The sequence below is a fragment of the Dipodomys merriami genome, unplaced genomic scaffold (genome assembly GCF_024711535.1).
Source record: "Dipodomys merriami isolate MVZ:Mamm:240054 unplaced genomic scaffold, mDipMer1.0.p SCAF_634, whole genome shotgun sequence".
Classification (NCBI taxonomy): domain Eukaryota; kingdom Metazoa; phylum Chordata; class Mammalia; order Rodentia; family Heteromyidae; genus Dipodomys; species Dipodomys merriami.
The window spans coordinates 38235-326592 of record NW_027206218.1 but is presented as its reverse complement, the minus strand read 5'-3'; the positions used below and the strand labels follow the sequence as shown (position 1 = coordinate 326592).

At 38.1% G+C, this 288358-nt stretch overlaps 2 pseudogenes; both read right to left on the bottom strand.

The window, feature by feature from the left end:
* Window positions 1–47918: 47918 nt before the first annotated feature.
* Window positions 47919–53660, bottom strand: LOC138815290 (tubulin beta-2 chain-like; annotated as a pseudogene).
* Window positions 53661–82364: 28704 nt separating this feature from the next.
* LOC138815289 (leucine-rich repeat-containing protein 14B-like) lies at window positions 82365–208640 on the bottom strand (annotated as a pseudogene).
* Between the last annotated feature and the right edge of the window lie 79718 nt (window positions 208641–288358).

The following is a 288358-nucleotide window of genomic DNA, read 5'->3' as shown; positions in this document are numbered from 1 at the left end:
GTGTGTGTGTGTGTGTGTGTGTGTGTGTGTGTGTGTGTTGGCCTAAAGAATAACGTATCAACTGTCTCCTGAGAGAATATGGAGAGTACATTCTCATTTCATTAATAAAGTTCACTGATATATTAGGCAGATTGTTTAATTTTCAAATGTATCTGGAAACATTTTCATATGTGTTTACCCTAATAACCACTACCTTGAGTTAAAATATGACAGAATAGCTGTGCATCTGAGGCTTTAGAAAGTGGCCTGCTCTACTGAATAGTATTTCAATGTTGTAAACTCAGAAACAACTAGAGTTCTCTTGTGTTTTTAGAATGTTGGCAATACCATCTCTACTGTCAGGCTGGTACATTAGTTTACATGTGATTAAAGGGTGAAATGACTTCAACCATTTGCACTAGAATTCCTCTGAGAAACATGACCAATAATTGATGTGTGCATGCACATGCATGTGTGTGTGTACACACACAAAATACATATACACAACATATTAAATAGGGTAGGGTTGATGTTAAGGGATTGACACATTATTGTGGAGTTACAGGGGAGGATGACAGGTTGGAGACCCAGGGAAGTGCTGATAGGGAGAAAAAAGGCTGTTTGTGCTCATCTCTATAATCTCAGCATTGGGAGGCAGTGACTGGAGGATTATGGTTAGTAGTCAGCCCAAACAAAATGCACAAAGCCCAAACTCAACATCTGGCAAGGTGGTATATCACTGCTACTCCACCTATGTGGGAAATATAAATAGGAGGGCTAAAGTCTAGACTGGTCTGTGGGAAAAAGCAAAGATGTATTCTTTAAAAATGCTAAAATCTGAGGGCATGTCTCAAGAAAGAGTAGAGTGTCTGCCCAGTCAGTACAAATCCTTAAGTTCAAATGTCATTACTGCTAAAAAAAAAAAAAAAAAGCAATTACAATAAAAATCACAAACGACCACAAAAATCCACCATTAAAATCATCTGCGGGCTTTCTCAGGGATGTCAGAGGTCAGTCTATTCTGTTTGGGCATTCACTCTTAGATGAGCCCTGCCCACGTACAGAAGGTCATCTGCTGTACTCAGAGTCTCTGGATTTAAAGGCTAATGCTTCTCACTAACATCCCTAAGAACGGACTATATATAAAAGTAGCAAGTTAACTAAGAAACTATCAGATAGCCTGGAATTTGAGAACACTCTGTTGTGGGGGTCAGTTTCACAAAATTCAGAGAGAATTTTAGCAGAAAATTTTCAAATTATTTATATGTGAAAAAATCCTTATACATTGTCTTTTCCCATCCTTCCCCAGCACCATGTTCCTTCAAATGACTAAACATTCAAAAACACTGTACCTAATTTCTGTAGTTGCTTTAAAATTTGGAACATTTTTCTCCCTGTCAAGAAAAGGCTGGCTTACCTCTGTGCATGGCTCTGAAGGCCCACCTAGAAGAAGAGAGCTTATTATTTATTCCTGGTTCCTACTGAAGGGTTAAAGTACTTGAGCCAGTGACCATTTGTTGCTTGTTTCAGAGCAGAGCAACACGTGGTGCTAAACCACCTGGTTGTGTGCCTTTATAAGACCTGCCAATCCTTAGCTCCAGGCTCTCCTCCTGGGCTCCGCTGTGTCAGAGTGTAGGACGAGGCCCGAGCTGCAAGCCCATTTAAACAAAACAGCTGTCGAGTCTGAGTCTCGGTGATCTTCTTGGTGGGGGGTCCTGTGACCTTGGCTTAACATATTAGTGGGGGCTTGTCCGGGATCCCCACAAAGACCCCCAAGATGTCAGACTCCAAAGGTAAAACAGTGCTGTCCTTGTTAATTTTTCTTGTCCTGTCATTTGTCTGTTTTACTTTCATTTCCCTTGTGAGGATGGCCGCTCCGATTCGTAAAGGGTTGTCAAAATGGACGTGCTTGCACAACAACCCTGGAGGAACTGGGAGACGTTCCAGATCCTCTTGTGGGGCGAGGGTAAGCCTGCCGTGTGGAGCAGGGGTCCTTGGAACCACGCCGTGTGGGGTGGGGGTCCTTGGAACCCCACTGTGTGAATTGTGGGGCAGGGGTCTGTTCGGTGTTGGGCCAGAACTGACCAAGAGGGCCTCCTAACTGAGGCCCAACTGGCCCACTGTGGGTCTGCTCCTTCTGCTGTGGGGCATGGGTATGGAACCCTGCCATGACAGGAGTCAGCAGACCAATTCCGGGAATCTCCACTTAGTAAGCTTTTTTTTTTTTTTTTGTAACTGTCAGGGCTGCGTGTGTCTTGTTTGTACTGTTTATTGTTTTTGGACTAAATGACTGATGGGAATGGAAACAATGGGCACCACTCCATCTATCCCCCTAGACATACAAAAAGAAACAGAAAGAGGAAAAGAAAAGGTACCCCCTGGTCTTTTCAGGGAAATAACTTGGAAGAAGAAATGTTTCTTCCTCCATATTCCCCTTCCCAGGTTCCTTTTGCAGAATCTGAGAATGGTCAAGAGGAGGAGGGAGCTATAGAACACTTCGCACCTGCCCTAAAAGTTTCTGAGGGGCCAGTCACTCGATGACACCATGGGATCAGCCCCCCTTCTAGTGCAGCTGTTGTTTCCATACTCGCCATAGGACCTGTGGATGTGGATGGTGAACAGAAACTGCAATATTGGCCATTTTCTACCAGTGATCTATACAATTGGTGCACCCAAAATGCCCCCTTTTCTGAGAAACCCCAGGATTTAATTTGTTTGCTTAAAACTATTCTCTTTACTCATCAGCCCACTTGGGATGATTGTAGTCAGCTTTAACAGGTCCTTTTTACCACCAAAGAGAGAGACCGTATCCAAGAGGTGGCCCCACAGGAGCACCCATCACGGATCCTGCCCTGATTGCTGCCCATTTTCCTGAGATCCGACCAACATGGGACTACAATGCGGTTGAAGGTAGGAGTGACTCCTTGTCTATCACCAGGCTCTGTTGACAGGTCTCAAGGCGGTGGCTCGCCGACCAACTAATTTGGCCAAAATTTATGTTAGACAGAGAGGAAGTGAAAGTCCAACAGCATATCTTGAGTGGCTCATGGAAGCTTTTAGTCAATATACTCCATATGATCTTGAGACCCAGAAGTTGGCTCAGATGATTATGTTTGACTATATAAATCAAGCTACACCAGACATAAAGCAAAAGTTGCAGGCTTTAGACAGACTTGGTGACAAGTCTATTAGGGATATAGTAGCCGTGGCAGAAAAGGTTTACAATAAGAGAGAGAAAGAGGAGCAAAGACAGGAAAGGAAGGACAGAGAACGTGTAATTGAGCATGAAAAGAGAGACTGAGCCAAGGAAAAGAGACCAGATTTGTTGGACTTGCCACTATCACATGTTGAACATACCTGGTTCTCATACCTCAACAATTTCATTCGAGATGGAAAAAGGTACTCAGGTTCAGCAGTCACCATGGACACTGAGATAGTGTGGGCAGAAGCACTCCCCCAGGGAACGTCTGCACAAAAACCAAAAGTAGTGGCACTAACAAAATCCCTAAAAATGGGAAAAGGAAAGAGACTAAACATGTACATGGACAGTCAGTATGCTTTTGCCCCCGTCCATGTACATGGAGCCATTTACCAAGAGGGGGGGCTACTGACACCTGAGGGAAAGACTATTAAAAACATACAAGAAATTTTAAGCCTCATCTGGGCCTTAAGGGAACCAGCAAATATTGCCATTATGCACTGCCCTGGCCATCAAAAGGGAACTGATTCTATAACCAAAGGAAATACCTTGGCCAATCAGGCAACTAAGGAGGCGGCCCTCCAGCCAAGAGTGGAAGTACTGACTCTAGTAGATCCAGAGCCATGAGCTTTGCCTCCTGAGCCTCAGTACTCCCAAGAAGACTTGGAGTTGATAAAGAAAATTCCCATGGCCTATAAACCCCCGGACAGAAGGAAACAAAGACTGGTGGAAAACTGGTGAGGGGAAACTTATCTTGCCACAAAGATTGGGCAAGGGGATTCTTAAGAGAATCCATCGGGTCCCTCACAGGGGAACCCGAAGAATGCAGGACTTGCTCCGATACTCAGAAGTAAAAATTAGGCAAGGAAATCAACTCATTGAGGACATGGTTAAAAATTGTAAAGCCTGTCAGCTCACCAATGCCCCCAATCAACCTGTTACAAAACGAGCTCGCCACCGTGGAGATAGTCCAGGTGTGTATTGGGAAGTATACTTCACAGAAATTAAAACTGGAAAATCTGGATATAAATATTTGCTAGTTTTTGTAGACACTTTTTCAGGATGGGTTGAAGCCTACCCAAAAAAGCATGAGACTGCAAAGGTTGTGGCTATGAAGATCCTGGAATATATCCTACCCAGGTATGGCTTCCCATCCACCGTCGGGTCGGACAATGGATGGGCCTTCATCTCAAAAGTAAGTCAGGGAATAGCCGCGGCACTGGGGATGGATTGGAAATTGCACTGTGCTTATAGACCCCAGAGTTCAGGGCAGGTAGAAAGAATAAATCGGACTCTAAAAGAGACCTTAACTAAATTGGTCATGGAGACTGGCGCAGACTGGGTATCGCTCCTTCTTTTCACCCTGTTTGGAGTAAGACATTCACCCTATCAGCTTGGCTTTACTCCTTTGAAATAATGTATGAATACCCTCCACCCATTATCCCTAGCCTTCAGACTGAATTGCTTACTGATTTGGATGATACTGAATTTCTGTGTAAGCTTGAATGTTTACAGCTGGTACATAAGAGTATGTGTCCCCAGCTTAGAGCATTATATGATTCTGCTTCTATTCCTACCCCCCATTTGTTTAAACCAGGGGACTGGGTGTTTGTTCGAAGGCACAACTTGAGATCTCTGGAACCACGGTGGAAGGGACCTTACATGGTGCTACTGGGTACTCCTCCTGCCCTTAAGGTGGATGGCATTGCTGCTTGGATCCACTGCTCCCACGCCAGGCCGGCGGACCCCTTTGCCCTGGACCATGGGGAAACATGGGAAGTCTCCAATCATCCTACCCAACCAATATGCATACGCCTCAAGAAAAGCAAAATGGACTGATTGTTATTGGTATACATGCTCAAGATCAAAAGCTGTTGGAGTTTAGTTTTGGGTCGGAGCCACAAGATTGTGTCTCAGGACCATAAGTCAAGGGGGGGAATGAAAGGTTAAAGTAATTGAGGCAGTGATCATTTGTTGCTTGTTTCAGAGCAGAGCAACAGGTGGTGCTAAACCACCTGGTTGTGTGCCTTTATAAGACCTGCCAATCCTTAGCTCCAGGCTCTCTTCCTGGGCTCTGCTTTGTTGGAGTGTAGGACGAGGCCCAAGTTGCAGCCTGTTTAAATAAAACAGCTGTAGAGTCTGACTCTTGGTGGTCTTCTTGTTGGGGATTCCTGCGACCTTGGCATAACACTATCTAAGCATCATTACCCAGTAAGCTCAGTCTTCATCAAAATATCCATGACTCCAAACTAAGCAAGCATACCTCAGAGAAGGCCCTTTGGATATGGGTAGCTCAGACCATTTGGCAAGTTCTTCTAGCCTTCCCATGACTCTATGTTCCCAGGCAAATTAACTACTTGCTGTCTTGCTTCCTTTCTTCATCTTCTTCCTTCTTCTTTTATTTCTGTGAAACAAACACACTGTACCAATAAGTCAAGGCTGGTGTTTTGTTGAGGAACATAAGAAACTCTACAGAACAAAAATGAGTTCTTATTCTACTGTCTCCACCTACTATTTTTGGTGTCTGAGTTGGTATGTATTTTGAGTGATATAACTTGAGTGCATAGAGTCTCAAAAGTGTATTACCAAATATAGGTCCTAAAACACGGCCACAAGAGAGGGAGATTGCTTATTCATTTGCCAGGAGCTCAGCAGGGAGTGGTTTTAAATCACATCTTTTCTTAGGCTTTGTTGAACAAGGAACTGAGACCTGCAGCCTTGGTTCCCCCAGGAACTTCCGAAAATTGCAGACCCCTGTCCACCGACTACTTGCTGAAGAGTTGGGATCTGAACAAGGTCCCTGTGCTGTGTGTCTCCTGTTGAGCTCTCCTAAGGAGATCTTGAGATACAGACATAGCACCTGGAATTGCTGAAAAAGGAATAAAAGACCCAGGAAGAGAAGAGAATTGAATAAAGGAAGAAAAGATGAACTTTATGGAAGTAGAGCTGTGAGCCAAGTGGTAAGGCACCAACCTTGAATGAAGAACCCAAGTTAGTATGCGAGGCCTTGATTGAAAAGGACACACACACACACACACACACACACACACACACACACACACACACACACACACACACACACACACACACGACATGTCACGACAAACTTCACTGATTTCCAACTTTGACCTATTTGGATTTTGGAGGGTCCAAGAATATAATGAGACTTGGTTCTAAGTGGCCATATTATGCTTTGTTTGTTCACGGTGTTGTTTATAACCTTGAGTTATGTCTCATGATTATTTAATTGGATATTATAGACATTAGCAATTGATAATTCTGTGTAGATGATAATGTTTTATACTAAGAACAACACTCTAGTGCTAAAATGTATAAGCATAAAACAAGTCTGAAAAATGAGGGAAAATAAGGACACAGGTGGACCTGTTGCAACAATGAGTACAAGTTGTCATGTCAAAAACGAACTTTACAACTTGGGGGGGGGATTTGGGGGGGGAGGGAGGATGGGAAGGGATGGGAAGGGTAAACAAAGGAGGAGGCTACAATGCTTGATAAGAAATGTACTCACTAATAGACACATGAAGAAATGTTCAACATCCCTAGCCATAAAATAAATGCAAATCAAAACAACATTGAGATATCACCTCACTCCAGTTAGAACAGCAAAAATCAAGAACTCTAACAACAACAGATGCTGGAGGGGGGGTGGACAGAAAGGAACCTTACTTCATTGTTGGTGGGAATGTAAACTTGTTCAACCACTTTGGAAAGCAGTATGGAGGTTCCTCAAAAGACTTCACATAGATCTCCCCTATGATCCAGCAATCCCACTTTTGGGCATTTACCCAAATGTTTACAAACAAGACCACACTAAAGCTACCAGCACAACTATGTTTATTGCAGCATTATTTACCATAGCTAAGATATGCCACCAACCCAGATGCCCCTCAGTAGATGAATGGATCAAGAAAATGTGGTATATATACACAATGGAATTCTATGCCTCCATCAGAAAGAATGACATTGCCCCATTTGTTAGGAAATGGAAAAACTTGGAAAAAATTATATTAAGTGAAGTAAGCCAGGCCCAAAGAAACATAGGTCCCATGGTTTCCCTTATTTGCAATATCTAGTATAGGTATGAGTCAAGCGGAAAAGGTCAGATAATGTGATGTTAGGAAAATGAACCCTTAAATATGTATTTTAATGTTTTCGTTTCTTTCATGCATGTGTTTCTAATGCATTGATAAGATTATTTCTTTGTTGCTTTGTATGTCCCTCCCCCACAGTGTAACCCCCGCTTTCACTATATTTGATGTCAGTATAACATGTGGAGGAGATGGGGACAAAAAAATTGTTTAAGGATTTAGGTGGACCTGTTGCAACAATGAGAAGTACAAAATGTCATGTCAAAACCAGCTTTACAATGTCGGTGTGGGAGGGGAGGGGGGTATGACTGGGTGGGGGGGAGGGGGGAGGCTGGGAAGGGAGGTGAAGGGTAAACAAAGGAGGAGGCTGAAATGCTTGGTAAGAAATGTATGCATTATCCTGCCCATGTAATTGTAACCCCTCTGTACAGTATGTTCTCAAATAAAATAAAATAAAATAAAATATAAAAAAAAAGAAAAAAGAAATGTACTCACTATCTTGCCCATGTAATTGTAACTCCTCTGTACAGTATTTTCACAATAACAAAAAGAGAAAAAAAATGAGGGATACTCTCAATTCTTGTGTTTGGTTTTACAATGTATAAATGGTGGCATATATAATGTTTTTGTTTGTTTTGTTTTTATGTACCAGTCCTGTGGTCTGAACTCAGGACTTCTTGGGTGCTGTATGTGAGTTCTTTTACTTAAGGCCAGCATTCTACCACATGAGCTACAGCCTCACATCCAGGTTTTTTTTTTTTTTTTGGTGATTAATTGCAGATAAGAGTCTTAGGTTTTCCTGCCCAGGATAGCTTTGAATCAAGATCCTCACATCTCAGCCTCTTCAATAGCTAGGATTTACACATATGAACCACTGGTGCCTGGCTAATGTTTTAACCCACAATGACATTAGTTCTGTGTTATTACTTCTTTCCTTTTTATTTTTAATTTTATTTTATTGTAAAAATGCTGTACAGAGGGGTTACAGTTAGATGAGTAAGGCAATGAGTACATTACTTGTCAATCTTTGTTATCCCTTCCCTTATTGTTGTTGCTCTATCACTACCCTTTCCCTCTTCCACCTCCCACACTCCTCCCTACCCCACCCCACTCCTGGAAGTTGTAAAGATCATTTCCAATATATTGTCCTGTGGATAACATTGTTGAAATGGTCATCCTCTGTCCTTATTTCACGGTTTTGTTATTCCCCTTCTCCTCCTCAGATCAGACAAATGTATATACCAGATGCAGGGTACCAAAATCAAGTACAGTGACAACAGGGGATGTACAGTAGGGGGAAGAATATACGAAGGGAACAAAAAAATCACATAGTACATTTAAAACAACGACAACAAAGAAAGACCTCTTGTGTCCATATCTTGTGGCTCATTTCATTTAACATCATCTTATATGGTCATATGTACACAGCTTTTGATCTTTTCAGCTCATATGATAAGATTATCCTATATGTAAACTAATTATTGCAAATAAGGGAAACCATGAGACCTAAATTTCTTTGGGTCTGGCTTATTTCACTTAATATGACCTTTTTCCCCAAGTCTTTCCATTTCCTAACAAATGGGGTGGTGTCATCCTTTCTGATGGAAGCATAGAATTTATATATATATATATATATATATATATATATATATATATATAAACTCTCTCTCTCTCTCTCTCTCTCTCTCTCTCTCTCTCTCTCTCTCTCTATATATATATATATATATATATATATATATATATATATATATATATATATCCCACGTTTTCTTGATCCATTCATCTACTGAGGTGCATCTGGATTGTTCCAGACTTTGAAATGTTTTTTTTAATTTTTTTTTATGATACTGCTTTTCAGGATTTGGACCATAACTCTTAACAATTGGATTAGCCTCTTCCAAGTCCATCCCACAGTATTTCTGCCTTGCTACTTTATTTTTCTATGGTTCACACTTTAATTCACCATGGTATTTTATTTTATTTTTTTCTAGATTTTTTTTTATTGTGAAAATACTGTACACAGGGGTTACAATTACATGGGCAACATAGTGAGTACATTTCTTATCAAGCATTGTAGTCTCCTCCTTTGTTTCCCTTTCCCATCCCTTCCCATCCTCCCCCTACCCCCCAATCCTCTCCGCTCCCCCCCCTGCACCAAAGTTGTAAAGATCGTTTTCGACATAATGACTTGTACATCTCATTGTTGCAATGGGTCCACCTGTATCCTTACTTAAACGTTTTGTTTTTCCCCTTCCCCTCCACAAATTATACCAACATCAAATACAGTGAAAGCAGGGTTTATAATGTGGGGGAGGGACATACAAAGCAACAAAGAAATAATCTTATAAATGCGTTAAAAACAATTGCATGAAAGAAAAAAATTGTTAATACATATCTTAGGGTTCATTTCCCTAACATCACCTTATCTGCCCTTTTCTGGTTGACTCCAACATATACTAGATATTGCAAATAACTTATTTCAAAGACATTTTTGTCAAATATTTTGACACATTTCTCAGCTTCATATAGATGAGACTTGGTAAACAAAATATGTCTGTGACAATTCTTGGGAAAGTTCCTTACATTTAGATGCTTCAAAATTATAGAACATTTCATTCTATTATAAAATACAGTATTCATTAGCACAAGATAGGGCATCCATCAAGAAAGGCTTGTTAGTTGAGATGTTCCTGGTCACAGCTGGAGTTCCATGGTTAACATTGTGTACTGAGTTCCTATCATTAGTTCTTGCAGTTCCTCTGTGTCTTTCTGTTTCCTAGTGTTGCTTACAATTTTAATCTACTTCAGCTTTAAGAGCTGAAGGTAACATTGATAACTCACTTTGCTGAGTGATATAAGCTTTTCCAAGTGACTCTGAACAAAATTTAACAAAATCTTAAGAGGACTGATTTACAAACAACAAAGACATTTTGGATCTTTTGTTAAATAGTTTTTCAACGATGCAAACCAAAACTTCCAGAATCCCAAAGAAAGAACACGTTTAATGTATATATTGCTCCTGTTTATGGAACAGTATTTAATAGGACAGTTATAGCTTTTAGTCAGTTGGCAAAATATCAAGTGTTTGAATTAAATCATATATATCTTCAATTCCATGTCCCATTGTATGCTTCTATTTGTATTATTTTTTTAACTAGACAAATTTATGGAACATGGAAAGACACTTCAGCATATATACATGGTTGTAATGATCAAGTCAATACAGTTCCTATTTCTATATCATTAATAGTTTTTGGCTACTAATTTGTAATTTGTTGGGTAAAAATAAAATAAAAACCTCAAAAGCAAGACATGGTTATTCCCCTTCAGATGTTATTTCCCTTGAAAAATTATTTAATTATATTGTCAAGGTGATGTCCATAGGAGTTACATTTACATAAGTAAGATAGTGAGTACATTTCTTGTTGAACATTGTTACCCCCTCCCTCCTTTATCTCCCACTTCCCCACCTCTTACCACTCCCCACACCTTGTGATGTTCATTTCCAACATATTGTCTCATGAGTTTCACTGTTGCATTGCTTTGCTGTCTTTTGTGTCACCATTTTATCGTTTCTCTTCCCTATTCAGATAAACGTGTATACAATACACAGTGACCCAAATCAAATAGTGACAACAAGGGATAATCCATAGGGAAAAGATAAAGGAAAAAACCTAGCCCCTTAAAAAACAACACCAACAAAGAAAACCCTCTTGTTTCCACATCTAGGAGTTCATTTCGCTTAGCATCACCTTGTATGCCCCATATGTACATAGCTATTGAGCTGTTGTGATACTCTTCTAGGACTAAACTAGACATACACTAGTTATTACCAATGAGGGAAACCATGGAGTCTGTTTCTTTGGGTCTGGCTTACTTATTTAATATGATTTTTTCCTACTCTTTCATTTCTTTACAAATGGGGAGATGTCATTCTTTCTGATGGGAATATAGAATTCCATTTTGTATATTTCCCATATTGTCTTGATCCATTCATTTACTGAGGGGCATCTCAGATGGTTCCATATGTTAGCTATATATTATTAATTTTTTAAGTTTGATTAGTCCATATGGTACATATTTATGGCATATGGTCTTATATTTCATTGCTTGTGTACAACATGTACTGATTATCTTATTACTTTGTATTAGGAACCTTTAAATTCTTCAAATTCCTCTTCTGGTTATTCATAAATGTTGACCAGCTGGTTGTTATTATTGTTTTTAAACTATATTTTCTTAAAAGAATAGGTTTAGATAAAAGCAAAGTTGGAAAAATAACCCAGAGTTCTTATAGGAACATAGACTTTCCTGCCCAGGCTGGCTTTGAACCACGATCCTCAGATCTCAGCCTCCTGAGTAGCTAGGATTATAGGCGTGAGCCACTGGAGCCTGGCTAACTGTTACTTTTTTTTTGGTAAAAAATGAGTTTTTTTAAATTTTGTTTATGTGTGTGTGTGTGTGTGTGTGTGTGTGTGTGTGTGTGTGTGTATGTGTGTGTGAGAGAGAGAGGGAGGGAGAGAAGAGAGAGAGAGAGAGAGAGAGAGAGAGAGAGAGAGAGAGAGAGAGAGAGAGAGAGAGAGAGAGAATGAAAGAGTATTGCTGCCAAAGAGGATTATTGAAGAATATAAAAACCTTAAAGTCTGATAAGATAGTAATATATTTTAAGCACTTGGAAGTGGTGGTATCACAGTTTCTCTTTTCTGATCACACAGTATCTGTGTCTCCCCAATGTTGTCCTGATCTGGTTTGTTGTGCAGGAGACAGCATAGCTGGCCAATGTTGCAGATGGCAGGCCGCGGCCATTGCCTCCAGTCTTTCTTCACCACTTTCTCAGCCTTGAAGAAATTGTGTATCTCCAGTTTTTCTTGTTTGAGCTTAATTTATTTTATCAGTGTGCATTCTATTTCCTGCTCCTGAAAAGAAGTCTCAGTTACATAGACCCGGGAAAGAGCCAGGAGCAATGGCCTTATCACTGATTGCCTTCCAACATAGCCAACATATTCCTGAGAGATCTTCAACCCACACTGCACATGGAAGTCCTCACACTCATCCTGCCTCATTTGAACGCATCTGTGATAACTTTAAATTCAGTGAGTATGCAGTGTAAAAATTCAATGTAATGCTTTGAGGACAAAATGACCGAGCCACAGGTAATCATTCACATTTTTCACTGTGTTAGCTGTCTCTCTGATGAGAAAATAATCCTGCCACACAGATGCATATCACTTATACAAGATGTTTGCCAACAATTCTTGTTGTTATATTGCATTTCTCTTCCTCCTCGTGTGTCCTCTCCTCCTCCTCCCCGTCTTCTTTCCCTCTTCCTTCCTTCCTCTCCTTTCCTTCCTCTCTTTCTTCCCCTTCTCCTCTTTCGCCTGATCTTCCCTTCCTCCTCTCTTTTCTTTTCCCTCCTCTCATCCTTTCCTCCTCCTTTTCTCTTCCTCTCTTCCTCCTCTTTTTCAATTTCTTCTACTTCTTTATGGTCCTTGGTCTTGGACTCAGGGCCTGTGCTCACTAAGCAGATGTTCTGCTGCTTGCTGCAGGACTCCAGTCTGGACTTCATTTCAATGACACTCTATTTTTGATTTGTTTTTAAGTAGCAAACCGAGCAAAGACTTTTGATTAAGGATTTAATTCATTGTATATATTCTACACCATAAATATGTGATACTTCATACAGTGTGGCTAATAGGTTTTGATTATTCTTTGGGCTTCTGATAAACTCATCAGAAACAATGATCCTGTGTTACTCCCAAATTAATGAACTGGTTACTTTGCATCTTGCTCAAGTACTTCCGTATTGCTCCCAGTTTAATGAACTATCACTTTGTGGTAGCATCACAGTAACACTAATCCGAGGATTGCTGAGGATCGGAAGATTAAGTCCATACAGGAAAATATGAGATGTATATCTTCAATGAACTACTAAAAAGCCAGAAGAAGACCTAAGGCTCTGTGGTGTACTGCCATCCTTGCACAGAATAAGCAGATGACAGGACCCAGGCCTGAGTTGAAGACCTGTGGTTGATGCAAACACACACACACACACACACACACACACACACACACACACACACACACACACACACACACACACACACACACACAGAATTTCCCAGCTAGAGAAAGTGCAGATATGTTTTCCTTATAGCATATCTGTTTCTATCCTATGTGTTTGGATACTTTTGAAAGCTTCATAATCACCTTCCCTAATTTCAATAAATGACTCCCTGTTCACTATTTTAATTCCTGGTTGGAAAATATTTTAAGGCAGTTTTTCATGTAGAATATTGATTTTGCTCCCAACACTGTTACTCTCTTGGATTGTAAGAACATAAATAATTATGCAGTTAATATTAGCTCATAAATTAAATTAAATTAAATGCTTCCATTAAGAGTTAAACTGTTGCTCAGAGGGAAGAGTTTGAAGTCACTTGTCTGAATTTGAAAGGTGGAGTGAGAGTTGCAGAGAAGCCTAAGGTAGTTATGGTAAGAGACAGATGAAAGGAAAAAGAAAATGAACTTTAGACTCCTCTTGAGGCCAGTTATCTTTCACAGGCCTGCACTTGAAATCAGTATGCAAATTCTTGCTCATTATCAAGCACTCTACCCACTGGGCCACATTTCCAAGCCCTGAAATAATTCATTAGTGAGGAGCATTCCTGGAGTTTGAAGCCAGAGCCTGGGCTCTGTCCTTGAGCTTTTTTATCAAGCATTCTAGCACTTAAGCCACAATTCCACTTCTGACTTTTGGTAGTTAATTCAAGCTAAGAGTCTCAGAAACTTTCCTGCCAAGGCTCACTTCAAACTGGGACCCTCAGATCTCATCTCCATAAGTAGGGTTTCAGGTGTGAGCCACACCCACTAAAAGCCAGTTATTTCAATGAGACTCCTATTTCCAATAAAAGTCTCAAACACACACACACACACACACACACACACACACACACACACACACACACACACACACACACACACATGCAAAAACTTGAGCTATTGCTCAAGTGTTATAGTGTTAACCTGAGGCAAAATCACCCTGGGACAATGGCCAGGCCCTAAGTTCAAGTGCTACAAGCAACAGAAAAATAAATAAATTCATTAATTAAAATTTAACAATGTCAAACAAAAAATAAAAGGAAAGTTGGAAGAAAAGAGGGGTGGGGAGGCCTGGCTACGTTACTAGAGCCAATAAGTGAAAGCATCAGGTGGCCTGTGGGAGTCTTGCTCCTGGAGGTAATAATATGGAAAAAAAGAAAAGCGATTAAAGCTTCAAAACTGAGTCAGGAAGTGGTGGCTCAAATATGCAATCCTAGGTACTTAAAATTAGCAAGCTGAGGATCTGGATTCATAGTCTGCCCAGGAAGAAAATCCTCCTGCCTGCCTTCAACCAGCAATGAGGCAGCATCAGCCCTATGCCTGCAGCACAGCTGGACCCTGCCTAGCTGCAGAAAACCTCCCCCAAACAATCTCGACCCCATGACAAAATTCAAGCCTTCCCCAAGTAGATTCAGAGCTCAGAAGCACTTTCTGTGCTCCAGGTACCCCATGGTTTGACTGCTCCATGGCAACATGTGGGGCAGACACTTACATCAAAACTCTACCTTAACTTGCTGGCTCCCTAGGTCTAGGGGCCCAGCCCAGGCTCCCTTCTTGCCCTACAGGGGCAGAGACTAAACCCTATTTTTAGCTCCCACATCACCTGCCTCCCTGGAGCACTAGAAGCCCCTGCAAAAAATCCACTCCTGACTCACTTTCTTAATGAAGTTGGGGGCTGGAGACATCTTGAAAGTTCCCTAAAGCCAGCAGTTTCTTCCTCCTCCCCATCTAGCTTGTCCTGTCTATGCCGTAAGCCAGATGGTGAGGGTGTGGGTGTGGCAGGACCCACATATGCTCGAGTCAGAGCAGGACTCCAGCTTGGTACCTAGTGCTGATGCTCATTGGGTAATGCTCAACAATCTTATCACTCCTCAAAGCCCTCTCATTTTAATTTATTTATTTAATTGGGAAGGGAAGACCCTGAGATAGAACTCATGATCCCTGTGCTTCTTTTGCTCAAGGCTAGCACTCTACCACTTGAGCCACAGCTCCATGTTTGGCTTTTCTACTTATTTCTGATAAGAGTATCACAAACTTTCCTGCCCAGGCTGGCTTCAAACTGTGATCCTCAGAATTTAGCCTCCTGACTACCAAGTTTATAGGTGTGAGACACCTACACTGGAAAGCTTTTATTTATTTGTTTATTTATTTATTTTGGGCTTGGGGCTTGAACTCAGGGCATGGGTGGTGTTTCAGTGCTCTTTTTGCTCATGGCTAACACTCTACAATTTTAATCCACAGCTTCACTTTCAATCTTATGGTGATTAATTGGAGATAAGAGTCAAACAGACATTTCTACCAAGATTGGCTTTGAACTGTGATCCTTAGCTCCTGTTTAAGTAAGATTACAGGCATGATCCACCAGTACCCAGGCAAACCAGATTTTTAAGACACTCTTATTTTCAACAACCCAACAAGGAAAATAAGTTGAGCTGTGGTGCAGTTGCCTTGAACAAAATTGGTCTAGGATGGGCACCAGGGTCTGAGCATCATGGTTCAATGCTAGCCTGGGCAGGAACGTCTGTGAGAGTCAACTACAAAAAAAATCACCAGAAGACTGGAAGTGGCATTGTGGCTCAAGGGGCAGAGTGCTTGCCTTGTGCTGAAGAGCTGAGGGACAGTGCCCAGTCACAGAGTTCAAGTTCCATAGCCAACAAAAAAATGGTCCTGGACATGGGCAGGCCCTGAATTCAAGTCCTACCTAGAACCAAGAACAAAATAAATAAATAAATTCATTAAAAATAAAAGAAGAAACTGTAAAATAAAAAGAAAATATGTGTTGGAAAAAAATAGACATTAAGGGAGTTGGGAGGTGTGATCAAGTTGGCAGAGAGTAAGCCATGAGATCAAGTCTAAGGTAGCAGCAGCACTGGCCTTTCCCACACAATCGTCTCCTTCCTCATTGACTACTTGAGCTGGGAACTGGGGGCATTGGTACAATTCCCCAAACCAGCAGCTCCTCCACCTGCCTGCAGTTCAGGCCAGGCTGCACATCTGCTGAGATAGAGAAGGCTGGAAGAGGGAGGAGTGGAGGCAGGGCCTGCCTCTGCCCTGATACCACCCCTCAGTTAATATTAGTCTATTTCTTTGGTTTTCCTTTCTGTTTATTTCTGGTCTCAAACTAGGATGTGAACTCAGTATTTGCCACTTTTACTCACTGACTAGTGCTCAACCGACTGAGCCATATCTCCAACAATTAGAGATATTTCATTTTTAAAATTAATTGACTTTTAAATTTATTTACATATTGTGGGGCAGGCCTAGAACTTGAACTCTTGGTTGGGTGCTGTCCCTGAGCTTCTTGCATTAAAGGCTAAAACTCTGGCACTTGAACCTCACTCAGCTGCACTTCTATCTCTCTATTGTCATTAATTTGAGATAAGAGTCACAGACTTTCCTGCCCAGGCTGGATTCAGATTGGAGCATTCAGATCTCAGTGTCATCAGTAGCTAGGGGTACAGGTTGAATCACCTGCACCAGCAAACCATGTTTTGTTTGTTTGTTTTCATTTTTTCTTTTTGTTTTTTGTTTTTCCCAGTCCTGGGGCTTGAACTCAGGGTGTGGGATCTGTCTCTGAGCTTCTTTTACCCAAGGCTGGTGCTCTACCACTTGGGTCAAAGTGCCCCTTCTGGCTTTTTCTGTTTATGTGATAAAGAGGAATCGAACCCAGGGCTTCATGCATGGTAAGCAAGCACTCTACAAATAAAACACATTCCCAGGCCCTGAATCCATGGTTTTATTGAAACTCTCAATTTCTAAAAAATCAGCAAGATTAAAAAGGGAAAAAGAAGGTGAAACATGTCTTAAGCTATAGGCTGGTGGTTTGAACCTGAAACCCCTGATTCTGAGGAGGGTGAGAGCTGAAGGATATGGGTTACGAACCACAGAACAGCCTAGTTTTCGAGAACTGATTTGGAAAATCACCAGCACAAATGAAGTAGAAGTCGCATGCTGCTGGCTCATGACTACACAAGTCTGGAGGTTGGGATCTGAGAACCACCATTGGAGGCCACTTCTGGCAGGAAATTGCATGAGGTTTGAAAATCCAATAAAGATACAAAGGCAAAAAGTAGGGATGTGGGCAAAAAGTGATGATGGACAGAGCATTGGTCTGGAATAGATTAAAAACGAAAATGAAAAAAGAAAAAACAGAAGAATGGAGTGGAAGTATGATTGATGAGGTCCTGGGTTACTAAATACAGTAATGTAAAAATGTAGTCCAATCCAAACACAAAAGGAGTAAATTTATTACTCATGGGTATATAGAGATATATTTAATGAGAGTACAGAAGGAATTTCAAATGTAAAAATGCCACAAAGGGATTTTTTTCTCTTTCTTCTTTGGTGGTAGATGGGGACTCAAACTCAGGACCTGACTCTGGTTCATTGGCTATTAGTCTACCAACTGGGCCACACCTCCATCACCACATGCAAATTGTCTCAGCTTCTCATGCTTCTGTTCAGCAGCACATGCATTCTTTTGATTGCCCACTGGGTTTGCACATGACACTCCAAGGACAGCTCCAGCTGCAGCCTCTTGAAGAGGTAGGGGTAATTAGGGTCCCACAGCAAAATCTCTTCTAAACTGAATGGGGTGCCTCTTGCCTATGCTCTTGCTATAAAGGAAGTGAGGTGTGTGGGTGATGGTAGGAAGGCAGCTTAGACAGGGGGCAAAGAAACAAAAATTTTCCCTATCAAATGACCCCAGGGCTTAAGTAAGCACTATGTGGACCTACCTCCAGGCACTCAGCCTCTGGACTGACCATTCTCAGCTATCAATCCTCGGTTTGCACGGCCACAGCTGTCTGGAGGTTGGCTTCAGGATACCCCACTTTCCCCTGCTCTGTGCATTCTAATTGAGCTCCCCATGAGTGCATGAGTTACAAAGGTTGCAGTGTCCATGCTGCAGCCCCTTGGGTTTCAGGCTATGACTGTAGCCCCTGCTTCAGATTCCCCTACATTACTGCTGCCTCTTTTTGGCTTTTGCCCTTTTGCATTTTTGGCTCTTTGCCCTCATCCCTGGCCTGTCAGAGCCAAAAAGGACCTCCAGGAGGACCCCTCCACACATGCATCAAATGTACCCTGGACTCCCAGTGACTCCTGGTGGTCAGTAGGACTTATATGAACACTAGGAGAGCCTGAAGATAAATGTTACATACACATGAAAACTAGTATGATGGCTTGACCTTCAAGGTCTCTAGAAATGGAGGTTTGACCCCCATAAATTTTGCTTCACTATGAATTTTCTATTTTCACACTTAACACCATATACTTTCCTTGTGCTTCCTTTATTGGATTTTGTCTTACTCTTTCCAAAGAATTATTCTAGTGCGGGTTGATACCATGTCTCTGGTGATGACACCAACAGACTCAAGAGGAAAAGGAAGTGGGACATGGAGTACCCATCCTTTCCAAAAGAGTCCACCACAGGCCAGAAGAGCAATTCTTAGGACAGTGGGCACAGTTTCTGCCTCCCTCTCTGAATCATGGCTCAAGTTTGGAAAAGGATTTCAGGACACCTGAAGTATAGAATTATTGAAATACTGAATTATCTCCAAGACCAAAGAAACAACCACATCTTGTACATTGATCTCAAAAATATACCATGGAGTTCCAGTGAAAATGATTACTTAGATGAAGATAAGACACTGTTTAAAATACAGGGAGGGGGGACCAAGATGGCGACGGGGCAGTAGGGGAACGCCACAGCTCTCCCCAACCAAAAAGAGAGTTCGAGTTCCAACGCTAATCTCCCCAAGAGACCAACAACAACAAAAAGATGAACACTCAGAGAAAAACCGGAGGTGGAAAATAACAAAAAAAGAAAGAGAGGAAAAGAAAAATTTCAGAACAGAGAAGAGCGAAGACCCCTCCCCCAACCTTTACTGGCCGCGTGGCAGTGCGCCAAGTCGCCGGCCAGCCGGCCCGGCTGGGGCTGCCGGAGTCCCAGATACACAGGGGGCCACCTGCAGATCACCCGCACAGAAGCCTCCTGAGGTACCGGCTTGCAGAACAACTGATCGCCAGGAACAGAGAAACCTACAAGCCGAGAGTCTCCACAAGGATCCCACCTCCACCCCTCACTCTCCACCCGAGCAAAGAGGCTCCATCCCGCCAAAGCTACCCAGCAACGGCAGCGCGACAAAGGGACCTATGTGCAGATCACCCTCACAGAAGCTGCCTGAGGCACTAGACCCACCTGTTCGCGATCTCAACGACCCGGGCGGCGACCTCCCGGGTCCCAGAGGCACAGGGGGCTGCCTGCAGATCACTCACGCCTGAGGCACCCGACCTGCCTGATAGCGATTGCAATGACCGGGGGGGCCGCCCAGGTCCCAGAGGCACAGGGGGCTGCCTGCAGATCATCCGAGCAGAAGCCGCCTAAGGCATCGGTGTCAGACCCACCAGATCTCTACAACTCGTGAAGAAGCCGCCTGAGCGTGGACTCTGTGGACCTGACAGCTTCGATAGAGGCAGAGACAGAAAAGAATTACACAGAGCCACCACCGCCCAGCCCAGCCCGCAACCACCCAAACTGAACTCGGATTGCAACAACAACTGATAATCTACACCACACAGAAACAACCAGCTCCAGGGTGAGTACGCCAAAGGGGACAGTGTATCCCTCAAGGGAGACCAGAGCTGGAGGGAATCCCCAGGGGACAGTGTATCCCTCAAGGGAGACCAGAGCTGGAGGGAATCCCCAGACCCTGACCTAGACTCCCTACCACAACACCCGGACCACAGAACCCACTAAAACTGGGAACTGTTCCAGAGCTCCACCAGCCCGTGGGGCACACTCCGCTGGACAGGCCAGAGCAAGAGTGCCCCTGGAAGGGAGCTTAAATGCCCAATCCAGGAATAGCGCCCCTGGGTCAAGACTACAAACAGTAGAAGGAATTTGAACTGTATCCTTCAGGCTGCATAACCTAGGTGGTATACACATCAGCACAGGCCTAATGAGCACGCTCCAGGTTGGGGCCAGAACCAGGCCTGGGGATCCGGTGCCTGAACAACACAACCAACTCCTCCCAACTGAAGTAAAAAGCTGAGCATACGCCTCAACAGAGGGGAGAAAATCAGGAAACAGCACTCCCCAGGAAGCACGCCCTTGACAACAAAATACCTGGAGGCCCAGGACAAGAGAAGCCCAAAACCCAACAAAACTCCACCAATATACCCTAGGCTGGAAATTGGGCAACACAGGCTGCCAGCACCTGATAGTAAGCAGGAGCTCAGGCGGATAAAGCGGCTCAGCAGTAGAGTGAGAGTCTTGGATGTATGAGGCCCTGGATCTGATTCCTCAGCACCACAAAAACAAAAAGGGTCAGACGTGGTGCTGTGGCTCAAATGGTAGGGTGCCAGCCTTGAGCTGAAGAGCTGAGGGACAGCACCCAAACCTAGATTTCAAGCCCACAACCAGCCCAAAACAAACAAACAAACAAAAACACATCAGGAGCCCATAGCAGACTCCAGTATTTGGGAGAGTGCATCCAGAGCATCTGATCTTCCCAAGAGCACCCATAGGAGCAAACACAAGCAGTCTAGGCTGCTCAACCCTTCCAAAGGCGGGAATTGCCAGCAATCTACAGCAGAGAGCTGAGAATCCTAAGTAGGTCAGAATAGCAGCTGGAAATAGGCTCCCAACAGAACCCGGATCAGGCACAGACTCTCTCTACCAATACAGAATTAGCAACCAAGCAAAGACAGACACACCAAAACAAAATTGCAGAGCAGTCTCCTGAACCCCCATGCGAAAATCACAGAGAAAAATCACAAGGTTTACCACTACCCAGGACAGCAAGCTCACCTCAAAAGCCAGCAGCCACGCAGGGGAGAGCCCCAGTGGGAGCAAAGCTGGAATGGAAGACAAAAGCTACATCCAAGGGTTGCTGGAGGCAATGACTCAAGAAATAAAGCGAGAAATTGATCAGAAATTGAAAGAGCACAAGGATGAACTACCAAAAGGGATACAGGATATCAAACAAAATTTGGATGCAAAAATAGAAGCTGCACAAACCTCAGTAAGAAGTGAGATAAACGCCAAATTAGAGGTAATACATACTGAGATCAGTACTCTGAGAATCAACATTGAATCCATAAAGGGATCCATTTCCTCCATGCAAACCACAATAGAAGCCATGGTCAACAGAGTGAATGAAATGGAAGGTAGAGTGTCAGATACAGAAGACAGAATACACAAACTGGACCAAAAAGTGACAGATATGGAAAAATCACTCAAATGAAACCAAAGGGAAATTCAAGAGGAAGCAGATAATGCCAAGAAATTTAACCTTCGCATAATCAGAGTGGACAAAGGTGAGGAATTCCAGAGCAAGGGAATGCAAGACCTATTTAACAAGATAATCAGCGAAAATTTTCCCCACCTCAAAAAAGACCATCTTAACTACATTACAAAAGCTTATAGAACACCCAACAAGCAAGATCCCAGGAGAAACACTTCTAGACACATTATAGTAAAAATGATAGATCTGAATAATAAGGAAACAATCCTGCATGCAGCAAAAATGAAGAAGCAGCTATACTACAACGGGAAAAATATTACAATCCCTGCAGATCTCTCCACACAAACAATGAATGCAAAAAAAGCCTAGGAAAGCACCCTACGAGCCCTGAAAACCAATAACTGCCAACCCAGACTGATATATCCGGCAAAGCTAGCATTCACATTCGATGGAGAACTGAAAACTTTTAATAGCAAAGAAAAACTGAATGAATACATAAACATTAAGCCATCATTACAAAGAATTCTAAGAGGGGGGACACAACCTGAAGAAAGCAACCAGGAACTGGGACCTGCCCCAAACAGGCATTACTCAAAGTCTAACTGAGCAAGCACAGGAGGAAAGGAAAGAAGAAAAACTTAGGAAAACGGAATGGCAGGGAAAACAATGCATCTCTCTATACTTTCTCTTAATATAAATGGGCTGAATTCGCCAATTAAAAGAAAACAAACTGAGCACTGGATCAGAAAACAAAACCCATACATCTGTTGCCTTCAGGAGACCCACCTCTCAGCCAAAGATACAAACAAACTCAGAGTGAATGGGTGGAAAAAGATCTACCAATCAGATGCCCCCAGTAAGAAAGCAGGCGTAGCTATCCTGATATCTGACAAAATAAACTTTTCATTAAAATCAATACAGAAAGATAAGGACGGACACTACATTTTAATACAGGGAATAATCCAAGAGGAGGATATAACCATCATCAACTTATATGCTCCAAATATTGGTGCACCCAGATACATTAAACAAATGCTCTCAAACTTACAGAATAAATTAGATCCCAATATGATAATACTAAGAGACTTTAACACACCACTCTCACCAAAGGACAAGTCTACCAACCAGAGGACTGGCAAAGAAGCTACCGAATTAAGTGAGGCCATACTTCAAGAAGAATTAACTGACATCTACCGAGTATTTCACCCTAAAACAACACAGTACACATTCCTCTCAGCAGCTCATGAAGCTTTCTCCAAACTAGACCATATCATAGTTCATGCAAGGAACTTAAGCAAATACAAAGGGATCGACATAATCCCCTATATCCTATCTGACCACAGTAGAATCAAGCTAGCTATCAGTAACAACGCATACCACAGAAATTTCTCTAATAGATGGAAATTGAACAGCACACTCCTTAACAATGCCTGGGTAACGGAAGAGATCAGAGAAGAAATAAAGCATTTCCTACAACTCAATGAAAATGAAAACACCTCACAAAGAAACTTGTGGGACACAGCAAAAGCAGTCCTGAGGGGCAAATTTATTGCCCTCAGTGCCCATATCAAGAGAATGGAGACAGACCAAGTAAATAATCTCATGTTGCAATTTAAACAGCTGGAAAAACAAGAAAAAAAGGGACCTAAATTTACTAGACGAAGCCAGATAACCAAATTAAGAGCAGAGATTAACCAATTAGAAAATCAGAAAACCATAACCAAAATAAACCAAACAAAAAGCTGGTTCTTTGAAAAATAAACAAAATTGATGGCCCGTTGGCTAGATTAATTTAAAAAAGAAGAGTGGAAACCCATATTAATAGGATTAAGGATGCCACGGGAAACATCACAACACATACCCAAGATATCCAAACAATTCTGACAGACTACTTTCAAAAGCTATACTCTCAAAAGGAAGAAAATCGGGCAGAAATGGATGCATTTTTAGAGAAATACAAGTTGCCCAAACTGAGCAAAGAAGAAGTTAACCAATTAAATAAGCCAATATCCTATAACGAGATACAGGAAGCTATCAAAACTCTTCCAACAAAAAAAAGCCCAGGACCAGATGGATTCACAGCAGAATTCTATAAGACCTTTAAACAAGAACTAATACCATACTCCTCAAGCTCTTCAGAGAAACAGAGAAGGAGGGAGCTATCCCAAACTCATTCTACGAAGCCAATATCACACTCATCCCCAAACCAGGCAAAGACCCAAACAAACAGGAGAATTACAGGCCAATTTCCTTGATGAACACAGATGCAAAGATCCTTAACAAGATTCTAGCTAACAGAATCCAGAAACACATTAAAAAAATTATACATTATGACCAGGTAGGCTTCATCCCAGAGACACAGAGATGGTTTAACATACGTAAGCCAATAAAATTAATCAAACATATCAACAGAGCCAAGGTCAAGAAATCATGATTATCGCCACAGATGCAGAAAAGGCCTTTGATAAAATTCAACATTCATTCATGCTAAAAGCTATGGAGAAAATAGGAATAGAAGGAACATTTCTAAAAACAATAAAAGCCATTTATGACAGACCAATAGCCAATATTATACTTAATGGGGAAAAGCTACAACCAATTCTCCTAAAATCAGGAACAAGGCAAGGATGCCCACTGTCTCCACTCCTCTTCAATATAGTCCGGGAACCCTAAGCCAGGGCAATAAGGCATAAAAAGACATTAAAGGGATCCGCATAGGGAAAGAAGAAGTTAAACTATTCCTTTTTGCAGATGACATGATACTATACCTTCACGATCCCAAAAACCCCACCCCAAACTCTTAGAAATCATAAATCACTTCGGCAAAATAGCAGGATACAAAATAAACCCACAAAAATCAGTTGCCTTCCTATACACTGACAATGTACAAGAAGAGAGGGAAATAAAGGGAGCAACCCCATTCACAATAACCTCCCAAAAAATAAAATATTTAGGAATTAACCTAACCAAAGGTGTAAAAGAACTATTTAATGAGAACTATAAAAAGTTAAAGAAAGAAATTGCAGAAAACACTAGGAAATGGAAAGACCTCCCATGCTCCTGGATAGGCCTACTTAATATAGTAAAGATGGTAATACTTCCAAAACTAATATACAAATTCAATGCAATTCCTATTAAAATCCTAATGACGTACATCACTGAAATAAAGAAAACAGTCCAAAAATTCATATGGAACAACAAAAGACCTAGAATAGCCAAAACAATTCTAGGGGATAAAGACAATATGGGAGGGCTATCCATGCCAAACTTCAAACTCTACTACAGAGCTATAATAACAAAGACAGCATGGTACTGGCACAAAAACAGACCCGAAGACCAATGGAACAGAATAGAAGACCCAGAAATAAATCCACAGGCCTACAGCCAGCTGATATTCGACAAAGGAGCCAAAGACATACAATGGAAGAAACACAGACTCTTCAACCACTGGTGCTGGGAAAACTGGGCAACCACATGCAGAAAACTAAAAGTGGACTCCAGCCTATCACCATGCACCAACATCAACTCAAAATGGATTAAAGACCTTAACATTAAACTTGAATCTCTGAAACTACTGCAGGACAGAGTAGGAGAGACTCTTGAACTAATAGGCACAGGAAGGAACTTCCTGAACAAATCCGAGGTTCACAACAAGTTGGAGAAAGACTCGACAAATGGGACTACCTTAAAATAAAAAGCTTCTGCACAGCTAAATCTATCACAACTAAGCTAGAAAGACAACCAACTAATTGGGAAAAAAATATGTACCAGCAATATATCAAGCAAGGGTTTAACATCCTGTATATACAGGGAGCTCAAGAAACTAATCCCTCCCAAACCTAACAAACCAATTACTAAATGGGCAAGGGAACTAAAGAGGGACTTCTCAAATGAAGAAATAAAAACGGCAAAGAAACACATGAGGAAATGTTCATCATCCCTGGTGGTGAAGGAAATGCAAATAAAGACAACCCTGAGATACCACCTTACACCAGTCAGAATGTCCCACATCCACAAATCAGCCAACGACAAATGCTGGAGGGGATGTGGAGAAAGAGGAACCCTATTACACTGCTGGTGGGAATGTACTCTTATACAACCACTTTGGAAAGCAGTCTGGAGGGTCCTTAGAAAGCTAAAGATTGACCTCCCTTACGACCCAGTCATACCACTTCTAGGCTTTTACCCTGAACAACAGGAACCAATATACAAGGACACGTGCACCTCCATGTTTATTGCAGCACTGTTCACAATAGCTAGGATATGGAAACAACCCAGATGCGCCACCACAGATGAATGGATCCAAAATCTGTGGTATCTATACACAATGGAATATTATGCGCCATTAGAAATGACAAAATAATGGCATTTGCAGGGAAATGGATGGAGCTAGAAGGAATCATGTTGAGCGAGGTAAGCCAAGAACGAAGAGACAAACGGTACATGGTCTCCCTGATAAGCGGATGCTAAATCCAAAATGTTAGGTGATACGACAAAACTAACAGGACTTAAGAAACAAAGAACTCCCACTCATCTGGTTGAACCACTACTAAATATCCCCATGCTGCCGATCACATATATGGTATATAACATGTGAACACCGTTATATGGTACAGACTGTGATTGACAATTTGCTCCAGGAAAGTTAGAATGAACTTGTGACTTTAAATGAACATCATTATTCCACAATACTGTGAAATTCTGGAAATTATGTAATCACTTAATCACAATAAAAAAAAAAGAACCTTGGGGAAGGGAGGGAGGGAGGGGATGGTAGGGGGAAAACAATGGAGGGGGTAACAATGTTCAAGAGGAAGTGTACTCATTACCTCACTCATGTAACTGTAACCCTCTGTATAGTATCTTTACAATAGAATATATATATATATATATATATATATATATATATATATATATATATATATATAAATACAGAGAAACAATGGGAATGCCACTAGAATAGGCAGGGATAATTTGTGTGCAGAAGATATGGACAAGGGAGATGAATTGCAGTTGATTAACTGGGAAATGGACAGTGACAGAGAAGAAACTATTAAAGGCAATTAATGTGAAGATGGAAGGAGTGCCATGGAAATCTCAGATGGTGATTCTCGTGCAAGTAGTTATTCTTTGGCAAGTGATGATAGGAATCCTGAGCTTCCTAAGGCAAGACCTGGCTTTATTGCTTAGCTGGACTAAAACTGAAGATTCTCCTCCCTCAAGTTCATGAGTTCTGGGATTACAGTCTTGCACTACCACATTCCTGTTTGAAACATTTAACTCTTATGCTAGATTATTGCTTTTTCACCTTTGAACTTTATAAACCTTACTTCGACATTTCTGGACCTTGCCATGAACATGTGTCTGAATTATGAGGAAAGGATCGTTCCAAAAGCTTCCCATACTGAAACACCTACCTTGGATACCTGTCAACTCACTCTGCTCATCTGGCCTTCGTGGAGATGTCCCTTCTGCTCTGGTCATTAAGAGGTCTGCCAAATTCTCATCTGCTTACCAGAAGAACACAGAGGTGGAGGGCTTAATATGGCAATGAGAAAGAAGAAGTTTACTTCACTGAAACTTCTGTTATTTGCCTTATTTTTGTTTGTCATGTTTACCTTGCTCACAGATTACATTCTTTTTATGGTATGATGGAGTAATACATTTATTTTCCTCAGCATTTAAGTTTAGTTATTTGTTTTCATTGAGACAAACTTCTGAGAAAGAACAACTAGCCTCATGTTCATTTCCACAAATGGATGTTTTGTTTTTCATATTCCCTTGTAAGACAATAATTATTGGTCTGGAAAGTCAGGAAATAGAAATAGATTAAAACTTTTAACAAGACATATTTATTTGTGAAGTTAGTAGGCTTTGGATTTTTAGTCTAAACTGTGTGTGACTAGTATTCAGTCTGGTCCACTCAGATGACAAACTTTTGGAGGTTTTGCTTTATTTTCTTGGCAAACCATTAAACATTTCTTCAGAGAACATAAAAATCAGACTTTCTTCTCTTCATAGCATCCACTATGCTTCAGATAATTCATCTGTAATCCTCAGCCAAAATCCAGTGCATTTGCTTTTGATTTATTGGAGCAGTCTAACTGCCAAAAATAAGGGAAACCATGCAGCCTGTCTTCTCTGAGTCTGGATTACTTCCCACAATATAATGTTTTCCCTGTCTTTCCACATTGTTACAAATGGTATTCAATCATGCTCTCTGATGGATGAGTGGGGTTTGTGTGTGTGTGTGTATACACACACATATACATATGTGTGTGTGTGTGTGTGTGTGTGTGTGTGTAACCTCATACATATATGCCACATTTTATTGATCCATTCATGATTTAAGGTTTTTCTAGTTATTGGAAAGTGAGAGACATGAACCTTATCACCCGGTTTGTGGGCAGAGACATGAGCTCTTGGAGCAACAGTCCTGACCCTTGTTACTCTTTTTTATGGTCTGAAGTGGCAACAGCTGATCAAATATTAATTTGTTCATTTTTGTAAATTCTGGGACCTGAATTCAGTGCCCGTGCACTGTCCCTAAGCTTTTTTGCTTAAGTCTAACACAAAAACACTTGAGCCACAGCAACACTTCTGCTTTTTCTGGATATGTGGTTACTGAGGAATCAAACCAGGGCTTCATGCATGCTAGACAAGCACTGTATCACTGAGCCAGCTTCCCTGTCCAAGATTTTATTTTTTAAAACTAACATGTAATAGAACAAACTACATGAACAACTATATTACAGCAGGCAAACTCCTTGATTAGAACCATGACATCCCTGGCCAGAAACCTGGGACACCAGGTCTTTGCCATATATCTCCTATGCAGTGAGCTTTTATCCACTGATCAACATTTCATTGGCCTGAAAGGAAGCAGAGTGATGTGTTGTGAAACATGATCCAAGGAGACAGAGGGGGCCTCATTCCTCAATGTCAACACTGAGGATGAGTATTCACTAATCCCAGACCCTCGGGGAGGGATTGTGCTAGTGGACACCAAGTATAAATTGTGTGGGGTCATAATCCAATGGGAAGATAAGCTAGGTGATTAAGAGATATAACCTTATTGAGAAACACATGGACTCCAAAACTGTGAACTAAAAAAGATCTCTTTGGTTTGATGTTCTTGTTCTAACTTCCTTTTTCTGTACTCTGGCTTCTAAATTCAGCTCTCATGTGTGAACTCTTCATATGCAATAAAATAAGCCATAAATAAGGCCAAATAATTGGTAATCTTATGGAAGTGAGCCAGGCATAGAATGGCTGTCTGGAGTTTCTTTTCCTATATGAGTTATGAAAATTGACTTATTCCTGAGATACAGAGAACATGATCTATGGCTGAGGGTATTGCTGCTGGATATCACCTTAGAGATCACATTTCAACACGTGTATATAACTATAAGAGAAAAAGTGACCAAGACTTTCATGTTCCCAAAATTATTGCCATAATGAGTGAGTCTGACACATGACATCCCATGACTGTATGGAGCAAGTGAACATTCTTTTGTTTTTAAAACATGTAGTATATACATATATACATGCTTATACACATTACACTGACGTTAACTTTGTCCAAAGTTTTCATTTTGGTTTCAGAGGAAAGTGTTTGGATTTCACCATTCCAGAAACAGTCTCTCTCTGGGTGAGGATGTGAGAATGGGTCGAAATGATGACTTCCTTCTGTGTTTCTCTGGCAGTGCTGAAAACCAGACCAAGAGCTTCTGGTCTTCAGGTAAACAAATTGTTGATAGAGACGCCCTTCTCAAGAGATGCAATCGTCATGAATAGTGCTCACTGTACACTACAGTTTTACTTCCACAAGTGCCCAGAGCACAAGAGCGAATGCTGGAGGGCACAGATGTGGGTGATTCTCCTTTAAGAGGGGCAGAAGGGATGAACACAGTGGCAGGAAACCTGTTCCTCAGCAGAAAGCCTTGCAAAATCTGAACATGACCCTATGTGAGGCTGGCTATTTGAGCACAGTCTTGGACAGGTCATGAGCATCTGAAGAGTGTGGAATGTTCTGCTAAGCCAAAGGTTGACTAGCAGCCTCTCCTTGGGGGAAAAGGATGGTCTAAAAGTAAACACTTATTAGAAATCTCACTAAACCTTGTTTTTTATATTAAGTCAGTTCTTCAAGGCAGAGAAGTGAGAATGGATAAAGGAGAAGGGTCCTAGGACCACTGAATTTTCCCATCTTAGAGCATCATTTTCTTTCTCAACATACAGTAGAGAAACCACAGCTTAATCCCCCAGTCAAGCAGGAACTATATTTTCAACACAGTATATGCCAACATGTTCAGGTTCAGAGAACCCAGTGATAGTGGTTCCATTATATTCTCCACAGTAACTTTTCTCTTTTGTGAGATCGGGTCTAAGTAGGCCTTTGGGCTAAGCTACATGTGTATGCGGATCAGAGGCATATACCAGCATGCCTAGCTTCGTTACTACTTTTTATGTTTTCTGCCTTTTCAAGGTCAGTCAATAGCTCTAACATGGCTCTCTCCCATTTGTCTTCTATTCATGCCCTTACATGGTTCTCTTCGTCTGGTCTAACTGGAGCCATCTGTCTCTAGCCATCATACTGTTATGGTGGCCCATCTTGCTTCTTTCAAGCTAGCTCCATACACATCTGATTGTTACTAGGGAGTCTTTCCTGACTTGTGCTTTTCTCTTTTCAAAATGCCTGATTGTGCAGGACATTGAAAGGAATTCCTGATTTTTCTCAAGAGTGTAAATGACTAATTCAAGGCTGTTAACAGTTTCCCACTTAAACACACAAGTAGTAGGCCAGGATTGGTGGCTCACATCTGTAATCTTCGATACTTAAATCTGGAGGATGGTGGTTCCAAGTCCAACCTAAGCAGAAAAGTCTTGAGATCCCACCTTCAAAATAATCACAAAAGAAGGGCTGTATGTATAGCTTAAAGTGACTCTACAATCTGAGCAATAGCTGTCATAGTATAGGTCACTTTGTGCTTCTTGTACCACAGGGTCTTTAGTCCCAGGTTTGTACTAATAGCAACTCTTTAATTCCAACTTTGCGTATGTGAGTGTATGTGTACAACTTTACACACTCATGCACTTTTTGTGTACATTGAGTATTAATTAAGGTGCAGGTGCTTATGTTGCAGAGACTTCAAACAAATTTGAATCTTTCCAAATACAATGAACCATCAAGAATTCTACCACTGTCATTATTCAGTACAAAGTTTCCATTTCCAAAATGCCATTTCGCTAGATGGTGTTTATCTATCCAAATTTACTTAGTCTTTCCTCTAGTTGACCCTCATCCTTCCATACCATTGTACATCCATACACTCCCCAGATTATTGCTTATAATGATCATACCATGTTCCTGAAATAAGGATTCTTTAGTGAAAGAATTAGCATTTAATTGTTAGCAAGTCACCTTCTTCAGTAATAACTCACAACGAGCTTAAAGTTCTACCCTTAATTTGGTCGGGCTAGGTGGACACAGCATAATAAAATGGACAAAACATCATTTCAATGTCAGGTAGAGCACTATAGGACCTGACCTCATACCAATTTGTGCTAAACATGGCCCTCACAAGTGAGGGCAGAATACCTTTTTGTCCTTGTGGGACTCCTGAATTTCAGGGAAGCAGGACGCTGAGACAGAGCCCAACCCTTACACTTCTCAGATTGCTGGCCAAGTTTCAGAAAAACTCAATAATCTGCTCAAGGAAGGTATGCCAAGGTACAGGTGAAGAAAAGACAGGAGCTAAAAATTTGGCATGGGATTTCTGAGAAGACACCTTTATACTTACTAAGAACTTAGGGCTTTTATAAATGGCTCAGGATTGGTTGTGGTCAGACAGTGTGGGTATGCAAGCCAATGAGGGGACTGGCAATTTCAATACAGTGTCATACAATAGTGACAAAAAGAGAATAACCCCAAATGGGGCTTCACTAATCATCTACCTGATATCAAAGTATTGTGTCTGACCAGTACTGAGTGTGAACCTGGACTGCTGGGCATAGGACATAGGATGTGAATTGAGTTATAAATGGAGGGATGGGTTGATGAAAATAATTGTCAAAAGCAACAGTACACTCACATCTACCGGGGATCAGTCATAAAGGGACAGTGCACTCAACCATATGAACCCATTAGCACTGCTCATTCTTGGTTGCTGGCCAATCACTTCCTGGCTTATCAAACAGCATGCCATGTGGCAATGGTTTGGTGGACACAGAGGGCTAGCATATAAATATCAGTGAATACCTGGCATGGTAGTGGAGAGAACCAAGTCTTGGCCACCCTGCACTGCTCATTCCCAAGGTTCTCAGCCTGTTAGCTCCTTGTGGCAAACTCACTTCTCCGATGGGAACAGGTGCTGCCTGCAGGCCTCCCTGTTTTGCGCTCCAGGTCTCAAAAGTCCCCCAAAGGCTGGTCTAAAAGTGTGGGATCCTAATGCAGGCAAAGCCCAAGTGTTGGAAGTTCCAATTCATAGCAGTGACAGGGTGCTGCAGAGCTCTGTAATGTGTTGTACCTCCAAGGGAAGGAGGCACTGACTGTTGGTACATGAATGCAACAGGGTTTCCTGATCCTCCCTGCCCAACAGCAGCTGTTCTGGCTTGAGCAGTACAAAGGAATGAGGCATGAGACACCTTGGGGACAAGCACCCACCAGTAGAAGGGTGGCTAGGGCAGGTACATCTACAAAGAACAGTGCCAGTACTGGGGGCTGTGCTCTTTTATCAACTTCTCCACATTTCACTTTTCAAAAACATCTTAGACTTTAGAGTAAGTTTCAACCTATGGACAATTTACATTAGTGTTTCTCTGGACTGTCCCAGCTCTCCCTCAATGCACATGTCATAAAACATATGAATCAAAGCCAGAACATTTCCATTGAAGTCAGATTAGTCACTAAACACAAACCCTATGCCAACCTCACCATTGCCTACTTCTGCCCACCCTTCTCTCACTCAGGAGTCTATCTGGCCCTGCAGATTCCTGCTCTCTTTCCCTTTGAGGAACAAAAGTGCCCACCATACCTCCATGGTTAGACATCGTGAAGGGTTCCACTCAGCATTTGCTGTCTTTGTAGGCATAGATTGTCGAATGTCAACAGACTCTTCCTCTTTGCCAGCAGTCCACAGAGCAACATATGCTACAGTCATCTCAGCGAATCTCACTGGGACACGAGTTCACCAAGCTTACACTTGTTCATGGTACTCGTGTTAGAAGTCAGAGTCTTGTACTTAATAGGTAGGTGACCTATACTCCAATTTTGTGCTGGTCATTTTTAAGTTGTGATCTTGCTTCCTATCCAGGTAGATGCAAGGGCCTGGACTCACCTATTTTAAGCTTCCTATTTTAATGAAGTTGATATGCATCCCTAGCTTAAGAGGAGATGTCACCCACTTTTTGGCTTGGGTTGGGCCTGAATAATGATCATCCACATCTCAGCATCCTAAATAGTTAGGATTACACAGGCGACTCCCAGCTCCAATGTGCCTTCCTTCTCAACACTACCCACTCAGCAATGACTGACAGTTTTCTCTCCTGTTACTCTTACCCTCTGGAATTTCAGAGAGGAGACACACATTTTCTTCTTCATTGTACTCTAATTGCTCCCAAGATTGTCTGAAATTGTACTGTCTATCTCCCCTCATTGTAGGCTCCATAAGGAAATGATACCCCCAGATCCTGGATGTTTATGCATGAGGAGGTAGGTCCCAGTGACACAGAGGTAAACTTAGTTATGAACCCCAAAGGGAAGTCCTGCTACTCCAGCTGTGGGCTGTCAGTTCCTTCTGCAACTCCTTCAGCTACTCCCTCAGCTACAGTCATCCTCCATGCACTCACCACACTGATGGGTATGAAGACAGCATCATGCCAATTGGCCAGGTCAAACTCCGGGCACCCAGTGATGGAGCTGGAGGAGTTGCACTTGTCCCCCTATCCAACCTGACATCCAGTCCCTCCCTTCAACAGGGTTCAATCTCTGTGGATGCTCCTCTCTACAAACTCTCTCAGTCTCTCTCTAGAAGTAAGGAACAGGTATATGTAATTGAGAAAAAGCAAACACAATCTCTCATCATGAATGGGCTAATTTAAATAGTGAAAAAACCCACAAATTTATACTGAACCCCTCTCCCCACTTCTTTTATTTATGTAAGTTTGCTCACTAATTGCTTTTGTGTGTCTGTTTTGGGAGGTATATGGGTACAGGTGCGGGTTGGGGTTGTGAATACTAGGACTTGAAGTCAGGTCCTTTGGCTGTTAACTTTTGTTTAAGGCTGGCACTCTTAACCATTCCAGCCACTGGTCCACTTGTGGCTTTTTCCAGGCTAAATGAAATAAGAATATCTTGGGTTTCTCTGCCTACACTGGCTTCAAACTGCAATTCTGGTATCAGCCTCCCAAAAGGCTAGTATTACAGGTGTGTGTGTGAGCAACTGGTGCATCGCCTCCCACTGCCACTTTAAAAGGGCAGCTTTTAGCTTGTGAAGATAAAGAGCAATTCTTGATAGAAAACTGTATCAGTGTGATTTGTACAGATCTCGAGGCTCCTCATGGGAGGAATGGCCTCCTGGGAAGGATCACAGCACTAACTGAACCAAATAGATTTGATGAAATGTCCCCAGAGAACACACTGGATACTCTGAGTAGAACAACACACAAACCACAGATTTTAAAGAAATTGTCTAAAATAATTTTTTAACCAAGGTACTCACAGATGCCCCTCCCATAATCTTGGGAAAGATAACAGTAGAGCAGCCATCTGGATCCTGTCCGAAGTGGTTATAGGGTGTTTGGAACCAAGCGATTTCCTTGGCCCAATCCACATCACAAAGAGGCAATATGGATGCTCCTACTCCAATGGCTGGGCCCTTTACTGCTACAATATTAGGCTTCTTAAACTGAATGAAAGTATTCACTAAATTTCTAAATTAAAAAATATAAATGGGGAACAAGTAATAACATTGCATGTGTGAGCAGATGACAAAAATCTATTCTAGATTGCAAGTTGCCAAACAGAAAACGTGCAAATCATAAAAGCTAAGATTTGTTAAAAAGCCTTCTCCCAGAAAAGGTAGACTGTGGATCTACTGGTTGCATGTTGTAAAAGCTTACCTACAGCCTGGATATCCCGCAAAGGTGGCTGCTGCCACCGGTTGTAGATGACATAGCCAGAAGTGCTTTGGGTATTTACAGTGGCTCTTGGCCACTCTGACCATTATATGTAGCATTTCCAACTTTCTCTTTGAATACCCAAGGATCATACTGACTTTAGGGCGTTCTTATGTTGAAGAAAGAGAAAATTCAGAGTGAACTTGGCACCAAGATTGTCTGGTAGTGACTGAATGGTATTGACTAAGGGTAATAACCTTCCCCTGCTAGGAGACTTTACACATTGAATCTGGAAACAACGGGTATTTTCTAAGGTCTTATAAACTGGACTAAATTAACTTAGGGATATGGAGCTAGGATAATTTAAGACATGAGGTTGGAAAGAAACATCATCAAACATCCCAATGCCTGTATCCCATTATGTGTTGGTGGATGCTACTGGCACAGGAGATTGGAGAGCAAAGCAGGCTTGGGGGAAGGTGGCCTTTGCAGGGGACAAGAAATTGCCACAAAGCACAGCCAATGCTTTGTTGGAGTTTGTTTTTACAAGCTTTGTAGTTCCAGGGAGGTTGATGCTATACTATATAGGGAATCTGCTTCTTCCTCCCCTGCCATACAGCTGATTCTGTTTTCAGAGGTGGTTTCTTGTTCTGATTTCACACAGTAGAGGAAAGCATGAACTTATACCTACATATATACAAAGTGATTCTTTTTATGTAGTTTGAGTCTGACCATTGAAGAACAACTACAAGTTTTCATATACAGAGTTCTAAGTCAGGGCTTTACTGAAAACAGCCATTGAGACACTTCCTACTAATTCCCCATCCTCTGAACACTATCAAGATGGAATATAGTCCTGCATCTCCCCTTGCCCCCATGTACCTCCCCACCACAAGTCCTGAGGGTTGAACTCAAGATCTTCTGTTTAGTTGGCTGGCATTTGACTATTTGAATCACACTTCCAGTCCTATCTTCACTAAGCACTTGGAGGCTCAATTTTTACAGAGTTTTCTTTTTTGGGGGAGAGGGTCTGGTCGTAGGACTTGAACTCTGGGCCTGGGCACTGTCCCTAGCTCTTCAGCGCAAGGCTAGCGTTCTACCACTTAGGCCACAGCGCCATTTCTGGCTTTTTTTCTTTTTGCGTATGTGGTTCTAAGGCATCAAACCAAGGGCCTCAGGCATGCCAGGCAAGCGCTCTACCACGGAGCCACCATCCCAGCCTTTAACAGACTTTTCAAATTGAGCTTGCCAAGATCGTCTGGATGGATTTTAGACATTTGAGTAGCTAGGATTACAGATGTGAACCACCTGTATCCCTCTAGATTATATTGTAAGGAGGGAGGTTGGGAGGTTTATAAAGAACACAGGAGTACAGGGCTTGCAGAAGAAGATTCCAGCAACTGGTGTGAGGTGTAGTCCATTAGGTGAGGCCGACCTCATCTCAACTTTGCCATTTTCCCCCAAGGTTAGTACTGTTTTTACACTGCAAGAATTAATTATTTTAAATTAGCAAGCTACATTAATATCTGAGTATTCTAAATGAGATGGCACAGGCCTTGTTAGAAAGTTCACACTGCGGTTTAATGATAAATCTGTGGTGCATAAACACATAAGAATCAAAAACTGTCCACTATTCCATGCTTTTCCCATGATATATTTGTACATATATAAAAAATTCTGGTCTCAAAGTCTATGATGAAAATCAATACCAGGATTGATACATTGTTTTATAACTGCAATTTCTATTTTTGCCTGGTGTGATAATAATGTCAAATGAAGTTATGTCTCTGTTTTAGAGATCCATGCTAAATTTACCATCAGCCCTCCTCAGAGGAAGAGTGCCATGATGATGTGTGAATTCATTTGTAAATATGAGTTGAACAGAAACTCAATTTGTTAAAACACAGCGACCCATCAAAGCTCTGTAGAAATGACCTGTCAGGAGAGACCTCCCCAGGCCACAAAGCTGTAGTTTCATGAATTACAAAAATCCAGCTGCAGTATATCTAGCGGTAAGAGATCATGATGGACCTAAAGAGGAAAATGTGTACAACTTTGTTAAGTATATATAGGGTTTTGTTTGCTATCCATGGGTCTTGAACATAGGGCCTGGCCACTGTCTCTGAGCTTCTTTTTTATTGTGAAAATACCATACAGAGGGGTTACAATTACATGGGCAAGATAATGAGTACATTTCTTATCAAGCATTGTTGCCTCCTCCTTTGTTTCCCCATACTATCCCTTCCCCTCTCTACCCCCCACACCCTCCTACCACCACCACCCCACCCACCCCAGTCCCTCACCCGACCAAAGTTGTAAAGTTTGTTTTTCAACATAACGTCTTGTACATCTCATTGTTGTAATGAGTCCAACTCTAACCCAATTTAAGCGATTTGTTTTTTTCCCTTTCCCTCCACAAATTATATCAACATCAAATACAGTGAAAGCAGGGCTTATACCATGGTGGAGGTACATACAAAGCAATAAAGAAATCATCTTTTAGGTATGTTGGAAACAATCACAAGAAAGAAAAAAAGACATTTGAATCCTTATCTTGGAGTTCATTTGAACTAACATCAACTTGTCTGACAGTTTCTGTTTGTCTTAGACATATAATAGTTATTGCAAATAAGGGAAACTATGGGACCTATATTTCTTTGGGCTTGCCTTACTTCACTTAATATAATTTTTTTCCAAGTCTTTCCATTTCCTAACACATGGGACAATGTCATTCTTTCTGATGGAGAAATAGAATTCCAAGGCTAGTCTTCTACCGAGTTCCAACAACACTTCCAGTTTTTCTGAGTAGTTTATTGGAGATAAGAGTCTTATAGACTTTTTTTTTCTGGGCTGGCTTCAACCTGCAATCCTCAGATTTCAGCCCCCTGAGTAGCTATGATTACAGGCATGAACTAACAGGCTCCTGGTATATATATATATATATATATATATATATATATATATATATATATATATATATATATATATATATATATATATATATATATATATATCTTTAAAAACTTACAATTAAAACCCACAAAGATTAAAAGGTGCACAATGCAGCATACTCAATTTTTATTTTTTCCCACTGGATCATCGGTGAACTGAGTTAAAGATTTGCCGCAAAATTAGTTTATGAAGACAGAATTCCTTCTGCAAAGACCCTTGACATGGTCAGATAATAAGTCAGACCCTCATAGAAGGGAGTAGGAATTGTCTCGGAAAACCAGGCAACAAGATCTGAATTAGGAAGTAGTGTGCTGCCTTCCTCAGCTTACTCAGCTTTATTATCTGAAGAAGGAAGGATTGAGTGGGAAGAGGTCAAGTTCTAGGGGCAGTTTTGGGGTTTATTTTGCTCTCCAAATCCTCTAGTATCGGACTGCTGAGTAATAGCCTCTTCCTTTGAAAACTCCCCACGTTATCTCACTCTATCATGAGAGGAGATCTCACTTCTGTGGAGAGGAGCTTGCTTTTGCATCCTTCAGACACATAGTCTGCAGACATCAAAAGACCAATGCTACAAATGGAACCCAAGCTACTCAGTTTTATAAATGATGTAAGGGCCATTTTATGACAATGAATCTGCAAACTGACCATCATCAATCCAATAGTTGAAATAGCAGCCCTAGACAGTGGATGATGTAAGATGTTATTTGATCTGCATTCTCACTTCCCTTCCTTTCCATTTTGGATATTTGCCACAATGTGGATCTTAGCATCAAAAAGTTTAAGAAATTGAGACATGACCCCAGAGAAATAAGCAAAAAAAAATATACAGAAAGATTGTTTTGTGTAATGTCCTCTTAGGCAAATAAAGTTTTTTTAAATAAAATGAGTAAGAAAGAAAAAAGTTAAGTGAAATTGCTTTAAATAAGTATTTTTTCTGATTCTCCCATATTCCATTAAGAAAAATTCTCGTGACAAAAATAGATTCACTCAAAGCAGCAATAACGCAGGTTTTGCAGAAGCACAATGTTTCTGTTTCCTATAATATCAGCTGAACCTTCTGTGGGAGCCAGGAGAAGAACATGGCAGTGGGACGCTGGTAGAAAAAGTAGGAGTGAGGATCTGATGAAAACATGCATCGAAACTCACCTAAAAGTGCAGGAGATGCGGTTTCTGCTTAACTATCTGTATCTATCATTTTTCTTTTTCTAATCCCAGTTCTACAAGCCTCAGCCACTGTCAAGATCAGATGTACAAAGTCACCACAGAAGACAATGGTGTGTGTGTGTGTGTGTGTGTGTGTGCGCGTGTGTGTGTGTGTGTGTGTGCGTGTGTGTGTGTAAAAAGTGAGGCTTAAAGTCATGCAACATATCCTAAACTATGGTTTAACAATAAGCAGTGTCCACATATTGATATGAGGTTTTGAAAGTCTAGAGCAGAATTATATCCACTGATTAAGGTTTATAATTTCAAGTCAAGTAATAAGGCAGTGCCTTCTAGTACTACATCACAAAACTCCAACTAAAGACCCCAGAATAATAATGGGATTATAGCATTTCAAACCACAGGCATGTTATTCTGGGGAATAATAGAGATGAGGAAGACTGAGGTCCCAGGCTAGTCTAGGCAAAGTGTTAACAAGAAGACCTTATCTCAAGAAATACTTCTGGCTAGGTGGTTCATGCCTGCAATCCCAGCTCTGAGGGAGGTGTATGGACTCAATGCCCCAAAATTACTTTAAATACTGAAAACAAGAAGGGGGCTGGTGGTTTGGTAGAGTGCATGCCTAGCATGTATAAGGCTTTGAGTCCAATCAAACAACAATACTATAAAAAAAAAAAGCAAACAAATGTAAGATGTGCTCATTAGATGGATTCAAATACCTATGCAAGAAGCCATAAAAGTATGGCTTCTTTCCACTCTATAAGAAATATTTAGAATTTGGTGAAGTTATGAGAAGTGTGCAGCACAAGTACTATGCAGCTGTACATTATCTATACAGAACTCTTAATCACCATGCCTGAGCACTTGCTGGATTTCACTTAGACTTAAAATCAGTTATTGGCCTCTGGTAAGCAGACATTTATGTCAGACCCATAGAAAGAGCAGATAAGTTAATTGAGTCAATTGAGTTAAACGATAGACATCTGGAAACAACCTGCTTAAACTGTATACAAAGGAAAACCACCAACACTAGAACTTAATATTTGGTTATTCCCAGTGCAAATTGAGATGTATGCAGTTGTAGAGCTTTCCTGGCCTTTGCATGCTGGCTTTTCAGATACTAGTCAATGTGCATGCATAGAAAGCTCCATTGCTGTGTGCTCTGCCACAACACTAAGACCATTAGTGTTGTAGGATGATAGGGAAACTCCTCACAGAACACAACATAGCCATTGTTATCTTGCACGAATAAGAAAGCTGTCAAGCTGGGCACCAGTGGCCCATGACTGTGAACCTAGCTACTCAGGAGGCAGAGATCTAAGTATGGCAGTTAAAAACCAGCCTGGACAGGAAAGCCCTTGATATACTTATCTCCAATAAACAACCAGAAAACTAGCAGTGGCACTATGGCTCAAGCGATAGAGAACTAGCCTTGAGCCGAAGAGCTAAGAGACAGTTCCTAGGCCTAGAGTTCAAGACCAATGACCAACAAAACAACAAAAAAAGAAAGAAAGGAACAAAGAATAAAGAAAGAAAGAGAAAGAGAGAGGAAAGAAAGAAAAGAGAGAGATAGAGAGAAAGAAAGAAAGAAAGAAAGAAAGAAAGAAAGAAAGAAAGAAAGAAAGAAAGAAAGAAAGAAAGAAAGAAAGAAAGAAAGAAAGAAAGAAAGAAAGAAAGAAAGAAAGAAAGAAAGAAAGAAAGAAAGACAGAAAGAAAGGAAGGAAGGAAGGAAGGAAGGAAGGAAGGAAGGAAGGAAGGAAGGAAGGAAAGAAGGAAGGAAGGAAGGAAGGAAGGAAGGAAGGAAGGGAAAATTGAAAAACAGAAAGACACCTGTCAAGATGAGAGCTATGGCAAAGCTTCAGCCTCTGCAGATAAAGACATCCTGACCTGGGAGATGGCTCAAGGACAGAGGAATTGCTCTTAGTAAGAGAAAAATTTTCCACTGAGCACATACCACTAGAATGCAGCAGATGCCCAGCACTTGCCTACTGCCCCAAGTCCGTGTGGCCAGAGTCATTAGCAGCCTAGCTGCCAAGTCCCCTCTGCTTCCCACCTCCTGGGAACATTGTGGACCAGCTCAGAAGGAGGTTTCAGAAGAGCATAAAGAGCCATGCAGCAAAGCAGTGGTGCAAAAGCACAAAGCACATGTCTCTCACCTCTGGGTTTACAGTTATTCTCAGATGATTTGTGGATAACAAGACTTGGGGGAAGCTTCCTGAAATTACTCTGTATCCATAGGCACTCTTTGTGTGCCTCACACTGAAAGGCAACAACTTGTCTAAAGGCTGGTCTCCTCTGTCGCCAATAAATTCCTTTTCCCAGTCATCACTCCTGTAACAGACCTATGTATGTTGGCTGATAGCACATCCTTGAATAGAGATGTACCTGCCAAGGTTTTGAAATCACAGTGGTCTGTGAAGTCCTATCACCAGTTGTCTTCCACTATCATCTCAGAATTAGACCCAAAGCGGGTCGCAATTCCAGGACTTATCAACAAAACACTGTCCATATGAGAACCTTGTCAAAGTCTACTTAAAGATACCTTTTAGTTTAATTCTATGTCTGACAGAATAACCACCCCCTACTTTTTTGGTCTAGGATATGTACAGCTCTAAACTGGGAGACTTTTAGAGAATGAGATTAGAGAGAATGGGTCTTCTGGACAGGATCTGCTATAGGTATGACAAGGTGGAAGGAAAAAGGAAACAGCGTAAGGAAATATGATTAACAAGGCCGAAGTGGTCAAAAGAAATCTCTCCAATGCAAGAAGGTCCTTCTGACAAACCTGTTCTTGTTGGGCCATGGCCTGGTATGGTGGTGCCACTTTAGACTCTGGTCCCATTAAAGCAACATACATGTCAGGGCTACTTTCTTCCATGGCCTAGGATGACTACGAGAAGTTCATTCCCTGTTCCTACCTCTGCTTTCTAAAAGGGTACATACATCAAGGGGCTCTCTTCTTTCCCGCTACAACATTCTACCAGTGTTCCCTCATGACACAACTCTTCAGTGCCAATCTGGGTGTTTTTCCATGAGTCCTAAGATTTTGTCTTCTGAGCCTAACATTTGTTTTTTGTTTTTGTTTTTTGTTGATATTTTATTTTTTTACATTTTATTTTTATTTTATGTTTTTTCTTGCTGCAAAAATTAATTTTATTTAATGTGCAAATACTATACAGAGTTGTTACAATTACATAGGCAAGATAGTGAGTACATTTCTTATCAAGCATTGTAGCCTCCTCCTTTGTTTACCCTTCCCATCCCTTCCCATCCTCCCTGCCCCCCACCCAATCCCCCTCCCGCAAGTTGTAAAGTTCGTTTTTGACATGACAAATTGTACTTCTCATTTTTACAATAGGTCAACCTTTATCCTTATTTGAATGACTTCTTTTTCCCCTTCCCCTCCACAAATTATACCGACATCAAATATAGTGAAAGCAGGGGTTATACTGTGGGGGAGGGACATACAAAGCAACAAAGAAATAATCTTATAATTGGGTAAGAAACAAATGCATGAAAGAAAAAAAAACATATAAAATACATATCTTAGGGTTCATTTTCCAAACATCTCCTTATCTGACCTTTTCTGCTTGACGCATATATACACTAGATATTGCAAATAAGGGAAATCATGGGACCTATGTTTCTTTGGGATTGGCTTACTTCACTTAATATAATTTTTTTGAGTCTTTCCATTTCCTAACAGATGAGGCAATGTCATTCTTTCTGATGGAGGCATAGAATTCCATTGTGTATATATACCACATTTTCTTGATCCATTCATCTACTGAGGGGCATCTGGGTTGGTTCTAGATCTTAGCTATGGTAAATAATGCTGAAATAAACATAGTTATGCTGGTAGCTATAGTGTGGTCTTCTTTGTAAACATTTGGGTAAATTCCCAAAAGTGGGATTGCTGGGTCATAGGGGAGTTCTATGTGATGTCTTTTGAGGAACCTCCATACTACTTTCCAAAGTGGTTGAACGACTTTACACTCCCACAAACAATGAAGTAAGGTTCCCTTCTGTCCACATCCCCTCTAGCAACTATTGTTATTAGAGTTCTTGATTTTTGCCATTCTAAATGGTGTGAGTTTGTATCTCAATGTTGTTTTGATTTGCATTTCTTTTTATGGCTAGGGAGGTTTAGCATTTTTTCATGTGTCTATTGGCTATCCTTCTTTCTTCTTCAGAGAAGTTTCTCTTTAAGTCTTTAGTCCATTTATTTATTGGGCAGTTGTTTCATTGAGGATTTGTTGTAAGGGGATTTAATTTTTTGAGTTCGAAGTATATTTTAGATATGAGACCCTTGTCCGTTGTATGACTAGTGAAGATCTTCTCCCAATCCGTGGGCTTTGTATTGATCTTGCTAGCTATGTCCTTTGTCATGCAGAAGCTCTGCAACTTTATGCAATCCCATTTTTCCAACATTTCTTTGATTTGTTGTGTTTCTGGGTCTCTATTAAGAAAATTTCGGGCAGCGCCAAGGAGACCTAGGGTTTCTCCTATTCCATCCTGTAATGTTTTCAGTGTCTGCTTTGACTCCGAGGTCTTTGATCCATTTGGAATTGATTCTGTTACATGGTGATATATAAGTATCTAGCTTTAGTTTTCTACAAGTAGTTAACTAGTTTTGCCAGCACCATTTACTGAAGAGGCTGTCTTTCTTCTATTCTATTTTTTTATCTCCCTTATCGAAGATTAGATGGCTATAGGTCTGTAGGTTCATTTCTGGGATTTCAATTCAATTCCATTGGTCCTGAGGTCTGTTCTTGTGCCAGTAACAAGCTGTTTTGATTACTATGGCTTTATAGTAGAGTTTGAAATTTGGTATTGATATTCCTCCAGCAGTGTTCTTTCCGTTGAGGAGCGTTTTTCCTATTCGGGGTCTTTTATTGTTTCATATGAATTTTTGGATTGCCTCTTCTATTTCCTTGAAGAATGAGGTTGGAATGTTGATAAGTATCACATTGAATTTGTAGATAGCCTTGGGAAGTATTGCCATTTTCACGATGTTAATCTTTCCAATCCAGGAGCATGGGAGTTTTTCCCATTTTCTAAGTACCGTTTTTATTTCATTTTTCGTTTTTGAAGTTTTCATCATAGAGGTCCTTCACTTCTTTGGTTAAGTTAATTCCTAGGTATTTTATTTTTTGGGGGGCTACTACAAATGGAGTTGCTTTCCTAATTTCAGCCCCACTTTTCTAACATTTGTTACCTTTTCCTCCTTTTGGTGCTGGGGACTGAACAGAGAGTCTTGTGCATGCCAGGGATGTACTCTACCATTGAGTTGCATATTCACCCAGAGCTTTGCTTATCATACTAGTCAAGGACTCTATTAAGTATTTGATACAATTACCAAGGTACATGAGAATAAGGGAGATGCTGCACTTAGCATTTGGACAAAATAATCACCCTGTCTATAGGAGTCACCTCAATGTTGGCTTGTGTGGCAATGAGTGCAGACCTCTGGCTAGGAGGAAACAAAAGCCATGCCTGAGAAATATATGGTGATCTACTGATATAATTATCAAGAAGAGTTTTCTGAGGGGTGAGGCAAGAGTTATTAATTGTGAAACAAGAACTACTTCGTCAAGAGTGTAAAGTAATAATCCAAAGCCACCAGAAAAGGCTCATAAATGAGTATTTAAGAGAAAACAAAAAAATATTCTTAGTCATTTGTTGTTGAGGGATTTAATTTTTTGAGTTCCAAGTATATTTTAGATATGAGACCCTTGTCCGTTGTATGGCTAGTAAAGATCTTCTCCCAATCGGTGGGCTTTCTATTGATCTTGCTAGCTATGCCGTTTGCCATGCAGAAGCTCTGCAACTTTATGCAATCCCATTTGTCCAATCTTTCTTTGATTTGTTGTGTTTCCTGGTCTCTATTCAGAAAATTTCGGCCTGAGCCAAGGAGACCTAGGGTTTCTCCTATTCCATCCTGTAATGTTTTCAGTGCCTGCTTTGACTCCGAGGTCTTTGATCCATTTGGAATCGATTCTGGTGCAGGGTGATATATAAGGATCTAGCTTTAGTTTTCTACATGTAGTTAACCAATTTTGCCAGCACCATTTACTGAAGAGGCTGTCTTTCTTCCATTCTATTGTATCAAATCCTCAAAGAAACAACTGCCCAATAAATAAGTGGGCTAAAGACTTAAAGACAAACTTCTCTGAAGTAGAAAGAAGGATGGCCAATAGACACATGAAGAAATGCTCAACATCCCTAGCCATAAAAGAAATGCAAATCAAAGCAACATTGAGATACCACCTCACAACAGTTAGAATGGCAAAAATCAAGAATTCTAACAACAACAGATGCTGGAGGGGATGTGGACAGAAGGGAACCTTACTTTATTGTTGGTGGGAATATAAACTTGTTCAACCACTTTGGAAAGCAGTATGGAGGTTCCTCAAAAGACTTCACATAGACCTCCCCTATGACCCAGCAATCCCACTTTTGGGAATTTACCCAAATATTTACAAACAAGACCACACTAAAGCTTCCAGCACAACTATGTTTATTGCAGCATTATTTACCATAGCTAAGATATGGAACCAACCCAGATGCCCTTTAGTAGATGAATGGATCAAGAAAATGTGGTATATATACACAATGGAATTCTATGCCTCCATCAAAAAGAATGACATTGTCCCCTTTGTTAGGAAATGGAATAACTTGGAAAAAATATATTAAGTGAAGTAAGCCAGGCACAAAGAAACACAGGTCCCATGGTTTCCCTTATTTGCAATATCTAGTATATGTATGAGTCAAGTGGAAAAAGTAAGATAATGTGATGTTAGGAAAATGAATCCTTAGATAAGTATCTTAATGTTTTTTTTCTTTCATGCATGTGTTTCTAATGCATTTATAAGATTATTTCTTTGTTGCTTTGTATGTCCCTCCCCCCACAGTATAACCCCCGCTTTCAATATATTTGATGTCAGTATAACTTGTGGAGATGGGGAAAAACAAGTCGTTTAAGGATTCAGGTGGACCTGTTGCAACAATGAAAAGTACAAATTGTCATGTCAAAAACGAGCTTTACAATGTCGGTGGGGGGGAGATGGGGAAGGATTGGGTGGGCGGGGAGGGGGAGGCTGGGAAGGGAGGTGAAGGGTAAACAAAGGAGGAGGCTGCAATGCTTGGTAAGAAATGTATTCATTACCTTGCCCATGTAATTGTAACCCCTCTGTACAGTATGTTCACAAATAAAATAAAATTTAAAAAATATTCTGGTAGATATGCTAGGTGGGACCTCCATCACAGCTTGGCCTCAATCCTTAACCCACTGAGGAGTGAGAGTGCTTTGGCCAGACCTGCCTTCAGTTCTGACCCAGCAGCCTTATTGGGTTTGGGGATCATCCAACCTGATCAGTTCCAGTACTAGAGACCCAGGAATGTCAATTTGCTGGCCAACACCTACTCCCTAGGACTCCCACATTAGAAGCTAATTGCACTTTGATATGCCTTGGGGCAAGGACAGAAAACATCTTGCTTCTAGTCACAGATCACCCCCTGGGGAAGTTTACTTTCTAATGAGTGAGATCAGCTTGGCTTAAAGATCTATACCCCACTCATCTCCACCCTACTCCAACCTCAGGCCTGGTAGAGGAAAGCTTAGGGAAATTACTATTTCCCAACTTTACTAGCAGCAAGGAACTTGCACCTCCCCCAGTTGTATCTTTTCCTTAGAGCTTTCTAAAAGTTGCTAAGTTCCCATAGGTCCTGTTTCTGAATAAAAAGGGGCTTACAGGTTATTGGTGGCCATGGAGGAATGCCTGGCACAGACAACCTACCTGAAGCCTCACTGCAAGAAGAGTGAAAGATTCTGGCAAAAAGAACCCTTGACTGATGTGGCCTCCTGTGAAAACAGAAGTGTTCGAGCTCTTCCTGGCCATTGTAGGTTCTAAGCAATTGAGATTTCCATCTTAGTCATGTAAAGTAACCATACCCAACAGGCTAGCTCCATGCATCCCTTTTGTCCTTACAACTCCCCCTCGACCTCAGATAGCTTTGAATGCTGGAAAAGTGAGTATGAGAATGGGTCATTGGGCCATGTCTCCCCTTCTCTCCTTCACTTGGAAGGACAGAATCAAGCAGTTCTTGATACACTATGGGGCTGGTCAGCTTTTCACTCCCTCAAAGAGCTAGACACACTTCTGTCCTTAATGTTGCCAGATGCCTTGAGAAACTACCCGGGCAACCAAGATCTTGCACTCATCCTGTGAGTTCTGCTTCACTGTAAACTGAACTGTAAGCACAGGGATCGGGGTTCCTGCTACAGTTTCTGGAGAATGTGACTGCAATCCCTCTGATGGGGCATGAGACAAGAACCTATCATTGTGTGAAGGAGAAGTAGATCTGTAATGACCAGTATTCATAACTGCCTTTTGTGGTTCCATTCCCAAAGAGGAATGTGTAATGGGTGGCAGGTATAGCCAGTCCTGTGTCAGAATAAAGGAGGAAGAGGCCCTGCTACCTCAGTGCCCAGACAAGCCTTGAACGTCAATCCTGTCAGTACTCCAAACATCAAATTGGTACTAGGAAAATTGTAACATCTAGTTTTAGTTTTCTTTCTCTTCAAACTGCTTTTTTGCTACTGGCATGCTATTGAGAGATTGCTAACTTTAAAACTGGGCCAGGGAAAATAAAAAAATATTGGCATTTGTCATACTCCTCTTCAAAATAGCAGGAATACCATGAATTTGAAACTCCTCTTGAGCACCAGTCCTATATTGCTAAGATTAAATCCTGCTGGCCACCTTTATATTTCAAATACATTGAAAGAATAAAAGGGATTCTTAAGAAGAATAAGGACTAAGAGTATAAAATGTATACTTCTTTATTTATATAAATAAGGCTTTCATACAATTATATTTAAAAGAAATCTGTATTTTTACATTCACCACCAGTGAGTTTCTGACAGGAAATGCTGTGCATAATGATACACAGCAAGGATCCCACTCCAGGACAACAGGAGCTCAGGAAAGCACCATTAATTTGAGAAGTAGGCAGGCTCTGACACTCCTGTTGCACTGCTAGCAATGGGAAGTCTTAAACTAGTTCCTCCACCAAGTCTTCTTCAAATTCCCCCTGTTCATCAGCAGTGTCATCTTGGCACTGCTGGTACTCGGACACCAGGTCATTGATATTGTTCTCAGCTTCAGTGAACTCCATCTCATCTATGCCCTCACCTATGTACCAGTGCAAGAATGCATTGCACTGGAACATGGCACTGAACTGCTCTGAGATGCACTTGAAGGGATCCTAGATGGCTATGTTGTTGCCGATGAAGGTGGCCGACATCGTGAGTCTATGTGGGGGTGGGGTGGGGGGGAAAGGAAGGGGGGATGTCACACACAGCCATCTTCACATTGTTGGGGATCCAGTCTCCAACGTAGCTGCTGTTCTTGTTCTGCATGTTGAGCATCTGTTCATCCACCTCTTCATGGACATGCAGCCTCGGAAGATGGCAACCGCTGTCAGGTAGCAGCCATGGCGGAGATCACAGGTGACCATCAAGTTCTTAGGGTCAAATATCTGCTGGGTGAAGCTCGCGCACTGAGAGAGCATGGTACTGCTGGCTGGCAAGGCTGGCCAGGGGCACAAAGCCAGGCATGAAGAAGTGCAGGCGGGAAAGAGCACCATATTCAAGGCCAGCTTGTGCAGGTGTGCATTCAGCTGGCCAGGGAAGCACAGGCAGATGGTAACCCCGCTGTTGGTGCCTGACACCAGGTGGTTCAGGTTGCCATAGTTGGGCGTGGGCAGCTTCAAGTTACAGAAGCAGATGTTGTACAGGGCCTTGTTGTCGATGCAGAAAGTTTTATCTGCATTTTCCACCAGCTGGTGGACAGAGAAGATCGCGTTGTAGGGTTCCAGCACTGTGTTTGACACCTTTGGGGAGGGCATGACACTAAAGGTGTTCATGGTGTGGTTTGGGTACCCCTCTTGAATATTGTTGAGAATCAGGGTGCCCATGCTTGACCCGGTGCCACCTCCCAAAGAGTGGGCCAGCTAGAAACCCTGTAGATAGTCACACCTTTCTGACTTCCGCCTCACCACATCCAGTACCGGCTCCACCAGCTCAGCTTCCTCTGTGTAGTAGCCCTTGGTCCAGTTATTGGTTGCCCCGCTCTGGCCTATCAGACACAAGCCATGATGGGACACACACTCCAAGAGTATTTACTGTGCCATTTGCATTGTGAAGACAACAGGACTCTTCTGAGCCAACCTTTGCTTTTAATTTAGATAACTTTGGTGAAATAAAGGAAATGTTTTCATTGTATCTGGGACCCTACAAATCACCCAGGTTCTAAAGAAATAAAGACAATGTGGAGGAAGATACATTTTAACCCAAATCAACTACTTGTAGAAATGAAGAACAGAGCCTGCCTCAATACTGGAAATGTAATTAGTTTCACAGGAGGGACAGGAGCCCATTGTGATCATAGGAAAGCTAAGCTGCAAGCACTTGTCTGCACCTTGCTCACACATAGCTATGCTTTGATTTCTGGTGTCCTGAAGTAGTTCTCTGTTATTGCCGGGCCTTTGAAATGACCAGCAGTGCTGAATCCTTGTTGGAGGCTTTCCCTGATTGCTGATCTTTCCCTTCAGAGGCTTCTATGTCATGGAGGGCTTGCAGAGTTGCACTGATCTGAGCTGTCTGAGTGGCCAGGGGCATGACTCCAGTGGAATGGAATAGGTGGGTTAGGTGAGGACAATATCTAGGTGTATAAAGGCTCAGCCCAGCACTGGAGTGCCTGGATGTTAGGACCCATAGACCATGATGACATACCAAATATGAAGTTGTCTGGCCTGAAGCTCTGGCCAAATGGTCCTGATCTCACTGAGTCTAAGGTTCCAGGCTCTAGGTCCACCATGATGGCCCGAGGAACATATTTTTTGCCTGTGGAGACAAGAGTTGACTTAGGCCTATAATTGACAAGAAACTTAGGGGCAGAGCTTATGATTCTGAGTGACTCTCAGCATTCATTACAGAAATTACAGCATTTGAGACATGGAAACAGAAAAGATTGGTTCAGCCATTGAGGGATTTTTTGAAGAGGAGATTAGCAGTGGTTCTCTCACTTCAGCCCTCCCTTCTTTTCAGGCCTCCTGGTCACTTCCGCCTTTTGCACACCATCCCATCCCTGCCAATCCTCCAGGGCTAGTCAGTCTTTACTGATGCAGTCAATATAAGCTAGCTTATGTGGATTCAGAACAGGCAGAAGAAAGTAGAAATGCATTTGGAAGGTTGATGGAAAATGCCTCTCAACTGTGACTACCCTTTTTGCCCTTTGGCCAATGAGACAGTCATGAGACAATCAAATTGCTTCAGCTTTCTTGTCATCAAGAGGTGATTCAAACTTATGCATTCTCTTTCTTGACACTGTCTCTCAAATTACAGAGGAACAATATGGTAATCTTGCTTCACAAAAAAAAAATGGAAAAGACAACATTGAAGGAAAAGCTCATTGCTTCATGATGAGTGTTGGGCTGTTAAGAGCCAGTTGTCATTGTTGGAGTTTTTTAAAGTTACTCACCCATAAATCCTTACAGGTGTCTTCCTTGCCAAGGTAATTCAAGTGATTGATTGATATTACCCTTTAAAACTTCCATGGAGATGTTGAATATTTTTGTGATTACCATCTTGTTGTGAGATGAAATCCACTTCTGACTTAGTAAGGAATGGACTTGAGAATTCTGATAATTCTCTTAGAACTTCAATTCTGAAGGAAGCTAAATAAATCTTGATAGGATAAGAACAAATATATGTGAACTAATCTTTCCTCTTCATCCCTTTTCCTTCCCCAGTACTGTTAATTGGGCCACTGGCTCCTCTTCTCCAGTTCCAAATGCCTCAGGCCTTAACCCATTCCTTCTCCACCTCCTCGCATTTTTCTCGTCTCCATTCCTGCCAGTTTTCATCTTCAGGTTCACCTTTAATTCACCTGCTATTGTCTCTGCACATTCCAACACTGTAGATTCCACCAAATGTGGCTTGTCAAGGGAAATAATTATACACTATTTTCTTCTCATATACTTGTAATGTACTCTATAGTAAATCCACTGGCTACATAGCATGTACCTGTTATTAAGTATGATGTCATGTAGAGACACTTGAATGTGTGTGGCAGATTATTTGTAGGTTCTATACAAATACTATTTTATATAAAGAACTTGAGTGTGTGAAGATGTTGTTATTGGTGGGGGTCCTCGAGCCCATTCCATGAGGATACTGAGGGGTGATTGAATTTTAAGTAATGGTGCTGTTTTCATACTTCTTTAAATGAACTTATGAACTTATTAAAAGACTATTTTTTCAGCCCTTTGTTTATGGATCAAATCTATAATCCTAGCTAATCAGGAGGCTGAGATCTGAGGATCATGTTTCAGTGTTGGCTCAGAAGGGAAGGAATGTACTTGGAACTCTTATTTCCAATTAACCACACACACACGCGCGCGCGCACACACACACACACACACACACGCACCACAACACAACACAAAGCTAGAAGAGAAGCTCTATCAATTGAGCCACTAGTAGACTTCCATGTGAACAGTGACCTGATTGAGCCTCACAGGTGTCTGCTGGACCAGACATCCATTAAAAGGGCTAAAGGATGCAGATATCTCATACAAGCTGTGTGACATCTCTGATTGGGTCTGGGATGGATATGGCCACAGAATGTCCTATGACCTTGAGAGTCATATAGCTCTCTCCTACAGACAATTAAACCCTGTACAAAGCATCCCAGTAAGTACCTTCCCTTAGGACCCCTCCTGTCTAGCAAGACATTTGATATTCTCTTCTTCAATAAATCATTGCTGTTTTATTCTTCCCTCTGCATCCATGAACTCATTCTTTGAGATCATAGAGACAAAAGATGTGATTCAGTTATTAGGTTTTCAGTATCAACATGATGGCCTGCTTCAAAACAGAACTTTTTTCTGCTTCCTGGGCACCAAAGCTGGTGGATCCTGAATGCTTTTATCTTGAGCCCTTTTTGTGTTGCCACCAAACCTGTGCTAGAGTATCATCAGTGCCCAAGGGACACACCGGGAATGCGTTTGTTCCAATCACACATGGTATACCTAGGTGTTGAGTCTGCAAACATGATGGGTACTCACAGATGTGTGACTTAGTGATGTCAGCCACTCAGCACAAGGTTTCCCTGGACCAGAGTCTCATCTCCATGCATTGATTGGATGATAGGTGAAACCTTTGTTTCTCATACACAGATTATATCCTGATTGTTCCTAGCAAATGAATTCCATAGACCACAGGGGAAACAAGCTGAATCCTTCTTTTAGTCATTTCTTCCCTAACACTGACACATCTGCTCCTTGAAGACACCATGGCCACATACCTCTCAGTAGAGGCTTTCCAAGACCCTACTCCATCATGTCACCCACCCACTTCAGATCTTTTAGCAGCCACTTTCCTCTAATAAACACTTCCCTCACGTCCAGCCTCCCCTATGAAAGTCTTCACTGTTGGGTTTTTATCCTAATGTAGGGGTCACATGCTTAACTATCAAGGTCATGGTTATTTGATATCTTTGGGTCTACACACAGGACTGCTCAGGGCCATATTGATCCAATGTCTATGGCTCTGTTCACAAGACTGCTCAGTGCCATGGTGATGGGATGTATAGTGTCTGCATATGGGACTGCTCAGGACTATAGTGAATGATGCAGAATATCCATAGAAGGGCACCATTTTCCCATTGAGATTTTCAGCTTTCATTACTTGTGTATAGCTGGTATTCCACACAGCACTCTAAAATCTATGGGAATTTAGGAGAGAGCCTCTTTATCATGAGTTAGCAGAGAATGGAATAAAATAGAATACTCAGCTGTAGTGGTGGTGGCTCTAGCTGGTATTTCTTGATACTCAGCAGACTAAGATCTGAGGATCTAAGTTCAAGGCCAGTCCAGGCAAGAAAATTCAGTGAGATTCTTATCCCTAATTAACCACCAAAAATCCCGAAGTAGAACTATGACTGAAGTGGTAGAGCACTAATCTTCAGCAAAAAAAAATCCAAATCAATGTTTATGCATTAATTTAAGCCTTAGGACCAACACACACACACACACACACACACACAGAGAGAGAGAGAGAGAGAGAGAGAGAGAGAGAGAGAGAGAGAGAGAGAGAGAGAGAGAGAGACAAACATTTGTCCAGCACTGGTGGCTCACACACCTGTAATCCTAGCTATTTAGGACGCTGAGGTCTGAACTTCAGAGTTTCAATCCAGCCTAGGCAGAAAAGTTTGAGACTTATCTCCAATTAACCACCAGAAACCAGAAGTGGTCCTGTGGCTCGAAGTGCAAAAGCACTAGCCTTGAGGGACAGTGTCTAGGTCCTGAGTTCAAGCCTTTCGACTGACAAGAAAAATAAAATGTAACACCTGGATCAGGTCCTTTGTCTCCTTTGTTTGAGGAAAGAGTCTACAGACAAAAAGGAAGAGGTAAGACAGCATAACTTTATTGAAGGAAAAGACCATCAGAACCCTTGCTAGACAGGAGAGGCCCATGGGAGGGAAGGCACTAGTTGGTGTGGGTTATGTAGGTATTAATGAGGTGTCTTTAGGAATGAACTATATGTCTCTCAAGACCATTGGACAGTCTGCAGGTCATATCACTCCCCAGGCCTAGTCAGAAGCTCCACAAAGCCAACCCAAGATCTTTATGCATTCTTTAGTCCTTCTGAGTAAGTTATAATTTTGGTACCTACCTCTGGGGTATAGTCACCTCATCACAGTGTTCATTGTTCCAGGGGCGATGGGCCATGATATGATGTCAAGGAGCCTGCACACAGGACTGCTCAAGGCCAAAGTAAAAGAGAACTTCTATGGGAGAGAGACTTTGCCTCCATTGCACAGACATGCTCTTTTTATGCTCTGATAACTCTGGGCGGTTTTTCCATGTTTTCTCATTTTTTTCTCCAATGCTTTAGATGGAAACCAGGACATCATGCATGTAAGGCACGCACTTTCCCATTGCACTTATATTTCTTTCCTTGGATTTGTTTTTAAATGAGCAGTAGATTTCATCTTTGTGTATAGGAAAATAGTTATCAAATATCTCCATTTTAAAGGTTTCAGCTGATGAAGTAGCACAGTATTTTTTATAATCTAAAATAGAGATATTCTGCCTTGGATATGTCCAGAGGCCTCAAACATAAAAAGGCTTGGGATAACTGCTGTGCAATTGGAAAGGCCAGGTTGAAGCCTTTTCCTTTTGCTCCAGCTTGCTGTTGCACCAGTGCTCCTTTCACCAGAAATGCTCATTTTCTCCATTTCTGCTCTTTGACACTTAGCTAGAGGAGTCAGCTCCAGCCCTCTGAGAACTCTCTATGGGGGTGCGGAGTGGGGATTCCAGTATGGGAGAGGGCTTCTCTTCCCCCTCCATCTTTTGTGCTGGTCTTGGGCTTGATCTCAGGGACTGGCTCAGTCAGTTTTTCTGTTTGTTTATTTTTTCTTGTTTGTTTGATTTTTAGTCAAGAGCAGAACTTAGGCAACAGTTTCACTTCCAGATATTTGGGCTCCTAATTAGTGATGAGTCTCATGAACTTCCCTACAAAGGCTGGCTTTGAACCTCATTCCTCAGATGTTTGCCTCATGAATAACGTGGATTATAAGCATGAGTCACAATCACCTGGCAGAGAGAGGGGTCTTCTTTCAGACATACCGACTACACAGTGACAAAGATCAAGAGGGGTAGCCTCTTTGTTTCAGCTGACCCAATCTTTTTCCATCACATCCAGCGTCAGCCCTGTACCAGCTATGGAGAAGAGCTTGGTGCTTCTTCAGGCCTGATCTGAATTAATTCATTGATCATACTAATAATAAATAAAATATTTCATGAGTATGTTTGTCTTCTCACCAACAGGAACGGATCTAGAAATCAAGAATCATTTATACCTTAGCTTTCCAACTCCAGAATGTAGAAAATTACTCACGTTGCATATGCCTTTCTTTACTAAGTGAATTAGATCAGAGCAGCCTTCACATGTGCTTCTCACCCAGTGGAGATGATAACAAGGTAGCAAGATGTTGGGCAGTCTTGTATAGAAATTGGGCAAGGACCATAAAAACAAACACATTTTGAGTTTGAAAGGCTGGAACAAAATCTACAAAGCAACGGTCCCCATAAACAGGCAGGAGTAGCAATACTAATATCAGATAAAATAGACTTCAAATTAAAATTAGTTAGAAGAGATAAAGAAGGTCGCTACATACTAATGAAGGGATCTCTCCTTCAGGAGGATAGTACAATTGTAAATAGTTATTCGCCAAACAACGGAACACCCAAATTTATGCGAGAAACACTCCTTTCTCTCAAATCTCATATAGATCTAAAAACATTATTGTTGGGGACTTTAACACACCACTATCGCCACTACATAGATCAACTCAGCAAAAACTCAACATAGAAACCGCAGACCTAAACAGCTGCATAGATCAACTAGATTTAACAGACATCTACTGAATATTTCACCTAGCAGCATCAGAATACACGTTTTTCTCAGCAGCACATGGAACATTTTCCAAAATAGACTACATTTTAGGTCACAAAGCAAATTTGTCCAAATTCAGAAACATTGAAGTTATACCTTGCATTCTCTGAGACAACAAGGGAATATAATTAGAACTCAACACCAAAAGCCACCAAAGAAAGTCCTGTAACATATGGAGGCTGAACAACACACTGTTGAACCACCAGGTGGTCATGGAAGAGATTAGAAACAAAATTCAATTGTTCATGATATTCAAAAAAAATGAGCACACAAACTACCAGCTTCTCTGGGACACAGCAAAGACAGTACTCAGAGGCAAGTTTATAGATCTGAGTTCCTACATCAACAAATTGGAGAGAGCTGAAACCAACAATTTAATGAGACAGCTGAGCTTCCTTGAAAAAGAGCAGCAAGATAAACCCAATCCAGTAGATGGAAAGAAATAAAGAAAGTTAAATCAGAAATAAATGAATTAGAATCCAAAAAAATCATAGAAAGAATCAACAAAACAAAGAGTTGGTTCTTCAAAAACATTAACAAAATTGAGAGACCCTTAGCAAATCTTATCAGAAAAAGAAGAGAACACACCTAAATAAATAAACTCAGAGATGAGAATGGTAACATCACCACTGAAACAACCAAGATTCAGAATATTATCAGGGAATATTTCTCAAAACTTTATGCTTATAAGTTTGAGAACTTGCCAAAAATGGACCTTTTCCTAGCAAATATCGACATGCAGAGACTAAACCAAGATGAGTTAAACCATCTTAACAGGCCCATATCAAGAATTGAAGTAGTAATAGCAATCAGAGACCTCCTTTCTGCTGTTTTACAGCGGAATTCTACAAGGCCTTCAAAGCAGAAATCACACGAGTACTCATTAAACACTTCAATGAAATTAAAGAGAAAGTTCACTACAGAATTCATTCTATGAAGCTATAATAACCATCTTCCCAAATCCAGGCAGGGACTCATCAAAGAAAGAACTATAGACCCATATCTTTGATGAACACTGATGCCAAACTTCTCAACAAAATTTTGGCAAATCAGCTTCAACAATTCATCCAAAAACATCATACAGCACAATCAAACAGGATTCATTTCAGGGATGCAGTGCTGGTTCAATATACGCAAATCAATAAACATAATTCATCACATCAACAAGGGTAAGGACAAGAACCACATGATTATCTCAATAGATGCAGAAAAAATATTTGACAAGATCCACCACCCCTTTTGAAGGTTCTGGAAAAATTAGGAATCCATGGAACATTCCTCAATACAATAAAGGCTGTATAAGACAAACCTACAGCCAGTATTATACTCAATTGTGAAAAACTAAAGCCATTTACTCTAAACTCAGGAAAGAAACAAGGATGCTCACTCTCTCCTCTACTCTTCAATCTAGTATTAGAATGCTTAGTTACAGCAATAAGACAAGATGCAAACATAAAGGGAATACAAATAGGGAAAGAAGTAAAACTCTCCCTCTTTGAATATGAGGTGATCTTGTATTTTAAGAATTCCATGGACTCTGCTCCCAAATTACTCATGGTGATTAAAAACTTTGGCAAAGTAGCAAGGTATAAAATTAATCCCCCAATATCAATGGCTTTTCTATATGCCAACAAGGGGAAAAGTGTGGCTAAAATCAGGAAAACAGCTCCATTCAGAATAGCCCTACAAAAAATAAAATAACTAGGAATTAACTTAACCAAACAAGTGAAGGACCTCTATGATGAAAACTTTAAAAACCTGAAAATGGAAATCGAAACAGAACTTAGAAAGTGACAAAAAACTCCCATGCTCCTGGATTGGAAAGATCAACATCGTCAAAATGGCAATACTTCCCAAGGCTATCTACAAATTCAATGCGATATCTATCAACATTCCAACCTCATTCTTCAAGGAAATAGAAGAGGCAATCTAAAAATTCATATGGAACAATAAAAGACCCAGAATAGCAAAAACGATCCTTAACAGAAAGAACACTGCTGGAGGAATATCAATACCAAATTTCAAACTCTACTATAAAGCCATAGTAATCAAAACAGCTTGGTATTGGCACAAGAACAGACCTCAGGACCAATGGAATAGAATTGAAAACACAGAAATGAACCTACAGACCTATAGCCATCTAATCTTTGATAAGGGAGCTAAAAAAAATAGAATAGAAGAAAGACAGCCTCTTCAGTAAATGGTGCTGGCAAAAATGGTTAACTAGTTGTAGAAAATTAAGCTAGATTGTTATCTATCTCCCTGCACCAGAATCAACTCCAAATGGATCAAATATCTCAGAGTCAAAGCAGACACTCTGAAAACTTTACAGGATGGAGTAGGAGAAACCGTAGGTCTCCTTGGCACAGGCCAAAATTTTCTTAATAGATACCCAGAAACACAAGAAATCAAAGAAAAGTTGGACAAATAGGATTGCATGAAAGTGCATAGCTTCTGTATGGCAAAGGACATAGTTCGCAAGATTAATAGAAAGCCCACGGATTGGGAGAAGATCTTCACTATCCTTACAACAGACAAGGGTCTTATATCTGAAATATACCTGGAACTCAATAAATTAAATCCCCCAACAACAAATCTTCAAAGAAACAACTCCCCAATAAATAAGTGGGCTAAAGACGTAAAGGGAAAATTCTCTGAATAGGAAAGAAGAATGGCCAATAGACACATGCTCAACCTCTCTAGCCATAAAAGTAATGCAAATCAAAAAAATATTGATATACCACCTCACACCAGTTAGAATGTCTATAATCAAGAAGTCTAATTACAACAGATGCTGGAGGGGATGTGGACAGAAGGGAACCTTACTGCATTGTTGGTGGGAGTGTAAACTTGTTCAACAACTTTGGAAAGCAGTATGGAGCTTGCTCAAAATACTCCACATAGAGCTGCAATCCCACTTTTGGGCATTTACCCAAACGTTCACAATCAACAACACACTAAAGCTCCCAGCACAACTATGTTTACTGCAGCATTATTTACCATTGCTAAGATATGGAACCAACCCAGATGCCCCTTGGTAGATGAATGGATCAAGAAAATGTGGTATATATACACAATAGAATTCTATGCCTCCATCAGAAAGAATGGAATTGCCCCATTTGTTAGGAATTGGAAAGACTTGGAAAAAAATATATTAAGTGAAGTAAGCCAGGCCCAAAGAATCATAGGTCCCATGGTTTCCCTTATTTGCAATAACTAGTATATGTCTGAGTCAACCAGAAAAGGTCAGATAAGTTGATGTTAGGGGAATGAACCCCAAGGTACGTATTCAGATGTTTTTTGTTTTTTTTTCCTTTCATGCAATTGTTTCTATCATATTTACAAGATTATTTCTATGTTGCTTTGTATGTCCCTCCACCACAGTATAACCCATACTTTCACTGTTTTTGATGTTGGGATAATTTGTGGAGGAGAAGTGAAAAAACAAATCGTTTAACTAGGGATACAGGTGGACCCATTGCACCAATGAGATGTACAAGTTGTTATGTCGAAAAACGAACTTAACAACTTGGGGGAGGATCAGTTGGGGGGAGGAGAGGAGTATGGGAAGGGATGGGAAGGGGAAAGGAGGAGTCAACAATGCATGGTAAGAAATGTACTCGTTATCTTGCCCATGTAATTGTAACTCCTCTGTATGGAATTCTCATAGTAAAAAAAGTAAAAAATAAAATAAAATAAAATAAAAAGATGTTGGAAAGGGTGGCTCGTCTGAAATCTGAGCTACTCAGGAGGACAAGATCTGAGGTTTGAGGTTTGAAGCCAGCCATAGCCAAAAACTGACACTTTTGTCTCCAGTAAACCAACAAAAAACCTCAAGTGTATCTCAAGTGACAGACCCCTAGCCTTGAGCACAAAAGTGAAGAGAGAGTATAAGGCCAAAAATTCAAGCCCTAGGGCCATCACACACATATACACGCACACACACACACTCACACACTCACAGAGTGGGAGAAGCTACGTGGACTAAATGAACAATTGGGACTCTGCCAGTGGTTTTTTGTTTTGTTTGTTTGCTTTTGTTGGTCATGGGGCTTGAAGTCTGATGCTAGGCACTGTCCCTCAGGTCTTCAGCTCAAGGCAAATGCTCTACCACTTGAGCCATAGCGCCACTTCTGGTTTTCTGGTGGTTTATTGGAGATAAGAGTCTCACGGACCGGGCACCAGTGGCTCATGCCTGTAAACCCATGGTTTCCCTTATTTGCAATATCTAGTATATGTATGAGTCAAGCTGAAAAGGTCAAATAATGTGATGTTAGGAAAATGAACCCTTAGATATGTATTTTAATGTTTTTTCTTTCATGCATGTGTTTCTAACGCATTTATAAGATTATTTCTTTGTTGCTTTCTATGTCCCTCCCCCACAATATAACCCCCGCTATCACTATATTTGATGTCAGTATAACTTGTGGAGGAGATGGGGGAAAAAAAGTCGTTTAAGGATTCAGGTGGACCTGTTGCAACAATGAGAAGTGCAAGTTGTCATGTCAAAAACGAGCTTTACAACGTCGTGGGGGGGGGGGAAGGATTGAGTGCGGGAAGAGGGGGGAGGCTGGGAAGGGATGTGAAAGGTAAACAAAGGAGGAGGCTGCAATGCTTGGTAAGAAATGTATGCATTATCCTGCCCATGTAATTGTAACCCCTCTGTACAGTATGTTCACAAATAAAATTAAAAAAAATAAAAAAAGAGTCTCAAGGACCGGGCACCGGTGGCTCATGCTTGTAATCCTAGCTACTCAGGATGCTGAGATCTGTGGAATGCGGTTCAAAGCCAGCCCAGGCAGGAAAGTCCGTGAGACTCTTATCTCCAATAAACCACTAGAAAACCAGAAGTGGTGTTGTGGCTTAAGCGGTAGAGTGCTCACCTTGAGCTGAAGAGCTGAGGGATAGCGCCCAGGCCCAGAGTTCAAGTCCCATGACGGAACAACAACAATAAAAAAGAGTCTCATGGTCTTTTCTGCCTAGGCTGGTTTTGAACCATGATCCTCAGATTCAGCCTCTTGAGTAGTTAAGATTGCAGCCATGAACGACTGGCACCCAGCTATGCCAGTGTTTTTAATGATCTCCTTCCCTCATGAGTTCTGCTTGAGAATGTGGCTTCTGCCTTTGGACAGTGGCCACCGGTAGCGCTAGCTCTGGTCAAATCCAGGAAGGAATTTCTGAAGCTTCTCTGACCCTGTGTACCCAGGCACCCTCACCACCAGCCCTCGCTGCCAACAGGAATGAGTAATGAACAATCACATGACCAGATGAAGTGCAGAAAATTCCATGCTTAGTGATCTTTTACTCTAAATAGCATTTTTAAAAGAAACATTTGGTAACACAATGAAGAGACAAAGGTCAAGGGGGGAACCAATACAACAACAATATAAACAAAACAATATGTTGGAAATGATCTGTACAACTTGGGGCTGGGTGATGGGGGTAGAGAAAGCAGGAGAAAATTGAGGGATGGGGTAACAAGTTTGTCAAGAAATGTATTTATTACCTTATGTAACACTAAACTGTACATCATCTTGACAATAAAAATAAATAAATAAAAATGTATAAATAAAAGGAAAATTTCAGCATAGCAGACTGGGAGTGAAAAGTCATGTTTATGAAAGCAGAGTCAAACAAGAATAGTTTCTTAGGTTAGTGAAGGAAAAGATGATGTCATATTCATTTTTATATTACTCAGCCTCAGAAGACAATGAGCACATACTTAAACATACATTTTATGCAAGGCACTATTGTCTCATGGATACAATTCTAGCTACTCAGGAAGCTGACATCTGAGGACCAACGTTCAAAGTCAGCATAGGCTGACAAGTTTTCAAGACTGTTATCTCCAATTAACTAGCAAAAATAATGATACTAGAGGCATAACTATATGGCATATCACCAGCCACAAGCCAAAACAAAATAAAACAAAGAACCCCAGTAAGAATGAGAGATCCATTTTTCAAGACCTAATAGTGGGACACACACACACACACACACACACACACACACACACACACACACACACACACACACACACACAGAGGTAAGCAGGATGCTATCACTGTATGCCAGAGATTAACTTGTAGGTATGCTAGAAACTACTTCTCAGGAGATCTCTCCCAACCCTGAGCAAAGGACAGGCTCTCTGAGAAGATCCTCTCTTCCCCTGGCAAGTCCCACATAGGCACAGCCCTCTGTCCTCCAATTAAATCACTTTGTTTTGTGTTTGCTCTTATGTGGTCTTGAACTCAGGACCTTTTACTGTGATGTAGCTTATTCACCTTTTCAGTGCTTACTTGGAAATAAGAGTCTCATAAACTTTCTTCCTAAGACTGGCTTTCAATCTCTTATCTTTAGATCTCAGACTTAGTACCTAGGGTTACAGGTGTGAGAAATGAGTGCATGACCTCTAAACTATTTTTAAGCCTTAAATTTCTTTTTTGTGCATTCATGGTCCCCCCTCTTCTTTTCAATGGCAGTCTCTGTGGTTTTCTGACTCATTTCCTTTGGCATTCAGTGATATCAGTAACCAGATCTCTGATGGTGGGACAAATCTCATTGTTTGATAGACATACAAGGAAAAAGTTGGGGCTTGAAATTTTTCCCCAGGTAACAGGAGATTAAAAACTTGGTGAGGATAGGAGTAGAGAGGTGGTCGTTAGGATTCTAAGGTGTATTAGTTAATATTGTTTAAAAAGAAATTAGGATATACTTACATAATTTTTCCAATTTTTAATGCTACTCATTAAAATCATATTCATTATGGTTCGGACCTGGAATGTCTCCAAAAAGGAGTCATCCATTGTAGCGATTAATGTTCAGAGATGCAGCTTCAGTGAAGTAATTGCATTTGAGTGCTCTGTCCTCATCAGTAAGTAAATCCATTGTTAAGTTCCTAATTTGATAGACTTTTGGAAGCGATGGAATCTTTGAAGGTTAAAAGACCTAGTTGAAAGACCTGGGGTTTTAAAAGTGATATCCTTTCCTGGCCTGTTCCTCTCATTTATCCTCGTGCTCTGTTTGATTCCTATTTGGTCCATGAGCTGAGTAGCTTTTTCTTAACACATGCTTCCACCACAATGTGGCAGACTCTCTGGAATCTTCCCAGATTCATCAAAGGACAAAGCTGCCCTTGAGTGTGTTTACCACAATGATAAAAATAGGTAAATCTGTCATTTTTGGAGGTTAATTGCTTTTAATTAGAACAGTGATTCTCAGAGTATGGCTCAAACCTACATCATCAGCACTGAGGAATTGTCAGAACTGTCCGGTTTTTTGTCTTTTAATATTTTTTGGTAGTTCTGAGGTTTGAATGAAGGGTTTTACACATTGTAGGTAGTCACTCTAGCAACTTGAGCCATGCCTTTTAAACTTTAGTTATTTTTCCTATAAGGTTCTATGTTTACAACCCCAAGGCAAGCCTCAAACCATTATCGTATCATCTAGCTTTCTGAGTTGTTGGATTTACAGGTGGGTTTGATCCTGAGATAGGATCTTGATAATATTTTTTCTGAGTTGGCCTTGCTTCCGAAGTAGCTGAGATTATTGGCTAATGCAAACCCAAATTGTTGGCTGTCCTTTTCCTTTGCCCCAGATAAGCTAATTAGAGAAGAAGGGTAAGAGTGAGCCTATCCAAATGATTTTGGGGAAATGTAGATTAAATGTAGATTGGATTTGCAGGAACTGTGTTGAGGACTGCTTTAGTAGAAATTTAAAAAAATATTCTAAGGATGATAAAGGCTGATTTTTGAAGAGATATGAGTGATGGAAAAACATGTTTATCACTCTTTAATTTGTTATCTGTCCCTTCACAAACATGTGACATCCAAAGCTGGCAAAACTATGTCCATATTGTCAAACATAGCTAACATCCTGTCCACACACAGTCAGCAGGCAGCAGATATCCATTATTAAGTTAACATGCATAATTGAATAATAGTAGAATATTAAACTATTATTTCAGTCTTTATTAGAAAGACAGTCAGCAATGTAGGCCCATATAGTTCAAGCATTTGTGTGTCTTAAATCATTTAAATAAGGATACAGTTGGACTCATTGCAACAATGAGATGTACAACTCCTTATGTCGAAAACGAACTTTACAACTGTGATGGGGGAGGAGGATTAGGAGGCGGGGTATGGAGAGGATGGGAAGGAATGGGAAGGGGAAACAAAGGGGGAGACTACAATGCTTGATAAGAACTGTACTCATTATCTTGCCCATCTAATTGTAACCCCTCTGTATAGTATTTTCACAATAAAAAAGTGTACAAAATATCTGGGTTCAAGTTGTAATTAATTAACTTTAATTTTTGTGCCTTTCCTGGGCTTGAATTCAGGGCCTAGACAATGTCCTCATGCATTTTTGCTCAAGATTTGTGCCCTACTGCTTCAGACATGGCTCCACCTCTGGTTTGTTGATGGTTCATTCGAGTTAAGAGTATTACAGACTTTCCTACCCAGACTGGCTATACATATGATTCTCAGATCTTAGTCTCCTGAGTAGCTGGGATTTATGAATATATCATCAGTATCCTGAAAGCTTTTATTATAGAGATCTTAACATGTTCATTTGTATGCAGAATTAGAACAAATCATTATTTTCCTTAAAAGCTTTGATTGCATATTCTAATTATAGCATGTGCATTAATTTTGTTGCTGTCATTAAAAATCCCTACAACTTCGGGGATTTAATTGACTTAAATTTTGTATATCAAAGTGACATATAAGCTTGGTACTGGTGGTTCGCACCTGTAATCTATAGGTCTCTGGGTTCATTTCATTTCTGATTTTTCAATTCTATTCCATTAGTCCTGAGGTCTGTTCTTATGCCAATACCAAGCTGTTTTGATTACTATGGCTTTATAGTAGTTTGAAATTTGGTATTGATATTCCTCCAGCAGTGTTCTTTCCGTTGAGGAGCGTTTTTGCTATTCGGGGTCTTTTATTGTTTCACATGAATTTTTGGATTGCCTCTTCTATTTCCTTGAAGAATGAGTTTGGAATTTTGATAGGTATCGCGTTGAATTTATAGATAGCCTTGGGAAGTATTGCCATTTTCACGATGTTACTCTTCCCAATCCAGGAGCATGGGAGGTTTTGCTATTTTTGAAGTTCTGTTTTGATTTCCTTTTTCAAGATTTTAAAGTTTTCATCATAGAGGTCCTTCACCTCTTTGGTTAAGTTAATTCCTAGGTATTTTATTTTTTGTGGGGCTATTACAAATGGAGTTGCTTTCCTAATTTCAGCCAAAGTTTTCTCATTGTTGGCATACAGAAAAGCCATTGATTTTGGGGGGTTAATTTTATACCCTTCTACCTTCCGAAAGTTTTGAATTAGCTTGAGTAATTTGGGAGTGGAGTCTATGGGATTCTTTAAATACAAGATCATGTCATCTGCAAAGAGGGAGAGTTTTATTTCTTCTTTCACTATTTGGATCCCTTTTATGTTTGCATCTTGTGTCATTGCTGTAGCTAGGCATTCCAATACTAGATCGAAGAGAAGTGGAGAGAGTGGACATCCTTGTCTTGTTCCTGAGTTAAGAGGAAATGGCTTTAGTTTTTCACCATTAAATATAATGCTGGCTGTAAGTTTGTCATATTCACCTTTATTGTATTGAGGAATGTTCCATGGATTCCTAATTTTTCCAGAACGTTCATCATAAAGTGGTGATGGATCTTGTCGAATGCTTTTTCTACATCTATTGAGATAACCATGTGGTTCTTATTCTTGCTCCGGTTGATGTGATGAATAATATTAATTGATTTGCGTATATTGAACCAGCTTCGCATACCTGAAATGAATCCTGTTTGATCGCGCTGTATGATTTTTGGATGAATTGTTGAGGTCGATTGTCCAAAATTTTGTTGAAAAATTTTGCATCAATGTTCATCAAAGTAATGGGTCTATAGTTCTCTTTCTTTGATGAGTCCCTGCCTGGTTTTGGGATGAGGGTTATGATGGCTTCATAGAATGTGTTCGGTAGTGAACTTTCCTATTTCAATTTCATTGAAGATTTGGAAGAGTATTGGTGTGAGGTGTGTTTGAAGGCCTTGTAAAATTCCACTGTAAAAACATCTGGTCCTGGACTTTTCTTAGCAGGAAGTCTCTTATTGCTGTTTCTATTTCCATGCTTGATATGGACCTGTTAAGATGGTTTAACTCATCTTGGTTTAGTTTTGGCATGTCAGTATTTGCTAGGAACAGGTCCATTTCCGTTATTCTCAAACTTATTAGCATAAAGTTTTGAGAAGTAGTCCCTTATAATGTTCTGAATCTTGGTTGTTTCTGTGGTGATGTTTCCATTCTCATCTCTGAGTTTATTTAATTGGGTGTGTTCTCTTCTTTTTCTGATAAGATTTGCTAAGGGTCTGTCAATTTTGCTAATTGTTTTGAAGAACCAACTCTTTGTTTTGTGGATTCTTTCTATACTTTTTGATTCTAATTAATTTAATTCTGATATAATTTTAATTATTTCTTTCCCTCTACTGGATTGGGATTTATCTTGCTGTTCTTTTTCAAGGAGGTTTAGCTGTGTCATTAAATTATTGGTTTCAGATCTCTCAAATTTGTTTATGTAGGAGGTCAGAGCTATACACTTGCCTCTGAGTACTGCCTTTGGTGTATCCCAGAGGAGCTGTTAATTTGTGTGTTCATTTTTGTTGAATAGCATAAACATTTAAATTTTCTTTCTAATGTCTTCCATGTTCCACTCGTGATTCAGCAGTGTGTTGTTCAGCCTCATGTGTTACCAGAATTTCTTTGGTGGCATTTGGTATTGAGTTCTAATTTTATTCCCTTGTGGTCAGAGAAAATTCATGGTATAACTTCAATGTTTCTGAGTTTGCTTTGTGGCCTAAAATTTGGTCTATTTTAGAAAATGTTCCATGGGCTGCTGAGAAAAACGTGTATTCTGATGGTGCTGGGTGAAATGTGCGGTAGATGTCTATTAAATCTAATTGACCTATGCAACTGTTTAGATCTGCGGTTTCTCTGTTGAGTGTTTGCCGAGTTGATCTAACTAGTGGGGAGAGTGATGTGTTGAAATCCCCAACCATTAATGTCTTTGGATCTATGTGGGTTTTGTGGGAGAATAGTGTTTCTTTGATACATTTGGGTGCTCCATTGTTTGGTAAATAGATATTTAGAATTGTAATATCCTCCTGAAAAAGGGATCCCTTAATTAGTATGTAGGGACCTTCTTTATCTTTTCTCATGAATTTTCATTTGAAGTCTATTTTATCTGATATTAGGATTGCAACTCCCACCTATTTATGGGGTCTGTTTTCATGGTAGATTTTGTTCCAGTCTTTAACATTGAAAATGTGTTCGTTTTTACGGGCAAGATGTGACTCCTGAAGGCAGCAGAAAAAGGGATCTTGTTTTTTAATCCAACTAGACAGTCTATGTCGCTTACTTGGAGAGTTAAGTCCGTTAACATTAGTAGATAGAACTGAGGGGTATTTGGTATTTCCTGCCATGTTATCCACCTTCTTGGGGGCTGCAAAAACTAGGTTCTTCCTATGGTTCTTGGATTCTCAGTTTGGGTGCAGTTTCTTGGCCTTTATTGTGGTCTTGTTTGTTTTCTATGTGTAGGAAATCTTTAGGAATCTTTTGTAGGGCTGGTTTGGTGGAGATGTATTGTTTCAATTTTTCTTTGTTATGGAAGGTTTTTATTTGGCCTTCAGTTATGAAGGAGAGTTTAGCTGGGTACAGTATTCTTGGTTGATAGTTGTTTGTTTTTAAGGCATGGCATACATCATTCCAGGCTCTTCTTGCTGTGATTGTCTCTGCTGAGAAATCTGAGGTGATTCTAATTGGTTGCCCTTTATAGATGATTAATCTTTTCTCCTTGACAGCTTTAAGGATCTTTTCCTTGGTCTGAGTTGATCCTGTTTGGATTGTAATGTGATAGTGGGATGTTCTATATTCTTCTTGTCTATTTGGGGTTCTAAAAGTTTCTTGTATCTGAATAGGCCTATCTTTTTGCATGTTTGGGAAGTTCTCTGCTAGCATCCTGTTAAACAAATTTCCTAGACCATTAACTTCTGTTTCTAGGTGCTCCTCTACGCCCATTATCCATAGATTAGGCCTTCTGATGGTGTCTTCCAAGTGTTGGACAGATCTATCATATTTCTTGGACTTGTCTTGGATGGTAGTATGTTCTTTCTCTATAATATCTAGGCTGTCTTCAAACCCTGAGATTCGATCTTCTTCATGGTCTAACCTGCTGTCCAGACTTTCTACTTTGTTTTTTTATCTCTTTTCCTTCTAATTGGTCGCTTTGATGGCTTCATATTCTTTGTTGAAACTTTGTTTTAGATCTTGTATGAACTTCTTTACTTCCTTAATTTGATGTTCAGTGTTTATTCTCAAATCACTTAGTTGATTAGTTATGGTTTCCTTGGACTCCCATTCCTTCTGTTTGGTTCCATTCAGCATTGCCTTTTTGGTCTTCCTGACTTCCTTCAGCTCTTTGTTAATGTATTCCATGAATTCCTTTAGTGATCTTTGTGTATTCTCATCCTGCTCTCTCAATTCCTGTATTACTCTTTGCTAGCTTCCTCCCTTTCGTGGGATTCCTGTAGTTCTCTTTGAGTATTCTCAGCCTGCTCATGCCATTCCTGCCTTTCTCTTTGTGTATTCTCATGCTGCTCACGCAAATCCTGTATCAATTTTTGAGTAGCTTCCTCGCGCTTATGATATTCCTGTATAAACTTTTGGATTGCCTCCTCTCTCTCCCTATCACGCTCATACAGAGACCTTTTTATGTTTTCAATCTTTTCATTTATCATTTTTGCTAGCAGTGTTTGTAGAACTATTTGGGAACTCTCCTCTGGATTATTCATTATCTGTTCCTTCCCCTGGTTATCAAGAGTGGGAATTGAGATACCCGGATTTGCCATTTTTCTTGTGTTTTTCCGTCTTACTCTGCCCGTTTGAGATGAAAAGAGCTCCAGTGTTGTGCTAGTACACTATCTTAAGGCAAGCATCAACCAAAGTCTGAATTTGCACACACAATAGTCTACAGATACAATCTAGTTCAACAGATACATCTATTCCACATCAAACAACTATATGTTAATGGGCTACAAACAGCGAAGAAGAATTTTCACAACCAGAAATTATTAGGGTTAGGGAGAGATGTGGTTAAAAAAAGTAATAGATTGATGTGGGAAGGCACAGGGAGAGTTAACTAAGTCCTAATCTCAAAGCAGGAAATAGGTTGTGTAGGATGAAAGTAGAGAGAGAGATAAAAAAGAAGAAATGGAAAGGGAAAAGAAAGAGAATAGAAAAAATATAAAAGTAAAAATTAATAATATTATGCAGAACAAAAACAATCTATTTAGAGAAGAACGTGAATATATTGAGAGAAGGGGAAGGATATAAAGCAGATGTGAAAAACTTAAAAATAAAAATCCTTAAGGGGCTGGGATGGTGGCTCAGTGGTAGAGTGCTTGCCTTGCATGCATGAGGCTCTGGGTTCGATTCCTCAGCACCACATATACAAAAAAAGCCGGAAATGGTGCTGTGACTCATGTGGTAGAGCACTTGCTTTGAGCTGAAGAGTTAAGGGACAGCGCCCAAGCCCAGAGTTTAGGCCCACAACCGACCAAAAAAATAAAAATAAAAATAAAAATACTTAAAATATTATATAGGTATAAAGAGGTAGTACTGCTATTAAGGAATTTAAGCCTCAGAGGTTTTGAATTGAGTAATAAATTTGTGGATTAAGTGTGTACACAATGGGGGATATTGTCTAATAGTCAACTAAGAGTTTATCTGAGGATGAGCAGGACAACAATTAAGTCACATAAAGAAGAACGAAAGAGAGGAAATGGTGAAAAGGACAAGAAAGGAAGAAAAAAAGATCAGAAGTCCAGTAGAGCTAAACAAAAAACAAAAAGATAATTAAAAAAGAAAAAAAGAGAAAGAAAACAAAAAAAGAAATAAAAACGCACACTCAGGTATCCCTAAAATAAAAATTATAAGAGGAATAAAAAGTTACTGGAAAACAATTTTTTTTAAAAACGCAAAAATTAAAGATTAAAAAAAGTTTTAGAAAAGAAAAAAAAAATTTATATAAGGTACCAAAAAAAGAAGAAGAAGTAGAAGTAGAAGAAGAAGAAGGAGAAGAAGAAGAAGAAGAAGAAGAAGAAGAAGAAGAAGAAGAAGAAGAAGAAGAAGAGGAAGAAGAAGACGAAGACGAAGAAGAAGAAGAAGAGGAAGAAGAAGAAGAAGAAGAAGAAGAAGAAGAAGAAGAAGAAGAAGAAGAAGAAGAAGAAGAAGAAGAAGAAGAAGAAGAAGAAGAAGAGGAAGAAGAAGAAGAAGAAGAAGAAGAAGAAGAAGAAGAAGAAGAAGAGGAAGAAGAAGAAGAAGAAGAAGAAGAAGAAGAAGAAGAAGAAGAAGAAGAAGAAGAAGAAGAAGAAGAGGAAGAGGAAGAAGAGGAAGAGGAAGAAGAGGAAGAGGAAGAAGAGGAAGAGGAAGAAGAGGAAGAGGAAGAAGAGGAAGAAGAGGAAGAGGAAGAAGAGGAAGAGGAAGAAGAAGAAGAGCAAGAAGAGGAAGAAGAAGAAGAAGAAGAAGAGGAAGAAGAAGAAGAAGAAGAAGAAGAAGAAGAAGAAGAAGAAGAAGAAGAAGAGGAAGAAGAGGAAGAAGAGGAAGAAGAGGAAGAGGAAGAAGAGGAAGAAGAGGAAGAAGAAGAAGAAGAAGAAGAAGAAGAAGAAGAAGAAGAAGAAGAAGAAGAAGAAGAAGAAGAAGAAGAAGAAGAAGAAGAAGAAGAAGAAGAAGAAGAAGAAGAAGAGGAGGAGGAGGAGGAAGAAATTTCTTTGATTTTTTTTGGGGAGGGGTGGGAAAAATCCAGTATCTCCCTTGTGTATGTAACCAGCCTCTTGTTGGAGTCTCTGGTCTGCTTGTGGTCCTGTGTCTTGGTTGGTTTCTTAAGTCAGTTTTTTCGAACAGGCAGAAACATGCTCTGCTTTACCCAGGATTTTGCGATCCTCCTCCAAGGCTAGTTCAATGGGAGGCAGATCTACTTTGAGAATCACAAAAGAGGGAGTTGCAGTGATGAAGCTAGGTTCTGGGTAGAGTTGAGGCCTTTCAACAAACAGTAGCTTTTCCCGCTGGCTAGTTTGTGAGAAATTCACAGCACCCACTCTGGAGCCATTCTCAGGGTTTCTGTTTACTGAATTACAATTGATTGTCGAGGCTGCTGAAGGGAGGGGCAGCTTCTGGCTCTGATTACCCAGTGAAGAAAGCCACTGCTAGGGCTGGCTCCTGAGCTGGGTGACTTTTCCCTGGGTGGAGCTGAGTCTGGCAGGTCACGCCGCTGTTAAGTTCTTTTGACCTGCTAAATGACTTGTTTTATTCCAAGGCTTGAGTTGGGGCTAGCAGCTCCAATGAGCTTTGTCAGTATCCAAGATGGAGATCTCCGGTACTGGGGGGGTGGGAGGGGTGGCCTTCCTTCCTCTGCTCCCTGGGAAGGAGTGAGGATGTCAGGCTTCTACTCCCGCCGAGTCTTGGTTCCTGGGTCATCTCTGGTTCTCTGAACTGCAGGATGAAGATGTCCGCTCCTTGTCGGTTCTTGCTGGTGTTGAGTAGAATCCACTTGCCCGCTGCATCTGGCTCCTTCATCCCAGACTCTCTGTGGTTCAGGTATGGCCCCTGCAGTCGCCGCCGCCAGTGCTGCCGCCAGTGCTGCCGCCGCCGCCGCCACCGCAGCTGCTAGCAAGAGCTCAGATCTGTCTCCTAGCCTGGATTTTCTCTCTCTGGCCTGACTCTCTTTTCTGTGATGGCACACTTGGTGTGATTCTCTGGCTTAGGACTGTTCACTGGAACTCTAAAACTGCTTTCTATGCGAGAGCTTGTTTAGACTCCAGCTTCTGCTCCTCCATCTTCCCGGAATTCCATCTCCATGAGACTCTTATCTCCAATAAACCACAAGATAAACCAGAACTGGCACTGTGATTCAAGTACAGTGTTAGCCTTGAGCTGAAGAGCTAACTGACAGCTCCCAGGCCCAGAGTACAAGCCCCATAACCAAAAATGTGTATATTCAAACACACACACACACACACACATACGTAGTGATTGTGTTATTCTTTTACCCATTCATCATTGGTGGACCTACAGCTTTCTTAATGATTGCAATAAATATGGACAAGATCACATAGTAGATCTACTATTGCCAACTTAGATATTTTAAAATGTGCATTTCCATGCAATTTAGTACATTAATGATGTTGTCCAGTGATCTACTTTGAAACTTTTTCCATCTTCTCTAATTGAAACATTGGAGAAATGCACCTTCTACAGATCTGCTTTGCTAATTACATCACCATCAATTATTTAATGCATATGGCATTCCATTAAGGTAACTGTCTTTTGAACTAGTGCAGCTGCAAGCACTTAATCATTCATATGTTTACTCATATTTTTTTTATTTTCAAGATGATGTACAGAGGGGTTACATTTACCTAAGTAAAGTAGAATGTGCATTTCTTCTCAAACATGTTACCACTTCCCTCATTTTTCTCATAATTTCCCTCCCCTCTTACACCTTCCCCCCAAGTTGTACAATCATTTCCGACATATTATTCTGTGTATATTGCTGTTCTGTCATCTTTTCTCACCTTTCTGTTGTTCCCCTTCCTTTTCCTTATTCAGATAAATGTATATAAAATACCAGAGTACCAAAATCAAATACAATGACAACAGGGGATATATCGTAGTGGGAAGAAAATACAAAAAATTTACTTGTTTTTATTTTTTATTTTTGGCAGGGGGCGGGTGGTCATGAGGCCTGAACTCTGGGCTGGGGCCTCTCCCTCAGCTCTTCAGCTCAAGTCTAATATTCTACTACTTGAATCATAGCATCACATCTGGCTTTTTCTGTTTAGATGTTGCTGAAGAATTGAACCCAGGGCCACATGATTGCAATAAATAGAGGCAAGTACTCTACTACTGAGCCACCTTCCCATCCTGTTGTTGCACTTTTAATGTACTATGTGATTTTTTCGTTTTTTTGGTACATTCTCTTTTTTTTAATGAGTTTCAAATAATTGTGGAAAATTCTTTCACAAACAAATAGATCCTGTCCTGTGGAAATTTTAGCTAGAAAAATTTTCTATGTGTTTCATTATTTTTATTTTTGTCGGTCATGGGACAAAAAAAAGAAACTTTGCCACTTTAGCGGGGAGGGGGGGAGGGAGGAGGAAATGGGAAGGTATGGGAAGGGGAAACAAAGGAGGAGCAACAATGCTTGATAAGAAATGTACTCATTTCCTTGCCCATGTAATTGTAATCCCTCTGTGTGGTATTTTCACAATAAAAAACAATAATAAAAAATTGCTATGTGATCTGGTATATAGGTATAATACTGTCTTCTTTGGAGGCCAAAGTAGGAAGATTTCTTGTTCAAGTCCAGCCCTAGTAGATTAGCAAAACTATATAACCCCCAAGTATAAACAAAAGGGGTTGTGGACATAACTCAAATACTATAGCACCTACGTAGCATGCACAGGCTTTGGTTCAATCTTCAGGGGAAACAAAAGTGAAAAGGAAGAGAAAAAATCCTGAATTTTCAAAGTTGATACTGTGCAGATATTTCTAGATAACCATTTAGCCATCAAATCTATACAGGAATTTTTAGAAAGAGATAAGAATTTCAACAAATTGCAATTGCAGCAAACATGGCTTATTTATCTTATTTATATTATGGTGGGAATAATAGGCAATTAGAATGAATATGAGAGCTTCAGAAGAAATTGGCAATTTATCGAGGAAGAATGTCAAGCATTGCTTTGAGACACTAAAAATGGAAGCAGCAGGTCAGATTTCAGACATATTTGCAGCTGAATTGGGATGTAGACCAGCCCTGCCCTTACTACAGTCCCCTGAAACAAATTTTGCCAACCTCTGCTATCCTTCTGGGCTGTAAAGCCATTCTCCTAACCTGCTCAGAGACAGGGGCTTCACCCCAACCAACGTCTTACAAAAAAGTTCACCTTTTGCCAGCCCCAATCAAAAGTCCTGACAAATAAGCAATGGAATTCCCATCTCTCCTTCGTGTTTTTGAGCTAAAATTCTGCAGCCATATTTTAAGAATGTATTTTCAAGATTGTTTGAATTCGTGTTTCCTGGATGGGAAACTGGAATAGCCCCAAATGCATCTATTTTTATTTGTTTCCCACTCTGCTGATGTTGTACTCACTTGACACCATGGAAATCATTGTGGGTAACCCTTGAAGTTGAGCTAATTTTTCAAGGCCCCTGGGCAGTGGGATAGAACACCCTCTCAGATTAGCTATTACAACCAGTGATTAAAGTGTAACCTGGTCTTTCAGAAATAACAGAAATTCTGCCACGTTTTTCAGTTCTGTTAAATGTGGTGGACAGAGCTAACCCTGAATGCTGGCTGCATGTTGGGTTGCCATAGAAGCAAGCGGCATCCTTGGCCACTTGTTCCACAGAGAAGCTCCTCCCTGTGCCAGCTTAATAAAGCAGAAAGTACCTTTCTTTGTTGCTGGCATAGCTATCTCTGCCCTCCCCAAGATAGCTGAACAATAGAAGGGGTATCTCACTAATATGTGGCATGGAAAATACAGGCAACAAAGTGATGGACTTAGCTGTGTCCATCGCTGGCCTTAATGACCCTAGGGGATAGGTGAGATTTTACATTAGACAAGATCATCAGTAATGCCAGTGGGAGATTCTTGTCTAAGCATTGGGAATAGCTCTCAGTGTTTCTTTTGCCTACATTAAAGGCTGCTTAATGCACTAGAGCTTATCTTCGAAAAGACACTGAAAGGAAAAACAGAGGGGATCGAAAGGGCCACAGAGACACAGAGTTGTCCTAGCCCCTTGTTAGGGATCTTAGAAGAGGAGGTGCACACATGTGGAAGCCCTCAATTTAAGCCTCACTTGATTTGTGAAATAAAATCATTCACTGAGTTGATGTGCCTCCTGGATTCTGCCTACCTGCATGATTCCCTTTACAATTCACCCAAATGCCAAGGATGATACAGTACACTGTACTCAACACTCTTTAAATAAACTGAGGCTCAGGGATATGAGCATGAGTTCCTTGGTAAGCAGCAATGCTGGCACTTGGATCTATGACTCCAGCTGTGAACCTACACTTCATTTGTCTTTTCTGACCTTGAAATAAGAAAATTCTCTTTTCCTGCCTGCCAGCTAACTAGCTCCATGCTCAGTGCCCACTTCCCTATACTCCAGTTCTATCTAGAGAATAAAATACTCGAAGTCATCTATCTTCCACACTGATGTGTCTCTGCTTACCAGGAATCAATGCCTGGGGTGCTGGTAGGGCAGCAGAGGACACCCTCCTTCTGCCTTCCTTATTTCACGCAAGTTTCTTTGTATATACTATCTCTCTTGTAACGCAAGGCTCTGGTGGAGCAGTGTTGCTAATGGGGCAAGATAGAAATCCTAGGAGGTGGAGTTCTCTTTTAATTTTAAATTCCTTAATTCTCAGTTGTCTCACTTTCTGAGGTATAACATATAAGCAAGGGGACAAAGAAATATGCTTTTAGCAAATATCAGAAGAGTTCTCTGTGTCTATTAGAATTGTTGTTTTTGTTGATCATAGAGTTTGAACTTAGGGTCCCGGCACTGTCCCTGGGCTTTTTTGCTCAAGACTAGAGCCCTACCACATTGAGCCAAATTTCCACTTCCAGTTTTCTGGTGGTTAATTGGAGATAAGAGTCTCACAGACTTTCCTGCCTGGGCTGGATTTGAACCACAATTCTCAGATTTCAGCCTCCTGAGTAACAAGTATTACAGTCGTGGGCCACCAGCACCTGGCAGAAATTTTTTTCTTTTTTCTTTTTTTAAATACTGTGAGATTTGCAGAGAAAGCAAGAAATTAGAATCTATTGTTGGGAGAACAAATTAATTAAATGTTTTGTGGACAGCTTGACAAAGTACATTAAGTAATGAAATATGCCTCATCTTTGACCCAGCTAAATACATCTGAATATTCCTCAAAATAAGTCACAGAGAGAGGAAGATATTCTGGGCAAGCATGCCTCAGCACCATATGTCCATCCTAGGCAAGGTCTGGAAAAATAACCTAGGTGATAAAATTATTACTGCATGTATTCAACTAACTGGAAAGCAATTCTTAAAATACTACATGCCTATTGAAAGGAAAAGGTATTCTTGACACAGGAAGCAAAACAAAAACAAAGTGTTAAAAATAATAGAGTTATCTTGGGGTTCATTTCGCCTAGCATCATCTTTTCTGACCATCTCTGCTTGTCTCATATGTCTATATAGTTCTAGCTATTCTGGAACCTAAAGCCAGAAGCTCACTTGAACTCTAGTTCAGGGCTCACCTAAGCAACATATTGAGATACTGTCTAAACACAAATAGCTGTCTTCATCCAACCAGACCATGCTCAAGAAATTATGTAGTCCCAAATGTTTGTATAAAGTACACTTAGGAAGAAGAGGTTCAGGTGTACCTTCACATACAAGGGTGACAGATAGGTAATGACAAATATTTAAGGCTTGAAGACAGAATTTTTATTGTGTTCACTATAAATGATGTATTTGAACAGATCAGACAGATAGAATTGTGTCCATTCATTGAGCCTAAATCAGAATAAAACATACTTAATCGAATCCATTACATGTTACCACAAATTATAAGGCAGCTATCCAACCTGGGTCCTTGCATCCAGCATAAGGAGAATTCAGGTAAGAAGAAAACATATGTAAAGATGATCGAAGGGTTTAGTAGAAGAGAAAAATAACAAAGAGCACATATTATAGACACACCACAGAGAAAAGGGCAATTCGGCCCAGGTCAGCCATCTTGGCCATCTTCCTCATTACAGAGATTGGTCTTGGGTTAAATAGGGAGAATTGTAGACCTTGAAGATGGCTTTCCGATTGGTGGCTATCCTTTCTGTTTCTTGTAATGTTATGACTTCAAAGATTTATTGCCCCATCCTTATGTACTCAACATTTTGAGCATACTCTTTATTCTTCTGTAGCCCTCTTCGCCCATATCCATGTCAGCTAGCTTTGGTTTAGCAGCTGATCATGCCATCTGCCTGTTCTATAGACCACATGTTCTGATTGACTACTTTGCACTAACTCACACTAGAATTACTCTGATTTAAAAAATATGCCATGTTATACATGCATCTGAACATGTGGTAGTACATAGTACATTATGTATCAGGTAAAAATAGGGAATAAACATTTTCAGAACAAATACTGTAGTATATTCCCTAAAGTATTAAGTACTACAATTGTTTTATTGAAATGTATAATCATACGTAACTGGTATTTTTGTCAATAAACCTGCTTTTATTTAGGAGGAAGTATGTACAGAAATAGCTCTTAGACAGAATATTAAGTTATCGTAAAAACAACTCCACTTCCATTTCTATTCAAGATGGGTAATTTAGGTATCAATTCCCTCACTTTCTAGAGCAATGAGTTCTCTTCTTCATAGGCAGAACACAGATTCTGATAGCCTTCTTGCTTTAGAGCTGGCCCTGACATCACCCTGACACACTGGCATGGCTTTTTCTTCCCACCAGGTTTCTATCAGATAGGGAAGCTTTATGGTTGCACACTGAAGACTGACCACCCCAATCTCCAGTCCATGTCTCCCAACTTGAGATAGTATATTTCTTACAGTACCTGAAGTCCATTAGTCCATTAGTCCATTATCTATCTATCTATCTATCTATCTATCTATCTATCTATCTATCTATCTATCTATCTATCTATCTATCTATCTATCTATCTATCTATCTATCTATCTATCTATCTATCTATCTATCTATCTATCTATCTATCTATCTATCTATCTATCTATCTATCTATCTATCTATCTATCTATCTACCTATCTATCTACCTATCCATCCATCCATCCATCCATCCATCCATCCATCCATCCATCTATCCATCTATCTATCTATCTATCTATCTATCTATCTATCTATCTATCTATCTATCTATCTATCTATCTATCTATCTATCTATCTATCTATCTATCTATCTACCTATCTATCTACCTATCCATCCATCCATCCATCCATCCATCCATCTATCCATCTATCTATCTATCTATCTATCTATCTATCTATCTATCTATCTATCTATCTATCTATCTATCTATCTATCTATCTATCTATCTATCTATCTATCTATCTATCTATCTGTCTGTCTGTCTGTCTGTCTGTCTGTCTGTCTGTCTGTCTGTCTGTCTATCTATGCTCTATTTTGTGTGCCAGTACTGGAGTTTGAATAGAAAGCCTCATGCTCTTCCTTAGCTGTTTTTGTTCAAGGTTGTCAGCCTCCCATTTTAGCCACACTTCTGCTTCCAATTTTTTGCTGGTTAATTAAATATAAGAGGCTATGGACTTTCCTGCCCAGGGTGGCTTTGAAACACAATCCTCAGATCTCATCCTTCCAAGTAGCTAGGATTACAAATGTGAGCCACCCCTGGGTGACTTCTTATCTTCATACACCTCCTATGGTTTGTGTCATCACCCAAAGGGCTTCTAGCCATAGAAAGCTTACCCATTCTGTCCATGGTTTCAAGATGGAGGCAGCCAAAACTGACAGTCTCAAAGCCTGTGATTTCATCCCACTAGACCCTACCGAAGCCTTCACCACATGAGGCATCTCCCTGCCATGTTCTAGCTCCAATCTTTTTATATCCTTTCTCCCTTTTCTCACCTTCTACCCAGACATGCATAATCTCATCATTAACTTGGAACTAGTCATCTATCCATCTCATTCCTGGCATTTAAAGAACCCCTGGATTCCAATAGCTCAAGCCTGTATTCCTAGCAACTCAGGAGTCTGAGATCTGAGGATTGTGGATCAAAGTCAGCTTAGTAAGAGTGAAGCCCACGAGAACCTTACCTTCACTTAACTACTAGAAGTTGAGCTGTGGTTCAAGTGACAGAACACGCTAGCATTAAGTAATAAAGTTCAGGGACCATGTACAGGTCCAGGTCTGTTGTGCATGTACACAAATACGCATGAAAACACATAATGTAATCTGGTTTTATCATTTGGTGTTTGAATAAGGCTACTTGTTTACAACCTTAGGAAAGAGCACATTTCAGTTGCTTTTTCTACAGTGAACTTGGATGTAAGTCCTGTGTTGTCCTCAAACCCCTGAGTTTCAACAACTGAATATTACAAGTACTGGGATGTTATGCCTGAATGAAATCAACTGATGGTTGAGTCTGCCTTTGCCAGCTGACACTGTCCACAGGGTACTTCTAGTCTTTAGACACTTCCTATGGAAGTGACTGTCCCTTGTAACGTAAAGACTTTTCAGCTGGGAGGGGGGGAGGGTGTTGGGCTGGTAGGGATGGTAAGGGGAAAAAAAGGAGGCAACAATGCTTAATAAGAAATGTACTCATTACCTTGTTCATGTAATTGTAACCCCTCTGTACAATGTTTTCACAATAAAACTTACTAATAATAAAACAAACAAACAAAAAAGACTTTTCTGCCCCCTGGCTCCTGAAACCTCCTCTGAAGTTTTCTTCCTCCTGTTGTCAGGATTCAGCTCATGTGTGCTCCTCTCCAAAAGGCTGAGCAAGCTTTCTTAGAAGATGCATTCTGTCTCCAGGGAGAATGAGACATAATACCTCTTTGGGCAGTAACTCAGGTTTCTGCCCAATCCCATCTGCCAGGATTTTGACTGGGCACTCAGAGCTGCAGCTAATATGGAATGAATGAAAAAGACAACAGTGAAATAGAAGACCTCCCAAAAGAGCTTAGAGAAAGAGTCATAGATTGGAAATTGCTTGGAATATGGTCTTCCCTCCATGAGGCCTCTCCATTTACTAGCTAGCATTCCTGGGCTGGAGTGCCTCTTTGTGGCTCCACCCTTGTTCATGTAGACAATTCCTATATTGCCAATGTAACATCAAAAGCTGATGTTCCCAGGGACATTGGAGGGGACAGTAAGAGGTAGCTACCTATTACTTACACACAAACTACTTAGGCTGTCTAAAGAAATGAAGTCTGGTCATTTGTAGCATTGTGTTGGCAAATTCACCATCTATGGATGGGAGTGCACCTTAATCCTAGTGGAGCTAGAAGAGTCATACAAACGGATTACCCTGAAGCTTTGAGCAGAGCTAGCTGTTGCTGCTGGCTTCTCGACTATTATGTCTTTGAAGTACCAAGAAAATGATGAAAACATCAGCACATCAAAGCAATTCTCAGTGTTCTTTTGTCACAAGAGTTCCAAAATAAGTTTCCAGCAATAGTTTTGCAAAAGCTTTGGCTGCTCTGTCCCCAGGAGAGACGTCACCTGCCCAAAGTGCCTATTGGACCTGGACATCATCTTAGAAACCAGCTCATCTGGGCTTGTTTGAGGGCTCTCGAGGTAGAGGCGGGGGTGGGAAGTTGATATCCCCAGACCTTATGTCTTTTATCGAGGCATTATCTCTTATTATAATGGTCTCTTTTCTTTTCAGTGAATATCAAGTGTTGTCCTGAATACTGGGTACAAAGCTGTGAACAGAATGAGGTACTTTCATCATGGGGCTTATTTATTGCTGCAAAGCCTAATGCATCATAAATAAGTGGAGATTATGCAGAATATTATGAGAAAAAGTCATGGTAAGGAAAGCCAAACTGTATGATTTCACAATTGAGGGTTGTGTAGCTTATACACAAAGCCCAAAAAACAAACAGCTTTAATGTTGTTTCTCTTTTTTTTTTTTTTTGGTGGTAGTAGGGCTTGAACTTTGGGATTGGGCGTTGTCCTTGTGCTCTTCAGCTGAGGTCGAGAACTCTATTTGGTTTTCTGGTGATTATTTGGAGATAAGAATCGCAGGGAGGGCTGGGAAGGTGGCTCAGTGCTAGAGAGCTCTCCTTGCATGCTTGAGGCCCTGGGTTCGATTCTTCAGCACCACATAAGCAGAAAAAAAAGCAAGAAATGGCGCTGTGGCTCAAGTGGTAGAGTGCTAGCCTTGAGCTGAATAGCTGAGGGACAGCACCCAGGCCCAGAGTTCAGGCCCCACCATCCGACCCCCACGCCAAAATAAAAAAGAATTGCAGGGAGTTTCCTGCCCATGTTGGTTTTGAATCGTGATCCTCAGATCAGCCTCCTCAGTAGCTAGGTTTACAGGTGTGAACCACTGGTGCCTGGCTAATGTTGCTTCTTACTTGCTCACCTTTGGTGCCAACGACCTCCATGAGTCAAATCTCGAAGTGTCAAATTGAGAACTATCTTGTACTTTGAGAAGTTATAGGGAAATAAAAAATTCAGAGATATATGCCACAGGTTAGGGAGTCAAAGTTGGATTTGAATGTTTTGTCTCCCTTTGGGTGAATGCTTCCTCTTCAAAGATTTAACACTTTTCTCAAAAACAAAACCAAAAAATATGGGATGGATATACTTAAGCCATATCTTGTCTTGAAAGCCTTCTTGTTTTGAAATTATTTTAAACTCAAAGAAGAGTTGCAAAGAGTAGTGAGAGTTCCCACATACTTCTTCACTGCTTTTTTACTACGAACATACTATTAACATCTTATATAACCACTCTCATTTACTGATTCTAAGACATTCACATTTGCACAATATTTTCAAGCTCCAGATGTTATTTGAATTGTATCATATCCCTCTCTAATGTCTTTGTGTATGTGTTCTTGTATTAAAGTACTGATGGCCACAAAAAGGGGTCAGAAATAATTTTGTCCTTATCTGAAAAGGAAGAGGCATGGGACATAGTGCTAACAGTGTGTAAGTGTGGAGACTGCACATTTTGGAAATGGTTACAAGCCTTATTAAAAGAACTATCTAGCTAATAAAAGTTGTCACCCTGGTCAATTGTCCTGGGCCACTGCCTCAAATGTTGCCTTAAAAACCAGCTGGACACCCGCCTATCAAGCCTATGCCACATATCCTTAACCAGTCTTAGTAGAAATTTGCAGCCCAGAAAAATGTGTGATAACCCTTTTGAGTCGGTGTGGGACCCTGCTGCTGCTTCTACCCACCCTTCTGGATAAAGTTCAAGGACGGCCTTATAGTCATCTGGAAGGAAATCTATGTTGTCATCCTGACCATGTTGACCATAGTGACAGTGGACTGGACTCCTGCCTGACTCCATCACCTCTGACTGCTTCCCAGTGGAAAGCTGCTTTGGATCTGCTGAAACTGAGTCAGTGGTATATTATTTCAGTGATATCCAGTAACTCTCTCTATTCCCACAGTAGATATTGAGGGCAAGGATGATATCACTGGCTTGCCTCAGGCACTTCAAGGATTAGGAAACTAGAAATCCACTCTACAATCAAAGCCTTGCTTGGTTTGGGTGTGGTAAAAGGCCGCTTCCAACAATAGCTATAAAGGAGAGATCTTTATCAATGGAGGTAGTAAGAGGAATGAAACTCACCCCTGCTATTAGAATTAAAAATTTAACAAAATTCTCCACCCAAGGGATGCCTTGAGGCAGTTCTAATAACCTGGTTCCTCAAGCCAAAGAAGCAAAATGGGCCCAAAAGCCACAAAGAAACTCAGGGAAAGAAAGAGTGTAGTAAAGAAAGCCTTAGAAAGTAATTGAAAAAAAAATCTCATCTGGATTTTAAAAAAAAAAGGATATAAAAATAAGGATTGTCTTAAAATGTTTGTCACAGTGAAAAGGGGAAGAAGACAAACCCCAGAAAGTTTAAGTATGTAACAAATGGTAGGAGTATGTCTTAAAAATGAAGCTTATGAGTAAGTTGGTATGAAATTAAACTAGCTTTCATATACATAGAGTCAGGATGGGTGAATTGATGTGGAACTATTCTTTATGTTTATCTGTATGGTAGGGAGGAAGGATATGCCCACTTCAATCTAGATGCTGGTTTAGCTAATTAGAGCAGCCAGGTAGACTCGTTGTGAGAGGGGATTCTCTTAAATTTACCATGACTGAATGACTCCTTCCCTTTGCCCTTTTGCGCTCCCATTGCATTGTCTATTCCAAAGGGTTTATGCCCTGTGAAATGATGTTTGGCAGACCATCCTTCTTGTGTCCTCGCTTAAAAACTGCAATGTTGACATAGATGACTGCTCCAGTCTTTACAGGCACTGCAGACTGTTCAACAGGAACTCCATTCCCAATTTTAGGCACTCCTGCAGGCAGCCCCTGTAGTTGGCCCTAATTACTGATCATGAGACACTGTGTGGGTCATATGACATTAAAAAAAACTAACTATCCTCAGTGGAAAGGACCTTATACTGCTATCCTAACAGCTCCAACCACTGTCAAGGTGAATGGGATCTGGTCCTGGATGCACACTTCACCACTTAAGGTGGCCCTGCTACCAGAAGAGACAAATGGATGGTGTATAAGGACCCTGAAAAGCCTCTCAAGCTAAGACTTATCTCATCATAATTTTTCATTTATGCTTCTGTGCTCTAAATGATGTTAACTACCACTGGCAGTTTAAAATCAAAGAGACAAGGGGACAGTTTTCTTACTTCTGCTATTGTAATGTCCCTGATTGTAGCAATTTAATTTTACCAACCAACTCAACTTGTGGAATATGACAAACTGCTTCAGGTATCTTGATGTCACACCCCTTCTCCTACTATGTTCTGGTGCAATGGAAGCCTATGGTCATACATTAATCCAACCTTGGCCTCTTGGATTTTGATATTAGCAGTTCCCCAATTAAATCTTTATACCAAAAGTGAAAATTTTCAGAGATTGTTATCCCACCTCTTAACCAAGAGGACAGATTTTATTCCTATAATGTTAGGGGTGAGTCTGGTTACCTCTGTTGGAGGAGCAGCTTTTGCTGGAGGTGCTGTAAGACATAGTTTAAAACTTGCTCAAGAATTTGAGGAGAGGGTAGATGAGGATACTCATGCCTCTTCAGTGTCTCTGGCATGCATACAAAGACAACTGAACTCTCTAGCGGGGGTGGCCTTGCAGAATCATAGGGCACTAGACCTTCTCACAGCTTCCAAAGAGGGAACCTATGTTTTTCTAAGGGAAGAGTGCTGATACTGTGTAAATGAATCACGGCTGGAGAAGAAAACATAAAGGTTCTAGGTAAACTGTGTGAAGGACTCCACCAGCAACCATCTGCTAAACTAGATCTAGTATGGGTTCAAAGCCTTTTGGCCTGGTGGCTAGTATCTCTAGCCACCAGCAATTATACTATTTCTTCTACTTGTTATTACTGGTTCCTGTGTGGTTAAGTCTTTGATATCACTTATAGAAAAAATAATTGGGACTGTCAAGCTGATGGCCCTTCAGGCCCAGTACAGCCTCCTGAGTCAGGAAAAAGAGTCAAGAATTTGACTCAGTTACAAAAAGAAAGGGGAATGTAAGGATCTCTTAGGATAAAAGACCCCAAGACCAAGCAAGGACACTGAGTCAGAATATTAACCTCTTATGGGGAACTGAGGAATGCAATAATCTCTTGCTTGAAACTGAGGAATGAAATAACAGGAAATTGCCATTGTAAAAGTCCCTTGTTTGAAAAAAAAAGTTGATGTTATCATATTAATACAACTTTGCAGCTTGTACCTGCTTGTGTTTTTTGCCTTCAATAGCCTAGGCTGTGTTCATGTTTAGGGTCATAGTGTTTGCTCCCAAGTCTACACTGTGTCCCTGGCAGGACAACTTCTGTAACACCTAACAAACTTCTTTAATCTCTAAGCCCACTTTGATGGACTCATTCTCAGACCCTGTAAGAATTGAAATAACAGTGATTAAGTTGTCTTAGACACTAATGAGGGGAATTTGTTTTAAGGATATCTCAGGTAACCTCAAAGTAAGAATAGAGTAGGATCAGACCTAAAATCTAGAAGTAGCCATGAACATCCATTGGCAACCTGGGAATGATTGTCTCCTGAACCCACATACCTGTTTCAGCATTCTCACTGTTAAGAAAATGGAGGAAAACAGAAAAGGAATAGGCCAGACCCAATGATCAACAGGTGGGGACTGTTTATTGCCAGCAATGTGCATAGACCTTTCAGGTTTGGAGGTTGTTTGAGGGACTATATTTTGGATGGACTTATATAGGGCTTGTTTTCACAAAGAAGCAGAAAATAAAAAGTGGCTTATGCTCTCTTAGGCCACAAGGAGACTTCCTTGACCAGGCCCACAAGTTGAATGTTCTACACTGGATGAAGGGCTATTGTCCCCTGGGGACCAAGTGTTATATCCTTGGCCAGGCACCGATTGGAACCTGCCTGCTGACAGGCATGTGGCCACGCTTGTTTTCTTGTACCTGGTGTCTTGCTTGAGCTGGAGGAATTAGGCAGGAATCAATCTTTCACTCACTGTAACAAATTTTTCAAGCCAAATTGCACAGATTCCAGCCTGTTACCTTTCCTGCAGCAGAATGTGGGGACATCAGGTTATACAGTGCTGTGGCGTTTTAGTGAGAGCAATGAAAAGAGTCCCCAGTATGTGACTTCTGTTAGAGTCATAGGAACTCTTGAACAGAAAAGTGTTGGTAGCTAGTTGTGATTCAGCTAGCTGCAGAAGGTCTCTGGCATCTCTAAAGGAGAACTGGGTCTCTCTGTTGACTGCCACTGGCAGGTAAGAATGTTACTGTAACAGAATAGAGTTCTAATGCCTGTTCCCAGAGCTAGGGCTGGCTCTGATTAGTAGAACCAAAGGACGAGGCTTGGGAGTGGTAGAGGCTGGTGGTCAAATGAATCTAGCTGCTCAGCAGAAAATGGAATATGAATTTTACTAAGAAATACTGGAGCATCTCTTAGTCATGAGATACCCTCAAATCAGGCTTTCACTGAGCTGGATGCAGAGCAAAACAAGCACAAAGCCACTGGTAACAACCAAAAACCAGCCCTGCTTCTATTCCCTGCAAACATTCTCCAGGAAATATTGCACACCATGCAGAACAATTCCTACCAGATCTGCTGAGTTTCTGCTAGGCCCAAAAGTCGGGTTCCCTTTCCATTTTACTTTTCATTTTCAGTCTTTTTCTCTTGTTTGTTTTTCTATGAGATCTTCTTTTATTTGTATTTATACACACACACACACACACACACACACACACACACACACACACACACACACACACACACACACACATTTGTGAAAATACCTTACAGAGAAGTTACAATTACATGAGTACATGAGCAAGGTAATGAGTACATTTCTTATTAGGGAGGGTAAGAGGAAACAAAGTGGGAGGCAACAATGCTTGATAAGAAATGTACCCATTACCTTTTATTTGTATTCTGTGACAAGTGATCTGATTTTTCCCTGTTACTGCTTCCAGCACATGCTGCCCTAGGTCCAATTGAAAACTCTACCACAACGCCTGGACCTCTGCTGTAACAGCTTCACCTAGTCCTATAATTGAATCCCAGGAGGCTGGGAATATGGCTCAGTGATAGAATGCTTCCCTAGCATGCATGAATTCATGGGTTCGATTCCTCAGCAACACATAAGCAGAAAACACCAGAAGTGGTGCTGTGGCTCAAGTGGTACAGTGCTAGCCTTGAGTAAAAGAAGTTCAGGGGCAGTGCAAAGGCCCTGAGTTCAAGCCCCAGGACTGGCACAAAAAAGGAAAAAGAATTGAACCCCAGGGCTTCCGATGTCACATTTAGAAGGCATGTTTTCTTCCTACATTGCCTGTCATGTGTATCTACAGCTTTCTCTAACAAAGGTTTTTCATTGAAACTACAGTTGCTTACATCTTAGCCTTAGGATCTGATATAGGGATTGATCTCTGGGAAACAGGGCTGGTTGAAATGCAAGACATTTCCTTAGCACAATTCAAGGGCCTACTCTACTTGTTTTAATGTTCTGGGAAAGTTTTCTTTTTTTTGGGGGGGGGTCCAGTCGTGGGGCCTGAACTCTGGGCCTGGGCACTGTCCCTCAGCTCTTCAGCTCAAGGCTAGCACTCTACCACTTAAGCCACAGCGCCCCTTCCGGGGTTTTCTTTTTGCTTATGTGGTGCTGAAGAATCAAACCCAGGCCCTCGAGCATGCAAGGCAAGCACTCTACCACTGAGCCACCTTCCCAGCCCCTGGGAAAGTTTTCTAAAGCAGTTTTGAAAGTTTGAAGCAAGAAAGCACCAAGCTCATGGCTGGTCTCATTAACTATTGGGTGAAAACTCCAGAAAAGTGGTGGGAGGTGGGGATGTCTTCCTGCTTGGCCCATAGTAGCACGGCATGCAGCTCTTCTGCAATCAAGCATATTTATACTGATCATATGTGGACATGGCCAGCTCATCCTGGTACTCTCCAGGTAGTATTTCTTAGGCACCAGGAACTCCATGTAATGAAGTTCAGGGAGTTTACACAGTGCAGAGAAGAGGCGCTTGAGGGTGCAGGCTGACAGCAGGTTAGCAAGGAACTTGAGCTCCTAGAGATAGAGGCAGGAACACAGGCCCAGGATCATCATGACCACATAGCTATGGGTAATAGCACACTCCACTGGGGTCCACACCCGCACTATCTGGGCAACCTGTTGCCGGAGCTTGAGGAAAGTAGAGGGATATAAATGAAGCAGATTGTGTCTACTGAGGTGCAACACATCCAGCTGGGCAGCATGGATACAGTCTGCCAACAAGTTCATGTCCACATGGTTCAGAGCACAATTGGCCAGGTCCAGCATTCTCAATCATGTCCTGAACGGGCTGTAGAACATGGAATAATCAGCACTAATCAGAGGAGTTCCATGTGAGCAACAATGGATGTGAGCAATCCATCTGCTTGTCTGCCACAGAGAACAAAGACTACACCTTGCAGGGCAAGTCTTGTTCTTACCTGACTGCATGCAGTCTATGAAAATAGTTTGTGACACATGATGCTACATGAAATGCAAATGTCTGTGTCCATAAATATGGTTCACTGGGATGCAGGCTGGCTCCCTTGCTTTCAGACAGTCTACAGCTGCTGGGCTTGCTGTGTGGTTCAGAATTAACCTGAACCAATGAAACCTTTGTCTTCATCTCACCTAAATGGCAGATTTTATCAACAACCATTTTCATATGAAAGGAGTTATGTACATGATCCTGGAGAGAACATCCACTCTGAGAGCTTGCTACAGAGGAAATGAGGCATTAGTAAGAAAAAAGAGCCATTACTCTAACAATAGAAGAATCCATTACTGTAGAGCCAGGAAGGGAAAGCCAGACATCCCCAACTGAGGCACCATATCCACAATCCATTAATTCTGATTTAGATAGTGTTGGCAGCAAGCATCAGCAAAGGGGCAGCTGGGCCCTGTCTCTGACTGAGTCCCTCACTGTCTGTGCATGCCCCTCTTGATATCATCAGGCTTCTGAGTGTTGGGATTGCAAGCCTGGTTTTGATGCCTACCTTACACATTGTCTCTTTCTAACTAGAAGCAGTCCCCTGAGGTCCCTCACTATTCTGGATCACTCCTGGTCCTCCAACTTCTTTATTTCTCTTTTGTGCTCTCTTATGTGCAGCTCCAGAGAGCATTGAGCTTGGGGCTTTGTGAATAAGCTGTTCTTCTACCTATCACTCAGTGCCCCTACAGCCTGTGAAGCCAATGACCAGAGTGCTTGACCCATCCCTCCTCCTTTCAGTCTCTGAGATTCACCCTAGGAGAATCTGGATCTTCCCTGTCAGCATGGAGAGGGCCACACTCAGCTCTATCAGGTAAGTCATGTGACTGAGCTCTCAGGAGATGGAGCCAAGGAGGCAGTCTTCATGCTTAGAAGTTGGGACAGAAGTGAAGGGTGTGTCAAAGGCCTTAATGTGGAGGATGAGTGAAGTCAGACGAGGGAATCCCACCTGGGCTAACAACTGCTGCACATGCCAGCATGTAGCCGCACATTGTGGGCCACTTCCAGCTTGCACAGCTAACCTGTCCTGGCTAGGCCTAACACCTGCAGAAGCTACCCAGGGCTCAAGCTGTCTTCCCTGAATGAGGGGCAGTGCATTTGCAGAGCAGCCATACCTGCTGATTCCAGGGCCTGCACCACTATCTCAAAGTTGCCTTCAATGGGCTGGGAAGGTGGCTCGGTGGTAGAGCACTTGCCTTGCATGCCTGAGGCCCTGAGTTCGATTCCTCAGCACCACATAAGCAAAAGGAAAAAAGCCGAAAGTGGCGCTGTGGCTCAAGTGGTAGAGCGCTAACCTTGAGCTGAAGAGCTGAGGGACAGTGCCCAGGCCCAGAAGGGCCCCACGACCGGACCTCCCCCCCCAAAAAAGTTGCCTTCAATGACAAAGAAATAAATGAGGACTTCAATAGGTCACTTAACTGCACAGGGCTCTGCCTGTAGTTGGCAGCATATTCTAGCCAGGAGCTCAGTGTAGTTCCATATTCCCAGAGCCCTTCCACAAGGGCATTGCTGTACCTGCACATCCCGGATACCCATAAGGTCAGATTTCTGCAGCTGATGAATCCTTTTAGAATTATTTAAGAAAGATTTTTCCTTTGTTTTATTTAGAAAAGAATATTTTAAAGGTTCATTCCCTGGAAAACACTTCTCCAGTTTTAAATGCCAAGACAAATAGTTGGGTTCCACATGAGAGTGCCATTAAGATACTAGAACTCTACGTACTTTTCAGGGATACAATGAATTTTGGGATGACTCAATGTTTTAGGTATCCATGATTCTAACACTAGATACATTTCTACTTTCTCAAAACACTGAGAAGAGATTTTGATTCCAAGAGACTTTGAAAAATAGTATGAAGTCTTTCATAACTCCGCATCAACTCTTCATTTTATGAACTTATTTTCCTAATATAATTTATTAAACTTTATAGTTAATTATTTTCTCCAAAGTCACAAAATCATTTTTTGAAGATTTTCTAATAGGGATAAAGCTTTGAGACTGAAAGGTCAATATAATCCTTTTTGTCTACTATAATCAAGAATCTCTTAAAATTATTGTTGAATGTTAAATTCCTCCAAAGCCTATACTTGAATGGAATCGCTTCTATCTTGAGGGTATGAATTGTGTGTGCTTGGGAAAAGTTCCATTTATCCCATTAATATGTGGAGGATATTTCACAGTAAGGAGATCCAGGTAGTACTTACCCACTTTGGTCTCATCTCTGTACTCTGTGCGTTTGGGCAAACTTCAACTTTGTTCACGACTCATTTAACTTCTGTAGATTCTATGATGAAGATACTCTTTTTTTGTGGGGCGGGGTCTGGTTGTGGGGCCTGAACTCGGCCTGGGCACTGTCCCTCAGCTCTTCAGCTCAAGGCTAGCGTTCTACTACTTGAGCCACAATGCCACTTCTGGCTTTTTTCTTTTTGCTTATGTGATGCTGAGGAATTGAACCTAGGGCCTCAGGCATGCCAGGCAAGCACTCTACCCCTGAGCCAACTTCCCAGCCTGATGAAGATTCTCTTAAATTTAATTTTTTTCTAAAATATATCAGAAACCTGTAAGTATTCCTCAATACATCATGTATTCCCACAACTTATGCAATCCCTTCCTTTGATAAAAAGTCCTTCCTCTAATTAATATTAGCTAACTCCAATAGTATAGTATAAATAATTACTCAGGTTGAGGAGAGAAAGTTGTTCTATAAGTGAAATAAATACTTAGTTTTATCAAATTTTATCATTTTTAACCTCTGAAAAACTCTAGAGGTCCTAACTAAAAGCAGCTTTCATTTACACACACAAGAAAAGAGGTTAATTAATCTATTATACACTAAGAACAATGAACCTCTGACAGAAAAACCCATGGCATTTTTAATTATGGCTGTTATTATTATTTTAAGAACTTTTGTATCCCTTTTTATCCAAAGAAAAAAATTAGATACTATTCTTAAACAGACCAAGTTTCATTACCAAGAAAGGTAAAAGAAAACCTAAATAATGTGAGAAAATAACTATATATTATAGATTTTAACCTCAGAGAATATATGAAGAACTCCTCAATCAAGTAACACAAAAGGAAATTCACTTTAAAATAGTTGTGGAACTTCAACAAACATTTCTTCAAAGCAGAGAGATAAAGCACCACTAAGCAACCCCAAAGTTGCTAGGAAAATGCCATCAAAATCACAGGAAGATACTGCTTCATGCCTTCTACAATGACTGTGACTTAAAAAAAATACAGAAAATGGTCTGGGAATGTGGCTTAGTTGTAGAGTGCTTGCCTAGCATGCATGAAGCCCTGGGTTCAATTCCTCAGTACCACATAAATTGAGAGAGCTGGAACTGATGGTGTTGCTCAAGTGGTAGAGAAAAAGAAGCTCAGGAAGAGTGCCCAGACCCTGAGTTCAAGCCCCAGGACTAGGAAAAAAAGACTTGGCACAGCTAAGGTAATGAGAATGTAGAATGTTACAACCACATAGAAAACAAGTTGGTGAATCTTCAAAGAGTCTAACATAGAATTACAATATGACTTAACAATTCTATTTGTAAAGATACAAACAAACAATGGACAATAGAACTTACATGGATGCCAGTGTTCATTGTAGCCTTATTTATAAATACTGGAGAGAAACCTTCCGAATGTTCATTTATAGATGAATGAATAAACAAAATATGGCATCTCATAGTGTGGAAATTAATGTGCCACAAGAAATAAATTACACTCTGTCCATGCTGTAACATGGATTGCACCAACCTTGAAAAACATTATAAAACTAAGTATTTCAAACCAGACACAAAAGCATAGCTCATGTATGATTGTACTTATAAGAAATATCTAGAATAGACAACAGAAACTGATAGCAGATTAGAGATTGTCCACAGTTAGAGGGAGGAAGAGATGAGTGACAATTTATTGATTAATGATGATACAGTTTCTGTCGGGTCTTTGTCCGTCCCACGAAAGATGGACGGGGTCTGAGGAAAGGTAAGTGCGGCGCTCGCCCGTTCCCCAGCCTCCCTCAGCCCGGGAGACAATCAGACCCAGGAGGGAGCCAAATCCAGCAGGTAGAAAACTCATTTATTAACAGAGAGCAGCCCTTTTTAAAGACAAAAAGGCAAAGGAGGAAGAGGAACCAATCACTGTCAAGGTCATACCCTATCATGCACCTAAGCCTTCACGGACTGGTTAGGAACTGATCAGAAGGTAAATTGGGCTCTGCCCACTCTACTCCCTCCCAGCGCCATCTTTGCTGCCCATGTGCTCTACAGTTTCTGTTTGAAGCAATAAAAAATTTAAATACTGGTGATGGTTGCCCAACACTATGAATATGAGCAATGTAACTTAAACACTTATATATTGGAAATTTGGTTATTTATAATTCACCACAGTTTAAAATGTCAAAACATGAAAATTAGTATTAAAGATGTGTTTCATGGGCTGATAAAAACCAAAATGACAGCTCAACATGAGTGGCTCATGCTTGTAATCCTAGCTACTCAGGAGGCTGTGACCTGAGGATTACAGTTTGCAGCTAATCCAGTCAGGACTTTTATCTCCAATTATATACAAAATAAACTAGAATTGTGGCTGTGACTCACATGGTAGAGAGCCAGCCTTGTGTGAAAAGGGCTAAGGGACTTGAGCTCAAGCCCCAGTACTAGCACAAAAGAACAAAAAAAAAAACCCAAATGATAATGGTTGTTCTCAGCACTCAAGAAACCTACTAATTTTTGTTCTTTCTCAATGTTTCCCTAATGTTAGGATATGAAAACCACATCCAGGAACTTTTAAAAATTCATCTTTCCTCAGCGTTTCCATAAATGCATGGCAAATCCCAGAATTGCTATACTGATTTCTATTACAGGCTTGTGACATCATGATTTCAAAACCACACACAAGGGGCTAGGGATGCAGCTCAGTGGTAGTCTTCTTGCGAAGTGTGCACAAGACCCTGTGCTCCATCCCCACGACTTCTATGAAAAAACTCCAAATCACAACACACATACTCATAAACAAAAGTATTGTTTTAACTGATCATTTCCTATAAGAATGGCTTCTATTATTTCTTTGACTAATGTTTAGCAAATCTGTGGCTCCTAAGAGAGACACAATTTACACTAACAGAGTTAACTGAAGTGATAATTTATGTGGAAGGTAGAAATTTCTCATAAACTCTAACGGAGAGCATTATATTTCAAGTGGTACTAGGGAATTTCTTTTATCTTGCAGAAACCAGTAACATTTAGAGGCACATCAAAGACCTTTTAAAAGAAAATATGGGAAAGAATAACACGACCATTTAGGAATGCCTCAATTTCTTTTTGAGACAACAAAATAATAATAATAATCAGAATGAATATTTTCTGGATTTTGAAGATTCTGCGTATTAGCACAATGAAAATATGAAGTTTTTATAAAATTTAAAACTCTTCATTCTAACAGATCACATACAGTTGGATTTAAAAGTTTCTCTTTCTTATTTGGTAAAAGAAAATGTTACATTTTGTCTGGCTTGCCCCAGAGGATCAAAAAAAAGCAAGAAAATCCAAGTATTCCAGCTGGTTGCTGGTGGCTCATACATGTTATCTTAGCTGAGGATGAGATCTGAGGATTGCAGTTGAAAGGCCAGGAAGAAAACTTCCTGAGAAATTTATTTCCAATTAACCACCAAAGAAAGCCAGAAATAGGGCTGTGGCTTAAGTGGTAATGTACTAGCCTTGAGCAGAAATGTTCAAGTACAGGACCCTAGTCCTGAGTTCATGCCCCAGGATTAGCAAAAACCAAACGAAACCAAACAAAAAATACCACCCAAGAGAAAACCCCCAAATATCCCCTTTATTCCAATCTTGCTTTCTCAGATATTAGTGAGCACATGCCTGATAAATCCTGCCCCATATTGGTGAGCATTGTGCCCCCAGGAAAACTTGATCATTCTCCATCATGTAAACTCTGAAGTGGATGAGAAAGGGAAGTGTTTGAGACTTAAGCACTAATATTTCGTTTAGTATCTTTTTTCCAGTAGCAGGAAAAATTGATGAAAGTCTGTTATTGCAATATCTCAAAGCTGGGATTCAGCCGAGCTGCATTCCTGAGTTCATAGAAGAATTTACGTTAGGAAGTGGCGCTGTAGCTCAAGTGGTAGAGCGCTCGCCTTGAGCTGAAGAGCTAAGGGACAACGCCCAGGCCCAGAGTTCAAGCCCCACGACCGACAAAAAAAAAAAAAAAAAAAAAAAAAAAAGAATTTACGTTATGCTCCTCAGTTCAACAAGAAGAGGTCCATGTTTTTATTTTCCATGCTACTTCAACACTTCAACCCTTGACATTCAGATAGAACACACACACACATATGCCTTCAAGGGCTTCTCTTCCACATTTTGCAAAAGATAACGTTGAGCATGTAGGTTTAGGTATCCATTTCTGTTGTTGCCAGGGGCCAGCCTCGGATCACAATCCTCTACATACTCATCCTTCATAGCTCAAATTATAATGTGTACCATTATCCCTGCTTGTTGGTTGATCTTGAAACTCACATTTTACCCAAGCTGGCTTCAAAATGCAATCTTCAATACTACTTTCCAAGGTGGTTGAGCAAGTTTATACTCCGACCAACAATGCAGTAAGGTTCCCTTCTGTCCACATCCCATTCAGCATCTGTTGTTAATAGAGTTCTTAATTATAGCCAATCTACTGGGGTGAGGTGGAATCTCAATGTTGTTTTGATTTGTATTTCTTTTATGGCTAGGGAGGTTGAGCATTTATTTCTTCATTGGCCATCCTTCTTTCCTCTTCAGAGAAATTTCTCTTTCATTCTTTAGGCCACTTATTTATTGGGCAGTTGTTTCTTTGAGGATTTGTTGTTGGGGGATTTAATTGAGTTCCAGGTATATTGTAGATATGAGACACTTGTCCATTGTATGGCTATTGAAGATCTTCTCCCAATCAGTGGACTTCCTATTGATCTTGCCAGCTATGACCTTTGTCTTGCAGAAATTCTGCAATTTCATGCACTCCCAATTGTCCAACTTTTCCTTGATTTGCTGTGTTTCTGGATCTCTTTTACAAAAATTTCTGCCTGTGCCAAGGAGACCTAGGGTTTCTCCTATTTTATCTTGTAATTTTTTCAGGGTGTCTGCTTTGACACCCAGGTCTTTGATCCATTTGGAGTTGATTCTAGTACAGGGTGATATATAAGGATCTAGCTTTAGTTTTCTACAAGTGATTAACGAATTTTGCCAGCACCATTTACTGAAGAGGCTGTCTTTCTTCCATTCTATTTTTTTTAGCTCCCTTATCGAAGATTAGATGGCTATAGGTCTGTGGGTTCATTTCTGGGTTCTCAATTCTATCCCATTAGTCCTGAAGTCTGTTCTTGTGCCAGTACCAAGCTGGTATCATTACTATGGCTTTGTAGTAAAGTTTGAAATTTGGTATTGATATTCCTCCAGCACTATTTTTTCTGTTAAGGATCGTGTTTGCTATTCGGGGTATTTTATTATTCCATATCAGCTACTTTGAAAAATAGTATGGAGGTTCCTCAGAAGACTCCATATAGAGCTCCCCTATGACCCAGCAATACCACTTTTGGGCGTTTACCCAAATGATCACAAACAAGGCCACACTAAAGCTACCAGCACGACTACGTTTATTGCAGCATTATTTACCATAGATAAGATATGGAACCAACCCAAATGCCCCTTCATAGATGAATGGATCAAGAAAATGTGGTATATATACACAATGAAATTCTCTGCTTCCATCAGAAAGAATGGCATTGCCCCATTTGTTAGGAAATGGAAAGATTGGTACAAATTATATTAAGTGAAGTAAGTCAGGCCCAAAGAAACATAGGTCCCATGGTTTCCCTTATTTGCAATAACTAGTATATGTCTGAGACAAGCAGAAACGGTCAGATAAGTTGATGTTAGGCAAAATGAACCCTAAGATAAGGACTCATGTTTTTTTTTTCTTTCTTGTGATTTTTTCTTTTTTTGAGGGGGGGGGTCCGGTTGTGGGGCCTGAACTCTGGGCCTTGGTACTGTCCCTCAGCTCTTCAGCTCAAGGTTAGCGCTCTATCACTTGAACCACAGCACCATTTCTGGCTTTTTTCTTTTTGTTTATGTGGTGCTGGGGAATTGAACCTAGGGCCTCATGCATGCAAGCAAGTGATGTACCACTGAGCCACTTTCCCTGCCCCTTTCTTGTGATTATTTCTAACATATTTATAAGATGATTTCTTTCTTGCTTTGTATGTCCCTCCCCCACAGTATAACCACTGTTTTCACTGTAGTTGATGTTGGTATAATTTGTGGAGGGGAAGGGAATAAACAAATTGTTTAAATAAGGATACAGGTGGATCCATTTCAACAATGAGATGTACAAGACGTTATGTCAAAAAACGAACTTTACAACTTTGGTGGGGGGGCGCATATGGGGGAAGGGATGGGAACAAAGAAGGAGGCAACAATGCTTGATAAGAAATGTACATTACCTTGCTCATGTAATTGTAACCTCTCTATATGGTACTTTCACAATTAAAAAATGCAATCTTCCCTATCTCCACCTCCAGAATAGCTAGGATTATATATATGCCACCGTGTTCAATGTAAAATTAACTCATTTTTTTGTTTGACTGAGGTTTCAACTCAGGGTGGCATTCTACCACTTTGTCCATACACCAGCTCTTATCAAGTTTTTTATCTTTAGTTTATGGATCACTTAATTCACTCCAAGTATCAATTTCATTTTAATTTTAAGAATTATAGTTTATTTTTGTTTTCCTTAAAATATTTGTGCAAAGGAAGGAATGTTCTGTTTGAAAAATAAAGATAGTTACCCTTTAAAATATTTACTCTGTATTGAAACTCTTAGAAGGCAAGGTATGGCTCAAGTGGCAGAGCACCATTCTTGAGTAAAAACCAAGCAAGCATGTGAACAAGCCCAATTTTACCGCACACACACACACACACACACACACACACACACACACACACACACACACACACACACACACAACAACAACAACAATAACAACAACACTTGGCATGAAATTTTAAGCTTTACAGGTATTAATAATTTTACTTCTCACAAAAATGATTGTGTTAACTAATACCTATAGTTAACACACGAAAAGTCACTAGAATTATATATACTATTTTATTTTCCAGATGAGGAAACTGAGTCATGGGAAAGATCAGAGGATATTTTAGAAGAGGAAGCCAAGAATTCTGTTTTAGAACCTACAGGACTTAACACACCATTGACACTATAATACTGCTTGATTTAGTGTATTAAAAATCCCCTCTGTACATTATTTTTACCACACCTCTGATGGACTTCCTGCTCATTGTGTTGATTAAAATTTGACCACTTTCATTAATTCACTAAACATTTTCCCAGAGCTGCCCAGGCTTCTGAAAACACTAAGCTAAGAGATAATTTTGAGGGTCAAGTAAAAATCTGCAGAGATAGGTTTGTATGAAGCTAATGAAGTTTAAGCTTATCCTCTTGGGAGCCCTTCAAGATCTTGGAAGAGGAACAAGCTGTGGTCACCCAGTCAAAAATTTTGATACATTTTGAGACATATAAATTCAAATGGATAGAAATAGTATATCTTTCTAACCCAATATTCCTGTGTCGTTTGGCATGCTTTCTTCCCTTTTTAATTATTTTTAGATAGTTGTAGGAGTTTCAACTAAATGTGTCCCTTTACATGTACAGTGCATTTTGATCAGTTAATGCTTCCATCATTCTCCCCTCCACATATCCATTTCCTTGCCTATTTTCTAATATGTCTGAGTTCCATTTCCACATGTGCAAATTGAATATTATTACTATATTTGCCCACCATTCATCCCTCTATTTGTCTACTCACTTCTCCTTATTTCCCATCCCTCTCACTCATATTTGAGCTCCTTAGTATTCTTTTTGTTAAACTGTTGTTCAAAGTTGTACTAATTTATATTTCCACCAATTAAGGTTCCTTCTCCCCTCCTACTCCATTCTTGTCAGCATTTGTTGCTGTTTGTATTCTTGATGATGGCCATTATGTCTAGAATGAGATGGAATCTTGATTCTGTTTTGATTTGCATTTCTTTTTTGGCTAGAGGTCTTCTACAGGTTGTATTTTTAGGTTAATAACCATGTCCTTTGCTGTGCAGAAGCTTTTTAGCTTGATACAATCCTGTTTGCCAAGTCTCTTTTCTATTTTCTAAGTTCCTGGAGTTATATTTAGGGAGTTTCTGCCTATGTCAATACATTCTAATGTTTACTCTTTCCTGTAGTAAAGTTTTAAATCTTATATTGAGGTTTTTGATCCACTCTGAATTGATATTAATTTAAGGTGTGAGAGAGGTCATATATATGGACATTTGATTTTCCCAGCACCATTTGTTGAAGAGGCTGTCTTTTTCCACCATACATTTTATCAGATAGCTGTGGGTTCTTGTATTCATTTCTTCGCCTTCTAGTCTGTTCCACTTCAGGTCTGTCATACTTTCTAGAGTGGCTAGGACTATTTTGAGATTAACTAAGGAGAATGTGAGTTGGAATTCATTTAGTTTGATTTTACAGAAGTCTCTGATAATCACATATTGAATAATTTATTTACTGATAGTGATTGTACTGTAGCAATAATTTTTATGGCACATTTTTAATAGAAACATTGAGCAAAGCTGTTTAATTGTTTAATCATTTGTTAATGAAGAGGAATTCATCACATAGATTGAGAGAATATTTTGGTTCTCTTGCTGATTGATATATATACACTTAAAATTGATGAAAGCAACATAATTGTTAGACACACAGGTTAATGAGTGTCTAAGTAAGTTGAAAATGATTTAAGGTTAGTCTCTGGACAGGAAAAAAATAAAAGGATCTGAGAATATAGAACTCACCTAGAAAAAACTTCAGAGAAAGGATTTCACAAACAAGACAATTCAAAACTGAAAATATGGAAGAATGAAAATATAGTCAATTATATTGTATGAAAGTATGAATTATTTTTTATAAAATATATTAATAAACAATTATCATTTTACAAAAGATTTATAGTATAACCTAAAATAGTAAAATACCTTTTCATTTCAAAGAATGAAAAAAAAGATACCAAAGGAATATGGGATAACTGCAAAAGACGTTACATATGGATAATGGGAATATCATAAGGAGTAAAGGAAAAGAAATAGAAAAAGTATTTGAAATAATAATGACAGAACTTTCCCCAAATTAATGTCAGGTATGAGCTACACTTTCAGGAGAAACTCTGGTAACAGCAAGTTACCAGAATGAATTCTGCAAACAACAATAAAGGCCCCTAAAAGAAGAAAAAAATCCTCACACAAACAGGTATATGTGGCATGCTGTAATAGTTCATGGTTATAAATTAAAAATAGCCAAAAGGTCTAAGCATCTTGCAGAACTGTAGTACAGGTGATGACAAGTCCCTGGGACACTTTCCTGATGTCTATGACAATCAGAGGGAAACCTTCCTTGACCCCATGAGAGCAGAACTTTCTAGAGGATTACGAGGTTCCTATGACAATGAGTCTGAAATACCTTATTTTCCTTGTGGACAAAGTCATTACACTACTTATAAGCTATATGAATCTTAAAATGAAGCTTACTCCTGCAAAATCTGCTTAAAGTGCATTTATGAAAGAAAGAACTGATAGCTCAATATAAGAATAAGAAAATGGGAAGCATTCCTAAACTCTGAAAATGGAATTCTCAAAGTTAGTCAGCTGACTACTGACCATATACATGCCCTGGACCTGCTTCTATTTTCTACATTGTAACACTGCTAGTGGTTCATACCTGTAATTATAGCTACTCAAGAGGCTGAGATCCTAGGATGGCAGGTCAAAGAAGTCAGACTGGGCAGAAAAATACCAGAAAATCTTATCTCCAATTAACCAGCAAATAGCCAGAGGTATGACTCAAATGGTAGCATGCTAGCCTCAAATCTCAAATAAATAGAGAGAGAATCCAAGGCCCTGAGTTCAAGTCTCAATTCCGGCACACAGAAAAACAAACTAAAAGAATACTGTTATGGGGGGAGGGGAGCATCAAAAATATAAAAAATAAAAAAGAATACTGCTAAAGGAAAGTTTTTGAGTATTAGAAGGGGCTCAAGATTTATAACTTTATATTATATACGCATATAATACGTACAGCTATAATTTAAAATATATAATCAATTTATACATGTAAGAGAGTCCAATCATGATATAGATTATATAATATGTTTTTCCTTTTTTTACTTTTTTATTGTGAAAATACTGTACAGAGAGATTATAATATATTTTTCTATGGACGAACAAAGACAAGAATTTCATTTTTAGAAGCCAAACAAGTAAGAATATGAAGTGAAATACTTAAACTCTACTAAAAACAAAAATCACTAACCTGGAATTCTGAACCCATGAAATTATCCTTCATCACTCAGATAAATATAATTGACATCTACATTAGAAGGGATTGTATTCAAGTTCACACATGAAAAAAAAAAAAGGTCACACATGAGCTTTCATCGAGACAGAGAAAATTCCAGGTAAGAAGATAAATGAAAACAATAGAAATAATATAATACCTGCTCTTGGACCAAATAGAATTAAACTTGAATTCCATAATATAAATTAATAATAGAAAGATACTTAAAGATTAAACACTGCTAGGTGTCCAGGGTACATATCTGTTGTCTTAGCTATGTGAAAGGCTGAGACTAGGCAGATTGATGTTCCAGGCCAGCCAGGGTGGAAAACAAAAGTCTTCAAAACTTCATTTAATGGAATGAAGATGGTATACACCAGTCATCTCAGCAATGATGAAAATCCATATGGGAAGGAGGTGAGACACATCTCAGAAGTATATAACCAATGCTAAAAAGACTGGAGATATGGATCAGCAGTATGACACCTGATTAGCAAATGTGAGGGCCTGAGTCAAACTCCAGTGTCACCTAAACAAAGAAACGAACAAATATATCTCAAACTGTGAAATGCATCAGAAGCAGTGCTTTGAAAGAAACTTCTAGCACTGAATGCATACAGTAGGAGGTAGACCTCAAGTTATTAAACCAAGTTTCTATTTTAGTTAACTAGAAAAATTCCTGAGTTCAATCTCTAATACCACTACCACCACCCAGAAAAAATAAATGAAACTTGTAGAAAATCCATACATCGAAACCTGCAATGATAAATTCAAAAGTAATTCTTTGAAAAGATCAAGAAAATCAGTAAGATACTACTTAAGATGAGGATAAGATAAATTAACAATATGAGAAATAAAAGAGATATCTGATAATTTCAATGATGTTAAAGTATAATAAAGATAACAAAGGAATATTGTGAACAAACCTATGCCACAAATTTGATAATCTAAATGTAATAGACCAATTTCTTCCAAAATATCTGTCAAAACTTACACAAGAAGAAATCAAGCAGGATAAGTCTGAATCAATTGAAAAAAATTGAATAGCTAGGATTACAGGTGTGAGAACCAGAACCTGTCCATCTTAATGTATTTTTAATGACTTCAAGTCTATCAAGTTATCACAAAGACTGTGAAATCTTATTACTTATTTATCCCTTTTTATACTAGGTGCTATTCTAGGTTTTTTTCCATGTATTATTAACCTGTGTGATAGTTACATTATGCTTTGAGGTTGGTGTAACTACAAATTTTCCAGAAAGAAATTGATGCAAAATAAATTGTTCAATTCTATGAGGCGGTTTAAATGGCACACCGGGGGCTCAAACCAGAATTTGGTGTTTGTGCCTTAGTGCAGTGTACTCCTCTCTGTGCCACTTCTGTGAGATAGGATGCATTTATAATTCCATACCTGGATTTCTATTTCACTTTGAATTCTATAGCATTTGCTATGGGTTCCATAGCTTTGTTTTTATTTCCTCTGTTGTAATTTTAGGTCTTAGAAAGGGCAGTGATTATTTTTTTACTCTGTCCTATTGTTTCAGATTTTAGACTATATATGGACCCAGCATTATAAAGCAATTTTCCACTGGTCTAGATAATTTAGCACACACTGCAAACTCTGAAAGCTTCAATTGGGAGATATGTCCAATTACTTTCCAATCTATTTTTATGTAATAATCAATTTTGAAAGGATAAACCATATTCTGTTTGTAGGATTTGCATTTTGCTTAAAATAAAGTCCAATTTCTGAGATTCTCTAATAAGCATTGTAGATTATCCAAAACCTTAGCAAGTCAAATACTTGTCTCACTTCTTCGTCTACCAAGAAGAAACCTGGAGTTCCCCAATCTTAATATTTTGTGCCATTTTGAGCATAATATTGTAACAGGTCCGAAGGCCCTTTGACTGAGGGGCACTATCATTTGGGCTCAGAGATTAACCAAAAGCAGTATAAAAGCTTGGCATCTCAGCTTCCACTTTATATCCACCTACCAGACCAATGACTTACTGTATCCAGGTTCCAGCTGAGAAATCCTGAGATGATGAACTGCCTGGCTCTCTATGAGTACTGCCTTCCAACTCTCACCACATGAACACGTGTGTGACTGGGACTTTAAAATTATGCATTTGTTATTGGATGCTGGTGTCTCACACCTGTAATCCTAGCTACTCAGCAGGCTGAGATCTGAAGATCCTGATTCAAAGCCAGCCAAGGCAGGAAAGTCAGTGATATGTATCTCCAAATAGGTAGCCCTGAAAAGCCCAAAGTGGAGCTGTGGCACAAGTGGTACAGTGCTAGCTTGACTATAAAAGCTAAAGGAGTGCATCCAGGCCCTGAGTTCAAGACCTAAGAGTAGAACAAAAAACCAAACTACAAAAACAAAAAAATATGCATTTCTCTCCTGCCACTGCCTTTTCCTCCTATATAAAGCTAAAGAAAATGTGTACTCAACTTGGGAGGGGGAAGGAAGTAGCTGGGGAGGTGGGGAGGGAAGGTATGGTAGAGGAAAAACAAAGGAGGAGGAAACAATGTTCGATAGGAAATGTATTCATTACCTTACTCATGTAACTGTCCCTCTGTATTCTATTTTTATAATAAAAAACATAAAAAAGAAGAAAATATATGCTTAGTCTGGACCTATGGAACCAGGAGTATATTCCTGGACCCTGTAACAATGGGTTTCATCTATCAAAGTTAATGGACGTATCTTTGATGCTTATATTCATAAGCCATCTATTTGGCATTTTGAATTTATGACAACATTTTTTGCTAGCTTTCAGACTTGAACTCAGAGCCTTGCACTCTTGCTTGGATTCTTCTCTCAAGTCTGGTGATCTCCCACTTGAACCACAGCTCCACTTCTGACTTCTTGTGGGTTAATTGGAGATAAAAGTCTCTTGGATTTGCCTACCTAGGCTCACTTTGAACTGTGATCCTCAGATCGCAGCTTCCTGAGCAGCTTAGAATACAGGCCTGAGCCGCTGGCACCCTCCTATAACAAATATTTTTAACTTTTCAAAACCTCTGTGATCACCTGCCCTTGGAACAGGTAGCAGTACTCTGTTCTATACCAATTTTCCTCCACAGCACCTAAGCAATCGTCCCAGAGAAATCTTCCCTTACCTCCTACTACCCTGTCCCTAGACACTTCTCTAACCCCAATTTCTGTCTCTCTGCTCACACTGTCTTCATTTTCTCCACACTACTTACTGTCTTCTAAAATAACAAGTTGAACTATAAGAAATTGTGATTCACTTAGGGTAGAAGCTCTTGTTTGGTTTCTATGTTTACTTCCACATGGTCCAACATTAAAACAAGACATTTTATCTGCTTCATCAGTCACCTATCCCTACTTCCCTAAATCCAGTACCTGGCAGATATAATAAGATATAAACCATCTTTTCAATCTCAATCATTTCCTTCAATACTGAGTTAAGATAAAAAAAAATCAGGATGATAATTGACAGCACTTCCACAGAGAAGGCCTTTGGGTGTGATTTCTCTACATGTCTAATGATACACCTTTCAATACACACACACATCAACCCTGATTCAAGCACACGTTGTGAGCATGCCACAGCCATTGCTCTGTCATGGGATTGTAATATAAATTCCATTTAATAGTGTCATTACATAATGGAGTTTTTTGTGTTTCCCTGTGAGCATGGTACTTGTTAACTTTGTAGCAAATTTAACAAGCATCTCAGTGACAACCAAACCTCTACATCTTTTTCCTGTGAAAGGTGCAATGGGGAATGATACCAGGCAGGCCTGTATCCTTATATTGATCCAGTTAATCAATTTTATGATGGAATCATTATTTTGAACTTATTCTGCTAAACTGTAGTTAGTTTGCCAGATATGCATTTTTTGAAAATGGAAGAGCTTTGTGGTGCTAGGTCCTCTCCAGGAGCAAACCCACACAAAGGGATAGATTTTTCTATATCTCTTGCTCAACAATCTATTTTGTAAATATTTCTAATTGTGGATTGTTTTTTGGAACTCCTAACTCTTGAACTCAAGTCCTGTGCAATGTCCCTGAGCTTCTATTACTCAAGGATAATACTCTACCACTTGAGCCACAGCAACACTTCTGGCCTTCAATGAGGAATTGAACCCAGAACTTCATGCAAGCACTCTACCACTAAGCCACATTCCCAGACTATGGGTTTTGTGTGTGTGTGTGTGTGTGTGTGTGTGTGTGTGTGTGTGTGTGTGTGTGTGTGTGTTTGTGTGTGTGTGTATTGGTTCTGGGCTTGAACTCAGGGCCTGAACACTATCCCTGAACTTTTGTACTCAAGGCTACTGCTCTATCACTTGATAGCTCCACTCCAGGGTTTTGGTGACTAATTGGAAATAACAATCACACCAACTTTCTTGTTCAGGCTGGCTTCAAACCATGATCCTCAGATCTCATCCTCCTGAGTAGCTAGAATTACAGGCGTTGGAAATCTAATTCTGTTTGTTTTATTTTTGCTTGCAAATAAACCTATGCACATTGAATTTCAAACTTTACACTGGAATATTGTTTATATGTTTGATGAATAGTGATATTTCTATTGCAATGTTCATCAGAAAAGTATGAATAATTTCTGAAATTGGGTCATTATTTCTGTAGTCAATAACATTGTGATAACAAGTCCAGTCTCTGGCAAATGATTTAAAAATTTATTCTCTGAGATCAATTCATCTTTTTAAATTTGTACCTATCTTCAGTGATCTTAAGGATCACTTAAGGAATAATAATAGGAAGTACTAGTTTGGGGACTATAATAACTGCTCTTGCATTTTACATTAATGAAATGTATGTGAGAAAAATTAAGTTTTTAATTACCTTTTCTCTGAAATTTCCAAACTACCAACAGATTATTTGATAACCTGAAGTTAGTGGTGACTCTGGGGAGGAAGGACCTTGATTTGCAGCATTTGCCAAATTTTGTGCTGTAAGTAGTCCCATAATGGGCTATTTTAAGCTAATCAAAAGTTAAGCCCTTTTATATTTCTAAGTACTTTGTCACGGATTTTTGTAAAGTCAAAGATGCATTCGCCTTCCAGCTGACTATTATACTATGAAACTCCTCTTCAAAAACATTGGCCAAGATAGAAAAATAACAGTTACTCTGTCATTTCAGAACTAAAATATGTGGCTTAGATGGTAAGACTTCCTTCAGTGCAGTTTACTCTATGGTTAACAGGTGGCTTATTGGCTTCAACTGTTGATAATCCAGCACTGATCCTAGATTCAGAATCAAAGTAAAACTTCACAGTTACAGACAGAGTTTATTCAGTACTTGCTTTTAAATTAGAAAATAAGCTTAAATAGTTAAAACACAAATAGGGCACAGATTTACTTTAATCTGTCAAAAAGATAAATAAATATTTAATGGTTTAAATTGTGACCTTCAAAAATAGGTACAAAGTCTGACCCTTCTATTACCTTTGCGTACCTGGGAGTATGATCTCATTTAAACATAGGCTCTTTGCAAATGTAGTCAATAAAGGATCTTAGTGAGACAACATGTGAATTTAGAGTAGACCCTAAACCCAATGATAAGGTAATTTCAGGGATTGGATTTGTTTGGGTTGTTGTGCAGTACGGCACAGATCATAATTTACCCGAAAGACTCAGCTACTCAATCCCAAGCTGCTTGTTGCCCATGGAAATATGACCTGCCAGATCTTCTGGGTGTTGTTCTTTTGTTTCGTTTGGTTTTGTTTTCCTGAGAAGAAGCCAGAAGCAAGATTTTCATTTGATAGCACTGTAGTTTTAAATGTCTCAAGCAAGGGAAAAGGAAGAAAATAGAAAAAAAATGATTGGTTCTTTTCAGGTTTTGAACAAATGTATGACCTTTGCTTTATAAAGTAACGTCTAGATCTAAAAGAGTTATGCTAATTTGTTGTTTGGTAATTGTCATTGTTTCTCAGTGCTTTCAATTAACAATGCTTCCAAATCAAATAAAATAGGCTTAAAATTTGTCATCCTTTATCATCCTAGTTAGAGTGGCCGATGTGTATACAGGAATATCTTAAATTTACAGGCAACTGGTTTTCTAGAACCATTTTGAAGTAAAGAATTTCAAATGATGAAAGTGTGGTATTACAAAACAATAATTTATTTTGAAGGTTCAGCTTTTTCATATACTGCAAGGTAAGCTATTGGGCTGTTGGGTGCTCATAATAAAATGATTGTATAAAGAATTTTAATCTCCGATTTTAGGTTTTAAGCCTACAACTTTTAGAACTAGTTATGTCTTTAAAAAGTCAACTATCCAAGTGAAAAAGGAAATCCATTTTCTCAATTTTCAATCTAATTTGAAGAACATATTTTTAGCTATGGGAACAATAGTTAGCTCTGCCTGATGACATGTTGTCTTTAAATTTTATGAAAAGAAAGAATTAGAAACAATTTCGAGGCTATATATTGCAGAACATAGAGGAGGAGGTTATATTGTAATTTGATTCTTTATTATTATATGCTGTGAGGTTACAAAAGATGGTGACAATTTACATTATTCAGAGGTACAGCTCATGAAGCACTGCCATGGTAGCTGGAAGTCTGACTACAGAATTGGTCCAGACAAGACCCGCCTGCCAAGAAAGCAAACTAAAATGACGTGATATGATAAAAACAAATGAGTGAAAAAGTGGCTACAGCCATTTCCTATCAAATAAAATGATGAAAGAAAGACAGATGGGCCTCGTGGAGCAAGATGGTCGGGTTAACAGTGAGGATAAAATATTTAACTAAAGGCAGCCACTATTGTTGCATATATATTTAATAAGTTGAAATAAACAAGTGTATATAGCCATAAAGAAGAACTGTAGTTCATTGTAGTTCTCTGAAGAGGAATATGGGATATATGGAAAACAAATTATCATAGGAATAGGAATGGGCAACAAAGATTTGCATAAATGAAATAGAAATAAAAGCTGTTTTCTGGAAAACTAATTGTTTTTTATAGGTGGATGATTCATAGATGATCTCTGTGTGTGTGTGTGTGTGTGTGTGTGTGTGTGTGTGTGTGTGTGTGTGTACGTGCGTGCGCGCTGTTGTCACTGGGCACTGGGACTTGAACTCAAGGCCAGGGTATTACCCCATAGGCTTATTGCTCAAGGCTGGTGCTCTAGAAGTTCCAAATATAACTTCTCCTAATTAGCTGGAGATAAAGTCTTCTCTGTCCTGGCTGTCTTCAAATTGTGATCCTCAGATCTCAGCCTCTTGAATAATTACAATTACAAGCATGAGACATGAGTCAGTGGCTACCTGATAAGTCTATGCATGTTTTTGTGTTTTGTATGTTTTTAAATATTCTCTTTTAAGAAAAACCATGAAACATATGAAAATAAAACTTAGTTGAATTAAAAATTTAGCCAGACTTTGTGAAATATTAAATGCCATAAGATGTGTATTGCCTGGGATTTCACTTCTAAAATAAATAATTTAAGCCTTTTTATTTGAGAGATGAGAAATAATTTTCTTCTCAAATGCACATTTGCAAAAGATTTTGGAATGTTGTCTCTAGTGATTTTGACTTTTTTAGGAGATGAATAATGATGAAATTATATTTTATTCAGGGTTCAGAAATCTATCAAACATTTTTGGTTTGCATAAATAAACAAATGGTTAACATTCTATTTTAAAATAAAACAAAATATTCTCTTTTGGTAAAGTTTCCCATAGAAACCTAAGAAAAATAAAATAAATAAATGAGAACATCACTGAGGCTTTGCTCCGAATGATTTACAGTATCCAAAAGTTTTCACTTGCTTTGTGCTAATATTGTCCATGACCATTACATGGGTTTTCAGGAAAAGCTATTATCCATTATGTATACCATTCATAATTGACTCATAGCTCTTACCAGCATGCTGTTGAAATTCTTTTCACTTACTATTTTGGGAACAAAGAAAAACTCAAGGGATTTTTATGCAAAATTTGTAGTATTTCCCCCATTTCAGAGTCCAGGAAGGCAATGTAAACTTTTATGACTCTCCTGAGTCTCAAATTATTCTGCTTTAAATATTCCCTGTATGAGAAATAAAAAGAAGCAATCTATATGTGTGAACTATTTTTAATGTCAGTTTAAACAGATGTTTATCCAAACAAGTCATACAAATCATCATCATTAGTCTTTGAGAGTATGTTCGCCATCATTATCAGGGAAGGCAAGTAAAATTATCTTAAGATATTATTGCTGTTAAGATGGCTATTATAAAAAAAAGATAAGAAAACAGATGAGAGGAGTAAAAACAACTATTTTCAATCAGATAGAGAATTCAGAACCTAGATCTCAGAACCTTTGTGCTCTCTTGAGGGTAATTCAAAATAGTGCAATAACTATGGAAACCAGTATGAAGATGCCTCATAAAACTAAAAATAAAACTTCTATATGATTAGTAATTCTACATTTGGATATATATCTAATAGATTAAAATCAGGATCCCATCAAAGACCTTGGAGTCAAAGCAGACACTCTGAAAACATTACAGGATGGAGTAGAAATAAACCCTAGGTCTCCGTTGCACAGGCCGAAATTTTTTTAATAGAGATCCAGAAACACAACAAATCAAAGAAAGGTTGGACAAATGGGATTGCATGAAATTGAAGAGCTTCTCCATGGCAAAGGACATAGCTAGCAAGATCAATAGAATACCGACGTATTGGGAGAAATCTTCACTAGCCATACATCGGTCAAGGGTCTCATATCTAAAACATACCTTGAACTCAAAAAAATTAAATCCCCCAACAACAAATCTTCAAAGAAACAAGTGGGCTAAAGACTTAAAGAGAAACTTCTCTGAAGAGGAAAGAAGGATGGCCAATAGACACATGAAGAAATGCTTAACCTCCCTAGCCATAAAGAAATGCAGGAGCTGGGAAGGTTGCTCAGTGGTAGAGCGCTTGCCTTGCATGTATGAGGCCCGGAGTTCGATTCCTCGGCACCACATAAGCAAAAAGAAAAAAAAGCCGGAGGTGGTGCTGTGGTTCAAGTGGTAGAACGCAAGCCTTGAGCTGAAGAGCTGAGGGACAGCGCCCAGGCTCAGAGTTCAGGCCCCACGACCAGACCCCCCCAAAAAGAAATGCAAATCAAAACAACATTGAGATACCACCACACTACAGTTAGAATGGCTAAAATCAAGAAGTCTAATAATAACAGATGCTGGAGGGGATGTAGACAGAAGGGAACCTTAAGTCATTGTTGGTGGGAGTGTAAACTTGTTCAACCACTTTGGAAAGCAGTATGGAGATTCCTCAAAAGACTCCACAGAGAACTCCCCTATGACCCAGCAATCCCACTTTTGGGCATTTACCCAAATGTTTATGAACAACACCACACTAAAGCTACCAGCACGACTATGTTTATTGCAGCATTATTTACTATAGCTAAGATATGGAACCAACCCAGATGCCCCTCAGTAGATGAATGGTTCAAGAAAATGTGGTATATATACACAATGGAATTCTCTGCCTCCATCAGAAAGAATGGCATTGCCCCATTTGTTAGGAAATGGAAATATTGGAACAAATTATATTAAGAGAAGTAATGCCGGCCCAAAGAAACATAGGTCCCATGGATTCCCTTATTTGCAATATCTAGTATATGTCTGAGTCAAGCAGAAAAGGTCAGATAAGGTGATGTTAGGGAAATGAACACTAAGATATGTATTCAAATGTTTTTTTTCTTTCATGCGATTTTTTCTAACACATTTATAAGATTATTTCTTTGTTGCTATGTATGTCCCTCCACTACAGTATAACCCTGCTTTCACTGTACTTGATGTCGGTATAATTTGTGTAGGGGAAGGGGAAAACAAATTGTTTAAATAGGGATACAGGTGGACCCATTGCAACAATGAGATGTACAAATCGTTATGTCTAAAACGAACTTTACAAACTTGGTGCGGGGGAGTGGGAGGAGGATTGGGTGCGAGGGAAGGGGTAGGATGTGAAGGGATGGGAAGGGGAAACAAAGGAGGAGGCTACAAGAGGCTACAATGCTTGATAAAAAATGTACTCATGGGCTGGGAAGGTGGCTCAGTGGTAGAGCGCTTACCTTCCAAGCATGAGGCCCTGGGTTCGATTCCTCAGCACCACATAAGCAAAAAGAAAAAAAAATGGAAGTGGTGCTCTGGTTCAAGTGGTAGAGTTCTAGCCTTGAGCTTGACTGGACACCCCCCCAAAAGAAAAGAAAAGAAAAGAAATGTACTCATTATCTTTCCCATGTAATTCTAACCCTCTGTACAGTATTTTCACAATAAAAATATATAAATAAATAAATACATAAATAAATAAAATAAAATCAGGATCCCAAATAGACATCAATATTTCATATTTTTTGCAAAATTATTCACAATAGCCAATATAATGAACCAAACCAAGCATTCCCCAATAGATGAATGCAGAAAGTACAGTATGTACATACAAAGGGATATAAATGAGCCCTAAAAAATTCTGCTACAGAAAAGGTCAAAAGCTATGCACATGTGGCCATAGAAGATGACCCTAAGTGAAATTAACCCCAAGATGGGGACAAAAGTGGTTTTTTCTTTCTCACTGTTGTTTTTAATTTACTAGGTGATTTTTTTGTATGTTCTTCCCATCATGGTATAACCCCTGTTGAAACTCTATTTGATTTCAGTGCTCTGCATCTTCTAATGTGGGGAGTGGAAGGGAAATAACAAAGTGCTGAAACAAGGATACAGTTTGACCCATTGTAACAATGAGATGTACAAGACACTTTGTTGAAAATGAACTTTACAACTCTGTACAACTTCGGTGTCGGGGAGAGGGAGGAGTTCGGGAGATGGGGAAGGAAGGAATAGTAGGGGAAAAACAAAGAATAAGTAACAATGCTCCATAGGAAATGTATTCATTACCTTATTCATGTAACCATAGCCCCTCTGTAGAGTATCTTTACAATAAAAAAATAAGTTCTGCTACTTTCCCCAAAAGGTGTGAACTGGAGGACTTTATGTTAAGTGAAATAAGCCAGTCACAGAAGAATGCCTACGAGATTTGGCTTCTTTGAGGTATCTATAATGATCAAACCTACAGAGACAGGGAACATAGTGGTGGTTTCCAACAACTGAGGGGAAGGGGAAAGTGGAAAGTTGCTTGATGAGAATAATGATTGGGATTTTTTTTCTTGTGACTATCCTGGGACTTTAACTCAAGGCCTGGATGCTATTTTGCTCAAGTTTAATGCTCTACCATTTGAGCCACATCTCCAATTCCAAATTTCTTAGTACTTAATTAGAGATGAGTTCTATGGGCTTTCTTGCCAGGGCTCACTTCGTACGAAGATCTTTAGATCTCAGCCTCCTGAGTAGCAAATATTACAGGCATGAGCCACTGGTGCCCAGTAACAAAAAAACTTTATGTTGGATAAGTATGTTCTGGAGATTGGTTTACAATATGGTGCTTGTAGTTAACAATTAAATATTGCATATGCCAAAATTTAAGATGTTTAGATTTCATAGCAAGAGTTTTTGCTACAAAAGAAATTTTGGGTTGGATATGTCTATTACCAGGAGGGAAAAAGGAGCAAATTATTCTTTAATCTGTTTATATTATCTCCAAAGGATCATGACCTAAAAGCCCAAAAGCTTTGTCTGCATTTAGCAGGTGACAGTGGTAATCATTTCTACTAGACATTGAATCAGTAATGTTGAGTAGAAATCTAGAGTGGGAAAGTTAATGTTTATGGCTTTTGAAGTTCTCAGTTCCTGGAAATTTCCATACTGATTACAAACAAGTGAGGAGAAATAGGTGAAATTAATCCACACAAATATACTCTAAAACATATAGTGGTCCTGCAAATTACACACTCTCAAACATATTTCTCATCAATTTCTGAAAACCACTCACAAAATTCTCAAGTAGAGAGAAAACTTTTGAAAGAATTTTATATTTAAAATGCTAATTGGAGTCATATACTGCTTTTTTGATTGGGAATTTAGTTTGTCAGGTGGCATTATATTTCTTCTAGAGTTAATGAGGTTTATAAAAAGATGAGGCAAAGTAAGAATGTTCCTAAACATTGCAAAGATACATTCATTTCCCTGTCCTGAATAAGAATCAATTTTCAATACCCAAGATACCTTCTTTTATGACCTTTATAGAATTATAAATATCAGAACATGCCCTTTTTAATTGTCCAAATTTCTGACAGGAAAATATCTAAATTATTTACCGTCAGCTTTCTTAATTTTGTACTCTTATCTCTAAGCCCAGTGCTTGACATGTAAGTGTCTAATAATTGTTAGATGAGAGGGAAGGTATTCTTAGAAAAATTCAGTCCTTTTGATCAAAGATATAGCCTCTGTCAGTATTGTTACCTTGTCACCATAAGGTATTCATTAACAACTTTTGTCAATGTAGGAGAAAATCTTGTCAAAGTAACGATGTTTTATAACAAAGGCAAGGCTTGCCATGAAAAATTTTAACTTGGGAAATGAAATCAGTATTAATCAGTGAAAAACATTATATTTTCATCTCTGTCACTATAGTAGCAACTGGATTTCTGCTTGTTTTGATCTCTATCCTTTATCTTCTATCTTTTATCTTCGATCCTTTATCTCTGCTCTTTCAAAACTAGGATTGAGAAGGAGTTCATGTCTAAGGAGGGGGATAGAAGAGTAAGATAGAGTAGAAAGGAGGAAAAAATTACTGTAGAATATTAATTGATTTCAGTATAATGCTGCCCATTTAGGAAGTATATATGGTTACTTATTTTTATCCGAACATATGAAAATACTAAGATGGTCTCAGTAAAAATAGCACTTAAACCAAAATTACACCAAAGCCTAGTGTTTACACCAGGTGGTCACAACAGTTCAGGAGAATTGAGCATCAGCAATTGCACATCATAACGAAGGATGACAGGTTGTGTTCAAGATGAAAAAGGACTCAAATGACCCAAGAAAGTATTAATGATGATAACTCAGTTTTTCTCTACCACCTTGGAGACAACTCTAGAAGATCTTAATAATATTAAAAAATAATAATAAACATATAGAAGTATAACAATATTAACAATACAGATCGATATCTTAAGATGCACAATGGATTATGGTTAACCTTGTCATCATTTAAAAGTACAACTTACAACATAACTATGCAGATAAAATGATTAGTGTAACTGACTGTGGAATGCATCATTTTAGTTGTAGACCCTGAACCACAAAGATATTTTGAATTGTGGTCACTTTTGTAGTCATGTTTGTAATATTTGTGATGTTATTCTGGATACATAAAAGGCAAATAAATGTTTTAATACTATTAGTAAGAAATATTTTCAGAGACAGAGATGAAAGAAGAGGAGAAAGCTGAGGAGAGAAATTCAAAGATGTTGAAGTAAAAACCTTGTGTATTTAAACTTAAGTTAGAAATATTAGGCAGAATTCATGATTGCTATTTTCCCCTCTAAGGAAAAATGCAGCTGTTTTTAAGGCTTGGGAGTATGACAAATCAGATGCAATGAACATGGAGAATTCCAAATTGTCATATAAAAATGTGCTCCTAAATGGAACCAGAGCTCCTTGGGAAAATGGTTGGTTCTTTGTGTAGGACAGGAAGTATTCTTTCAGTATGAACATCTGATGTATTTTTGTATCAGAAAGCAAGAAACAAAAACTAATGAGGTTATGTCAAAAATAGGATGCAAAAATCTAGGTGCCAGTGGCTCATGCCTATAATCCTAGCTATTCAGGAGGTTGAGATCTCAGGTTTGAAGTCAGCCAGGGTAGGACTCTGATCTCTGGCCAACCACCAGAAAACCAGAAGGTAATGATATTGTTCAAAACATGTTTAGCTGACTTAACTGTAACATCTCCATACATCACTTTATAATAATAATAAAAGTGCACAAAAGGAAAATAAAGTAAAACTAAAAAGAATAAAATTGCAATGTAATATAAGTTGCTTCTGTTGGTACTTAAAAGGAGGCAGAGGAACAAAAATGAAAATCACATACCAAACTCATTGAAATATGTATGTCATTGTTAAAACATCAACTCATTATTTTAACTATTAGTAACTTTAAAAAAAGTTAAGCAATTATCCTATATTTACTTACAAATGTTATTTCAGATAACTATAAAGAAATAAATTATAAAGGAATACAGAAAGATTCCAGTTAGTTAATTGTGAAGGATAAAAAAAAGTCATATTTAAACACTAAGTAATGATGATCAATATATGCCAGAACTTTTAGCTAAAATCTTGATGTAGAGCTTTACAATGAAAGGAATCAAGTTGGCAAATCCTTGAATTCACTGATGGTCTCAGCACCAGTAACTTCTGGCATAATATATTACTAAAGCAATAGCACCTCCTATTATTTATCCTTAAGAGCACTTTCTCCTTCAAATAATGAATCTGATTCACTTCAGTATTTAGTGCTCATTTCCAATCAATGGGAAATACTTTAGTACAAGTCAATTGCCATAGGAGGAAATAACCACGTGCATTTGCAGATATTCAAGAAAATAATTGACTAATTTCTATAATAAGCTAAAAACATAAAGGAAGAGAGTGAAAGAAAGAGCATGAGATTTTAAGACAACTTAAAAGACCAACAAATAGGAGCAATACAAGATAAACTCAGATATACAAGAAGCATAGATACAAAAATGATGGTCCAAGGCAGGCCCCGAGAGAAAATGGAAACGGGTGACTCTCTCCAAAAAATAACGAAGGCAAAAGAAGGGCTTGGGACATGTCTCAAGTAGGAGATCACCTGCCGAGCAGCTATAAAACCCTGGATTCAAATTCCAGTATAAGCAAACAAACAAAAAAGAAAGACCAATAAATATCAGCAGATTGATTTTTATGCTTATTTCCCAAAACAAAATGAAATAAAACAATGGTAATGATAATTTGGAAATGGGCTCCTAATTGAAATATAACAAAGACTCACTAATTTGGGTAGCTGTGATAATACTCCTTTGTCAGAGACATCTTGAAATGTTAAAACATGGAATAACATGATTTTGCTATTGCTTTAAAATATTCAAGGAGAAAGAGAGTAGGAAGAAATAAAATAATTTTGGAAACATGTTGATGGGGGTTTCAGGTAGTGAATGGGTGTTAGAAATGTTATACTTCGCTATACTTTTGTCTGGAAAATGTTACAATAATTCTTAAAAGTTTCACTTTTTGGTAAGTTGTGCCATCAAGTTACATAGAAGAGAAACATATTTAAAAATATGGATTGCTAAAGTTTATAGTTGAATCCAAGTTTAAAGAAGAAATTAAGTCATTTGGTTTAAACAATAAACAATCTGCCACAAACTGGTATCCTTTACTGATGTGGTGAGACTATCACAAACCTTGGAAGATGTCAAAATAAGTCCAAACATGATGAAGAGAGTAAGTCTTATAGTGTAGCTCTGGTCTTAGTCTGGTGTAAAATCATAAAATGTTAACACATGGTGCTGATATGTTTTAATAAATTTAATTGTATACTTCGTAACACATTTTGTAAGTCATTGAATTTGTGGGACCTTTGCTGTGCAAAGATTTGATGTATTAAAAGAATCAGTTATGTTAAATTATAATTGCAATGTTGTATAGAAATACTCAAATCTGCTGGGCGCCAGTGGCTCACGCCTGTAATCCTAGCAAATGAGCTGGCTGCGATCTGAGGATCACAGTTCAAAGCCAGCCCGGGCAGGAAAGTCTATGAGACTCATCTCCAATTAACCACTAGAAAACTGGAAGTCGCGTTGTGGCTCATGTGGTAGAGCACTCTCCTTGAGCTGAAGAGCTGAGGGACAGCATCCCAAGCCCAGAATTCAAGCCCCATGACTGACAAAAATAAAAATTAAAAAATAAACTAAATAAATAACGATATACTCACATCTGTAATCAATGGTTAGATGCTCAGAAAAATATTTGTTTCTAAACTTTCAAAAGATTCATAAGATTTTCATTAGATGAACAAAAGGACCTTAGTGAATTTTTGAATTATTTAGCACTTACTTGGCATTTAAAAATCCTGTCAAAATTAGTATTCAGAAATTTAAAGCTTTATGTTATATTTTTTATTAAAGAAGAAAAAAATCCATCCTATGAAAATTGAAACACACTATGTTTATTTTAAGATGCTTTCTTTGTTCAGGATTTTATGAACTTTTTAGAATTCTAGGATCTTTCATTTGCATATTGAAAAGGAATCATGACACTTCACATTTGTCATGACTGATATAAGTTGATTTGATTATTTGCTGTTTAAAATAGAGGAGGTTGTGTGTTTGTGTAATGTACATTCACATAATCATTTTCGTAATGAAACAATTGTATTTGCAATACATACCTCTTGGTGAATAAATCTGATCAGGACACTACTTAAGACAGACGTCATTGAGATATGCCCTAGAGCAATGTATCTCCTGAGACAATAAAGATAATGATTACAGGACTAAATGTTCATATTTTAATTAATTAATTTTAATTTAAAAATTATTTTTACATAGCTAGTCACATCTTTTTTTTTTTTGAAAGAATTCTGTTATATAACTGCAGTCTGAAGTTCTGTGCATTTGACATTTCAGGTATTCTACAAATTGAATATGAAGATTTCATTTATTTTTCCCAATAATATATCAACCAGGAGATGTCTGTTCAGAAAGAGATCATTGTCTTCAGTGGTTCTGGGTAGATGGCAGAGGAGAAGCTGGAGGCTAAACAAGCTCTCGCATGTAAAGCAGGTTTAGTGTTCCAGTGAACAGTCTTAAGCCAAGGAATCACACCAAGTGTGCCACTACAGTACAGAGACTTTGGCCAGAGAGGGAAAATCCAAGGAAGGAAACAGACCTGAGCAAATGCCAGAAGCCGCAGCTGCAGTGACGGCAGAGGTGGCAGCGTCCGTAGCCACCATACTTGCAACACAGCGAGTATGGGACCTAGGTGCCAGACGCAGTGGGCATGCAGATTCTACTCAACACCAGCAAGAACTGACAAGGAGAAGACATCTTCATCCTGCAGATCTCAGAAGAGAGACAACCCAGGAACCAAGACTCTGGCGTGAGTAGAAGCATGACATCCTCACTCCTTCTCAGGGAGCAGAGGAGGGAAGGCCACCCCTCCCCATCCCCACTACCAGAGATCTCCATCTTTGATACTGACAAAAGGCTGGCTGGGCAGCTAGCTCCAACTCAGGACTTGGAAGAAAACAAAAGATTGATTTAGCAGGTCACAGGAACCTAACCTGACTTGGCAGGCTCAGCAACACCCAGGGAAAATTCACCCAGCCCAGGCAGAAAAAGCTCCACCCATACAGGAGTGGTTTTGTTCACTGGGTAAATAGAGCCAGAGACAGCCCCTTCCTACAGCAGCCTTGACAATCAATGGAAATTCAGTAAACATAAAGCATGAGAATGGCTCCAGGATGGGCTCTGTGAGTGTCTCAGAAGCTAGCCCCTCAGGGAAAAGCTACAGTTTGCTGAAAGGCCTCAACTCTACCCAGAACCTAGCCTCATCAAAGCATCTCCAAAATAGAGGAAACAGCCATCTCCCTCTTTTGTGATACTCAAAGCAGATCTCCTCCCAGAGAACTACCCTAGGAGGAGGATCACAAAATCTTGGATAAAGCAGAGCAATTTTCTGCTTACCCAAACAAACTGACTTAAGAAACCAATCAATCCACAGGAAAATCAAACACCATAATCAGATCAGAGACTCCAACAAGAGACTGGTTATGGACACAAGGGACATACAGGATCTTCCCATGCCCCTCAAAAATATCAAAGAACTCTTTTATTGTACCTGTTTTTAAAAAAAACTTTTTTAACTTTTCTTAATTTTTAATTTTTAACTTAAAAATTGTTTTCTATTAAACTTTTTTTTCTTCCTCATAATTTTTATTTTAGGGGAATATGTGTGTGGGTGTTTTTGTTCATATAGGTTTACTAATGTTTTGATCCTTTATTTTCTTTCTTTCTCATTCTTTTCACATTCTCTTCTCTTTTGTTCATTTTTGCGTGATTTAATTGCTGTTCTGCTCACCCTCAAATATACCCGTGGTTGATTAGACTTAAATTCCTTAATAGCAGTACTACCTCTTTATACCTATATACTATTTTAAGCATTTTTATTTTTTAGGTTTTCAGGTCTTCTTCCTATCCCTCCACCTTTCTCATCCTATCCCCGTTCTTCTCGGTATATTACATTTCTAATTTTGCAGAATTTTAAAGTGTTTCACTTTTTAATTATAATTCTTGTTTTTCTTCTCTCTTTTTTCTTTTTCTTCTTTTTTTCTCTTTCTCTACTATCATTCTATCCAATCTATTTCCCTCTTTGAGAGTAGGACTTAGTTAATTCAACACTCCCTTTATCTTTCCACAGCCCTCTATTCCTATTTTTACCCACATCTTACCCTAAACCTAATAATTTCTGGTTTGCCAAATTCTTCTTTGCTGTTCGTAGTCCATTAATACACAGTTGTTTAATGTTGAATAAATATATCTGTTGAACTAGATTGTATCTGCAGACTTTTGACTGTTCAACTACACACTTTGGTTGATGCTTGCATTAAGATGGTATTCTAGCACAAAACTGGTGTTACTTTCATCCCAAATGGGCAGAAGAAGACGGAAAAACAAAAGAAAAATGGCAAGTCCTGGTATCTCAAGTCCCACTCATGAAAATCAGGGGACAGAACAGACAATGAATTATCCAGAGGAGAGCTCCCATAAAGCTCTACATACACTACTGGTAAACATGGTAAATGAAAAGATTAAAACCTGCAAAAGACACAGTGTGAGCGTGATAAGGAGAGAGGAGGCAAACCAAAGATAAATACTGGAATATCATGAGCTTGAGGAAGCTACTCAAAGATTGATACAGGAATTGCATGAGCAGCTTGAGAACACTCAAAGAGAAATAAAGGAATGGCGTGAACAGGCTGAGATCAGTCAAAGAGACAGGAATTGCATCAGCTGGCTGAGGACAGACAAAGAGAAAGTCAGGAATGCTGTGAGAATACTCAGAACACTGAAAGAGAACTACAGGAATTGCATGAACTGAGGAAGCTAATCAAAGAGTAATAAAGGAATAGAGAGAGCAGGATGAGAATACACAAAGATCACTAAAGACATTCATGGAATCCATGAATAGAGAGCTGAAAGAAGTCAGGGAGTCCACAAAGGGAATGCTGAATGGAAAACAACAGAAGGAATGGGAGTCAAGGAAACCATAACCAATCAACTAAGTGATTTGAGAATAAACACTGAACACCAAATTAAGGAAGTAAAGTTCATACAAGATGTAAAACAAAGCCCCAACAAAGAATTTGAAGCCATCAAAGCCGACCAAATAGAAGGAAAAGAAATATAAAAACAAAGTTGAAAGTCTTGATAGTAGGCTAGACCATGCAGAAGATCGAATATCAGGGATTGAAGACAGCCTAGATATTATAGAGAAAGAACATACAACCGTACAAGACAAATCCATGAAATATGATAGATCTATCCAAAACTTGGCAGACACCATCAGAAGGCCTAATCTGAGAATAATGGGTGTAGAGGAGCACTTAGAGACAGAAGTTAATGGTCTAGGAAATTTTTTAACAAAATCTTAGCAGAGAACTTCCCAAACATGCAAAAAAATAGGCCTATTCAGATACAATTAGCTTTTAGAACTCCAAATAGACAAGACCAGAATAGGACATCCCACCATCACAGTATAATCCACACAGGATCAATTCAGACCAAGGAAAAGATCCTTAAAGCTGTCAAGGAGAAAATATTAATCATATATAAAGGGAAATCAGTCAGAATCACCTGAGATTTCTCAGCAGACACAATTAAAGCAAGAAGAGCCTGGAATGATGTATGCCATGGCCTAAAGACAAACAATTATCAACCAAGAATACTGTATCCAGCTAAACTTTCCTTCATAACCAAAGGTCAAACAAAAACCTTCCATAGCAAAGAAAAATTGAAACAATATATATCCAACAAACCAGTCCTACAAAAATTCTTAAAGATGTCCTACACATAGAAAACCAGCAACTCCGCAATAAAGGCCAAGAAATCGCCCCTAAACTGAGAATCCAAGAATCATAGGAAGAACCCAGTTGCTGCAGCACACAAGAAGGTGGATAACATGGCACAAACTCCCAAATACCTCTCATTCCTATCTCTCAACGTTGAAGGACTTAACTCTCCAATTAAGCGACCTAGACTGTCTAGTTGGATTAAAAATCAAGATCCTTCTATCAGCTGCCTTCAGGAGTCACACCTTGCCCATAAAAACAAACACATTTTCAAGAAGAAAGGCTGGAACAAATTCTACCAAGCAAACGGCCCCCATAAACAGGCGGGAGTTGCAATCCTAATATCAGATAAAATAGACTTCAAATTAAAATTATTGAGAAGGGATAAAATATGTCACTACATACAAATTAATGGATCTCTCTTTCAGGAGGATATTACAATTCTAAATCTCTATTCACCGAACAACGGAGCACCAATAGTTAGCCACTACTTTCCCTCAAATCCCACATAGATCCAAAGATATTAATTGGGGATTTTAACACACCACGCTCCCCACTAGATAGATTAACTCGGCAAAAACTCAACAGAGAAACCACAAATCTAAATAACTGCATATGTCAACTAGATTTAACAGACATCTACCTTATATTTCATTCAGGCAGCATCCAAATACACATTTGTCTCAGCAACATATGGAATATTTTCTAAAATAGACCACTTTTTGGGTCAGAAAGAAAACTTGTCCAAATTCAGAAACCTTGAAATTATACCTTGGATTCTCTCAGACCACAAGGGTATAAAATTAGAACTCAACACCAAAAACCACCAAAGTCCTGTAACACATGGAGGCAGAACAACACACTGCTGAATCATGAGTGGGTCATGGAAGAGATTAGAAACGAAATTCAAAGGTTCAAGATATTGAACAAAAATGAACACAAAAATTAACAGCACCTATGGGACACAGCAAAGGCAGTACTCAGAGGCAAGTTTATAGCTCTTCGTTCCTACATCAACAAATTGGAGAGATCTGAAACTAATAGTTTAATGACACATCTGAACCTCCTTGAAAAAGAGCAGCAAGATAAACCCCAATCCAGTAGATGGAAAGAAATAATTAAAATTAAATCAGAATAAAATAAATTAGGATTAGAAAAAAAAACATATATAGGATCAACATAACAAAGAGGTGGTTCTTCGAAAAAATTAACAAAATTTACAGATCCTTATCAAATCTTATCAGAAAAAGAAGAGAACCCACCCAGAAACATCACCACAGAAACAACCAAGATTCAGAATATTATAAGGGAATACTTCTCAAAACTTTATGCTAATAAGTGCGACAACTTGTCAGAAATGGACCTTTTTCTAGCGAATATTGACATGCCAAAAGAAAGCCAAGAAGATTTAAACCATCTTAACAGGCCCATATCAAGCATTGAAATAGAAACAACAATAAGAAACTTCCCAGCTAAGAAAAACCCATAACCAGATGGTTTTCAGCAGAATTCACACCAAGCAGAGCTCACACCAATACTGCCCCAACACTTCAATGAAATTGAAAAAGAAAGCTCACTACCAAACTCATTCTATGATGCCATCATACCCTCATCCCCATACCAGGCAGGGACTCATCAAAAAAAGAGAACTATAGGCAGTTTTCTTTGATGAACATTGATGCAAAACTTCTCAACAATATTTTGGCCAATCGACATCAACAATTCATCCAAAAAATCATACTATGAAACAGGATTCATTTCAGGGATGCAAAGCTGGTTCAATATAGGCACATCAATTAATATAATTCATCACATAAACAAAAGAAAGCATAACAACCACAACGTTACCTCAATAGATGCAGAAAAACCATTTGACAAGAGCCAACACCCCTTTATGATGAAGGTTCTGGAAAAATTAGGAATCCATGGAACATTCCTCAATACAGTAAAGGCTGTATATGACAAACCTACAGCCAGCATTATACTTAATGGTGAAAAACTAAAGCAATTTCGTCTTAACTCTGGAACAAAACAAGGAATTCCACTCGCTCCACGTCTCTTCAAACTACTATTAGAATGCCTAGATACAGCAATAAGACAAGAGCAAATATAAATGGGATCTAAATAGAGAAAGAATAAGTTAAACTCTCCCTTTTTGCAGGTGACATGATCTTGTATTTAAAGAATCACACAGATTCCACTACCAAATTACTCAAACTTATTCAAAAGTTTGGCAAAATAGCAGGGTATAAAACTAACCCTCAAAAATCAATGGCTTTTCTGTATGCCAAAAATGAGAAAAGTGTGGCTGAAATTAGGAATGCAACTCCATTAGTAAAAGCCCCACAAAAAATAAATTACCTAGGAATTAACTTAACCAAAGAAATTAAGGACCTCTATGATGAGAACTTTAAAAACCTGAAAAAGGAAATCAAAACAGAACCTAGAAAGTGCTAAAAAAACTCCCATGCCCCTGGATTGGAAAGATCAACATCATGAAAATGGCAATACTTCCCAAGGCTATCTACAAATTCAATGCAATACCTATCAAAATTCCAACCTCACTCTTCAAGGAAATAGAAGAGGCAATCCAAAAATTCATATGGAACAATAAAAGACCCCGAATAGCAAAAACGCTCCTCAACGGAAAGAACACTGCTGGAGGAATATCAATACCAAATTTCAAACTCTACTACAAAGCCATAGTAGTACAAACAGCTTGGTATTGGCACAAGAACAGACCTCAGGATCAATGGAATAGAATTGAAAACCCAGAAATGAACCTACAGACCTATAGCCATCTAATCTTCGATAAGGGAGCTAAAAAAAATAGAATGGAAGAAAGACAGCCACTTCAGTAAATGGTGCTGGAAAAAAAATGGTTAACTACTTGTAGAAAACTAAAGCTAGATACTTATATATCACCCGGCCCGAGAATCAATTCCAAATGGATCAAAGACCTCAGAGTTAAAGCAGACACTCTGAAAACATTTCTGGATGGAATAGAGGACAAACCCTAGGTCTCCTTGGCACAGGCAGAAATTTTCTTAATAGAGACCCAGAAACTCAACAAATAAAAGAAAGATTGGACAAATGGGGTTGTATGAAATTGCAGAGCTTCTGTATGGCAAAGGACATAGCTAGCAAGATCAATAGAAACCCCCGGTTTGGGAGAAGACCTTCACTAGCCACACAACAGACAAGGGTCTCATATCTAAAATATAGCTTGAAATCAAAAAATTAAATCCCCCAACAACAAATCTTCAAAGAAACAACTGCCTAATAAATAAGTGGGCTGAAGACTTAAAGAGAAACTGCTCTGAAGAGGAAAGAGGATTTCCAATAGACACAGGAAGAAAAGTTCAACCTCTCTAGCCATAAAAGAAATGCAAATCAAAACAACATTGAGATATCACCGCACCCCAGTTAGAATGGCTATAACCAAGAACTCTAATAACAACAGATGCTGGAGGGGATGTGGACAGATGGGAACCTTACTGCATTGTTGATTGGAGTGTAAACTTGTTCAACCACTTTGGAAAGCAGTATGGATATTCCTGAAAAGACTCCACATAGAGCTCCCCTATGACCCAGCAGTCCCACTTTTGGGCATTTACCCAAATGATCACCAACAAGACCACACTAAAGCTATCAGCACGACTATGTTTATTTCAGCATTATTTACCATTGCTAAGATATGGAACCAACCCAGATGCCCCTCAGTAGCTGAATGGATCAAGAAAATGCCATATATATACACAATTGAATTCTCTGCCTCCATCAGAAAGAATGACATTGCCTCATTTGTTAGGAAATGGAAAGACTTGGAAAAAATTACATTAAGTGAAGTAATCTAGGCACAAAGAAACAAAGGTCCCATAGTTTCCCTTATTTGCAATAACTAGTATATGTCTGAGTGAAGCAGAAAAGGTCAGTTATGTTGATGTTAGGGCAATGAAACCTAAGATATATATTCAATTTTTTTCTTTCATGTGATTGTTTCTAACATATTTGTAAGATGATTTCTTTGTTGCTTTGTATGTCACTCCCCCATACTATAACCCCTGCTTTCACTGTATTTGATGTTGGTATAATTTGTGGAAGGGAAGGGAACAAACAAATCGTTTAAATAGAGATACAGTTTGACCCATTGCAACAATGAAATGTACAAATCATTATATCGAAAAATTAACTTTACAATTTTGGTGATGGGGGTATAGGGAGCGGTGAATTCGGTGGAGGTGGCGGGGTGGTGGGGAGAGGATGTGAAGGGATAGGAAAGGGAAACAAAGGAGGAAGCTACAATGCTTAGTAAGAAATGTACTCATTATCTTGCCCATGTAATTGTAACCCCTCTGTACAGTATTTTCACAATAAGAAAACGAGATCATTGTCTTCTTAATCCTTAACATCTATAACATCTGTTAACATTCTTAATAGTCTATAACATCTGTTTATTCTTCTGAAAGAATGTCACTTTCAACAAAAAATGTCATCCTCAGATTGCCGGGACAGAATTCTTGCAAATGCAACCAGCAATTGATGTTTATGGCTTCCAAAATTAAGTTTGAGCCTGTTGCATTTTAGACAGTCCATGAACGAAACGTATTCAGGTTCCTGCTTTTTTTGGCATTTTCTTTTGGCATTCTCTTCCATTACCTGCCTGTAATGCTCACAGTCACAGTGCTCTTCCTCCTTTGGCTTTGAACCCACTTTCTATAGAACATGGCTGTCATTTGGACTGCATTTTAAATAGGCTTCAGATTCTTGGAACTTCTGTTTGTCCTAGATGTCTAGCCTTAGAATAACAAGACCATGTCTATTAGATTTTTTATGGTAGTATATTACATTATGGTCTCTAATAAGAGTAGTAAACTGGGTCTGCAAGTACTTCATGTATTTCTAGATAAATTACTTCATTCTCTGCTGTTTCAAGGTAAACAAGATTCGTCATATTATTTAGCTCTTGTCTGCCAATTTTTTTTTCTTGTCTCAAGGATCAGATGCCTTCTATGATTCAGAGTCTTCCTCTGCTGCTATTAGAATATTTCAACCATTTGGGGGGAAGGCTTTTTGTAAATTTTCACTTGCAAGGTTTTCTTCCATGTAAGTGTTAATTGAAAAATACAAGGCAGTGTTGTCAGCTTTAACAAACTCAATATAAAAAAAAGAAAAAAAGCAGACAATGTTATTTCTCAAGACTTTATGACTGTTTGTGGACTTGTTCTGAATCATTTTTATGTGACTCCTACCTCAAAAATGCAACAAAACTAGTTCCACCATCTATCCCATAATGTTCCAGAGTTTTCCTGTTGTTACCATTGATAAATGCAATGAAGGGAACAAGTGACTCATTGAAAATAAACGTAGTGCTAGGTTTCCAGACTTGGAACTATAGTCTAGGAGTTTAGATATGACACCACAGCAGGAACTTGTTCTTAGAAATAAAATACAATCCCTACTGATAAAAATATCCTATCATTTATGAACTTTGAATGCCTTTTTTGTTGCTTTTTATGAAATAATAGCATTTTTTCTGAAGGCTAGGAAATCCAAGCTCAAGGTCTCTTTTGGTTAGGACCCGGGCTCTCTGTTTCCAAGATGATATCTTGTCACTGCACTCTTCTAAGAGGGGTGCTCTATCTTCACTATAGGAGATCTAAGGGCAAGGAGGGGAGAATTCTCTTCATCAAACACATACAAGGACTTGTAATCTACTTACCTGTCAAGTACCTCCTAAAGGTAATGCCTCTTTCTAATAGGCCTTTGATGATGAAGTTTCAGTGCTAGTTCTGAGAAGACAATAATATTCTAAACATAGCAAAGCTAGGTGCCAGTGGCTCAAACCTGTAATCCTAGCTGCTCAGGAGGATTATATCTGAGGATCACAGTTCAAAGCCAGTCCGGGCAGGAAAGTCCGGGAGACTCTTATCGCCAATAAACCACTAGAAAACCGGAAGTGGAGTTGTGGCTCAAGCGGTAGAGTACTTGCCTTGAGCTGAAGAGCTGAGGGACAGCGCCCAAGCCCAGAGTTCTAGCCCCACGACCAACCAAAAACAACTGTCCTACACATAGCACAGATATTTATTGAAAATGAAGTAGTAGTTTTTTTTAATACTATCCTATACAAAGAAGAGTAGAAAATATTAGGAGTGATGTTTAGAGTTGAAGGTAACTGTCATACAGGAAGTGGACATGGTGGGAGAGGTAGAGTGGAGGAATGCTTTCTTGTTATGATTTGAAGTACCAATGAGAGTTTAACCATGTCACATGAAATATTTTATTGAGAATAAAAATATTTGAAGAAAATTTTGAGTGACAGCCAGACATTGACATTGCAGAAGAACTAAGTCTGATGTTAAAAATCAACCCATTATAAAATGGAATCTGACAGAGTAGAAATCCTAGAACCCGAGATGAATGCTAAATACTTAAAAGGACTAGATTTTAACAAGAGTATCTGCCTCTTAGTTTTCTATTGGGCCCTTCAAATTATGTAGCCAGAGTGACCAATAATAATTACTTGGATTCTAACAATTCTGATTAATTTTGACTGTTTTTGAGATATATGTAAATAGATTTATGTACTATGTGTTTTTCTTTTGTTTGGTTTCTTTCATTCAACACTGTATTTGTGAGATCCTTCCATATTCATGTATTTATTGGTAGATTATTTATACTCACACTGCATAGCACTGTTTTCAAGACTTTGTATGTTTAGAAAAAATCTGGAGTGTTTATTAAAGCAGATCTCTAGATCCACTTTCAGAACTTCTGTTTTAGCTACTCTAGGGTAAGTTTTAAGGACTGGTTTTACTAACAATGCCCATATGTGATGCTGGAATGGGGATCGTATCTTGAGAAACATTTCTATAGAGGATGCCATATAGGAATTGACTACCATGCTTTCAATAGGCATTTGGTTTGTGATTACTGTTTTCTTTCTTGAGATAAGGTCTCCCTGTTGCTTAGGTTGGCCTGGAACTCTTTATCAGAATTCCCACTTCTGCCTCTCAAGTGCTGAACTTACAGATATATACCACAATGCCCACCTTTTTCTGATCACTTTAAAAAATATTATTCATGTATTTACTTTTGGCTATACTAGTTTATTCTGATAATCTTCATTAATTCCTTTATTAAAAATAAATAGCTCATGTAGTGAGACTATGTATTATCTTATTTTAAAAAATACATTGTACAGACAAAGGATAATAATGACATCATATAGTTTTCTGAGTGCCAAGCAATAAACTCATTTTATTACCATCTCCAGTTTGCTTATGAGAAAGTAAAAAGTATAGGATGCTGAGGTTGGCAAAGTTCAAGGACATGTCCTTAAGTACCACATCTCTTCCCCTAGACATGCCATTTTATGTATGACAAGCCAGAAGTGTAATCTATATAGATATAGATCAGAAGATACAGGAGAAATCACTCTCACTGCAGAAATCTCTGCCTTGCATTCATAGAGCCAATACTCCAGCTGATGGGACAGATACAAAGTCTATACAATAAAGGATAACAGCAGGTAGGTGGGTACAAGTCAGTGAGCTCAATTTCATTTGATAAAATATACAGAAATAATTCAAAAAGAAAAGAATTGAGTCCTACAATCCACGGAGAAATTTAGTAAACAATGTGAAAGGGCCTTCAAGGCAAGGAGGATATTCTGAGTAAAATATCATATGTTCTGACAACTGAAAATAGTTCTATCTGGTTGAGACATGGGGTGAATACGGATGAATGAGTTAATGAGGTTTATAAAAAGATGAGGCAAAGTAAGAATGTTCCTAAACATTGCAAAGATACATTCATTTCCCTGTCCTGAATAAGAATCAATTTTCAATACCCAAGATACCTTCTTTTATGACCTTTATAGAATTATAAATATCAGAACATGCCCTTTTTAATTGTCCAAATTTCTGACAGGAAAATATCTAAATTATTTACCGTCAGCTTTCTTAATTTTGTACTCTTATCTCTAAGCCCAGTGCTTGACATGTAAGTGTCTAATAATTGTTAGATGAGAGGGAAGGTATTCTTAGAAAAATTCAGTCCTTTTGATCAAAGATATAGCCTCTGTCAGTATTGTTACCTTGTCACCATAAGGTATTCATTAACAACTTTTGTCAATGTAGGAGAAAATCTTGTCAAAGTAACGATGTTTTATAACAAAGGCAAGGCTTGCCATGAAAAATTTTAACTTGGGAAATGAAATCAGTATTAATCAGTGAAAAACATTATATTTTCATCTCTGTCACTATAGTAGCAACTGGATTTCTGCTTGTTTTGATCTCTATCCTTTATCTTCTATCTTTTATCTTCGATCCTTTATCTCTGCTCTTTCAAAACTAGGATTGAGAAGGAGTTCATGTCTAAGGAGGGGGATAGAAGAGTAAGATAGAGTAGAAAGGAGGAAAAAATTACTGTAGAATATTAATTGATTTCAGTATAATGCTGCCCATTTAGGAAGTATATATGGTTACTTATTTTTATCCGAACATATGAAAATACTAAGATGGTCTCAGTAAAAATAGCACTTAAACCAAAATTACACCAAAGCCTAGTGTTTACACCAGGTGGTCACAACAGTTCAGGAGAATTGAGCATCAGCAATTGCACATCATAACGAAGGATGACAGGTTGTGTTCAAGATGAAAAAGGACTCAAATGACCCAAGAAAGTATTAATGATGATAACTCAGTTTTTCTCTACCACCTTGGAGACAACTCTAGAAGATCTTAATAATATTAAAAAATAATAATAAACATATAGAAGTATAACAATATTAACAATACAGATCGATATCTTAAGATGCACAATGGATTATGGTTAACCTTGTCATCATTTAAAAGTACAACTTACAACATAACTATGCAGATAAAATGATTAGTGTAACTGACTGTGGAATGCATCATTTTAGTTGTAGACCCTGAACCACAAAGATATTTTGAATTGTGGTCACTTTTGTAGTCATGTTTGTAATATTTGTGATGTTATTCTGGATACATAAAAGGCAAATAAATGTTTTAATACTATTAGTAAGAAATATTTTCAGAGACAGAGATGAAAGAAGAGGAGAAAGCTGAGGAGAGAAATTCAAAGATGTTGAAGTAAAAACCTTGTGTATTTAAACTTAAGTTAGAAATATTAGGCAGAATTCATGATTGCTATTTTCCCCTCTAAGGAAAAATGCAGCTGTTTTTAAGGCTTGGGAGTATGACAAATCAGATGCAATGAACATGGAGAATTCCAAATTGTCATATAAAAATGTGCTCCTAAATGGAACCAGAGCTCCTTGGGAAAATGGTTGGTTCTTTGTGTAGGACAGGAAGTATTCTTTCAGTATGAACATCTGATGTATTTTTGTATCAGAAAGCAAGAAACAAAAACTAATGAGGTTATGTCAAAAATAGGATGCAAAAATCTAGGTGCCAGTGGCTCATGCCTATAATCCTAGCTATTCAGGAGGTTGAGATCTCAGGTTTGAAGTCAGCCAGGGTAGGACTCTGATCTCTGGCCAACCACCAGAAAACCAGAAGGTAATGATATTGTTCAAAACATGTTTAGCTGACTTAACTGTAACATCTCCATACATCACTTTATAATAATAATAAAAGTGCACAAAAGGAAAATAAAGTAAAACTAAAAAGAATAAAATTGCAATGTAATATAAGTTGCTTCTGTTGGTACTTAAAAGGAGGCAGAGGAACAAAAATGAAAATCACATACCAAACTCATTGAAATATGTATGTCATTGTTAAAACATCAACTCATTATTTTAACTATTAGTAACTTTAAAAAAAGTTAAGCAATTATCCTATATTTACTTACAAATGTTATTTCAGATAACTATAAAGAAATAAATTATAAAGGAATACAGAAAGATTCCAGTTAGTTAATTGTGAAGGATAAAAAAAAGTCATATTTAAACACTAAGTAATGATGATCAATATATGCCAGAACTTTTAGCTAAAATCTTGATGTAGAGCTTTACAATGAAAGGAATCAAGTTGGCAAATCCTTGAATTCACTGATGGTCTCAGCACCAGTAACTTCTGGCATAATATATTACTAAAGCAATAGCACCTCCTATTATTTATCCTTAAGAGCACTTTCTCCTTCAAATAATGAATCTGATTCACTTCAGTATTTAGTGCTCATTTCCAATCAATGGGAAATACTTTAGTACAAGTCAATTGCCATAGGAGGAAATAACCACGTGCATTTGCAGATATTCAAGAAAATAATTGACTAATTTCTATAATAAGCTAAAAACATAAAGGAAGAGAGTGAAAGAAAGAGCATGAGATTTTAAGACAACTTAAAAGACCAACAAATAGGAGCAATACAAGATAAACTCAGATATACAAGAAGCATAGATACAAAAATGATGGTCCAAGGCAGGCCCCGAGAGAAAATGGAAACGGGTGACTCTCTCCAAAAAATAACGAAGGCAAAAGAAGGGCTTGGGACATGTCTCAAGTAGGAGATCACCTGCCGAGCAGCTATAAAACCCTGGATTCAAATTCCAGTATAAGCAAACAAACAAAAAAGAAAGACCAATAAATATCAGCAGATTGATTTTTATGCTTATTTCCCAAAACAAAATGAAATAAAACAATGGTAATGATAATTTGGAAATGGGCTCCTAATTGAAATATAACAAAGACTCACTAATTTGGGTAGCTGTGATAATACTCCTTTGTCAGAGACATCTTGAAATGTTAAAACATGGAATAACATGATTTTGCTATTGCTTTAAAATATTCAAGGAGAAAGAGAGTAGGAAGAAATAAAATAATTTTGGAAACATGTTGATGGGGGTTTCAGGTAGTGAATGGGTGTTAGAAATGTTATACTTCGCTATACTTTTGTCTGGAAAATGTTACAATAATTCTTAAAAGTTTCACTTTTTGGTAAGTTGTGCCATCAAGTTACATAGAAGAGAAACATATTTAAAAATATGGATTGCTAAAGTTTATAGTTGAATCCAAGTTTAAAGAAGAAATTAAGTCATTTGGTTTAAACAATAAACAATCTGCCACAAACTGGTATCCTTTACTGATGTGGTGAGACTATCACAAACCTTGGAAGATGTCAAAATAAGTCCAAACATGATGAAGAGAGTAAGTCTTATAGTGTAGCTCTGGTCTTAGTCTGGTGTAAAATCATAAAATGTTAACACATGGTGCTGATATGTTTTAATAAATTTAATTGTATACTTCGTAACACATTTTGTAAGTCATTGAATTTGTGGGACCTTTGCTGTGCAAAGATTTGATGTATTAAAAGAATCAGTTATGTTAAATTATAATTGCAATGTTGTATAGAAATACTCAAATCTGCTGGGCGCCAGTGGCTCACGCCTGTAATCCTAGCAAATGAGCTGGCTGCGATCTGAGGATCACAGTTCAAAGCCAGCCCGGGCAGGAAAGTCTATGAGACTCATCTCCAATTAACCACTAGAAAACTGGAAGTGGCGTTGTGGCTCATGTGGTAGAGCACTCTCCTTGAGCTGAAGAGCTGAGGGACAGCATCCCAAGCCCAGAATTCAAGCCCCATGACTGACAAAAATAAAAATTAAAAAATAAACTAAATAAATAACGATATACTCACATCTGTAATCAATGGTTAGATGCTCAGAAAAATATTTGTTTCTAAACTTTCAAAAGATTCATAAGATTTTCATTAGATGAACAAAAGGACCTTAGTGAATTTTTGAATTATTTAGCACTTACTTGGCATTTAAAAATCCTGTCAAAATTAGTATTCAGAAATTTAAAGCTTTATGTTATATTTTTTATTAAAGAAGAAAAAAATCCATCCTATGAAAATTGAAACACACTATGTTTATTTTAAGATGCTTTCTTTGTTCAGGATTTTATGAACTTTTTAGAATTCTAGGATCTTTCATTTGCATATTGAAAAGGAATCATGACACTTCACATTTGTCATGACTGATATAAGTTGATTTGATTATTTGCTGTTTAAAATAGAGGAGGTTGTGTGTTTGTGTAATGTACATTCACATAATCATTTTCGTAATGAAACAATTGTATTTGCAATACATACCTCTTGGTGAATAAATCTGATCAGGACACTACTTAAGACAGACGTCATTGAGATATGCCCTAGAGCAATGTATCTCCTGAGACAATAAAGATAATGATTACAGGACTAAATGTTCATATTTTAATTAATTAATTTTAATTTAAAAATTATTTTTACATAGCTAGTCACATCTTTTTTTTTTTTGAAAGAATTCTGTTATATAACTGCAGTCTGAAGTTCTGTGCATTTGACATTTCAGGTATTCTACAAATTGAATATGAAGATTTCATTTATTTTTCCCAATAATATATCAACCAGGAGATGTCTGTTCAGAAAGAGATCATTGTCTTCAGTGGTTCTGGGTAGATGGCAGAGGAGAAGCTGGAGGCTAAACAAGCTCTCGCATGTAAAGCAGGTTTAGTGTTCCAGTGAACAGTCTTAAGCCAAGGAATCACACCAAGTGTGCCACTACAGTACAGAGACTTTGGCCAGAGAGGGAAAATCCAAGGAAGGAAACAGACCTGAGCAAATGCCAGAAGCCGCAGCTGCAGTGACGGCAGAGGTGGCAGCGTCCGTAGCCACCATACTTGCAACACAGCGAGTATGGGACCTAGGTGCCAGACGCAGTGGGCATGCAGATTCTACTCAACACCAGCAAGAACTGACAAGGAGAAGACATCTTCATCCTGCAGATCTCAGAAGAGAGACAACCCAGGAACCAAGACTCTGGCGTGAGTAGAAGCATGACATCCTCACTCCTTCTCAGGGAGCAGAGGAGGGAAGGCCACCCCTCCCCATCCCCACTACCAGAGATCTCCATCTTTGATACTGACAAAAGGCTGGCTGGGCAGCTAGCTCCAACTCAGGACTTGGAAGAAAACAAAAGATTGATTTAGCAGGTCACAGGAACCTAACCTGACTTGGCAGGCTCAGCAACACCCAGGGAAAATTCACCCAGCCCAGGCAGAAAAAGCTCCACCCATACAGGAGTGGTTTTGTTCACTGGGTAAATAGAGCCAGAGACAGCCCCTTCCTACAGCAGCCTTGACAATCAATGGAAATTCAGTAAACATAAAGCATGAGAATGGCTCCAGGATGGGCTCTGTGAGTGTCTTAGAAGCTAGCCCCTCAGGGAAAAGCTACAGTTTGCTGAAAGGCCTCAACTCTACCCAGAACCTAGCCTCATCAAAGCATCTCCAAAATAGAGGAAACAGCCATCTCCCTCTTTTGTGATACTCAAAGCAGATCTCCTCCCAGAGAACTACCCTAGGAGGAGGATCACAAAATCTTGGATAAAGCAGAGCAATTTTCTGCTTACCCAAACAAACTGACTTAAGAAACCAATCAATCCACAGGAAAATCAAACACCATAATCAGATCAGAGACTCCAACAAGAGACTGGTTATGGACACAAGGGACATACAGGATCTTCCCATGCCCCTCAAAAATATCAAAGAACTCTTTTATTGTACCTGTTTTAAAAAAAAACTTTTTTAACTTTTCTTAATTTTTAATTTTTAACTTAAAAATTGTTTTCTATTAAACTTTTTTTTCTTCCTCATAATTTTTATTTTAGGGGAATATGTGTGTGGGTGTTTTTGTTCATATAGGTTTACTAATGTTTTGATCCTTTATTTTCTTTCTTTCTCATTCTTTTCACATTCTCTTCTCTTTTGTTCATTTTTGCGTGATTTAATTGCTGTTCTGCTCACCCTCAAATATACCCGTGGTTGATTAGACTTAAATTCCTTAATAGCAGTACTACCTCTTTATACCTATATACTATTTTAAGCATTTTTATTTTTTAGGTTTTCAGGTCTTCTTCCTATCCCTCCACCTTTCTCATCCTATCCCCGTTCTTCTCGGTATATTACATTTCTAATTTTGCAGAATTTTAAAGTGTTTCACTTTTTAATTATAATTCTTGTTTTTCTTCTCTCTTTTTTCTTTTTCTTCTTTTTTTCTCTTTCTCTACTATCATTCTATCCAATCTATTTCCCTCTTTGAGAGTAGGACTTAGTTAATTCAACACTCCCTTTATCTTTCCACAGCCCTCTATTCCTATTTTTACCCACATCTTACCCTAAACCTAATAATTTCTGGTTTGCCAAATTCTTCTTTGCTGTTCGTAGTCCATTAATACACAGTTGTTTAATGTTGAATAAATATATCTGTTGAACTAGATTGTATCTGCAGACTTTTGACTGTTCAACTACACACTTTGGTTGATGCTTGCATTAAGATGGTATTCTAGCACAAAACTGGTGTTACTTTCATCCCAAATGGGCAGAAGAAGACGGAAAAACAAAAGAAAAATGGCAAGTCCTGGTATCTCAAGTCCCACTCATGAAAATCAGGGGACAGAACAGACAATGAATTATCCAGAGGAGAGCTCCCATAAAGCTCTACATACACTACTGGTAAACATGGTAAATGAAAAGATTAAAACCTGCAAAAGACACAGTGTGAGCGTGATAAGGAGAGAGGAGGCAAACCAAAGATAAATACTGGAATATCATGAGCTTGAGGAAGCTACTCAAAGATTGATACAGGAATTGCATGAGCAGCTTGAGAACACTCAAAGAGAAATAAAGGAATGGCGTGAACAGGCTGAGATCAGTCAAAGAGACAGGAATTGCATCAGCTGGCTGAGGACAGACAAAGAGAAAGTCAGGAATGCTGTGAGAATACTCAGAACACTGAAAGAGAACTACAGGAATTGCATGAACTGAGGAAGCTAATCAAAGAGTAATAAAGGAATAGAGAGAGCAGGATGAGAATACACAAAGATCACTAAAGACATTCATGGAATCCATGAATAGAGAGCTGAAAGAAGTCAGGGAGTCCACAAAGGGAATGCTGAATGGAAAACAACAGAAGGAATGGGAGTCAAGGAAACCATAACCAATCAACTAAGTGATTTGAGAATAAACACTGAACACCAAATTAAGGAAGTAAAGTTCATACAAGATGTAAAACAAAGCCCCAACAAAGAATTTGAAGCCATCAAAGCCGACCAAATAGAAGGAAAAGAAATATAAAAACAAAGTTGAAAGTCTTGATAGTAGGCTAGACCATGCAGAAGATCGAATATCAGGGATTGAAGACAGCCTAGATATTATAGAGAAAGAACATACAACCGTACAAGACAAATCCATGAAATATGATAGATCTATCCAAAACTTGGCAGACACCATCAGAAGGCCTAATCTGAGAATAATGGGTGTAGAGGAGCACTTAGAGACAGAAGTTAATGGTCTAGGAAATTTTTTAACAAAATCTTAGCAGAGAACTTCCCAAACATGCAAAAAAATAGGCCTATTCAGATACAATTAGCTTTTAGAACTCCAAATAGACAAGACCAGAATAGGACATCCCACCATCACAGTATAATCCACACAGGATCAATTCAGACCAAGGAAAAGATCCTTAAAGCTGTCAAGGAGAAAATATTAATCATATATAAAGGGAAATCAGTCAGAATCACCTGAGATTTCTCAGCAGACACAATTAAAGCAAGAAGAGCCTGGAATGATGTATGCCATGGCCTAAAGACAAACAATTATCAACCAAGAATACTGTATCCAGCTAAACTTTCCTTCATAACCAAAGGTCAAACAAAAACCTTCCATAGCAAAGAAAAATTGAAACAATATATATCCAACAAACCAGTCCTACAAAAATTCTTAAAGATGTCCTACACATAGAAAACCAGCAACTCCGCAATAAAGGCCAAGAAATCGCCCCTAAACTGAGAATCCAAGAATCATAGGAAGAACCCAGTTGCTGCAGCACACAAGAAGGTGGATAACATGGCACAAACTCCCAAATACCTCTCATTCCTATCTCTCAACGTTGAAGGACTTAACTCTCCAATTAAGCGACCTAGACTGTCTAGTTGGATTAAAAATCAAGATCCTTCTATCAGCTGCCTTCAGGAGTCACACCTTGCCCATAAAAACAAACACATTTTCAAGAAGAAAGGCTGGAACAAATTCTACCAAGCAAACGGCCCCCATAAACAGGCGGGAGTTGCAATCCTAATATCAGATAAAATAGACTTCAAATTAAAATTATTGAGAAGGGATAAAATATGTCACTACATACAAATTAATGGATCTCTCTTTCAGGAGGATATTACAATTCTAAATCTCTATTCACCGAACAACGGAGCACCAATAGTTAGCCACTACTTTCCCTCAAATCCCACATAGATCCAAAGATATTAATTGGGGATTTTAACACACCACGCTCCCCACTAGATAGATTAACTCGGCAAAAACTCAACAGAGAAACCACAAATCTAAATAACTGCATATGTCAACTAGATTTAACAGACATCTACCTTATATTTCATTCAGGCAGCATCCAAATACACATTTGTCTCAGCAACATATGGAATATTTTCTAAAATAGACCACTTTTTGGGTCAGAAAGAAAACTTGTCCAAATTCAGAAACCTTGAAATTATACCTTGGATTCTCTCAGACCACAAGGGTATAAAATTAGAACTCAACACCAAAAACCACCAAAGTCCTGTAACACATGGAGGCAGAACAACACACTGCTGAATCATGAGTGGGTCATGGAAGAGATTAGAAACGAAATTCAAAGGTTCAAGATATTGAACAAAAATGAACACAAAAATTAACAGCACCTATGGGACACAGCAAAGGCAGTACTCAGAGGCAAGTTTATAGCTCTTCGTTCCTACATCAACAAATTGGAGAGATCTGAAACTAACAGTTTAATGACACATCTGAACCTCCTTGAAAAAGAGCAGCAAGATAAACCCCAATCCAGTAGATGGAAAGAAATAATTAAAATTAAATCAGAATAAAATAAATTAGGATTAGAAAAAAAAACATATATAGGATCAACATAACAAAGAGGTGGTTCTTCGAAAAAATTAACAAAATTTACAGATCCTTATCAAATCTTATCAGAAAAAGAAGAGAACCCACCCAGAAACATCACCACAGAAACAACCAAGATTCAGAATATTATAAGGGAATACTTCTCAAAACTTTATGCTAATAAGTGCGACAACTTGTCAGAAATGGACCTTTTTCTAGCGAATATTGACATGCCAAAAGAAAGCCAAGAAGATTTAAACCATCTTAACAGGCCCATATCAAGCATTGAAATAGAAACAACAATAAGAAACTTCCCAGCTAAGAAAAACCCATAACCAGATGGTTTTCAGCAGAATTCACACCAAGCAGAGCTCACACCAATACTGCCCCAACACTTCAATGAAATTGAAAAAGAAAGCTCACTACCAAACTCATTCTATGATGCCATCATACCCTCATCCCCATACCAGGCAGGGACTCATCAAAAAAAGAGAACTATAGGCAGTTTTCTTTGATGAACATTGATGCAAAACTTCTCAACAATATTTTGGCCAATCGACATCAACAATTCATCCAAAAAATCATACTATGAAACAGGATTCATTTCAGGGATGCAAAGCTGGTTCAATATAGGCACATCAATTAATATAATTCATCACATAAACAAAAGAAAGCATAACAACCACAACGTTACCTCAATAGATGCAGAAAAACCATTTGACAAGAGCCAACACCCCTTTATGATGAAGGTTCTGGAAAAATTAGGAATCCATGGAACATTCCTCAATACAGTAAAGGCTGTATATGACAAACCTACAGCCAGCATTATACTTAATGGTGAAAAACTAAAGCAATTTCGTCTTAACTCTGGAACAAAACAAGGAATTCCACTCGCTCCACGTCTCTTCAAACTACTATTAGAATGCCTAGATACAGCAATAAGACAAGAGCAAATATAAATGGGATCTAAATAGAGAAAGAATAAGTTAAACTCTCCCTTTTTGCAGGTGACATGATCTTGTATTTAAAGAATCACACAGATTCCACTACCAAATTACTCAAAAGTTTGGCAAAATAGCAGGGTATAAAACTAACCCTCAAAAATCAATGGCTTTTCTGTATGCCAAAAATGAGAAAAGTGTGGCTGAAATTAGGAATGCAACTCCATTAGTAAAAGCCCCACAAAAAATAAATTACCTAGGAATTAACTTAACCAAAGAAATTAAGGACCTCTATGATGAGAACTTTAAAAACCTGAAAAAGGAAATCAAAACAGAACCTAGAAAGTGCTAAAAAAACTCCCATGCCCCTGGATTGGAAAGATCAACATCATGAAAATGGCAATACTTCCCAAGGCTATCTACAAATTCAATGCAATACCTATCAAAATTCCAACCTCACTCTTCAAGGAAATAGAAGAGGCAATCCAAAAATTCATATGGAACAATAAAAGACCCCGAATAGCAAAAACGCTCCTCAACGGAAAGAACACTGCTGGAGGAATATCAATACCAAATTTCAAACTCTACTACAAAGCCATAGTAGTACAAACAGCTTGGTATTGGCACAAGAACAGACCTCAGGATCAATGGAATAGAATTGAAAACCCAGAAATGAACCTACAGACCTATAGCCATCTAATCTTCGATAAGGGAGCTAAAAAAAATAGAATGGAAGAAAGACAGCCACTTCAGTAAATGGTGCTGGAAAAAAAATGGTTAACTACTTGTAGAAAACTAAAGCTAGATACTTATATATCACCCGGCCCGAGAATCAATTCCAAATGGATCAAAGACCTCAGAGTTAAAGCAGACACTCTGAAAACATTTCTGGATGGAATAGAGGACAAACCCTAGGTCTCCTTGGCACAGGCAGAAATTTTCTTAATAGAGACCCAGAAACTCAACAAATAAAAGAAAGATTGGACAAATGGGGTTGTATGAAATTGCAGAGCTTCTGTATGGCAAAGGACATAGCTAGCAAGATCAATAGAAACCCCCGGTTTGGGAGAAGACCTTCACTAGCCACACAACAGACAAGGGTCTCATATCTAAAATATAGCTTGAAATCAAAAAATTAAATCCCCCAACAACAAATCTTCAAAGAAACAACTGCCTAATAAATAAGTGGGCTGAAGACTTAAAGAGAAACTGCTCTGAAGAGGAAAGAGGATTTCCAATAGACACAGGAAGAAAAGTTCAACCTCTCTAGCCATAAAAGAAATGCAAATCAAAACAACATTGAGATATCACCGCACCCCAGTTAGAATGGCTATAACCAAGAACTCTAATAACAACAGATGCTGGAGGGGATGTGGACAGATGGGAACCTTACTGCATTGTTGATTGGAGTGTAAACTTGTTCAACCACTTTGGAAAGCAGTATGGATATTCCTGAAAAGACTCCACATAGAGCTCCCCTATGACCCAGCAGTCCCACTTTTGGGCATTTACCCAAATGATCACCAATAAGACCACACTAAAGCTATCAGCACGACTATGTTTATTTCAGCATTATTTACCATTGCTAAGATATGGAACCAACCCAGATGCCCCTCAGTAGCTGAATGGATCAAGAAAATGCCATATATATACACAATTGAATTCTCTGCCTCCATCAGAAAGAATGACATTGCCTCATTTGTTAGGAAATGGAAAGACTTGGAAAAAATTACATTAAGTGAAGTAATCTAGGCACAAAGAAACAAAGGTCCCATAGTTTCCCTTATTTGCAATAACTAGTATATGTCTGAGTGAAGCAGAAAAGGTCAGTTATGTTGATGTTAGGGCAATGAAACCTAAGATATATATTCAATTTTTTTCTTTCATGTGATTGTTTCTAACATATTTGTAAGATGATTTCTTTGTTGCTTTGTATGTCACTCCCCCATACTATAACCCCTGCTTTCACTGTATTTGATGTTGGTATAATTTGTGGAAGGGAAGGGAACAAACAAATCGTTTAAATAGAGATACAGTTTGACCCATTGCAACAATGAAATGTACAAATCATTATATCGAAAAATTAACTTTACAATTTTGGTGATGGGGGTATAGGGAGCGGTGAATTCGGTGGAGGTGGCGGGGTGGTGGGGAGAGGATGTGAAGGGATAGGAAAGGGAAACAAAGGAGGAAGCTACAATGCTTAGTAAGAAATGTACTCATTATCTTGCCCATGTAATTGTAACCCCTCTGTACAGTATTTTCACAATAAGAAAACGAGATCATTGTCTTCTTAATCCTTAACATCTATAACATCTGTTAACATTCTTAATAGTCTATAACATCTGTTTATTCTTCTGAAAGAATGTCACTTTCAACAAAAAATGTCATCCTCAGATTGCCGGGACAGAATTCTTGCAAATGCAACCAGCAATTGATGTTTATGGCTTCCAAAATTAAGTTTGAGCCTGTTGCATTTTAGACAGTCCATGAACGAAACGTATTCAGGTTCCTGCTTTTTTTGGCATTTTCTTTTGGCATTCTCTTCCATTACCTGCCTGTAATGCTCACAGTCACAGTGCTCTTCCTCCTTTGGCTTTGAACCCACTTTCTATAGAACATGGCTGTCATTTGGACTGCATTTTAAATAGGCTTCAGATTCTTGGAACTTCTGTTTGTCCTAGATGTCTAGCCTTAGAATAACAAGACCATGTCTATTAGATTTTTTATGGTAGTATATTACATTATGGTCTCTAATAAGAGTAGTAAACTGGGTCTGCAAGTACTTCATGTATTTCTAGATAAATTACTTCATTCTCTGCTGTTTCAAGGTAAACAAGATTCGTCATATTATTTAGCTCTTGTCTGCCAATTTTTTTTTCTTGTCTCAAGGATCAGATGCCTTCTATGATTCAGAGTCTTCCTCTGCTGCTATTAGAATATTTCAACCATTTGGGGGGAAGGCTTTTTGTAAATTTTCACTTGCAAGGTTTTCTTCCATGTAAGTGTTAATTGAAAAATACAAGGCAGTGTTGTCAGCTTTAACAAACTCAATATAAAAAAAAGAAAAAAAGCAGACAATGTTATTTCTCAAGACTTTATGACTGTTTGTGGACTTGTTCTGAATCATTTTTATGTGACTCCTACCTCAAAAATGCAACAAAACTAGTTCCACCATCTATCCCATAATGTTCCAGAGTTTTCCTGTTGTTACCATTGATAAATGCAATGAAGGGAACAAGTGACTCATTGAAAATAAACGTAGTGCTAGGTTTCCAGACTTGGAACTATAGTCTAGGAGTTTAGATATGACACCACAGCAGGAACTTGTTCTTAGAAATAAAATACAATCCCTACTGATAAAAATATCCTATCATTTATGAACTTTGAATGCCTTTTTTGTTGCTTTTTATGAAATAATAGCATTTTTTCTGAAGGCTAGGAAATCCAAGCTCAAGGTCTCTTTTGGTTAGGACCCGGGCTCTCTGTTTCCAAGATGATATCTTGTCACTGCACTCTTCTAAGAGGGGTGCTCTATCTTCACTATAGGAGATCTAAGGGCAAGGAGGGGAGAATTCTCTTCATCAAACACATACAAGGACTTGTAATCTACTTACCTGTCAAGTACCTCCTAAAGGTAATGCCTCTTTCTAATAGGCCTTTGATGATGAAGTTTCAGTGCTAGTTCTGAGAAGACAATAATATTCTAAACATAGCAAAGCTAGGTGCCAGTGGCTCAAACCTGTAATCCTAGCTGCTCAGGAGGATTATATCTGAGGATCACAGTTCAAAGCCAGTCCGGGCAGGAAAGTCCGGGAGACTCTTATCGCCAATAAACCACTAGAAAACCGGAAGTGGAGTTGTGGCTCAAGCGGTAGAGTACTTGCCTTGAGCTGAAGAGCTGAGGGACAGCGCCCAAGCCCAGAGTTCTAGCCCCACGACCAACCAAAAACAACTGTCCTACACATAGCACAGATATTTATTGAAAATGAAGTAGTAGTTTTTTTTAATACTATCCTATACAAAGAAGAGTAGAAAATATTAGGAGTGATGTTTAGAGTTGAAGGTAACTGTCATACAGGAAGTGGACATGGTGGGAGAGGTAGAGTGGAGGAATGCTTTCTTGTTATGATTTGAAGTACCAATGAGAGTTTAACCATGTCACATGAAATATTTTATTGAGAATAAAAATATTTGAAGAAAATTTTGAGTGACAGCCAGACATTGACATTGCAGAAGAACTAAGTCTGATGTTAAAAATCAACCCATTATAAAATGGAATCTGACAGAGTAGAAATCCTAGAACCCGAGATGAATGCTAAATACTTAAAAGGACTAGATTTTAACAAGAGTATCTGCCTCTTAGTTTTCTATTGGGCCCTTCAAATTATGTAGCCAGAGTGACCAATAATAATTACTTGGATTCTAACAATTCTGATTAATTTTGACTGTTTTTGAGATATATGTAAATAGATTTATGTACTATGTGTTTTTCTTTTGTTTGGTTTCTTTCATTCAACACTGTATTTGTGAGATCCTTCCATATTCATGTATTTATTGGTAGATTATTTATACTCACACTGCATAGCACTGTTTTCAAGACTTTGTATGTTTAGAAAAAATCTGGAGTGTTTATTAAAGCAGATCTCTAGATCCACTTTCAGAACTTCTGTTTTAGCTACTCTAGGGTAAGTTTTAAGGACTGGTTTTACTAACAATGCCCATATGTGATGCTGGAATGGGGATCGTATCTTGAGAAACATTTCTATAGAGGATGCCATATAGGAATTGACTACCATGCTTTCAATAGGCATTTGGTTTGTGATTACTGTTTTCTTTCTTGAGATAAGGTCTCCCTGTTGCTTAGGTTGGCCTGGAACTCTTTATCAGAATTCCCACTTCTGCCTCTCAAGTGCTGAACTTACAGATATATACCACAATGCCCACCTTTTTCTGATCACTTTAAAAAATATTATTCATGTATTTACTTTTGGCTATACTAGTTTATTCTGATAATCTTCATTAATTCCTTTATTAAAAATAAATAGCTCATGTAGTGAGACTATGTATTATCTTATTTTAAAAAATACATTGTACAGACAAAGGATAATAATGACATCATATAGTTTTCTGAGTGCCAAGCAATAAACTCATTTTATTACCATCTCCAGTTTGCTTATGAGAAAGTAAAAAGTATAGGATGCTGAGGTTGGCAAAGTTCAAGGACATGTCCTTAAGTACCACATCTCTTCCCCTAGACATGCCATTTTATGTATGACAAGCCAGAAGTGTAATCTATATAGATATAGATCAGAAGATACAGGAGAAATCACTCTCACTGCAGAAATCTCTGCCTTGCATTCATAGAGCCAATACTCCAGCTGATGGGACAGATACAAAGTCTATACAATAAAGGATAACAGCAGGTAGGTGGGTACAAGTCAGTGAGCTCAATTTCATTTGATAAAATATACAGAAATAATTCAAAAAGAAAAGAATTGAGTCCTACAATCCACGGAGAAATTTAGTAAACAATGTGAAAGGGCCTTCAAGGCAAGGAGGATATTCTGAGTAAAATATCATATGTTCTGACAACTGAAAATAGTTCTATCTGGTTGAGACATGGGGTGAATACGGATGAATGAGTTAATGAGGTTTATAAAAAGATGAGGCAAAGTAAGAATGTTCCTAAACATTGCAAAGATACATTCATTTCCCTGTCCTGAATAAGAATCAATTTTCAATACCCAAGATACCTTCTTTTATGACCTTTATAGAATTATAAATATCAGAACATGCCCTTTTTAATTGTCCAAATTTCTGACAGGAAAATATCTAAATTATTTACCGTCAGCTTTCTTAATTTTGTACTCTTATCTCTAAGCCCAGTGCTTGACATGTAAGTGTCTAATAATTGTTAGATGAGAGGGAAGGTATTCTTAGAAAAATTCAGTCCTTTTGATCAAAGATATAGCCTCTGTCAGTATTGTTACCTTGTCACCATAAGGTATTCATTAACAACTTTTGTCAATGTAGGAGAAAATCTTGTCAAAGTAACGATGTTTTATAACAAAGGCAAGGCTTGCCATGAAAAATTTTAACTTGGGAAATGAAATCAGTATTAATCAGTGAAAAACATTATATTTTCATCTCTGTCACTATAGTAGCAACTGGATTTCTGCTTGTTTTGATCTCTATCCTTTATCTTCTATCTTTTATCTTCGATCCTTTATCTCTGCTCTTTCAAAACTAGGATTGAGAAGGAGTTCATGTCTAAGGAGGGGGATAGAAGAGTAAGATAGAGTAGAAAGGAGGAAAAAATTACTGTAGAATATTAATTGATTTCAGTATAATGCTGCCCATTTAGGAAGTATATATGGTTACTTATTTTTATCCGAACATATGAAAATACTAAGATGGTCTCAGTAAAAATAGCACTTAAACCAAAATTACACCAAAGCCTAGTGTTTACACCAGGTGGTCACAACAGTTCAGGAGAATTGAGCATCAGCAATTGCACATCATAACGAAGGATGACAGGTTGTGTTCAAGATGAAAAAGGACTCAAATGACCCAAGAAAGTATTAATGATGATAACTCAGTTTTTCTCTACCACCTTGGAGACAACTCTAGAAGATCTTAATAATATTAAAAAATAATAATAAACATATAGAAGTATAACAATATTAACAATACAGATCGATATCTTAAGATGCACAATGGATTATGGTTAACCTTGTCATCATTTAAAAGTACAACTTACAACATAACTATGCAGATAAAATGATTAGTGTAACTGACTGTGGAATGCATCATTTTAGTTGTAGACCCTGAACCACAAAGATATTTTGAATTGTGGTCACTTTTGTAGTCATGTTTGTAATATTTGTGATGTTATTCTGGATACATAAAAGGCAAATAAATGTTTTAATACTATTAGTAAGAAATATTTTCAGAGACAGAGATGAAAGAAGAGGAGAAAGCTGAGGAGAGAAATTCAAAGATGTTGAAGTAAAAACCTTGTGTATTTAAACTTAAGTTAGAAATATTAGGCAGAATTCATGATTGCTATTTTCCCCTCTAAGGAAAAATGCAGCTGTTTTTAAGGCTTGGGAGTATGACAAATCAGATGCAATGAACATGGAGAATTCCAAATTGTCATATAAAAATGTGCTCCTAAATGGAACCAGAGCTCCTTGGGAAAATGGTTGGTTCTTTGTGTAGGACAGGAAGTATTCTTTCAGTATGAACATCTGATGTATTTTTGTATCAGAAAGCAAGAAACAAAAACTAATGAGGTTATGTCAAAAATAGGATGCAAAAATCTAGGTGCCAGTGGCTCATGCCTATAATCCTAGCTATTCAGGAGGTTGAGATCTCAGGTTTGAAGTCAGCCAGGGTAGGACTCTGATCTCTGGCCAACCACCAGAAAACCAGAAGGTAATGATATTGTTCAAAACATGTTTAGCTGACTTAACTGTAACATCTCCATACATCACTTTATAATAATAATAAAAGTGCACAAAAGGAAAATAAAGTAAAACTAAAAAGAATAAAATTGCAATGTAATATAAGTTGCTTCTGTTGGTACTTAAAAGGAGGCAGAGGAACAAAAATGAAAATCACATACCAAACTCATTGAAATATGTATGTCATTGTTAAAACATCAACTCATTATTTTAACTATTAGTAACTTTAAAAAAAGTTAAGCAATTATCCTATATTTACTTACAAATGTTATTTCAGATAACTATAAAGAAATAAATTATAAAGGAATACAGAAAGATTCCAGTTAGTTAATTGTGAAGGATAAAAAAAAGTCATATTTAAACACTAAGTAATGATGATCAATATATGCCAGAACTTTTAGCTAAAATCTTGATGTAGAGCTTTACAATGAAAGGAATCAAGTTGGCAAATCCTTGAATTCACTGATGGTCTCAGCACCAGTAACTTCTGGCATAATATATTACTAAAGCAATAGCACCTCCTATTATTTATCCTTAAGAGCACTTTCTCCTTCAAATAATGAATCTGATTCACTTCAGTATTTAGTGCTCATTTCCAATCAATGGGAAATACTTTAGTACAAGTCAATTGCCATAGGAGGAAATAACCACGTGCATTTGCAGATATTCAAGAAAATAATTGACTAATTTCTATAATAAGCTAAAAACATAAAGGAAGAGAGTGAAAGAAAGAGCATGAGATTTTAAGACAACTTAAAAGACCAACAAATAGGAGCAATACAAGATAAACTCAGATATACAAGAAGCATAGATACAAAAATGATGGTCCAAGGCAGGCCCCGAGAGAAAATGGAAACGGGTGACTCTCTCCAAAAAATAACGAAGGCAAAAGAAGGGCTTGGGACATGTCTCAAGTAGGAGATCACCTGCCGAGCAGCTATAAAACCCTGGATTCAAATTCCAGTATAAGCAAACAAACAAAAAAGAAAGACCAATAAATATCAGCAGATTGATTTTTATGCTTATTTCCCAAAACAAAATGAAATAAAACAATGGTAATGATAATTTGGAAATGGGCTCCTAATTGAAATATAACAAAGACTCACTAATTTGGGTAGCTGTGATAATACTCCTTTGTCAGAGACATCTTGAAATGTTAAAACATGGAATAACATGATTTTGCTATTGCTTTAAAATATTCAAGGAGAAAGAGAGTAGGAAGAAATAAAATAATTTTGGAAACATGTTGATGGGGGTTTCAGGTAGTGAATGGGTGTTAGAAATGTTATACTTCGCTATACTTTTGTCTGGAAAATGTTACAATAATTCTTAAAAGTTTCACTTTTTGGTAAGTTGTGCCATCAAGTTACATAGAAGAGAAACATATTTAAAAATATGGATTGCTAAAGTTTATAGTTGAATCCAAGTTTAAAGAAGAAATTAAGTCATTTGGTTTAAACAATAAACAATCTGCCACAAACTGGTATCCTTTACTGATGTGGTGAGACTATCACAAACCTTGGAAGATGTCAAAATAAGTCCAAACATGATGAAGAGAGTAAGTCTTATAGTGTAGCTCTGGTCTTAGTCTGGTGTAAAATCATAAAATGTTAACACATGGTGCTGATATGTTTTAATAAATTTAATTGTATACTTCGTAACACATTTTGTAAGTCATTGAATTTGTGGGACCTTTGCTGTGCAAAGATTTGATGTATTAAAAGAATCAGTTATGTTAAATTATAATTGCAATGTTGTATAGAAATACTCAAATCTGCTGGGCGCCAGTGGCTCACGCCTGTAATCCTAGCAAATGAGCTGGCTGCGATCTGAGGATCACAGTTCAAAGCCAGCCCGGGCAGGAAAGTCTATGAGACTCATCTCCAATTAACCACTAGAAAACTGGAAGTCGCGTTGTGGCTCATGTGGTAGAGCACTCTCCTTGAGCTGAAGAGCTGAGGGACAGCATCCCAAGCCCAGAATTCAAGCCCCATGACTGACAAAAATAAAAATTAAAAAATAAACTAAATAAATAACGATATACTCACATCTGTAATCAATGGTTAGATGCTCAGAAAAATATTTGTTTCTAAACTTTCAAAAGATTCATAAGATTTTCATTAGATGAACAAAAGGACCTTAGTGAATTTTTGAATTATTTAGCACTTACTTGGCATTTAAAAATCCTGTCAAAATTAGTATTCAGAAATTTAAAGCTTTATGTTATATTTTTTATTAAAGAAGAAAAAAATCCATCCTATGAAAATTGAAACACACTATGTTTATTTTAAGATGCTTTCTTTGTTCAGGATTTTATGAACTTTTTAGAATTCTAGGATCTTTCATTTGCATATTGAAAAGGAATCATGACACTTCACATTTGTCATGACTGATATAAGTTGATTTGATTATTTGCTGTTTAAAATAGAGGAGGTTGTGTGTTTGTGTAATGTACATTCACATAATCATTTTCGTAATGAAACAATTGTATTTGCAATACATACCTCTTGGTGAATAAATCTGATCAGGACACTACTTAAGACAGACGTCATTGAGATATGCCCTAGAGCAATGTATCTCCTGAGACAATAAAGATAATGATTACAGGACTAAATGTTCATATTTTAATTAATTAATTTTAATTTAAAAATTATTTTTACATAGCTAGTCACATCTTTTTTTTTTTTGAAAGAATTCTGTTATATAACTGCAGTCTGAAGTTCTGTGCATTTGACATTTCAGGTATTCTACAAATTGAATATGAAGATTTCATTTATTTTTCCCAATAATATATCAACCAGGAGATGTCTGTTCAGAAAGAGATCATTGTCTTCAGTGGTTCTGGGTAGATGGCAGAGGAGAAGCTGGAGGCTAAACAAGCTCTCGCATGTAAAGCAGGTTTAGTGTTCCAGTGAACAGTCTTAAGCCAAGGAATCACACCAAGTGTGCCACTACAGTACAGAGACTTTGGCCAGAGAGGGAAAATCCAAGGAAGGAAACAGACCTGAGCAAATGCCAGAAGCCGCAGCTGCAGTGACGGCAGAGGTGGCAGCGTCCGTAGCCACCATACTTGCAACACAGCGAGTATGGGACCTAGGTGCCAGACGCAGTGGGCATGCAGATTCTACTCAACACCAGCAAGAACTGACAAGGAGAAGACATCTTCATCCTGCAGATCTCAGAAGAGAGACAACCCAGGAACCAAGACTCTGGCGTGAGTAGAAGCATGACATCCTCACTCCTTCTCAGGGAGCAGAGGAGGGAAGGCCACCCCTCCCCATCCCCACTACCAGAGATCTCCATCTTTGATACTGACAAAAGGCTGGCTGGGCAGCTAGCTCCAACTCAGGACTTGGAAGAAAACAAAAGATTGATTTAGCAGGTCACAGGAACCTAACCTGACTTGGCAGGCTCAGCAACACCCAGGGAAAATTCACCCAGCCCAGGCAGAAAAAGCTCCACCCATACAGGAGTGGTTTTGTTCACTGGGTAAATAGAGCCAGAGACAGCCCCTTCCTACAGCAGCCTTGACAATCAATGGAAATTCAGTAAACATAAAGCATGAGAATGGCTCCAGGATGGGCTCTGTGAGTGTCTTAGAAGCTAGCCCCTCAGGGAAAAGCTACAGTTTGCTGAAAGGCCTCAACTCTACCCAGAACCTAGCCTCATCAAAGCATCTCCAAAATAGAGGAAACAGCCATCTCCCTCTTTTGTGATACTCAAAGCAGATCTCCTCCCAGAGAACTACCCTAGGAGGAGGATCACAAAATCTTGGATAAAGCAGAGCAATTTTCTGCTTACCCAAACAAACTGACTTAAGAAACCAATCAATCCACAGGAAAATCAAACACCATAATCAGATCAGAGACTCCAACAAGAGACTGGTTATGGACACAAGGGACATACAGGATCTTCCCATGCCCCTCAAAAATATCAAAGAACTCTTTTATTGTACCTGTTTTAAAAAAAAACTTTTTTAACTTTTCTTAATTTTTAATTTTTAACTTAAAAATTGTTTTCTATTAAACTTTTTTTTCTTCCTCATAATTTTTATTTTAGGGGAATATGTGTGTGGGTGTTTTTGTTCATATAGGTTTACTAATGTTTTGATCCTTTATTTTCTTTCTTTCTCATTCTTTTCACATTCTCTTCTCTTTTGTTCATTTTTGCGTGATTTAATTGCTGTTCTGCTCACCCTCAAATATACCCGTGGTTGATTAGACTTAAATTCCTTAATAGCAGTACTACCTCTTTATACCTATATACTATTTTAAGCATTTTTATTTTTTAGGTTTTCAGGTCTTCTTCCTATCCCTCCACCTTTCTCATCCTATCCCCGTTCTTCTCGGTATATTACATTTCTAATTTTGCAGAATTTTAAAGTGTTTCACTTTTTAATTATAATTCTTGTTTTTCTTCTCTCTTTTTTCTTTTTCTTCTTTTTTTCTCTTTCTCTACTATCATTCTATCCAATCTATTTCCCTCTTTGAGAGTAGGACTTAGTTAATTCAACACTCCCTTTATCTTTCCACAGCCCTCTATTCCTATTTTTACCCACATCTTACCCTAAACCTAATAATTTCTGGTTTGCCAAATTCTTCTTTGCTGTTCGTAGTCCATTAATACACAGTTGTTTAATGTTGAATAAATATATCTGTTGAACTAGATTGTATCTGCAGACTTTTGACTGTTCAACTACACACTTTGGTTGATGCTTGCATTAAGATGGTATTCTAGCACAAAACTGGTGTTACTTTCATCCCAAATGGGCAGAAGAAGACGGAAAAACAAAAGAAAAATGGCAAGTCCTGGTATCTCAAGTCCCACTCATGAAAATCAGGGGACAGAACAGACAATGAATTATCCAGAGGAGAGCTCCCATAAAGCTCTACATACACTACTGGTAAACATGGTAAATGAAAAGATTAAAACCTGCAAAAGACACAGTGTGAGCGTGATAAGGAGAGAGGAGGCAAACCAAAGATAAATACTGGAATATCATGAGCTTGAGGAAGCTACTCAAAGATTGATACAGGAATTGCATGAGCAGCTTGAGAACACTCAAAGAGAAATAAAGGAATGGCGTGAACAGGCTGAGATCAGTCAAAGAGACAGGAATTGCATCAGCTGGCTGAGGACAGACAAAGAGAAAGTCAGGAATGCTGTGAGAATACTCAGAACACTGAAAGAGAACTACAGGAATTGCATGAACTGAGGAAGCTAATCAAAGAGTAATAAAGGAATAGAGAGAGCAGGATGAGAATACACAAAGATCACTAAAGACATTCATGGAATCCATGAATAGAGAGCTGAAAGAAGTCAGGGAGTCCACAAAGGGAATGCTGAATGGAAAACAACAGAAGGAATGGGAGTCAAGGAAACCATAACCAATCAACTAAGTGATTTGAGAATAAACACTGAACACCAAATTAAGGAAGTAAAGTTCATACAAGATGTAAAACAAAGCCCCAACAAAGAATTTGAAGCCATCAAAGCCGACCAAATAGAAGGAAAAGAAATATAAAAACAAAGTTGAAAGTCTTGATAGTAGGCTAGACCATGCAGAAGATCGAATATCAGGGATTGAAGACAGCCTAGATATTATAGAGAAAGAACATACAACCGTACAAGACAAATCCATGAAATATGATAGATCTATCCAAAACTTGGCAGACACCATCAGAAGGCCTAATCTGAGAATAATGGGTGTAGAGGAGCACTTAGAGACAGAAGTTAATGGTCTAGGAAATTTTTTAACAAAATCTTAGCAGAGAACTTCCCAAACATGCAAAAAAATAGGCCTATTCAGATACAATTAGCTTTTAGAACTCCAAATAGACAAGACCAGAATAGGACATCCCACCATCACAGTATAATCCACACAGGATCAATTCAGACCAAGGAAAAGATCCTTAAAGCTGTCAAGGAGAAAATATTAATCATATATAAAGGGAAATCAGTCAGAATCACCTGAGATTTCTCAGCAGACACAATTAAAGCAAGAAGAGCCTGGAATGATGTATGCCATGGCCTAAAGACAAACAATTATCAACCAAGAATACTGTATCCAGCTAAACTTTCCTTCATAACCAAAGGTCAAACAAAAACCTTCCATAGCAAAGAAAAATTGAAACAATATATATCCAACAAACCAGTCCTACAAAAATTCTTAAAGATGTCCTACACATAGAAAACCAGCAACTCCGCAATAAAGGCCAAGAAATCGCCCCTAAACTGAGAATCCAAGAATCATAGGAAGAACCCAGTTGCTGCAGCACACAAGAAGGTGGATAACATGGCACAAACTCCCAAATACCTCTCATTCCTATCTCTCAACGTTGAAGGACTTAACTCTCCAATTAAGCGACCTAGACTGTCTAGTTGGATTAAAAATCAAGATCCTTCTATCAGCTGCCTTCAGGAGTCACACCTTGCCCATAAAAACAAACACATTTTCAAGAAGAAAGGCTGGAACAAATTCTACCAAGCAAACGGCCCCCATAAACAGGCGGGAGTTGCAATCCTAATATCAGATAAAATAGACTTCAAATTAAAATTATTGAGAAGGGATAAAATATGTCACTACATACAAATTAATGGATCTCTCTTTCAGGAGGATATTACAATTCTAAATCTCTATTCACCGAACAACGGAGCACCAATAGTTAGCCACTACTTTCCCTCAAATCCCACATAGATCCAAAGATATTAATTGGGGATTTTAACACACCACGCTCCCCACTAGATAGATTAACTCGGCAAAAACTCAACAGAGAAACCACAAATCTAAATAACTGCATATGTCAACTAGATTTAACAGACATCTACCTTATATTTCATTCAGGCAGCATCCAAATACACATTTGTCTCAGCAACATATGGAATATTTTCTAAAATAGACCACTTTTTGGGTCAGAAAGAAAACTTGTCCAAATTCAGAAACCTTGAAATTATACCTTGGATTCTCTCAGACCACAAGGGTATAAAATTAGAACTCAACACCAAAAACCACCAAAGTCCTGTAACACATGGAGGCAGAACAACACACTGCTGAATCATGAGTGGGTCATGGAAGAGATTAGAAACGAAATTCAAAGGTTCAAGATATTGAACAAAAATGAACACAAAAATTAACAGCACCTATGGGACACAGCAAAGGCAGTACTCAGAGGCAAGTTTATAGCTCTTCGTTCCTACATCAACAAATTGGAGAGATCTGAAACTAACAGTTTAATGACACATCTGAACCTCCTTGAAAAAGAGCAGCAAGATAAACCCCAATCCAGTAGATGGAAAGAAATAATTAAAATTAAATCAGAATAAAATAAATTAGGATTAGAAAAAAAAACATATATAGGATCAACATAACAAAGAGGTGGTTCTTCGAAAAAATTAACAAAATTTACAGATCCTTATCAAATCTTATCAGAAAAAGAAGAGAACCCACCCAGAAACATCACCACAGAAACAACCAAGATTCAGAATATTATAAGGGAATACTTCTCAAAACTTTATGCTAATAAGTGCGACAACTTGTCAGAAATGGACCTTTTTCTAGCGAATATTGACATGCCAAAAGAAAGCCAAGAAGATTTAAACCATCTTAACAGGCCCATATCAAGCATTGAAATAGAAACAACAATAAGAAACTTCCCAGCTAAGAAAAACCCATAACCAGATGGTTTTCAGCAGAATTCACACCAAGCAGAGCTCACACCAATACTGCCCCAACACTTCAATGAAATTGAAAAAGAAAGCTCACTACCAAACTCATTCTATGATGCCATCATACCCTCATCCCCATACCAGGCAGGGACTCATCAAAAAAAGAGAACTATAGGCAGTTTTCTTTGATGAACATTGATGCAAAACTTCTCAACAATATTTTGGCCAATCGACATCAACAATTCATCCAAAAAATCATACTATGAAACAGGATTCATTTCAGGGATGCAAAGCTGGTTCAATATAGGCACATCAATTAATATAATTCATCACATAAACAAAAGAAAGCATAACAACCACAACGTTACCTCAATAGATGCAGAAAAACCATTTGACAAGAGCCAACACCCCTTTATGATGAAGGTTCTGGAAAAATTAGGAATCCATGGAACATTCCTCAATACAGTAAAGGCTGTATATGACAAACCTACAGCCAGCATTATACTTAATGGTGAAAAACTAAAGCAATTTCGTCTTAACTCTGGAACAAAACAAGGAATTCCACTCGCTCCACGTCTCTTCAAACTACTATTAGAATGCCTAGATACAGCAATAAGACAAGAGCAAATATAAATGGGATCTAAATAGAGAAAGAATAAGTTAAACTCTCCCTTTTTGCAGGTGACATGATCTTGTATTTAAAGAATCACACAGATTCCACTACCAAATTACTCAAAAGTTTGGCAAAATAGCAGGGTATAAAACTAACCCTCAAAAATCAATGGCTTTTCTGTATGCCAAAAATGAGAAAAGTGTGGCTGAAATTAGGAATGCAACTCCATTAGTAAAAGCCCCACAAAAAATAAATTACCTAGGAATTAACTTAACCAAAGAAATTAAGGACCTCTATGATGAGAACTTTAAAAACCTGAAAAAGGAAATCAAAACAGAACCTAGAAAGTGCTAAAAAAACTCCCATGCCCCTGGATTGGAAAGATCAACATCATGAAAATGGCAATACTTCCCAAGGCTATCTACAAATTCAATGCAATACCTATCAAAATTCCAACCTCACTCTTCAAGGAAATAGAAGAGGCAATCCAAAAATTCATATGGAACAATAAAAGACCCCGAATAGCAAAAACGCTCCTCAACGGAAAGAACACTGCTGGAGGAATATCAATACCAAATTTCAAACTCTACTACAAAGCCATAGTAGTACAAACAGCTTGGTATTGGCACAAGAACAGACCTCAGGATCAATGGAATAGAATTGAAAACCCAGAAATGAACCTACAGACCTATAGCCATCTAATCTTCGATAAGGGAGCTAAAAAAAATAGAATGGAAGAAAGACAGCCACTTCAGTAAATGGTGCTGGAAAAAAAATGGTTAACTACTTGTAGAAAACTAAAGCTAGATACTTATATATCACCCGGCCCGAGAATCAATTCCAAATGGATCAAAGACCTCAGAGTTAAAGCAGACACTCTGAAAACATTTCTGGATGGAATAGAGGACAAACCCTAGGTCTCCTTGGCACAGGCAGAAATTTTCTTAATAGAGACCCAGAAACTCAACAAATAAAAGAAAGATTGGACAAATGGGGTTGTATGAAATTGCAGAGCTTCTGTATGGCAAAGGACATAGCTAGCAAGATCAATAGAAACCCCCGGTTTGGGAGAAGACCTTCACTAGCCACACAACAGACAAGGGTCTCATATCTAAAATATAGCTTGAAATCAAAAAATTAAATCCCCCAACAACAAATCTTCAAAGAAACAACTGCCTAATAAATAAGTGGGCTGAAGACTTAAAGAGAAACTGCTCTGAAGAGGAAAGAGGATTTCCAATAGACACAGGAAGAAAAGTTCAACCTCTCTAGCCATAAAAGAAATGCAAATCAAAACAACATTGAGATATCACCGCACCCCAGTTAGAATGGCTATAACCAAGAACTCTAATAACAACAGATGCTGGAGGGGATGTGGACAGATGGGAACCTTACTGCATTGTTGATTGGAGTGTAAACTTGTTCAACCACTTTGGAAAGCAGTATGGATATTCCTGAAAAGACTCCACATAGAGCTCCCCTATGACCCAGCAGTCCCACTTTTGGGCATTTACCCAAATGATCACCAATAAGACCACACTAAAGCTATCAGCACGACTATGTTTATTTCAGCATTATTTACCATTGCTAAGATATGGAACCAACCCAGATGCCCCTCAGTAGCTGAATGGATCAAGAAAATGCCATATATATACACAATTGAATTCTCTGCCTCCATCAGAAAGAATGACATTGCCTCATTTGTTAGGAAATGGAAAGACTTGGAAAAAATTACATTAAGTGAAGTAATCTAGGCACAAAGAAACAAAGGTCCCATAGTTTCCCTTATTTGCAATAACTAGTATATGTCTGAGTGAAGCAGAAAAGGTCAGTTATGTTGATGTTAGGGCAATGAAACCTAAGATATATATTCAATTTTTTTCTTTCATGTGATTGTTTCTAACATATTTGTAAGATGATTTCTTTGTTGCTTTGTATGTCACTCCCCCATACTATAACCCCTGCTTTCACTGTATTTGATGTTGGTATAATTTGTGGAAGGGAAGGGAACAAACAAATCGTTTAAATAGAGATACAGTTTGACCCATTGCAACAATGAAATGTACAAATCATTATATCGAAAAATTAACTTTACAATTTTGGTGATGGGGGTATAGGGAGCGGTGAATTCGGTGGAGGTGGCGGGGTGGTGGGGAGAGGATGTGAAGGGATAGGAAAGGGAAACAAAGGAGGAAGCTACAATGCTTAGTAAGAAATGTACTCATTATCTTGCCCATGTAATTGTAACCCCTCTGTACAGTATTTTCACAATAAGAAAACGAGATCATTGTCTTCTTAATCCTTAACATCTATAACATCTGTTAACATTCTTAATAGTCTATAACATCTGTTTATTCTTCTGAAAGAATGTCACTTTCAACAAAAAATGTCATCCTCAGATTGCCGGGACAGAATTCTTGCAAATGCAACCAGCAATTGATGTTTATGGCTTCCAAAATTAAGTTTGAGCCTGTTGCATTTTAGACAGTCCATGAACGAAACGTATTCAGGTTCCTGCTTTTTTTGGCATTTTCTTTTGGCATTCTCTTCCATTACCTGCCTGTAATGCTCACAGTCACAGTGCTCTTCCTCCTTTGGCTTTGAACCCACTTTCTATAGAACATGGCTGTCATTTGGACTGCATTTTAAATAGGCTTCAGATTCTTGGAACTTCTGTTTGTCCTAGATGTCTAGCCTTAGAATAACAAGACCATGTCTATTAGATTTTTTATGGTAGTATATTACATTATGGTCTCTAATAAGAGTAGTAAACTGGGTCTGCAAGTACTTCATGTATTTCTAGATAAATTACTTCATTCTCTGCTGTTTCAAGGTAAACAAGATTCGTCATATTATTTAGCTCTTGTCTGCCAATTTTTTTTTCTTGTCTCAAGGATCAGATGCCTTCTATGATTCAGAGTCTTCCTCTGCTGCTATTAGAATATTTCAACCATTTGGGGGGAAGGCTTTTTGTAAATTTTCACTTGCAAGGTTTTCTTCCATGTAAGTGTTAATTGAAAAATACAAGGCAGTGTTGTCAGCTTTAACAAACTCAATATAAAAAAAAGAAAAAAAGCAGACAATGTTATTTCTCAAGACTTTATGACTGTTTGTGGACTTGTTCTGAATCATTTTTATGTGACTCCTACCTCAAAAATGCAACAAAACTAGTTCCACCATCTATCCCATAATGTTCCAGAGTTTTCCTGTTGTTACCATTGATAAATGCAATGAAGGGAACAAGTGACTCATTGAAAATAAACGTAGTGCTAGGTTTCCAGACTTGGAACTATAGTCTAGGAGTTTAGATATGACACCACAGCAGGAACTTGTTCTTAGAAATAAAATACAATCCCTACTGATAAAAATATCCTATCATTTATGAACTTTGAATGCCTTTTTTGTTGCTTTTTATGAAATAATAGCATTTTTTCTGAAGGCTAGGAAATCCAAGCTCAAGGTCTCTTTTGGTTAGGACCCGGGCTCTCTGTTTCCAAGATGATATCTTGTCACTGCACTCTTCTAAGAGGGGTGCTCTATCTTCACTATAGGAGATCTAAGGGCAAGGAGGGGAGAATTCTCTTCATCAAACACATACAAGGACTTGTAATCTACTTACCTGTCAAGTACCTCCTAAAGGTAATGCCTCTTTCTAATAGGCCTTTGATGATGAAGTTTCAGTGCTAGTTCTGAGAAGACAATAATATTCTAAACATAGCAAAGCTAGGTGCCAGTGGCTCAAACCTGTAATCCTAGCTGCTCAGGAGGATTATATCTGAGGATCACAGTTCAAAGCCAGTCCGGGCAGGAAAGTCCGGGAGACTCTTATCGCCAATAAACCACTAGAAAACCGGAAGTGGAGTTGTGGCTCAAGCGGTAGAGTACTTGCCTTGAGCTGAAGAGCTGAGGGACAGCGCCCAAGCCCAGAGTTCTAGCCCCACGACCAACCAAAAACAACTGTCCTACACATAGCACAGATATTTATTGAAAATGAAGTAGTAGTTTTTTTTAATACTATCCTATACAAAGAAGAGTAGAAAATATTAGGAGTGATGTTTAGAGTTGAAGGTAACTGTCATACAGGAAGTGGACATGGTGGGAGAGGTAGAGTGGAGGAATGCTTTCTTGTTATGATTTGAAGTACCAATGAGAGTTTAACCATGTCACATGAAATATTTTATTGAGAATAAAAATATTTGAAGAAAATTTTGAGTGACAGCCAGACATTGACATTGCAGAAGAACTAAGTCTGATGTTAAAAATCAACCCATTATAAAATGGAATCTGACAGAGTAGAAATCCTAGAACCCGAGATGAATGCTAAATACTTAAAAGGACTAGATTTTAACAAGAGTATCTGCCTCTTAGTTTTCTATTGGGCCCTTCAAATTATGTAGCCAGAGTGACCAATAATAATTACTTGGATTCTAACAATTCTGATTAATTTTGACTGTTTTTGAGATATATGTAAATAGATTTATGTACTATGTGTTTTTCTTTTGTTTGGTTTCTTTCATTCAACACTGTATTTGTGAGATCCTTCCATATTCATGTATTTATTGGTAGATTATTTATACTCACACTGCATAGCACTGTTTTCAAGACTTTGTATGTTTAGAAAAAATCTGGAGTGTTTATTAAAGCAGATCTCTAGATCCACTTTCAGAACTTCTGTTTTAGCTACTCTAGGGTAAGTTTTAAGGACTGGTTTTACTAACAATGCCCATATGTGATGCTGGAATGGGGATCGTATCTTGAGAAACATTTCTATAGAGGATGCCATATAGGAATTGACTACCATGCTTTCAATAGGCATTTGGTTTGTGATTACTGTTTTCTTTCTTGAGATAAGGTCTCCCTGTTGCTTAGGTTGGCCTGGAACTCTTTATCAGAATTCCCACTTCTGCCTCTCAAGTGCTGAACTTACAGATATATACCACAATGCCCACCTTTTTCTGATCACTTTAAAAAATATTATTCATGTATTTACTTTTGGCTATACTAGTTTATTCTGATAATCTTCATTAATTCCTTTATTAAAAATAAATAGCTCATGTAGTGAGACTATGTATTATCTTATTTTAAAAAATACATTGTACAGACAAAGGATAATAATGACATCATATAGTTTTCTGAGTGCCAAGCAATAAACTCATTTTATTACCATCTCCAGTTTGCTTATGAGAAAGTAAAAAGTATAGGATGCTGAGGTTGGCAAAGTTCAAGGACATGTCCTTAAGTACCACATCTCTTCCCCTAGACATGCCATTTTATGTATGACAAGCCAGAAGTGTAATCTATATAGATATAGATCAGAAGATACAGGAGAAATCACTCTCACTGCAGAAATCTCTGCCTTGCATTCATAGAGCCAATACTCCAGCTGATGGGACAGATACAAAGTCTATACAATAAAGGATAACAGCAGGTAGGTGGGTACAAGTCAGTGAGCTCAATTTCATTTGATAAAATATACAGAAATAATTCAAAAAGAAAAGAATTGAGTCCTACAATCCACGGAGAAATTTAGTAAACAATGTGAAAGGGCCTTCAAGGCAAGGAGGATATTCTGAGTAAAATATCATATGTTCTGACAACTGAAAATAGTTCTATCTGGTTGAGACATGGGGTGAATACGGATGAATGAGTTAATGAGGTTTATAAAAAGATGAGGCAAAGTAAGAATGTTCCTAAACATTGCAAAGATACATTCATTTCCCTGTCCTGAATAAGAATCAATTTTCAATACCCAAGATACCTTCTTTTATGACCTTTATAGAATTATAAATATCAGAACATGCCCTTTTTAATTGTCCAAATTTCTGACAGGAAAATATCTAAATTATTTACCGTCAGCTTTCTTAATTTTGTACTCTTATCTCTAAGCCCAGTGCTTGACATGTAAGTGTCTAATAATTGTTAGATGAGAGGGAAGGTATTCTTAGAAAAATTCAGTCCTTTTGATCAAAGATATAGCCTCTGTCAGTATTGTTACCTTGTCACCATAAGGTATTCATTAACAACTTTTGTCAATGTAGGAGAAAATCTTGTCAAAGTAACGATGTTTTATAACAAAGGCAAGGCTTGCCATGAAAAATTTTAACTTGGGAAATGAAATCAGTATTAATCAGTGAAAAACATTATATTTTCATCTCTGTCACTATAGTAGCAACTGGATTTCTGCTTGTTTTGATCTCTATCCTTTATCTTCTATCTTTTATCTTCGATCCTTTATCTCTGCTCTTTCAAAACTAGGATTGAGAAGGAGTTCATGTCTAAGGAGGGGGATAGAAGAGTAAGATAGAGTAGAAAGGAGGAAAAAATTACTGTAGAATATTAATTGATTTCAGTATAATGCTGCCCATTTAGGAAGTATATATGGTTACTTATTTTTATCCGAACATATGAAAATACTAAGATGGTCTCAGTAAAAATAGCACTTAAACCAAAATTACACCAAAGCCTAGTGTTTACACCAGGTGGTCACAACAGTTCAGGAGAATTGAGCATCAGCAATTGCACATCATAACGAAGGATGACAGGTTGTGTTCAAGATGAAAAAGGACTCAAATGACCCAAGAAAGTATTAATGATGATAACTCAGTTTTTCTCTACCACCTTGGAGACAACTCTAGAAGATCTTAATAATATTAAAAAATAATAATAAACATATAGAAGTATAACAATATTAACAATACAGATCGATATCTTAAGATGCACAATGGATTATGGTTAACCTTGTCATCATTTAAAAGTACAACTTACAACATAACTATGCAGATAAAATGATTAGTGTAACTGACTGTGGAATGCATCATTTTAGTTGTAGACCCTGAACCACAAAGATATTTTGAATTGTGGTCACTTTTGTAGTCATGTTTGTAATATTTGTGATGTTATTCTGGATACATAAAAGGCAAATAAATGTTTTAATACTATTAGTAAGAAATATTTTCAGAGACAGAGATGAAAGAAGAGGAGAAAGCTGAGGAGAGAAATTCAAAGATGTTGAAGTAAAAACCTTGTGTATTTAAACTTAAGTTAGAAATATTAGGCAGAATTCATGATTGCTATTTTCCCCTCTAAGGAAAAATGCAGCTGTTTTTAAGGCTTGGGAGTATGACAAATCAGATGCAATGAACATGGAGAATTCCAAATTGTCATATAAAAATGTGCTCCTAAATGGAACCAGAGCTCCTTGGGAAAATGGTTGGTTCTTTGTGTAGGACAGGAAGTATTCTTTCAGTATGAACATCTGATGTATTTTTGTATCAGAAAGCAAGAAACAAAAACTAATGAGGTTATGTCAAAAATAGGATGCAAAAATCTAGGTGCCAGTGGCTCATGCCTATAATCCTAGCTATTCAGGAGGTTGAGATCTCAGGTTTGAAGTCAGCCAGGGTAGGACTCTGATCTCTGGCCAACCACCAGAAAACCAGAAGGTAATGATATTGTTCAAAACATGTTTAGCTGACTTAACTGTAACATCTCCATACATCACTTTATAATAATAATAAAAGTGCACAAAAGGAAAATAAAGTAAAACTAAAAAGAATAAAATTGCAATGTAATATAAGTTGCTTCTGTTGGTACTTAAAAGGAGGCAGAGGAACAAAAATGAAAATCACATACCAAACTCATTGAAATATGTATGTCATTGTTAAAACATCAACTCATTATTTTAACTATTAGTAACTTTAAAAAAAGTTAAGCAATTATCCTATATTTACTTACAAATGTTATTTCAGATAACTATAAAGAAATAAATTATAAAGGAATACAGAAAGATTCCAGTTAGTTAATTGTGAAGGATAAAAAAAAGTCATATTTAAACACTAAGTAATGATGATCAATATATGCCAGAACTTTTAGCTAAAATCTTGATGTAGAGCTTTACAATGAAAGGAATCAAGTTGGCAAATCCTTGAATTCACTGATGGTCTCAGCACCAGTAACTTCTGGCATAATATATTACTAAAGCAATAGCACCTCCTATTATTTATCCTTAAGAGCACTTTCTCCTTCAAATAATGAATCTGATTCACTTCAGTATTTAGTGCTCATTTCCAATCAATGGGAAATACTTTAGTACAAGTCAATTGCCATAGGAGGAAATAACCACGTGCATTTGCAGATATTCAAGAAAATAATTGACTAATTTCTATAATAAGCTAAAAACATAAAGGAAGAGAGTGAAAGAAAGAGCATGAGATTTTAAGACAACTTAAAAGACCAACAAATAGGAGCAATACAAGATAAACTCAGATATACAAGAAGCATAGATACAAAAATGATGGTCCAAGGCAGGCCCCGAGAGAAAATGGAAACGGGTGACTCTCTCCAAAAAATAACGAAGGCAAAAGAAGGGCTTGGGACATGTCTCAAGTAGGAGATCACCTGCCGAGCAGCTATAAAACCCTGGATTCAAATTCCAGTATAAGCAAACAAACAAAAAAGAAAGACCAATAAATATCAGCAGATTGATTTTTATGCTTATTTCCCAAAACAAAATGAAATAAAACAATGGTAATGATAATTTGGAAATGGGCTCCTAATTGAAATATAACAAAGACTCACTAATTTGGGTAGCTGTGATAATACTCCTTTGTCAGAGACATCTTGAAATGTTAAAACATGGAATAACATGATTTTGCTATTGCTTTAAAATATTCAAGGAGAAAGAGAGTAGGAAGAAATAAAATAATTTTGGAAACATGTTGATGGGGGTTTCAGGTAGTGAATGGGTGTTAGAAATGTTATACTTCGCTATACTTTTGTCTGGAAAATGTTACAATAATTCTTAAAAGTTTCACTTTTTGGTAAGTTGTGCCATCAAGTTACATAGAAGAGAAACATATTTAAAAATATGGATTGCTAAAGTTTATAGTTGAATCCAAGTTTAAAGAAGAAATTAAGTCATTTGGTTTAAACAATAAACAATCTGCCACAAACTGGTATCCTTTACTGATGTGGTGAGACTATCACAAACCTTGGAAGATGTCAAAATAAGTCCAAACATGATGAAGAGAGTAAGTCTTATAGTGTAGCTCTGGTCTTAGTCTGGTGTAAAATCATAAAATGTTAACACATGGTGCTGATATGTTTTAATAAATTTAATTGTATACTTCGTAACACATTTTGTAAGTCATTGAATTTGTGGGACCTTTGCTGTGCAAAGATTTGATGTATTAAAAGAATCAGTTATGTTAAATTATAATTGCAATGTTGTATAGAAATACTCAAATCTGCTGGGCGCCAGTGGCTCACGCCTGTAATCCTAGCAAATGAGCTGGCTGCGATCTGAGGATCACAGTTCAAAGCCAGCCCGGGCAGGAAAGTCTATGAGACTCATCTCCAATTAACCACTAGAAAACTGGAAGTGGCGTTGTGGCTCATGTGGTAGAGCACTCTCCTTGAGCTGAAGAGCTGAGGGACAGCATCCCAAGCCCAGAATTCAAGCCCCATGACTGACAAAAATAAAAATTAAAAAATAAACTAAATAAATAACGATATACTCACATCTGTAATCAATGGTTAGATGCTCAGAAAAATATTTGTTTCTAAACTTTCAAAAGATTCATAAGATTTTCATTAGATGAACAAAAGGACCTTAGTGAATTTTTGAATTATTTAGCACTTACTTGGCATTTAAAAATCCTGTCAAAATTAGTATTCAGAAATTTAAAGCTTTATGTTATATTTTTTATTAAAGAAGAAAAAAATCCATCCTATGAAAATTGAAACACACTATGTTTATTTTAAGATGCTTTCTTTGTTCAGGATTTTATGAACTTTTTAGAATTCTAGGATCTTTCATTTGCATATTGAAAAGGAATCATGACACTTCACATTTGTCATGACTGATATAAGTTGATTTGATTATTTGCTGTTTAAAATAGAGGAGGTTGTGTGTTTGTGTAATGTACATTCACATAATCATTTTCGTAATGAAACAATTGTATTTGCAATACATACCTCTTGGTGAATAAATCTGATCAGGACACTACTTAAGACAGACGTCATTGAGATATGCCCTAGAGCAATGTATCTCCTGAGACAATAAAGATAATGATTACAGGACTAAATGTTCATATTTTAATTAATTAATTTTAATTTAAAAATTATTTTTACATAGCTAGTCACATCTTTTTTTTTTTTTGAAAGAATTCTGTTATATAACTGCAGTCTGAAGTTCTGTGCATTTGACATTTCAGGTATTCTACAAATTGAATATGAAGATTTCATTTATTTTTCCCAATAATATATCAACCAGGAGATGTCTGTTCAGAAAGAGATCATTGTCTTCAGTGGTTCTGGGTAGATGGCAGAGGAGAAGCTGGAGGCTAAACAAGCTCTCGCATGTAAAGCAGGTTTAGTGTTCCAGTGAACAGTCTTAAGCCAAGGAATCACACCAAGTGTGCCACTACAGTACAGAGACTTTGGCCAGAGAGGGAAAATCCAAGGAAGGAAACAGACCTGAGCAAATGCCAGAAGCCGCAGCTGCAGTGACGGCAGAGGTGGCAGCGTCCGTAGCCACCATACTTGCAACACAGCGAGTATGGGACCTAGGTGCCAGACGCAGTGGGCATGCAGATTCTACTCAACACCAGCAAGAACTGACAAGGAGAAGACATCTTCATCCTGCAGATCTCAGAAGAGAGACAACCCAGGAACCAAGACTCTGGCGTGAGTAGAAGCATGACATCCTCACTCCTTCTCAGGGAGCAGGGGAGGAAAGGCCACCCCTCCCCATCCCCACTACCAGAGATCTCCATCTTTGATACTGACAAAAGGCTGGCTGGGCAGCTAGCTCCAACTCAGGACTTGGAAGAAAACAAAAGATTGATTTAGCAGGTCACAGGAACCTAACCTGACTTGGCAGGCTCAGCAACACCCAGGGAAAATTCACCCAGCCCAGGCAGAAAAAGCTCCACCCATACAGGAGTGGTTTTGTTCACTGGGTAAATAGAGCCAGAGACAGCCCCTTCCTACAGCAGCCTTGACAATCAATGGAAATTCAGTAAACATAAAGCATGAGAATGGCTCCAGGATGGGCTCTGTGAGTGTCTTAGAAGCTAGCCCCTCAGGGAAAAGCTACAGTTTGCTGAAAGGCCTCAACTCTACCCAGAACCTAGCCTCATCAAAGCATCTCCAAAATAGAGGAAACAGCCATCTCCCTCTTTTGTGATACTCAAAGCAGATCTCCTCCCAGAGAACTACCCTAGGAGGAGGATCACAAAATCTTGGATAAAGCAGAGCAATTTTCTGCTTACCCAAACAAACTGACTTAAGAAACCAATCAATCCACAGGAAAATCAAACACCATAATCAGATCAGAGACTCCAACAAGAGACTGGTTATGGACACAAGGGACATACAGGATCTTCCCATGCCCCTCAAAAATATCAAAGAACTCTTTTATTGTACCTGTTTTAAAAAAAAACTTTTTTAACTTTTCTTAATTTTTAATTTTTAACTTAAAAATTGTTTTCTATTAAACTTTTTTTTCTTCCTCATAATTTTTATTTTAGGGGAATATGTGTGTGGGTGTTTTTGTTCATATAGGTTTACTAATGTTTTGATCCTTTATTTTCTTTCTTTCTCATTCTTTTCACATTCTCTTCTCTTTTGTTCATTTTTGCGTGATTTAATTGCTGTTCTGCTCACCCTCAAATATACCCGTGGTTGATTAGACTTAAATTCCTTAATAGCAGTACTACCTCTTTATACCTATATACTATTTTAAGCATTTTTATTTTTTAGGTTTTCAGGTCTTCTTCCTATCCCTCCACCTTTCTCATCCTATCCCCGTTCTTCTCGGTATATTACATTTCTAATTTTGCAGAATTTTAAAGTGTTTCACTTTTTAATTATAATTCTTGTTTTTCTTCTCTCTTTTTTCTTTTTCTTCTTTTTTTCTCTTTCTCTACTATCATTCTATCCAATCTATTTCCCTCTTTGAGAGTAGGACTTAGTTAATTCAACACTCCCTTTATCTTTCCACAGCCCTCTATTCCTATTTTTACCCACATCTTACCCTAAACCTAATAATTTCTGGTTTGCCAAATTCTTCTTTGCTGTTCGTAGTCCATTAATACACAGTTGTTTAATGTTGAATAAATATATCTGTTGAACTAGATTGTATCTGCAGACTTTTGACTGTTCAACTACACACTTTGGTTGATGCTTGCATTAAGATGGTATTCTAGCACAAAACTGGTGTTACTTTCATCCCAAATGGGCAGAAGAAGACGGAAAAACAAAAGAAAAATGGCAAGTCCTGGTATCTCAAGTCCCACTCATGAAAATCAGGGGACAGAACAGACAATGAATTATCCAGAGGAGAGCTCCCATAAAGCTCTACATACACTACTGGTAAGCATGGTAAATGAAAAGATTAAAACCTGCAAAAGACACAGTGTGAGCGTGATAAGGAGAGAGGAGGCAAACCAAAGATAAATACTGGAATATCATGAGCTTGAGGAAGCTACTCAAAGATTGATACAGGAATTGCATGAGCAGCTTGAGAACACTCAAAGAGAAATAAAGGAATGGCGTGAACAGGCTGAGATCAGTCAAAGAGACAGGAATTGCATCAGCTGGCTGAGGACAGACAAAGAGAAAGTCAGGAATGCTGTGAGAATACTCAGAACACTGAAAGAGAACTACAGGAATTGCATGAACTGAGGAAGCTAATCAAAGAGTAATAAAGGAATAGAGAGAGCAGGATGAGAATACACAAAGATCACTAAAGACATTCATGGAATCCATGAATAGAGAGCTGAAAGAAGTCAGGGAGTCCACAAAGGGAATGCTGAATGGAAAACAACAGAAGGAATGGGAGTCAAGGAAACCATAACCAATCAACTAAGTGATTTGAGAATAAACACTGAACACCAAATTAAGGAAGTAAAGTTCATACAAGATGTAAAACAAAGCCCCAACAAAGAATTTGAAGCCATCAAAGCCGACCAAATAGAAGGAAAAGAAATATAAAAACAAAGTTGAAAGTCTTGATAGTAGGCTAGACCATGCAGAAGATCGAATATCAGGGATTGAAGACAGCCTAGATATTATAGAGAAAGAACATACAACCGTACAAGACAAATCCATGAAATATGATAGATCTATCCAAAACTTGGCAGACACCATCAGAAGGCCTAATCTGAGAATAATGGGTGTAGAGGAGCACTTAGAGACAGAAGTTAATGGTCTAGGAAATTTTTTAACAAAATCTTAGCAGAGAACTTCCCAAACATGCAAAAAAATAGGCCTATTCAGATACAATTAGCTTTTAGAACTCCAAATAGACAAGACCAGAATAGGACATCCCACCATCACAGTATAATCCACACAGGATCAATTCAGACCAAGGAAAAGATCCTTAAAGCTGTCAAGGAGAAAATATTAATCATATATAAAGGGAAATCAGTCAGAATCACCTGAGATTTCTCAGCAGACACAATTAAAGCAAGAAGAGCCTGGAATGATGTATGCCATGGCCTAAAGACAAACAATTATCAACCAAGAATACTGTATCCAGCTAAACTTTCCTTCATAACCAAAGGTCAAACAAAAACCTTCCATAGCAAAGAAAAATTGAAACAATATATATCCAACAAACCAGTCCTACAAAAATTCTTAAAGATGTCCTACACATAGAAAACCAGCAACTCCGCAATAAAGGCCAAGAAATCGCCCCTAAACTGAGAATCCAAGAATCATAGGAAGAACCCAGTTGCTGCAGCACACAAGAAGGTGGATAACATGGCACAAACTCCCAAATACCTCTCATTCCTATCTCTCAACGTTGAAGGACTTAACTCTCCAATTAAGCGACCTAGACTGTCTAGTTGGATTAAAAATCAAGATCCTTCTATCAGCTGCCTTCAGGAGTCACACCTTGCCCATAAAAACAAACACATTTTCAAGAAGAAAGGCTGGAACAAATTCTACCAAGCAAACGGCCCCCATAAACAGGCGGGAGTTGCAATCCTAATATCAGATAAAATAGACTTCAAATTAAAATTATTGAGAAGGGATAAAATATGTCACTACATACAAATTAATGGATCTCTCTTTCAGGAGGATATTACAATTCTAAATCTCTATTCACCGAACAACGGAGCACCAATAGTTAGCCACTACTTTCCCTCAAATCCCACATAGATCCAAAGATATTAATTGGGGATTTTAACACACCACGCTCCCCACTAGATAGATTAACTCGGCAAAAACTCAACAGAGAAACCACAAATCTAAATAACTGCATATGTCAACTAGATTTAACAGACATCTACCTTATATTTCATTCAGGCAGCATCCAAATACACATTTGTCTCAGCAACATATGGAATATTTTCTAAAATAGACCACTTTTTGGGTCAGAAAGAAAACTTGTCCAAATTCAGAAACCTTGAAATTATACCTTGGATTCTCTCAGACCACAAGGGTATAAAATTAGAACTCAACACCAAAAACCACCAAAGTCCTGTAACACATGGAGGCAGAACAACACACTGCTGAATCATGAGTGGGTCATGGAAGAGATTAGAAACGAAATTCAAAGGTTCAAGATATTGAACAAAAATGAACACAAAAATTAACAGCACCTATGGGACACAGCAAAGGCAGTACTCAGAGGCAAGTTTATAGCTCTTCGTTCCTACATCAACAAATTGGAGAGATCTGAAACTAACAGTTTAATGACACATCTGAACCTCCTTGAAAAAGAGCAGCAAGATAAACCCCAATCCAGTAGATGGAAAGAAATAATTAAAATTAAATCAGAATAAAATAAATTAGGATTAGAAAAAAAAACATATATAGGATCAACATAACAAAGAGGTGGTTCTTCGAAAAAATTAACAAAATTTACAGATCCTTATCAAATCTTATCAGAAAAAGAAGAGAACCCACCCAGAAACATCACCACAGAAACAACCAAGATTCAGAATATTATAAGGGAATACTTCTCAAAACTTTATGCTAATAAGTGCGACAACTTGTCAGAAATGGACCTTTTTCTAGCGAATATTGACATGCCAAAAGAAAGCCAAGAAGATTTAAACCATCTTAACAGGCCCATATCAAGCATTGAAATAGAAACAACAATAAGAAACTTCCCAGCTAAGAAAAACCCATAACCAGATGGTTTTCAGCAGAATTCACACCAAGCAGAGCTCACACCAATACTGCCCCAACACTTCAATGAAATTGAAAAAGAAAGCTCACTACCAAACTCATTCTATGATGCCATCATACCCTCATCCCCATACCAGGCAGGGACTCATCAAAAAAAGAGAACTATAGGCAGTTTTCTTTGATGAACATTGATGCAAAACTTCTCAACAATATTTTGGCCAATCGACATCAACAATTCATCCAAAAAATCATACTATGAAACAGGATTCATTTCAGGGATGCAAAGCTGGTTCAATATAGGCACATCAATTAATATAATTCATCACATAAACAAAAGAAAGCATAACAACCACAACGTTACCTCAATAGATGCAGAAAAACCATTTGACAAGAGCCAACACCCCTTTATGATGAAGGTTCTGGAAAAATTAGGAATCCATGGAACATTCCTCAATACAGTAAAGGCTGTATATGACAAACCTACAGCCAGCATTATACTTAATGGTGAAAAACTAAAGCAATTTCGTCTTAACTCTGGAACAAAACAAGGAATTCCACTCGCTCCACGTCTCTTCAAACTACTATTAGAATGCCTAGATACAGCAATAAGACAAGAGCAAATATAAATGGGATCTAAATAGAGAAAGAATAAGTTAAACTCTCCCTTTTTGCAGGTGACATGATCTTGTATTTAAAGAATCACACAGATTCCACTACCAAATTACTCAAAAGTTTGGCAAAATAGCAGGGTATAAAACTAACCCTCAAAAATCAATGGCTTTTCTGTATGCCAAAAATGAGAAAAGTGTGGCTGAAATTAGGAATGCAACTCCATTAGTAAAAGCCCCACAAAAAATAAATTACCTAGGAATTAACTTAACCAAAGAAATTAAGGACCTCTATGATGAGAACTTTAAAAACCTGAAAAAGGAAATCAAAACAGAACCTAGAAAGTGCTAAAAAAACTCCCATGCCCCTGGATTGGAAAGATCAACATCATGAAAATGGCAATACTTCCCAAGGCTATCTACAAATTCAATGCAATACCTATCAAAATTCCAACCTCACTCTTCAAGGAAATAGAAGAGGCAATCCAAAAATTCATATGGAACAATAAAAGACCCCGAATAGCAAAAACGCTCCTCAACGGAAAGAACACTGCTGGAGGAATATCAATACCAAATTTCAAACTCTACTACAAAGCCATAGTAGTACAAACAGCTTGGTATTGGCACAAGAACAGACCTCAGGATCAATGGAATAGAATTGAAAACCCAGAAATGAACCTACAGACCTATAGCCATCTAATCTTCGATAAGGGAGCTAAAAAAAATAGAATGGAAGAAAGACAGCCACTTCAGTAAATGGTGCTGGAAAAAAAATGGTTAACTACTTGTAGAAAACTAAAGCTAGATACTTATATATCACCCGGCCCGAGAATCAATTCCAAATGGATCAAAGACCTCAGAGTTAAAGCAGACACTCTGAAAACATTTCTGGATGGAATAGAGGACAAACCCTAGGTCTCCTTGGCACAGGCAGAAATTTTCTTAATAGAGACCCAGAAACTCAACAAATAAAAGAAAGATTGGACAAATGGGGTTGTATGAAATTGCAGAGCTTCTGTATGGCAAAGGACATAGCTAGCAAGATCAATAGAAACCCCCGGTTTGGGAGAAGACCTTCACTAGCCACACAACAGACAAGGGTCTCATATCTAAAATATAGCTTGAAATCAAAAAATTAAATCCCCCAACAACAAATCTTCAAAGAAACAACTGCCTAATAAATAAGTGGGCTGAAGACTTAAAGAGAAACTGCTCTGAAGAGGAAAGAGGATTTCCAATAGACACAGGAAGAAAAGTTCAACCTCTCTAGCCATAAAAGAAATGCAAATCAAAACAACATTGAGATATCACCGCACCCCAGTTAGAATGGCTATAACCAAGAACTCTAATAACAACAGATGCTGGAGGGGATGTGGACAGATGGGAACCTTACTGCATTGTTGATTGGAGTGTAAACTTGTTCAACCACTTTGGAAAGCAGTATGGATATTCCTGAAAAGACTCCACATAGAGCTCCCCTATGACCCAGCAGTCCCACTTTTGGGCATTTACCCAAATGATCACCAATAAGACCACACTAAAGCTATCAGCACGACTATGTTTATTTCAGCATTATTTACCATTGCTAAGATATGGAACCAACCCAGATGCCCCTCAGTAGCTGAATGGATCAAGAAAATGCCATATATATACACAATTGAATTCTCTGCCTCCATCAGAAAGAATGACATTGCCTCATTTGTTAGGAAATGGAAAGACTTGGAAAAAATTACATTAAGTGAAGTAATCTAGGCACAAAGAAACAAAGGTCCCATAGTTTCCCTTATTTGCAATAACTAGTATATGTCTGAGTGAAGCAGAAAAGGTCAGTTATGTTGATGTTAGGGCAATGAAACCTAAGATATATATTCAATTTTTTTCTTTCATGTGATTGTTTCTAACATATTTGTAAGATGATTTCTTTGTTGCTTTGTATGTCACTCCCCCATACTATAACCCCTGCTTTCACTGTATTTGATGTTGGTATAATTTGTGGAAGGGAAGGGAACAAACAAATCGTTTAAATAGAGATACAGTTTGACCCATTGCAACAATGAAATGTACAAATCATTATATCGAAAAATTAACTTTACAATTTTGGTGATGGGGGTATAGGGAGCGGTGAATTCGGTGGAGGTGGCGGGGTGGTGGGGAGAGGATGTGAAGGGATAGGAAAGGGAAACAAAGGAGGAAGCTACAATGCTTAGTAAGAAATGTACTCATTATCTTGCCCATGTAATTGTAACCCCTCTGTACAGTATTTTCACAATAAGAAAACGAGATCATTGTCTTCTTAATCCTTAACATCTATAACATCTGTTAACATTCTTAATAGTCTATAACATCTGTTTATTCTTCTGAAAGAATGTCACTTTCAACAAAAAATGTCATCCTCAGATTGCCGGGACAGAATTCTTGCAAATGCAACCAGCAATTGATGTTTATGGCTTCCAAAATTAAGTTTGAGCCTGTTGCATTTTAGACAGTCCATGAACGAAACGTATTCAGGTTCCTGCTTTTTTTGGCATTTTCTTTTGGCATTCTCTTCCATTACCTGCCTGTAATGCTCACAGTCACAGTGCTCTTCCTCCTTTGGCTTTGAACCCACTTTCTATAGAACATGGCTGTCATTTGGACTGCATTTTAAATAGGCTTCAGATTCTTGGAACTTCTGTTTGTCCTAGATGTCTAGCCTTAGAATAACAAGACCATGTCTATTAGATTTTTTATGGTAGTATATTACATTATGGTCTCTAATAAGAGTAGTAAACTGGGTCTGCAAGTACTTCATGTATTTCTAGATAAATTACTTCATTCTCTGCTGTTTCAAGGTAAACAAGATTCGTCATATTATTTAGCTCTTGTCTGCCAATTTTTTTTTCTTGTCTCAAGGATCAGATGCCTTCTATGATTCAGAGTCTTCCTCTGCTGCTATTAGAATATTTCAACCATTTGGGGGGAAGGCTTTTTGTAAATTTTCACTTGCAAGGTTTTCTTCCATGTAAGTGTTAATTGAAAAATACAAGGCAGTGTTGTCAGCTTTAACAAACTCAATATAAAAAAAAGAAAAAAAGCAGACAATGTTATTTCTCAAGACTTTATGACTGTTTGTGGACTTGTTCTGAATCATTTTTATGTGACTCCTACCTCAAAAATGCAACAAAACTAGTTCCACCATCTATCCCATAATGTTCCAGAGTTTTCCTGTTGTTACCATTGATAAATGCAATGAAGGGAACAAGTGACTCATTGAAAATAAACGTAGTGCTAGGTTTCCAGACTTGGAACTATAGTCTAGGAGTTTAGATATGACACCACAGCAGGAACTTGTTCTTAGAAATAAAATACAATCCCTACTGATAAAAATATCCTATCATTTATGAACTTTGAATGCCTTTTTTGTTGCTTTTTATGAAATAATAGCATTTTTTCTGAAGGCTAGGAAATCCAAGCTCAAGGTCTCTTTTGGTTAGGACCCGGGCTCTCTGTTTCCAAGATGATATCTTGTCACTGCACTCTTCTAAGAGGGGTGCTCTATCTTCACTATAGGAGATCTAAGGGCAAGGAGGGGAGAATTCTCTTCATCAAACACATACAAGGACTTGTAATCTACTTACCTGTCAAGTACCTCCTAAAGGTAATGCCTCTTTCTAATAGGCCTTTGATGATGAAGTTTCAGTGCTAGTTCTGAGAAGACAATAATATTCTAAACATAGCAAAGCTAGGTGCCAGTGGCTCAAACCTGTAATCCTAGCTGCTCAGGAGGATTATATCTGAGGATCACAGTTCAAAGCCAGTCCGGGCAGGAAAGTCCGGGAGACTCTTATCGCCAATAAACCACTAGAAAACCGGAAGTGGAGTTGTGGCTCAAGCGGTAGAGTACTTGCCTTGAGCTGAAGAGCTGAGGGACAGCGCCCAAGCCCAGAGTTCTAGCCCCACGACCAACCAAAAACAACTGTCCTACACATAGCACAGATATTTATTGAAAATGAAGTAGTAGTTTTTTTTAATACTATCCTATACAAAGAAGAGTAGAAAATATTAGGAGTGATGTTTAGAGTTGAAGGTAACTGTCATACAGGAAGTGGACATGGTGGGAGAGGTAGAGTGGAGGAATGCTTTCTTGTTATGATTTGAAGTACCAATGAGAGTTTAACCATGTCACATGAAATATTTTATTGAGAATAAAAATATTTGAAGAAAATTTTGAGTGACAGCCAGACATTGACATTGCAGAAGAACTAAGTCTGATGTTAAAAATCAACCCATTATAAAATGGAATCTGACAGAGTAGAAATCCTAGAACCCGAGATGAATGCTAAATACTTAAAAGGACTAGATTTTAACAAGAGTATCTGCCTCTTAGTTTTCTATTGGGCCCTTCAAATTATGTAGCCAGAGTGACCAATAATAATTACTTGGATTCTAACAATTCTGATTAATTTTGACTGTTTTTGAGATATATGTAAATAGATTTATGTACTATGTGTTTTTCTTTTGTTTGGTTTCTTTCATTCAACACTGTATTTGTGAGATCCTTCCATATTCATGTATTTATTGGTAGATTATTTATACTCACACTGCATAGCACTGTTTTCAAGACTTTGTATGTTTAGAAAAAATCTGGAGTGTTTATTAAAGCAGATCTCTAGATCCACTTTCAGAACTTCTGTTTTAGCTACTCTAGGGTAAGTTTTAAGGACTGGTTTTACTAACAATGCCCATATGTGATGCTGGAATGGGGATCGTATCTTGAGAAACATTTCTATAGAGGATGCCATATAGGAATTGACTACCATGCTTTCAATAGGCATTTGGTTTGTGATTACTGTTTTCTTTCTTGAGATAAGGTCTCCCTGTTGCTTAGGTTGGCCTGGAACTCTTTATCAGAATTCCCACTTCTGCCTCTCAAGTGCTGAACTTACAGATATATACCACAATGCCCACCTTTTTCTGATCACTTTAAAAAATATTATTCATGTATTTACTTTTGGCTATACTAGTTTATTCTGATAATCTTCATTAATTCCTTTATTAAAAATAAATAGCTCATGTAGTGAGACTATGTATTATCTTATTTTAAAAAATACATTGTACAGACAAAGGATAATAATGACATCATATAGTTTTCTGAGTGCCAAGCAATAAACTCATTTTATTACCATCTCCAGTTTGCTTATGAGAAAGTAAAAAGTATAGGATGCTGAGGTTGGCAAAGTTCAAGGACATGTCCTTAAGTACCACATCTCTTCCCCTAGACATGCCATTTTATGTATGACAAGCCAGAAGTGTAATCTATATAGATATAGATCAGAAGATACAGGAGAAATCACTCTCACTGCAGAAATCTCTGCCTTGCATTCATAGAGCCAATACTCCAGCTGATGGGACAGATACAAAGTCTATACAATAAAGGATAACAGCAGGTAGGTGGGTACAAGTCAGTGAGCTCAATTTCATTTGATAAAATATACAGAAATAATTCAAAAAGAAAAGAATTGAGTCCTACAATCCACGGAGAAATTTAGTAAACAATGTGAAAGGGCCTTCAAGGCAAGGAGGATATTCTGAGTAAAATATCATATGTTCTGACAACTGAAAATAGTTCTATCTGGTTGAGACATGGGGTGAATACGGATGAATTGCATCGTAGAAAACACCTCATGGGGGCTTTGTTATATGAGAGTTTAGAAAAAGGTAAACAACGGAAATGAGATCAGATTTGCACTGTGTGTGCATGTGTGTGTATGCATATGTACGCATATGTGCAGAGCATGTGTGCACTGGGCCTGGAGCTTGAATTCAGAGGCTAGGTATTATCCTCAAGGCATTCTGCTGGTTAATTGAAGATGAGACTTTGGACTTTTTTTCCCTCTAGCTGGCTTCTAACCTCAGTCCTCAAATCTCAGCCTTCTGAGCATCTGTGATTATAGATACGAGCCTCTGGTACCTGGTTCAGAAGTAGAAACGGTCAGATAAGTTGATGTTAGGTGAAATGAACCCCAAGATAGGGACTCAAATGTTTTTTGTTTTCTTACTTGCTATTGTTTCTAATATATTTATGAGATGATTTCTTTGTTGCTTTGGATGTCCCTCCCCCACGGTATAACCCCTGTCACTGTATTTGATGTTGGTATCATTTGGGGAAGGGAAGGGAAAAAGCAAAGTGTTTAAATAGGGATACAGTTTGACCCATTGCAACAATGAGAAGTACAAGACGTTATGTCGAAAAACGAACTTTATAACTTTGGTGCGGGGGAGGGGGGAGGAAGACGGGGAGGTGCGGGGAAGAAGGGGAGATGGGAAGGGATTGGAAGGGTAAACAAAGGAGGAGGCAACAATGCTTGATAAGAAATGTACTCATTACCTTGCTTATGTAATTGTAACTCCTCTGTACGGTATTTTCACAATAAAAATAAAATAAAATAGGTTTAAAAATTTGCCTTTTAAAAGATCACTAAGATGTCAGATAAAGGATAGACTATAAAAAAGGAAGAAAACAATACATTGTCATAACTGAAACTTTTAAGGAGTATTCAGTCAATAGTACATTTTCCTAAAAATTTCTAGCCATAATAGAGCAAGTGATTGATATAATTTTTGTTAGGCACTTTAAGTAATTTCTAATATTAATCTATCATTGCCTACTATATTTATTATCTACTAAAACAAAGATAATGATAAAAATGTCATTCCATTGTAATACTTCACTTGAAATCACTCTGTCTCCAAAGATAACACAATAGATAAGTTACAAAAGTATTCTGGAAAATTACAGACTTGAAAGAAATTGAACTGATTGTAAAAACAAATTATTTCAACTTGATTGATTGGTTCTAAGAATACAGAGTACTTGTAAAGGGTTGGGTATAACAATAGTCATGAAATTAAAAGAAGTGATATTCCTCTGGTATGTGAGAACTCTCTGTTATAGAGCTACAGAACTAGGTATATACATACTCTATTCCTCTTGAGCAGTACTTTCAAAAATTTTAGATACACTGAAAATGTTAATTATGACGATGGCATTAATGATATGGGTAACTACTGTTCATTAAGTGCTTATTGTGAATTGAATGTTTCATTTTTAAATTAATTTTATTTCTAATTAACATTTTTTTATTATTGTATAAGTGGTTTCAACTCAATGGTCAAGTGTTTCATTTCTATTATTTCAATTATATAGATTAACTATCCTTTCTTTGAAATGTTAGGCATCAGAAGTGTTTTAGATTTCAGATTTGTGATTGGATTTTGGAATATTTGTACATGTGTGTGTGTTTGCATGTATCTTTTAGGACAAGATTGAAATAAAAATATGAAATTTACTGTTTCATATACAATGTACATATTCTGAGGTGATTATATATATATATATATATATATATATATATATATACAGTGTGTGTGTGTGTGTGTGTGCGTGTGTGTGTGTGTGTGTGTGTGTGTGTACCTTCATTTTCACTGAATTACATCAGAGGCAATTGGGAATTTTCCTCTTGTGAGGTCGTGTCAATACTCTGAAAGCTCTGGATTCAAGTATTTTGGACTTTAAATGTTCAGGTTAGGAATGTTCAGCCGTTTCCAATTCTATGAAGCTGGTATCATTATTCCCATTTAGCGCTAACAAAACTAAGGCTTAAATAATTCATCCAAAACACTCACATTGAATGTGTTAATTACTTACAATGTGAGGATTTTAAGCCTCACATTTATGAGGGTTTTAAGACTCACATGAATGTTACCTAGAAACTCATGTCTTCAATTACGACATAAATCTCTTTGTTCTCTAGATCTGCATGTGATACTCAATTTTCAATAAATAACTGGCTCCAAAATACATGAAATATGTCAAACAATGCATTGAACAAAGCTTTTTAGGACCTAAATAACTTTCTTTAAATCTTCATAAAAGATAAGAATGATACACAATTAACAGAATTATATCCCATAATTATAGCCATAAGGAATAGGACTATAATTATAACCATAAGGAATAGAAAAAATGTGTAAAATTTAGAACTGATTTCAAAACATTTTCTCAATTAATTCTAAAAAAAAGAAAGATAAGCAAAATGAAAGTAGAGATCTCTATACAATGGACAAGAGAAGGGGTATAAGAGGAAGATTTATATGCAATGGGAACTAGAACAATAGATAAAATATATGTAAGCGCTCGTGCCTGCTATCACAGCTACTAAGGAGACTAAATCTGAGGATCCTGATTTGGAGCTTAGCCAGACAGGAACACACACACACACACACACACACACACACACACACACACACTGCACATAGATATGGAAACTGAGAGTGTGATAGGGCTTAAGGGTTTGGTGGAAAGTATCCCTTCTGATTGCTTTGGTAATTAAACTTTATATCATAACATTATAGAGAGGAATGACCCCCATGAAAATATCAAGTAAATATACAGACATAAAACTATGAGTATTTCAACCCCCAACTCTAAAGCAGAGGGAAGACATTGGGATTTTATAGAGGGATTAGGCAGCCAAGAGTTGGAGTGTTAAGTTCTGGTTAGCTTGAAACTTGTGTGTCTCAAAGTTTTTGACTATTAAAGGTGTATGTTCTGTTGGGCACTAGTGGCTCACCCCTGTAAATCTTAGCTTAAAAATTGCTTTTTACATATAAAATTAATGATTATAAATACTAAGAATGAAGTTGACATAACTAATTTAAATATTTCATTAGTTATTTCTGGACTTTGACTTTAGTCAGTTTCATATTTCAAAACTAATTTCAAAGTATTTTTATGCTTCCAGCACTTATGTAAGTCCTTGAAAAGCTAGCAAGTGCAAGGCTTAGGTCCTATATTGTATAACAGAACCAATGGTCATGCACCACATGTTACATTGAGTATGCACTGGTGTGGCATGAAGACAGGCACACTTTCTCCTGCATCAACCTATGAGGGAAAACTCCAGTCATTCTCATAGAGGGTTTTGAAACAGAAGTTCAAATTCTACAAATACAAACACACACACACACACACACACACACACACACACACACACACACACACACACACACACACACACACACACACACACACACATAGGCATTTTACCAGGGGCAAGATCACAGAAGATCCATCCTCTTTCCAGTAGTCCCTTTCCTCCAAAGGCTTTTCACTTAGCAACCAGTAATTTTGTCTGACTTATCTCTTAGCATTTATTATAAATATAAAATGGTAAATTTCTAACTACATTGTTCTCTCTGATGTGTCACACTTCTACTGTAAAAAGAAGCCTTTTCTTCACATCTATTTACTATCTAATTTATATAATTATCCATACATCTACCCACATAGCCATCTATCTATCTATCTATCTATTTATCTATCTATCTGTCTGTCTGTCTGTCTATCATCACTGGTGTTTTGCACTTTTGGAAGAACCAATGTGTAGCCTTGGATTCTTATTCTATCCAATGGATTTTTGTCTACTTACATTTTCATAGATATGGCCAAATGGGACTTTTTTAGAATTGATCAATTGCCATATTCTTTTGTGGTGTCCCCAGATATTTATAAGAACTCTAGATCTTATTAGTGTGGAAAGGTACTAAGTAAAAAAGATTTGAGTGCTTGATAATGTGTTTAATTAATTTTCTTTAGTAAAGAAAGCTAGAAAACACAAAATATGTCCATGCATTCAAACTTCTACTAAGCTTTACATTCTAATCCAGACTTCATAGAATTTTTCCTTTACTATCAATATTCCATTTGTAATGCCCATCTATAATGAGAAATTTTGTTCCCACTATAAATACATTTCCTTACTTGTTCAATTTATGTAGTTCTACAATATGCACAAAGTTTCAGAATAACTAAATTCTTACACTCCTAAAAAGGACAGCAGAAAAGAGTTTATAATTTTTCCACGTTTTTATTTAGTAAGAGCTTGCTGAATAACCTAGGGTAGCCTCAAAAGCATGATCCTTCTGCCTCAATCTCCCAAGTAATAAGTATACAAGTCTGTTTGACCACCACCTCTAACATTGCCTTTGCTAGGCAAGCTTTTTGCCACTAGCTATATGTTAACTCTTTATCTTCTTTAGATTAAAGATATAACGTAAAGCTATTATATGCCAAAATAACTGGGATAAGTTGGATTTATTTAATACTATTTCTGGTTCATTATCAAATGTGAGGTATGGATAATTTCTACTCCACTTATTAGCTTAAATAAAACTTTCTAATGCTCTGAATTAAGTTCTGTTAGGTGATTTCAGTATCTTTGTTTTTCTGTGAAGAAATTTCCCTTTGAATCGTGTTTCAAAATAGCAGTGATCTGGTCTCTCATTTCAGCTCTGTTAACCTCTGAACAAGTGGTGAGTTTCAACACACTTTTACTGAAAAAATTGAATTTTGTGTAATAATTGCTAGACGATTTTTTTTAAAGTAGGAATTGGAAGAGGTAAGTTGTTACCTATCTTTCTGCTCTATTCCACCTCTTTTCTTTCTGATTTCACAGGCAGAAGAGATACTATTTGAAGTTTGTTGAAAAACATTTCTTAAGATGTTGGGTATATTCTAGGCACTGAAACAACTAGATCTATCTGAGGATTAGCATCTAGTGTCAAAATGAAATTGTACTGTGACATGAGGCATCCACTGAGAACATTATAAGCTTTTTCTACATGATATATCAAAAAAGTACATGTTTTTATTTGACTAATAATAAGCACATTTCTGTTTATTTTAAAGTATATTTTTGCCTGGTTTGCTTTCCCTCTAGTGATTAAATGGCAAAACTAAATTTCTCACTTGGAGTCCTATGTATCAAGTATGTGTAAGAGTGTGAAGATCCATTACTGACATCACTATACTATAAATCATTGTAAATAATTTTTAAGATGGGTCAAATCTATGTAACCTAATTTGGACCCTCCAAATGAAAATTATGTGTTCAAAATTAATTTTTTCATATGTATTTACAAATGATAAAAAGAAGACACAAGACAATGTATCTTCAACAATAGGGGAAAACCTCTTCACACAAAATTTAAATTAAGTAGAAAAAATATTAACATGAAGTGTTTTTTGTCTCATTTTCTCCCTAGATTCTATGAGGTGTGCACCATCTTTCTCTATAGTCTAAACAGATTATTGCTTATTTCTGTTAAATTCCTATGATGCAGTTGATAAGATTTCCTTCTTCTGCCTTAATTGCTGGAGAAAAGAGTATAGTAATGAACTAGAGAATGCACAAGGAACTCCCATGGACTTATGAGCAAGTTTATGCTAGAATCCAGAAAATCCTTTCCCTGTATCTCTCCTCTTCTGAAAGGAAAGCCTTGGATAAAGCCAGTGTTTATTACTAAATAATGGTCCATTTTGAGGATATATTTTTTGAAGATTTAAAATTATATGATGTTCCTCATACTTTGACTGATGGTTAGTGATCATAAGCAATTTGTAGGCCTTATGTGGGTTCTCTTTCTTTCTCTGTGCACAGGTCTGTTCTGTGGACAAATATAAATTAATGCTCAGATACAATTTCTGTTATGTATGATTGGGTGGAAAGGGGAACAGTAAGAGGGATAAACCTGATATTATTCTTAATAGTGAAGCGAGAATAAAGCCAGTCACTGCAGACACAGCACTTATACACTCAGCAGCATGCACTGGAGGATTTTTTAAATTTTAATTTTATTATAAAGGTGTTATACAGAGGAGTTGCAGTTATATAAGTAGTGCAATGAGTACATTTCTTGTTGAACAGTGTTACCCCCTCTACTGTTTTTTTTTTCTTTTAGAGGATTTTTCTGACACGAGACAACAAAAACAGTGCCCACAAATTCCAGGAGTTGGTTCTAAGAGTTATCAATCATAGTTTTTAATGCACACGAAGTCAAAAGTGACCATGCCTGGCCTTGTAGCAAGATTCAAAATGTTGGCCAAATATTGTCATAAAACATTCAGGTGTTAGCTGGCTGGTGGCTCATGCCTGAAACCTCGCTACTCAGGAGGCTTAGATCTGAGGATTGAGGTTCAAAGCCAGACTGGGCAGGCAATTCCGTAGACTCATCTCAAATTAAGCACCAAAGACCTGGAAAAGGAGGTGTGACTCAAGTGGTAGAACATTAACCTTGAGCAAAAACCTCAGGAACAGCAAGCTGGCTCAGAGTTCAAGCTGTAACATACCAAAAAAAAAAATCAATCAAACAAACAAAAACAACTGATATACTCAACAATCTTGTTAAGGGAGGTTTTCAGATAACAGAAGGCAGACAAGAGCTAGGTAACAGAATTGCTAATACAGAGTAAGGGCCAATTCCTAAGAATTAAATCTCAATGTATCCTGGGTTTAGGTTAACATACAAGGTCTCTAATGATTAGATGTTAATTAGGTTACTTACAGAGGCTTTAATACTTTGGCCATAAAATATATCCATTTCAAACAAGTGTTACTTCATACAAATAACACCTTATATGAAGCATGTCTATGTGGGAATATATACGATTGGATTCCTGTTATGTTTACAATAAACAATCTTATGCCAGGTATACCCCGCTGTGAATGACAACTTTCTTGTTAGCAATACCCTGGGTTTTTGGTTAAAGGATATTATCCTTAGAATATTTGTTTATAAGGATATTTAACTAGTCATCTTTTCTCTTCCATAGAAGTATCCTCTTACAATGGAAACGAATGAATTGGAAACCTTTTGTTTATTTCCCAGATGGCAAAATCCAGTGGGTTGAAATCCAGCCAAGTTCTTCCTTTCTGAAATCTGAATTCATTTTGTAATTACTTAAGAACAGAATCAGATAAACTTTAAGGAATTTTGTTTGTCTCATATTCATTTACCTAGTAAATGTATCTCACATCAAATTTTAATAGGTAAAACAGTTCAAGCATTTGTGGCTCATGCCTGTAATCCTAGCTATTTAAGAAGCTGAGGTCTGAGGATCATGGTTTGAAGCCAGCCAGGACACAAAAGTCCATGAGACTCTTACCTCTAATCAAACTCTAGAAAATCACAAGTGGCTCCATGGCCCAAAGTGGTAGAGCACTAGCCTTGAGCAAAAGAGCTCAGGGACAGTGCTCAGACCCTGAGTTCGAGCACCACGACTCACACAAAAAAAGGAAAGGAAAGAAAAGAGGAACAAAAGAGGGAACGAAAGTGGGAAGGAAAAAGGGAAGGGAAGGGAAGGGAAGGGAAGGGAAGGGAAGGAAAGGAAAGGAAAGGAAAGGAAAGGAAAGGAAAGGAAAGGAAAGCACTGGCCTTGAGCAAAAGAGTTCAGGGACAGTACTCAGATCCTGAGTTCAATCACCATGAGTCACACATACATAAAGAAGAAGAAGGAAAGGAAAGGAAGGAAGGAAGGAAGGAAGGAAAAAGTAAGGAAAGAAAAAACTTACACATGATACTTAAAAACGTGCTCTTTACTATCTGGCATAAGAGAGATGGGACAAATTGATATAATCTGGGCAGTTTTTGTGACCTTTCCTCTTTGAATTTAACTTATTCTCTCAGTGTGATATAATAAGGATGCATTATGCTAGGGGATGATATCCTGTCTTATAAAATCAAAGCATACTCACCCAAAATGCAAAATAGGAGTAAACGTAATAGAGTAAGTCACATTTACTAATGTTAGTAAATAGAATAAATAGAGTAAGCGTAAGTAAAAGTAGTAGAGTAAGTAATATTTACTAATGTTAGTAAATATCCTTTAATGATATATATTCTCTCTTGAATGGGATCAACTTAATTTATCATTAATAAATTCATGACCCATTATCAAATTCAGAAATCTCTCTTAGCAACATCTCATACCACCTGGAAATATTTTGTAAAGAAATTGTTATATCTCAACCATAGCTTCTCATGAACAGTTTCATATCAAACTAAATGTCAGTAGATTTAATTCCAGTTTAGTTTTTGCTCATAGTTAATGAATAAACAAGAATTAGATATCTTGCATATAAATAATACAAAAGAAAAGAAAACTAAGCAATATTAGGACTATGAGTCTGTTGGCTTTGTGTCTTCCACTTGATGGGCTTTGATACACTGTAACTACTATGAAAATTTACTTTTTAAAAAAGAATCCATGGGCATTTAGAGCTATAACATCAGTGCAGAGAAATTACACATGGTAGGAGCATACAGCTTCTCTGAGACTTTTGACAAAATATGTGAGCAATGGTACATACCATATAAATCTATTTTTATTTCATATTTATTTATATTTATAGTGTATTTATTATATCATAATATTTATATATTTATTGCTGATACCATGGTTTAAACTCAAGGTCTTGTGCTTGCTTAGCTTGTTTTCTTTGCTGGCATTTTACTACTTGAACATGTCTCCAGTCCTGTTTTTTGCTGTCTATTTCGGAGATAGATTCCCAAGTACTTTTCTGCCTGGGCTGGCTTTGAACAGTGTTCCTCTGAATCTGAGCCTCCTGAGTAGCTAAGCTTATAGGCATAAGCCAACTCTATTAAGCCACCTCTGTTTTGGAGATTTCATGACAGTTCAAATGTAACTATAGGCTTAAAGAGAAAGATATACAGGATAGACTATTATATGTTTTTGAAAAGCAATTAAATTATAATCAAATCCACGTCCTTGAATATAGATGATATAGATTTTAAGAAAAAAGTTTGAAACTACTAATTTGCCAATCTTAATGAGCTTTTATTTATTTATTATTGTCTAATCTATTATTGAAAATAGCTCTAAGAAAATCTTATGTTCTACCCGTATTAGTAACATCTCAATGTGGAAACAGCTTTTGCTTGAAGTACAATTGAATCTCAATGTGGATGGTACTCAGGAGTTTGTAGAGGAGCCTCTGCTGGCCTCCTAAAGATGTGCCTACTGCCATCAGAGTACTGGCTGCCAACCTTCTGCCTTTCAAGTCCAGCAGATGAGGGATTCTAAGAAACATCACTTCTTGCCTGTGAAACACACTGGGCATAGAAAGAGGGTTACCACAGGCCAAGGATGGATACCATAGCTTACTATCTCACTATCTGGTACATTGAAATTTTATTTAAAGCATCTGTACGCAATCTTTGTATGTTAACATTCATGTATTTACCTCAAAGATATGAATTATATCTTCTTTATATAAAAATTAGCCACTTTAAAGTATAGACTGAAGGAAATTCAAAATGGATTTGTCTCATAGTTGAAAGTAATCATGTCGAGAAGACATAATCTTTTGATACTTATATTTATCATTTTAGTCACAAATGTTGCAGAATACTCTGAATTTTGCTTTGTGCTTTGATAAGCAAGAACTGTGGTTTATCATTCTTCAGTGTCACAAGCATGACTAGAAGACAATAATGGTTGGGATAAATTTGTGATCTTTTCTTCATTAGAAAAAAGGTTTTAAGAATCAACATATAAGTATGTATTTACTTCAGTTAACAATACTATTTTTAAATGTTTAATATTTATTTGAAATCATTCCAGGGAACCATATGGAAGGGGCTAATAATATTCCTCTTCCTCCTCCTCGTCGTCCTCCTCCTCCTCTTCCTCGTCTTCCTCCTCCTCCTTGTCCTCCTCTTCATCCTCCTCCTTCTCCTCCTTCACGAGTCCTGGGCTTGAACTCTGTATGGGCACTGTCCCTGAGCTGCTTTTGCTCAAGGCTAGCAGTATACCACCTGAGGCACAGCACTACTTCTGGCTTTTTCTGTTTATGTGCTACTGAGGAATCAAACCCAGCGCTTCATACATGCTAGATAAACACTCTACCACTAGGCCACATTTCCAGCCCAACAATACTATTTTTAAATTAAGGATCTGTAGGAAACAAATTGGTAGTTTGCCAATTTGTTTTTCACATGAATGGTTTATACTGGATATATTTATGAGTTATTGAATTATCAAGTCCTTTTATGTGTAAAATTGTTTGAAATGATGCTATATATCAGACATTCATATCTAAATTTTATGAGGAAGAAATATGGAGGCTAACATCACAGATAGTCAGTGATATTATCTAGGAATTGGATCTAGGTGGCTCCTGTTAACCAATTGCAATTGAAGGTAATATTATAGAACTAGTGGGAACTATATGTTTTTTTATTTCAGTATACTAAAAGCCAAAGAGCTGAAGTATCTTGCCTTTGACTATATTGTGAACTACAGAGCTGGAATTATAAGGTACAATAGCAAGGCTACGTTAAGCAAGGTTGTAGCAAACTTGAATCTCAGTGGATTTAATATAGAAAACTGTGATTTATTCTTTCATAATGGCTACTAGGTATTCAGAACACCCTGAGAAATGTATTCTACTTCCCTTACTGTCTTAGACTGGAAGTGACACATTAAATTCCTTTACAAAGAATGAAAACAAATGATCTCAACCTCACTTTCAGAATGTGTGCAGGAATGTAGTCTTCTTACAGATGTCCCTGTCAGAATGAGTCCTTATACTCAGCCACTTACTCTTATCGTGACACTTACCTGTGTCTCAACTTAGATACTGTGAACTTTGAATCTGGTCTGATGTTATTCAAAGAAAATTTGTATCCCTAAGAACTGTTTATTCTTAGCTTTCCTTGCTTTAAAAATATTAACTTAAATATTAAAAAATATTAATATTCTTATAATGGATGGGATTTGGGATATTTTCTTTATCATACTCAATATTAGACAACAATAAACCCTTATTCAAAATTGATGGAGAAACTCATTAGGCTTCAAGAAAGAATTTAGGTTTCAGATTTATTTCTTCAGGTTTTATAGTGAAAATGGGCACTCTGAACATTTCATATCCCTACTTTCTCTTGAAAAATGTCATTCTATAGCTCCAACTACATTTTCTTAGGTGAAATAGCTACAAAAAATATCATTGTAAAACAGAGGAAAATTAAGCCAAGAAATGATGTTTTTATAGTACTCTGAACAAAAGCCATGGTATATAAATGAGAGACACACACTTCATATTTATCATATTCATATAATATATAATGATGCAAAAATTCTAAAATTAAGTAATATTTTAATAAAATATGTAAACCTCACTCTACACTGACACCAAAGGACAATAAAATATGGTAGAACAATTTAATATCACCAAACAAGTTGTGCCATGAAGATTTTACTCTGCAGCCATGTGCCCATATCAAAGGCCTGGCTCATAGCCTCTGGGAGCTTTGGAAAGCTCTATCTTTGTACAGAGAATTTGGGACAAACCAGAGGCTTTATACTAAGGATGACACGTGTGAATGTATTTGTTATCCTAGGATGCTGACCATAGTATGTAAGTTTACTTCAATGAAGACAGGAGGTTATAGGGACTGAGTCTCATAGCTGATTCATGCCTCCATGAGCAGCCCCCAGTAAAAACCCTGATGTTAACACTCTTGTGAGTTTCTCTGGTTGGTACCAAACCTTGTCTCATACTGTTGCTGGGGGAATTAACTTCTGTCTGCTTCTATTATGTTAGTCGAGAATAACTCAAAGTTTGCTCATGGACTTTGCTGTCGGGTTTGTTTTTAATGCCTTTGCTTCAGTTTTCACTGCAATAAATGGCACTGCTTTACCCAGGTCTTCAAGTCTTTCCACTGAATTACTAAAAAGGAGGGAGTTCTTAAGTCCTTTAAAGCTCAAAGTGACTAAAAGTTCATAAATTAACTATTTTCTAAACAAATTATGAGACCAAGTATCATAATAATATTTCAAGTATTTGTTAGGCAATTTTGAATGAATATCCTTTCCTCTGTTTTCTCTAAAGACAAAGAATCCAGCATCGTTTTAATCTGTAGAAGTCTTAAAAGCTTTGTGCATAAGGGTATGAGTTTTAACCTAATCTTACAGAGCTCAGGAGAGAATAGAGCAATGCTTGAAAGCTGCAATCCAGACAACAGTGTAATGAGAAGAAATGAGTTGAAATGTGACTATGAGGTAAGTAAAAAGTTAGTCCTAACAATGTAGATTGGGGCCAAGTTGAAGAGGTTTTTGATTTTTCTGTTGTTTTCCATGAGACCAACAGATACACTTTCAGTAAATTTCAGTTAATCAGATTTCTGAAAGTTTCTGTATGAAGACAATTCCCTATAGGGATCTCTGTATGCTGCTAAATTCTAATCAAAACCTTACTGTTAGAAAAAGCACCTGTAATAAGGATATTGCAGCATTCCACACATATTCTCTCATTGTGACGTCCTTATCAAATTAACACAATACAGAACTGCAAAACTGATTTGTCTCCAGCCAGAAGTTGTTTTCTCCACCTACCATCTAAGAATCCAGCTATGTTCTCTTGGATTATTGTAAATCACAATAGTAAAGGTTTCACAATCACAATCATAATTTGAGTAATGAAATATGATGCAAATCCACTTCTGTCCCAGTTTCCCTGTGTTTTCCATGGCAATTAAAGCTTCCAGAATGACTGTTGTCAGAAAGATGCACTGGCATTTATGTTATTGATCACAGAGAACCTGAGTGCATACTGGTTTCTTTGGAAGTTATTTTTGAGGTATGAGGGTTAGAATGGGTGGAATTCATAAGTGTCAGGTTGAGGTAAATATTTGGATTACACAAGAACATGAGGACCTCATGTAGGGTTTCAAAGGTTATAGCTTCATGATGACCACCTCACATTTTCACTTGCACCAGCTTGGCCACTGCCTTTTCCCCACTGCTATATAAAGATAATATATGAAAGATATGCACTGATTTTAGTTTGTATTGTTTGTTTGTGTTTCTTCTGTCAAATGTAGAAAATAAAGGCAATCTATACTTGATGCTCCTTAATTTGATTCACTTCAAAATTCAGGTGTTTTGGCCATATTGTAGTACTAATTTTCTCACAACTATAGGCTATCTTTCACATTTATGAACGTATCATCTGTATTTATATTATGTGAACATTTATTCCATTTGCTTCTTACTATTTAGTAGACATGAGCTTGCAATACACTAAAATTAGACCTCTTATTTATTTCCTTTTCCTTAAAATTATATTCTTTCATATATTTCCTATCTCAATGTCATCAGTGTCCACGGTGATTTTTAAGTCAGAATCTGCAATCATTATGATTTTTCCCACTTCTTCATAAGTCCATTTAGCCACCATGTTCCAGATAATTTACTGCCAGAAACTTCATTATCCTATGCTCATTTTTTCCTGTTCTCCTATATATAAACAGCAGCATTAGTTTAGGCAACTATTCTTGTCTGATTCCTGTTTCTTATTTTGTATTTTTCATTTTGAAAATATATCATGAAATGTTGTAACAGATGCTTAGAGTATAGAGCAAGAGACATAAAAAGGTCAAGGTAAATCTTGTTTCCCTATGCTGCTAATCCTAGAGGAGTCTTCTATTGAGGAAAACTAACTGGAGCTATAGAACTGGAGTTCTATTGATATGTTAGGCTGAGCACCTGGGTGGAGATGTTGAATTGATGACTGACCCATAAATTGGATTTAAGGATACAGATTTTGGAAGTCACCTGGTTAGTAGTGGTATCAAAAAGCCAAAAGGTTGGATAAGGTCAAAAGTAACTGAGTCTAAGTAGAAAAGGTAGCTGTCTGTAGACTAATAAGTAGAAATTTCCAATTATTTAGGGGATGAGATAAAGGGGACAAGGGAAGTATAATGTAGGTGAAGGTCAGCTACAGGGAAGTGTAGTTGTAGATGTGGGAGGGAAGGGATGGTAGGGGAAAAACAAAGGAGGAGGCAACAATGCTTGATAAGAAATGTACTCATTACCTGGCTCATGTCACTGTAACCCCTCTGTACAATATTTTCACAATAAAAAATTATGAAAAAAAGAATAATTGAGGTGATTAAGCAGGAGCTTCCAGAGATGTGTGGTGTTGGAAACCAAGTGATAGGCTCTGTGAACTGATGGTGAAGGGGAAATAGATGAGAACTATTAGCAACTTGAAGCTTATTGGTGACTTTCCAATTCTACTAAAACATTGGGGCAAAAATCAATTATGAACAGTGTCTAAAAAGAATTAGATAATACATTGAGAAGGAAGAGTATAAGTGAGGTGTATAAGGAAGAGTATATAAGTGAGCAGAGAATTGGGATGGTTTTCTAAAAAGAGAAGTACACTCTAAAAGGGTTTTTGAGATGAGAGGTGTTTCATGCTACTGAGCAAGAGAAAATTGATGGCACAGGAAAGGAAGAAGAGAGGGAGCAGAGTAATGTTCTTGAATAAGCAAGAGGGGATTGGATCTGATACATGAGTGGAAGGACTGGATATATCTAAGATCATGGAGATTTCCTGAATGCACAGAAGAGGAGGCCGAGTGCATAGCTCAGAGGTGGACAGATGAGATGTGATGAGAGCTTGTGAAGTTTTCTTCCTGTTGATGCATTTCTCACTGAGAAATGAAGGTGGCTCAGTGGTATAGCACTTGCTTTGCATGCATAAGGCCCTGGGTTCGATTCCTCAGCACCACATAAGCCAAAAGAAAAAAGCCTGAAGTGGTGCTGTGGCTCAAGTGGTAGAGTGCTAGCCTTGAGCTGAAGAACTGAGGGACAGCGCCCAGGCCCAGAGTTAAAGGCCCAAGACCAGACCCAAAAAAGTAAAAGAAATGCAAACCAAGGTCATGATCTGGAAGTGAGGAACTGAAAACTTTGGGAGGTAATTTTCTTTTTCTCATGTCTTAAAGAAATTTATATAAGCCTATGAACTGGGTACCTGTAGCTCACATCTGTAATCTTAGCTACTCAGGAGGCTGAGATCTGAGAATCATGGTTCAAAGCCACCCTAGGCAGGAAAATCTGTGAGATTTTTATATCCAGTTAACCACCAAAAGCCAGAATTGAAGCTGTGGATCAAGTGGTAGAACACAAGCCTTGAATGAAAAAGGTAAAGGACAACACCCAGGTCCTGAGTTCAACCTTTGGGACTAGTACATGTGCACACATGTACGATTGTGTGCACACATGCCACCACACCCACACATGGCTACTTGAATAAAAATAGAACAATTTATATAAGAAGTTGGAGATTTAAAAGATAAAAAACGATACATAAACCTTCAGCTAAGCTAACTAAAGGAAGGCGGGAACAGGCTCAAATGAATAAAATTGTTGGTGGGAGTGTAAACTTGTTCAACCATTTTGGAAAGTAATATGCACGTTCCTCAAAAAACTCCACATAGAGCTCCCCTATGACCCAGCAATCCTACTTTTGGGCATTTACCCAAATGCTCACAAACCAGACCACACTAAATCTACCAGCACGACTATGTTTATTGCAGCCTTATTTACCATAGCTAAGATATGGAACCAACCCTATGCCCCTCAGTAGATGAATGGATCCAGAAAATGTGGTATGTATACACAATGGAATACTATGCCTCCATAAGAAAGAATGACATTGTCTCATTTGTTAGGAAATAGAAAGACTTGGAAAAAATTATATTAAGTGAAGTAAGCCAGACCCAAAGAAACATAGGTCCCATGGTTTTCTCTATTTTCAATTCCTAGTGTATGTCTGAGTCAAACAGAAAAGATCAGATAGGTTGCTGTTAGGGAAATGAACTCTAAGATAGGTATTCAAATGTATTTTTTTCTTTCATGCAATTGTTTCTAACACATTTATAAGATGATTTCTTTGTTGTTTTGTATGTCCCTTCCCCACGGTATAACATCTGCTTTCACTGTATTTGATATTGTTATAATTTGTGGAGGGGAAGGGAAAAAACAAATCATTTAAATAGGGATACAGGTGGACCCATTGCAACAATGAGACATACAAGTTGTTTTGTCGAAAATGAACTTTACAACTTTGGTGGGTGGGAGCGGGGAGAGTGGGGAGGATTGGGTGAGGGGGGTGAGGGGAGTATGGGAAAGGATGGGAAGGGGAAACAAAGGAGAAGGCTATGATGCTTGATAAGAAATGTACTCATTGGGGCTGCGAAGGTGGCTCAGTGGTAGAGCACTTGCCTTGCATGCCTGAGGCCCTGGATTTGATTCCTCAGCACCACATAAACAAAAAGAAAAAATCCGGAAGTGGCGCTGTGGCTCAAGTGGTAGAGCGTTAGCCTTGAGCTGAAGAGCTGACGGACAGCGCCCAGGCCCAGAGTTCAGGCCCCATGACCGGACCCCCCCCCCAAAAAAAAAAAGAAAGGAAAAGGAAATGTTCTCATTATCTTGCCCATGTAATTGTAACCCCTCTCAACAGTATTTTCACAATAAAAAAGAACAAAAAACCAAAAAGGGATAACACACACATCAATGAAATAATGGGCAAAATGGGCTGGGAAGGTGGCTCAGTGGTAGAGCGTCTTGCCTTGCATACCTGAGACCCTGGGTTCGATTCCTTAGCACCACATAAGCAAAAGGAAAAAAGCCGGAAGTGGCACTGTGGCTCAAGTGGTAGGGCGCTAGCCTTGAGCTGAAGGGCTGAGGGACAGTGCCCAGGCCTAGAGTTCAGGCCTCCTACCTGGACCCAAAAAAACCCAAAAATAATAAAGAAAAGAAATAATGAGGATAGTGAGGGAATATTTGAAAGCTTATATTCAAGTAAACTGGACAATCCCAAAGGAAGACACACATTTCTAGAGGTACTTGAACTACCAAAATTCAAACAAGAAAATATAAATCACTTAAATAGATCTATAAGGAATGAGAATGAAGCAGTAATAAAATTCTCCTGACCACAAAACTTCTAGGATCATATAATTCAGTGCTGAATTTGACCAGACCTTTAAAGAAAAACAAGCATAAATACTCAAAATTTTCCATGAGTAGAGGGGAAAAAATACTTTCAAACTTGCCACGCCTACTCCGGTGGAGTCTGCTTAGCATGGAACACCTGCTTTCAGACCTGAGAATGGGGCTTCACAGAAGCCTACCTCTGAGAATGGGACTTCACCAAAGTCTACCTCAGAGAATGGGGCTTCAAAGAGGCCTACCTCTGAGAATGGGACTTCACCGAAGTCTACCTCAAAGAATGGGGCTTCAAAGAGGCCTACCTCCTGGAAAGGCTGGCAAGCCCCTGGGAAAGATGTCTTTCTGTTTCTGTTTTTCTTTTCTTCGCTGTATAGGAGTGCCTATTAATCTTTTACTGTTCTTGCTGCTTGTTCTACTTACTCATGCTCAACGTTCCCTTATTCAAGTCTCTTTCTTGGAAGTGTTGATGATTCCAACATCTGATGAGTGTCCTGAGATTATGACTAACTCACCAGACTTAAGTGCTACCCTAAAAACCCCTCTTATGGAGGGTATTAGACAAGTCATAAGTAAATATAAAAGTATTGGTGGTTTCATGACGTCACTTCAGCAGAAGGAATTGTTTGTAAGAAATTTACAAGAAGCTGTAGGCACGGCTAGAGCAAAAAGAATGTATGGCTATTGGAGACTTCCTTTTAATCCTAAAGCATATACAATAGACTCATATAGATACCCTGTAGATAAAAAAGATGCAGAGGGATATTTGGACCAAAAGATAAAAAAGATCCCTAAAAGGTTGATAGATGAAAGGTGACAATGGCTTATCAGAGGAAAATGGTGGGATCCTCCATTATCTAGAGGACCCCAAAGACTTCCCCCAGATCCATAGCCTTTTACAGGTGTGTATGATAAGGATGGCAACCGTTGGGAAAACTACTTAGGAGAAAGAAATTCCTATTACTCTCTTTCATTTACTGAGAGACTTGCTAGATCTAGGCCTCCTTGGTGCTTACTATCAAAGAAGGAATAAGAAAGATCTTATGAGACAGTTAAGGCCACTATGGAAAAGAGTAAATGATTATGTGAAAGGGTTACAGAAAAGACACTATAAACTTAAATTTGATATATGGCCAGATTTAACTAAGTATACTGAATATCATGATTTTGGCCACAAATTGGGGACCCTCTAAAGAATGACAAAGGATCACAATTGCTTAGAAAATATTTGAAACGCATAAAGTACAAAACTAAACAAAAGTAACAATAAAGTACTAGAGTTCATGCCTTTCTGTCCAGCACCTTGCCCATATGCTCTGGTTAATGGTTAATAGATGATAAACATCGAAACCAATTGTATTTCTTAAAAGTAGAGCTAAAGCCTATCGTCATAGCTCCTCATCCAAAAAGATCAGGTGACCAGCTGGTGACCACCCAAGAATGAAGCCTTGCAGCAAGATTGTGTAACCTTTTGCCCTTTCTCATGGAGACTTTTGCTATAAAAGCTTGTTATCCTCTGCAATAAATCGCACTCAGCATTCACTCCTCTTGTGTGTGAGTTGTGTTTGTCATCTCCCCACCTGTTCCAGTTACCTCCACTAGGTATCCTCTGTCGTCCCGACAGAGCCAGTCCGCGGCACAAACTCATCATATGAAGCCAGTATTCCACTTATTCTAAAACTAGACAGGATACAACAAAAAGAGATTTATAGACCAATCTCTATGATGAACATAGATGTAGAAATTCCCAAAAAAATTGTTGCATGCCAAATGCAATACATCAAAAAGTTTATATCCTATGACCAAATTGCTATATTCTAGGTACTCAAGGTTAGTGAATCAACATACTTACATCAATAAATGCAATATCACATATGAACAGACTCAAGGAATCCTATAATCATCTTAATTCAGGCAGAAATATACTTTGACAAAAATTCAACATCTTTTCATGACAAAAGCTCTGGAGAAACTATGAGTTTAGGCAATGTTCCTCAATATAATAAATGCTATATTTGACAAGCCTATATTGTCAACGTCATAGTAAATGAAGGCAGAACTGAAATAATTTTTTCTAAAGTCAAGAACAATACAAGACATTCAGTCTATTCCCTTTATTTCTATTCACGATAGCACTGGAATCCTAGCCAGAGCAACAATGCACAAGAAGAAACAAAAGGGATTCAAATAGGGAAGGAAGAAATAAAGTATTGTTATTTTCAGATGATACGATTCTATACTTAAAGCACCTTAAAGTTCCACCTCTTTTGTAATATAGCAGAATATAAAGTCAGCATTAAAAAACCAATAACTATTCTGTACATCAACAGAAAAATAGGAGAATAATTCCATTTCCCAATAGTTTCAATTTTTTCTATGAATAAATTTAACAAAGGTGAAAGATTTCTATACTTAAAAGCATGAAACATTGAAGAAGAAATTTTAAAAAGACACTAGAAGATAGAAAGACATCCCTTGTTGCTGAATATACAGAATTAATATAAAGAAAATGGCTATATTAAGGAAAGCAATGTTTGCAGATAATGAAATTCCTACCAAAATCTCAATATCATTACTCACAGAAACAGAAAAAAAATCAATACTACAAATATAGCAAATATCCAATGCAATCCTGAACAAAACTAAAACAAAGTTGAAGGTATCATGATACCTCACTTCAAATTATATTACAAAGCCATAGGAACAAAAATAGCAAGCAACTGGCCCCAAAATAGACATGAAGATTACTGAATAGAATGCCCAGAAATGCTGCTACCACAATCTGATTTCTGACAAAGGATCTCAAAGCATGTATCAGAGAAAAGACAGACTTTTCAAGAAATGGTGCTGGAAAAACTTGCTTTCTTCATGCAGCAGACTGAAAACAGATCTCTTTCCCTCTCTCTCTCCCCTCCTCTCTCTCTTTCTCTCTCTCTCCTATCGTCAATTAAAAGTGAATCAAGAATTTTAATGTAAGACCTGAAACTTTGAAACTACTAGTCGTAGTCAAAATACTGGAATGCATTGGCATAGGTAGTGATTTCCTGATTAGAAATTCAATAGCTCAACAAATAAGGGCAAGTATTGACAAATAAAATTGTATTAAACTAAAAAGCTTTTACACAACAATGTCTCTAGAGGCTAAAGGGACCACCTACTGTATGGGAGAAAATCTAAAGCAATTATTCATCTGACGAAGAATATACATTATACAGAATATACAGTATATACATAAAACTCAAAACACTGAACTCTTCAATTACAAAAATGGGCAAAAGTGCTGAACAGATCATTCTTGGGGTAAGAAGAACAAACGGCCAATAAATACATAAAGAAATGCATAACGTCCCTGGCCATAAAGAAATGCAAATCAAAATGACAGAGATTTCATCCCACTCCAGCCAATATGGCTAGAGCAGAAACAACATCACATAGCATATGAGGATGCCAAGAGAAAAGAGTCCTGTTTGTAGGAATGCAAATTAGTGCAACTACTATGTAAATAAGCCTAAATTGATTTCCTCAAAAAAAAATAGTACTGTATGCTGCAACCATGTCATGATTGGGTATTTTATTTATTGAATATTGTTAGTGGGAGTAGGTATTGAATTTAGAGCCTTGAACTTGCTAGGCTGGTGCTCTCCCACTGGAGCCACACATCCAGCTCTGCTTTATGCTGGGCCACACCTCCAGCTCTGCTTTATGCTGGTCATTTTCAAGATGGAGTCTAGCAAACTTTCTTAGGCAGGTTGTCTTTGAACTGTGATCCTCCATATCTTAGCCTCCTGAGTAAGATTACATGTATAAGTTATCATCATTTGGCTCACACTTAGGCATCTATCTGAAGGAATGAAAGTCATAAAACAATGAATGTACTTATATATCCATGTTCATTACAATACTTTTCTTAATAGCCAAACCTGAGAAAAACCCAGATGCCCTATAACTGATGAGTGACTCCAAATATGTGCTCTATATATACAATAGGCAAGGAAAAGAACCACATGGTCATCACAATATATGGGGGAAAACATTTGACAAGATCCAACACCGCTTTATGATGAAAGTTCTGGAGAGTCCAGGAATATATGGGACATTCGTCAATATAATATAGGCATATATAATATAGACAGACCTACAGCCAGCATGTATTTAATGGTGAAAAGTTAAAACCATTCCCTCTAAAATCAAGAATGAGAGAAGGATGTTCACTCTCTCCACTCCTCTGCAATATAGTACTGGAATTTCTAGTTAGAGCAATAAGGCAGGAGACAAACATAAAGGGGATCCATATAGGGAAAGAAGAAATAAAACTCTCCCATTTTGCAGATAACATGATCCTGTATTTAAAGAGTCCCATGGATTCCTTTCCTAAGTTACTTTGGCTGAGTTAGCAGGGTATAAAATTAACCCCAAGCTGGGCACTGGTGGCTTATGCCTGGCATCCTAACCACTCAGAAGGCTGAGATCTGAGGATCGTGGTTCAAAGCCAGCATAGGCAGGAAAGTCCATGAGGCTCTTATCTACAGTTAAGCACCAGAAAACCCAAAGTGTCATTGTTGCTCAAAAGTTAGAGCACTTACCTTGAGCTGAAGAGCTCAAGGCCAGAGTTCAAGCCACATCGCCAACAAAGGAAGAAAGGAAGAAAGAAAGGAAGAAAGAAAGAAAGAAAGAAAGAAAGAAAGAAAGAAAGAAAGAAAGAAAGAAAGAAAGAAAGAAAGAAAGACAGAAAGAAAGACAGAAAGAAAGACAGAAAGAAAGACAGAAAGAAAGAAAGAAAGAAAGAAAGAAAGAAAGAAAGAAAGAAAGAAAGAAAGAAAGAAAGAAAGAAAGAAAGAAAGAAAGAGAGAAAGAGAGAAAGAGAGAAAGGAAGGAAGAGAGAAAGGAAGGAAGAGAGAAAGGAAGGAAGAGAGAAAGGAAGGAAGAAAAAGAGAAAGGAAGGAAGGAAGAAAGAAACCCCCAAAAATCAGTAGCTTTTCTGTATGCCAATAAGGAGAAGAGTGAATCTGAAATCAGGAAAGAAAGTCCTTTGTAATAGCCTCAAAAAACACTTTGGAATTACCAAAGAGATGAAGGACCTCTGTGATTAAAACGTTAGAAACAGGTTTAAGGAAGTAGAAAAACCTCCCATGCTCCTGGATTGGAAGGTTTAACCATGAAAATAGCAATATTGCCCAAAGCTATCTACAAATTCAATTCAATACCCATCAATATCCAACAAAATTCTTCAGTGATATAGAACAAACAATCCACAAACTAATCTGGAATATTGGAAGACCCTGAATAGCACAACCAATCCTTAGTAGGAAGATCAGTGCTGGAGGAATATCAGTACCAGGAGGAATATCAGTACCAAGCTTTAATCTCAATTAAAAAGCTATAGAAATTAAAACAAACCAAAGCAACTTGGTACAGGCACAAAATAGGACAGAGGACCAATGGACTAAAATAGAAGAACCAGAAATGAATTTACAGACCCATAGCCACCTTATATTTGATAAGGGAGCCAAAGGATGGCAAAAAGGACAGCCTCTTCAAAATTGATGCTGGCAGAATTGGCTACCCAGTACTTGTGCAGAAAACTGAATTTAGATCCTTATATATCAACCTGCACCAGAATCAACTCCAAATGGATGAAAGACTTTAATGTAAGATCAGACACCCTGATAATATTACAGGAAGATATAGGGGACACGTTAGGGGGTAGTACAGTTCAAAACTTACTAAGTAATGATCCAGAATCAGAACAAATCAAAGACTAGGTAAATGGAATTGCATACAACTGAAGAGTTTCTGCCTGGCAAAAGACATGCTTTAACAATTGCTGGTGGGGATGTGGCCAAAAGGGAACATTACTACACTGTGGTTAGGAATGCAAACTGGTTTAACTACTCTGGAAAGCAATATGGAGGTTCTTTAATAGACTAAACATATAACTTCCCTATGACCCAGCAATTTCACTCCTGGGTATGTATCTAATTGTCTAAAATCAGGCTATACAAAATGCCACCAGCATGACCATGTTCAATGCATCATTGATTACCATACACAAGACATGGAATCAGTTCAGATGTCCCTCAATGAATGAATGGATCAAGAAAATGTGGCCAGGCCCTGGTGGCTCATGCCTGTAATCCTAGCTACTCAGGAGGCTGAGATCTGAGGATCGTGGTTCAAAGCCAGCCTGGGCAGGCAAGTCCAATAAACAACTAGGAAAAAATGGAAGTGGTGTTGTGGCTCAAGCCGTAGTGCATTCGCCTTGAGCTGAAGAGCACCAGGACAGGGCCCAAGCCCAGAGTTCAAGCCCCACGATGAGAAAAGAAAAAGAAAATATTGTATGTAACAATGCTCAACAAGAAATATACTCATTGCCTTACTCATGTAACTGTAACCACTCTGTATAGCATGTTTAGAATAGAACAAAACTGTTTTTCCAAAAGAAAGAAAATGTGATATGTATACACAGTGTAATTCTATGCTTCCATTGGAGAGCATGACATTCCCTCGTTCATAAGGAAATGAAAAACTTGGAAAAAAAATTATAGTAAATGAAGTAAGACAGACCCAAAGAAAAACAAGCTGCATAATTTCCCTCATTTGTAATAATTAAAATGTGCCTATAAATCTACAAAAAATTCCAATGGATAGTAAAAGACAAATAACTACACTTGGACATAATGAATTAAACAGAAGTCTAAACATTCATACAGTGAGACCAAAGGAGGATATCCTTAATAGAGGGCTCAATAGGTATGTACATATGAGCATATAAAATGATATTTATAGAAATGAACTCCAAAAAATGGAAGTAAAAAGTTTTTTATTGTACTGTTTCAGTTTTTTAAAATCTTTCTTCTCTTCTCTTCTTTCTTTTTCTTTTATTTTTTTTAATTTTTATTTATTTTTTACTGTGAATATACTGTACAGAGGGGTTACAATTACATGGACAAGAAAATGAGTACATTTATTATCAAGCATTGTAGCCTCCTCCTTTGTTTCTCCTTCCCGTCCCTTCCCAACCTCCTCTCCCCCCACCCCAGCCTTCAAGCCCCCCCCACCAAAGCTGTAAAGTTCGTTTTCGACATAACGACTTGTACACCTCATTGTTGCAATGGGTCCACCTGTATCTTTATTTAAACGACTTGTTTTTCCCATTACTCTCCACAAATTAAACCGACATCAAATACAGTGAAAGCAGGGGTTATACTGTGGGGGAGGGACATACAAAGCAACAAAGAAATTATCTTATAAATGTGTTGGAAACAATCGCATGAAAGAAAAAAAACTGAATACATATCTTAGGGTTCATTTCCCTAACATTACCTTATCTGAACTTTTTTGCTTGGCTCAGACATATACTAGATATTGCAAATCAGGGAAACCTTGGGATCTATGTTTCTTTGGGCTTGGCTTACTTCACTTAATATAATTTTTTTCCGAGTCTTTCCATTTCCTAACAAATGGGGCAATGTCATTCTTTCTGATGGAGGCATAGAATTCCATTGTGTATACGTACCACATTTTCTCGATCCATTCATCAACTGAGGGTCATTGGGTTGGTTCCAGATCTTACTATGGTAAGTAATGCTGCAATAAACATAGTTGTGCTGGTAGCTTTAGTGTGGTCTTGATTGTAAACATTTGGATAAATGCCCAAAGTGGGATTGCTGGGTCATAGGGGAGCTCTATGTGGATACATTTAAGTAACCTCCAGACTACTTCCCAAAGTGGTTAAACAAGTTTACACTCCCACCAAAAATGCAGTAAGATTCCCTTCTGTCCAAATTCCCTCCAGCATCTGTTGTTATTAGAGTGCTTGGTTATAGACATTCTAAGTGGGGTGAGGTGGTATCTCAATGTTGTTTTGATTTGCATTTCTTTTATGGGTAGAGAGTTTGAGCATTTCTTCCTGTGTCTATTGGAAATCCTTCTTTGTTCTTCAGAGGAGTGTCTCTTTAAGTCTTTAGCCCCCTTATTTATTGGGCAGTTTTTTTCTTTGAGGATTTGTTGTAGGGGGATTTAATTTTTTGAGTTCCAGGTATATTTTAGATATGAGACCATTGTCCGTTGTATGGCTAGTGAAGATCTTGTCCCAATCTGAGGGCTTTCTATTGATCTTGCTTGGTATATCTTTTGCCATGCAGAAGCTCTGCAACTTCATACAATCCCATTTGTCCAACCTTTCTTTGATTTGTTGTGTTTCTGGGTCTCTATTAAGAAAATTTCGGCCTGCACCAAGGAGAACTAGGATTTCTTCTATTCAATCCTGTAATGTTTTCAGAGTGTCTGCTTTGAATCCGAGGTCTTTGATCCATTTGGAGTTGATTCTGGTGCAGGGTGATATATAAGGATCAAGCGTTATTTTTCTAAGAGTAGTTAACCAGTTTTGCCAGCACCATTTACTGAAGAGGCTGTCTTTCTTCCATTCTATTTTTTTTAGCTCCCTTATGGAACATTAGATGGCTATATGTCTGTAGGTTCATTTCTGGGTTTTCAATTCTATTCCATTGGTCCTGAGGTCTGTTCTTGTGTCAGTACCAAGCTGTTTTGTTTACTATGGCTTTATAGTAGAGTTTGAAATTTGGTATTGATATTTCTCCAGCATTGTTCTTTCTGTTGAGGAGCCTTTTAGCTATTCGGGATATTTCATTATTCCACATGAATATTTGGATTGCCTCTTCTATTTCCTTGAAGAATGAGGTTGGAATTTTGCTAGGTATCACATTGAATTTATAGATAGCCTTGGGAATTATTGCCATTTTGACGATGTTGATCTTTTCAATCCAGGAGCATGGGAGGTTTTGCCATTTTCTAAGTTCTGCTTTGATATCCTTTCTTCAGGTTTTTAAAATTTTCATCATAGAGCCCTTCACTTCTTTCGTTAAGCTTATTTCTAGGTATTTTATTTTTTGTGGGGTTATTACAAATGGAGTTGCTTTCCTAATTACAGACACACTTTTCTCTTTGTTGGCATACAGAAAAGTCATTGATTTGGCGGGTTTAATTTTATACCCTGCTACTTTGCCAGAGTTTTGAATCAGCTTGAGTGATTTGGGAGTGGAGTCTATGGGTTTCTTTAAATACAAGTTCCTGTCATCTGCAAATAGAGAGAGTTTTACTTCTTTTCTTATTTGGATCCTCTTTATGTTTGCATCTTGTCTTATTGCTGTAGCTAGGCACTGTAATAATAGATTGAAGAGAAGTGGAAAGAGTGGACATCCTTGTCCTTTTCCTGAGTTAAGACGAAATGGCTTTAGTTTTCACCATTAATATAATGCTGGCTGTAGGTTTGTCATATACAGCTTTTATTGTATTGACGAATGTTGCATGGATTCCTAATTTTTTAAAAACCTTCATCATAAAGGGGCGCTTGATCTTGTCAAATGCTTTTTCTACATCTATTGAGATAACCAGGTGGTTCTTATCCTTGCTCCTGTTGATGTGATTAATTATATTAATTGATTTGCGTATATTGAACAAGTTTTGCATCCCTGAAATGAATCCTGTTTTATAAGAGTGTATGATTTTTTTATGAATTGTTGATGTATCTGTTGAACAAGATTGTATCTGCAGACTATGGACTGGGCAAATACAGACTTTGGTTGATGGTTGCCTTAAGATCGTGTTCTAGCACAAAACTGGTGTTATTTTCATCCCAAATGGGCAGAATAAGCCGGAAAAATAAACACAAAAAAATAGCAAGTCCGGGTATCTCACTCCCACTCATGATAATCAGGGACAAAATAGATAATGAATAATCCAGAGTAGTGTTCCCAAATAGCTCTATAAACACTGCTGGCCAACATGATAAATGAAAAGATTGAAAACCTACAAAGGACTCTGTATGAGCGTGATAGTGAGAGAGAGGAGGCAAACCAAGATTTATACACGAATAGCATGAGTGTGAGGAAAATACTCAAAAACTAATACACGACTTGCATGAGCAGCTTGAGAATTCTCAAAGAGAAAGGTAGGAATGGCATAGGAAGTCTAAGAACACTCAAAGAGAACTACAGGAATGGTGTGAACGTGAGGAAGCTAAACAAAGTGTAATACAGGAATTTAGAGAGCAGGATGAGAATAAACAAAGATCACTAAAGGCATTCATGGAATCCATTAACAAAGAGGTGAAGGAAGTCGGGAGACCACAAACGGAATGCTGAAGGGAAACCAACAGAAGGAATGGAAGTCCAAGGAAACCATAACCAATCAACTAAGTGATTTGAGAATAAACACTGAGCACCAAATTAAGGAAGTAAAGAAGTTCATGCAAGATCTAAAACAAAGCTTCAACAAAGAATTTGAAGCCATCAAAGCTGACCAATTAGAAGGAAAAGAAATAAAAAAACAAAGTAGAAAGTCTTGACAGCAGGTTAGACCATGCAGAAGATCGAATCTCGGGGATTGAAGACAGCCCAGATATTATAGAGAAAGAACATACAACCATCCAAGACAAGTCCAAGAAATATGATAGATCTATCCAACACTTGGAAAACACAAGCAAAAGGAATAATCTGAGGATAATGTGTGTAGAGGAGCACCTAGAAATAGAAATTAATGGTCTAGGAAATTTGTTTAACAGGATCCTAGCAAAGAACTTCCCAAACATGCAAAAAGATAGGCCTATTCAGATACAAGAAACTTTTAAAACCCCAAATAGACAAGACAAGAATAGGACACCCCACTGCAACATTATAATCCACACAGGATCAACTCAGACCAAGGAAAAGATCCTTAAAGCTGTCAAGGAGAAAAGATTAATCACCTATAAAGGGCAACCAATTAAAATCACCTCAGATTTCTCAGCAGAGAGAATGAGAGCAAGAAGAGCCTGAAAAGATGGATGCCATGCCCTAAAAACAAACAACTATCAACCAAGAATACTGTACCCAGCTAAACTCTCCTTCATAACTGAAGGCCAAATAAAAACCTTCCATAGCAAAGAAAAAAAAAGAAACAATATATCTCCACCAAACCAGTCCTACAAAAGATTCTTAAAACCAGGGAGACCACAATAAAGGCCAAGAAACTGCACACAAACTGAAAATCCAAGAACCATAGGAAGAACCCAGTTTTTGCAGCCCCCAAGAAGGTGGATAACATGGCAGGAACTCCCAAATACCTCTCAGTCCTTTCTATCAACATTAACGGACTTAACTTTCCAATTAAGCGACATAGACTGTCTAGTTGGATTAAAAAACAAGATCCTTGTATATGCTGCCTTCAGGAGTCACATCTTGCCCGTAAAAACAAACACATTTTCACTGTGAAAGGCTGGAACAAAATCTACCAACCAAACGGCCTCCATAATCAGGCGGGAATTGCAATCCTAATACCAGATAAAATAGACTTCAACTTAAAATTTGTGAGAAGAGATAAAGAAGGTCTCTACAGATTAATTAATGGATCTCTCCTTCAGGAGGATATTACAATTCTAAGTATCTTTCGCCAAACAAAGGAGCACACAAATTTATCCAAGAAACACTACTGTCCCTCAAATCCCACATAGATCCAAAGACATTAATTGTTGGGGATTTTAACACACCACTCTCCCCACTACATAGATCAACTCGGCAAAATCTCAAAAGAGAACCCGCAGGTCTAAACAACTGCATAGATCAACTAGTTTTAACAGACATCTACCGAATATTTCACCCAGCAGCATCAGAATACACGTTTTTCTCAGCAGCACATGGAACATTTTCTAAAATAGACCACATTTTAGGCCACAAAGGAAGTTATACTTTGCATTCTCTCAGACCACAAGGGAATAAAGTTAGAACTCAACACCAAAAGCCACCAAATAAAGTCCGGTAACACATGGAGGCTGAACAACACACTGCTGAATCACGAGTGATTCATGGAAGAGATTAGAAAGGAAATTCAAATGTTCATGTTATTTAACAAAAATGAGCACACAAATTACCAGCTCCTCTGTGACACAGTAAAGGCAGTACTCAGAGACAAGTTTATAGCTCTGAGTTCCTACATCAACAAATTGGAGAGATCTGAAACCAACAATTTAATGAGACATCTGAACCTCCTTGAAAAAGAGCAGGAATATAAACCCCAATCGAGTAAATGGAAAGAAATAATTAAAATTAAATTAGAATTAAATGAATTAGAATCCAAAAAAACTATAGAAAGAATCAACAAAACAAAGAGTTGGTTCTTTGAAAAAATTAACAAAATTGACACACCCTTAGCAAACTTATCAGAAAAAGAAGAGAACACACCTAAATAAATAAACTCAGAGATGAGAATGGAAACATCACCACAGAAACAACCAAGATTCAGAACATTTTAAGGGAATATTTTTCAAAACTTTATGCTAATAAGTTTCAGAATTTGGCAAAAATGGACCTTTTCCTAGCAAATATTGACATGCCAAAACTAAACCAAGATGAGTTAAACCATCTCAACAGGCCCATATTAAGCATTGGAATAGAAACAGCAATAAGAGCCCTCCCATCTAAGAAAAGTCCACGACCAGATGGTTTTACAGCAGAATTCTACAAGTCCTTCATTGCAGAGCCCACACCAATACTCCTCCAACTCTTCAATGAAATTGAAAGAGAAAGTTCACTACCGAACACATTCTGTCAAGCCATCATAACCTTCACCTTCATCCCAAAACCAGTTGGGGACTCATCAAAGAAAGAGAACTATAGACACATTTCTTTGATGAATATTGATGCCAATCTTCTTTCTTTCATTCCCTTCCGTTGTTGTATAAGATTTCTGCAACCTTCATCTTGTATATAAGCTCATCTGATTTGGGAAGGGGGAACACAGAAATAGTGGGACAATAGGAAAACCAATCTGCAGTTGGATATGAACTATACAACTTTTGGGGGGAGAGAAGTCAGAAGGTGGAAAATTGGGAGAGAATGACGGATGGGGTGACCCCGTTCGAAAGAAAATGTACCCATTACCTGAATCATACTACCCCTGTGGACATCACCTTTATAATAGAGTTTTTAAGAAAGAAAATGTATTTTATTTCTAAATAGAAGAAAGAAGAAATGGTTGGAACTGGGAACACATTAATTGAAGTAAGCCATGTTCAGAAGGACAAAGGTCAAATGTTTTCTCTCATATGTTCATGCTAGACCTAAAAAGTTAACATATACATAAACACATAAAGAATGTTTGTAATTTAGGGGATTGTTGAGGAATGATATAGAGGAAAGGAAAAACAAATGTTAGCTGATGAACAATATAGAAATACAGTGCACCTGTGAAGAGAGCAGAATGAAATTCAGTGAAAGCATTTGAGTAATAGATAGTACTGGAGATAGGAGAAAATTAGAACAAAAGAGGATAGCAATAGAGTAAATTACACACATGTAAAAGGGCATGGTGAAACCCGTTTGAATAATAACCATACACTGAAACAAGCGAATGACAATCAGGAAAAACAGGTCTTATCCAGGGTATAGGTACTAGTGGCAAGGGGAAGGGAGAAGGAAAAGGAGAGTAAATAAGATCAAACTACTCTATGCTCACGTGTGTATAATGGATAATGAAGCTTGTTGTGATTGGTTTGGGAAAGGTGGAAGGGAAAAGAGGGAGAGAGGAGGGATTGAGTCTAATGAAAGTGCATGGTATAAGTATGGACATGTCAAATTGTTCCTCTGCAACTAATTGATGCTAATAAAAATATACAAAAGGAATTGTTATGCACTAAAATGTGATTATTAATTTAAGTTAAAAAAAAACGATTATATTTGTTGGAAGTGTGCTATTCCAGGTAAATAAAGAGATGGCATTAAGACTACTTTCAGCGATCATTTTTATAGTTTGTTACTAGAGAAACTCTGCTGATTGTGTAGAGTGCCACTATACTATAATGGGAAAAAAATCAGAATCACTACAGATCTCTCTACACTGAATGCAACAAAGGCCTGGGAAAGTATGATCCGAGCCTTGAGAATCAATAACTGCCAGCGCAGACTGATTTAACCAGGAAAGCTAGCAATCACATCCAATGGAGAAACTAAAATTTCTAAAAATAAAGAAAAAATAAATGGATTCATAAACAATAAGCTATCATTACAAAGAATATTAATATGGGGAACACAACCTGAAGAAAGCAATCATGAACAGAAATTTACATCAGCAGATATCACTAGAAGTCTGACTTAATAAGCTCAGGAAGAAAGGAAAGAAGAAAAACTTAGGAAAGCAGGAAATTGACAGGAAACACAATGCATCTCTCTATAATAATCATAAATATTAATGTGCTCAATTCATCAATAAAAAGAAAAAGAACTGCAGATTGGATCAGAAAACAAGACCTATCCACCTGTTGACTTCAGGAGACCCACCTCACAGCCAAACATAAAAACAAACTCCAAGTGAAGGGTTGGAGTAAGATCTACCATGCAAATATTCCCAGCACGAAAGCAGGAGTAGCTATCATGATATCTGGCAAAATAAATTTTTCATTAAAATCAATACAAATAGAAAAAGAAGGATACTACATACTTATACAGGGAACAATCCAAGAAGAATATATAACCATTATTAGCTTATATTACCCAAATACTGGTGCACACAAATATGTTAAGCAAATACTCTCAAACTTAAAGAATAAAATAGATCCAAATACTATAATACTGTTGTGCCCAGATCGCAGGACCCCCACCAAAAAGAACACAAGGGTCAGACTTTACAACTGTTTTAAGTTTTTATTTAGATGGGCTGCAGCTCAGGCCTCTCCCTACACTCCGACACAGCGGAGACTAGGAGGAGAGCCCTGAGATAAGGACTTGCAGGGCTTATAAAGGCTCACAACCCTATGTACCACCATGTGTTGCTCTGCTAGCTGAAACAAGCAACAAATGGTCGCTGCCTCATAACCATTCATTCCCCGCCCCGCCCCACCCCGCTTGACTTATGGTCCTGAGACACAATCTTGTGGCTCCTGCCCAAAATTAACTCCAACAGCACTCGATCTTGAATGAGTTCTTATATTTCTAGTCCCTCTCTGACAGTAGCCATAAACAACAATAACAATAACAATCAGTCCATTTTTCTTTTCTTGAGGCATATGCAAAATGGTTGGTTAGGATGCTTGGAGACTTCCCATGTTTCCCCTGGTCGTCCAGGGCAAAGGGGTCAGCTGGTCTGGAATGGGAGCAGTGGACCCAAGCAGCAATGCCATCTACCTTAAGGGCAGGAAGAGTAGCCAGTAGCACCATGTAAGGTCCCTTCCACCGTGGTTCCAGAGATCTCAGGTTGTGTCTTTGAACAAGCACCCAGTCCCCTGGTATAAACGAATGGGGGGGGGGGGTAAGAATAGAGGCAGAATCATATAATGCTCTAAACTGGGGCCACACATTTTTGTGGACAAGCTGTAGATAGTCAAGTTTACATTGAAATTCAGTATCACTCAAATCAGCAAGCAATTCAGTCTGAAGGCTAGGGATAATGGGTGGAGGGTGTCCATACATTATTTCAAAAGGAGTAAAGCCAAGCTGATAGGGTGAATTTGTTACTCTAAACAGAGCAAAAGGAAGGAGCGATACCCAGTCTGCGCCAGTCTCCAAAGCCAATTTAGTTAAGGTCTCTTTTAGAGTCTGATTCATTCTTTCTACCTGCCCTGAACTCTGGGGTCTATAAGCACAGTGCGATTTCCAATCCATCTCCAGTGCTGCGGCTATTCCCTGACTTACTTTTGAGATGAAGGCCAGTCCATTATCCTACCCGTTGGTGGATGGAAAGCCATACCTGGGTAGGATTTCTTCCAGGATCTTCTTAGCCATGACGTTCACGGTCTCATGCTTTGTTGGGTAAGCTTCAACCCAACAAAAACTAGCAAATATTTATATCCAAATTTTCCAGTTTTATTTTCTGTGAAGTCTACTTTCCAATACACACCTGGCCTATCTCCATGGAGGCAAGCTTCTTTTGTAACCGGTTGAGTGGGGGCATTGGTGAGCTGACAGGCTTTACAATTTTTAACAATGTCCTCAATGAGTTGATTTCCTTGCCTAATTTTTACTTCTGAGTCGGAGCAAGTCCTGCATTCTTCGGGTTCCCATGTGAGAGGTCCAATGGATTTTCTTAAGTATCCCCTTTCCTAACCTTTGTGGCAAGATAAGTTTCCCCTCCCCAGTTTTTCACCAGCCCGGGTTTTATAGACCATGGGAATTTTCTTTATCCACTCCAATCTTCTTGGGAGTACTGAGGCTCATGAGGCAAAGCTCATGGCCCTGGATCTACTAGAGTCAGTACTTCTGCTCTGGGCTGGAGGGCCGCCTCCTTAGCTGCCTGATCGGCCAAGTTATGTCCTTTGGTTATAGAATCAGTTCCCTTTTGCCGGGCGCTAGTGGCTCACGCCTGTAATCCTAGCTACTCAGGAGGCTGAGATCTGAGGATCACGGTTCAAAGCCAGCCCGGGCAGGAGAGACCGTGAGATTCCTATCTCCAATAAACCACCAGAAAACCGGAAGTGGTGCTGAAGCTCAAGTGGTAGAGCATTGAGGTGAAGAGCTGAAGGATAGTGCCCAGGCCCAGAGTTCAAGCCGACCAAAAAAAAAAAAAAAAAAAAGAATCAGTTCCCTTTTGATGTCTCGGCAGTGCATAATGGCAATATTTGCTGGTTCCCATAAGGCAGGGATGAGGCTTAAAATTTCTTGTTTGTTTTTAATAGCTTTTCCCTCAGCTGGCAGCAGCCCCCTCTCTTGGTAAATGGCTCCATGCACATGCATGGTGGCAAAAACATACTGACTGTCTGTGTAAATGTTTAGTCTCTGCTCTTTTCCCATCTCTAGGGATTTTGTTAGCACCACTAGTTCTGCTCTTTGTGCAGACATTCCCTTAGGGAGTGCTTCTGCCCACACTATCTCAGTGTCTATGGTGACTGCTGCACCCGCGTACCTTTTTCCATCTTGAATGAAACTGCTGCCGTCTGTGAACCAGGTATGTTCGGTATGCCATAGTGGCAAGTCCAACAAGTCTGGCCTCTTTTCTTTGGCCAAGTCTCTCTTTTCACGCTCAATTTCATGTTCTCTATCCTTCCTTTCCTGTCTTTGCTCCTCTGTCTCTCTCTTATTGTAAACCTTTTCCGCCATGGCTACTAGATCCCTAATAAACTTTTCACCAAGTCTGTGTAGAGCCAGCAACTTTGGCTTTATGTCTGGTGCAGCTTGATTTATATAGGCAAACATAATCATCTGAGTAGACTCCTGGGTCTCAAGGTTTTGACTAAAAACTTCCATGAGCCTCTCAAGATATGCTGCCAGACGTTCACTTCCTCCCTGTCTAACATCATAAACTTTGGCCATGTTAATAGGTCAGTGAGCTGCCAACTTGAGACCTGCCAACAGAGCCTGGCGATAGAGGAGGAGTCACTTCCTAACTTCAACAGTATTGTAGTACCATGTTGGTCAGATCTCAGGAAAATAGGCAGCGATCAAGGCAGGATCTGTGATGGGCACTCCTGTGGGCCCAGGGATATGTTTCCAGGATGCCTCTCAGATATGGTCTCTCTCTTCAGTGGTAAAAAGTACCTGCAAAAGCTGACTACAATCATCCCAAGTGGGCTGATGAGTAAAGAGAAAAGTTTCAAATAAACTAATTAAATTCTGGGGTTTCTCAGAAAAGGGGGCATTTTGGGCAAACCAATTGTATATATCACTGGTAGAAAATGGCCATTTTTGGGATTTCTGTCTACCATCCACATCCACAGGATCTACAGTGCATAAGAGAAAAACAGCTGCATTAGATGCCATCGTCGAGTGACTGGCCCCTCAGAAACTTTAAGGGCAGGTGCCGAGTGTTTGGCTGCTGGTTCTATAGCTGCCTTCTTCTCTTGAATATTCTCAGGCTCCACAGAAGGAACCTGGGAAGGGGAGTATGGGGGAGGAATATTTCTTCTTCCAAATCATCTCCCTGAAAAAGCGGGGGGTACAATTTCTTTTCCTCTTTCTTAGTTTCTTTTTGTAAGTCTAGGGGGCTAGATGGAGGGTTGCCCATGGTTTCCAGTCCCGTCAGTCTTACAGTCCAAAAAAACAATAAATAATACAAACAAAACACATGCAGGTCTGACAGTTACAAAGTGGAGATCTCCCAAATTGGTCCCCTGACTCCTGTCACGGCAGGGTTCCACAACACCCCACGCCCCACAGCAGCAGTAGCAGATCCAGAGTGTGTGAGTTGGGCCTTGGTTAGGAGGCCCTCTTGATCAGTTCCGGCCCAACACCAAACAAACCCATACCCCACAATTCTCACGGCGGGGTTCCAAGAACCCCCCCCCACAAGAGGATCTGGGACTTCTCCCAGTTCCTCCAGGTTTGTCGTACCAGCGTGTCTATTTCAACAACCCTTTACACAATATGAATTGGAGCGTTTGTCCTCACAAAGGAAAATGAAAGTGCAAACAGACAACAACAGGACAAGACAAATTAACAAAGACAGCTCTGTTTTACCTTTGGAGTCTGAGGTCTCAGGGGTCTTTGGGGGGATCTTGAATGAGTCCCCACTAATATGTTGTGTCCAGGTCGCAGGACCCCCACCAAGAAGACCACTGAGAGTCAGACATTACAGCTGTTTTAAGGTTTTATTTAGGTGGACTGTAGCTCAGGCCTCTTCCTACATTCTGACACAGCAGAGCCTTGGAGGAGAGCCCCGAGCTAAGGATTTGCAGGGCGTATAAAGTCTCACAACCAGGTGTACTACCATGTGTTGCTCCGCTAGGTGAAACAAGAAACAATTGGTCACTGCCTCATAACCTTTCAATACTAGGAGAGTTTAGTTCCCCAATCTCACCAAAAGACAGGTCTACCAACCAGAGGATTGGCAGAGAAGCCACAGAGTTAAGTGAGGCCATATTTCAAGTGGAATTAATTGACATTTACTGAGTTTGCAACCCTAAAATGACACAGTGCCTATTCTTCTAAGCATCTCATGGAACTTTCTCGAAAATAGATCATATCATAGTTCATACAAGGAATTTAAACAAATACAAGGAGACTGACATAATCCTTTGAATCCTGTCTGACCACAATGGAACCAAGCTAGTTCTCAATAACAAAAGACACTGTAGAAATTGCTCAAATACATGGAAATTGAACAGCACACTTTTGAGCAATATCTGGGTAACAAGAAATTAAAGAAGAAATTTAAAAGTTCCTACAATCTAATGACAAGGAGTACACATCACAAAGAAACCTGTGGGACAGGACAAAAGCAATCCTGAGGGGTAAATTTATAGCTTTCAGTGCACACATGAAGAAAATAGACACAGACCAAGAAAATAATTTCATGTTGTGGCTGAAACTGCTGGAAAATCATGGCAAAATAAATGAACCTAAGGTTACTAGATGGAGCAAGATAATCAAAATAAGAGCTGAGATCAATGAGAGAGAAACTAAGAAAACCATAAATAAAATTAATAAAACAAAAGGCTGTTTTAAAAAAATAATAAAATTGATAGAACTTTAGCAAGATAAACAAAAAAAAAGAGAAGAAACCCAAATCAATAAGATCAGGGATGCCACGGGAAAAGTTACAACAAATACCAAAGACACCCAAAAAATTATAAAGAAGTATTTCCAGAAACTATACTAAGGAAAGAAAACCTAGCAGAAATCGATGAAGTTTTAGAGAAGTACAAATTGCCCAAACCGAACAATTAAATAAGCCAAGATCTTACAATGAGAAATAGGAATCAATCAGAAGTCTCCTAAGAAGGAAAACCCCAGGACCAGATGGATTCACTACAGAACTCTATAAGACCTTTAAAGATGAACTAATACTCATACTCCTCATATGCTTCCGAGAAAGAGAAACAGAGGGAGATATCCCAAACTCATTCTATGATTCCAATATCATACTCATCCCCAAACCAGGCAAAGACCCAACAAAAAAAGAGAACTACAGACCAATCTCCTTGATAAACACAGATCTTAACCGAATTCTAGCCAACAGAATCCAGAAACACATTTTAAAAAATTGTACATTACGACCAAGTAGGCTTCATTCCAGAGATGCAGAGATGGTTTAGCATGCATAAATCAATAAATGCAATCCATCGCATCAACAAATCCAAGGTCAAGAACTACATGATTATCTCCATTGATGCAGAAAAGGCCTTGGATAACATTCAACATTCATTCATGCTAACAGCTATGGAGAAAATAGGAATAGAAGGAACATTCCTTAAAACAATGAAAGCCATATACAACAGAACAATAGCCAATATTATACTCAATGGGGAAAACCTACAACCGATTCTCCAAAAATCAGGAACAAGGCAAGGATGCCCACTTTCACCACTCCTCCTCAATATAGTTCTGGAATCCTTATCCAGAGCAATAAGGCAGGAAAAGGCATTAAAGGGATCTCCATCGGGAAGGAAGTAGTTAAATTACCTCTTTCTGTAAATGACATGGTACTATACCTACATGATCCAAAAAAATCCAACCCCAAACTCCTAGAACTTATAAGTCACTTCTACAAAGTAGCAGGATACAAAATTAACTCACAAAAATCAGTTGCCTCTCTGTACACCAACAATATACAAGCATAAAGGGAAATCAGGGAAACAACCCCATTCACAATAACCTCAAAAAAATTTAGAAATTAACTTAACCAAAGATGTAAAAGAACTATTTAATGAAACCTATAAAAACTTAAAGAGATTATAGAGGATACTAAGAAATCGAAAGACTTTCCATGTTCTTGGATAGGTAGACTTAATATAGTGAGAATGACCATACTGCCAAAATTGATATACAAATTTAGTGCAGTTCCCATTTAAATCCCAATGACCGTTCATTACTGAAATATAGAAAACAAATACAAAAATTCATCTGGAACAAAAAAGGAACTAGAATACCCAAAATAATTCTAGGCAAAACAGACAACACTGGAGGGATCTTGATGCCAGACTTCAAACTCTACTATAGAGCCATAATAACAAAGACAGCTTGGTATTGGCACAAAAACAGACCCAAAGACCAATGGAATAGAATAGAAGATACAGAAATAAAACCACACACACACATCAGCTGATATTTGACAAAGCGGCCAAAGTCACACAGTGGAAGAAGCACAGACTCTTCAACTACTGGTGCTGGGAAAACTGGGTGGCCACCTGAAGAAAACTAAAAGTGGACCACAGCCTGTCTCCACGCAGTAACGTAAACTCAAAATGGATTGAAGACCATAACCTCAAACCTGAAACTGAAACTATTGCAGAACAGAGTAGGAGAGACACTTGAACTTATAATAGGCAAAGGCAAGAACTTCCTGAGCAGAGGTCCAACAAATTGGAGAGAGACTCGACAAATGGGACTACCTTAAAATAACAAGCTTCTACACAGCTAAAGGCATAGCAATCACCCTAGAAAGACAGCCAACAACTGGGAAAAAATACTTTCCAGCAATATATCAGACAAGGAACTAATATCCAGTATATGCAGGGAACTAAAGAAAATAATCCCTCCCAAACCCAACAAACCAATTAGAAATGGGCAAGGGAACTAAAGAGAGACTTCTCAGAAGAAGAGATAAAAATGGCAAAAAAAAAACCCATGAGGAAATGTTCACCTTTTCTGGTTGTAAAGGAAATGCAAATAAAGACAACCCAGAGACACCACCTTATCCCAGTCAGAATGGCCCACAATCTAAATTCAGCCAGTGACAAATGCTGGTGTGGATGCAGAGAAAGAGGAGCCCTATTACACTGCTGGTGGGAATGTACACTTATACAACCACTCTGGAAAGCATCTGGAGGCATCTCAGAAAGCTAAATATAAACCTCCCCTATGACCTAGCCATACCATTCCTAGGCATGTATCCTGAGCAAGAGGAACCAGGATTCAAGGACACATGCATCTCCATGTTTATTGCAACACTGTTTACAATAGCCAGAAAATGCAAACAACCCAGATGCTCCACTACAGATGAATGGATCCAGAAATTCTGGTACCAATATACAATGGAATATTATGCAGCCATTAGAAAGGACAAAATAATGGCATTCACAGGGAAATGGATGGAACTAGAAGAAACCATGTTGAGTTAGGTAAACCAAGAGCAAAGGGACAAATGGCACATGGTATCCCTGATAGGTGGATGTTAAATACAAAATGTAAAGAGAAAAGACAAAGTAAATAAGACTTGAGAAACAAAGGACCTCCACTCATCTGGTCAAATCATTACTAAATGACCCCATGCTTCTTACCAAATATATGGCATATATGTGCACATTGGAGGAGGACACAGAAATAGAGGGAAAGAGGGGAAAACATATAACAATGGGACCCATCAGCTGCACTGGATATTAATCAAAACGAAATAAGCAACTCAATGACAGTGATGGGTGGGAAGGAATGAGTGGGAAAGAGGGAACAGCTGACACTAAGCAAAAGGAAAGAAATATACAGATCACCTGATATGAAAGAAGTAACTGTGTTGTCAAACCTCATAGAACTCATAAACTTTATAGACCATGATAAAGACAATTGCCCCCATGAACCTTAGAATGTGTTTGTGACTTAACTATCCCACAATACAGTGAAATTTGTGAAATTTATGCAATCACTTAATCACAATTTAAAAATTGCAAAAAAGAGATGTATCAAAGAGAGACACACACATACACATATTTGTGTGTGTTTATATGTCTGTTTATGTATGTTTTTATATATACACATATATTAATATATATATTTCTATATCTATAGATATAGAAACTTATATCTATAGATATAGAGCTACAGGTATAGATATATTACTCCAGTTCTATGGTTGAACTCAGGGCCTGGGCGCTGTGCTTGAGCTTCTTTGGCTCAAGGCTAGCACTCTAACACTTGAGCCACAGTGCCACTTCTGGCCTTTTCTGAACAGTGTACTATAGATAAGAGTCTCCCGGATTTTCCTCCCCAGGCTGGCTTCAAACCACAATCCTCAGATCTCAGCCTCCTGAATAGTGAGGATTACAGTTGAGAGCTATCAGGGCCTGGCTCAGACTTATATTTGACCTTTTATTAGTCAAGAGCAGTCAGCAGCAGAGAAATATTATTTATTCATTTCTCTATTTGTCTATTTATGTATTTGCAGTTCTATGGAGCAGGGAATTGCTTACATAGTTGACAGGAAAAGGTAGGGTGGGCAATTCAAAGATTAGTGTGCACAGCAGCAATGACAACTACTAGGCTACAACTCAGGCTGGCAGTTGAGATACCAGAGCTTCAAAGAGGAGGCCATGTACTGAAGTTAAAACTTTAGTTAGATTCCCCCAGTGGAACTAAGGTTCCATCGGAATTCATACCTTACTTTCAGGTCCAGTGGGTCTAGTTACAGTTTTTGAGCTGGAGCTGCTTCTAGAAAGGTTATTTCAAGCAAAGCAAAACAGGGGAGGTATTCAATCTTGAGTCCTCTTGTCTCCCAGTATCTACTGGTCCTAACCATCCCACTCCATGGAAGCCATTCAAAAGTAGCTGGGTGCAAGAGCTCCTGCCAAAGTGTGCAGGACAAGGGGTGGGCAAGAAGAGGGCAGAGGATACATCTGAGAGCAAAGACACACTCAAGACATCGTATTCAAATTCTTATCAACAATACTTGAAATACTGCACTGACAGAGTCTGCTTTTTCATCTATAATGCAAAAACGGGACATTTACTCCATAGGGTTTTAATAATTCTAAATGCAATAATATATAGGCATAGTGACTGGACATAGATCTATTCCTTTATAAGCATTGGTTTTCCTAGAGAGGTGAAGCGGCTAATCATTCTAAAGTGAACTTCTCCACAAAATCTTTTTTGGCAATGCTTTCATTTTGGTTATTTGATCAAAAACATCAGCAGAACCTAAAACTTCCTCAAAGAAGCAACTACTTAAAGCTCACATTTGTGCTAGAGGTCCCTGATAAGGTACTGCTTATAAGAATGCTCACAAAGATCAATGAAAAAGTGTTATGAAAGACAAGTCAGTAGCAGCTAATCCTTGCTGGTAAGATAGAAACATAAGTTTTCATAAATCTACAAATAGAGAGCCTTTAGTGGCTGCACCAAAGTTTTCGGAGAGGCATGTTTCTTAACAGTAAAATCTGCTTTCAAGGTTAAAAGAGTTCTCAGAATAAATATATCTGAGAAAAGGTAATATAACTTTAGTTAGTTACTTAGTTAGTTTGACCTAATTTGAATTTAGGAGGAAAACTTGGTCTGGGAAAGATTTAGGTTCCTGCAAGAGGATCTAATTAATTAAACTCACCCAGTTCGTGCCCACCACCTACAGCTGCACATGACCTAGAGCTGAGCCCAGGGTGAAAATTCATCATATCTGTCATACTGTCTCTACTTTCAAGGACTTTGTTTCTTGTTCTTTGTGCAAATTGTGATTGAGGGAGCAAATAAAACAAATCTATTTGATAATAAATAAATAAATAAATAATAGGCAAATTTTATGGATCACTGTAATTCTTTTCTGTGTGTGGTGGTCCTGGGGCTTGAACTCAGAACCTTGATCACTGTCCCTGAGCTATTATGCTCAAGTCTAGTGCTCTACCACTTGAGCCAGAGCTCTATTAACAGTTTTCTTGGTGTTTAACTGGAGATAAGAATCTCATGATCTTTCCTGCCTAGGCTGACTTTGAATAATGATCCTTAAATCTTAATTCCTGGCCAAGATGAGCCACTGGCAACTGACTTCAATCTATATCTATATATGTAACAATATATATATATGTATATATATATACATATATATATATATATATCACTTGATTAAAGCTAGCTGCATAAAACTCTTACTTTGTTTAAAGAGACATTTAATTTTAATGGAAATAATGAGGATTTTCAATAGCTTGTTCTGGAACAATATAGGACTTAGTCATTTACTAGCGTAATGGTTTGGGGAAAATCACCAGCTTGTGGACAATAATATTGACTCTTGTATTTCCATAGTGAGTACCTAAGGATCACCTAAGAGGGTTTGGTCTGCTGCCTGGTTCTACATTCACAAGTAACATGAGACTAATTCATGTGGACATACTCCATCTCGGAGCATCAAATTATTGTTACAATTATTGGAGAGTAATAAATGTTACTCTAAGTTTTCTGCACTTCAAAATTATTTGACGAACGTTTGGGTAAATGCCCAAAAGTGGGATTGCTGGATCATAGGGGAGCTCTATGTGGAGTCTTTTGAGGAAAGTCCGTACTGCTTTCCAAAGTGGTTGAACAAGTTTACACTCCAACCAACAATGCAATAAGGTTCCCTTCTGTCCACATCCTCTCCAGCAGCTGTTGTTATTAGAGTTCTAGATTATAGCTATTCTAACTGGGGTGACGTGGTATCTCAATGTTGTTTTGATTTGCATTTCTTTTATGGCTAGAGAGGTTGAACATTTCTTCATGTATGTATTGGCCATCCTTCTTTCCTCTTCAGAGAAGGTTCTCATTAAGTCTTTAGCCCACTTGTTTATTGGGCAGTTGTTTCTTTGAGGATTTGTTTTAGGGGGATTTAATTTTTTGAGTTCCAAGTATATTTTAGATATGAGACCCTTGTCTGTTGTGTGGCTAGTGAAGATCTTATCCCAATCCGTAGGCTTTCTATTGATCTAATTAGCTGTCCTTTGCCATGCAAAAGCTCTGCAACTTCATGCAATCCCATTTGTCCAACTTTTCTTTGATTTGTTGTGTTTCCGGGTCTCTATTAAGAAAATTTCGGCCTGCACCAAGGAGGCCTAGGGTTTCTTCTATTCCATCCTGTAATGTTTTCAGAGTGTCTGATTTGACTCCGAGGTCTTTTTTCCACTTGGAATTGATTCTGGCATAGGGTGATATATAAAGAACTAGGTTCGTTATCTATAAGTAGTTAACCAATTTTGCCAGCACCATTTACTGAAGAGGCTTTCTTCCATTCTATTTTTTAGCTCCCTTATCAAATATTAGATGGTTATAGGTCTGTGGGTTCATTTCTGGATTTTCAATTCTATTCCATTTGTCCTGAGGTCGGTTCTTGTGCCAGTACCAAGCTCTTTTGATTACTATGGCTTTATAATAGAGTTTGAAAATTGGTATTGTTCTTTCTGTTGAGGATCGTTTTTGTTATTCGGGGTCTTTTATTGTTCCATATGAATTTTTGGCACACTAAAGCTACCAGCACAACTATGTTTATTGCAGCATTATTTACCAAAGCTAACATATGGAACCAACCCAGATGCCCCTCAGTAGATAAATGGATCAAGAAAATGTGGTATATACACACAATCAAATTCTATGCCTCCATCAGAAAGAATGACATTGCTCCATTTGTTAGGAAATGGAAAGACTTGGAAAAAATTATAATCAGTGAAGTAAGCCAGGCCCAAAGAAACTTACGTACCATGGTTTCCTTTATTTGCAATAACTAATATATGTCTGAGTCAAGCAGAAAAGGACAGATAAGTTGATGTTAGGGAAATGAACCCTAAGACATGTATTCAAATGTTTTTTTTTTCTTTCATGCGATTGTTTCTAACACATTTATAAGATTATTTCTTTGTTGTTTTGTATGTCCCTCCTCCACGGTATAACCCCTGCTTCCACTCTATTTGTTGTTGTTATAATTTGTGGAGGGGAAGGGAAAAGAACAAATCGTTTAAATAGGAATACAGGTGGATCCATTCCAACAATGAGACGTACAAATCGTTATGTCGAAAACGAACTTTACAACTTTGGTGAGGGGGGTGGGGAGGAGGGTTGGCTGAGGGAGTGGGGAGCAGAGTGGATGGGAAGGGGAAACAAAAGAGGAGGCTACAATGCTTGAAAAGAAATGTACTCATTATTTTGCCCAGGTAATTGTAACCCCTCTGTACAATATTTTCACAATAAAAAAATTATTTGATGACAGTACTTTTTTTCAATATTGGGGTTTGAACTCAGGACCTTTGCTTACTAGACAAGTAGACTGCTACTTGATCTATGCCCTCAGCCCTACAAAATTATGTTTAACAAACTATGCTCTGTTACCTGTTGTGAGTTTACTTGAATTAGAAAGGAATTTTTCTTGTGTTTCTTATATTTATCTCCAAAATCACAATGAGGTATGGGGCGGTGGATGGAATGAGATTGTTTTCTCCTGATGACCAGATTATTATGAGAATATTGTAAGGAAGCAGAAATTATTTTTCTTAGCTTCATTCCTGAATAGTACCACTGCAACATTATTGGCATATTTTTTCTGTGCTTATTTTTTTCCCTTTCGGGAAATAAAGGTTGTGCTGGTGGCTGAGTAGACCCTCTTTAACTGTGGAGCTGTGCATTGAGTCTTTATGTTTGATCATTACTTTTGAGTTAGGCTCTCACTTTCTGCCTGTGTTCATCCCTGGGCATGACCCACTTACATGAGGCTTGCTGGTAGTGAGTGTAGCATATCTATGTCACGACATCCAGGGCTCCATTAAAAAGAGGTTTCATTCATTTCTTTCTATCCGGGCTGGCCTTGAGCCACGATCCCAAAAATCTCAGCCTCCCAAGTTGTGAGGATTAAAAGCATGGACCACCAATATCTGGCTTCCTTTAGACAGTTAATGGGCTATTTATAAAGATTAAATTTGTACTATGTTTACTGTGCATATTACTATCATGCCTTTTGGTTAATTTTGTATTTTAAGGATTTTCTTATGTCAGTAAACATGCAGAGGTGCAATGCTCATAATGTTATAATATTTCTTAATTATAGAAATATTGCTTCACTGTTGGGCCCTCTGATAACAATAGCATTCGTTTTACAATAAATAACAATATAGCTATCTTGGTGTATTCATATTTGCTTATACTGTTTGGTTGTTTCCTTATACACTAATCATCAAAATTAAATGCATAAAATATAAGCCTTTAAAAATATTTATCTCTAATCAATAAAATAATGTGTATTATATCAGCTTTTATTTATTTTTACCAGTGTTGAAGGTTTTTTGGTTGTGTTTTGTTTTGTTTTTGCTGGAATTGGAATTTGAACTCAAGGCAGTTGACCGTACTCAGCTTTTTTGGCTGGTGTTCTACCACTTGGGTCATGCCACCAACACATAATTTGCTAGTTATATTAATGGATTCATATTGATTTTTCTACCTGACTGGTTTAAAGCTGCAATCCTGCTGGTCTCAGCCTCCTGAATAGTCAATATCATAGTGTTGTGAGATTAAGGAGTTTTAAAAATAGGCTTGGTAGCCATTTGAATATGAGTTTCTTCTTTGACAAACTATTTGTGAAGGAGAAAAGAATCTTTCTTTTATTTTCTGGGATTGAACCTAGAGTTGCTATACTAGCCCAGCATATTTTACTACTGGAGTCTACATATGCCTTTAGTCCTGTTTTTTTTTCTTTTTCTTTCCTCAAGTTCTGTTGTTTTTGAAACAGGGTCCCACTTCCATCTTTGTCCAAGCTGGCTTTCAACTCATGATCCTCCTGCCTCCTGAGTACCTGAAAATATTTATTGAACATAATTTATGATGTATTCATTGGAAAAGAAGTTTGATATGTAGAGATGCATAAAATATGAATTCTGTATTCAAGTAGCTCTAAATATAAAGAGAAGAGTACAGTGTCACAGGATCAGCAATGGGAATCTGGAATGGCTTCTAGGTAGGCTGAAGAAAAGTTATTCATCTTTGAGAGTGACAATCTTTTGAAGAATGAGTAGGAATTTTCCAGGGAGATAATCAACAGAAGTTTTTCAGAGCAGAAAGTGAATACTATATATGAGCAAAGACTGGAAGCCTGGAAGAACAAATATACAGAAATTTACAAAAGTTAGCAACTGCTGAACTATAAAATAGGTTAAGAGGAGATGGAATTAGAAGACATGTCATCTGCAAAGAGGGAGAGTTTTATTTCTTATTTCCCTATTTGGATCCCCTTTATGTCTGCATCTTGTCTTATTGCTGTAGCTAGGCATTCTAATACTAGATTGAAGAGAAGTGGAGAGAGTGGGCATCCTTGTCTTGTTCCTGAGTTAAGAGGAAATGACTTTAGTTTTTCACCATTGAGTATAATGCTGGCTGTAGGTTTCTCATATACAGCCTTTATTGTATTGAGGAATGTTCCATGGATTCCTAATTTTTCCAGAACCTTCATCATAAAGGGGTGTTGGATCTTGTCAAATGCTTTTTATGCATCTATTGAGATAACCATGTGGTTCTTATTCTTGCTCCTGTTGATGTGATGAATAATGTTAATTGATTTGCTTATATTGAACCAGCTTTGCATCCCTGAAATGAATCCCGTTTGATCATGGTGTATGATATTTTGGATGAATTGTTGAAGTCGATTGGCCAAAATTTTGTTGAGAAGTTTTGCATCAATGTTCATCAAAGAAATGGGTCTATAGTTCTCTTTCTTTGATGAGTCCCTGCCTGGTTTTGGGATGAGGGTTATGATGGCTTCATAGAATGTGTTCGGTAGTGAGCTTTATCTTTCAATTTCATTGAAGAGTTGGAGGAGTATTGGTGTGAGCTCTGCTTTGAAGGCCTTGTAAAATTCCGCTGTAAAACCATCTGGTCCTGGACTTTTCTTAGCTGGCAGGTCTCTTATTGCTGTTTCTATTTCAATGCTTGATATGGGCCTGTTAAGCTGGTTTAACTCATCTTGGTTTAGTTTTGGCATGTCAATATTTGCTAGGAAAAGGTCCATTTCTGTCAAGTTCTCAAACTTATTAGCATAAAGTTTTGAGAAGTATTCCCTTATAATGTTCTGAATCTTGGTTGTTTCCGTGGTGATGTTTCCATTCTCATCTCTGAGTTTATTAATTTGGGTGTGTTCTCTCCTTTTTCTGATAAGGTTTGCTAAGGGTCTGACAGTAATTGTTGGGGATTTTAACACACCACTCTCCCCACTAGACAGATCAACTCGGCAAAAACTCAACAGAGAAACCGCAGATTTAAACAGCTGCACAGATCAGCTAGACTTAACAGACATTTACCGAACATTTCACCCAGCAGCATCAGAGTACACGTTCTTCTCAGCAGCACATGGAACGTTTTCTAAAATAGACCACATTCTAGGCCACAAAGCAAACTTGTCTAAATTCAGAAACATTGAAGTTATACCCTGCATTCTCTCTGACCACAAGGAAATAAAATTAGAACTCAACACCAAAAGACACCAAAGAAAGTCCGGTATCACATGGAGGCTAAACAACTCACTGCTGAATCAAGAGTGGGTCATGGAAGAGATTAGAAAGGAAATTCAAATGTTCATGCTATTCAACAAAAATGAACACACAAATTACCAGCTCCTCTGGGACACAGCAAAGGCAGTACTCAGAGGCAAGTTTATAGCTCTGAGCTCCTACATCAACAAATTGGAGAGATCTGAAACTAGCAATTTAATGACACATCTAAACCTCCTTGAAAAAGAGCAGCAAGATAAACCCCAATCCAGTAGACGGAAAGAAATAATCAAAATTTAATCAGAATTAAATGAACTAGAATCCAAAAAAACTATAGAAAGAATCAACAAAACAAAGAGTTGGTTCTTTGAAAAACTTAAAAAAATTAACAGACCCTTAGCAAATCTTATCAGAAAAAGAAGAGAACACACCCAAATTAATAAACTCAGAGATGAGAATGGAAACATCACCACGGAAACAACCAAGATTCAGAACATTATAAGGGAAAACTTCTCAAAACTTTATGCTAACAAGTTCGACAACTTGACAGAAATGGACCTCTTCCTAGTAAATATTGACATGCCAAAACTAAACCAAGATGAGTTAAACTATCTTGCCAGTCCCATATCAAGCATTGAAATAGAAACAGCAATAAGAGACCTCCCAGCTAAGAAAAGTCCAGGACCAGATGGTTTTACAGCGGAATTTTACAAGGCCTTCAAAACAGAGCTCACACCAATTTTCCTCGAACTCTTCAATGAAATTGAAAGATAAAGCTCACTACCGAACATATTCTATGAAGCCATCATAACCCTCATCCCAAAACCAGGCAGGGACTCATCAAAGAAAGAGAACTATAGACCCATTTCTTTGATGAACATTGATGCAAAATTTCTCAACAAAATTTTGGCCAATCGACTTCAACAATTCATCCAAAAAATCATAAACTACGATCAAACAGGATTCATTTCAGGGATGCAAAGCTGGTTCAATATACGCAAATCAATTAATATTATTCATCACATCAACAGGAGCAGAAAAAGCATTCGACAAGATCCAACACCCCTTTATGATGAAGGTTTTGGAAAAATTAGGAATCAATGGAACATTCCTCAATACAATAAAGGCTGTATATGAGAAACCTACAGCCAGCATTATACTCAATGGTGAAAAACTAAAGCCATTTCCTCTTAACTCAGGAACAAGACAAGGATGCCCACTCTCTCCACATCTTTTCAATCTAGTATTAGAATGCCTAGCTACAGCAATAAGACAAGATGCAGACATAAAGGGGATCCAAATAGGGAAATAAGAAATAAAACTCTCCCTCTTTGCAGATGACATGATCTTGTATTTAAAGAATCCCATAGACTCCACTCCCAAATTACTCAAGCTGATTCAAAACTTTGGCAAAGTAGCAGGTTATAAAATTAACCCCCAAAAATCAATGGCTTTTCTATATGCCAACAATGAGAAAAGTGTGGCTGAAATTAGGAAAGCAACTCCATTTGTAATAGCCCCACAAAAAATAAAATACCTAGGAATTAACTTAACCAAAGAAGTGAAGGACCTCTATGATGAAAACTTTAAAATCTTGAAAAAGGAAATCAACACAGAACTTAAAAAATGGCAAAACCTCCCATGCTCCTGGATTGGCAAGATCAACATCGTGAAAATGGCAATACTTCGCAAGGCTATCTACAAATTCAACGCGATACCTATCAAAATTCCACCCTCATTCTTCAAGGAAATAGAGGAGGCAATGCAAAAATTCATATGGAACAATAAAAGACCCCGAATAGCAAAAACGCTCCTCAACGGAAAGAACACTGCTGGAGGAATATCAATACCAAATTTCAAACTCTACTATAAAGCCATAGTAATCAAAACAGCTTGGTATTGGCATAAGAACAGACCTCAGGACCAATGGAATAGAATTGAAAACCCAGAAATGAACCTACAGACCTATAGCCATCTAATCTTCGATAAGGAAGCTAAAACAATAGAATGGAAGAAAGACAGCCTCTTCAGTAAATGGTGCTGGCAAAATTGGTTAACTACATGTAGAAAACTAAAGCTAGATCCTTATATATCACCCTGCACCAGAATCAACTGCAAATGGATCAAAGACCTTGGAGTCAAAGCAGACACTCTGAAAACATTACAGGATGGAATAGGAGAAACCCTAGGTCTCCTTGGCTCAAGCCAAAATTTTCTGAATAGAGACCCGGAAGCACAACAAATCAAAGAAAGGTTGGACAAATGGGATTGCATAAGATTGCAGAGCTTCTGCAGGGCTAATGACATAGCTGGCAAGATCAATAGAAAGCCCACCGATTGGGAGAAGATCTTTACTAGCCATACAACGGACAAGGGTCTCATATCTAAAATATACTTGGAACTCAAAAAATTAAACGCCCCAACAACAAATCCTCAAAGAAACAACTGCCCAATAAATAAGTGGGCGAAAGACTTAAAGAGAAGCTTCTCTGAAGAAGAAAGAAGGATGGCCAATAGACACATGAAGAAATGTTCAACATCCCTAGCCATAAAAGAAATGCAAATCAAAACAACATTGAGATATCACCTCAATCCAGTTAGAACAGCAAAAATCAAGAACTCTAACAACAACAGATGTTGGAGGGGATGTGGATAGAAAGGAACCTTACTTCATTGTTGGTGGGAATGTAAACTTGTTCAACCACTTTGGAAAGCAGTATGGAGGTTCCTCAAAAGACTTCACATAGATCTCCCCTATGATCCAGCAATCCCACTTTTGGGCATTTACCCAAATGTTTACAAACAAGACCACACTAAAGCTACCAGCACAACTATGTTTATTGCAGCATTATTTACCATAGCTAATATATGGAACCAACCCAGATGCCCCTCAGTAGATGAATGGATCAAGAAAATGTGGTATATATACACAATGGAATTCTATGCCTCCATCAGAAAGAATGACATTTCCCCATTTGTTAGGAAATGGAAAGGTTTGGAAAAAATTATATTAAGTGAAGTAAGCCAGGCCCAAAGAAGCATAGGTCCCATGGTTTCCCTTATTTGCAATGTCTAGTATAGGTATGAGTCAAGCGGAAAAGGTCTGATAATGTGATGTTAGGAAAATGAACCCTTAAATATGTATTTTAATGTTTTCGTTTCTTTCATGCATGTGTTTCTAACGCATTTATAAGATTATTTCTTTGTTGCTTTGTATGTCCCTCCCCCACAGTGTAACCCCCGCTTTCACTATATTTGATGTCAGTATAACATGTGAAGGAGATGGGGACAAACAAGTCGTTTAAGGATTCAGGTGGACCTGTTGCAACAATGAGAAGTACAAAATGTCATGTCAAAACCAGCTTTACAATGTCAGTGTGGGGGGGGAGGGGGGTATAATTGGGTGGGGGGTGGGTGGTAAAATTGGGTGGGGGGAGGGGGGAGGCGGGGAAGAGAAGTGAAGTGTAAACAAAGGAGGAGGCTGCAATGCTTGGTAAGAAATGTATGCATTATCCTGCCCATATAATTGTAGCCCCCCTGTACAGTATGTTCTCAAATAAAATAAAATACAATTAAAAAAAATAAAAAAATAAAGTTTACACCTGAGTACCACTAAAAAAAAAAAAAGAAGACATGAAGGTGGAAAAATGGAACTTAAAAGGACTGAATGGTGATGGATGTAGTACACTTCACTGACTTGATCCTGAAGGAGATACGTAGCCCCTGAAGTCTAATTTATGACCACATAGCTAAATAAGTAGATGGCAATTTGAGTTTTTTGAATGTCTCATCTGTAGACCAGAATCCTCTGTTTAATAATTGGCATTTAATAATTTGGCAATCTCAAAGAAACTCAATACTGATTATGTGCTATTTATCTTGGAGACACGGGCATTATTTTAGGAAGAAGAATAATTGCCTTATCCATATCTTAATCCCAGTAGGACCCAATTTTATTTCCCCAGCATCACACACATCATTTATCTACTTAGTTCTGGAACACAGTGATATTGTTTTATGTCCCAGTCAAATCAGTGAAGCAGTTTTCATCCTACATAGATACAACATCCATGTCTTTATCCAGCCATTGCATATCATTAGATTTGGGATGGAATTAAACCATATTTCCATTATAGATACTCATTTCATCACCTTGTCCCTTGGAGGTCAAGGAGTCCCAAAGAGCCTCAGGCTAAACTATATAAATATACCTCTCTTGTATTGGTTCTGTCCCAGTAAAAACTGGAGCTATATTTGGTATAGGAGATTTGGATGGCATAGACTAATTTAAATAACAACTGATATCTAGTTATTTCTATGATTTTTTTTTAAAAAATAAACCTTTATATGATACATAGCATATAAATAACTAAATAGCTAGAAGAATTATCACAAATGAAGCTTCCCTTATACCCAACTTTCAGGTCACAAAATTAAATTGGATATAAAAGTTACCCGCTTATATCTGCCCCTTCACCCCAATTTCTATCCTAACTTTTTTTTGGAGGGTGTCCGGTCATGGGGCCTGAACTCTGGGACTGGGCACTGTCCCTCAGCTCTTCAGCTCAAGGCTAGTGCTCTACTATTTGAGCCACAGCACAACTTCCAGCTTTTTTCTTTTTTTGCTTATGTGGTGCTGAGGAATCGAACCCAGGGCCTCATGCATGCAAGGCAAGCGCTCTACCACTGAGCCATCTTCCCAGCCCTATCCTAACTTTTATCACCATAGATTACCTTCTTTGTATCCATTCTGGATAATTATAATATTGTTTGATGTTTGGTGCTTCTCAACCGATTTGTCTATTTTTCCCCCCACCGACCATTAGGTACCTTCCAGTAGTAACATACTATTTCCACTGTAAGTTCACTGGCCTGAACTACTTAATAGTTTTTGGGTCATAAGAAGCCCACTTACTCCATGTATCCAGAGTGAGGGAAAATTGAAAATGCTTGTAAACACTACTGATGACAAGCCCCACCCCCCACCATTAACTTGCACTCTGTGGAAATCTTCGGTCTTTACTTACAACTTGAAGGTCAAAGAAAAAACCCTATCAATATATTGAATGACAACAACGAATATTCCTTCTTCAACACCTCATATGTTCTTGGAATTGTCATCCAAACAATTTAGCCTTCAAGTCCAAAGAGGCAGGTTTGTCTGAGAATAAGACATATATTTTCTTTTGTCCCCCAAAATCTCAAGCTAAGCACCCCTCTGGTGTATATGTTGTCTGGGAAAGGGAGTCTGGATGTTTCTTTGGTGTCTCTTAGTAATAATCATTGATTGTTTAAAAATATTCTCTACATTCTAAAATATCATATGGAATGCCAATCTTCAAAAATACCAGACAACACAAGTTTAATTTATTTCTTTTGTAATGCAAATACATCACAATGTAGATGTTTTGTAAATGTACCACAATGTAGAATTAGTCCAACGTACTAACCCAACATACCACAGTGTTTTCAGATTTAGTCTATTATATAATAATGATGCTACTTATTTTCTTCATGGTTTCTTTTTATGTATACATATGTATTTCAGTTGGACACATACACATACATGCACACACACACAAGCATTTCTACGAGTGAGATACCAGACCCTATAATGAATTAATAGTTACCCTTAAGCATCAATGTTACAAGGTAGTGTTCCACAATTGGATTTAACCTTCAGTGTCTGCAGCTGCAGTGCATTCTGCTCACATTCACATTTCTTTCCATTCTTGGCCTTCTTCAAAGTACACTGGTACAGCACTTGGTTGTTTTTTTTTAAAATTTAATTTAATTGTAAGAGTGATGTACAGAGGGGTTACAATTACACAAGTAAGGCTATGAGAACATTGCTTGTTGAACATTGTTACCTCCTCTCTCACATTCCCTCCCCGACCAAGTTGTAAAGTTCATTTCCACCATTGTGTCTTGTGACTATTGCTGTTGCATTGGTCCTTTGTCCTTTGTCTCACCATTTTGTTAGCCCCTTTCCATTCCCCAAATCACATAAATACATACACAAGACATGAAGTACCAAAATGAAGAACAGTGACAATAGGGGATAAACTACAAGAGGGAAAATGAAAGAAAAAAGAATTTCACACAGAACATAAAAATTAAAAACAAACAAAACCCCTCATTTCCATGGAGTTCATTTCAATTAGCATCATCTTATATGGTCATATGTATGTTTGGTCATATGTACATTGAGCTACTGCGATCCTCTGCTAGGACTATCATAGACACATGCTAATTATTACAAATAAGGGAAACCATGGAGCCTATATTTCTTTAATCCTGGCTTACTTCATATGATATGATTTTTCCCAATCTTTCTATTTCCTTATGAATGAGGTGATGGCATTCTTCCTGATGGAAGCATAGAATTCTATTGTGTATATATGCCACATTTTCTTCATCCATTCATCTACTGAAGGGCATCTGGTTTGGTTGCTACAAAGAACATAGTTGTGCTGGTAGCTTTAATGTGGCTTTGTTTGCAATTGTTTGGGTAAATGCCCTGGATCCTTAGGGGATCTATGTGGTTTCTTTTGAGGAACCTCCATAATGCTTTCCAAAGTGGTTGAACAAGTTTACATTTCCACCAACAGTGCAGTAGGGTTCCCTTTGGCCACATCCACTCCAGCATCTGTTGTTATTAGACTACTTGATTATAGCCATTCTCACTGGGTGAGGTGTAATCTCAATGTTGTTTTGATTTGCATTTCTTTTATGGCCAGAGATGTTGAACATTTCTTCATGTGTCTATTGGCCATTCTTATTTCCTCGCCAGAGAAATCTTTTTATTCCTTAGCCCATTTTTAATGGGGTGGTTGTTTCTTTTTTAAAAAATAATTTTTATTGAAGTTGTGATTACAAAAATTTCACAGTATTGTGGAATTGTGATACATAGTTATAATCACAAACACATTTTAACCTTCACAAGGCAACTTGCCTTTATCATGGTCTATAAAGTTTGTGAATTTTATAAGCTTTGGCAATACAACTATGTCTTCCAAATCGGGTGATATGTACATTTCTTTACTTTTTCTTAGTGTCAGTTGTTCCCTCTTTCCCTCTCATTCCCTCCCTCCCATCACTGCCCTTGAGTTGCTTAGCTCATTTTCATCAATGTCCAGTGCAGCTGATGGGCCCCTCTGTTGTATATTTTCCACTAATTCTCTGTCCTCCTCCTAGCTTCCCTCAGATGTGCACATGTATATACCATATATGAGGTCAAGAACATGAAGTCATTTAGAAATGATATGACAAATGCAGTAGTGGTCCTTTGATTCTTGTGTCGTGTTTACATTGTCATATCTCCTTTCATTTTGGATTAACATACACATATCAGGGAGATCATGTGTCATTTGTCTCTCTGATCTTGGTTTACCTCGTTTAACATGATTTGTTCTAGTTCCATCCATTTCCCTGTGAATGTCATTATTTTGTCCTTTCTAATGGCTGCATAATATTCCATTGTATACAGATACCACAATTTCTGGATCCATTCATTTGTAGTGGAGCATCTTGGTTGTTTTCATATCTTGGCTATTGTGAATAGCGCAGCAATGAACATGGAGGTGCATGTGTCCTTGTATCCTAGTTCCTGTTGCTCAGGGTAGATGCGTTGGGAGTGGTATGGCTGGGTCATAGGGGAGATGTATATTTAGCTTTCTGAGGTGCCTCCAGACTGCTTTGCAGAATGGTTGTATTAGTATACATTCCCATCAGCAATGAAGTAGGGTTTCTCTTCCTCTGCATCCCCACCAGCATTTGTGGTTGGCTGAATTTAGGATATAGGCCATTCTGACAGAGGTAAGGTGGTATCTCATGATTGTTTCTATTTACATCTCCTTTATGAACAGGGATGGTGAACATTTCCTCATGTGTTTCTTTGCCACTTTTTTCTTATTTGTCAGTTGTGGGGCCTGAACTCTAGGCCTGGGCACTGTCCCTCAGCTCTGCAGCTCAAGTCTAGCACTCTACCACTTTAGCCACAACTCCACTTCCAGGTTTTTCTGCTTATGTGGTTCTGAGGAATCAAATCCAGGAGCTCATGCATCCAAGGCAAGCACTCTACCAAAGAGCTACTTCCCAGCCCTTCTTTGACATTTTTATCTCTCCTGAGAAGTGTCTCTTTAGTTCTCTTGCCCATTTAATGATTGGTTTGTTGGATTTGAGATGGATTTGTTTATTGAATTACTTTTTTTTATTTTGGATATTAAGTCTTTGTCTGATATAGTGCTAATAAATATCTTTTCCCAATTGGTTGGCTGTCTTTCTAGTTTGGTAGCTATGTCTTTAGCTGTGCAGAAACTTTTTATTTTAAGGGATTCCAATTTGTTGAGTCTTTCTCCATTTTATTGTGCCACTGGGACTTTGTTCAGGAAGTTCCTGCCTGTGCCTATAAGTTCATGCGTCTCTCTTCTCAGATTTGATGTTTAGGTCTTTAATCCATTTTGAGTTGGTGTTAGTGCACAGTGACAGGCAGAGATCCATTTTCAGTTTTCTGCATGTGATCACCCAGTTTTCCCAGCACCAATAGTTGAAGAGGCTATGTTCCTATCACTGTGTGTCTTTGGGTCCTTTTTCAATTATCAGCTGACTATAGGTATGTGATTTTATTTCGGGATCTTCTAATCTATTTCATTGGTCTTCAGGTCCGTTTTGTGTCAAGAGCAAGCTACTTTTGTTATTACGGCTTTATAGTACAGTTTGAAGTCTGGCATCGAGGTCCCTCCCGTGTTGTCTCTTTTGCCTAGAATTGTTTTGGTTATTCTAGGTTGTTTGTTGTTTCATATGAAGTTTTGGATTTTTTTCTATTTTCAGTAAAGAACATCATTGGGATTTTGATGGTAACTGCATTGAATTTGTATATCAACTTTGCCAGTATGGTCATTTTCACAATATTGATTCTGCCTATCCAAGAACACGGAAGGTTTTTCCATTTCTTGGTGCTCTCTTTGATTTCTTTCTTTAGGCTTTTATACTTTTCACTAAATAGGTACTTTACATCTTTGGTTAGATTAATTCCTAAATATTTTATTTTATGTGATTATTGTGAATGGAGTTGTTTCCCTGATTTCCCTTTCGGCTAGTACATTGTTGGTGTACAGAAAGGTAACTGATTTTTTGGGTTAATTTTGTATCTTGCTACTTTGCTGAAATGATTCATAAGTTCTAGGAGTTTGGGAGTGGAATTTTTGGTGTTGCTATGGTATAATATCATATCATCTGCAGAAAGGGATAATTTAACTTTTTCCATCCCTATGGAGAACCCTTTAATGTTCTTTTCTTGCCTTATTGCTCTGGCTAAGGATTTCAGAACTATATTGAAGAGGAGTGGTGAGAGTGGGCATCCTTGCCTTGTTCCTGATTTTTGGAGAATTGGTTGTAGGTTTTCTCCATTGAGTATAATATTGGCCATTGTTCTGTTGTATATGGCTTTTATTGTTTTAAGGAATGTTCCTTCTGTTCCTATTTTCTCCATAGCTTTTAGCATGAATGAATGTTGTATCTTATCCAAGGCCTTTTCTGCATCAATGGAGATAATCATGTAGTTCTTACTTTGTATCTGTTGATGTAATGGATTGTATTTATTGATTTATATATGTTAATCTATCCCTGCATCTCTAGGATGAAGCCTACTTGATCATAGTGTTTCATTTTTTGATATGTTGATGGATTCTGTTTGCTAATATTTTATTGAGGACCTATGCATCTGTGTTCAACAAACAAATTGGTCTGTAGTTCTATTTTTTGCTGTATCTTTGCCTGGTTTGGGGTTAATTGTGATATTGGCTTCCTAGAATGAGTTTTGGTTCTCTCCCTCTGCTTCTATTTCATGGAAGAGCTTGAGGAGTATGCGTATTAGTTCCTTTCTGAAGGTGTTATATAATTCCATAGTGAATCAAACTATACCTGGGCTTTTCCTTATTTGAAGACTTCGGATTGCTTCCTCTTTCTCATTGTAAGATCTTGGCTTATTTGATTGATTTCTTCTTGGTTCAGTTTGGGCAACTTGTATTACTCTAAAACTTCATCCATTTCTGCTAGGTTTCCCTACCTTAGAGAGTATAGATTCTGGAAATAGTTCTTTCTGAGTGTTTGGATGTCTTGGATGTTTGTTGTAATTTTTCCTGTGACATCCCTGATCTTATTGATTTGGGTCTCCTCTCTTTTTCCTTAAGCTGGACAGAGGTCCAGCAATTTTATTAATGTATTTAAAAAAAGTTTCTTGTTAATTTTATTTATAGTTTTCTTAATCTCTACCTCATTGGTATCAGCTCTTATTTTGGTTAACTTGCTCCATGTATTATTTTTAGGTTGAATTTTTTCTTGCTTTTCTAGCAGTTTTACTTGCATCATGAGATTATTTACTTGGTCTTTCTCTATTGTCTTTCTTTCTTTTTTTTGGGGGGGTGGGGGGGTCCGATCGTGGTGCTTGAACTCTGGGCTTGGGCGCTGTCCCTCAGCCCTTCAGATCAAGGCTAGCACTCTATCACTTGAGCCACAGCGCCATTTCTGGCTTTTTCCCTTTTGCTTATGTGGTGCTGAGGAATCAAACCCAGGGCCTCATGCAAGGCAAGAGCTTTACCACTGAGCCACCTTCCCAACCCCTGTCTCTATTTTCTTGATGTGTGCACTGACAGTGATAAAATTGCCCCTAAGGACTGCTTTTGTAGTGACCCATATATTTCTTTAAATTCATTAAATTGTAGGAACTTTAAAATTTCTTATTTAATTTCTTCTGTGACCCAGGTGTTTCTCAGAAGTGTGTTGTCCAATTTCCATGTATTTAGTAATTTCTATGGTATGCCTTGTTACTGAGAACTAGCTTGATTTCACTGTGGTCAAATGGAATACAAGGAATTAGTCGATCTTCTTGTATTTGCTTAAATTCTTTGTACAAACTATGATGCTACTTTGGAGAAAGTTCCATGGGCTACTGAAAAGAATGTGTACTGGGTTGTTGTTGGGTTGAAAACTGAGATATTGTATCATTGAATTCAGAGGCTTCTTTACTAATCCTCTGGTTGGTAGACCTGTCCTTTGGTAAGAGTGGAGTGTTAGTATCTATTTTGAGAATATTTACTTAACATATGGATGCATCAATGTTTGGAGAGTTTAAACTGATAATGGTGATATCCTCTTCTTGGATTGTTCTCTGTATTAATATAAAGTGTACTTCTTTGTCTTTTTGTGTTGATTTTAATGAAAAGTTTATTTTGTCAGATATCAGGATGGCAACTCCTACCTTCTTGCAGGGAGCATTTGCATGGTGGATCTTCCTCTATCCCTTCACTTGGAGTTTGTTTTCATCTTTCGCTGTGAGATGGAGTTTTTTTGAGGATTTGTTTGGGGGAGGGCTAAATTTTTATTTTGAAGTATTTTTTGCCAACCCTATGGCTCGAACTTTAGGCCTTGACACTGTCCCTGAGATTCATTTGCTCAAGGCTAGAACTCTACTACTTGAGCCACATCACTGCTTCAGGCTTTTTCTGTGTATGTGGTACTGAGGAATTGAAGTCAAGGCTTCACACATGCTAGGCAAGCACTCTACCACTAGGCCAAAATTCCCAGCCCCTGAGCTTTAGGTATATTTTTGATACGAGGCCCTTGTCTGTTGTATAGCTAGTGAAGATCTCCCAATCTATGGGCTTTTTATGTATCTTCCTAGATATGTCCTTTGCCATGCAGAAGCTTTACAGTTAAATGTATTCCCATCAATCCAGTCTTTTTCTGATTTGTTGTGTTTCTGGATCTTTATGAAGTTTCTACCTGTGCCAATGATGCCTGGAATATCCCCTATCCCATCCTGCAATATTTTCAGGGTATTTGGTCTTTCATTGAGGTCTTTGATCTATTTGGAGTTGATTCTGGTACAGAGTGATACATAAGGATCTAACTTCAGTTTTCTGCACATGTAGCGAATTCTGCCAGCACCATTTGTTAAAGAGGCTGTCTTTCTTCCATCTTAGAATTTTGACTCCCTTATCAAGGAGAGATCTGTGGGATCATTTCTGGGTTTGAATTCTATTCCATTATTCCTCAGGTCAGCACTTGGTTTTAACTTACAGTTTTCTGATCCTAATTAAGTGAAGAATCATTTCATACTTTATTGACTCTATGCACATTTTTAGTAAAGTGTCTATTCTGATAGACACTAGTCTCTAACCGAGGTTGTTTTTGTTTTTGTTGTTGTAGGTCATGGGCCTTGATCTCTGGGCCTGGGTGCTGGCTCTCAACTATTCAGCTCAAGGCAAGCACTCTACCAATTGAGCCACAGTGCCACTTCCAGTTTTCTGGTGGTTTATTGCAGATAAGAGTCTCATAGACTTTCCTTCCTGGGCTGGCTTTGAACTGCAACCCCCAGATCTCAGCCTCCTGAGTAGTTAGGATTACCGGTGTGAACCATGGGCACCCAGCTAAGCCAAGTTTTTATTTATTCATTTTTTACTTATTTAATTTTTGAAAGTATTTCCTATATTTTGGGTACTATTACATTCCTAATAAAATGTTTATAAGTATTTTTTCAACATGATTTTGTCTCTTCAAAGTATCATGTATGTGAGAAAAGTGTTCTGCCATTAAACTATATCCCTAGCTGTGTTTGTCTTTTTTACTTACTTCGTTTGATTAACAGCCACTTAATATTAATGTCACCTGCTTAATCTCTATTTGTGTTAATCCTCCCCTTTATTGTCCTTGGCTAGACCTATTTTCTCCTTGTAGCCATGGAAAGGCAATGCTGAACAAAATTGCTTTTATTCAGAAAGTTTACTTAATTTCTTTGCATCCAATAGGAAAATTAACATGGAGAAAGCACTTTGAGGGTACTGAGACACTCGGGACTGCACATGCTCAGATGGATTAAGGTATAACTTTTCTGAGTTGGATCTTTTTCAGAGCTAGGGATTCTATGCTGTCATTTGCCTGATGAGGCTTATTCTCAATCTGTATTATGGGAAAGTCAGGACTTTTGGTCCATATAGATTGTATAATCTTTCTCTTGAGGAAGAACGGTACAGAAAAGGAGGGTGGCTTATTAAGAAAGTATCATTCACCAGGCCCTTGTGGCTTATACCTGTAATTCTAGCTCTCATGAGGCACAGATCTGAGGATTGAGGTTTGAAGCCAGCCTAGGATAGAAAAATTGGAGAGATTCTTATCTCCAGTTAACTAATAAAAAGCAAGAAATAGAGGTGTGGCTCAAATGGTAGATCATCAGTTTGAGTGAAAACACTAAGCAAGAGTAAAAGCACCAATTCCAGCATGCAGCTTTGAGTGAAAACACTAAGCAAGAGTTCAAGCTCCAGTTGCAGCCCATGTGTGTGCATGCGCATATACACATGCACACACACAGTAGAAGAAGAAGAAGAAGAAGAAGAAGAAGAAGAAGAAGAAGAAGAAGAAGAAGAAGAAGAAGAAGAAGAAGAAGAAGAAGAAGAAGAAGAAGAAGAAGAAGAAGAAGAAGAAGAAGAAGAAGAAGAAGAAGAAGAAGAAGAAGAAGAAGAAGAAGAAGAAGAAGAAGAAGAAGAAGAAGAAGAAGAAGAAGGAGAAGGAGGAGGAGGAGGAGGAGGAGGAGGAGGAGGAGGAGGAGGAGGAGGAGAATGGGCTGGAGGAGGAGGGGCTGGAGGAGACGGAGGAGAAAAAGAAGAACAACAACAACAATAAGGAAAGGAGAAGGCAAGAAGGAGGAGAAGAAAGAAGAAGAAGGTGGAGGAGGGAGAAGGGGAGGAGGGAGAGGTGGATGGGGAGGAAAAGGAGGAAGAGGAGGAGGAGGAGGGATGATAAATAATTCATTTATCTTTTACCCTTTTGCCAGCATTGGTAAAGGTCAGATATTTGCCAAAATCTCACCCCCAAAAGACAAGTACTTCCAGGGAGGAGTGCACATCTACTTGTGTCACAGAGAAAGACAGCTTTGAGTTGAAAAATTAGGAAATTTGGTGAAGAACTACAAGATAATCTTGGCCAATCCCAGAAACAGGTGGTATTGATGACCCATGGTTGGGCTTCAATGTTTCAGAGAAAGTCACCTGAATAGAATTGAAACATATGTAGAAATGCTTGCATTTCAGACCCTTTCCATGTATTTTCTTCCTTTTTTTAATGTTAGACACTCCTATATCAATCTAATTCTCATAAGATCAAATCTGCTCATTATGAAGTATGACCATAATTTTAAAGAATTACAGCTCTCTGAAAAATCTCCCATAAGCAATAAAGATTATTTTTGAAAGTTGTATTTATATTAAGAGAGCATTCCCGCTGTGTTCCCCTAAATATAGTGAAGAAACATAAAATTCTTCCTTTCTTCTCTGGAGATTGTTATTAATGGCCTTTTAAGGGTATTGGAACAATAGGCCAGAGTTTAACATAATTCTGCATTTCTACAGAATTCCTCTGATGGAAATGTGATGCTATAAGCTAATCTGATTGTCTTTGGGAGTCATTCTTCATATTGGTGATCAAGTATGTACATCCTGCATGCCTTTTACCAATTAAAAGAGGCTATATGAGCCTGATATATTTTTTTTTTTACCAAAGAAGAATTCGTCAAAGAACTATTTAGAATTATTGGCCAGAATACTTAACTATTACATTAATATAGCATTCTTCAGTTACTTTTCAGTCATTTCCTGTCTTCAAGTACAACCTTTTGCCACCTTCTCACATAACTAGTCTCCCTCTTTCTATGGACTTTAATTGTTCTTGGAATTCTGACTCTTGATCCAAGTGTCATGCTGTTAACTACATTTTTGGACAACAAAATCTTCTATTGGCAAGTGGCAAAATAGAACACAAATGCTTCTCTTTCATAAATACCATGTATCTCTCCAATACATTCCATCCTTAATTATACCGAACTCTTTCTAAACATCTAGTAACTCTTGTCCCTCCACTCCTCCTTGATGTGCTTTTCCAGTCTCAATGTGTTGACTGAAGTTGCTGCTTCCACTTGTGCTTAGAAACATTATAACTCCATTCCATCTATTGACAGGAGTTAGTAGAAAACTGGTCAGGAAATTGAAGCTGATACAACTTGCAGATGACAGAATAAGCTGATAAACCAAAACTTGCCTAATGATAACTTGCCTGAGGACAAGGGTTACAGAAGAATAAGGAAGGAAGACGTTTGTTAAGTAAGGAAAAAAAAGAATGAAAAACTAAAGCTAGGATATTAAATCATTGGTGCCATAACTTTACAGAGAAAAGAAGGAACCTCACTAATATTGAGGTCTGTAGTTCTCCCTATTCTCCCTGATGCTAATATCTCTATCCCTGAAGATGGGTGAAGATGAGCTGAAGTACTGTCTTCTCCTAGCATAGCTATTGTATATGTTCTCAATTTTGCTTAAGTTCAACTTTTGCCTGACCTCTTTTCTTGCCAGATACAAAGACCCAAGGTCAATTTAGCTACCCTAAATTTCTGATAACATGATCAACTTCTGATTATATTTATCCTTCCTGGATTCATTCATCAAAACTTACCTGGTCATTCCTTTATTTTTAAGTAGTTGTACAAAGGGATTTCAGTACAAAAGTCAGACTATGAGTACGATGAATCATGATCAATGTCATCTCTTCACACTAGAGATTATTTAGAAAATGAAGTATATAACTTGCAAGTGGGGACAGGAGGGAAAAACTGGAAGAGAGGGAGAGAAGGGGTAATATTGTTGAAAAGGAAATGTACTTGTTACTTGACATGTGTGGAGAACTACAGGGGCCACGACCAAAGATGTCACTGGCCTCCGCCTTCCACCTTGCCGATGGTGAGTGCTCTCTGTGAAAAACAACTCCTTATATGGCTATGGCTTGGCTACTGGCTTGCTTCCGTGTTTGCGACCCTATTAGTATATGCTGCGTGGCATCTCGGGATTGGCCATCCAGGAGGCTTATACCCGGAGCGCGGGTGCCGGGGGAGGGAGAAGCTTGCAGATGAGGTTCCTGGATAAACTGCTTTGAGAAGAATCCCGGGTCCTGTCTTCCTTGCTGGTCGAGGCGGTCGCGACAAATGGTGGCCCGTACAGGGATCTAACTCCACAAGGGATTCAGAACTCCTGGCAGTCAGGGTGGTGCACCAGTAAGTTCCCAGGTAAGTGGGAATCCGAGATTAAAGCGGGCATAATACTGGGCTCTTCTCTGTAGATAAAGAGAGAGCGGGAACCCGGGAAGAAATAAAATACAGGCCTAAAGTGAAAGTAAAAGAAAATAAAATTTTTAATAACTGAGATGGGTGCCGCGACGTCACATCCAATTTTTCTGGCCCTGGAAGAGCTACTACGCTCAAAAGGACTAAAGTTAAAGAAGGGTACCTTACAGAGGTTCCTTGATGAATGCAACATTGTGGCTCCTTGGTTTATGGTGTCCGGGAGCCTTACAGTAACCTCATGGGACAAATTAGGGAAGGATTTGGACTTTGCCTATGAACAGGGCACATTAAAGGCAGGAGTCCGCCCCATTTGGAAATTGATTAGGGGCTGCCTGGAGGACCAGCTCTGCTGTGAGGTTATAGAAAATGGACAGTCAGCACTGGAACAATTACAGGAGGAGAGGTCAGAGAAGGCGATCAGTGAAAAGAGAGACAATGAACAGGGCAAAAGGGGGCGACTTTACCCAGATCTGTCTGAGCTAAAATCGGAAAGAGGAAGTTTCAGCGAGTTAGAGGAGGAAGAAGTGAGAGCACTTATTCAACAGATGAAAAGGAGCCGTATAAAAAAGGGGGTCACTTTTTTATAGCAAACATGACTTGCAATTTGACTAGTACTGCCCATACTGTGGGTGCCAATTGTCATTTTAGTAAGAATTATACGGTATTTAGTTATCAGCCTACCCCCGTGTGTGTGGTTTCCCCTTTTGTGTTTTTGGTAATTAACAACACATCTGTATGCTCAGATGATGTGTGTGCTTGTACTAATGAAACCTGCTATTTTGCTACCTGCTGGAGTTCTCAGTATCCGTTAGCTATAGTTGAACGCATTCTGCATTGGGTGCCTTTGCCAGTAGATGCTTCTCAAGCTGTAACCTTGTTTAGGCATAAGAGAGATTTTGGCATCACTGCGGCCATTGTAACTGCTATATCTGTGGCTGCTGCGAGTGCGATGGCTGCCGCCGTCTCCATGTCACATACTGTGCAGACGGCTCAGACTTTAAATAACTTGTCGGCTACTACAGCCAGAGCTCTGGATTTACAACAAGTGGCCAATGCACAATTAAAAGGAGGACTGATGCTGTTAAATCAAAGGGTTGACCTTGTGCAGGAGCAGGTTGATATCCTGTGGCAGTTGGCTCAGCTGGGATGTGTTCAAAAATATGAAGGGCTTTGTATTACCACTGTTCAGTATTATAACTATACCCAGGCAGCAAATTTGTCTAAACAACTGTCAAGTTATCTTTTAGGCAACTGGACAGGGGAATTCGACCAATTGATGTTACAGCTACGATCGGCCATTGTCGCGGTAAACTCCAGCCGGATGGATGATGCCCTGTTACAAGATGTTTCCTCCTGGATTTTGACAGCTGTGGATCATTTGAAGGAGGGGGCGGGAATGGGCTCCCTTATCGGTATCCTGGCATTGGTGATCTTGCTGTGCCTGTGGTACATATGCGATTAGGAGCTCGCAGCGCAGGAGTATGGCTATGGTGGTCCAGGCCTTCACTGCCATTGAGGCTGGACAGTCCCCCTACACGTGGCTTGCCATGTTAAAGGAATAGCACAGGGTGTAAGGCAAATGCACTGCACTTGGGAATCACTTCCCAGCGTGAGCCCAAGAAGAACATGTTGGGTTGCAAGTGGGTTGATGCCCAAGATCCCACCTCTGCAAAAAAAGCATCAGACGGGCCTGATCGTCACTGGGGAAAGCGCCCCTCAGGTGAAGACCAGTGCAGGGTCCTCTCATTAATGTTTTAGACAGAGGCCCAACCTCTACTCTTACCTGTTGCTTAATAAAACAAAAAGGGGGAGCTATGGAGAGCTGCAGTGGCCGCGACCAAAGATGGCGCTGGCTTCCGCCTTCCGCCTTCCCGATGGCGAGTGCTCTCTGTGAAAAACGACTCCTTATATGGCTACGGCTTGGCTACTGGCTTGCTTCCGTGTTTGCGACCCTATTAGTATATGCCACATGGCACTTCGGGATTGGCCATCCAGGAGGCTTATAACCGGAGCACAGGTGTGGGGGGAGGGAGAAGCTTGCAGATGAGGTTCCTGAATAAACTGCTTTGAGAAGAATCCCGGGTCCTGTCTTCATTGCTGGTCGAGGTGGTTGAGACAGACATGTAACTGTAAACCCTCTATACATCATTTTACAGTAAAAATTTTAAAAATATTACCCACATAAATGGAAACAGGGTTTATCTCTATGCATCTGTCTCTTATCTCTGTCTTATATGTGTTTTGACTTCATTTTATCCTTCTCAGATAAATCTTTCCATCCATTAACAGCTCTAATTCATGGTATCCTCATACATCTGGACCCAAGAAGAAAAGACTTCTATTCTTAATATCCCTGTAGCACATAAAAGGAAAGAATCTGATTGGATCTGTCTGGATTAGCTCAGAATCAATCACCAAACCAATAAATATGGAAATATTTTATTCTTCTTGAGTGAATTTGGATCTTGACATGATGCCAATGAATAAAAATAAAGTTGAGCCCACCTAAACCAATGAATAAAAATATAGTTGAGCCCACATAAACCAAAGGAAAGGGAGAAATTTCCCAAAGGAAAGGGCACTTACCTATTGATAAAAACATAGTAGTACACAAACAGAAATCTGTTCAAAAGGCAAGTTTGTACTTAATAGAATCCAACACTTAAAAATAGAAAACTATATTTGTATTTCTTTACCTTAAAAAGAATATAATTTTAATCATATCAGGAACTACTAGGGATACTTACAAGATATAAAAGGCCCTCATGATTCTAGATCAGATTATAATAATAATAGTAATATCTAGTCAACACTGAATGATTGGCCAGGAATAACATTAATTGCATTCTTAAAATAAGTCTTCAGGTCAATTACATTTTCAAATGAATATATTGAGACTTAGAGGGTAAGTTTTTTTTAAGTCATTTAGCAAAGTAGTAGCAGAACTTTCTTTGTGTTATATTCATTGCCATGTTATGTGATCTTGTCTGAGATGTTATAAAACATTCTGAAATAGCCCTATTATTTTCAAAGATACCACTTAAGAACTGAAAAAAGTATTAACAGAAGGCTTTATTCTATCTATTTATGTTTATAAATTAATGTATATATTAAGTTGAATGATAATTACTATATAATTTTACTGAGATTATTAGTCCCTGAAAATTTAAACATATTCATCTAAAAGTTAAATTGTAAGAATTTTGAAGACATATTTGCCAAACAAGTTCAGACCTTGTCTAAATTTTCACAAAATTAGAAATTAGTGGAAAAGAATTTAATGTGCTTTCATCTACTAAAAATGGTAAAATAAAACTCAGTCACTTTTCTATTAGGGTGTTTTCAGAGAAGTTTGGGTAGAATGTTAAGGAGGATATTTTAAATCATTAAAATTAAAATTATCCTTTATAAAGAATTTAAAATTTACCAGGTGTTAGTGGATTATACCTGTAATCCAAGCAACTCAGGAGTCTTAGATCTGAGGATCACAATTTGAAGCCAGCCTAGACAGGAAAGCCTATGAGACATTTTTTGTAGATTATAAGTCTGGAATTCAGGACCTGGGGGCTGTCCCTGAGCTTTCTTGCACAAGGCTAGTGCTCTACCACTTTGAGACATAGTTCCATTTGTCATTTTCAGGTAGTTAAATGGAGATACAAGTCTAATTGCCTTTCCTCACCTCGCTGGCTTTGAATCACAATTCTCAGATCTCAGCCTCTTGAATAGCTAGGATAACAGGTTTAAGCCATCAGAGCCCAGACCTACGAAACTTACGTATCTACAATTCACTACCAAAAATGTCAGAACTGGGGCTGTGGCAAAAATGGTAGAAAACTATTCCCGAGCAAAAATGCTCATGGACAGTGCCCAGTCCCTGAGTTCAAACCCTAAGTCCACACACACACACATACACACACACACACACACACACACACACACACACACACACACACACACACACACACACACACACATTTACCTAGGAATGGTCCATGGCTCACACTTATAATCCTAGCTTCTCAGGAAGCTGACATCTGAGGATTGTGGTTCAAAGCCAGCCCTGGTAGGAAAGTCCCAGTGAATCTCTTATCTCTAAGTAACCACTTAACAACACAGAAATGGAGCTGTGGCTCAAAGCACTCAAAGCACTAGCCTTGAGCAAAAATGCTCAGGGACAGCACCCAGGCCCTGTGTTCAAGCCCCACAACTTCAGGGAGAAAAAAATACCTGTAAAATGTTTTTCCAGAATTCCTTTCATGTTATCATTTGTCAATCAATAAATACATTTTGAGTATTGTATATTTAAAATATGGCTTAGAGTACGCATTTGATATTTCTGTAGAAGGGGATCCCTTAATAATTAATAATCTCAATAAATAATAATATGGGATCCCTTACCTCACAGACCAAAGAGTGTATGAGAAACAGAAGAAAAGACAATTGCTGAGGAGTGCCACCAGTTATGGAAATGTATAAAAACACCCCAACACAGCTACTGTGCCTTTGAATTTCTGTCTTTGATGTCTGTGTGAATGCCTACAGTCCTGTATAATTTATCATGTCTCTGTGTATCTGTGCATCTGTCACATGGATGTGATTGGGTCTTTGAAGAAGCACCATGGAAGATTTTTGTAATACATCATAGCTTCACAATAGAGTCCTGAAGTTTTCCTAGCAAGAAAATAATATAAAAATGAATTACTCTTGATGGGAAAATAAATAATTAAAACTATTTCAACACCATAATAGTGTATGTTAATTAGCATGTATCAAAATAATAAATAATCTGCACTTGATACTTGAGATCAGACTAAAATACAAGCCTTTTAAAAGTTAAAATTAGAATCTATGTCCCTAAAGATGTACAGCAAATACTTTTTGACAAAAACTACTGGTGGACCCATTGAAACAATGAGATATACAAGTCGTTATGTCAAAAAATGAACTTTACAACTTTGGTGGAGGGGAGGATCGGGTGGGGGGAGGGAGGAGTATGGGAAGCGGAAGGGATGGGAAGGGGAAACAGAGAAGACAAAAATGCTTGATAAGAAATGTACTCGTTATCTTGCCCATGAAATTGTAGCTCCTCTGTACGGTATTCTCACAATAAAAAAATAAATAACATATTCATGCCCTGTCTACCATTATCTTTCACAAACAGTACAGATCTGTGCAGAGGTAACATTCTTACTGATCAATATACACATAACTTTGAGAACTGAAGGTGCTGCTCAAGTGGTAGAGTGCTAGTCTTAGCAAACTTAAGAACTTGAGATCAAACCAAAAAGGCACTAAGTTTTGAATCAATTATTTTTCTTATGTACTTTCACAGATTTAAGAAATTCATTGGGTGTTGTTTGCATGGTTATTTTTCCTAATTTTTCTTTCCAAATGAATACCTAGTTAGGTAACTCTAGCACTTTAACAAATAAATTCCAAAATTTGAAAGCTTAGTAGTTTATGAAATATTATATACTCATCCATTGTATGTGTTCCTGGCTGGAGTGCAGCCTTCTACAAAAATAATTCAAGTACTCAAGCTGTTTTATCAGGTCGGTCACCTGTCTTCTCTGGTAAAGAAGAAACATTTTCTTCACAGGTTTCCGTAAAAGTGAATCACAACACCACCTTTTCCCTTTCCATTGTCTTTGACTTTGTTTGGCCTGACCTAAGGCACTTACCATCTTACCAGGTTTTGTGTTCAGACTCAGGGCTTGAACTCAGGGCTTAGAAGTTGTCTCTGAGCTGTTTTGCTCAAGGATAGTGCTCTATCACTTGAGCCAAAGCTCCACTTCTGCTTTTTGGTGATTAATTAGAGATAAGTGTCTCAAGGACGTTCCTGCGTGGGTTGACCTTGAACCAGATCCCAGCCTCCTAAGTAGCTAGGTGTGAGCTACCTGCACCCAGCTCATATTCTACGTTTTTTGGGTGAAGAAATGTATAAAAAATTCCTTTAATGAACAAATTTTTCTTACTTTAGCAAGTCAATAAATTTGGAAAATAAAAATGCCTATAGTGAGAAAAAATTATATAACTTGCATAAAATATACATTGCAACCCTATTATATGTTAAGAATTAAATAAATTGGCTGGAGATTATAATAAATATAAAATTGAAATCATACTTTTTGTTTGTTCATAGGAAAGTGAGCAATGTTTGGGGTTGTAGAGGAGGAGGGTATATATATTTTCCACGGTTTGTCCTTACAAACTTCTGAAAGGCAAATGTTTGCCTCTTGTTGGCTTCTGATTCTAAACTTCACAAATTTTACATAAACTTCAGCTCTTAAACATAGACAATAGTTTGAAATTAAATTTTATAAATTTTGGAAGTGAAGTTTGTATTTTTGGCTAGGTTATCTTTGAATGGCTAGGTCCTTATTTGTATTCCTATTGACTGGCTGGCTCTTTCTTGCACCATGGTTCAAATTTTGGACATGGGGAACAGCTTGAGAGGGGGATTCTTATATCTGCATTTTATCTGTCCTATTTCATGCACTTGATCATCATGCATTTCATCTGGGCTTCAGTATTTCTCTGTGTGCACATTTCCTCTGATGAGACATTTAGGGCTCTGCTTGTTTTCAGGACACTTTCTACAAAACAGCTTTCCTGTCAGACAGAATGGCATCCATTATCAAATGGATAGGTTAGGCTAATTTGATTGGGCACTTTATTCGTCTCACATTTTTTCTTTGCTTCAATTCCTTGTTTCAGCTGGACCATTACAATAGCCACTGAACAGGTCCCTATCTCCTTGTTATCATCTATCCTTAGCTTAAAGTCTTATTTTTTTGCCTGAAGATTGAAATCTTAATCTTAACCACTTACCTACATTTCCTGGATCTTCATAGTAAGATACCTTAAAATCTTTTCAGATATATGCTTTTCTTGATTCTAACATCAGTCATCTAGCTGACTTAATACAAATATAAATTCAATTAAATTTGTTAGGTATATGAATTGAAAGCATCTTGTGTAGTTTCTGAAAGATTCATTAATGCACTCTACCTTCTACTAGATGTATGTGTGCCTCTGTGTGTGTGTGTGTGTGTGTGTGTGTGTGTGTGTGTGTGTGTGTTCTGGGCTTTGAATTCAGTGCCACAGAAATGTCCCATTGCTTTTTGCTTAAGGCTGTGCTTTACCACTTATGCCAGAGCTCCACTTCAGCTTTTTGTTGGTTAATTGGAGATAAGCATCTCATAGACTTGTCTGCCTGGACTGGCTTCAAACTGTGAGTATTAGATCTCAACCTCCTGAGTAGCTAGAATTACAGGTTTAAGCCACCAGCAACATCTGGCTTCTAATTTTATTGTCACAGTTATTATTTTCTCTTACTAATTATAATGCTTACTCAAATCTTAGCCTTCATTAAAACTTCCCAGATTATCTCTCTTCCTCATGTACTATAGCACAGTATTGAAATTTCTCTTATAAGTGATATTTCCATGTGCCATATATTTATTCTTTTCACTGTTTATTTTCATTCTGACAAAATTGAAATGAGATTTTGTTTACTTTAACAGACCTTATAGTTTCTACAATATTTTTTTATAGGTAGGAAGATCTCCATACATTGCAAATATACTTTACGAAGTATAACCACACAATTTTGTTGTTTCAAAGAGAAACACTGTGAAGGTGAGAGAGGATTTTCCTGATAATTGTAAGGGAAAACAATGAAGTATATGGCTGAGAGGAAGCAAACTCCACAAAAATAGAGCTCAGTATTGCAAAGATTACCCTAATTGAATTAGCTGATTTGGTTTTGCTATAACAGAAGCAGCTCTTTTAGTGAAAAGGTTAAGTTAGAGAATTTTTTTAGTATATAGAGAGAGTAGAGATCTACAGGGTAGGTGGCACAGTTTGAGATAATTAGAATTAGCCTTAGTTGACCAGAGCATCAAAGATTTGAAGTAAGTTCCCTTCTACTGAGTGCTTGGGATGGAGAATCCGAGCAGATGTTGAAGACGTTGCCTGCTGTGATATACAGGAGTGTGATAGGAAATGTCCCAAGCCACAGGCCTGTGCCACTTCTAGAGTGTAAACCCTTGCTTTGCTTCACTCCTTCCTTAGTCAAGAAATTCTCAAGTTGTGGCTTTCATGGTCTGCACATCTTTGTGGTTCCTTTCCCTCTCTCATCTTTTAATGTTAGGTAGCTATTTTCAGAATGGTTTATTCCTCCTTCCACACCTCTAAAGCACCCATGTTCTTAACTATGAAAATTTTATCCAGTATGTGAAGGAAGGACACTTTTAAAGATGATGTCGTATTGTCTACTGGATGTGGTCCTGTGGCAGGCAGGCCAGGAGGTTGAGTAAGCCAGAATCTTCACAGGGTACATGCACACTGCAGAGGATCCATGAGAAGAAGACAATGCATCCTGACCCAGTCCTAGTTTAGGCTCTCCTCTACTCTCACCACTTGAGCAGCCATTCATTTAAAAACTTAATACTAGCACAGAATGACCATATCACACATGCTCCATAACAAACATGTCATGTGGAAGAAATCCAGAATTTACAGCCAAGAGATGGAGAGGTGAGGAATGATTCCTGCTTAACACTAGTACTATAACTCTCATATCAACCCTCTATCTAAAGTAATCAAAGACAGTAACAGAGCTTGGGTTGTAGTTTAGTGGCCGAGCACTGACCTATCTTGTCTGAGACCCCGAACTTGATTTCAGTACTGAATAACAGAATCCAGACAGTGACAATCACTAAATAAGGATGATATGAAGACAAATGTGAAATCGCATGGGAAACTTTAATCACTTGTAATGTCTTGCCTTTTATTATGAAGACAGACTCTTTATTTCCTATATGTTATCCTCTAACATCATGGAGATTTGACTGTTTCATTAAACATCATTCTACATGTAATTAATTGTTTTTTTAATCATGATTCCAGTTTTTGGTGGCCATATCACCTCATGAAAAGTATTATTACTTTAAGAAAAACAAATAAAAGGATTTTGCTTTTTAAATTAAGAAAATTATCTAGACATGACATAACTTTTGACAGCAGGAACACTTGTAAGGCAATCTGTATAATTTGGAGTGCAGGAACATTCAACTATGTATGATTTAATTGATTATGGAAGAACTTCATTTTGGAATGCTATGTTACCTTAATGTATTTAATTTCATAAAGAAGATGAGGGGAAAATACCAGACTTTTGATCCAGCTCAACAACTTCTGATATTTATGACTGCTGGAAAGTCACATAATGTCTTTGGGTTTAATTTTATTTGTGAATCACTCAGAATAAATATTATTTAAACATTTAAGTTTCATTATAGTTTTAAAATCTAGACTATTTTAAATTATTATAATTGTTCTGTATGCTGATTCTAGGTCTTTAACTCAAGGCCTAGGCACTGGCCTCTACAACTTGAGCCTTAGCTCCACTTCTTGCTTTTTAGTGGTTAACTGCAGATCAGAGTCTCACAGACTTTTCTGTCTGGGATTGCTTTGTAATGTAATCAGCCTCTTGAGTAGTTAGGATTACAGGTGGGAGCGATTAATACCCAGCAATTATTTTAAAAGTGTGTTTTCTAGGGTTTTTTTCTTTTATTAAGTTAATACATACTTGGCTGTGATTAACTTCCCCAGCACCATGAAAATAACACCCCAAATAATGATATTCATAAAATAAAGTTGTCAAGATGAAAAGAGCAACTTTTCAAACAAAGTATTAAAATGTAATTGACTTTGGAATAACCTGCCTAAGCATGGCTCTCAAATTCTACTAAAAGCAACATTCTTGAGACTGCTTGCTTAGTGTGCAAATTATCATCATCATTAAAAGATCAGTGACCATGTGGAGCCTCCATGATTAATGAATTTTATGGCCAAAGGGAGAGATCATAGTTAATTGGCCTGGCGGACCTCTTTATTTCTGCCTCTTTTGGGGAAGAGCTGGATGCAGAGGTGCTTCCTTGAGGGGCAGGCAGGGGTCCTCCTGTTGTGGAGGTCACACTCTTCATCTGACCCCATGATCTCATCCACCTCCTCTCTTCTTGTTGAAACTGAGGGAAGGACATTCTTTGAAAGACAAGGAGAAGCCGGGCGCTGGTGGCTCATGCCTGTAATCCTAACTACTCAGGAGGCTGAGATCTGAGGATCGCGGTTCAAACCCAGCCCGGGCAGGAAAGACCGTGAGACGCCTATCTCCAATAAAACCACCAGAAAACCGGAAGTGGCGCTGTGGCTCAAGTGGTAGAGTGCTCGACTTGAGCTGAAGAGCTGAGGGACAGCGCCTAGGCCCAGAGTTCAAGCCCCACGATTGACAAAAAAAAAAAAAAAAAAAAGAAAGACAAAGAGATTATGGTCCCAAGAGAAGGTTAGATAATTATACTTGGTTGCTGATGGAAAGCAAAATAGGAAAATATGAAAATAAAATACTTTGCAAAAAGGAAGACAAAAGTAATAAGGGAGAGCTAATTGCCCTGGCTAGGTAGTTAGGGACATAAAAAGGCAGCTGGAATGAATGACAACACGACAAGAACTATGATACTGTGCAGAATGTCCCTCTTGTTCCATCAGTAACTGGTCTCAGATGTCTTAGCGCACTCCCCTGACATGTGCTGGAGTGAAGCACCTGTCTCCCCATCCATGGTAATGGAAGGACCCATTCCCAGTCATGATCCCAGTGGAGGGCCCAATAAAAGAAAATCCCAGCTCACAGGAGTCTCTTCTCGGTTTTTCTTATGTTTTCTCTGCTTCAAGCACTTTTCTGCCCTTTAATCTTTATTTTTTGTACCAGTACTGGGGTTTGAACTTAGTTCCTGAACACTGTACCTTAGTGTTTTTGTTCAAGAATAATGCTTTGCCATGCAATTCACAGCTCCATTTGTGGCTCTTTGGTGGTTAACTGTAGATACCAATCTCATGGACTTTCCTACCTATGCTGGCTTTGAGTCATGATCCGCAGATCTCAGCCTCCTGAATAGCTAGGTTACAAGGATGTAATCAGCAGAGAAGAATTCAGACCTACATGATATTAGAAATGCAAATTGCTTACTGGAAAACACCACACACTTTCTTTTTACACATAACTTCTTTGCTTTTTCTTGTTCCTAATGTAGTAGAAAAGATCGTCTCTTGGTTTCCTACCACTTGATTTCACAAACATGAAAAGTGAGATCTTATCAGGGACTCATTTTCTTTGTATAAAAAAGATTTCTACTTGTAAAGATTCTTCAAGTGAGGAACTCCACAATTTCCTTAATTTTAATGAAAAGGAATACAAAAAGGTTATTGGTGAAGTCTCAAGATTAAAGCAGTGGTGGATTAAATTAAGTGTAGAGAATTTGAAAAGGTAAAGCAGAGATAGTTAGGAAGTCTAATCTTATTCAAGTGATCTTTGATCAAGTCAGCAAAACCTTAGAGGAATTAAGACTGTCTGACCTGTTCATGCCTTTCTGGTCACTATTTTCCTTTCCTGGACTCTTAGATTTTCCTCCTCTATGTTAGTGCTATTTTTTTTTCTGGTGCTGCTTTTGGTTTGTTTAACTATTGAGAAAATTCTTTTCCAGGACCTCTTCAGTGTTTTCCTTTCTGTTAATTCTTTCCCTTCTTAAAAAGTTGTCCTGAATTCTCTTGGGATATTATTTTCCTGTTTATTTCCCTACTTTCTTAACTAAGTCCCTAAGAAAACATTTCGTGTCCTATGTTCTTTGTTCTCTATTAATTCTTCATCAGTCTCTATCTGTGGTCTGGCTCCTCAGAAGCAGACTCTGGGACATGGATTCAAATGCAAATAGCTTACATGGAAAATGATCCTGGGTCATACAACAGGAGAGGCACAACAGTGAGATAGGAAGAAGGCAGCCATTGAGGGTATGCGGTTAAACCTGATGCTGATGATTTTCAACTATTTGTCTCCAGCTTGTATCTCAGCTTCAGAGTCCAAATTCACAAAACTTCTGAAACCCAACTGCTACAAACATTGGCATAAGGAAAACATCCAAGTCCTAGCACTCCTAATCCCTGAATATGTTGACATTGAATAAATTACTTCTCCAAGTTCCAGGCAATGCTCATGCAAGAACAGGGACAATAACAATGACATCAATATAAATGTTTTAATTATGAAATGAGGTTGTTTATGTTAAGCAGTAAGAGGCGTGCCTGTTACACTGGAAGCAGTAAATACTCACTCAGGATCTGTCAATGCTGATGACACAAACCAATTTCTTTTCTTACTTTTTAAAAATTAGAAACTCACTATTTATTAATCCCAAATGAAATAATGTCTCTGGTCACCGTCTTTGAGATTTGCATATGCCATTAAGAGAGAGGTTTATGAGGAAACTTTAAAGTTGGTAAAATGATGGCACTGACATCACCCAAATCTACAGGTCTATACTAACATCTCCCCACAAACTAATTTCCTCTTACACATTCCATGTCTTTGTTAATAGCAATTCCATCTATCACTTGCATCAGAAATTTTAAAATGCTACCGGAATCGTTCTCACTTTCAACATGAGGCACCACATCCTACCAACTCCGACTCTCACATACTTCTTAAAATTGTCATATCCTCTACATCCTTCTTTTTCTGCCTAATGCCAGCCCTCAGAATGCCTTGCTTATATTAGAATGCTTTGAAGGGTTATAGTATCTGATACAAAATAATAACTTAATAAATGTTTGAATGAATAAATATCATCAAATCATTTCTAATACAGCAAATGATACCATACTACTCTGGCTGCTTTGGAGTTGCCCTAGATTTCACATTTTAACCTCTACCCTTTAACTTCTACCTTCAAATATACCTTATTCCAAGTGGCTTTTAACACCACCCCTCATCTGTCCACCTAGACTTTGTTCCTCTTGACTTTTAAGGTGCCAAAGCATTTATTAGTCTCACTATTGAAAGGCCACCAATGAAAGATCTTCATATCTGCTGCAGGGGACCACGTGGAGGCAAGCAGGCACAGCAGACACGTTATTACAAAGTTTATTAGATGAGCCATATTTCCCCCAAGAGGGAGCACATGGCACCTGTCCAAATGCAGGTAGCAGGAGGTTCTGGGGCAGGAAGTGAGGTAGGTGGGAGATCACGTGGGACCTGGAAGAGAGAGAAAGGGAGGGGCCAGCTGTATGGCGGGAACTCCGGGGCTGAGAGGAGCTCAGGTCTGGGTGGAGCTGAGGACGAAAGGTGAGCAATATGCTTATAACTAGGACTTTTTATGTTATCTTTCTGTGTTCTCTATTGACTTGTCTAACATTATTTTTCACCTGTCCATTCCCTCACCTTGTTTTGGTCATATTCACCTCTGTGACATACTACCAACAAACAAAACCCTCAGTCTTTGCAATTGTAGTTTTCCTGCTTGGACCACTCTTTCTCTGGGTCTTCACCAAGCTGTGAATTTACAGTAGTTTATCTTATTTTTTATGGGTCTTTGGGTTAGAACTCATGGCCTGGGAGCATTTGTACTCCAAACTACATTGCTACCACTTGAGCTACAGTGCCACTTCCAGTTTTTTGGTGTTCAATTGGAGATAGGCGTTCCATGGACTTTCTTGCCTAGGTTGGCTTCAAACCATGATCCTCTGATCTCAGCCTTTTGAATAGCTAGGATTACAGGCATTAACCACAAGTGCCCAGCCATAGTTCAAAGTTTTAATTTCCCACAATTATCTCCTTCTCTGTATTTTTACATCTTACTGCCTTTCTCCATCTTAGAATGTAAGCTTCTTAACATAGAATTTATGGCTTCTTTTGATTGTCATCTAGATCTTAAGACCAAAGTTAGCATATAGCAGCACCTCAATAAATATTTGTTAATAAATATTTATTGATTACGGTTTAAAATGAGCACTCAATGAGATGTACGAGATGTTATATCAAAAACGTACTTTACAATTTTTGGAGGGATAGGATGACAGGAATTTTAAGGGGAAACAAAGGAGGAGGCAACAATGCTTGACAAGAAATATACTCTCATTACCTTGCTCATGTAATATCAATATCAATAGGAAAACATCAATTATCTTTTATAGGTAAGAATAGGAAATTAACCTGGAGAATTAGAAAACTGATTAAAATGATAGTTCCACCTTGCTCCTTTTTTGAAAATTCCTTTATTGGGTTTGAGGTCAAGATGGCGGAGGAGAAGCTGGAGGCTAAACAAGCTCTCACATAGAAAGCAGTTTTAGAGTTCCAGTGAACAGTCCTAAGCCAGACAATCACACCAAATGTGCCATCACAGGACAGTGATTTAGGCCACAGAGGGAAAATCTAGGCAAGGAGTCAGATCTGAGCTCTTGCCAGAAGCCGCTGCCACCCGGCGGCAGCAGTGGCAGTGGTGGCTTAACCCGCCATACCTGAATCACACAGAGTCCCGGACCAAGGAGCCAGACACAGAGGGTGAGCAGATTCTACTCAACACCAGCAACAACCGACAAGGAGCAGACATCTTCATCCTGCAATTCACAGACCAGAGATGACCCAGGAACCAAGACTCGGCAAGAGTAGAAGCCTGACGTCCTTACTCTTTCTCAGGGAGCAAAGGAGAGAAGGCCACCACTCCCCCCCCCCCAGTACTAGAGATCTCCATCTTGGATACCGACAAAGCTCAGCGTAGTTGCTAGCTCCAACTCAGGCCTTGGAAGAAAAGTAGAGTCATTTAGCAGGTCACAAGAACCTAAACTGACCTGCCAGACTCAGCTCCACCCAGGAAAAACTCACCCAGCTCGAGTGCCAGCCCTAGGACTGGCTTTCTTCACTGGGTAATCAGAGCCAGAGGCTGCCCCTCCCTTTAGCAGCCTTGACAATCAATTGAAATTCAGTAAACAGAAACCCTGGGAATGGCTCCAGGCTGGGCTCTGTGAGTTTCTCACAAACCAACCCCCGGGAAAAGCTACTGTTTGCTGAAAGGCCTCAACTTTACCCAGAACCTAACTTCATCACAGCATCTCCAAACTTGAGGAAAAAGCCATCTTCCTCTTTTATGATACTCAAAGCATATCTCCCTCACATTGAACTAACCTGGGAGGAGGATCGCAAAATCCTGGGTAAAGCAGAGCATGTTTCCGCCTATTCCAACAAACTGACTTAAGAAACCAACCAAGCCACAGGACCATAAGCAGACCAGAGACTCCAACAAGAGGGTGCTTACAGCCACAAGGAAGATACAGGACTTTTCCCAATCTTCCCAAAAAAATCAAAGAACTTTTTTTTTCTTCTTTTTTTTTGTACCTTTTATAAAAAAAAACTTTTTTCCTTTCTAAAACTTTTTTTAATTTTAAATTTTTACCATTTTTGAAAAAAAATTCTAGCAACCTTTTTTCTTCTTATAATTGTTATTTTAGGAGTACATATGTGTGAGCGTTTTTCTTTCATTTTTTTTCTTTCTTTTTTTTAAAAAAAATTCTTTTTGTTTTTTGTTCAGCTCTACTTAACTTCTGATCTTTTTTTCTTTCTTTCTTACCCTTTTCACCTTTTCTTCTCTTTCATTCTTCTTTATGTGACTTAATTGTTGTTCCGCACATCCTCAGATAAACCCATAGTTGACTATGAGACCCTATCCACCATGGTGTACACACTTAATCCATAAATTTACTACTCAATTCAAAACCTCTGAGACTCAAATTCCTTAATAGCAGTACTACCTCTTTATACCGATATAATATATTAAGGATTTTTATTTTTAAATTTTTCACATCTCCTTTATATCCCCCTCCCTTCTCTCATTATATTCACATTCTTCTCTGAATAGTTTGCATTCGTTCTGCATAATATTTTTAATTTTTACTTTTCTATTTTTTCTGGTCTCTTTTTTTTTCCTTTCTCTTTCTTCTTCTTTTCTCTCTGTCTGCTTTCATCCTATCCAACCTATTTCCTGCTTTGAGATTAGGACTTAGTTAACTCTCCCTGTGCCTTCCCACATCATTCTCTTCCTATTTTTTACCCACATCTCTCCCTAACCCTAATAATTTATGGTTTTCCAAATTCTGTACGGTTCGGAGCCAATTAATTAATATATAGTTGTTTAATGTTGAATAGATGTATCTGTTGAACTAGACTGTATCTGCAGACTATTGAGTGTGCAAATTCAGACTTTGGTTGATGATTGCCTTAAGTTAATGGTCCAGCAAAAAACTGGTGTTATTTTCATCCCAAATGGGCAGGGTAAGCCGGAAAGCCACAAGAAAAATGGCAACTGCAGGTGTCACAATTCCCACTCATGATTATCAGGGGACAGAACACATAATGAATAATCCAGAGGAGAGTTTCCAAATAGCTCTACAAACACTGTTGGAAAACATGATAAATAAAAAGATTGAAAACATAAAAAGGACTCTGTATGAGCGTGATAGGGAGAGAGAGGAGGCAAACAAAAGGTCAATGCAGGAAAAGATTGAAAACCTAAATAGGACTCTGTATGATAGGGAGAGAGAAGAGGCAATCCACAGGAATATACAGGAATATCATGAGTGAGAGGAAGCTACTCAAAAACTGATACAGGATTTGCATGAGCAGCTTGAGAATACTCAAAGAGAAAGGCAAGAATGGCATGAACAGGCTGAGAACACTCAAAGAGAACTACAGGAATGGCGTGAATGGGAGGAAGCTAAGCAAAGAGTAATACAGAAATTGAGAGAGCAGGATGAGAATGCACAAATATCACTAAAGGCATTCATGGGATCCATTTACAAAGAGCTGAAGGAAGTCAGGGATACCACAAAGGGAATGCTGAATGGAACCCAAGAGAAGGAATGGGAGTCCAAGGAAAACGTAAACAATCAACTAAGTGATTTGAGAATAAACACTGAGCACCAAATTAAGGAAGTAAAGAAGTTCATACAAGATCTAAAACAAAGCTTCAACAAAGAATTTGAAGCCATCAAAGCTGACCAATTAGAAGGAAAAGAACAAAAAACAAAGTAGAGAGTCTTGACAGGAGGTTAATCCATGCAGAAGATAGAATCTCAGGGATTGAAGACACTTTAGATATTATAGAGAAAGAACATACAACCTTCCAAGACTAGTTCAATTAATATGATAGATCTATCCAAAACTTGGAAGACTCAGAAGGCCTAATCTAAGGATAATCGTGTAGAGGAACACCTAGAAACAGAAGTTAATGGTCTAGAAAATTTGTGTAACAGCATCCTATCAGAGAATGTCCCAAATATGCAAAAAGATAGGCCTGTTCAGATACAAGAAGGTTTTAGAACTCCAGATAGACCAGACCAGAACAGGACATCTCACCATCACATTATAATCCACACAGGAACAACTGAGACCAAGGAAAAGATCCTTAAAGCTGTCAAGGAGAAAAGATTAATCACCTATAAAGGGAAACCAATTAGAATCACCTCAGATTTCTCAGCAGAGACAATCAAAGCAAGAAAAGTCTGGAATGATATATGCCATGCCTTAAAAACAAAGAACTCTGAACCAAGAATACTGTACCAAGCTAAACTCTCCTTCATAACTGGAGGCCAAATAAAATCTTCCATAGCAAAGAAAAATTGAAACAATACATCTCCACCAAACCAGCCCTACAAAAGATTCTTAAAGATGTCCTACACATAGAAAACCAACAAGACCACAATGTAGGCCAAGAAATTGAACTCGAACTGTGAATCCAAGAACCATAGGAAGAACCCAGTTATCACAGCCCCTAAGAAGGTATAACATGGCAGAAACTCCCAAATACCTCTTAGTCCCATCTCTTAACATTAACGGACTTAAGTATCCAATTAAGCGACATAGACTGTCTAGTTGGATTAAAAAACAAGATCCTTCTATCTGCTGCCTTCAGGAGTCACATCTTGCCCGTAAAAACAAACACATTTTCAAGGTGAATGTCTGGAACAAAATCTACCAATCAAAGGGCCCCCATAAACAGGCAGGAGTTGCAATCCTTATAAAATATAAAATAGACTTCAATTTAAAATTTGTGAGAAGAGATAAAGAAGGTCTTTACATACTAATGAAGGGATCTCTCCTTCAGGAGGATATTACAATTCTAAATATTTTTCGCCAAACAATGGAGCACAAAAATTTATCCAAGAAACATTACTTTCCTTCAAATCCCTCACAGATCCAAAGACATTAATTGTTGGGGATTTTAACACACCACTCTCCCCACTAGATAGATCAACTCGGCAAAAATTCAACAGAGAAACCGCAGATCTAAACAGCTGCATAGATCAACTAGATTTAACAGACATCTACCAAATATTTGACCCAATAGCATCAGAATACACGTTCTTCTCAGCAGCACATGGAACATTTTCTAAAATAGACCACATTTCAGGCCACAAAGAAGGTTGTCCAAATACAGAAATGTTGAAGTTATACCTTGCATTCTCTCTTACCACAAGGGAATAAAATTAGAACTCAACACCAAAAGACACCAAAGAAAGTCCGGTAACACATGCAGGCTGAACAACACACTGCTGAATCACAAGTGAGTCATGGAAGAGATTAGAAAGGAAATTCAAATGTTCATGCTATTCAACAAAAATGAATACACAAATTACCAGCTCCTCTGGGACACAGCAAAGGCAGTACTCAGAGGCAAGTTTACAGCTCTGAGCTCCTACATCAACAAATTGGAGAGATTTGAAACCAACAATTTAATGACACATCAAAACCTCCTTGAAAAAGAGCAGCAAGATAAACCCAAATCCAGTAGAGGGAAAGAAATAATTAAAATTAAATCAGAATTAAATGAATTAGATTCCAAAACAACTATAGAATGAACTAACTAAACAAAGAGTTGGTTGTTCGAAAAAATTAACAAAATTGACAGACCCTTAGCAAATCTTATCAGAAAAAGAAGAGAACACACCCAAATTAATAAACTCAGAGATGAGAATGGAAACATCACCACGGAAACAACCAAGATTCAGAACATTATAAGGGAATACTTCTCACAACTTTATGCTAATAAGTTTGAGAACTTGGCAGAATTGGCCCTTTTTCTAGGAAATATTGACATGCCAAAACCAAAATAGGATGAGTTAAACCATCTTAATAGGCCCATATCAAGCATTGAAATAGAAAGAGCAATAAGAGCCCTTCCATCTAAGAAATGTCCAGAACCAGATGGTTTTACAGCGCAATTCTACAAGGCCTTCAAAGCAGAGCTCACGCCAATATCCCTCCAACTCTTCAATGAAATCACAAAAGAAAGATCACTACCGAACACATTCTATGAAGCCATCATAACCCTCATCCCAAAACCAGGTAGGGACTCATCAAAGACAGAGCACTATATACCTATTTCTTTGATGAACATTGATGTAAAACTTCTCAACGAAATTTGGCCAATCGACTTCAACAATTCATCCAAAATATCATACACCATGATCAAACAGGGATGATAATCAGGGATGCAAAGCTGGTTCAATATACGCAAATCAATGTGTATTATTCATCACATCAAGAGGAGCAAGGATAAGAACCACATGGTTATCTCAATAGTTGCACAAAAAGCATTCAACAAGATCCAACACCCCTTTATGATGAAGGTTTTGGAAAAATTAGAAATCCATAGAACATTCCTCAATACAATAAAGTCTGTATATGAAAAAAGTACAGCCGGCATTATAGTTAATGGTGAAAAACTAAAGTCATTTCCTCTTAACTCAGGAAAAAGGCAAGGATGTCCACTCTCTCCACTTCTCTTCAATATAGTATTAGAATGCCTAGCTACAGCAATAAGACAAGATGCAAACAGAAAGGAGATCCAAATAGGGAAAGAAGAAGTAAAACTCTCCCTCTTTGCAGATGGCATGATCTTGTATTTAAAGGATCCCATAGACTTTACTCCCAAATTTCTCAAGCTGATTCAAAACTTTGGCAATTTAGCAGGGTATAAAATTAAACCCCAAAATCAATGGCTTTTCTGTATGCCCACAATGAGAAAAGTGTGGCTAAAATTAGGAATGCAACTCCATTAGTAATAGCCCCGCAAAAAATAAAATACCTACGAATTAGCTTAACGAAAGAAATGAAGGACTTCTAAGATGAAAACTATTAAAATTTGAAAAAGGAAATCAAACAGAACTTAGAAAAAGACAAAATCTCCCATGCTCCTGAATTGGAAAGATTAACATCGTGAAAATGGCAATACTTCCCAAGGCTATCTACAAATTAATGTGATACCTATCAAAATTCCAACCTCATTCTTCAAGGAAATAGAAGAGGCAATCCAAAAAATCATAAGGAACAATAAAAGTCCCCGAATAGCAAAAACACTCTTCAATGGAAAGAACTCTGCTGGAGGAATATCAATACCAAACTTCAAACTCTACTATAAAGCCATAGTAATCAATACAGCTTGGTATTGGCATAAGAACAGACCTCAGGACCAATGGAATAGAATTGAAAACCCAGAAGTGAACCTACAGACCTATAGCCATCTGATCTTTGAAAAGGGAGCTAAAAATATAGAATGGAAGAAAGACAGCCTCTTCAGTAAATGATGCTGGCAAAATTAGTTAACTACTTGTAGAAAACTAAAGCTAGAACCTTATATATCACCCTGCACCACAATCAACTCCAAATGGATCAAAGACCTCGGAGTCAAAGCAGACACAATGAAACCATTACAGGATGGAATAGGAGAAACCATAGGTCTCCTTGGGGTAGGCCAAAATTTTCTTAATAGAGACCCGGAAACACAACAAATCAAAGAAAGGTTGGACAAGTGGGATTGCATGAAGTTGCAGCGCTTCTGCATGGCAAAGGACAGCTAGCAAGATCAATAGAAAGCCCATGGATTGGCAGAAGATATTCACTAGCCATACAAGGGACAAGGGTCTCATATCTAAAATATACTTGGAACTCAATAAATTAAATCTCCCAACAACAAATCCTCAAAGAAACAACTGCCCAATAAATAAGTGGGCTAATGACTTGAAGAGAAACTTCTCTGAAGAAGAAAGAAGGATGGCCAATAGACACATGAAGAAATGCTCAACCTCCTTAGCCATAAAAGAAATGCAAATCAAAACAACATTGAGATACCACCTCACCCCAGTTAGAATGGCAAAAATCAAGAACTATAATAACAACAGATGCTGGATGCTGGAGGGGATGTTGACAGATGGGAACCTTACTTCATTGTTTGTGGGAGTGTCAACTTTTTCAACCACATTGGAAAGCAGTAAGGAGGTTCCTGAAAAGACTTCATATAGACCTCCCCTATGATCCAGCAATCCCACTTTTGGGCCTTTGCCCAAATGTTTACAAACAAGACCACACTAAAGCTACCAGCACAACTATGTTTATTTCAGCATTATTTACCATAGCTAAGATATGGAACCAACCCAGATGTCCCTCAGTAGATGAATGAATCAAAAAAATGTGGTATATATACACAATGGAATTCTATGCCTCCATCAAAAAGAATGACATTGCCTCATTTGTTAGGAAATGGAAAGGCTTGGAAAACATTATACTTAGTAAAGTAAGCCAAGCCCAAAGAAACATAAGTCCCATGGTTTCCCTAATTTGAAATATCTAGTATATGTATGAGTCAAGCAAAAAAGGTCAGGTAATGTGATGTTAGGAAAACGAACCATTAGATATGTATTTCAATTTTGTTTTTATTTCATGGGTTTGTTTCTCACGCATTTAAAAGATTATCTCTTTGTTGCTTTGTATGTCCCTCCCCCACAGTATCACCCTTGCTTTCACTATATTTGATGTCGGTATAATTTGTGGAGGAGAAGGGAAAAAACAAGTTGTTTAAGGATACAGATGGACCCGTTGCAACAATGAGAAGTACAAGTTGTCATGTATAAAACGAACTTAACAACTTTGTTGGTGGTGGGGAGAATTGGGTGGAGGGGCGGGGTGAGGCTGGAAAGGGATGTGAAGGGTAAACAAAGAAGGAGGCTGCAATGCTTGATAAGAAATGTACTCATTATCTTCCCCTTGTATTTGTAACCCCTCTGTACAGTATGTTCACAATTTAAAAAAAAAATTGTTTGCAAAGCTATAAAAGATAAATCCTTACCTAATTTGACTAAAAGGAAAGATAAATCCAAATAAATAAAAGTAGTGATAAAAACATATGCAGCACAAAAATACCAATGAAATTAATATAATCATGAAGAAATTCTTTGAAAAATCGATATTCAAGCAAATTGGAAAACCTAAAATATGGGTGCATTTCTAGATACATTGACCTACCAAAATTGAGCCAATAGGAAGAAACCACTTAAATAGACTTAAAACAAATGATTAGATTAAAGCCTTAATAAGTAGTCTAACAAAGAAAAGCCCAAGAACTGATGGATTTACTGCCAAAATCTACCAGACTTCTAAAGAAGAATTACCATTAGTACTCCTGTACCTATTGGTGAAATAGATGAAAAAAGAAAAACTACCAAACTCATTCTATGGAACCCATATTATACTAATTCCAAAGCCAGATAGGGTGACTAGAAGAAATGAACTTATAGACCACTTTCTGTACTGGAGATAGGTCTAAATATTCTAAACAAATACTTACAAACAGAACTCATCAACATATTAATAGATCAGTTGAGTATCAGTGGCTCACACCTATAACCCTGCCACTCAGGAAGCTGAGATCTAAGGATCATAGTTTAAAGCTAGGCAGAAGAGTAAGATTTTACCTCCAATTAACCAGCAACCAAGCTGAACTAGCAGTGTGATTCCAGTGGTGGAAGGTCATCCATGAACGAAAAAGCTGAGTGAGAGCAAAAGGCGAGTTCAAGTTCTAGTGCTGGAAAAATAAAAAACAAAAACAAAACGCAAACAAAAAATATACAAAAAAAAACAAACAAAAATTCTCTCACTTTTGGATCAAGTTGGCTTCATTCCAGGAGTGCAAGCGTGGTTTCAATTGTAATTTATCATCTGTAATTTTAATTTTAATTTACCATCTAAACAGAATCAAAGCTCAAATCCCATGATCATTTCAGTTGTTACAGAAAAAAAAGCCTTTGACAAAATTTAGTGTACTCTTATGATTAAAAAACGCTCTGAAGAAAGTAGGAATACAATCTCTAGGATATCTATGACTTCATACATTGATCCTATTTTTGGTGGTGAGAACATTCTTTCTTGTGGAGGTTGCTAAATATTCAATAAAGTGTTTCCTCTGATTTCAGTTAAAAAAATTCCTTTATTGCCAATAAAATGCAGGATAGTTAAAGAAATACGAAAATTTCCTAAGGTAAAGCAAATTGCTATATGTTTGCTGGGATAAAATGCCCAGCAGCAAACTTAAGGGAAAAAAATCAAATAACCATGGTGAATTCAAAGACCACCTTCTGTTATTCAAATCACTTAGTAGACAAAGAACCATTTAACATAATATATATTGAATATTCTTTCATCTCTCAATAAATTACCACAATACTGACACCTTCATGAAATAGAGCATTCCCAGTTTAACTACTTTGATGACTGAGTTGAAATTAGATGAAAGGGGTGGGGGTGTAATTGACAGATGTTTCTGGTTTAGGGGCCGAAAGTTGCTCTGGAAATTGCAGTTGTCATATCCATGTCATACCTGCACCTTGCACTTGTCCTGGAAATTCTCAGCAAGTTCTCTTGATTTCCCTTGAGAATCCCTGTACTAAAAACAGCTCTTATGGTAAACTTGAGCTGAGAAACAAATTGTCTCAAGAACACTCCCATGATTTCCATTACCAGAGTATACTGCTCCTTTTAATTATAGCACAGAGATTTATTTTGAGATATATAAGGGGAAGAGAAGCTACAAGAATATTTTTAAGGACAGGGACAAGAGAATGATCCTGTCAAGTTTGGCACTGTCATGATTGAGGGGAGAGCTTTAGGCCACATGGTGTGATAATTTGGCAACATAAACCTCTTTTTTATTTCTACTTAGGTCAATAATGACAAAATAGAATATGTGAACTTTTTAAAGGTAAAGATTTCAGGTTCATATGTCAATGCCAAACTTAAACAAAAATTACACATATATTTTGAATTGCTTATATAGCAAAAAGCCTAGCAACATTGTTATGTTTGTTTCCCTGAAGTGTAAAAGGACAAATTTGACATCTTTGAAAAATTAATGATGGAGGAGAAGCCTGGTGTCTCATGCCTGTAATCCAATCTACTGAGGAGGTAAATATTGGGAGGGCTGTGGTTCAAGGTCAGCCTGAGTAAAAAGTTGGAGACACTCCATCTCAATCAATTAAAAACTGGGTGTAATGACTCATTCCAAGTTTAAGTGGGAAAGATAAACAAGAGGGCTGTGGTCTAGAATAGTCCAGGCATAGACCAGAGGACCTCTTTAGAAAAATAACTGAAACAAAAACAACTTGGGGAATGGCTCAAATGGTACAACACTTGCAGGGAAAAACCATGAGCTCAAATTGCAGTACTGAAAAAAAAGAAATGAAAAATTATATTTTTTGTTTATTCTTACAAAATATTGAAAATTGACGTTTTCTTTTTGATATCAGATTGACATAAAAACATACAAAATATTTGGCTATGATGGTCGAAAATTCTAGCTGTTGACATCAAATTTTTCTGTTCTTTCTAGGCATCCAGCTAGACCTTATTTATTGCTGACAGTATCTTAAAGTTACTGCAAAGTGACTCCAGTCAATAGAATGAGAGCAAAGAAAATGCATAGTCCTTTAGGGCCAGTCCATAACAGGTACCTTGTGTAGTTGTCTCTGTCCCTTTCCCTTCAGGTTTGACAAAAATGAAAACAATGTTTTTTTTTTAATTTAATTTAATTTTATTTGTGAACATACTGTACAAAGGAGTTACAATTACATGGGCAGGATAATGCATACATTTCTTACCAAGCATTGCAGCCTTAAACAACAATAGTTACCTTATTCCTTCTCATACTTTCTGTGGATCAAGTAGTCCAAAGGGCTAGGTTGGTCTGTCCTTGCTCAGTCTCTCATGCAGTGCAGTCTGAAGTCAACCTGGACTAGTCATCTGAAGGAAGGACAATCTGGCTTTGATTGTCTACTTGAAGCCTCTCTTTCTCTCTATAATGACTTTTGCATGGAGCTGTTTGGGTGTACACACGGTTGAGTGATTTAGGAAATCAAGATGAAAGCTATTCACAGACTACTTTATCCATTGGTATTTTTTTTAGTCCGATATCTACAGTACTGATTTGATGTGGGAGGCGGGTTGGCTACCTAAGATTATGAGTTCAAGGAGATGTAGATCATCAGATTGCACCTTGGAGACTGGCTGTCATAGCACTGATTCCCTCAGCGGAAATAATGTGACTTGACTAGTATTCCTGGAATGCTTTCAAAGTTTTTGGTGATAATGTATTCCTTTTTATGATAATTCAGCCCAATTATTTCCTGTTTTGGTTTCTTCCTTCTGTTCCCGCTTTCTTTCTTTTTTATTATGAAAATACTGTACAGAGGGGTTACAATTACTTGGCCAAGATGAGTACATTTCTTATCAAGCATTTTACCCTCCTCCTTTGTTTCCTCTTCCCATCCCTTCTCGTCCTCCCCCACTCCCCCACTCAATATGCCACCCACCAAAGTTGTAAAGTTCGTTTTTCCACATAACAACTTGTACATCTCATTGTTCCAATGGATCCACCTGTATCCTTATTTAAACGATTTGTTCTTTTCCCTTCCCCTCCACAAATTATACCAACCTCAAATAAAGTGAAAGCAGGGGTTATACCATGGGGGAGGGACATACAAAGCAACAGAGAAATAATCTTATAAATGTGTTAGAAACAATCACCTGAAAGAAAAAAAAAACATTTGAATACATATCTTAGGGTTCACTTCCCTAACATCAACTTATCTGTCCTTTTCTGCTTGACTCAGACATATACTAGTTATTGCAAATAAAGGAAACCATGGGACGTAAGTTTCTTTGGGCCTGGCTTACTTCACTGATTATAATTTTTTCCAAGTCTTTCTTTCTTTCCTTCTTTCTTCCTCTCTTTTTCCAGTTTCCTTCCTTCCTTCCTTCCTTCCTTCCTTCCTGCCTCCCTCCCATTCTCTCTCCCTTTCTCCCTCCTTCCCTCCCTCTCACGTTCTCTTTCTTTCTTTCTTTCTTTCTTTCTTTCTTTCTTTCTTTCTTTCTTTCTTTCTTTCTTTCTTTCTTTCTTTCTTTCTTTCTTTCTTTCTTTCTTTCTATCTCCCTCCTTCATTCCCTTTTCTCTCTCTTTCTGCCTTTCTTCCTCTTTACCTCCCCCTCTCTCTCACATTTAATAATTTTGTGGATAATTGCAAGTGTTAGAATACAATAAGTATGGGTAAAATTCTACATCAGAACCCAAAGGCTTCCTGAAAATTCTGCAGGCCTCTTAGTGATTCTAGTTTGCCATCTTATGTCAACCCCATTCTACTTAATCCAAAAATGCATGCCTAACATGCCTTCATTCTTGCTTAAAATCCTTGATGGTTTGTTTCTGCAGAACATAGTCAACCACTTGAAACAGACATACATGTCTAAATACTGGTTTCTAAGTTTCTATTGCAACCTCATTTTCCATCATTTAAAATTATACTCCAGAACTAAACTATCCCATCAGGGGCTGAGAAGACGTTTTTAGATGTAACCCATGAGGTTTTCACATGCCCCCAATGATCATTGTTATTGTCACAAAAGAGTTGCTCATTTTTAATGCATACTTAATGACAAGCATTGAACAAAATATATTACAGGTTACATTTCAATAAAACCTTATACCAAGACCTTCAGAATAATGCTTTCAATTTCAGTTGAGATAATAGACTTAGATTTTAATTTCTGTTCAGCTAATTCATGAGAAAATTCAAGCTTACCTCTCTCTGCCTTAAAAGGCTATTTTCTTTTAATGCCATAAAGAACTTTGATTGTCAGGAGGTATTTACTGGGGTTAAATCTTAAACCTTCCATTTGGAGGCAGAACAACTTCATACAGATTGAATTATTTCTCCAAATGCCCATTTTTTCATTTATAAAAATTAGAATATAAGAAAGCACCGTATAAAATTTTTCAAAGTACTTATAAAACTTTCATGAGAATCAAATTCAGAAATAGTTGAGCTGCTACTACTATTTTATCTAATCAGGAATATTCTCCACTTACTTCAAATGACACATTGTAATTTGACACCATGTCTAATTTGAGCAGATGGAATTGTTTTCCCTCAAGTTCCTCTGTGACTTTACTCTTGTAACTATTTTCATATCTGTTTTCTATTAGAAGAGACATTCTGAAAGTCTTAAGTTATTCTATCTTAGTCGAAGTACCCTTCAAATCAAACTCTGAGCCAAAGACCTCTGAGTCAAATAGACTTCTGACAGATGCAAAGAACATGGGTAGGTAAGGAAGAAAGCACTCAGAAGAGGGAGGACCACTGACAAGTGATTTGTTATCAAGTCAACTATTGTCGTAGATAATTGATCACTGCTATGATACAGCCAAACTCTGGAAAACTATGTGGAAACTTACTTGTCAGGATTACCCAGGCCAATGAAATCACACTTTTATATCCCTCTACTGATTAGCTATTGGTTATGGGTTATTTCTGCACTAGTCATTAGCTATGGTATATTCCTGTACTTGTACCTGTACTCTTTAACAAACCATATAATTTTGCTTGTAGTGCTCATAGACAAAGTGAGTTTTCAAGGCTGAAGGCAACCCAACAAAGATTCCAGTGCTTCCTTTGACAATCAGCCTGCTATAGAGAATAGAGATGGAACAATGGCAGTGAATTCTGTGTGTGTGGCTCACTGTAAGTGTCCTCATTGATGTGCTTATTCATCTGCCTTTGAACTTTTGCAATCTCTGTTCACTTGGAATTTTCTTCTGTAATGATAGTAAGGAGTGTGCAACCAATAAATGTTTAAAGATACAGAGAAAAGGGATTTTTAGTATGACAATAAACTATAGAATCAGTTTTAGCTTTTTATTTTCCCCTAGATGATTAAAAACTAAAAGAAAAGTTATTACAACTCTAGGAAGAAGGCCTGACGCTCAGCATATGTGGTTTGAGCAAGATTCTAAGAAATACTAATGAAGATTTGGGGCTTGCTGCAATAGACAATGAGTTTTATAGTAGGGACACAACTGCAAGTTAGGTAATCAAGTAGGTTAGAGTTGTTGATTGGCCCAATGACAAGAATTCCTGAGCAAACTGCATTGTACTAAAAGGGAGGTGCTAAAAGGTAATAATAGTAAAGTGTTACCTGAATTTTATGTCTCTAATAGTATTCAGGTTATTGCTTCTGCATATTACAAATGATTAGATTCAAGTAGTTTTTGGAAATAATGTGTGATGTAGACAGAGCTCTAGAAATGAAAATATGTCATGCCTATCTACATGAATTTGGAGTATCAATTTCAACACTTGTGAGGTTAGGAGATCACAATTTTAATAAAAAAAAGTAAATGAGAAATTGTAAGTTTAGATATCAGTATCTATTGAATACCTCCATTTAGGTGTTGGTATATCACAGCTGTATTCCTAGCTACTCAAAATGCGAGCCAATGCAACAGTGATACTCACACTTTCTAAGTGCAATCCAAGTAACAATCTGGAAAGTTAACTATGATTAACAAAATATCAAGAAGTACTAAATTCCCACAGCAGATAAGGCATCAAGTTAAAAATATGAAACTATTTCTTTCTGTATTATACCATTGCTTATTCCTACTTTTATTATCCAAGACAAGAAAACTTTTCAAGTTTATGTTTTCTTTTTCTCTGAAAAGTTCTGATTTTGAAATCAAAGACAAAGCAATTATGCTCAGGAATCAGATGAACAAGGCAGGATATCTGTAAAAAGGAAAACAACATTTAAGAGGATAGAGAGTTATCTGGGTGCTATTGATGGATAGCAATCAATCATCAAAGGCAGCAACATGTTGAACTTGTGACTAAATAACTAATTTTGGTGTGAATATTTTAAGTGTAATTTTTCCTACATTGCATGTTTTTTCTTCTTGAATGCTTTCTCTAGACTTTACCAACTTGGAAACTATCCAGTACACAAACCACAAAATTTCAACTGCTGAAACCATCACATATCACAAAGCACATGCAGTTAGGTGCCTCTCCACACTTCACTTCTCCCCTTACCCTGCAAAAGAAAAAAGTGATGAAATAAGAATATTAAAAGTAGTGTGAGGGAGTTCCGGGAAGATGGCAGAGGAGAAGCTGTAATCTGAACAAGCTCTCGCATAGAAAGCAGTTTTAGAGTTCCAGTGAACAGTCCTAAGCCAGAGAACCACACCAAGTGTGCCATCACAGGACAGAGAGTTAGACAAGAGAGGGAAGCCAAGACAAAAGGAAACACCTGAGTGCTCGCCAGCAGCCGCCACGGCGGCAGCGGCAGGGTCGCAAGCGGAGGAGACCGCAGCCGGGGGCCATACCTGAGCGCTCACACAGACAGTCCAGGATGAAGGAGCCAGACGCAGCGGGCGAGCGGATTCTACTCAACACCAGCAAGAACCAACAAAGAGCGGACATCTTCATCCTGCAGCTTGCAGACCAGAGACGACCCAGGATCTAAGACTCGGCGTGAGTAGAAGCCCGACGTCCTCACTCCTTCTCAGGGAGCAGAGGAGGGAAGGCCACCCCTCCCCCCACAGCACCAGTGATCTCCATCTTGGATACCAACAAAGCTCGGAGGAGCTGCCAGCTCCAACCCAGGCCTTGGAATAAAACGAGTCATTTAGCAGGTCACAAGAACTTAACGGCAAAGTGACCTGCCAGACTTGGCTCCATCCAGGGAAAAGTCACCCAGCTCAGGCACCAGCCATTGGAGTGGCTTCCCTCACTGGGTAACCAGAGCCAGAGGCTGCCCCTCCCTCTAGCAGCCTCCACAATCAATTGAAAAACAGAATCCCTGAGAATGGCTCCAGGCTGGGCTCTGGGAGATTTTTTTTGCACAAAACAGCCCCAGGAAAAAGCTACCGATTGTTGAAAGGCCTCAACTCTACCCAGAACCTACCCTCACCACTGCATCCCCCTCTTTTGTGATTCTCAAAGCAGATCACCCTCCTAGAAAACTACCTGGGAGGGGGATCTCAAAATCTTGGGTAAAGCAGAACATTTTTCTGCCTCTTCCAACAAACCGACTTAAGAAAACAATCAAGCCACAGGAACTCAAGCTGACCAGAGACTCCAACAAAAGGCTGGTTACAGACAAAAGGGAGATACAGATACAGGATTCTTCCCACCCCTCCCCCCCAAAAAAAATCAAAGGACTTTTTTTTTCTTTTTCTTTTCTTTTTTTTGTTTGTTTTTTGTTTTTTGTTACCTTATATATATATGATTTTTTTCTCTTTTAAAACTTTTATTAATCTTTAATTTTTGCCTCTTCTGAAAAAATAATTGATTTCCAGTAACTTTTTTTTTCTCCTCTTAAAATTTTTATTTTAGGAATATGTAAATGAGCGTTTTCCTTTCTTTTCTTATCTTCTTTCTCTTTTTCTTTCTTTCTTAATTATCTTTTTGTTTTTTGTCTAGCTCTACTGAACTTCTGATCTTTTCTTCTCCCTTTCCCATCCTTAAAGTTTTTCACATCTCCTCTATGTCCCTCCCTTTCTCACAACATATTCACATTCCTCTCTAAATAGATGGTCTTTTAATCTCTACAATAACATTAATTTTTACGTTTCTTTTTTTTTCTGGTCTCTTTTCATTTCCCTATCCCTCTCTTCTTTTTCTCTTTCTCTCTACTTGCATCCTACCCAGCCCATTTCCTGCATTGTGATTAGGACATAGTTAACTCTCCCTGTGCCTCCCCACACCAATCTATTCCTATTTTTTACCCACATCTCTCCCTAATCCTAATAATTTCTGGTTTTCCAAATTCTTTCCTGCGGTTCGAAGTCCTTTAAAATATAGTTGTTGATGTTGAATAGATGTATCTGTTGAACTAGATTGTATCTGTAGACTATTGACTGTACAAATGCAAACTTTGGTTGATGGTTGCCTTAAGATAGTGTTCTAGCACAAAACTGGTGCTATCTTCATCTCAAATGGGCAGAGTAAGCCGGAAAAACACAAGAAAAATGGCAAATTCGGGTATCTCAATTCCCAATCTTGATAATCAGGGGTCAGATCAGATAATGAACAATCCAGAGGAGAGTTCCCAAATAGCTCTACAAACACTGGTGGCAAACATGATAAATGATAAATTTGACAACTTACAAAGTACTCTCTATGAGAGTGATAGGGAGAGAGAGGAGGCATCCAAGAAGTTTATACAGGAATATCATAAGCGTGAGGAAGCTACTCAAAAACTTATACAGGATTTGCGTGAACAACTTGAGAATACTCAAAGAGAAAGGGAGGAATGGCGTGAGCAGGCAGAGAACACTCAAAGAGAACTGCAGGAATCCCACAGAAGGGAGGAAACTAATCAAAGAGTAATACAGGAATTGAGAGACCAGGTAGAGAACACACAAAGATCACTAAAGGCATCCATAAAATCCATTAACAAAGAGCTGAAGGAAGTCAGGGAGACCACAAAGGGAATGCTGAATGGAACCCAACAGAAGGAATGGGAGTCCAAAGAAACCATATCCAATCAACTAAGTGATTTGAAGACAAACACTGAATACCAAATTATGGAAGTAAAGAGATTCATACAAGACCTAAAACAGAGCTTCAACAAAGAACTTGAAGCCATCAAAGCTGACCAATTAGAAGGAAAAGAGATTAAAAACAAAGTAGAGAGTCTTGACAGCAGGTTAGACCATGCAGAAGATCGAATCTCAGGGATTGAAAACAGCCTAGATATTATAGAGAAAGAACATACAACCATCCAAGACAAGTCCAAGAAATATGATAGATCTATCCAACACCTGGAGGACACCATCAGAAGGCCTAACTTAAGGATAATGTGTGTAGAGGAGCACCTAGAAACAGAAGTTAATGGTCTAGGAAATTTGTTTAACAGGATCGTAGCAGAGAACTTCCCAAATATGCAAAAAGATAGGCCTATTCAGATACAAGAAGCCTTTAGAACCCAAATAGACCAGACCAGAATAGGACATCCCACTGTCACATTATAATCCACACAAGATCAACTCAGAACAAGGAAAAGATCCTTAAAGCTGTCAGGGAGAAAAAGATTAATCACCTATAAAGGGAAAACAATTAGAATTACCTCACATTTCTCAGCAGAGACAATCAAAGCTAGAAGAGCCTGGAATGATGTATGCCAGGCCCTAAAAACAAAGAACTATCAACCAAGAATACTGTACCCAGCTAAACTCTCCTTCATAACTGAAGGCCAAATAAAAACCTTCCAAAGCAAAGAAAAATTGAAACAATACATCTCCACCAAACCAGCCCTACAAAAGATTCTTAAAGATGTCCTACACATAGAAAACCTACAAGACCACAATAAATGCCAACAAACTGCACCCAAACTGAGAATCCAAGAATCATAGGAAGAACCCAGTTTTCACAGCCCCCAAGAAGGTAGATAACATGGCAGGAACTCCCAAATACCTCTCAGTCCTATCTCTTAATGTTAACGGACTGAAATCTCCAATTAAGCGACATAGACTGTCTAGTTGGATTAAAAACAAGACCCTTCTATCTGCTGCCTGCAGGAGTCACATCTTGCCCGTAAAAACAAACACATTTTCAATGTTAAAGGCTGGAACAAAATCTACCAAGCAAACGGCCCTCATAAACAGGCGGGAGTTGCAATCCTAATATCAGATAAAATAGACTTCAAATTAAAAATCGTGAGAAGAGATAAAGAAGGTTGCTACATACTAATTAAAGGATCTCTCGTTCAGGAGGATATTGCAATTCTAAATATCTATTCGCCAAACAATGGAGCACCCATATTTATCAAAGAAACACTACTTTCCCTCAAATGCCATATAGATCCAAAGACAGTAATTGTTGGGGATTTTAACACACCACTCTCCCCACTAGACAGATCAACTCGGCAAAAACTCAACAGAGAAACCGCAGATTTAAACAGCTGCACAGATCAACTAGACTTAACAGACATTTACCGAACATTTCACCCAGCAGCATCAGAGTACACGTTCTTCTCAGAAGCACATGGAACGTTTTCTAAAATAGACCACATTCTAGGCCACAAAGCAAACTTGTCTAAATTCAGAAACATTGAAGTTATACCCTGCATTCTCTCTGACCACAAGGAAATAAAATTAGAACTCAACACCAAAAGACACCAAAGAAAGTCCGGTATCACATGGAGGCTAAACAACTCACTGCTGAATCAAGAGTGGGTCATGGAAGAGATTAGAAAGGAAATTCAAATGTGCATGCTATTCAACAAAAATGAACACACAAATTACCAGCTCCTCTGGGACACAGCAAAGGCAGTACTCAGAGGCAAGTTTATAGCTCTGAGCTCCTACATCAACAAATGGAGAGATCTGAAACTAGCAATTTAATGACACATCTAAACCTCCTTGAAAAAGAGCAGCAAGATAAACCCCAATCCAGTAGACGAAAAGAAATAATCAAAATTTAATCAGAATTAAATGAACTAGAATCCAAAAAAACTATAGAAAGAATCAACAAAACAAAGAGTTGGTTCTTTGAAAAACTTAAAAAAATTAACAGACCCTTAGCAAATCTTATCAGAAAAAGAAGAGAACACACCCAAATTAATAAACTCAGAGATGAGAATGGAAACATCACCACGGAAACAACCAAGATTCAGAACATTATAAGGGAAAACTTCTCAAAACTTTATGCTAACAAGTTCGACAACTTGACAGAAATGGACCTCTTCCTAGTAAATATTGACATGCCAAAACTAAACCAAGATGAGTTAAACTATCTTGCCAGTCCCATGTCAAGCATTGAAATAGAAACAGCAATAAGAGACCTCCCAGCTAAGAAAAGTCCAGGACCAGATGGTTTTACAGCGGAATTTTACAAGGCCTTCAAAACAGAGCTCACACCAATTTTCCTCGAACTCTTCAATGAAATTGAAAGATAAAGCTCACTACCGAACACATTCTATGAAGCCATCATAACCCTCATCCCAAAACCAGGCAGGGACTCATCAAAGAAAGAGAACTATAGACCCATTTCTTTGATGAACATTGATGCAAAATTTCTCAACAAAATTTTGGCCAATCGACTTCAACAATTCATCCAAAAAATCATAAACTACGATCAAACAGGATTCATTTCAGGGATGCAAAGCTGGTTCAATATACGCAAATCAATTAATATTATTCATCACATCAACAGGAGCAGAAAAAGCATTCGACAAGATCCAACACCCCTTTATGATGAAGGTTTTGGAAAAATTAGGAATCCATGGAACATTCCTCAATACAATAAAGGCTGTATATGAGAAACCTACAGCCAGCATTATACTCAATGGTGAAAAACTAAAGCCATTTCCTCTTAACTCAGGAACAAGACAAGGATGCCCACTCTCTCCACATCTTTTCAATCTAGTATTAGAATGCCTAGCTACAGCAATAAGACAAGATGCAGACATAAAGGGGATCCAAATAGGGAAATAAGAAATAAAACTCTCCCTCTTTGCAGATGACATGATCTTGTATTTAAAGAATCCCATAGACTCCACTCCCAAATTACTCAAGCTGATTCAAAACTTTGGCAAAGTAGCAGGTTATAAAATTAACCCCCAAAAATCAATGGCTTTTCTATATGCCAACAATGAGAAAAGTGTGGCTGAAATTAGGAAAGCAACTCCATTTGTAATAGCCCCACAAAAAATAAAATACCTAGGAATTAACTTAACCAAAGAAGTGAAGGACCTCTATGATGAAAACTTTAAAATCTTGAAAAAGGAAATCAACACAGAACTTAAAAAATGGCAAAACCTCCCATGCTCCTGGATTGGCAAGATCAACATCGTGAAAATGGCAATACTTCGCAAGGCTATCTACAAATTCAACGCGATACCTATCAAAATTCCACCCTCATTCTTCAAGGAAATAGAGGAGGCAATGCAAAAATTCATATGGAACAATAAAAGACCCCGAATAGCAAAAACGCGCCTCAACGGAAAGAACACTGCTGGAGGAATATCAATACCAAATTTCAAACTCTACTATAAAGCCATAGTAATCAAAACAGCTTGGTATTGGCATAAGAACAGACCTCAGGACCAATGGAATAGAATTGAAAACCCAGAAATGAACCTACAGACCTATAGCCATCTAATCTTCGATAAGGAAGCTAAAACAATAGAATGGAAGAAAGACAGCCTCTTCAGTAAATGGTGCTGGCAAAATTGGTTAACTACATGTAGAAAACTAAAGCTAGACCCTTATATATCACCCTGCACCAGAATCAACTCCAAATGGATCAAAGACCTTGAACTCAAAGCAGACACTCTGAAAACATTACAGGATGGAATAGGAGAAACCCTAGGTCTCCTCGGCTCAGGCTGAAATTTTCTGAATAGAGACCCGGAAGCACAACAAATCAAAGAAAGGTTGGACAAATGGGATTGCATAAGGTTGCAGAGCTTCTGCAGGGCAAATGACATAGCTAGCAAGATTAATAGAAAGCCCACCGATTGGGAGAAGATCTTTACTAGCCATACAACGGACAAGGGTCTCATATCTAAAATATACTTGGAACTCAAAAAATTAAACCACCCAACAACAAATCCTCAAAGAAACAACTGCCCAATAAATAAGTGGGCGAAAGACTTAAAGAGAAGCTTCTCTGAAGAAGAAAGAAGGATGGCCAATAGACACATGAAGAAATGTTCAACATCCCTAGCCATAAAAGAAATGCAAATCAAAACAACATTGAGATATCACCTCACTCCAGTTAGAACAGCAAAAATCAAGAACTCTAACAACAACAGATGCTGGAGGGGATGTGGATAGAAAGGAACCTTACTTCGTTGTTGGTGGGAATCTAAACTTGTTCAACCACTTTGGAAAGCAGTATGGAGGTTCCTCAAAAGAATTCACATAGATCTCCCCTATGATCCAGCAATCCCACTTTTGGGCATTTACCCAAATGTATACAAACAAGACCACACTAAAGCTACCAGCACAACTATGTTTATTGCAGCATTATTTACCATAGCTAAGATATGGAACCAACCCAGATGCCCCTCAGTAGATGAATGGATCCAGAAAATGTGGTATATGTACACAATGGAATTCTATGCCTCCATCAGAAAGAATGACATTTCCCCATTTGTTAGGAAATGGAAAGGCTTGGAAAAAATTATATTAAGTGAAGTATGCCAGGCCCAAAAAAACATAGGTCCCATGGTTTCCCTTATTTGCAATATCTAGTATAGGTATGAGTCAAGCGGAAAAGGTCAGATAATGTGATGTTAGGAAAACGAACCCTTAAATATGTATTTTAATGTTTTCGTTTCTTTCATGCATGTGTTTCTAACGCATTTATAAGATTCTTTCTTTGTTGCTTTGTATGTCCCTCCCCCACAGTGTAACCCCTGCTTTCACTTTATTTGATGTCAGTATAACATGTGGAGGAGATGGGGAAAAACCAGTTGTTTTAGGATACAGGTGGACCTGTTGCAACAAGGAGAATTACAAAATGTCATGTCAAAGCAAGCTTTACAATGTCGGTGTGAGGGGGGAGGGGGTTATTATTGGGTTGGGGGGAATGTGGAAGCTGGGAAGGGAGGTGAAGGGTAAACAAAAGAGGAGGCTGCAATGCTTGGTAAGAAATGTATGCATTATCCTGCCAATGTAATTGTAGCCCCTCTGTATAGTATGTTCTCAAATAAAATAAAATTAAATTAAAAAAAATGTAGTGTGATATCTAAAAAAGATGTTCATGCAGTTGAATATATAGGGGATTCAGTAGTTGAATATAAATTCAAATGAACTGTCACTCTTTAATTTATACATTTCTTTCCTGTATTAATGAGTAAGAAATGCATATTTATTGTAAAAATTTATTTTAAGTAGACAATCTTGAGAACAATGTGAAAAAAATCATCTGTAAACAGCCCGAACAGTTATTGTCTTAATGAATTTCCTCTAGCATTTTTCTGTTTATTTCACTAAAATATTTATGGAATTTTCTAGCGGCAGAGTCTATGCTAAATACTCTCTTTTATTTAGATACTGAGGATTAAACCTAAATGTATGTACTTTAGGCAAGAGTTCTATCACACTCCAGCCTTTCACTTTTATTTTGTTTTTGAGATACTATCTCACTCCCTTTGTCCAAATGGGACTGAAATCTATGATTTGATCTTCCTGCAAGTAACAGATGTGCACCACCCATCTAGGTGCTAAATATACACATTATTCATTTAACTCAATACTCCCTCAACAGTGTGTGCGTGTATACACATATCTACTCAATATTCTCTTTCTCTCCCTTCCCTCAACTCTTGTTCTTTTCTGTTTGGAAGAGATTAGGATCAGTCTCAATCACTTCATGACACTCTAACCCTGAAGCTGGAAAGGTCGGCACCAGGACAACATGACAAGAGAGAAGAACTCTGCCAACCAAGTCTAATGTGCCAATCTTGCCTCAGAAAATAGAATTGAGGGCCTGAAAATGAGGCAGCAGATAGGAGTCTGTGATGGAGCTTAATTCTATTTTCAGCCACAGTTCATTCAATGAGTGGAGCAATCAAGCCTGGAGGAAAAATCAAGAGAAGGAGAAACTATGTAAGCTTGTGTCTGGGGGTGGGAAGAGAGAGGGAGAGGAAGGGAAAGACAGAGGGGAAGGAGAGAGAGGAAAAATGAGACACACAGACAGACAGACAGACACACACACACACGCACGCACACACACAGACTCACACACACACACACACACACACACACACACACACACACACACACACACACACACACACACACACACACACACAGATTGCATTCTTGGAGCATTTCCAATTGCAAGGAGATTTTACTGTTTTTCCCCAAATAGACTTCTATCTTCCCTTCAAATACATTTTGAACTTAAGCTAATTGAGTATGTTCCTTTAAGATACCATGATAATGTACATTGATAATGACTATCTTGTTCTGTACAAGGCATCATTCCAACTATTTAATGTTCCTTTATTTCATTAAATACATTTTAATTGTTATATCCACCCTCTCTAAAATGTGTGTCACTGCCTTCATTTTACATAGGAGGACAGAACCTCAAAAACTTAAGCACTAGGCACTGGTTAGGAACGGCATGCTCACATACTACACCTGCCCCCCCATATATACATTTATTTTTCTGTTCCCTTTGGCACCTCCTCACCTTCAATAGAACAGAAATGGACGTCTTTTTAAAAATATGTGTGCAAACCAGCATCAAGAATACAAGAACAATATAAGAAATGGGAAAATACAATTGAGTAAAAATCTGAAAACTCCTATTCCCCAGACCTGTATTTCTGTCCTGCACAGGGAGGGGCCTCTTTCTACCTCTACTCTCCCAGGCCTCCTCAGCAGGTCCCTGGGAACATAGTTGGAGAGGGACTAGTAAGTCTTTTCAAATGAAAGACATCAGTGAATTTACTGTAAGAGTCAAAGGCAGAGGAATTAAAATCCACATAGACATTGACTGCTTTCCTTTACCCTGACTTTCAAAATTCTTTACTTCTTCACATACCTCAAAAAGCCAACTGTTGCTTGACACCCGTGGTTCACCCCTGTAAGCTTAGCTACTAAGGAGGCTGAGATCTGAGGATCACGGTTCAAAGCCAGCATGGGAAGGACATTCCATGAGACTCTTATCTCCAATAAACTAAAAGAAAACTGGAAGTGGCACTGTGGTTCAAGTGGTAGAGTGCCTTTATCAATTTTCCTAGGGAAAATTAATTTGTATTCCTCCAAACAGTCTGATGGTTGGCAAATGTTGTGAGCTCCCGAAGACACTCCTAGATGTCTTTCATCATTTCCAACTTCAAAACTTTTGCCTTCAATCAGGGTTTCTGAAGAACATCGATACAATCAAAGTTAATCAACACAGCTTTATTGTACTTGGTCTCATAAAAAATATAATAGCTCTACTTTCAATGAAGGGAATTAATGATCATGGCCTTGAGACATGGCCCTTCATTTGAAATGTGTGTGTTCTATTACTGTCATAAATTTTCATGATGCTTTTTTTTCTTGAAAACAGTCCCTGAATATTCCTTCAGCAAACATTTACTGTGCAGTGTTGCAGGATACACTGAGTGTTGGGAGCCCAGAATGCCCTAAAAGTTCCACCCGCCTTATGTATTATGTACATAATAAAGTTTGAAAGTCTGGATCATTTTAGCAACTGAAGGAAAAATCATTTTTGAAAATATAAAAGTCTCTTTAGTATGAAGAATAAGCCTGAGGAACTTGTCTTCCTGGTTTCCAGCCAGGAGATCTATCTATTTAAAATCACTTAACATCAGAATATGTAAGCAAATGTTTAAGGGCATGAAATGATTACAACTAAGTATGTAGCATGCACATGTTACTTGGGTATGGTAGTTTCTATTTTATTCATAAAAATGAATTGAGAAAAAGATTATTCTCCACATGAATGACAATGTCCCCAAATTGTTTCTTTATTACCCATTCATTATAACTCTAGCTTTTGTTGGGAGATGAGATCCTTGTTCAAAAAACATAACTGAGGGCCATTGTTACATTCTTCTTTCTGTCATTGTCAAAGATGTTTCAGAGAAAAGAGACCTACAAAGGTATGAGTCCTGGCACATATTGTAAATGCCAGCATTGAATGATATCCCCATGGTAAGAAAGAGAAACTTCACAAATTTTCACCCACCTGAACAACCCATCCTGTTGCTTTGCCTCTGAGCCTGGATGAGTTTTCCCATTTGTCCTTCTGTGGCACAGCTACTGTGGAAGGAATGTGTCTTTTCCTTTATTTGGCAGATTTGGAGTCCTAACTCCTCTTGCAAACATTCTGAGAAGCTTTCGCCAGGCCACAAGAAGTACAGATGAAATTTTCATCCCATACTCCCCCCTCACAGTAATCCTGTCCTGAAAAACTGCTTACTGAATAAAATGGAACAATGATTGGACAGTGATATAAACCTGAGCGAGCATTATCATACTAGTCATAACACCAGAGAGGAACAAGCAGAAGAATCATTATCTGAGTGTCACAACTATCAATTGACCTACTACACCACATGCTTAAGTGAGGCAATTAATAGATGTTTTGCTAGCTGCCAGTGGCTCATACCAGCAATCAAGCTACTCAGGAGACTGAGGTCTGAAGATTGTAGTTCAAAGCCAACCCAGGCTAGAAAGTCCATGAGATTCTTATCTCCAATCGACTACCAAAAAGCTGGAAATGGTGCTGTGGCTCAAGTGGTAGAGTGCTAGCCTTGAGCAAAGCAGCTCAGGGACAGCACTCAGGCACTCGGGCCCCAGAACCAACACACACACACACACACACACACACAAAGATAGATAGATGCTTCACGTTTTCCTGGCCACTTTCTTTTTTCTTATGCTTCTTTTGGTGAAGATTTTGTAAGTCAAATAATCTTGATGTCAATTAATATCTATGCTGTATTGGGCTTATTGTCCTCAGCTTCATCTTCCTTGCCTGTGGAATGAAGACATTTCTTTGCAAAATTCGTGCAGTGGGTGAATCCAGTTTTAGTGTTCAATGTACATGTGTGAAAATATCACCAGGTAAATTGGGGGTGGGGTTGAGAGAAATGGAGAAGAACGATCTAAGTGGTGACATTGATCAAGATGTACTGTACTCACAAACTGACATGTTAAATTAGAACTCCTTTGTACAAGTACTTAGGTATAATTTTTTTAAGTAGAAAAAAATGAAACCAGTGCATCAGTGCAATCCATAACTCTGAGGTCTAGATTGTGCATAGCTGCCTCTTTTAAAGAATATAGGACAGAGAAGAGTGGAACAGATCATTTCCAGGATACAAGTGATCAACTCTATCACGAAGTTAACATCAATAGTGATGCTGACATACATCCTTGATTTCATGCACAGAGAACACATTTTCCCCTAACTCCCCCAGGATTGGGAACTCAGGGCCTAGATTCTGTCCCTGAACTTTCTCCTCCCTACCGCTCACCCCAAACACACAAAGCTAGTGCTTTTACACTTGAGCCATAGCTCCAATTCTGGCTCTTTTCGTTAAATGGAGATGAGTCTCATGGATTTTCCCAGCCCAGGCTGGCTTCCAATCATAATCCTCAGATCTCAGGCTTGGATTATAGGTGTGAGCGACCAGTGCCCAGCGTGAGAACACACTTTTTCTCTGTAATTCTCCTCCCCAAAACCTCATAGCCACAATCTTAAGAGAAAAGATTGAGAGCCCACAACTGAAGAATATTCTACAGAATGCCCTGTCCAATACTCCAAAAAAGGGGAGAAATACCATCTCTTTTCCTTTGGTGAAAACAATAGATGTTTGATTATTATATGACAATAATAATAGATATTATAATGCTCACAATATGTATTCCCATCCCCATTGCTACCAGGCTTGGTTATATAACGTACTTTGACAAATGACATATGAGAAGTGATGACATGTATCTTTTCTAAGTTTTAGTCATGTGGTTTTCAAACTGTTCTCTTCCCTTGGGATCCTCCAGCAGGTGGTCTGAATCCCAGAATGGACAGCATGCTGAGTGGCAGTGGACATGGATTAGGCTTGTAGCATGAGATAGTAATCAAAGTTGTAAGCTATTGCGTCATTGGAGTTGTTATCCCACCCTAAAATTAAGTTCACATTGAGGCCCCAGCTCTAGGTAATCTAGGCCTTTTTGTCTCCATTCCCTCCTGTTCCCTTCTCATTTTTCCTGAATATTCTCTCTTCTACCAGCTTCTCCTCAGGTGACACCAAATCCTGAGTCTCCTTATCCTAGAAACACTTTTCAGGCTTAAGCATTGTGGCTTCCTTTCTTACATTTTCTCTTAGCTGTTTCTTCACTTTTTTCTTTCTGGAGATTTCAGCCAGAAGCTCCCAAATGTGATGGAGCCTCAGATAAAATCCCTCTGCCACATCTCCCTTGCTTGCTTTCACTCTTCTCATGTTGGCATACTACGAAACCAGAATAAGATGAAGCTCCAGAAACCCTTTGGATAGAAAAATAAACCACCGCATGGGAAGTGAGGGTTGTTTTAGAAGAGATTGGGAGCTGAACACAGGCAGGAAGGCTCATGGCTGCAGCCTCAGCTGTCTTCTGAATCATTGCCCAGTTTCCATCTGTCAGTCTTTTCTCCAAAGTCAATGGGGCAAATTCTGCATTTCTTATGGACTCATCCACATTCACAGACCTAGTTAGGAATCCAAAATGACTTAAAATATAGACTCTCCACATCATAGAAATCTGTACCAGAGAAAATGGGCAGAAAGAACTTCAGTTAATCAGGTTCAATTCATTTTTACATGTTTATAATTTATTTTATTTTATTTTTTTGGGTCCGGTCGTGGGGCCTGAACTCTGGGCTGGGGCGCTGTCCCTCAGCTCTTCAGCTCAAGGCTAGCGCTCTACAACTTGAGCCACAGCACCACTTCTGGCTTTTTTTGTTTATGTGGTGCTGAGGAATCGAACCCAGGGCCTCGTGCATGCAAGGCAAGCGTTCTACCACTGAGCCACCTTCCCAGCCCCACATGCTTATAATTTAACTGAGAGAACAATATCAAATTCACTCAGCCTTCATAAAATCAAAATATCAAAGCAACTACTTTTTACAGGAAGTAAATATTCACATCATAAATCGAGTTTCTAAAGGGGTGGTGTTCTCAGAAAGTAAGGAATTAGGGCTTAGGAAACATTCAAACACATTTCACATCAGCATCAAGATTAAATTCATTAGCACAGGCTGCAAAAGTTGCTTACTCTCAGCAGGTAAGAACCTATCATTTTTTTCTGGCCCTTAGTAAAAAAAGATGGAAGAGTTTGATTTCCTTTTTCAATTTCAATCTTCAAAGTCACATTGTCTTCTAAGGAAGTCATTTATCTCACTCACCTGAAAATACAGAATATGTCTTCACAGGAGGGTCCTCTGGGCTTCAGGAAGCAAAATAGGAGGAGTGAAACAGGCTGCAAGATGCTTGCAGGAATAGAATATGTTTGACTTCTTCCACAGCCAAGCTAGCTTTGAGCGCTTGTCCTTTCCACAACTCAGGTGGGACGGTGGTTATGTAGGAGGGGAGAAATACCATAGAGTTTCAGAAAAAGGTAAAAGAAAGGTGCATGGCTTTTCTTCTCAGAACAGAACCTTTAAATAGGATATGTTTTTTCTCTTCACAAAACACTGAATTATACAGTAATCCCCTTCACTGTATTCCCCTTCTGTAGTTAGTTACCTGTGCTCAACTCTGGTTTGAAAAGATTAAATGGAAAAAAATCTCATATTTTGGAAGATATCACATTCACATAATACCTTTTTTCTTTTTTTCTTTTTTGTTTTTTGCATATAAGGTCTCACTGTATATCTCTCTCATTATCTTCCTGCCTCAGCTTCTGTTTCCTAGGATTATATGTGTGCATTTCCACACCCATTTCACATTACATTTTTACAGCATATTGTTACAATTCTTCTATTTTATTAGTTACTGTTATTATTGTCTTACTGTACATAATTTATAACTTAAGCTTTATTGTAGCTATAATTGTCTGGGTAAAAGCATAGTATATATGGTCATCTTGGTATTTATAGGGTTGCTTCCAGAACTGATTGAGCATACTAAAATCAGCATAGGCTCCAGTCCCATATAGAAAATAGCATAATATTTCATACAAAGTAAGTTACACTTTAAATCACATCAAGGTTATTTCTATTACCACCATGCATATAACCGTATATAAATAGTTGCTATATTGTCTGCTTAGGGAGCAACAAACTTTTCCTATTTTAAATTTCTGGTTGGTTGAACCCCTAGATGTGGAAATTGTAGATACTGAGGGTTAACTGTATAAATTGCTTCATTGATTTCACGTGCTCACGTGGAATGCCTCTCCAGAGACTAATCAGGAACTACTATAAAGATCAAAAAGACAGAAACTTGACCTTCTTATTTTGCCATAATTACCCACTAAATAAAATATGAATAAGTTTGATTCTGTACCTCCTCCTCCTCCTCCTCCTCCTCCTCCTCCTCCTCCTCCTCCTCCTCCTTCTCCTCCTCCTCCTCCTCCTCCTCTTTCTTCTTCTTCTTCTTCTTCTTCTTCTTCTTCTTCTTCTTCTTCTTCTTCTTCTTCTTCTTCTTCTTCTTCTTCTTCTTCTTCTTCTTCTTCTTCTTCTTCTTCTTCTTCTTCTTCTTCTTCTTCTTCTTCTTCTTCTTCCTTGCACATGCTAGGCTTGGTATCTACCACAGTTCTAGAGCTTCTAAAAAGCTAGTTTGAGAATTTCACAATGTTTAATAATCAACACCAATTTCCATTTTCTTTCCTAGGCTCCAAAACAGGGGAAAGTGGGGGAGGCATAAATGGGACAGTCATCTAGGGAAAACTTTGCTGACTATCATATTTTAATTTTTTGTTCAGTTGAAATTTAAAAAATATATAACCATATAATTTAAGTCCTATTTTTAAAAATTTCTTCATAGGAACAAAGACCAACTAAACAATTTTTGTCCTTTTTATGTATAAAGCTCACAATGTTGTCTCTGTGATAATTTTTAAAACATTCTTTTGAATATGACTTCTACCATCTCCTTGGAGGCGAAGCTGAATTCTACATATTAAATATTCTAATCAATAACTAGGAAGTATAAATCAATAGAAACAATTAAAAATATGTCAAACACAATAAATAGAACAATTATCCATCAAACAGATGCTTATCATCTTGACAGTTTGGGAACAACAGTTTCAGAATGTACAGAAATACTGAAAGAACATCTTTTAATTCATAAGAAAGGGGAAAATACTTAAAATATTAAAAACAAACATGCAGCAATAGATAATGCCTGTAATCCTAGATGCTCTGGAAGCTAAGATCTGAGTATCATAGTTCAAATCCATCCAGGGAAAGAAAGTCCTGTGAGACTCATCTCCAATTAATTACCAAAATGCCAGAAGGGGAGGTGTGGCTCAAGTGAAAAAGCACTAGTCTTGGGCAAAAAAGCTCAGGGGCAGTGTTTAGACCTGATTTTAAGCCCAAAGACCAGCGTGCATGTGCCCATACACACACACACACACACACACACACACACACACACACACACACACACACACATTATTGAAAGACAAATACCAATGCTTTTCCTAATGTATTGTTTCACATTGTAATAGGACTTAAGGCATTAGTGGGTCTAGATTCCTACTATAGTATATATGTTTGAATAGGTTATTCAGAGAAAACTTTATTTGGAAAACTCTAATACTCAAACTGTAGCTTATTTTTTAAAATATGGGCGATGGACCAAGTATATTAATGACCAGGTATAGTTATAAGGGATAAAACTCTGGCTTGATTTTAACATCATTATTTTATTTTTTTAACAATGGAAGAAAGATATTTGACTTGAAAGAGACACAGGATGAGATTCAGAAGAGATGGTGAGTCCATTCTTTGTAGAAATGGGCACATCAGACTTTTGAAGATATTATTCATTTTTTGGCATAAGACTTGATTATTCAAGTATGTGTAGTTACTAGATAAATAACTTAATATGGAAATAATAAATAAGTGTTATCAGTGCATACAAAACAATTGGTTCTGAACATCTATATTATGCAATGATTTGTACTGTTCATGTCACAGAACTGACTTAGAAGGCTGATTTAAATCAAATATATATATTTGGTCAGCGTTAAATCCTCTTGTCCAAATTCTGCCTCCTCGAAAAAAAAAGGATATTACCTATTTTATCAGTACTCAGGAATAGTAAGTTATTTTAAGTATTTATATATTTTATCCAAGTATGATCCTCCAATTTATCATTCCAGGTGCTAGAGTCTAACCATCATGGTGATGGATAGTCACATCCTAATGGAGAAATATGTAGCTTGCCCTGCTTGCATGCTCCCCAACCTATATTTACATTTAGTAAAATTCACTCATCTAATAAAGTCAAGGACAATGGCAGCTCCTCCTTGAAGATTCTTCTGTCAAGAATAAGCAATCAATCATTAATTTGATAATATTTCATTATAATGCAGTCAAATATAGAAATTTTTTAGCTTTTTTTCCATGAAATTTACTTCATGTGATTGTTGATTTATAGTTGGTGGTATTGGACTTAAAACAACGTACGAGTTTCAAAGATTTAAATAAAAAGTTGCACATTGCCTTGTCTAGTGACAAATTAAAGAGAGAATTCTAGGTTCTTATATTCATCCCAGTGTGCTTTTGTTTCCTTGCTGGCTTTTTTCCTACAGTGATGACCAATTTCATTATTTGGCATAGCAAAGTTTTCTCATTTTTGTAGTCCTGATTTTATCATAGGTGTTATTTTCCTAAGCATTCTGCCCATGATAAATTAATCTATTATTATAATCACATCTTAGAACATTCATATTAAGTAATTATTCTTATATTCCTTAATAACATCTCATTATATTTTAAAAATTATATTAATTTATATAGTCAGCAGTAGGGCTGAACTCAAGGTCTGACTGCTGTCTCTTAGCTTTGTTGCTCAAGGTTAGTACTAGATCACTTCTAGATGTTTGGTGGTTAATTGGACATTAAAGTCTCATGGACTTTCCTGCCCAGGCAGGCTCTGAACTGTGATCCTCCTGAGTAGCTAACATAACAGATGTGAGCCACCAGTCCACAGTATATATAGCACATTACTTTTAACAATAGAAGAAAGTAATTTTACTATAGAAATTTTGTCTTTAGGAGAATTCTTTCAATGTTTGATACAAACTTTTACATGTTTAAATATTATTTTGGTATCACTGTTGCTTTTTATAATTTTTCCACTTTGTATTTGCCTGAATTATTTGTACATAGACTTTTTCACTGTTATTCATACATACTATATAACTCTATCACAATTCATCCCCTTTATCACTTTCTCTCTTTTCTACTTCCCTCTTCTTGAAACAATTTCAACAGGTTTTATTGTACTCTTCTTACACACACACAATATGAACAGAATATGTAGAAGATAATACTGCACCCTCCCCCTCCATGCCCTCTTGTTTTATCTTCTCCCCTTCCACTGGTACCTCCCCTCAAACAGGTTCTGTTCTGTTTTATATTTCTGTCTTTCATTTTTACAGCTAGATACTGCATACAAGCAAAAACATATAATATTTTACTTTCTCAGCATATTTACTTTTGCTTAATATAATGGTATCTAGTTCTATCCATTTTGCCATCAATGACATATTTTATTGCTATGTATAGTTGAAAACTCCATTGTGGCTATATTTCAAATTTTCTCATGAATTTTATTTATATATTATATATATATTGGGTCAGTCATGGGGCTTGAACTCTAGGACTGGGAGCTGTCCATGAGCTCTTCAGCTCAAGGCGAACGTTCTACCACATAAGCCACACTGCCACTTTTGGTTTTCTGGTGGGTAATTGGAGATAAGAATCTCAAGGACTTTCATCATATTTTATCCTAGGATTACAGGTGTGAGCCATGGGCGGCTAGCTTAATTTTATATTTTATATATTTATCTATTTGTGTCCAATACTGGTGTTTGAACTTAAGGGCTTTCATTCTTGCTTGACCATTTTGCTTGCTCACAACTGGTGCTCTACCACTTAAGACATGCATCCAGTACTAGGTTTCTGCTGGTTAGTTGTAGAAAAAGATCTCTCAGATTTGTATCCCCGGTCTGGTTCTGAACCACAATCCTCAGATCTCAGTCTCTTGAGTAGCTAGTATTATGGGCATGAGCCTCAGGCAGCCAGAATAACTTTTATTTTTTATAAGTAGATTGCTTAAAATGTTGGCTTCGGTTTCCTGAGAGAAATTCATGTTTAAATTCTTGTTTCTTTTAAGGTTATCAAATGAATATCTTTAAATTTGCAAGATGTTATTACGTCAAATATGAAATAATATTTTTATATTACTAGGTGGCACCAAGTTTCCTTTTAGATAGAAAATATTTGGCTGGCTTCCAACCAAAATCTTTACATCTCAGCTTCTTGAGTACCTAGGATTGTAGGCATTGGTCACCTCTCCTGGCTGAGACAAATATTTTTGGTAAGGAAAATCACTGTGATGTGGAACATGAGACATGATGAATATAGACTAAACAGGAATATTTTGAAAGCTTTAACAAAACTGAAGTTATGACAAATTTGCAGGCTTCAGTGAGGAGAAAAATGACAAAGAAGTTACAGAAGCAGAGAATTGGAAACTAAAGAAAAGTTAGTGAATAATTCCTTGTTAGCAGAACTACTGATGATTTCTTTTTAGAAAACTTCAGCTTGATATACTGGTACATGCCTATAATTCTAATTAATTATGAGATAGACACTGGATGTTTGCTGTTGGTATGGTAAAAATATAATACTGAAACTCAAATCTCTAAAGCAAACTGGTGCCATGTGTTGATAAGAGAGGCAGAAGTTGGAGGACCATGTTTGAGTCAGTTAATATGAGACTATCTGAAAAGCAAACTAAAGCTAAACAAAGTGCTAGGGGTATGGATCAAGAGCAATTATCCAGCAAGTTTGAGGCCCTGAATTCCATACCTTCTACTGAGAACAAAAGACAAGGAAAAGGAAAAAGATTCTTGTTACAATTTTCAAGATATTTTCTGTGCAATTTTCTGCTATAATTTCCTTCTTCAATTGCCGTAAAATTTTGAGAAGTCACTTACACAAATGACTACCATTATTTGTGGAAATCAAGGGAAAATCTTTGCAACCAGTTTTGTAAGACAGAACAACTCTGTAAAATTGAATTCAATGAGATGAAAATGAGAGGTAATGGTTTCATGAAAATGCACTTAATAGCTGTGTGTCAGAAGGTGAGGAGCTCATTAAGAGGATTTACTTCCTAAAAGAACAGGAGGATTGAGTTGATTTTATATTAATTTTTAAAAATAGGTTAAATTTGGTTGGTATTTTAACACGTTTAAACAAGGTGTTAAGCCAGTAAAATTATTGTTGAGATTTTTATAAAAGCTATAAGACAATTGTTACATAGATTTTTAGAGAAGCTATTCAACAATTGTTGGATAAATCCCAACAATGCAAATATGTGTTCTCTGTCATCTGGTGGTGTTACATACCTCATCATCTAAGGTTGGGAGAATATTATCTTCATTTTCAGAATACAGAAATGGAGGCAAGAAGAAAGGTGGTGTATTTCTGAAGGCTGATGTGTAAATTACAATTGAGAATGAGCAGAAACCAGAATCCATGAACAGAAACCAGAATACATGGCTCAAATTCAATTCATTATTTGCAAACCTCGTGACTATACTAATATCTGAAACTCTTCTGCTGGCTGGGTAACATGGAACTGTTTCTTAGAGTTGTCATGTGTTGTTTTTGGTAAAAAGCTAAAAATATTGGTGCTTTATAAAATTAAAGAATATGCCTTTTGTAAAGTGTTATGCACAGAATATGAAACAAGAATTCCATGAACTCTGAAGTTCTTTATGCAGTTTTTCTTAAAATTATTCTTTGAAGAATCAAAATAGTGAAATTATTCACATTCCTTTCATTCCAGAAAGCATTATCTGAACACATTTGAGAAGAATTTCTACAACAATCTTATAATATATGGGCTTTTGGTGTACTTATTTGTCTTCTCTCTGTATCTTCTTAATGGGGTTATTATTGTCTTATTCATGGGTTTAAGAGTTCTTTATATATTATGAATAAAGCAATTTGTCAAGATCTTTATATTTTGTTTCATTAGCAAAAATGCCTGCTATGTGATTGAACAGAAATTGATGACATCTTTGCCTGATTTCTGAGCAACTAGGAATTCTTTCATTCTAATTCAGTACTCTTTATCAGGTCAAGAAAGTTCCCATGTAATAATTTTGACAAATTTTTACCATTCTGATATTTTGAACAGGACAGAATTATTTTAGCGTCACAGCAGGGAATTCCCCTGTGACATGTCTCCTCTACAGGCATGGAATCCCCATTTGCAAAGTGCTGATCATACTGGAAGCAAATTTTTGCTTGTTAGGAATATCGAATTTTTGGCCTATGTACTCAGGATTTTTTTTCCAGAAAACATAAATCCACACATAGATATTAGTCACAGCTACTTGAATTGGAATTAGTAATATTATTATTCTTGATGTGCCACATCTCTATATAAAACTATGAAAAACACAGTTTGTAACAGAATAAACATGAGTATATCACTTAGAATGTGGGTATGGTTAGTAAACTCTAGGGGATTTTCTAATAGCTTTCAGACTTTTCATAAACATAAATAAAATGAGATGGTTTATACCTATAATCCTAGCTTCTTTGAAAATGGACATGTGGATAGTGGGAGTTCAAGGTTAAGCTGGAAAACATGCGAGACCTCCATCTCAGTCAATAAAAGCGGGGTGTGCCAATGTGTGGGTGTTATCCTACCTGTGTTGGACATCCAACTATGAAGTTTACTATCCAGGTAGCCTAG